The sequence below is a fragment of the Homo sapiens genome, chromosome 4 (assembly GCF_000001405.40).
Source record: "Homo sapiens chromosome 4, GRCh38.p14 Primary Assembly".
NCBI classification, from domain to species: Eukaryota; Metazoa; Chordata; class Mammalia; order Primates; family Hominidae; genus Homo; species Homo sapiens.
Window position 1 is genome coordinate 122,127,495 of NC_000004.12, and position 251,124 is coordinate 122,378,618.

The following is a 251,124-nucleotide window of genomic DNA, read 5'->3' on the forward strand; positions in this document are numbered from 1 at the left end:
GTTACATAGGTATACATTTGCCATGTTGGTTTGCTGCACCCATTAACTCATCATTTACATCGGGTATTTCTCCTAATGCTATCCCTCCCCCAGCCCCCCACCCCACGACAGGCCCCAGTGTGTGATGTTCCCCTCCCTGTGTCCAAGTGTTCTCATTGTTCAATTCCCACCTATGAGTGAGAACATGCGGTGTTCGGTTTTCTGTACTTGTGATAGTTTGCTCAGAATGATGGTTTCCAGCTGCATCCATGTCCCTGCAAAGGACATGAACTCATCCTTTTTTATGGCTGCATAGTATTCCATGGTATATATGTGCCACATTTTCTTAATCCAGTCTATCATTGATGGGCATTTGGGTTGGTTCCAAGTCTTTGCTATTGTGAATAGTGCTGCAATAAACATACTTGTGCATGTGTCTTTATAGTAGCATGATTTATAATCCTTTGGGTATATACCCAGTAATGGGATCGCTGGGTCAAATGGTATTTCTAGTTCTAGATCCTTGAGGAATCACCAACCCTGTCTGCACATCCATCTCCTTCCATGAGGAATCTCATACTTAATTGTATTTATTCATTTCCGCCCTGCTCGGGATCACCATTCTAGCTTTATTTTCCCCAATATTCAAAATATAATCTTTAATGAAAGCAAAATAATATGGAGTCTGTGTATAACCTCTATATTTACACACGTTTAAGGTTTTTTCTTTCATTCAAATTCTTTTCAACTCTGACATTTCTTAACTCAAAAGAGAAGTGCTTTCAAGGTGTTTTCAGACCCAGAAGTACCCAGCCTGTTTCCAGTATCTTACCAATGTTTGGTATCAGCTGTGAGGAAGATGACCCATTTATATAAACTGAGATGAATCATGCTATAATTTCTTGCTTTGTAAGAATTACCATTATGATTTAGAAAAAAAAGTGGTTGTGGACTGCTTATGATAGCTGCATGAGTAGGGCAATAATTTAATTACATGTTATTGCAGTGAGAGTTTATGGAAGAGAAAATATGATTATAGAGTTTAAGAGAAGTATACACTAGAGAATTCTATCTTTGTGTGTAGTAACAAAGATATTACCATATTTTGTTTTGATGAAGATGATAACATTTTGAATTGTGACCCTGACATTACTTAGTGTGAGCTATAAATCTGCTGCTGATCTTAGATAAGTTGCATAAGGAAGAAAAAAAAAAGGTTTTAAAGTAAGAAAAAAAAAAACCCTGCTGCTGAGAATTCTATCAATTTCTAATAAATTTTAGTAATAATTCTATTGTAGGACGTCTCGATGTAAGCCTGAGAGTAACAGAAAAAAGCTTATTTCCAGAATAATAAACTTGGGCTTATGTGTAATTTACTGAAATATATTTTTTCCTGTCAGTTTATAAAGAAGGTTGAGCACCTTTGCTGTTACTCAAGATATTTTGATTCTGATAAGCAGAAATGATGGGAAAATTAAGTCAAATTTAGGGAATTTTTAATTTTAGTTTTCATATCTAGTAACTCATCAAAATTAGAATCAATGCTATAGGTTTTTTTTGTCCAGATAAGCTCTCTCCTAAGTTCTCTGTCTTTAAAATGTCTATCTCCCCAGTAACTGACACTCTTCCAGAAATAAATAATACTCACAGTTCCCCTACCTCATTTTGTGGTGTATGAAAAGTTCATCATTCAGTTGTAATTGCATTTTTTAGTTCTCACTATGGAACATAGTTTCATTTTGAATCATTAACCTCCTTTGGCTTCCTTGCCATCATCCTATTGTGGTTTCCTTTCAGGGGTCCTCCTGGTTCGGCCTCCTGAGTAGCTGGGACTATAGGCCTGCACTGCCATGCCCAGCTCCTCTTTCATTTCTGATACAGATAACTTGTATCTTGTCTCTTTTTTTCCTTGGTTAATTTGGCTAGAGGTTTATCAAATTTACTGATCTTTTCAAATAACCAATGTTTTGTATTGTTGATTTTCTCTATTGTTTTCCTGTTTTCAATTTTATTGATCTTTGCTCTAATTTTTAGTATTTCTTCTGCTTTCTTTCAGATTAAATTGCTCTTCTTTGTCTAATGTCCTAAGATGGGGGCTTAGATTATCAATTCTAGATATTTCTTCTTTACTAATATATTTTATTTGAGACCTTGAAGGAGGTTTTATTATTTATTTATGTATAAAGTTAACTAATGTATTACTTCAACACACTATAAATCTCCTTGTAATTATTGCTTTTACTGCATCTTACAAATTCAATAAGTTGTATTTTAATTTTCCTTCAGTTCAGAATATTTTAAAATTTCTCTTGAGGCTTCTTCTTTGGCCCATGTGTTATTTAGAAGTGTGTTGCTTAATTTTCAAATACATGAGGAATTTTCCAACTATCTTATTGATTTCTAGTTTAATTCTATTGTTGTTTGATAGCATTCATTGCATAATTTTTATTCTTTTAAATTTGTTAAGGTATGCTTTATGTCTCAGGATGTGGTCTAGCTTGATGAATATTCCATGTGAGCTTGAGAAGAATGTGTATTTTGCTGTTGTTGGATGGAGTGTTCTGAAAATGTCAATTAGGTCAAGTTGATTGAGCATGTTGTTCAGTCAACTATATCCTTACTAATTTTTTGCCTGCTTACTCTATCAATTACTGGCAGAGGGATCCCAACTATAGTAGTGAATTTGTCTATTTCTCCTGTGACTTCTATCATTATTTTTTCTTTTTCTTTTTGAGTCAGGGTCTTGCTATGTTGCCCTGGCTGGAGTCCAGTGGTATGATCATAGCTCACTGCAGCCTCAATGAGTTTCATCACTTTTTGCCTCACATGTTCTGATGCCTCCTTCAACCTAGACAATTTTCCTCATTCTGAAGTCTGCTTTGTCTGAAATCATTATAGCTATTCCAGCTATCTTCTGATTTGTGTTAGCATAGTATAGCTTTCTCTAACTCTTTACTTTTAACCTATTTGAATCTTCATACTTAAAGTGAGTTTCAGCCAAGTGTCATGGTGCATACCTGCAGTCCTAGCTACTCAGGAAGCTGAGACAGGAGTATCACTTGAGACTAGGAGTTTGAGGCTATAATGGGACAAAAGACCTTGTCTGCTACCCCTGCCTATAATATAACTCCCATAACACGAGGCTGGGAGAGATGAAAAATACCAGCTACCTGCCCATCTTTGATCATCATAGCCCTAGACTGGTATCAGGGTGGTGTGAAGTAGATGGGATGGTAGGAAGGGGGAGAGGAATCCCATTCTTTTTGGTACAGATACCTGAAGTAGAGCTTCCATCATGTGGAACTGAGGGAGGCCATAATGGAATAGTCTGTGGCTTAAATGTTCCAGCCTCTCACTTTTCTTACTCAAGATTTAGTAAATCCTCTTGAATGTTTCTTCTTTTGCTGTGTGTCCTTAGTACAATTCCAGAGGTAGAAATGATTGGTTTTTATCATTTTCATTAGGTAAATTGTTGTTTTGCTGGCGAGAGGACCTACTGAGCTCCTTAATTCATCATTCTAAAAGTCCTTCCCCAAACACATTTTTAGCAGGTGCAGGGGTCTGGTATGGTGAATTGGTATGTGGAGGAGCAAGGTAGGACAGAGTACAACAATACAAGCTTTCATCATGGTACTCAGAATGACACAAAATGTAAAACTTATGAATTGTTAATTTCTGGAATTTTCCATTTAATATTTTCAGACTGGTTGACATCAAGTAACTGAAACTGCAGAAGCCAAAACCATGCATAAGGAAGGACTACTGTTTTCTCTTATCATATCAATTAGTATTTTAAAATGTTTTAGTGGTTACCCTAGAGTTTCCATTAGAGGTCTTAAAAATGTCACAAAAAATGAGTATTTTGAAAACACTGTGCATTGATTTAAAAATTTTTTTGCATTGAGATAAGCTTGCTAAAACATGTCTAAACAGGATCTAGCTTGAGGCACAAAAATGGATAAAACATCAGTTTGAAAAGAACCCCTATCAAAGCAATACAAATTTGTTACAATTGAAGCAAGAAAAAGCATCACATTTATGCTTAAGCTTGGGTGGGAAAATGGTGAAATCATTGATGCTTTACAAAAAGTTTATGGGGATAATGCCCCAAAGCAATCAACAGTTTACAGATGGATAACTCATTTCAAGAAGGGATGAGACAATGTTGAAGAGAAGCCCATATAGCAGCAGGCCAACCACATCAATTTGCAAGGGAAAAATTCATCTTGTTTGTGGCCTAATTGAAGAGGACTAATGATTAACACTAGCCAATAACATTGGTTCAGTTTACACAATTCTGACTAAGAAGTTAAAAGCTGAACAAACCGTCTACTCAATTGGTGCCAAAACCATTGATCCCAGATGAACTGCAGACCAGAGCAGAGCTTTAGATGGAAATTTTAAACAAGCGCCATCGAAGCCCTGAAGCATTTCTTCAAAGAATCATAACAGAAAATGAAACGTGGTTTACCAGTACAATCTTGAAGACAAAGCAACGGCTATAAAGAGGAGGAAGTGGTTGAAGCAAAGCAAAAGCAGGCCAGTCAAGAGCAAAGATTATGGCAACAGTTTTTTGAGGATGCTCAAGGTATTTTGCTTGTTGATTTTCTGGAAGGCCAAAAAGTAATAATATATGCTTATTATAAGAGAGTTTTGAGAAAGTTAGCCAAAGCTTTAGCAGAAAAATGCCCAGGAAAGCTTCACCAGAGAATTCTCTACCACAACAATGCTCCTTCTTATTCTTCTCATCAAACAAGGGCAATTTTGTGAGTGTTTTGATGGGAAATCATTGGGAAATCATTAGGCATTCAGTTTGCCATCTTAATTCGGTTCTTTCTGACTTCTTTTTGTTTCCTGATCTCAAAAAAATCTTTAAAGGGCACCCATTTTTCTTCATTATTAAATTTTTTACATTATTAAATGTAAAAAATACTGCATTGACTTGGTTAAATTCCCAGAACCCTCAGTTCTTTAGGGATGGACTAAATGGCTGGTACATTTCTTACAAAAGTGTCAAACTTGATGGAGCTTACGTTAAGAAATAAAGTTTTTATTTTTATTTTTATCTATTAATTTCATTTTTCCATGAACTTTGTCTCCTCATGTAATTTAAACTATTCTAAATCTACCTTTAAATAACCCTATACCACTTCACACATAGTACAGATACCTTATTACAGTATTTTTAATTCTTCTATCTCATCCTTTATGACATTGTCAACCTAAAAGGTTATTACAGTATTTTTAATTCTTCTATCTCATCCTTTATGACATTGTTAACCTAAAAGGAAAAAACTGAGGTAAAATTAATGTAAGTAGGGAGTTTATTTGGACCAAACTTTAGGACTGCAACCTGAGAGCATAGATTCAAGTTGCCCTAAATATACGCTCCAATTAATGGTAATTACAATTGGTTTTTAAAGAAAAAGAAGAGGCAATTCCTGAGTTGCTTACCAAGAATTTTGCATTAAAATAATATAAGCGATTGATTGGCTATATATTGTTCTTTTGTATCACAAATTCCAGAAATTTCCAGAAGCTAATGGGAAAAGCAGCTCATCAAGAACAAAATGACTATAAACAATTGCCCTCAGGCATGGGTGGGTGAGGTTAGGTAACTGAAGTCCCATTAGTCTCTCTGGGCCTGATAAAGTTTGCACAACTAGCAAAACTAAGACTGCTCTGAGCTATTTTTCTTTTCTCAACATTACTGTCGTTCTTTTCATTTATCTTATGCTGTAATCACCCAGCACTATTACTACCATCGTTGCTTTAAACAAAGTTATTCTTCAGATCAATTAAGAATAAGAAAAATATCATGACAAACAGAAGCTTAATCCCCAAAAAAGAAAAATATAATTTATTTTACCTTATTTCTTCTCTAATGCTTTTTGTTTCTTTATGTAAATCCAAGTTTCTGACTGATGTAGTTTTACTTTTTAAATAATTTCTTTTACTATTTCTTTTAGAGTATGTCTGCTGGCAATGAATTCCCAGTTTTTGTTTGTCTGAGAAAATATACATATTTTTACTTTTGAACTTTAATTTCTTTTGGATATAGAATTCTACATTTATGAGATTTTTCTTTTAATGATTTAAGTACTTCATTCCATTCTTTTCTTGTTTGCATGATTTCTGATGGGAAGCCTACTGTTATTCTTATCCTGTTACCTCTAAAAGCAACGTGGGTTTTTTCCTCTGACATTTTTCAAGATTTTCTCCTTGTCTTTTATTTTCTGTAGCTTGAGTATAACAAATCTAAATGTAGTTTTTTGGTATTTTTCCTGCTTGGTGTTCTCTGAATTTACCGGACCTGTGGTTTGGTGTCTGTTATTAATTTTGAAAGATTCTCAGCCATTATAAATTCTGAGAGCTACCAGCCTCCCTTTAACAGTTGTCCAACAAGACAGCATCCTTAGGCATGGATGTGAGTCCCTTCAGGCAGACTTGCAAAGTTCTTTCTCTTTATGGTCTGCCTTACCCACTGGGCAGAACTCCTGCACCACTGCACTAAAGCTCTGGGCTTCCTCCCCTCTCTAATTCTAGTGACTACCCACTGCAGGGGAGAGGGAGCAGATCTGGTGTTCTCAGCTTGTTCTTACTAGTGCAGGACCTTCTGCCTACTAGCCAGTCAGGGCTGAGGTAAATTGGAGCCCTAGTGTCTTCAGACTGCCATACCGGGGGTAGGGTTTTTGTCTTTGAGAAGAGGCTGTTTGGGAAGAGAGACCTTGTCTGCTATTCCTGCCTGAAATAGAGCTTCCATAACACAGGGCTTGGTGGGGGTAGGAGAAACACCAGCTACCTGCCCATCATTGGTCACCATAGCCCTAAACTGGGAGCAGGGGAGGTGTGAGGTTGGGGTAGTAGGAAGGGGGAGATGAATCCCATTCTTTTTGGTACAGATACCTGAAGTACAGCTTCCATCATGTGGAGCTGATAGGGTCCATAATGGAGTAGTCTGTGCTTAAATGTCCCAGCCTTTCACTTTTCTTACCCAAGATTTAGTAAATTCTCTTGAATGAATGTTTTTTCTTTTGCTGTATGTCCTTAGTACAGATCCAGAGATGGGAATGATTTTTTTTTTATCACTTTCATTAGGTAAATTGTTGTTTTGCTGGGGAGAGGTCCTACTGAGCTCCTTAATTCAACATTCCAAAAGTCCTTCCCCAAACGTTTTTAACAGGTGCAGGAGTTTGGTATGGTGAATCGAAAGGTGGAGGAAACACAGTAAATAATTAGTCCTCACCATCTGCCAGGAGCCAGAGAAAAATGCTTTCCCATTTCTTCCCCAGATGGATGGTCTGGAGACACATTTCTTATAGTGTGCAGTCAAGGAACCAGTCATACATAGAGGCAGCCAACTTCTGCAAGTGCTCCACTTCTTTCCTTGCTTTTCTTCTCCTTTACTTCCTGGTCAAGCACTTGCTCTTAAGCCTATGCCTTAGGTTCTGCTTTCTGGCGAACTCAGAATAAACCATATGCCATGCCTTTAATTATACTCCTTGCTTTATAAATAACTTATAATTTTGAGTATCATATTGGATTATAAGTAGTGAAAACAAGCATGAAATTTATTATTGGGTTTATAGCTTACTGTGAAAATGAAAAATATTATATTAGATTTTAATATTCATTGTCTTACTGTTAGTACTCTTTCTTATGGTTTATTTTTCAGTGATATTATTCATCAGAATGCATATTAGCACTTTCATTTGAATTGAAAGTTAACATTAAGCTTTTCTTTTTAATGGAAAGTAAATCTGTTTTGGCTGACTGATATAACAACAAAGCCTGACTTTGCTAATTAGTTTTAATGTAGACATTTTCCATAAATAAGCTTATTCTGCAGCTCTACAGTTTGTCAAAAACATATTTAAAACTTTTTTTGTGGGGGTTGGAGACAGGGTCTCATTAATTAATGTCACCCAGACTGGAGCGCAGTCTGCTGCAACCTGTGTCTCCTGGGCTCAAGCAATCCTCCTACCTTAGTCTCCCAAGTAGCTGGGACTACAGGTGCATAGCCACCATGCCTGGATAATATTTTGTAGTTTTTTGTAGAGATGGGGTTTCACCATGTTGACCAGGCTAACATTTTAATCAAACATATAATATGAAAAAAAAATGCTGAAATTAGCAATACAGTTGTTTCTTGAACAACACAGGTTTGTGGGAGCTTTTTGTTTGGGGTTTTTTTTGTGCTATTAATTTTATTTATTTCTGCAATCATTATACCCAGTCAACAATGCCAAGCAATTGCATTTTTTTTAAAACCTCAAAACAATTTCAACCTTCTTGTCTTTCTCATCAGTCTCAATATGCTTCCTATGTTGATACGTATGCAAGGGGTGCGCATTTCTTTTTAAACAAAATTCCAATGAGTCCAGCAAATAACTACATTACTATTTTAAAAATACATTGGTTGCGACAGCGCGGTGGTCCACGCCTGTAATCCCAGCACTTTGGGAGGCTGAGGCGGGCGGATCACGAGGTCAGGAGATAGAGACCATCCTGGCTAACACGGTGAAATCCTGTCTGTACTAAAAATACAAAAAAAAAAAAAAAAAAAAAAAAAAAATTAGCCGGGCGTGGCGCCGGGTGCCTGTAGTCCCAGCTACTTGGGAGGCTGAGGCAGGAGAATGGCGTGAACCCGAGGCGGAGCTTGCAGTGAGCCGAGATCGCGCCACTGCACTCCAGCCTGGGCAACAGAGGGAGAAAGTAATAATATAATGATGATGAGTTGCTGGTTTATGAAATGTTTACTTTCTCAGAAATATGGACCACTCACCTTTACTTCCCCCCACAATTTAACTAGTTCCTAAAGACTGCTTATTATGAAATTTGATATGAAATAAGCTGATAACTTTTAATCCAGTTTTTCAAGTTTAGAAAATCTAGTATAAAGAAGACCTGGTAGCCTGAATGACACAAGTTTGAATGGTGTGGATTCACTTATGTGAGATTTTTCTTCTGCCTCTTCCATCCCCTTGTCTTCAAGTTGAGTAGGCTGAGGAGGAGGAGGAAGAAGAGCAAGACAAACCCCTCTTCTTCCTCCCCTTCCTCAGCCTACTCAACTTGAAGACAATGAAGATAAAGACCTTTATAATGATCTACTTCCACTTAATGAATAGCAAATATATTTTTTCTCCCTCATGATTTTCTTAAAAACATTTTCTTTCCCCTAGCTTACTTTATTGTAAGAATATAGTATATAATGCATATAACGTAAAAATATATGTTAATGGACGTTTATGTTATCAGTAAGGCTTCTAGTCAACAGGCTATTAGTAGGTAAGTTTTGGGGGAGTCAAAAGTTATACATGGATTTTCGACTGTATGCAGTCGGCACCCCTAACCCCTGTGTTGTTCAAGGGCCAGCTGTATTTCAAATTTCCCAACTCTTTTTAAGTACAACAGGTTAAACAAGGTACTTCTAAGTGAAAAGAATAATAAACATAATTACTAGGCTGGCGCAGTGGCTCATACCTGCAATCCCAGCACTTTAGGAGGCTGAGGTGGGCAATTGCTTGATTTTAGGAGTTTGAGACCAGCCTGGGCAACATAGCAAAACCCTGTTCTCTACAAAAAATACAAAAAGTGACTGGGCATGGTCGCATGCACCTGTAGGTAGTCCCAGCTACTGGGGAAGCTGAGGCAGGAGAATCATCTGAGCTTGGGGGTTTGAGGCTGCAGTGAACCGTGATCATGCCACTGCACTCCAGTCTGGGTGACAGAGTGAGACCCTGTCTCAAAAAAACAAAAGACAAACAACAACAAAAATACCCCACAAACAAACAAACAAAATCCCCAAAAATCAAAAGCATAATTATTATCATTTGTGAAGTTTTGGTAAATTCATTTTGAATTAAATGAGTAATAACTAGGCAATAATCATTTGCAACCAAAAGTTCTGATTGATTTCTTTTTTTCTTTTTCTTTTTCTTTTCTTTTTTATTTCTTTTTTTTTCTTTTTTTTTCTTTTTTTTTTTTTTGAGACAGTCTCACTTTGTTGCCCAGGCTGGAATGCAGTGGCACAATCTTGGCTCACTTCAGCCTCTGCCTCCTGGGTTCAAGCGATTGTCCTGCCTCAGCCTCCTGAGTAGCTGGGATTACAGGCATGCACCACCAAACCTAACTTTTGTTTTGTTGTTGTTGTAGTTGTTTGTTTGTTTGTTTGTTTGTTTTAGTATAGACAGGGTTTGACCATGTTGGCCAGGCTGGTCTTGAACTCCTGACATCAAGCGATCCATGCACCTCGGCTTCCCAAAGTGCTGGGATTACAGGCATGAGCCACCGCGCCTGACCTGGTTATGATTGGTTTCTAATTCTTAGTGTTACAAGCGCCTAATCAAAAAAATTTTGATAATGAGAAATAATATGATTTTGGGTATGTAACGCTGGAAGAGCTTAGATAATTAAGTAATATAATATTAGGTCCTATGCCAGACCTTGAATCAGAATCTGTATTTTAAAAGGAACTCTCAGTGATTTATGTGCACATGAAAGTGAGGAGCACTGATGTACAAATGAATAATTTAGACAATGCAGTGACAGTCAAGGTGTTTATTTTTGCTTAGAAAAAGTCGCCATTTGCTAGATTTCAGGCTTAAAATTAAAAAGTAATATCTAGCTAGTACAAAGCCTCAAAAACACCCAAGTTCTTGGCCTACCTTCTCTTCAACCTTATCCACCTGTCCCAATTTCTCTGTGCCCTGGCCAAATAGACTGTCAATTCCTTGTGCATGACAAGTTTTGTTTCCTCAGGGCTTCTACATGTGCTGTTCCTGGAATGCTACTCCTCTCCCTCTTCACACAACCAAATCATCCTAATATTTCTCTCTCTTTTTAAAAAAGATGTATTTCAGCTTTTATTTTAGGTTTAGGGGTACATATGCAGGTTTTTTACATGAGTATATTGCGTGATGCTGAGGTTTGGGGTATGAATGATCCTGTCACCCAGGTTGTAAGCATAATACCTAATAGGTAGTTTTTCAGCCCTTGCCCCTCATCTTCTCTTTCCCTTTCCACCCTCTAGTAATGCCCAGTGTCCATTGTAACCATCTTCATGTCCATTGGTACTCAATGTTTAGCTCCCACTTATAAGTGAGAACATACAGTATTTAGTTTTCTGTTGCTGTATTAATTTGCTTAGGATAATGGCCTCCAGCTGCATCCATGTTGCTGTAAAGGATAAGATTTCATTCTTTATTGTGGCTGCATAGTATTCCATGGTGTATGTGTACCACATTTTCTTTATCGAATCCACCATTGAAGAGCACCTGGGTAGATTCCATGTCATTGCTATTGTGAATAGTGCTGTGCTGAATATATGTGTGCATATCTTCTTGGTGGAATGATTTATTTTCCTTCGGGTATATATCCAGGAATGAGATTGCTGGGCAAATGGTAACTCTGTTTTAAATTCTTAGAGAAATCTCCAACTGCTTTCCATAGTGGATGAACTAATTTACATTCCCACCAACAGTGTGTTAGGGTCTCCTTTTCTCCACATCCTTGCCAGTATTCATTACTGCCTGGATTTTGAATAAAAGCCATTTTAACTGGGGTGACAGGATATCTCACTATAGTTTTGATTCACATTTCTTTGATGGTCAATGATGTTGAGCACCTTTTCATATACCTGTTTGCCATTTGATATGGTTTGGCTGTGTCACAACCCAAATTTCATCTTCAATTTTAACTCCCAAAATTCCCACAGCTGTGGGAGGAACCTGGTGAGTAGTGATTGAATTATGGGAGCAGGTCTTTCCTGCACGGTTCTTGTGACAGTGAGTGAGTCTCACAAGATCTGATGGTTTTAAAAATGGAAGTCTCCCTGCACAGCTCTCTTTTGCCTGCTGACATTCATGTAAGACGTGACTTGCTCCTCCTTGTCTTCTGCTATGACTGTTAGGCCTTCTCAGCCATGTGGAACTGTAAGTTCATTAAATCCTTTTTTCTGTATAAATTACCCAGTCTTAGGTATGTCTTTATCAGCAGCGTGAAAATGAACTAATACACCATTTGTATGTCTTCTTTTGAGAAATGTCTATTCAGATCTTTTGCCCAATTTTTAATTGGATTATTAGATTTTTTTCCTTAGAGTTGTTTGAGCTCCTTATATATTCTGGTTATTAATCCCTTGTCAGATGGGTAGTTTGCAAATATTTTCTCCCATTCTGTGGGTTGTTGTTTCACTTTGTTGATAGTTTCCTTTGCTGTGCAGGAGTTTTTTTTAACTTGATGTGGTTCCATTTGTCCATTTTTGCTTTGGTTGCCTAGGCTTGTGGGGTATTAGTCAAGAAATCTTTGCCCAGACCAGTGTCCTGTAGAGTTTCCCCAAACTTTTACTAGTTTCGTAGTTTAAGGTCTTAGATTTAAGTCTTTAATCCATTTTGACTTGATTGTATATGGTGAGAGATAAGGGTCTAGTTTCATTCTTCTATATATGAATATGAATATTTCCCAGCACCATTTATTGAAGAGACTGTCCTTTCCCCAGTGTATATTCTTGGCAACTTTTTTAAAAATGACTTCACTGTAGATTTATGGATTTGTTTCTAGGTTCTCAGTTATGTTCCATTGGTCTATGTGTCTGTTTTTATGCCAGTACTATGCTGTTTTGTTTACTACAGCTCTGTAGTATGCTTAAAATCAGGTAGTGTGATTCTATCAGTTTTGCTTTTTTTTTTTTTTTCCTCAGAATGGTTTGGCTATTCTGGGTCTTTTCTGTTTCCATATAAATTTTAGGATTTTTTTTATTTCTGTGAAGACTGTCATGGATATTATGATAGGGATTGCATTGAATCTGTAGATTTCATTGGGCAGTACAGATGTTTTAACCATATTGATTCTTCTTATCCATGAACATGGAGTATCTTTTCATTTTTAAATGTCTTCAATTACATGCAACAATGTTTTATAGTTTTCACTGTAAAGACCCTTCACTTCTTTGATTAAAGTTTATTCCTAGGTATCTTATTTTAATTGTAGCTATTGTAAACGGGACTATTTTCTTGATTTCTTTTTTCAGATTGTTCACTTTTGGCATTTAGAAATGCTACTGATTTTTGTATGTTAATTTTGTATCCTGTGTCTTTACAGAATTTATGAGTTCTAAAAGTTGTTTTTGTGGAGTCTTTAGTTTTTTCCAAATAAAATATTATATCACTTGCAAACAAGGATAATTTTACTTCTTCCTTTCCAACTTGGATGTACTTTATTTCTTTCTGTTGTCTGACTGCTCTAGTTAGAACATCTAGTAATATATGTTGTATAACAGTGGTGTAAGTGGGCATCCTTGTCTTGTTCCAGATCTTAGATGAAAGGCTTTCAGTTTTTCACCATTCAGTATAATACTAGCTGTGGGTTTGTTGTATATAGCTTTTATTATGTTGAGGTATGTTCCTTCTATACCCAGTTTTTGAGGGTTTTTATCATGAAGGGACATTGAACTTTATCAAATGCATTTTTAGCATGACTTGAAATGATCATATGGTTTTTGTCTTTCACTGTGTTGGTACGATGTATCACATTGATTAGTTTGTGTATGTTGCAACATCCTTGCATCCATGGGATAAAAGCCACATGGTCAGTGTGTTGCTAAATTTGATCTGTTAGCATTTTTTTGAGGATCTTCGTATCAATATTCGTCAGGGCTATGGGCCTTTAGTTTTCTTTATTTGACGTGTCTTTGGTTTTGTTATCGTGGTAATAGTGGCCCAGCAGAATGAGTTTGGAAGTATTTTCTCCTCCTCCATTTTTCAGAATAGTTTGAGTAGGATTGGTATTAGTTTTTTTTTTTTTGAGATGGAGTCTTGCTCTGTCCCCCAGGCTGGAGTGCAGTGTTGCGATCTTGGCTCACTGCAGCCTCTGCCTCCCGGGTTCAAGCAATTCTCTGCCTCAGCCTCCTGAGTAGTTGGGATTACAGGCACCCACCACCAGGCCCTGCTAATTTATTTTGTATTTTTAGTAAAGACAGGTTTTTACCATCTTGGCCAGGCTGGTCTTGAATTCCTGACCTCGTGATTCACCTGCCTTGGCCTCCCAAGGTTTGGGGATTACAGGTGTGAGCCACCGCATCCGGCTGGTATTAGTTCTTTTTCAAATGTTTGGTAAAACTCAGTAGGGAAGCCATTGTCTCCTGGGCCTTTCTTTACTGGGAGATTTTTTATTATGGTTTATATCTCATTACTTGTTATTGATCTGTTCAGATTTTGGATTTTGTCATGGTCCAATTTTGGCAGGTTATATGTTTCTAGGAATTTATCCATTTCTCCTAGGTTTTCCAATTTACTGGCATGTAGTTGTTCATAGTAGTGTCTAATGATCATTTAAATTTCTGTGGTATCAGTTGTAATATCTCCTTTTTCATCTCTAATTTTATTTATTTAAATTTTAGCTCTTTTTTTCTTAGTCTGGCTAAAAGTTTGTGAATTTTGTTTATCTTTTTAAAAAACCAACTTTTAATTTCACTGATTTTTAAGTTTTTTATATATTTTTTATTTTTGAGACAGTGTCTCGCTCTGTTGCCCAGGCTGGAGTGCAGTGGTGGGATCTCGGCTCACTGCAACTTCCGTCTCCTGGGATCAAGCAATTCTCTGCCTCAGCCTCCCGAGTAGCTGAGATTACAGGTGCCCACCACCATGCCCGGCTAATTTTTTTTTTGTATTTTTAGTAGAGATAGGGTTTCACCATCTTGGCCAGGCTGGTCTTGAAACTTGTGATCCACCCGCTTTGGCCTCCCAAAATGCTGGGATTACAGGCGTGAGCCACTGCACCCGGCCTTCACTGATCTTTTTATTTTTTCTCATTTCAATTTTATTTATTTCTGCTTGGATCTTTGTAATTTCTTTCCTTCTACTAATTTTGGGTTTAGTTTTGTCGTTTGTCTAGTTCTTTAAGATGCACTCTCAGGTTGTTTATTTCAAGTTTTTCTACTTTTTTATGTAGGCATTTATTACTATAAACTTTCCTCTTAGTATTGCTTTCTTCGTATCCCATAGGTTGTGTTATGTTGTGTTTTCTCTTTCATTTGTTTCAAAACGTTTTGAATTTCATTCTTTATTTCTTCATTGACCCACTGGTCATTCAGGAGCATAGTGCTTAATTCCTATGTTTTTGTATAGTTGCCAATGTTTCTATTGTTATTGACTTCTAATTTTATTCCATTGTGGTCAAAGAAGATACTTGATATGATCTCAATTTTTAAAATGTTTTAAGACTTGTTTAGTGGCCTAACATATGAGCTATCCTTAAGAAGGATCTATGTGCTGAGAAGAATATGTATTCTGCAGCCATCGGCTGAAATGTTCTATAAATATCTGTTAGATTCATTTAGTCAATAGTGCACATTATGTCTGATGTTTCTTTGTTGATTTTCTGTCTGGAAGACCTGTCCAGTGCTGAAAGTGGGCTGTTGAAGTCTCCAACTATTATTGCATTGGGGTCTATCTTTCTCTTAAGCTTTAAAAATATTTGCTTTATAAAATATCTAGCTGCTCCAGTGTTGGGTGCATATGTATTTACAGTTGTTATGTTCTCTTGCTGACTTGACTCCTTTATCATTTATAATGACCTTGTCTCTGTCATGAAATCTATTTTGTGTGACATAAGTATAGCTCATTTCAGTTGGTTTTTTGGTTTCCATTTGCATGAAATATCTCTTTCCATCCCTTTATTTTCAGTCTATGTGTGCCTTTATAAATGAAGTGTGTTTCTTGCAGGAAATAGATCATTGGATGTTGTTTTCTAAAAATCCATCCAGCCACCCTATGTATTTTGGTTTGAGAGTTTAGTTCATTTACATTCAGTATTATTATTGATAAGTCAGGACTCACTCCTGCCATTTTAAACAATTGGTTTCCTGGTTGTTTTGTGGTCTTCTGTTCCTTACTGTCTTATTTTTTGTGAAGGTGATTTTTTCTTGCTGTATGTTTTAATTTCTTCCTTTTTATTTTTTACATATCTGTTGTAGGTTTTTTGATTTGAGGTTACCATGAGGCTTGAAAATTACATCTTATAACCCATTATTTGAAATTGATGGCAACTTAGCCCAGATTGCAAAAACAAACTAACGAAGCAAAGAAAAAACGAATACTAATTCTACAACTTTAGTTCATCCCTCCTGCTTTTTAACTTTTTATTGTTACTATTTATATCTCTTTATACTATCTATGTCTCGAAAAGTGTTTGCTGTTACTATTTTTACTAAGTTCTTTTAGTCTTTCTTTTAGTATACAAGTAGTTTACACACCACTATTACAGTGTAATAATATGTTTATCTGTGTACTTACTATCACCAGTGAGTTTTGTACCTTAAGATGATTTCTTATTGCTTGTTAATGTCCTTTTCTTTCAGACTGAAGAACTCTGTTTAGCATTTCTTGTAGGACAGGTCTGGTGTTCATTAATTCCCTCAGCTTTCACTTATCTGCGAAAGTCTTTATTTCTCCTTCATGTTTGAAAGATATTTTGCTGGACACACTATTCCAGGATAAAAGTTTTTTTTTTCCTTTATTACTTTAAATACATCATGCCACTCTCTCCTGGGCTGTATGGTTTCCACTGAGATGTCTGCTGCTAGACGTATTGGAGCTTCTTCTATGTAATTGTTTCCTTTTCTCCTGCTGTTTTTAGGGTTCTTTCGTTATCCTTGACCTTTAGAAATTTGATTATTAAATGCCTTGAAATAGTCTTATTTGGTTTAAGTCTGCTTAGTGTTTTATAACCTTCTTTAATTTGAATATTGATATCTCTCTCTAGGTTTGTAAAGTTTTCTGTTATTATGCCTTTGAATAAACTTTCTACCTCCTCCTTGAGGCCAATAACTCTTGGATTTGCCCTTTTGAGGCAATTTTCTAATATCTTAAATTCATGCTTTATTCTTTTTTTATTCTTTTTTTGTCTTCTCTGACTTTGTATTTTCAAATAGCCTGTTTCATGCCCACTAATTCTTTCTTCTGCTTAATTTTGCTATTAAGAGATGCTGATGCATTCTTCACTATGTCAGTTGAATTTTTCAGCTCCAGAATTTCTGCTTGATTCTTTTTAATTATTTCAGTGTTTTTGCTAAATTTATCTGATAGGAGTCTGAATTCCTTCTCTGTGTTATCTTGAATTTCTTTGAGTTTCCTCAAAATAGCTATTTTGAATTCTCTGTCTGAAAGGTCACATATCTCTTTTTCTCCTGGATTGGTGCCTTAGTTTGCTTGGTGAAGTCATGTTTTCCTGGATGGTCTTGACGCTTGTGGATGTTAGTTGGTGTCTGGGCATTGAAGACTTAGGCATTTATTGTAGTTTTTGCAGTCTGGGCTTGTTTGTTCACATCCTTCTTGAGAAAGCATTCCAGGTATTTGAAAGGACTTGGGTGTTGTGATCTAAGTTTTTGGTCACTACAGCTATATCTGTATTAGGGGCCACACCAAGCCCATTAATGCTATGACTCTTGCAGACTCACAGAGGTACCACCTTAGATAAGATCTGGGAAAATTCTCTGGATTACTAGACAGAGACTCTTGTTCTCCTCTGTCACTTCCCCTACTAACTCCCCAAAATGGAGTCTCTGTGTGTGTGTTGAGATACTTGGGATTAGGAGAGAGGTGATACAGGTACTCCTGTGACCACCATACTGGAACAGTGCAGGGTCAGACCTGAAGCCAGCATAGCACTGGGTGTTACCAAGGCCAACGGCAACCACTGCCTGGCTACTGCCAATGTTCACTCAAGGTTCAAAAGCTCTTCAGTCAGCAGTTAGCCAATGTAGCCATGCTTGTGTTCTTCCCTTCAGGGCAGCAAGCTCCCCTCTGGCTCAGGGAAAGTTCAGAAATGTCATCTTGAGCCAGGCTCTAGAGTCAGGAACCTTAGGAAGCTACTTGGTGCTCTATTCTACTGCAGTTGAGCTGGCACCCAAGACACAAGACAAAGCCCTTCCCACTTTTTTCTCCCTTTCCTCATCCGGAAGAAGACTCTTCTCATGGCTACCACCATCCCAGGCCCACGACGAGTACTACCTGGCTACCTTCGATATTGACTTAAGACCCAAGAGCTCTTCAGTCAGCTTATGGTGAATGCTGCCATGGGTCTCTCCCTTCAGGGCAGCAGGCTCCCCTCCGGCCCAGGGCAGGTCCAGAAATGCTGTTCAGGAGCCAAAGCCTGGAATTGGGGACCACAGGAGCCTGCTTGGTGCTCTACCCCACTGTGGCCAACCTGGTACCTGAACTACAGAACGAAGTCTCCCTTATTCTTCCCCCTTCTTTTCTCAAGGAGGTGTCTCTCCCTATGTCCACCACAGCTGGGAATGTACTGGTTCACACTAAAGCCAGCATGTCTCTGAGTCTCACTCAGTGAGTACTACCTTATTATTATTGATGTTTATTCAAGACCCAAGAACTCTTTGGTTAGCAGGTGATGAATCCTGCCAGGACTGGGTCCTTCCTTCAAGACAGCAGGTTTCCTTCTGGCTCAGGGTGTATTTATTATGCCCCCCTGGGAGCTAGGGCCTAAAATGGGGACTTCAAGACAGCCTGTGCCATATTCTACTGTGGCTGAACTGGTATCCAAGTTGCAAGACAAAGTCCTCTTTACTTTCTCCTGTCCTCTCCTCAAGTGGAAGGGAAGAATCTCTCCCGAAGCTGCAAGCTGCACTGCCTGGGACTGGGGAAGGTTGACACAAACACCCCCTTGGCCTCCCCAGCTGTTGTCTCAGTAGGATGCATGCACCCCAAGTCCACTGGCTCTGAGTGTAGCACAGAACCAGGACTTGCCCAGGAATTGTAGTCCCTGTGGCCTAGACTGCCTATTAAGTTTATTTAGGACTCCAGAGCGCTTTAGCCCATGGTGGAGAGGCTTGCTGGAACTCAGGTTCTGGCCGCTGGGATGGACAATTCAACTCTTGCTAGGGCTGGTCTAAATGCTCAGGTGGACATCAGCTGATTTCTGCCCTGTGTTGCTTTCCACTGTGACAGGGCATCACTGAATTCCAAAGTGAAGTCCCACAATCACTGCACTCTCCTTCCCCAAGTATACAGATTCTTTTTGCAGAAGATGTGGGAGGGGTGGTTTCATCGATTCAAGACTGTCTTTTCTACCGACTTCAGTGCTCTTTCCTTGATATGATGTTAAAATCAAATACTGTGATCACTCACCTGATTTTTGGTTTTTATGAAGGTGCTTTCTTGTGTGGACAGTTCTGGTGTTCCTGAGTGGGGAATGATCACTGGAGGATTTTATTCGGCCTTCTTACTGCACTCCTCTTCCAGTCAACGTATACTAACAATAGCAGTTGTTATAATGATTATTTCAATCAGCAAATATGAATATGCAGTGTTAGTCAAAAATGTAATGTCCTTTAAATATAACAGATGTTTAATTATTGCATCATACTTTAAGTTGAGAAGTATAGGCAGTAACTGCGAGCACTAGATGATGGTAACGTTACTTTTAAAGTATGGTTCATTTAATGGAAATTCAAATAAAGTATGTGGTAGTTCACATTCAAATGCAAGGTGTGACATTTATTGGTTTTTAAACATTCTTTAACATGTTTATTTTAATATAATGTTGTATTATCTGAAGCTAATTGTTTCTTCCTTCCTTTATTTAATAACCATTTATTGAATGTTTACCTTATACAGGACTCACTGCTAGGCCTAAATACAAAGATCTGTAAGACATAATTCCTTCCTCAGAGAATTTACAGTCTAGTATGGAAACAATAGGTATTTCAAAACAGAAAAATTGGAAACCATCATGATACACACTTTATTGATAACATAATTGTAGTGCATAGTTGGTACTAGCTGTGATTCTGGAGGTAGAGAACATGACTAAGGCCTACAGTGGGCAACCTTATCTCAGTTCTCACACCACTGCAATTGGATTGAGAATAAGCATGGAACCCAAAAGCAGTCAATGAATCAGAAGTCAGTGTGACAAGATTCTTGATCTTTCTTGCTGGATCAAAAAAGGAAGAGTGTAAGACTAGAGTTCTGCCAGCATCTTGCTGCCATTGAAGTATGAGATTGAAGCCAGCATAGCAACTGGTTTTGCTGAGAGTCCTCTTACAAGAGATTAGGACACATAGTGAGATAGGAGGGATGTGACTGCACAGAGAAAGGACTATGTGAAGACACAGGAAGAAGATGGATATCTGCAAACCAAGGAGAGAGGCCTCAGGAGAAACTGAACCTCCTGACACCTTGCTCTTGGACTTTCAGCTCCCAGAACTATGAGAAAACAAATTTCCGTTGTTTAAGCCATCTGATCTGTGGTGTTTTGTTACGACAGCCCTAGTAAACTAAAACAAGTGTCAATTCATATTAGGTGTAGACAGAGAAAGTATAAATTGAAGGGAGAGCTAAAGAAAAAGATAGTTAATGTCATCAAACTATGTTATTTTACTTTAGAATCAGTAATACATGCATACATTACAAAATGTCATATATGTTTAATAAATGGTTAGTTTTTATTTACTGCATGTTCGAAACACATTTTATTTTACTCTAGTATAGAACATTTTCATGGTGAAAATATCAATGTAAATAGAAAGCAGCTAAATCTTGGCTAACTTGGTGGCTACCTTTGTATTTTGAAAGCAATCTATTTTATCTCTAAATAATCCTTTTATTGTGTCTGAAATTATACAGTTAGAAATTTATTACATTCGATCTCTTTAAACTTGAAGATTTTTGTCTTCATTGATTTATTTTTAGGGCTTTATATAAAAGTGAAATTTAGGCTGGGCGTGGTGACTCATGCCTGTAATCCCAGCACTTTGGGAGGCCAAGGCAGGCGGATCACTTGAGGTCAGGAGTTCGAGACCAGCCTGGCCAACATGGTGAAACCCTGTCTCTAGTAAAAATACAAAAAAAAAAAAAATAGTCGGTTGTGGTGGCAGGCACCTGTAATCCCAGCTACTCGAGAGGCTGAGGCAGGAGAATCACTTGAACCCGGGAGGCAGAGTTTGCAGTGAGCTGAGATCGCGCCATTGCGCTCCAGCCTGGGGGACAAGAGCGAGACTTTGTCTCAAAAAAAAAAAAAAGTGAAATTTATAGGGGCAGGAAGAGGTATGGAGGATAACTTCAGGGAGGCCACGAAAGCCTTATTTAATCTGACTCAGAAGCTGACCTTTGTATGTAAACCTCTGAATGGAAAATAAGAGGACCAAGGGGGAAAAGAGAGAGCTCAAATAGATAAACTTCACCTTTTCACCGTGAGCCCACCTTAAAAACATAGTGTTCTACAGGGAAAGGATTCCCTATTCAATAAATGGTGCTGGGAGAACTGGCTAGCTATATGCAGAAGATTTAAGCTGGTCCCTTTCCTTACACCATACACAAAAATTAACTCAAGATGGATTAAAGACTTAAATGTAAAACCTAAAACTATAAAAATCCTGGAAGAAAACCAAAGCAATACCATTCAGGAAACAGGTACGGGCAAAGATTTCATGACGAAGATGCCAAAAGCAATCGCAACGAAAGCAAAAGTTGACAATTGGGAGCTAATTAAACTAAAGAGCTTGTGCAGAGCAAATGAGACTATCAACAGAGTAAATAGACAACTTATAGAATGGGAGAAAATTTTTGTAAAGTACGCATGTGACAAAGGTCTAATATCCAGCATTTATAAAGAACTTAAACTTACAAGAAAAAAACAAACAACTCCATTAGAAATTGGGCAAAGGACATGAACAGACCCTTCTCAAAAGAAGAAATACATGCGGCCAACAATGATATGAGAAAACTCAACATCATTGATCACTGGAGAAATGCAAAACAAAACCACAAATGCAAATCAAAATCACATCACTCAAAATGGCTATTACTAAAATGTCAAAAAAAAAAAAAAAACAGGTGCTGGTGAGGTTGCAGAGAAAAAGGAACATGTATACACTGTTGGTAGGAGTGTAAATTAGTCCAACTATCGTGGAAGACAGTGTGGCAATTCCTCAAAGACCTAGAGACAGAAAAGCCATTTGACCCAGCAATCCCATTACTGGGTATATACCCAAAGGAATATAAATCATTCTATTATAAAGACACATGCATACGTATCTTCATTTACAGCATTATTCACAATAGCAAAGACATGGAATCTACCTAAACGCCCATTAATGATAGACTGGATAAAGCAAATGTGGTACATATATACCATGTAATACTATACAGCCATAAAAAGAATGAGATCATGTCCTTTGTAGGGACATGGATAGAGCTGGAGGGCGTTATCCTTAGCAAACTAACGCAGGAACAGAAAACCAAACACCACATGTTCTCACTTATAAGTGGGAACTAAATGAAGAGAACTCATGGACAAACAGAAGGGAAAAACACACACTGGTGGCTATGGGAGGGTGAAGGTGGATGAGGGAGAGGATCAAGAAAACTAACTGAGTACTAGGCTTAATACCTGGGTGATGAAATGTTCTGTACAACAAACCCCCATGACACCACAAGTTTACCTATGTGACAAACCTGCACATGCACCCTTGAACTTAAAATAGAAGTTTAAAAAACAATGCTTTTTAGTGGCCAAAATTTCCTGTGTTGTTTTCCTTTTTAAAAAATCACTAGACCACACAAACAAACCTGTACACTATTGTTTATAGTAGCTTTATTTGTAATAGCCTCAAACTGAAAACAACAAAATGTTCCTCAATGGGTGAATGATTAGACTGTGGAACATCCATATATTGGAATACTGCTCAGCAATCAAAAGATCACACTATTGATATAGATGACAATTTGGATACAGTTCAAGTGAATTATGTAGAGTGAAAAAAGCCTGTTCCTAAAGGTTACACACTGTACACTTTCATTTATATAACATCCTCAAAATGATAAAATTACAAAGATGGAAGACAGATTACTGGTTGCCAAGAGTTAGGGTTGTTATATGGGGAGGAGGGGTGGGTGCATCTATAAAGGGGTAGTAAAAGGGAGATCTTTGTGGTGATAAAAGAGGTCTGTATTGTTTGTAGTGATAGTCACATGGAATTACACACGATAAAATGACATAGAGCTACATACAGACATTGTACTAATGTCAGATTCCTGGTTTTCTTACTGTACTATAATTATACAAGATGTAACTATGGGGGAAACTGGGTGAAGAGTACATGAGACCACTCTGAACTATCTTTGCAACTTCCTGTGAATTTATAATTATTTCAAATAAAAAGTAAGATATAAAAAATCACTTGAAGGCTTTCATCATTAGAGAAATTCTTCTTGGATTCAATGGAGACAGTTTCTTTGGCATCCTTACTTTAACGGCATGCTAGAGAAAAATGAAAAATAGGTGGGAGACTGGAGAAGGCAGTAAGCCTTGCCATGCAAATTTAGTGAGCCATATGAAATGTCAAAGAGCATAATTATTTTCACAAGACTAAAGGCCTTTAGAATAGAGGCTTCTAAAATAAATAATTCATTTATACAATGTCGCCTAATGCATAGCTGTAGTTACAGGGTGACTCTTGATCACAGGGATGGAAAGGAAGTAGAGGCAGAAACTTCCAGATTCCCACAGTCCCCTCACACGGTTACAGAAAGGCCATAGTGAACTTCCTTCTCTCCTCTCCCCTCTGCTACAGTGCAACTTAGTTTCAGTTTAGTTTTTGATTTGGGGAACTTGAACCATCTCTAGGTAATTTCTAGTCCAGAGAACTTGTACTTGCACAATGTCCTTCTTGGGCAAAATCCGAAGTTTGGCTGTAGCAAATTTGAATCCTTGTGGTGGTTCCCTTATTACAAAACAAAGATTGACTAGAAATCTTCCAGATGTTGAAAAAGACAACTGAAATTAATTTCTTTGTAGAGGGGCAGAAATAAACTCTAAAGAGTTAATTGACATAAGGCCAGTACCAGTGTCCAGGTAGCAGAAGGAAGTAACTAAGACAGTGCATGCTTTTCTCCTTTTGGTTTTCATCCAGTCCTTCCATAAACCACTTCTGTCTGGGCCTCTATTTCCTTATATGCAATAACAGTTAATTGTTGTACCTCGTGTGTTTTCTGGCATTATCTTAAATTTGGTTTCATATCTGTTCCTTTTGAGGTGAGAGTGGAACAGCCATGTGGAAATATTAAGGTTGTAGTAAGTACCTCAGCTCCGGAAAGAAGTCAGAACTAGAGATTTAGACATTTGGAACTTCAGAGGCAGTATACAGTAATACTTTGGAGCCACATTTCTTGGGTCCAAACCCTGGTTCTCTAGCAAGTTATTTAACCTCTCAGTGTCTTAGTTTTTCAATTTGTGAAATGGAGATAAACGGGGATGAGAATAGCCTCACAGGATTTTGGAAGGATTAGTCAATAAGCCCTGCTAAACACTGTTTACTATTGCTAGTATATAGCGCAGACAAATAAATATCTGCGACATTCCTCTAATTCCAAGAAGTCGTTTGCCTTGGTTCACCCGCTAAATAATATTAAGAGCCTTTCTCTTTAAAAAGAGGAGCAGCAAATTACTTTTCATTAATATCATCAGCATAATAATAGACTTAGTTGAGAGATTCAGCGTGGCAGCACTTCACACAATCGAGCTCTCTTATTGATCATGTCATAACAGCATCTCTATTTCTTAAGGACTCATTTCACGTCATACACCCATCCGATGCTCCTTTTTCGTTAGCCTCCGTCTCCTAAGTGGGCTTATCTGTCTCCTGCTATCAGGAAGGCACTAACTTTTCCTTTGGGTTGTTAGGGTAGCAAAGTGATTTTCAAATTCAGGGTTCTGGCTCCTTCTGCAGCCCAGAGAGGAGGAAACAGGGCGGGACGCCGCCGGATTCCTGGGCAGGGCTTGAGTGGCGCACCTCGAGGCGCCGGCGACGCTGGCGTGTGACGTTGCTGCCTGACGCAGGCGCAGTGCCGCCCGGCCTCGGTTGGGACCCCTCCCCTCCTCCTCCGCCCCCTTGGGTGTCGGTGGCTGCGGCCAGGGTCTGGACCTGGGCGGCGGCCCCGGGCGGCGGGGCTAAAGGGTGTGGGCACCGGCAGAGCTTCGCAGGCTGCATCCGGCTCGGTGCTGCTGCCGTCGCCGCCCCTGCCGCCGCCCAAGGCCCTCGGCGTTCCCCGGAGAGAGGCCAGAGGGATTTCGGGCTGCCTCGGCACTCGCCCAGGTGAGGGGATGGGCCGGGCCAGACGGGGTTGAGGTCGTCAGCCCCTTTTTCCAGTGTCTCTGGAACTCAACCTGGTCGGAGTCTGAGAGCTTTGGCTTAGTAGTGGCTGCCTGCGGCGGCGACTCCTTCATATTCCTTTGCCATCCTTACCTACAGCCCTGGCACCTATAAACCGAGGGTTGGAGGTCAGTGGCAAAGTCTGGAAGGGCCATGGCAGTCGGATGGCTGGGGACTTTGATACAGGAGCAGTTCCTGCGGGTGATGGTAAGGCGCTCCACTTGCTGGTGTGTGGACTCGGCAGGAAGGACCGTGCACCCGCAGGCTCGGACTGCAGCCTTGCCAGCTGCACTGGGTTGTAGTAGACCCCATGCTGCTTAATATAGGGTCGGTTGACCGAGGGCGGGGAAGCCTTGGAACAACCCCCGCTTTCTTCTCTGGGATTGATGTGTTTTGTATTCTGAATTGGTGCTTGCTGCACTGCACTCTAGAAGACTACGTTTCAGCAGAATTTCCTATTGGTCAAAGGAAGGTGAAGAGAAGTTGATTTTTCTTCCGGAGAGTATTAGTTGTTGTCGTTTTTTTTTTTTTTTTTTTTACCTTCCTGTTGGCCTTAGTGTTGACGTTTGTTAAAGGTAAAAGTTCATGTGAATTTCCTTTTTAAGGAAATCATGGGCTTTATAACTGTCTAAGCGCCTGTAAGTTTCAACCGGTTTAGTGGTTTCTGCTTTCACCCTGTGCATAGCAATGAAGTTGTTTTATTCCAAGTTAAATATACAAAGTATAAAAATAGATGAATAACCAGAATACTTTGTAACTATTGAGTGGTACATATAATTATGTGCATATATTATCACATTTAATCATCAAAACAATCCTATAATGTAAAGTCTACTATTCCCATTTTCTAGATGAAAGAACAGAATAGACCTACAAAGTAACATGTTCAAAGTCAGAGCTGTGACTGAAACCAGGTAATCTGACTCGTTTGCAGTCCCTTAGTCAGTATGCCATACCAACTCCCAAGCACCCTGTGATTTTGCAAGATTTTCATTTGATAAAAAGTATGCCAGGAAGGACATTATGGCACTGTTCTTGCCGGCAAGGACCCAACAGTTTGAGAGAAACTTTCTCAATGTGCATTTTGAGTTATGTTTTAAACATAGGATTTGATCTCTAGGACCTTTGATTACCAAACTCATGCTCTTAAGTACAGTGGTTTTGGAGTCTTTGGAAGGCTTCAGTTTGGAAGTTGTAGTTTTATTTTATACTTAGGAGTATTTGTTGTTTGGAAACTTTAAACAAGGAAACGTAATATTGGACTAAAAGAGTTTCGTCCTGTTTGTGCATGATTAAGTAACGAAATCATATAATCAGAAATGGTTATGCTGCTCGTAAAGCCAGAATACCTTGTATAATTAGTTAAAATGCCATACTTTTCAGGTTTGTTAAGATGAAACACTGCAGAAAGGCTATCTGAAGAAAAGTAGAAGGAAAAACAGAACGTTGCAAACTCTGGAAAAAAACTTGGGTAAGTATTTTTGGCTAAGTTTTAAAAAGGTCAAATTTTCGGTTAAAGACTTTTTTTTTTTTTTTTTTTTTTTTTTTTTTTGAGACGGAGTCTCGCTCTGTTGCCCAGGCTGGAGTGCAGTGGTGCGATCTTGGCTCACTGCAAGCTCCACCTCCCGGGTTCACGCCATTCTCCTGCCTCAGCCTCCCAAGTAGCTGGGTCTTCTGACTTTCTGCTTCAGTTGTGGTTTAATCTGCCTATATTGCTAGGGAATGGGGGTGGGGTGGTGGTGATATGTAATGTAACCTGTTAGTCATTTTACTTGACTTTTGAGCTATTGATACCTGATTGACAAATTAAGTCATGTGCTTAGCCTGTGCATTGGCAGGAGAAAGCAGGGAAATCCTTTGCTTAACAGGTGTCAAAATTCTGTTCTCTCTTTTGCTTGCTCTTTAATCTACCTATGTTTGTAAAGTGTTTTAAGAAGAAATTGAGAAAATGGCCGGGCGCGGTGGCTCACGCCTGTAATCCCAGCACTTTGGGAGGCCGAGGCGGGCGGATCACAAGGTCAGGAGATCGAGACCATCCTGGCTAACATGGTGAAACCCCGTGTCTACTAAAAATACAAAAATTTAGCGGACGTGGTGGCGGGTGCCTGTAGTCCCAGCTACTCGGGAGGCTGAGGCAGGAGAATGGCATGAACCCAGGAGGCAGAGCTTGCAGTGAGCTGAGATCGCACCACTGCACTCCAGCCTGGGCGACAGAGCGAGACTCCATCTCAAAAAACAAAAATTGAGAAAATGAAGAAAAGTAGTTGACTTTTGGTTTGTTTTTCATAGAATATTGTGTATGGCTGAACTCAAGTATATTTTTTATGAATTCTACAGAGAATAATGGAAGACATGATCAAAGGTGATTAAGAAGCAGTGTAATTCATTTCATAACTAGCTATTGAGTATCATGTGTCAGACATCCAGGCTTCTGGTAATAGAGCAATGGTCTTCATGGCCCTGGAGAACACTACAGTAGTGCATTTTCTCTTAGAAGGTAACATTTTTTGTGAATTAATATGTTTTCTTTATTTGATAAGCAAGTATGTTTTTGGTTTATGTAAGAGACTAGAAAGTGAGCATTACTCATATAGTAAGAATTTATAATAAATTTTATATTATTTTAGTTGGTAAAGCAGGATTCTCTATGAATGCTGCATTAATGTACAGTGGGAAGCTAGGATTTTTTTTTTTTTTTTGGAGACACAATTTCACTCTGCCTCCCAGGCTGGAGTGCAGTGGCGCAATCTCTTCTCACTGCAACCTCTGCCTCCTGGGTTCAAGTAATTCTCATGCCTCAAGCTCCCGAGTAGCTGGGATTACAGGCATGTGCCACCACGCCTGGCCAATTTTTGTATTTTTGGTAGAGACAGAGTTTCACCATGTTGGCCAGGCTGGTCTCGAACTCCTAACCTCAAGTGATCCACCCGCCTCGGCTTCCCTAAGTGGTGGGATTACAGGTGTGAGCCACCGCGCCTGGTGAAATGAGGATTTTTGTAGACTTAATTTTAGCATACTGTATTTCATATTAAAGATAATATGGGAGCTTAGCAAAATTAATTTTTTAATTTGAGAAAATTTTGAGGAACTTGTATAGAAGATACATGGTCAGATAGGGAACTGTTTAGGTGATGAATTGGAGGGAGGTGAGCTTTGAAGACTGGTGATTAGTTAGAGGCTATTATAGTTATCCAGGTGGGAAATGAGAACTGCAGTGCATATTGGAATTAAGAAATGGAGATGGATTTAATAGATGTAAAGAGGGTAGATGGATAGGATTTAGTGGGCTTGAGGGAAAATGAAGTCAGGGTAGTTTCTAGCCACCATCATCTTTATGCATATGTTAATGTTTAATAAATACTTTTGAGATGCTTAGAATGAATTCTCTGGCTTGGGAAACTGAGTAGATTCTGGGGCCATTTACTGAGGTAGGAAGTGTAGGAAGAACAGTAGATTGGGGAACATGATTGGAGGAGATGAGTTCAGTTTGGTCCATTAAATCTGAGGCATCCGTGACTTCTAAGAAATGTCATTAGTGAGTTGTATATATGGATCTGAATTAAGCAGAATACCCAGCTTGAGATGTAAATTTTGGAGTCACAATTTAAAGATGATAGTTAAAAGCAACGGCAATGGATGAGATCACTCAGGAAAATGTAGAGTGAAAATAGAAGAGAAATGAGGTTGGAGAACAACAGCATTTAAGGGTGAGGTTAAAGAAAAATACACCTCAAAGGAGTGGGCAGGGAAGTAAGATTGGGTAAGAGAGTCACAAAAGTCAGTGGAAGAACCGAGTTTAGAGAAAAGGAATGAGTATTAGACATCTATAGACATCAAATAGGATGAGGACAACTAAAGTATCCATTGGACATATCACTTAAGAAATCGTTGATGACCTGAGCAAGAGCAGTTTTATAAGTGAAGCTAATTCACACTGGGCAAGAGACATGGATGTTGAAATAGCTAATGTCATTTACTATTTCAGAAAGTTTAGTTGTAAATGAATAGAGAAGGATATAGCTAAAGCTATGAGTTTGAGAGAAGGTTTTTGTTTTTTAAGGTATAAGGGATATAAGCACATGTTTATTTGCTGAAGATAAAGAGTCATCAGTAAGAAAATCTGAAGATAAAGGAATGAGGCAAAATAATTGGTGAAGCAAAGTCACTGAACAAACTGGAAAGGATATAATACAAGGGCTCAGGTCAAGGGTACTTTAGGTAGACTTCTACTGAGACAGGAAGGAAGGAGATGATGATGATGATATATTACAGATAAATTTGTAGGAGGCAGGATAAAGGGCTACTCTACAAAGTTTATGCAGGAGACTCTGACTTATGGTAGAAAGAGGAAATGGTTCACTCTTGTAATCAGTAGCCTTCTTGATGTGGCATTGCTGACTCCTGATCTTTTAGTAGGGAGGAGGAGGAGAGTGAGGTGGTTTAGCTTAAGATGACGTATATGAATCATCAAGTTAGAGATACCTTGAAGATCTCTTGCAAAATTACCCTTCTCATACTTTGTATTAGTATCTATGGCTAAATAACAAATTATCCCAGAACTTAGGGGTTTAAACCGATAAATGTTTTTTATTTCAATTTCTGTGGATCAAAAATTTGGGAATGACTAAACTGGGTGCTTCTGGCTCAGGGTCTTTGAGGAGGATGCAGCAAAGATGTAGGTTGGGACTTTAGTTATCTAGGGTAGTGGTCCTCAACCTTTTTGGCACTAGGGACCAGTTTTGTAGAACAATTTTTCCGTGCACCTGACAGGGGTGGGGTTGGTGGGGGGATGGTTTCAGGATGAAACTGTTCCACCTCAGATCATCAGGCATTAGATTCTCTTAAGGAGTGCACAACCTAAATCCCTCGCAGGTGCAGTTCATAATTGGGTTTGTGCTCCTATGAGAATAATGCCACCTGCTGATCTGACAGGAGGCAGAGCTCAGGTGGTAATCCTCACTCACCTCCTGCTGTGTGGCCTAGTTCCTAACAGGCCACAGACCAGTACCAGTCTGCGGCCTGGGGGTTGGGGACCCCTGATCTAGGGGCTCAACTGGGGCTGGAAGGGTTTAATTCCATGATGGCTCACTAGTTTAGCTGCTGGATGGAGACCAACAGCTTTTTTTGTCATAGTCACGTAAAAATTCAATTTCAGTTATAGTAATATTCTTGGTTCACAGGAATTGGCTATTATGTGGATCCATTTGGCTCTCTGCCTAGCAACACTCCAATTAAAAAAATATTTTCTTTGAACTTGATATGATGAGAGTGTTGGTAAACACATGTGACCATTTTCCCCTCCCTGTCTCCCAAGTCCCTGTTTTTTTGGGTGGGTAGTTTGCTGTGTATCAGGTGAGGGTTCCTGATCCAAGTGGCTTAAGACTGGAAGATATGAGAAAAGCCTAAATGCTACATAGGAAAAAAGAAATAGTTTTACTTCAAAAAAACCTTTAGAATTTTACTTTGTTGATGCTAGCATTTTAGTGTTATTTAGTGTTTTAGAGTATTTTAAATAAAAATGGAAGTGAGAAATTGAATTGTTGATTAAAAGAAACTTACAGAATGTGTTTGTTAGCCAATATGAAAAAAGCATAAATGAAGCCCTATAACTAATTAATTTATGGTATGAGGACTAACCCTTTCATTCGTGGTAGTTTCTATTTATCTCTTTGTATTGCTCACCATTTTAAGGAGTATGCTGAAGGTAGTAATTACCACTAAAGTATTACCATTAAAAGTAGATAACATTTAAAAGTCATGATTTCTTCTAGATTTAGAGAGATTGTAGTTAGCTCTCTCTGTCCTCTTAGTTGATATGTTTTCTACAGCTTTTTAAGTTTTTGAGGCTGGGCACAGTGGCTCACTCCTGTAATCCTAGCACTTTGGGAGGCTGAGGTGGGTGGATTACAAGGTCAGGAGATTGAGACCATCCTGGCTAACACGGTGAAACCCCACCTCTACTAAAAATATAAAAACAAAATTAGCCGGGCGTGGTGGCGGGCACCTGTAGTCTCAGCTACTCGGAAGGCTGAGGCAGGAGAATGGCGTGAACCCAGGAGGAGGGGCTTGCAGTGAGCTGAGATTGCGCCACTGCACTCCAGCCTGGGCAACACAGCGAGACTCCGTCTCAAAAAAAAAATAGTTTTTGAAAAAATTATTTTGATAAGTATTTAGGTGAACCAGCATAAATTTCTGGCTATGGAGGTGAGGTTTGGTAAAATACAGCATTTTTGGTTGGGTGATATGACTTCTTAGATATTCAGAGTTCTTCGATATATAAGCATGAAGAACCATTTTTGTAGCATAGATTATGATATTAAAAATTATGTTTGTTTCATTTGCTGATTTATAGTGTTTGGATCATCAGTCGCCATACCTGAATATTTCTTTTGCCTAGTATTTGATTTTCTTCTAAGAATCATGCTCACTAGTACTTGTGGAACTATGTTATTCATGTTGGTACTTTCTTGATTGTTATTTGTGGCAACTAATTTCTTTTGGTTATAAGTACAATTCTGTTATTAAATATGGTTTTTGGCTGGGCGCGGTGGGTGGCTCATGCCTGTAATCCCAGCACTTTGGGAGGCCGAGGCAGGTGGATCATGAGGTCAGGAGATCGAGACCATCCTGGCTAACATGGTGAAACCCCGTCTCTATTAAAAATACAAAAAATTAGCCGGGCGTGGTGGCAGGCGCCTGTGGTCCCAGCTACTCGGGAGGCTGAGGCAGGAGAATCGCTTGGACCCGGGAGGCGGAGGTTGCAGTGAGCCAGATCGTGCCACTGCACTCCAGCCTGGGCAACAGAGTGAGACTCTGTCCCAAAAAAAAAAAAAAGTTTTTATTTTACTTATTGTAAGGAATGAAATACATTTTAATCGTTGTTTACTGCCATGGACTTTATTGTTTTTTAGCTTTCACTTTGTTGTTGAATTGATTTTTTCTTTAAGAATATTAATAAAAGTAGCTTAGCTACTACTGTTATAATGTTTTTTGTCAAGTGCTGTGCTGTGAGTTTTATGTTTGCTTTATGTTTTTAATGCCTTCAGCATCTCTTCAAGGAAGAGATGGCCATCCTACTATTTGGAAACAGGCGCAAAGAGATTCAGAGGCTTGCTCACAGCTAACAGAAGTATAAAAGGGATGAAGCCAGCTTTCCATTTCAAATCTGGTTTTAAAGCCTACTCTATTTCTAAGATACCAGACAATTTCTATTATTTCTGATTGAATGTTATTTTACCACATAATTCTGTTGGGCTTTAGAACTAGTTAACAGGTGAAATTGTGTTTGTTGTGTATAGAATCCTGGGACTGAAAAGGACCTGGAGTGACCCTTCCTAGGTAGCAAGGATTATACCTAATCTATTTTACCTAAGAGGATAATTGTTTATTTTGTCTGCTTGAATAAACAGAATAGGACATTATATAATTTTGATTTATGTGCACAAAGATGCTGGCCCTGTCCAGAATTGTTAAGGAGCCTAAGTTTGTATTTGTCGCCCATCTCTTTTGAAGATTTTCCACATCTTCGGGAATCTTAGGCTTTTTGTAATATTCATAGGTCCTGCTTGTGAATGAGAAAAGCACTCTAATGAATCAATTTACACTAATACCACATGGTAATCATGAATGGTAGGTATTATTGAAATCCCATTAAGATATCTTTCCATTCTTAAGAATATTGGTTAGCGTTCTATTTAAATAAATGGGTGGTGTAATTTTAGGCCTTGTTGTGTCATGATGGGAGCAATTTTTAAGCAGAGAGGGTCCTACAAATCACTGTACATGTAATGAGTAATGTCAACCTTTTTATACATTCCAGTACTATCTTAAATGTATAAAGTTTACATAGTTATTTTAAGTGAGGTATTCAATTGCAGTAGACACATATTTTGTATACTTTATCTGTATAGCATCATAGAATTGGAAGGAACTTCACAAAGTCATTTGTTCCAGGCCATCTGCCTGAGGCTTGGTTAGTGCTTAGACCATTTTTGTCACTTTACAAACAGTTTACATGAATTAAACACTCCTTGAAACTTTATTTTGAATAAAAATGTTGTATGATCTGATTTGTATTTTACTTTTGTTTTGGGATCTCCTTAGGCCATGGCAAAGATAAACAATCTGTTCAGGCAGATCTTTTGTTTTGGTATTTACTGAGATATTTGGATCAATTACTTGGTGTTTTAATTGTTAAGGAGGAGATAAATGTCTTTAGAATTGGTAACCCTACACAAATTATCTGAAGATAATTTGTTACATATGCGCAGAGACCAGTTAAAGGTTTTCAAGTTAAGCGTTTGGTCTGCAACATTTAATATTGATCACTAAATGTAGAAAGCAATGTAGAAATGTGATTGTGCAGAGTACATAATTCACAGAATTTCTAGTATACAGTAATGGTGCTATGTGCTAACAGGTACTTAACCTTACTTGGTGATGAAGAGAGTGTATGTTGGTGGAGTTCAAAGGAGAGCTCTAAAGTTGGTTTATTTTCCAGCCCTTAAAGAACTGTGATGAAATCCAGAAGACTTTAATATAATGGTGTGAAGATTTGTGGATGGCTTAGGTCCAAAGATTGTGATTTCATTGTTGCATGAGGGATTTGGGTACGATTAAATTTTTTTTTTCATTTTTGTTCTATTTGGAATTGGGTTGTTAAAATATTGAATGTTCTGTTTCTTTACTTTTTTTTGGCAGGCCGGTTGTAGGGGGTGGGTGAGAAATACTGTAATGAGATCTCTTCTTAGCTCTAGAAAATGAGAGCCATTTTTTTCTTTTTTCTTTTGTTTTCTTTTTTTTTTTTTGAGACAGGGTCTTGCTCTGTCACCCAGGCTGGTATGCAGTGGTGCAGTCACAGCTCACTGTAGCCTTGACTTCCCAGGCTTAAGTGTCCTTCCCATTTCAGTCTCTCCAGTAGATGGAACTACAGGTGCTTGCCACCACACCCAGCTAATTTTTGTATTTTTTTGTAGAGACGGCGTTTCCTCATGTTACCCAGGCTGGTCTCCTGGGCTCAAGTGATCGCCCACTTCAGCCTCCCAAAGTGCTGGGATTACAGGCGTGAGCCACAACACTCAACCAGAGAATCAAATTTTCTTAAGGGTAAAAAAGATCATTTAGGAGTGTCTTTGGCCCTGAATACATTAGAAATACTTGCCTATCTTTGACAATAGCTCATAATGATGTATTTTTTATAATGATGCATTTATTTCATTCATTTATGAAGCAAATATTTATTGAGAGACTGCTCAATGCCAGGAACTTTGTTGGATATTGGATACCCAAATGAGTACAGCAAGCACATCCTTAAGGAGCAGTCATTAGTGGGGGAGATACATTTCTAAACCGATAATTACAATACAGTGTGATAAGTACTAAGAGACAGGTTGTCATTCAAGCAGCATTTATTTAGCATTTTCTATATTGTTAGACATTCTAGTAAAGATTATGAATATTCTAACTCTTAAACTTAATACTCAGAATTTCTGAGCTGTATGGTAGAATTTTTAAGCCCAATAAATATTTATTGAATGGATAAGCAAAAACACATAGAAAAGGTTATATTGTACTTTCTATGTTGCTCCAAATAATCAAAATCAAATATACTTTCCCATGACAGTGCCAGGGTAAGCTGTGGCTCTTCACAGTTAGGTCTTCTCAAGTGATAAGTAATGTTATATGGATATATTCCAGCTTAAGCCTGATAAAGGAAAACCTTATTTCACACAGTTCTGTTCAACTTATGGGATATTTGTTTCAGAGGAGCCATGAAGCCCTGGAAGGGGATTAACCAGTGCACTGAGCTTTCTTGAGGACCTGTGGGCAGGTTCACAGATGGGAATTGGGAAAATTGTAATCAACCAGTTCTTTCCAACTCTTCTTCTTTGAGTTAATCAAATCTTGCTGAGATGGGGTGGAGTTGGGGGATTTGGGTCAAGCTGTGGTGACGAAAGTCCTCTCATCCATAATTCCTTTCAGCTATCACCCTAGGGTCATCCTTCTGCTAGCTGTTATTAACACAAATTAAATGTTAAGAAAAATAGAAGAGGAAAAGGGACAGTAGAAGGTAATGGGGTTATAACAACAACAACAAAAAAAAAACTGGGAGTAATAAGAAGAAAAAGGATGAAGTAAAAATGTTTTAAAATAAATATGAACTTGACTCATACTTTAAAAATATATGGAAGCAATCAGAGTCTGTCATTCTTTTCTCTACAGAATCTCCTTGCATTTGGGTTCATTCTTTCTCTGTTGTTCCTGTTCTGATAAAAGAAATGTTCCTCTTTCTATCAAAAGCTAGTTCCTGCACATATGTATGCTCTGGATTGAGATTTTAAAAGTCTTATGTATTAAATATTGTGCGCCTTCAGTCATATGGTTTCATGGTCTCTTCTAAAGCACACAGTCATGTTTCTTGTAAAGAAAATTGTCCTTAGATTTGATAGGCCTAGTTATAAATAATAAAAACACAGTGCTTTGTTTTGGGTTTCCCCAGAAACAAACCTGGGATAAAGATTCAAGGGTATATAGTTTATTGGGAAATGATCATAGGAAACACTGGTAGAAGTGGGGAAGGAAGAAAAGAAAGGGATAGAAGTGAATAAAGGGCATTATTCTGGCTGTTACCACTGTGGGCACCTGGAGTTCACTCATATTGGGAACTCTGAAGACATCAAATAAACTACCATCGGAGTTATCCCAAACCAAGAGCAAGGACAATTTGAGTGTTAAATCCACCAACTTCCTAGCCATAATTGACATTAACTCTCTGGCGTTTCTCGCTTGTCCCTGGAGTGCAAGCTGAGTGTGTCCTTGCAGTCAGAAAGCAGCACTCAGCAGGGTATCACAGGTGTTCATAATGAGCAGGTTTCCTGTGTAGAGGTGAGTGCCAACAGTATATGGGCAAGACACCAATAGCATTGGCTGCCAATAGCAAACATTTATACAATTCAGTATCTATGATGTGCCAGAAGTTCTAAATGCTTTACATCAACTTATCAATTTACACACTATAACTCTATGAGATAGGTACTATTAGTGTCCTCACTTTACACATGAGGAAACAGAGTACAGAGAGGTTAGGTATTTTGCCCACAATCACACAGCTATAATTTCAGAACTGACATTTGAACCCAGGTGAAGCATAGTATAGAGTCTATGCTTTTAATCCATATAGTGATCTGCTTCTGGAACAATATAGTCTGAAGCAGCATCTTTTGATTCTACTGTTGTTCCATAATAACTGCCTTCTCTTTCTCCTTTCCCCTAATCTCTTTTGTTTTAGTGTTCTGTGTCTACTTCCTTATTTGTAGTTGTCTCCGCCCCTCCCTGCAATTCTAGAACATTGTAGGCATTCCTCTTTCCATTTTACACTCAAGGCTATCATATCAAATAATTCTTGCTAAGGTATTAACTGATATTTCTGAGTTTATGTGAAGGCCTCTGAGTTTGGTATTGCTTGGTGAGTATCTGCATGTTAATTACAAAATACAAATATTTAAGAACCATAGAAAGAAAGATGTGATTATAGAGTTACAGATGACTAGGTTAGAATTTTGGGATTGGGAGACACCTATACCTTGGCCATGGTTATAAGGAGAGGCCAAGAAATGTGTGCTTAGGCAAAAAAAGCCGTTTTCCCAACTACAGCATCCTGTCCTCCAGCCATCACTTTGTCTTTTTCTTTTTAAATTATGGAAATATTACACGCCAGTTGTAAAACAAACAGTATGTGAGTGCCCAGAATAAAAGTGAAAGTCTGGTTTTGTTGCTGCTTCTCCTTCCCCCAGAATCTCCTTCCACTGATTAGATTAGATTCAAGCTATATGCATCTTTGGCAGGAATATCACAGAAGTGAGACTGTGTTCTATTAAGAGGCTCACAGTTTTGACTTATCCTATTGCTGCTGGTATTTACATTGATCACTTAACTTGCCTTTCTCAAAGTTCCTCTTTTTCCCTTTGTCATTAATAATTATTTTTTGGGGTGTGGGGAAAGAGTTATTTTGATGTGACTATATAGAATTTTGTTAGCCATCAAAATTTGATTATATTGGTATGGACTCAGATACCTGTTTTATTAAATGGGTGGTAATCCATTACTATCATTTATTTTATTTTTTTTTTTGCATTAAAATATAAAGTAATCAAATGTTAATACAAAACTTTTCCTAGAAATGTAAAGCTTCTTCTTGTGTTTGAGTTGCTAATGAAATACACCCATGTCTCTGCATTTTACATTATCACATTCATGGTGATATGTAAGAATATAATTATTTAGACCATATTCCAAAATGCCAATATAGAAGAAGGTATTTATAGCATGAATTTGAATATTGTCTTCATTTAAATACAAACGTATGCACTGTAAGTAGGTGCAAGCCTCAGACTACTTCATAGTTTCTTCTAGTGTAGTTGCACCTATGTTGTCACATTTTTTTTTTAATTATACTTTTTTAGGGTACATGTGCATAACGTGCAGGTTAGTTACATACGTGTACATGTGCCATGCTGGTGTGCTGCACCCATTAACTCATCATTTAACATTAGGTATATCTCCTAATGCTGTCCCTCCCCTCTCCCCCGCACCCTATGATAGGCCCCGGTGTGTGATGTTCCCCTTCCTGTGTCCATGTGTTCTCACTGTTCAATTCCCACCTATGAGTGAGAACATGTGGTGTTTGGTTTTTTGTCCTTGCGATAGTTTGCTGAGAATGATGGTTTCCAGCTTCATCCATGTCCCTACAAAGGACATGAACTCATCCTTTTTTATGGCTGCATAGTATTCCATGGTGTATATGTGCCACATTTTCTTAATCCAGTCTAACATTGTTGGACATTTGGGTTGGTTCCAAGTCTTTGCTATTGTGAATAGTGCCGCAATAAACATAGGTGTGCATGCGTCTTTATAGCAGCTTGTTTTATAATCCTTTGGGTATATACCCAGTAATAGGATGGCTGGGTCAAATGGTATTTCTAGTTCTAGATGCCTGAGGAATCGCCACACTGACTTCCACAGTGGTTGAACTAGTTTACAGTCTCACCAACAGTGTAAAAGTGTTCCTATTTCTCCACATGCTCTCCAGCACCTGTTGTTTCTTGACTTTTTAATGATTGCCATTCTAACTGGTGTGAGATGGTATCTCATTGTGGTTTTGATTTGCATTTCTCTGATGGCCAGTGATGATGAGCATTTTTTCATGTGTCTGTTGGCTGCATAAATGTCTTCTTTTGAGAAGTGTCTGTTCATATCCTTCGCCCACTTTTTGATGGGGTTGTTTGTTTTTTTCTTGTAAATTTGTTTGAGTTCATTGTAGATTCTGGATATTAGCCCTTTGTCAGATGAGTAGATTGCAAAAATTTTCTCCCATTCTGTAAGTTGCCTGTTCACTCTAATGGTAGTTTCTTTTGCTGTGCAGAAGCTCTTTAGTTTAATTAGATCCCATTTGTCAATTTTGGCTTTTGTTGCCATTGCTTTTGGTATTTTAGACATGAAATCCTTGCCCATGCCTATGTCCTGAATGGTATTGCCTAGGTTTTCTTCTAGGGTTTTTATGGTTTTAGGTCTAACGTTTAAGTCTTTAATCCATCTTGAATTAATTTTTGTATAAGGTGTAAGGAAGGGATCCAGTTTCAGCTTTCTACATATGGCTAGCCAGTTTTCCCAGCACCATTTATTAAATAGGGAATCCTTTCCCCATTTCTTGATTTTGTCAGGTTTGTCAAAGTTCAAATAGTTGTAGATATGCGGCACTATTTCTGAGGGCTCTGTTCCGTTCCATTGGTCTATATCTCTGTTTTGGTACCAGTACCATGCTGTTTTGGTTACTGTAGCCTTGTAGTATAGTTTGAAGTCAGGTACCGTGATGCCTCCAGCTTTGTTCTTTTGGGTTAGGATTGGCTTGGCAATGCAGGCTCTTTTTTGGTTCCATATGAACTTTAAAGTAGTTTTTTCCAATTCTGTGAGGAAAGTCATTGGTAGCTTGATAGGGATGGCATTGAATCTGTAAATTACCTTGGGCAGTATGGCCATTTTCACGATACTGATTCTTCCTACCCATGAGCATGGAATGTTCTTCCATTTGTTTGTATCCTCTTTTATTTCCTTGAGCAGTGGTTTGTAGTTCTCCTTGAAGAGGTCCTTCACATCCCTTGTAAGTTGGATTCCTAAGTATTTTATTCTCTTTGAAGCAATTGTGAATGGGAGTTCACTCATGATTTGGCTCTCTATCATTCATTTTTATGTTTAGTCTGTCCCAGGTTTTTCCAGCGGGAGCCTCTTTAAGCTGGCTTCTGTGTCCTTTTGACATGTTCATATCATTCTTTGGGTACTTCTTTCCTTTCTGGAAAACAAGGCTTATCTTTACTTTCTGTCCCTTAGTTGTGGAATCAGCCACTTTTGCAAGGGGCCCTCTTTCCTCTTAGTAGAAAATAGCTTTTAGAAGGAAAGTTTTCTGCTCCTTTTTATTGAGGTGTTGTTGCTCTCAGGACCTGTTAGTGAACATATGCCTGCACATATACGGTACATAAATACATTTACAGCTATATTTATGTCTATATCCATTTATATTGAAAACCATAGCTCCAGTTCTTATCTACCATTTTAGGTTTCATTCTAATTTTCTTCCTTTATATATCTCAAACAGTGAGACATTGTAATAATGGCTCCCATTATCCTTAATATGTTTATTCATCTCCCAGGTGTGTCCTCCTTATCCTATTTCTGCCGCAACATACTTTTCAGCTTGTTCTCCTGCATGGAAACCCTACTTAGCTCTTTTGGGTCTGGGACCTTTCTCTTGGGCTCTGACACCCTATGCCAGGCAGCCTTCTTGAGTAGATGCTCTTTTCTCTCTGCTCAGGCTCTCATTCCTCTCAGTCTCTGAAACCTTAATCTGGTTGCTTCTCCTGTGCCGCCTCCTGCCCCTACTGGCCATGGATGTTCTTCTCCTTCCACTCAGGCTCCAGCATCCTGTGCCTAACTTCTCCCCTACAAGTGTATGCTCCTCATCTCACTCTGGTTTTGACACCCTTAGGTGCTGCCACTACTCCACAAGCTTGTCCGTCATGCCATTGGATACTTAATTTATTCATATCAGGCTCTGACATCCAGCTCTAGGCCGCTGAGACTTCTGTTTCTCTCTTCCCCATGTGCAGACGCATGCTTTACTCTGCTTCACCTTGCAACTCTTAGATTGAACTGTTCAGGAAGGGTAGAGGAAGAGGAAACAACCAGTTTGTATTTTGTTCCACCGTTTGCTCCATGAAGATTTTGCAATAGATTACCATAAGTCTCCAGTCTCTCACTATTAAGGAATTGGTGATATACTACTTCATGTGGCTGAGCATACAACATTTTTGTTTGGATTCTGTGTCTAGTGTTGCCTTACTTTCTTTATACCAGAATATCTACTTCTTACTTTAGGGGCTTTTTAAATCTTAGCCTTTATTTCTGTACTTGCTTAAAATATGTTCTTTTAAATATTGAGCCTTTATCTGTTGATTTCTCTTAAAGGCTTTGCATTAATCTAATATTTGGGAAATATTGATTGAAACTTGTTTGATACTGTAGGGTTTCTGTCTTTACAGCCTAAACAACCTCTTCCCACATTCTTTTTCACTATGGTTTGTTACTGTGGTAGGTCATGATTATTTTAGATGAGGTATTTTTGGTGGATAGGTCCTTTCCCCTTGAATTTGATTAGAAACAGATTTCCTTTTTATGTGGAGACTTGAATGCTGGGACACATCTCTCATGAAACTTCCAGAGTCTTTTCCTCCTTAGTGATGTGCTGGCTAGCAATCTGTAGAATGGTAAAAATAAGTATGAAATTGATACATATGTTATTTTATGATATGTAAACCATTATGTAATATGTGAATATTTGGTTTTAGATTTTTTAAGATAGTTTTTTTCAAAGTATTTGCTTCCTTTTTAAAGTTAAAAAAAAAACTTAAGAGGGAAGAAAGAGAAAGCTCATGTTATAAAGTTAGCCGTCAAATTTTAAGGTGCTGACAGGGATTTTTCAAAGCTTTGAAAAATACGAGAACATTTTTTACTCAGTTTCTACACTGTAGGAAAAAAAAGGATTATTGTAAACTGAAAACATTTTCTTAATCTTCTCTAGCTCCTGCGTTTAGGTTTTCATATCACTGTTAATAATAAACCTTCTGTTATTGAGCTCTGTATTATTTTCTTAAGAGATGTTTAATTTGCCTCTGTAAATTATAAGATTTCAACAGTGTAGAAATATGAAACATAATGTGTTGTAGATTGTGTCTGGCAATGTTATCTCATTCAATTTTTATTTATTTATTTATTTTAGAAGGGGTCTCCCTCTCTCAACTGGGCTGGAGTGCAGTAGCATGATCATAGCTCACCGTAACCTTGAACTCCTAGGCTCAAGCAATCCTCCTGCCCCCATGCCCTGAGTAGCTAGGACTACAGGTGCACACCACCATGCCTGGCTAGTTTTTTATTTTTATTTTTTTGGCAGAGATGGGGTCTCACTGTGTTGCCCAGGCTGGATTCCAACTTCTGGCCTCAAGAGTTCTTCCTACCTTTGCCTCCCAAAGCACTGGGATTATAGGTTCTTGGCCTCATCCAATTTTTAAACTTGTTTTGTGATGTCCAAAGATAAGAGTTGTGGTGAATAAACAGAAAACAGGTTTAGAAAGTTAAGTCAGATGTACCAAATTTCAATTAGAAAGTTATCTTTCCTTATTCTTTACTGCAGAAAAAATTTGCTGTTTTTGTAGTTATCTGTAAAAATCTCCTCTGCTGTTTAGTCTTAAAGTAGTATTAACTGTGTAGGTCTCTTTGTGATTAAGTCTAGCTTTTTTTTTGCTCTTTCTGGTTTATTATGAGATAGTTTTGTTATCGGTAGGTTGGGTTAGTCATATGTTACTATGGTATTATGAAGGAATATTTTCTTGTTTCTTGGATCATAAAATATGAACTTTGTTCCTTTTTTCTTATTGTTGGTACATCTCAATATTCATATTCATCCTACTGTGTGTGCATATATACATATACACACATATCTATATACATACATATGTATATGCACACATATGTGTATGCATACAAATATTTGTCAGAAGTTGGGTCACAGTTCTACAGTGAATTTTTCTTTATCCTAAGTATCTGATAGCAGGAGGTCTCTTTACTGTTCAGACTACCTAGAGTGAATCTGAACTAGGAAGATTGTTTCCCCATGGAATAATGGAGAATACATAGAGGTGATGGAGGGTAAGAGGGATTTATCTAGCTTAATATGATAATATTAAGTGGTGGCTTTGGGACAAGTCTGGATGAATTTGTTTAATGTAGATGGCTAGTATTTCTGATTGTTGAGATGTTTTTGATTAAAGAATAATCACGCTGGGCGCGGTGGCTCACGCATGTAATCCCAGCACTTTGGGAGGTCGAGGCAGGCGGATCACCTGATGTCAGGAGTTCAAGACCAGCCTGACCAACATGGAGAAACCCCATCTCTACTAAAAATACAAAATTAGCCAGGCGTGGTGACGCATGCCTGTAATCCCAGCTACGAGGTAGGCTGAGGCAGGAGAATCGCTTGAAACTGGGAGGTGGAGGTTGCCTGAGCCGAGATCATGCCATTGCACTCCAGCCTGGGCAACAACAGCAAAACTCCTTCTCAAAAAAAAAAAAAAAAAAAAAAAGAATAATCACATTCCTGTTATTTTGAGCCAGAGTATAGTAATTGAACCTTAGTTAGTGCTTACATTTAGAATGGTGAAATCAGGACATTACAAGTATGATCCATTCTCTTACATTTTAGTAGAAATGTGGGCATTTTTGTTGTATTTTTGCATTCTCATCATTGAAGGAAACAGAAAGGTGATTTAATCAACTTCGTTTATTAAATTCACCCTTTTTTTCCCTTAATGATTTCTGTTGCAATTTTATAAATCTCTGATTCTAAATTTAACCTTTGAAATCTTTTAGGCCTTTAGATGTTGTTCTGGAAAAACTTTAGTAATGGATCAAAGGAAGAATGAGAGTATTGTTCCTAGTATAACTCAATTAGAAGATTTTCTTACAGAACACAATTCCAATGTTGTTTGGCTCCTTGTTGGTAAGTGGAATATTTTTCTTCTATTTTATTGTGTTTTAAGTATGGATTAACAGCTGCCAGATTTTAAACAGTGGTTGACTGAAGTTGGAACACTAACACTACCATTTATTTATTTTTAGGAAGGAAGATTGTTATTTATATTTCTTGAACATTTGTTCTGGAAACTGCTCTGAAATGCTCTACTTTTTCTTAGGCTGCATTCTCATCTGACTTAGGGGAAGTGGAAAGAGAAGAAGAACACTGCACTTAGCTTATCTTTCTGGTTTCAGGTCACCTCCCCAACTTCTCGACTCAACACACACCCAAACACTTTTGTTTTGTTACAGAAATAATAAATCCTCAAATATAATTTTACTGTAAAAATAATTCTATTTTTATAGTAAAATAGAATTATATGCCTAATCTTTTAATCTCTTTCCTCATTCCTTGTGCACTTGGCAGTGAGATCTGCTATTAATAATTTTTTGGTATAATCTAGAAGTTTTCTAGGTATATAGAAATAGCTTAAACTAAATAGCAGAGGGAGAAAGGAAATATGAGTGAATGAATGAGTGAATATGAATGAATGAGAGGGAGAAATACAAAAATAATACAGGGAAGGGAGAAATTATTGTAGGTTGTTTCTGCTCTGGAAGTTTTCATGGGAGAATGGTATTTGACTTTAATTTTGGCATAAGAATTGGAAACAGAGGAAATGAGGAAGGGAAAGAGAGGAAACAAAGGGTAATGATAATATGTTAAGCATCTTCTGTGTGCTAGATGCCAGGTTGTACATATGTTGTCTCACTTAATGCTCAGAGTAGCTTTATGAAGGTAGGTTTTTATTCTTTTCCTTTTAATTCCCTGTTGGGGAATTGAGGCCCATAAAGATTAAGTAATTTATATGGGTTACACAGGTTTTTTTTTTTTTTTTTTTCTGAGGGGATGCTTATGCTTCTTTCATGACACCCAAGGATGTGGGTAGGAATATAAGTAGAGATGAAGTGTCTGTTCCCTTTCCTATCACCTAGAATTTTTCAGACTTTTTCCTGTTATAAACACCTCCTTTCTTTAAGAAAAAAACAACAATAACAAGCAGAAAAACATTGAGCAATTGTTTAATCCCTCTGTTTTACTATGAGCATAGGGGGGCGTGATATAATGAAAAGACTACGATTCCTGGCTTGTTTAATATTGAAAGCATATTTTCTCAGCAAATGCCTGTTGCCATTCTGAAGGACTCATATAACAACCTACTGTTGACACAGTGATTTATAGTAAAAATTTATACAAAATGACTTTAAACTTGAGATATAATGGCATATCATCAAAATAACTTTACAAAATATTTTTTCTAGAATTTTTTTTTTTAAAATGGCAAATCATAGCACTTGCTATGTCAAAGCTATTACCATCAATCTAAGCTGCCCTGGGAATTGTATTTTATGTTGACTCTCAGTGATTGTTTTGCTTTATCCATAATACATAATTGTTTAAAAGTTAAGGACTTAATATGATGTTACTAAAGGGTTATACAGGTTAAGTTGCTTTTCTATAACTTTCTCATAATTTAGAAGTAATACTTTTGAAAAGGATAAGTAAGAGCAAATTGATTATCAAAACAATGTTTTCCTGTTTTGCCTTTTGTATATTCATGAACTAGATTTTTTGAGAATATGAATTTTATAAGTAACCATATACTTTCATTAAAAAAATAAATTTAGAATATCATTTACTGTAGCATATTCAATGACATCATAACTTATTGTCTTACCCATCACAGCAAAATATCTAGTTACAGGTGGCCTATTTGATATGCCTTTATACTAAATTCCGACTTCTTTTACTTAAAGCACAGCTTTAAAAAGCAGAAGGTTTTTCTTTAAAGCAGAGATTTTAAAAATCATTACTTTTCTTCCTTTACAAGTGGCTATAGCTTGTTTCAGGAAATAACTTGGGAATGAACTTGTGTATAGATGAGTTTTTGGCCTAATAAAGGTGAATTTGTTTCAGAATATTCAGAAATATGGCCTTTCTTCTCCCAGGCCATATTTTTTACATAATGTTTATTAACTAAAACAGTACAAAGCAGTGATAAAGTAAACAGAAATGAAAGCAGGCATACTTGAAACATTGCTCTAATGGATCTGATCGGAATTTATGCTTTTCTGGATTATGAATGAAGAAGAGGAAGAAAGCTGGATAAAGTATAATCAACCTCTGGTTTTAAAATTCCAAGTATTAAATTGTAAGAGGACACATTACTGTGTAGAAGTAAATCCTATTATTTCTGATTTTTTTCCTCCCAACAGCTACCATTTTGTCCTGTGGATGGATTATTTACCTCACATATTATAATTCCCGGAATGTTGGTCTTATTTTAACACTAGTTCTTAACAGATTATACAAGCATGGCTATATCCATATTGGTGAGTTTGAGTTAACACTGAATTTTTTTCTTCCTTATAATCTTGAGATGTTGTCTTACCATTTTTTGTTGCTATAACTGAATGCCTGAGACTAGGTCATTTATAAAGAGAAGCAATTTATGTCTGATAGTTCTGGAGGCTGGGAAGTCCCAAGTTGAGGGGGTGCATCTGGTAAGGACCTTTTTACCAGTGGGGACTCTGCAGAGTCTTGAGGTGGCACAGGGTGTCACATGGTGAGGGGGCTGAGCTTGCTTGCTCAGGTCTCTTTTTCCTCTTGTAAAGCCACTGATGTCCCAACATCATGGCCTCATTTAATCCTGAGTACTTCCCAAATGTCTCACATCTCAAATACTGTAGTCAGATTTCCCACCCTTCTAACACTGTTAAAATGAGAATTAAGTTTCAACGTGAGTTTTAGAGGGAACAAACATTCAAACCATAGCAGATGTATATTATAAATTTATATTTCATGAACAGATAGTAGCATTAGAAATTTACCTTTGTTTCATGATAGTTAAGATAATCTAACTGGAATTTCTCTCACACAGCACTCCATTACTTCATGATAATATCCGCTTGGTTATGTCCTTTACCCCATTATTTATTACTTCTTTAAGTGTTTCTGTAGTAACTTTTTGACTTTTTTTTAACTTATAAAAGATGCTCATTAAAAGAGTTTGAAAAACTTGGATATGTATTAAATGTGGAAATAGAAATTTCTTGTGAGTCCACCATTCAAAGAAAGTTTTTCATGTTCAATGTAGTTTTGGTTATTTTTAAAGTAACCCATACTTTAAAAATATGTAAGTTAGAATCATCTTGTATGTTTCATTTTATGGCCTGCTTTATTAATTAAATTTTTGACTACTTAAAAGTAGGAAATTTGCAGGTAAATAGGAGGGTGTATTAGGAAGCTATGTGCTTTGAAAGCCCTAAACCAGTGGGAGAAAGGGATGGGGAGAGATGACTGGAGAGAACCATTCTAACCTGCCTTATAATTGAGTACCTTTTAGTCGACATAAAACTTCTTTCAAACATAAATCGTCTTCCATTAATTTGAGGCAATGGCTGGTTCCTGCAGTCACTCAAGATTCTAAAGAAAAATGGTGAATTAGTCACTACTTTGGGTTTATTTAATGGCAGTGCATAATTAAGGGAATTATCCATACAAAGCAGTTACTTAAACTAATATCCTCTTCAGGTTATTTAGTAGCTTACTTCATAGTGATCATATGTATGGCACTTTTTGTTTTATTGGGGAAAGAATGATGGAAAATCAGTAAGGCTGTAAGGGTATCAGGAAGAGAGTGAGAAGAGATGCTTATTGAATAAATTTAGTGCTAATGTTATTTTAAACTTTAAGGGCCCTACTGTCTGTTAAAACAGTTACATTAACTGCTGTTTTTTCCTTCCTATAACAGGTTCCTTCTCTTTCTCTGTTCTTTCTGGAAAAGTCATGGTTCGTGAAATCTATTACATTACAGAAGACATGTCTATTAGGTAACAAAATTAAAAAATTGAAAAGGACCCATGTTAAACATACTTTAAAAATATTGTTAAAATGTTTTATGATATTTTATTGAATGTGACTTGCTTCTTCAAATAAAACTAAATCAAATTTTTTTTTCCAGTAAATCATACTTGATGAATTGATGTTTTAAAATATTTTGTCAGTGGATTAATTTAGCAGAATATAAAAATAGCTGTTTATAGAAATGAATAATCTTTCATTTCTAGATGAGAAAGTGAACCTTTAAATTGCCTGACCATTTTATATCACAGAGTTCATAGTAGTCATTCGTTATATACAGCAAGGTTTAGAGATGTTGGTCTGTCATCCATTAGCTCCTTATTAGAGATAATAAGTTTATAGAATTGTTTAGCATTTGTTAGAAACTCTTAATTTTATTCAAAGAAGGAAACACAAATATGAATATAATAAGGATATGATTGAAATGTTCCTTCTTCTGTAAGTCTTGAAAGAAAAGCCTACTCAATTTTTGTGATTTTCTTCAAATTTGTGACTTAGGTAGAATTCAAAAGTTTTGAATTAATTGAGAGGTGCTAGAGTTTGGCAGTGCTCACACCTCACTTAAAACTAGAGGAGACAACTTCTATACTAGTCTAAAATTATTTCCCAATCAAAAGTGAAAAATAAAAAGCTCAGAGACTGTAAGTTCATCCTTTTGGGGCATGAGATGATAGGTTATTTATGAGAAATGAAGGAACATCCTTAAAAGTTTCTCTTTTGTGTGCTAACATCCCTCTTTCAAGATTTGGCTTATTGTTACATAATTTTTTTCCCTCTCTCCTGTAGAACTAGGTATCTGTAATTTTTTATTTTAAAAAATATCATTTAAAAAGGAAAACATTTCTGTTAGCGCTTCATTTTCCTGTGACCATTAATTAGAAGAATATGATATTTCAAAACATGTTGTATATGATAAATATATGCAATTTTTATGCATCAAGAATCTTTAGCTATGCAAAGTCTCTTCCTTTTTTAACTAGAAGATCATGAAACATACTTCATAAGTCTTTGTTCACGAAAAGATGTGTGTTTATGTATGCCAATGTTCTTTTGAGGATTTCCTGTATTTCCTTGTTCATTATCAATTGGCTTCCTTTTGGAATAACTAAGAAATGAGTTAAGTAAATTGTTACTTAAATTCTAATTTTGTAATTTCCCTTTCTTAGGATTCAAGATGGATTCATCATTTTTCGGTGGTGGAAAATGTATAACCCAAAACAGAAGCAACATGGTGAGTTTTCATTTTTTATGTGTTTAAAATGTTCAATCATATAATCAGGATTTTATGAAAACTAATTAAAATTAGATATGACCAGTTAGAAAAGTTTAATTTTTAGGCCAGTCACGGTGGCTTATGTCTGTAATCCCAGCACTTTGGGAGGCTGAGGCAGGTGGATCACCTGAGGTCAGGAATTTGAGACCAGCCTGGCCAGCATGATGAAACCCTGTCTCTACTAAAAATACAAAAAATTAGCTGGGCGTGGTGGTGGGCACCTGTAATCCCAGCTATTCAGGAGGCTGAGGCAGGAGAATTGCTTGAACCCAGGAGGCGGAGGTTGCAGTGAGCCAAGATCGTGCCACTGCACTCCAGCCTGGGCAACAGAGCGATACTCTGTCTCAAAAAAAAAAGAAAAAGAAAAGTTTAATTTTTAAAAATGAGTGAAGAGAATTATTATTAACTTTTGTAGCATTAGCTGTGATTTAAATGAGAGGTATATACTCTTCAGTAAGGCATCACATTTTACCAAAATTAATAATTTGAATTGTTTGTAAAAATATATATAAAATAGAAAATATTCCAAACAAAGGTAAATTTTAAACCAACAAATTAAAAGTACACTACCACTCATGTTTTAAAAATGAACTAAGGAAAATGAATCAGCAACATTCACTTTCACTTCATAGTATCTTTCATATAGTAATATTTTTATGAGTAATTTACTTGTTAAACAATTTTTCAGGTAAATTCTTTTGCTTCTACTCCAGTGTAGGTTTTTTCTATTATGACTTCTTAGGATAATTGATAAAAAAAAATGATAAAGGCCCAATCCTTCAAAAAACAAATATTTAGAAGATGTAATTTTCCTAATATTTTGCCGTAGTTCTTTGGCCTGTGTTCCCTCCTGTTTCCTCAGATTTATCACATGACTAACAGCTAAAATAATCTCTAAACTGTTATATCAAGCACTTCATCACCTTTACTTGCTGTAGTTTAAATCTTAAACAGACTCTAGGAAACACACTGGTGTTTTAATATGTATGAAGTATTCTGAGATTTGATAGTAATAAACCCAGTTTTAAACACATTAAACTCTGTCATTCACTAGCGTTAAACCTTTCCTCAGTCATCATCCTTGATTTCTCCTCAGACCACTAGGGTCAAATATCTAGCAGCCTACTCAGCGTCTCCAATTTTATGTGTAACAGGTTTCTTACACTTGAAATATTCAACCAAACACCTGATCTTCCCACCCAAACCTACCCCACGGTATTTTCCATCTTATCAACAGCAAGTCTATCTTTTCTATTGCTCAGGCCAAAAATCTTGACTGCTGTCTTTTGTGTCCCAGAGGTCATCATCAAATCTTGTCAGCTTTCCTTTCATCCTACATCCAGAATCCAACTACTTCTCCCCACACTGGCCCAAGTCGCCATCATCTTCCACCTGTTTTATCACATAGTCTCTTAACTAGTCTCCCTGCTTCTGTGCACTTGTTCCTCAACCTGCTCTTAATACACTGGCCAGATCTTTTAAAAATGTAAGATCATTTTATTCCTCTCTCTTCCCAGATTTTCCCGTGGCTTCCCATCTCACTCAGAACAACACCAAGGTCTTGTAAGTGACCTATAGAATCCTACGAACTTTCTATAAATAGCTTATAAAATCCTATATTATATCCCTATAAATATTCTATAAAATTCCTTCTACCTCCTGATCATCTTACCTTCCACCCCACTCCAGATAAACTGGCCTGTTAGTGTTGGTGATGAAACTGCAGCAGAGCCACCATGAAATGTTGGCCTCTGGATATTCACAGTATTCATTCCCTTATTTGCTTGGTGGTTCTGGTTAACTATCCTCTATCAATGAAGCTTTTCCTGAATACTTTTGTAAAGCAGCACCCTCCCCCACAAACTAGCACTCTTTGTTCCACTAACCTTGCTTTTATTTTCTTCAATGCTGTATTTTTCTCATGCATTCCTTGATGCTGTATATATATTTATACTTGCTTATTAGTGGAATCTACCTAACTTGAATGAAGCAAACTCTGTAAATGGTGGGACTTGTTTTGTTCTGTACTGTATACTTGGTGTCTAGAAAAATGCTTAGTACATAGAAGAACTCATTTGTATAAAAGAGTAACAGAGTATCTTTCTCCTAGTCATACTTCTAAGTAAAACAAAACATTGAGAAACATCTTATAGAATGCTTGAAAATCTAACATGTGGAGGCATAATAAACCTAAAATATGATATGTTTCTATTCCCAGATAGACCTATACCAGTAGAAATTAATTCTTATGAGATTCTTCAAGGTTATAAACAACTCAATCAAAATTTACCAGGAAACTCTTTTAAATTGTTTGTTTTCAAATTTACATAAGCAATAGTTTACTAATGATACCTGCATACAAATGTCCTGATTATTAGGCATACACTTTAAAGGCCAGTTGGTGAGCTGCAGAAGCAGCAATGAGGGAAATTAAGAGCCTGGACCTGCCCCTAATTGGATCAGCAGTGATGCATAAACAAACGGTGACTGTATAAAAATGAAAACAGGATTACTCTCAAATCCGTCTCTAACTTGCTGGGCATGTACGACAGATTCTCTCCTTTCAATATAACAGCTATGATAAGATATGGCTTCATTAATTGGAGACGCCAAGGCATAAAGAGAAAGGTATTAATTTCTGAATGTACGTTGACAACACTGATAAACACTAAATACTGAATACTAAAATATTGTAAGATCCTCCTCAACATTCCTTATCCTGTTTTTCAGCTTTTATTCCATTATTATCTCATTTATTATTTTATTATTTATTTTCACCTCTGCAGCCAGAATGCACCCTTCTGCATTAGTGCATAATTTTTCCTATGTTCACTGCCATATCTCTGGTGCCTAAAACAGTGACTAGTACATAGAAGATGTTGAATAAATAATTGTTAAATTATTAAATAAAAATAATAAATAGGTTTAAAAATTTTAAGGTTGAACAAAATGCGTAAATCACTCTTTTCCTTCCAAAAATCACCTTAGAAAAGTATTGAACAAATAGCAAGTCTGTAAGCATTTAAAAAGCACCTTTTGAGGCAAGGCATGTTGGCTCATGCCTGTAATCGCAGTGCTTTGGGAGGCTGAGGTGGGAGGATTGCTTGAGCCAGGAGTTTGAGACCAGCTTATACAACATTAGCAAGACCATGTCTCTATAAAAATTTTAAAAAATGAGCTGGGTGTGCTGGTATATGCCAGTAGGCTTAGCTACTTGGCCTGAGGTGGGAACATGCCTCAGGCTGAGTTACAGTAAGCTATGATTACACCACTGCACTCCAGCCTGGGTGGCAGAGGAAGACCTTTTCTCTAAAAAATAAATAAATAAATAAATAAATAGATAAATGCACTGCTTGGTCTCATATTTTAAAAGAGAAACATTTAGCTCAGTTCACATCCCACCTTTATTTGTTCTCTTGTTTCTATTTAGTTCACCTGCATTAATAATATTCCAGCCAAAGACCTGTATGATTAAACAGTAAACCAGATCTCCAAGCGTGGGCTGATCTCCATGCTTACATGGTCTGTATTTTCTTCAAGGCTTCTGTCCAGGATCTTTTTTGTTAATATTCCTAGCCTTCTACCATCCTCAGGAGTATTTTATGTGGCAACACTCCTTTCATCCTCCGTACCTGTACCCCAGTATTACACACTTAGATACAAAGAGACAGGTTGCCTAAAAGCACACCCATAGAACAGAAACACAGGGAAAAGGACACATACAGAGAGGCATATATATGCATACAGAAATGGGCGTGCACATATAGGTACACTTATGTACAGAGAAACATTTTCAAAGATGAGCACATACATGCACACACACTCACACAGCCACACATTGCATGCCCACACAAGTGCTAGTACACTCACTGTATCCCCCTCACAGAGATAAATACACAGAGGCTACATGCAAAGTATCCTCCCTGCCCCCCACATACAGACAGGGGTACCATTCCAGATCAATGGAGGCATATCCCCAGCAGTGAGCATGTCCCCTCATAAACAAGTATCCCTCCAAAAGACAGGCACTTCTTCCAAAGGCATCCATCTCTCATATACACGTGCATGTACACACACACACACACACATACACACACACACACACACACACACACACGGCTTCTTTAAAAAAACCTAATATGTTGAGAATGGCTGCATTGGATTCTTCAGGAACTGGACAAAGGAGGTAAATAAATAGTAGAAAGAATATAGGATGTGATCCCTGTAACGTCATTTACTAATATTGTGACTTAAGGCAAGAATTTTAACCACTCTGAGCCTCATTTTTTTCATCTATAAAATGAGAACACCTCTACTTACCTGTAGGATTGCTGTACAAAATAAATACTAGTTTTTTTCTCTTTGAAGGTCAAATTCTTACTAGTCATGTAAATTATATATTTGTTTTCAAGTTATTCTTTTAAGATAATCTTTCAGAATGTGATATAATGTTCAGAATAATGATAAAGGCAGCTCAGCTCTATTGCACTCTTGCTGTGTTCCAGGTACTGTTCTAGGCACTCTATGCACATAATTTTATTTAATCCTCACAACAACTCTAGTGATTGGAGCCCAAGATTACACAACCAGCAAGAAGTAGATTGGAACCCAGATACTAAACTCTTCACAAAACAAAAGTAAAAGTAAATGCATTTTGTAGAACTGCTTAAGTCTTCTGAACAAACAGCTAATTGAGACTCCTTGTTTTCCAAAGAGAAATTAGAAAAAAGATACGTATTTAATTATGTAATTGGGACACATGCTATTTGTAGTAAAAAAGGCAAGGTGCAGAAGTGCTGCCAAGGCATTACAATTCTGAGAATCAATACAAAGACAAAACAGTCTACTGACCTTTTAAAAACTGCTCAGGGTTTTCTATTTATGTAATTTATTTAACAAACAAGGTTTAGATGTAACCAGTTTTAAATTACACTAATAGATTATAGTAGGCTAAAACCTCTAAGTAATAAAATAACAGAAAGGGACATACTTTACCATCATTCTTTCACTTCTTGGTATAAGAATTTCTTGTGGTTAAGAAGAAAGCATGACTATTTATTCAGATCCATATTCATTTAAACATTATGATATATCATTGCCTGTTAAGAGGCAACTGGTCTTACAGTTTATTTTCCAAAAGACAGTCTTTATCCTAAAAACAAAATAAAGATTTTTGACAGATATAATTGGTCTTTAGCTGACAATCATCTATAAAGCAGATCACTAATTTTATAACCTAGGGAGTATTTACAAACATTCTATGATAAACAAATTAGATGCGTTCTTTTTTTTTAAAAGAGCTATACTGGACAACTGACAGATCTAAATGTGCTCCTGGCGCAGAATTTGGGCACTTGAACACTCCTCTTTTTTCCTGATAGAGCAATTCAAAAACTTAGTAATAAAAATCTTGGTCCTACCTACAGACAGACTTTGGTCCATCTCCTTGGAAGGCTGAATGCACATCTGTCTATTCAGGCATATGCCCCAATTAGGCTTCTAATTTTTCCACCAAGAAACATCAACTTCCTTCTTGGTTAACTGCCAAGCATATGGATCTGCCCTTAATCAGAGAGAGAAATACTGATTATAAGGTCTTGTTAGTGAACATAATCTGTTTTTATATTATATATAATGATTGTATAAGCTGCTAATCTTGTTAGACTTTTATCAAAAGCTTCATTTGCAGCCTATTCATTCCTCTATCTAGTATAGTCTAAATTCTGTCCCTGAGTAATGGTAGACCGATAATGTACTCAAACCAAATTATTTATTCCTGCATTACTATTTGACATCATGTCTTTACTTTTGAAGGACATTGAGTATGTTGTTAAGAATGTCATCCTCCATACTAGAGAATTTCCTTTAAAAAAGCACAGGGAAGAAAAACTTAATTGACTCTTCACCAATGTTGTGCTCCTCTTGATGAGAATTAAATGTCATATTGTAGGTAAAAGTATGAGCAAATTATTAGTAATTGCAAAAGTAATAATTGATAACATCTACCAACCTCTAACATCGCTATAAAATAGAGGTGTGGAATCTTTTTTTCTATTGAAAATCATTGGCACACAAAAAATTTAAAAAAGAACACTTAAGCCAAAAACAATTTAAATATTCTTAAATGTTAAGAAGAATACAGAATATCCAAAAATTATAATATTTCTATTCTAGATTATGGACAATTACAGAGAGCATACAGAGAGACAGCAATATGCTAATATTAAAAGAGTGACAAAAAGAATTCAAGACATTGACAGAAATTATGGGGGAAAGCCAGTCAAGGGAAGGCCAGTATTTAAGCTATTTCTGTTAACCTGAGGTGTATGAATCTGAAGTAGTGACTACATTTTGCTATGTCCTTTCAAAGAAGCTGAGTTTATGGCACTCCCCTGCCCTCCCCTGAGTTTATTGACTGTGCCTGCCAGGTGTTCAGGGTCCTCCATACACAGTTTCCAAATCATCCCCTATTACCCCATTACCTTAAATTTACCACCACCAAATTGAATTTCTAAACACACACATTTTCTAACCTCAGTGCCATTGGTCTAATCAGTTATTCCATCTGAGCTCCCCTCCGCTCCACATCTGTCTGACATAATCCTACTCACTCATCATCATGCATGCTCCTTGAGGAATAAGGCATTCACAGGAGCCCTCCATCTACCATTCTGCTTCCTGACAAATGGGCAGAACTTTATTGTCAAACCATGACCCTGTTGGGACCATACGAAATGTTCTGTATCAAAGTTAGAAGTTCTCAGTATTTTTCCTCCATTCACATTCACTGCTCCCTTTCTCCTTTAATTGTAATTGTTTATATGCATCTGCTCTACCAAATCGATTCAAGTAGCACTCATTTCCCTCTTTCTTTTTTTAAATCCCTCTCCCAGCTTAACACAATGATTAATAAAGTGAATGCCAAATAAATACCTGTTAAAGATTTTTATCAAAAACCACCTCTTTCTTGAAAGACACTTGGGTCACTTATTCTTGACTTCATACGTGTATTCTGGTGAGGAGCAATTCATTTTAATGAGATGTAATATTTCATGATCAAATGAAGTAACTACTTTTCTCAAAAAGAAAAAAAGCTGGGTTGGTTGCAGTAGCTCACACTGGTAATCCCAGCACTTTGGAAGGCCTAAGTGGGAGGATTGCTTGAGCCCAGAAGTTTGAGACCAACCTGGATAACATAGTGAAACCCTGTTTCTACAAAAAATACAAAAATTAGCCAGACATGGTGACACGTGCCTGGGGTCCCAGCTACTTGGGAGGCTGAGGTGGGAGGATCACTTGAGCCATGGAGATTGAGGCTGCAGTGAGCCATGGTTGCACCACTGCATGCCACACTGGGGGACAGAGCGAGACCCTGTCTCAAAAAAAAAAAAAAAAGCTTAAACAATTTAAGATTTACATTCTGCACTCTAGAAATTCTAGAATCAGAGAATTTCTAAAATCAGAAAATTCTAAAGTGGTCAGTGTCATTAGGCTTATAGCTTTAAACTGTCACTTGCCTCTGGATACTGCAGATGTCCATCCTTTCCACAAGCTGCAATCAATATTTATGATAAGAATTTCCAAGGACTTATTTGGGCCCCAGTTAACAAGGCTGTTTTATAATACAAGGAGCACTGGACTAGAATTTAGCAGACCTAGGTTTTTGCTTTGACTCTACAAGTTACAATCACAGGAATTTCTTTCTTAATCAGCAAAATGAGAGGTTTTTAAAGTATTAGTTATTTCCAAGTTGATGAGGGGTTTTGAGAAGATCAATTTTTTCCAAGTTTTGTTCTTTGGAACAAAATTCTAGGGTTAATAGCATGGGATATTAGTTCAAATGGACCTTCTTCTCTACTTTCCAACCTCACTGTCCCCCTACAGCTTTATTTATTCACACAAATATCCTAAATACTGAAAATAATTGAGATTAAAAGATCTAGTGTAAATATCCACAAAGAGGTACATTTTTTTTTTCAAAATCATAAACCAGCTATGTAAACAAAAAATTTTGTTTCAGCTCCACTGTAATCTTGTTAACAATATGGCTTATGTTAACTAAATATTTTTTTAAAAAAGAAAAGTTTAGTCAAAAGAGCAAATCATCTAACAAATAGACTGCAAGATTAATAGAAGCATGACATGTAGGGGAAAATATGCACCTAAAGTAAATCTCTCTAAGGAACAAACTAGATAGACTTTATAAATGAAATCAAAGGCAGAAATATTGGGCCTGCTCAAAGTTAAGTGAATGTGTCAAAAGCCAAGACTGAAAAGAACGTGGCTCTTAGGAATAAGTTTAGCCATCTCTGCAGTGTAAGTAAGATATCTTCACTTAAATGCCACCTAAAATTATTTTTTAGATAGTTGATAGCAGTTGCTAAGAAAAAAAGTTTGTAGGGCTGGGTGTGGTGGCTCACTCCTGTAATCCCAGCACTTTGGAAGGCTGAGGCGGGCAGATCACCTGAGGTCAGGAGCTCGAGACCAGCCTGGACAACATGGTGAAACCGCTTCTCTACTAAAAATACAAAAATTAGCCAGGCATGATGGCGGGTGTCTGTAATCCCATCTCACTGGGAGGCTGAGGTGGGAGAATTGCTGGAACTTGGGAGGTGCCAGGTTGCAGTGAGCTGAGATTGTGCCATTGCACTCCAGCCTGGGCAACAGAGGGAGACTCCGTCTCAAAAAAAAACCAAAAAACAAAAAACATTCATAGCAGTTGCTAAGAAAAAAAGGTAAAAATGCTGGTTTAACAACTGGTACTATACAGTCACAGTCTAGAGACTCATTAGCATACTGCCTTTCTAAGCCACACATGAGAAACTGCAAAATGCCCATTTCATACTCTCTCAGAATATTGTATGACAAAACTTAGCCTTTGTTCAAACTTATCTAATGAACAGCTGCTCTAGCTGTTGGAATACTTTTTCCAGACATGAAATCTGCCCCTAATATTCTGATTTCATTATTCCTACAGATGCCAAATACTAGCCCATTTACGCCAGTCTTCATCAGGGAAGAGTATATCATATAGTATAGAAGAGGGGAAAAGCTATGTGGGGCAAGAGAATGATAGCAAAACGATAGAAGACTAAATACTAGTGAAGTAATAGTGAAATCTAAAGTAATTTTGGCTGGCTCAGACTTGTAAGTTTAAATCTATATTCCTGTAGGAATGAAGTTATAAATTACAGTAGATTACTAGGTGAAAAGAAAGGATTTTTCAACCAAGTGATGATAAAATCAGAGTTTTGTAAACTCCATAGTTTTCTAAAACATCTGTTATAAAGTGGAAAACATTTAAATATCCGTAAATGTTTGAATTTGTTCAATAGAGATAAAAATGGATAGAGGTTATAAAAAAGAGGTCTCAGAAAACATGGTAGTTCTTTCATTTGGTAACAAAAGAAAGCATTGATTGTGGTACCTTTCTTCTGTGGCTCTCTTTGGTTGACATGTGATGCATTGTTTTAGATTATTTCCTTAGTAGAAACAAGTGCCTCATCCATCACTTTAAATGGATTCATTAATTACTATTGCTATTTCTACTTAATGTAATTATGTCTTTTATTTGAGAAGATTGAAGTCCACAGTTCATAAAACCTATGTTTTAGTGTTGTGTATGTTTATGGAAATAAGTATTTATGAAAAATTGTAGTTTCTGTGATGCAAAAGTTCAAATACCAATATGATAGTTAAATAAAGCATCATACTTTAAACATTTTACTGCATATATTTTGGTATAAAAATATGGATATATTAGGGTAAAGGTGTACTTTTACTCTTTAAGTGGTACTTTACTGTTCTTAGCATAAAAATCTTTAAATTTTTTCAGTATATAACTGGAATCTAGAAATTAAAGTTGTTTTTAGAATGCTAAATTAAAATATAACAGAAACATCAAGTTTTTTCTTTTTTTGGCCAGTGTTTTGTATTTATTTTATTAATATGCTTCTCTGTATCATGGAATTCTATTTTAAAATAAATTGAATTACTTTGGGTGTATAAAAATGTTTGAGTAAAAACTTTGAAGTTCTTAAAAAGTTGACTAAAAATTTTTTTGTAATTGGTGTCTTTAGATCCAAAGGCAGAAACCAGGTTATACATCACAGTCAATGACTTTGAATTTCATGTCTATAATCGCTCGGATCTTTATGGACGCCTTCAAGAGTTGTTTGGTTTGGAGCCAACAATAATTCCACCTAAGAAAGATGATGATAAAACACGGGAAATTGGAAGAACAAGAACCCAATCGAAAATTGAAAGGTTCAGTATCATACTTGAATTTTATTAAACTCTAGCATTTAAACATTTGCCTTTATTAGAATATCATTGAGGCTATGCACCTAAACAGAGCCTAATATTTCTTTGCAAATTAACTGAAACTTTTAGTAACATAAATAATTATATAATTATTTTAGAAATTGAGATAATATAGAATATGTAATCTAAAAAAGTCCCGTTCTATTCCCTTGCACACAAATCCTACTTTTCTCCGTATTAATAACTAATGTTATCAATTTAGTTTTTATCCTTTTGAATGTATGTACATAAATGTATACATACATATTTAAGGTGCTTATAAAATACATGATTTTGTTCTGTGTGTTTCTAAACATATGTGTTTAGAATATGTGCCTCATATAGTGTGTATTGTTCTGTAATTTGCTTTTTATGTAGCAGTTTGTCTGTAAGATTGTTCCATATCTGTATATGTAGGTCTGCTTTTAAAAATACATATCTGTGTATGTAGGTCTACCTACAAAATTATTCTGGAACAGGATCAGCAAACTTAGACCTATACTATAGCACAAGTCTAGCCCACTGCCTGTTTTGTATATAGAGTTTTATTGGGACATAGCCACACCTATTTATTTATATATTATCTATCTGTTTAGTGAATTGCTGTGAAATTTTGATTTCTTAACATTTGTGTACTTTGTATATGGCCAGTTTTCTTACTCTTGGCTTATCATTTTCATTTCATTAAGGGAAAATTAATTTGGCACAAGGCATTTGGGTGAGGGAAGGAAGAGGAGCAACTGGATTGTTTTCAGAAGTGCTTAAAACAGTAGACAAACATCAAAGTGACTTGTACCTTAATCATTTATGTTTAATAATAACTTTGGCTGTCTTATAAAATGTCGTATAGTAACATAATGGGCAAAATGGTAGATGTAATGACAGCATATCATCCCTTATAGTTTTGTCATTAAAGCTTGTTATTCTAAAAACATAGTTTTGTTATAATAGCTTATCCATCTAAAAGTTGATATGATAAGAGTGCTCCAGTAGACAGCTGTAGGAATATTAGTATTCCTTCAGATGATCATTGTTCTGTTTACTGAAGTAGTCACTAGATGTATTTGGAAAGGTAAACTGAAACTGTGAGGTATGGTATTGTGAGGAAGTGAACTATGTCCTCAGGTATTTAAGGTTTTCTTATTCATGTCAGTTTTATTTTTTCTTGTTAGAGTTAAAGTAAAAACAGAATCCCAAGACCCCACATCTTCATGGAGATCACTTATTCCAGTCATAAAGGTCAATGTGAGCACAGTAAGTAAATTCTGCTACAATTACTGTTTCATGGGGTAGTAATGTAGAACTTTTAATTTTTGCAAATATGATTTTAATGTAAGAAAATTAAATAGTTTTGTGGAGTTTTTTTTAGTTCCCATTTCTGTATAGTGTGAGTGAAATAATTATTTTAAAATACTGTTTTCTGATAAATTTGTGTTTAAATTTCTTTAAGTACTTAAATTTTCTTTTAACTACTGGTTTAAATTGACCAGTGGAATAGTTTAAATAGCACATAGTCCTAAAGTGGAATCATTAAGCTGTTGTTTGAAAATGTTTGTTATTAGTTTAGCTAAAGAAAGAAATATGGCCAGAATAGCATGATATAATATCTCTTATCTGTTTATTTTTTTTTTTTTAGGGACGTTTGGCCTTTGGAAATCACTACCAGCCGCAAACTCTGTGCATCAACTTTGATGATGCTTTCTTAACTTATACTACAAAACCACCTTCAAGTCATCTTGACCAATTCATGCATATTGTGAAAGGAAAGCTTGAAAATGTTCGAGTCATGCTTGTTCCTAGTCCAAGATATGTTGGTCTTCAAAATGATGAGTAAGAAAATCTTATAAAAATAATAAAAAACTTCTTATAGGTAATACAGATACAGCTAGAAACTTTAACATCCTTTTACTTTTTTTGCTACAAGTTGTACAAAAATTAGGTATATTTCTCTATTAAAGCAGTTAACAATGTAGTCCTTCTTTATAGGATAAATGGATATGCTATCCAGTGATAAACTCTAATTTTAAATATTTTTCTGCATGATTATAACTATAATTTTTTTATCCTTTTCTCCTTCTAATTGTATTTTGGAAACTTACTTTGTGCAATTAGTTCCTGTTTGTATGTTAGGAGATACACATTACAGGTAGGTTTTTGTTTCTAGAAGATGTGACTAAAGAGTAAATTGAACAGATTCATTGCAGTGGAATACCACTTTGAGTTATTGAAAGTCGAAAATTGAATCGAAATTACTCTTGGAAAATTTGGTGAAGTTAAGATGGTATAGTTTTGAGACCCACTTGACATTTCTTTAAGTTCCAAACTGTCAGTTTTCCATCTAGCTTTCCATTTTTTTTTTTTTCCTTCAGTGAAGTAGCTGCTTGTATTTATAAGACTCATTATAGGAATGATGTACACTAGACTCAGTGTGATGGGATGCTGAGTGGGAGATGGGCTCTTGTGATTTTTATGTTTTTTCTCAATTTTTGTGTGTGTAAAGGATACTCTGGTTGAATTTAAGTGTTCATATGGAGAGTTTTCAGTACAGTGTCTCAGCTTTTATCTTTGTGTGTAGGTACCTTATGAGGTTTTATGTGAAACATGATTATTCCTTTTTAGTTGTAACTCTTGGCTGGCCTGGTATTCGATTTTCCAGGATTTGGCTAGAATGATAGAAAGAGGGTTTTTCCTTTTTGAGTATCGCGGTGACTGTGGGTCTTCCTGGCCTCACTCTTCAAGATCATGGACTTGGTTAAGAATCTTCTGGAATGTGGACTGTGCACACAAATGTGTATGAGTGAAGGTATAATACTGAATAAATCAGGATTTTTTTGAAAAATTATAGAGAGTAAGATGAAAAAGTGTCTTGCTATTAATAATTTGTATAAAAAGATTTAAAATTGTATTTTTCACTTAAGTGTGGAGATTACATGATGATATTAAACATTAAGCTTTGTGATTTAATACATATTTAGAAAAAAATTGCAAGTTTTTGCATTTAATATCATCTAATGATTGAGAAGTTAATTTTGATATGCAAGAAGATATTGTGATGTATGTATGACAAAGAGAAAAGTTGTTTAATCAAAGCAAGCAAAGATTAATGGTTTCTGGGAAATTATTGATGGTAGAAAAACGTTCATTCCAGAGTTAGAGTTCACGATGTTTGCTCTAGATTTATTTCAAGTTGATTAAATATTCATGGAAATAGGTAATAAGAAGATAAAAATGATAACTTTTTTATTATTTAATGTTTTTGAATGATTATAGTTTAATATACAGATAGATAAAATGATACTTATTAGTTATTAATATTAAGTGGTCAAATTTTAATTTTGTTGTAAATGCAGAATATGATCATTTTATTCCAGTGATCATCATTCCATTGTATTTAAACTTTGTTTTAAATCGATTTCTCTCATTCAAAACTGAAAATGAAAAATATAAAACTAAATTTTTTCTTTTTAAAACCAAATTTTTTTTTCTTCTTGAAGTAATTTACTGATAAATTTTTAGTATCATTTTATTATTAAGTCCAACATAGAATAAAACATGGAACAATTTCTTAGGATGATTGTTCATTGGAAAGATGTTTTTCTTTCTTTTCAGGATGCTACTTGTTATGTGCTTGTTAGTTTTTTTTTCCTTTTCTTTTCACCTATTGCCAGCATTAACTAGGATACTGAACATTTTATATTCTGGAGATTTGTTTAGTTTGCTTTCCCCTCCACCTTCTTATAGACCACCGAGATTAATGGGAGAAGGTTTTGTGGTGATGCAGTCAAATGATGTTGACATCTACTACTACATGGATGAGCCAGGTATTGTTGTTGTTGTTGTTGCTGTTTTTTTTAAAGTGACAGAGTGAGACTCTGTCACACAGGCTGGAATGCAGTGGCGTAATCATAGTCCACTATACCCTTGACCTTCCAGGCTCAAACAATCCTCCTACTTCAGCCTCCTGAGTTGCTAAGATGACAGGAATATGCCACTATGCCTGACTAATTTTTAAAGTTTTGTAGAGATGGTATTTCGCTATATTGCCCAGGCTGATCTCAAATTCCTGGCCTTAAGTGATCCTCCTGCCTCATTCTCCCAAAGTGCTGGGATTGTAGTCATGAGCCCATGGTGCCTGGCCTGTTTTTTTTTAAAAGTATGTTTCATAGCTACAATTCTATTTCTTCTATGAAATGCTGATATCTAGTAATATTTTAAATCTTCTTGCTTAGCCATCAGGAAATGGTAAATGTAGATAAGAGTGAAAATATCTGAAAAATATCTGTGTCATTTCTCAAAACTTGAATATTAGTTTAGTATTATAGATTAAAAGAGAACATTATTTTTTTCAAATTCAGTTTTCATAGATAAACCTCAAAAATTGAGAATGCAAATGATCATGAGTGAAAACCTTTAAAGGATGTAGTGATAGTTAAGGTAGTTCATCTTAGCTTAGAAGCTTAGTATATTAGATTTGAGACTTAAAGTTTGAGGATTGAAATTCATCTAGTTAGAATTCTTGACAGGTGGCTTCCATTTTCTAAAAGTATCTAAACATTGGGTTTTAAGCTCTTTTTTCATACTTCTGCTCTTTTTATACCTTTCAGAGTATAAAAGTATTTAAGGTCAAAGTATTTTGAAAGTAAAACTAAGATGTTATTTGCCTTTTCACCATGTTGACATTTGTGCTAATGGTGCAGAGCAATGGTGGGTAAAACTGTTGTTGCTTTAACACTAATCAAGGAAATGGTTCCTAATTATACTAGTAGTCATTGTATTTTTCAACTGCCACACATTTACGGTAAAACAAAATGTCAAAATCACATTAAAATTTCCTTGATTAAGCAATAGAAATTATTTATTTTGTCAAATGTTGACCTTTGATTAAAGTGTTTTTAATATTTGGTGTGAGAAAATGGGAAGTACACATAAAGTGCTTGTGCTGCATACCAAAATATTCTGGTGTCTTGAGGAAAAGCACTTGTATGATTAAGTTGCAAGCTGCACTAATTGCATTTTTTTTTTTCATGGAGTGCCAGTTTTATTTGAAAGAGTAATTAGAGACAAACTATAATTTGAGCTTTCTTGTGAAAATTAGAACTTTGGAAAATTGGAGTCTGCTGTTATGAGCTTGACAGCATCCCAATAGTTAACATCTTTTATGATGAGACCACCAATGATATAGCAAGTGTGATGTTTTTAAATGTTTAATAATGGAATTGGTGAATATTTGGAAAAAATTTGCATTACTCAGTGAACCCGTATTTCCCAATGCATGATGTTACAAAAGTCATGCATAGATAAATGTATTCAAAGTGCAAGATAGACCAGTAGATTTTAACATAACAGTGTATGAAAAGTTTAGTGATATGGCTTCAGATTCCACATTGCAATTAACCTTTAAGAAATTTCCATTTGTTGAATTTTGGGGTAGTATCAAAGAAGAGTATTAAAAATTATCTGAAAAAGCTATTAAAATACTCCTCCCTTTTCTATCTACATATCTTTACGAGGCCAGATCTTTTCCAAATCCTTCAGTAACAGATTGAATGCCGAAACAGCTATGAGAATCCACCTGTTTTCTATTAAGCTAGACATTAGAGATTTGCCAAAAAAACCTCTTATACTTATCACTAAATTATTTTGTTTTAGAAAATAGTTATTCTTCATTAAAAGTGAGATTAAAATTTCATTTAATTTTATATTACATGTTATATTTAATTACATTAAATATTTTATGTCAACATGAGTTTATTTTTAAAATATTTTTTAAAATTGCTAAATTTTAATTTTGAACATAGTAATTCTTGATAGACATAAGACAATATGAGAACAACCCCTTTTAGGTTCTCAATAATTTTTAAGAGTGTAAAGGTTTCCTGAGACCAAAAAATGTTGGAGCTACTGATCTAAGGAAACTTTTTAATGGCCATTTTAAATAACTGCCTTTATATTGTATGTTCTGGAATATAGGACTTGTTCCGGAAGAAACAGAAGAAAATATTGAAGGAGAAATGAGCAGTGAGGATTGCAAATTACAAGACTTGCCTCCATGTTGGGGACTGGATATAGTTTGTGGTAAAGGAACAGATTTTAATTATGGACCATGGGCCGATAGGCAGAGGTACTTGAGTATGTTATATTTCTAATAAGTTTTTTAGATGTATTTAGATGTATATAATTTTAAATAAAAGCTAGCTTAAAATTTTTATAAACTATTTTATTATGGCAGAGGAAGATATCACTAAACATTTTGATCCAAAGAAAAACTTGCTTGTGGCTTCTCCACAAGCAAGTTCATTCCAAAGGTGGAGCTGATCGATTAGACTTAGTATCTAATTCTGATTGATTAGAATTAGATTGATTAGAATGAGGAGCATATTTGTTGGTTCATTTTTTTTTCTTTTGGATTTAATCAACAACGATTTCTTCATTGATCCCCTACTATATGCCAGATATTGTTGGGACTATGGGAATTCAGAAATAAAAGACATATATCTTCCAGTTTTAGTGGGGAAGAAAGAACCAAAAGACTAATATTAGGTGCTATAATAAAGGTAAGTAAAGGGTCTTCATGAAGAACTTAGAAAAGTACTCTACTAGTTTGCTAGGGCTGCCTTAATAAAGCATCACAGATAATGTGGCTTAAGCAACAGAAATGTATTTTCTCACAATTCTAGAGTCTAAGAGTCCTCCAACAAGGTGGTGGCATGATTGGTTCCTTCTGAGGGCTATGAGAGAAGGATGTGATCTAGGCCTCTCTCCTTGACTTGTAGATGGCTGTTGTTTTCCAGTATCTTCATGTGGTCTTTCCCTTGTGTACCTCTGTGTCCAGATCATACTATCCAGTCATATTGGATTAGGACAGCATACACTAATGACTTCATTTTAACTTAATTACCCTTCTTAAGACCCCATCTCCAAATATAGTCACATTCTGAGGTACTGGGGGTTAGGACTTCAGCATATGAATTTTAGGGGTTAGGACTTCAATGTATGAATTTTTAGGTTACTTGGTATTCCTAGTATATAGTATATAATTTATATTAAAGATTAGGGGAGAGAAGAAGGCTGTTTGGTTGAGGTAACGTGTAAATTAAGTTTTGAAAGATAATTGAGAGTTAGCCAGGGAAAGAAGAGGAGGGTGAATCATTGAGGCAAGGGAAGAGTTTTATAAATGCATGAGGATAGTGGAGAATTGTTCTATAGTTATAGTCTATAGTGGTTAAGAGGTATAGATTTTATAATGTCATTTTATTTTAAAGTATTTTTAATTTTTAATATATTATGAACATTTTTCTACTTCTTGAAGAATTTTAAACAAAGAAGGGGACATTTACCATTAAATATGAGGGAGCATCTAAGTTTTTATGTACAAAATTAGACATTTCTTAAAATTAGTTAAATTAGTTTAGTTTTTCTATTCATGAACTAGCTTTTTTGAATAGAGAAATACAAGCCAAGTCGTTCACTTGAGCAGATATTACGGGGCCATTGATAGATTAGTGAAAGAGTGCTGATACTAACTTGATGTATTGACTTTTTAAATGCTTTTTTAAAAAGTGCCATCTAGCTAGCATTATTAGAATTATATATTTTGTCAAGTAGTATATTCTTTTTTTTTTGAGACGGAGTCTCGCTCTGTCGCCCAGGCTGGAGTGCAGTGGCGGGATCTCGGCTCACTGCAAGCTCCGCCTCCCGGGTTCACGCCATTCTCCTGCCTCAGCCTCCCAAGTAGCTGGGACTACAGGCGCCCGCCACTACGCCCGGCTAATTTTTTGTATTTTTAGTAGAGACGGGGTTTCACCGTTTTAGCCGGGATGGTCTCGATCTCCTGACCTCGTGATCCGCCCGCTTCGGCCTCTCAAAGTGCTGGGATTACAGGCGTGAGCCACTGCGCCCGGCCTCAAGTAGTATATTCTAAGAAGGCTGGTTGAGGTATAATATACCGAACAGTATATTCTATTAATCTTGTTATCTGTAGTATATAGGAATACCTGCCTCATTAAGTAGCTAACTAACAATTATATGGTAAATGAATAAGCTCGTTATTTGAAAATTCTTGCATTATGCTAAAACAATACTTCATTAAGTTCTGCATTAGGTCATTTGTTAAACTTGAAAGTAAGCAGAGCATAAAATTTCACGTTAGAAAGAAAATACTTTTCACATTATTGGATTTAAATTTTCCTCTTCTGGTAAAATTTTCCTATAAGTCATGCTATATTTGACATATAGCATATAGTTGAAAATGAGAGATTTTACATTTCATTAAGTAATAGAGCTACATCTATTTAAACTATATTGAGAAATCTCAAGAAAGGTTTATTTTATTAGGTTGGCAGAACAGTTATGTATTGTTTGCGAAGAAAAAATGAAAATAATGCTTTAACATAGGGCCATGAAGTGTGTTTGCATTTTTTAGCACTTAAATAAAGTGTGATTCTTCTTAAACTGTATTTAATTTCATTATGTATTTTTCATAAATTTTAGGGTATATTTACACAAAAACCCAAACTAAAATGCAGTAGAGAAATGACAGTGAAGATAGAAATTTGCTTTAACCACTCCTTTCAGTAGATTTTTCCACTGCCAGGAGAGAAGAGCAATGCATTTCTAACCCGGACTTTAAAAAAAACACTCAGGTTTATTTAAAAAAGAAAAAAAAAAGAAATCTATTTTTCACATATATTAAATTCACTAATGTGAGCAATATTTGTCTCCTCAATTACATGTTCAAAAGGTCTTATGCAGCCGTTTCCTCTTCTCCTTCCCTGTATTGAGTTTCTGCACAAATACAAACTGTAATCAGTAATGAATAGTAAGGACAGTTTTCTTAGCAGCCATCTATTAACATAAGGCATACAGAAAGAAATCTCAGCTGTTTTGCTATTGGATAATTCACTCAGCATTGTGAGGAGTTACTGACTTTTGAAATAGCATGGTTTTAGCCTATAGATTTTATAATCATAACATGATTTTAGTTTCTAGATTTTGGTGTCAGTTCTACTACCTTTACATGGTTGTCTGAATATTTAAGATATTATTCAGTTTTTACTTCATGTTTTCTTTTTATGAATTTTCATGACAGAGTTGAAATACAAACTGTTTTACAATGAAACTTAATCTTCAGATGATGATTATAATAATACAAACCTTCCTAACATTGTCTGGCATTTTTTTTTTTATTGCTTTCACTTAAAGTACTTTCATTAGTATTTTCTGACTTGATCCTTATAACTCAGTGAGATTCATAGGACAGATGTAATGAACTCATTAAACTTGTGCGAAAATGGAGACGCAGAGAGGTTCAGTGATTTGGGCAAGATAGTGAAGCTACAGCATGAAGTGCTGAGGTTCAAAGCAGCCCTTCAGGTCTACTGCCCTTCTCATTATGTCCTCCTATCTACCCACCTTGTAGTCAATGATCATCTAATGGATTCTCTATCCTTAATATTCTTAATTTTCTATATTTATGTGTCTTAAAACATTTGCAGAACTTTATTTTCCTTTCATATATTTTAATTTAACGGTAGCAAGTTAAAGTCTGTGAGACTTAGTGTACAGATTTTGTCTGGTTCATCTAATTTTTCCCAGTCTTAATTTATTCTAGGTAGCATTTTCTGTCACTGCTGACTCAACCCTTCCTGTTTTAAAGCCATAGACTGGCACCTTCTTTGAATGTATGAGTAACATTATACAATACTAATGTTAGCTCATGTAGAAGACTCTGAATTGAAAATATCTTGGGCTCTTTCATTTTTGTCAAATGATAAGGGGAGGCAAAAACATTAGTACTTTAGCCTCCAAATACCTATTTACCTTTTAGAAATCTATTGCTCTTTAGCCTTTTAATGATATAATATTGATTTAAAGTGATTATGAAACTGATAGAAATAGCCAATTCTTCCATGTGCCATGCACTGCTAAGTGTTTTCCATGTGTCTTACCATTTAAACCTCTGAGCCTTTGTATGAGACAAGGTATATTATTCCTGTGTTACAGAAGAGGAAGCAGCTCAAATTTTCTGGGGAAGATTGAGTAACTTGTCCAGGTTGGAATGATGATTTTAATTAAGCTATCCTCTGTCAGTTCTTTGTTTGCCATTTGAGCAATTTATATACTTGTAGAGAGTCTTTAGTTTGTCGTAGTAATCTTGAATAGTGCAAATTTTCTCTTATGTCTCATTTGATAATAGTATATCTATTGAGTAATCAAGGCTCATTGATCTCTGGAAGTGTTAAATACTACAGAAAACAGTCTAATTGTCAAATGTGATAGCAATGATAATAAAAAATTAGAATATTGATTATGTTCCTTTATCAGAAGTAATTTTGTTTGAATAACATGTCATTATTCTTTCTACCTCCTTAATGTAGAGATTGTTTGTGGAAGTTTTTCTTTCCACCTGACTATCAAGTTCTGAAAGTTTCTGAAATTGCACAGCCTGGGAGACCAAGACAGATCCTTGCTTTTGAATTACGAATGAATATTATTGCAGATGCTACAATTGATTTGCTGTTTACCAAAAATAGGGTAATTATTATAATAATATAGTAGAAAATAGTATTTAAAATTTTGACATTATTTTTCAGAGTTTTTTCCTGGTGACTAGTCCCATACTTGGATTAATTTATATGAGCTGTTTTCCCTTGAAATAATTTTATGTATTTTACTATCATCATAATTTTGTTAAATGTCAAATAATGGGAAGAAATTAATAGTAATAGACCTTCATGCTATATTCTGGCTCATTTTCTCCTTTATATCTGGCTAAATTGTTTTAGTGTATTTTTGGTAAAAATTTGAACTTTTGTTCTTAGGAACTTGTAATACTTACTTAACATCAATAATTTCTTCTGTAATAATAACTGAAAAGTAAAGATGGGAGAATAATTATAATTAATGTTTTATATGAATTAATTTTTTTCTTTTGGTAGGAAACAAATGCTGTACATGTAAATGTAGGAGCTGGCTCATATTTAGAAATTAATATTCCAATGACAGTTGAAGAAAATGGTAAGCTGCAACTGTTACTTTTCTTTTTAAATAATTAGGGAAATAATTATAAATAATAAAGTTTGTTAATCATCTTAGACTAACATTAATAAGGTTTTCTTTTTCAGTTTTTTAATTATATTTTGATGTGCCTATACTCATTAAAGGGAAATATTATATAATTGAGCATTTAGAGAAAAGGGAAACCTTTTCTAATCAAGTTCAGTCTTATATGCTTTTATTATAACGTATACATTTCTTTTGTAGAACTGAGCATAATTTACTTAATGCATGGTTTTCCAGTTAGACTGTTGCACTTTGAGAGCAGGTGCTGTTTTTTTTCTTTAGTGTATTCTCAGTGCTGAACCCTGTACCAGACGTTTGGGCAGTAATTGATTGGATGACTGCAAGGCTTTGTTTTAGGTTATATTATTAGTAGATTTCGTCAGGGAGTAAGCCGGGTGGGTACTTTGAGTGGCATAACTTTAATAAACATTTCATGTTAAAAATGTTAAAGTGTGTCCTCACAGCTTTAGTTTCATCTGAGCTGAGATGATCTAAGTTGATCATGCACTTGAAATATGGGCACTGACACAGTTAATAACATGAATAAATACTTTTTGTTAAATTTATCAAATTGTTATAACTTCATTTTGCCTTGTAATTGAGAGCAGTTAAGATGAAATTCTGCTTTATTTTCTTTCTTGAGAGTAAAGAGTAGCAACTTACCCACATTTAAAATCAATCATCATTAGTGTTTCTGTTGCTAAGTATAATTCATTTTTGTGTAATTCTTAGCTCTTGTTTCTTGGTTCTGTCACTTATTTTGGTGCTGTAAGAGGAAAGCAGGCAGAGGGTTGACTACGTTCATTAGTTTATGTAAAGTGGTAGCATTCAGGCCTGCCTGCTTAGATAATCAATTGAAAAAGTGACTGTGAATGGCATAGTGTATCTTTTCCCCATAACTCTGAGGCTATTTTAGTGAATAACTAACCCTTATCTAGTGTTAAAAATACAATCTTACTAAGGCTTGAAGGAAATGTTTGAGATTCTCTAGGAGTGCTAATTCAGAGTACGCAGTTCGAAAGAAGCATCTTTTAGAAAAGCCAAAAGCATCTTTTAGAAAAGCCATACATCTTTTACAGGTGTATGATGGGGTATAAAGGCAGTTGAGAGTTTTACGCAATTGATAATGTTTCAGTTAAGGAAGTGCTTCTGCCTTTTCACAACTGATGATACACATAGGAAATAGTATTTTTACTGTTTTATGCAGTATTATACAAATACTGGTACACTGGAGTAAAGGAGTCACCTGAGGACTGAGGAGTCAATATCTTGAGTATATCTATTATAAATGTGTGGCAAGTACCACAGCATACTTGTTGTGGAACTCTTGAGTTAAGGGTCTAAGGAAAGCCCAGTCAGGTTTTGGGTATAGAGGTTAGGTAGCTTTTAAGACAACTGGCAAAGAGAAAATGGACTTAGGTGTCAGGCAAGAACAATATATAACAAAACTTTTTAGAGATTCAGGTATTTAAAAAAAGAAAAAAAGCCCAGAGCAGAATGCAGGATGCATGTGGAACTAGCCATATAATAGTGACCACAGAAGTAGTGTTCATAGGAAGAGATTTCTTTAAGAAAGGAAATACAATACTCTAAACTATTCAGCTTTTGTTGAGAATGGACTATATTGCTGAGAAACTGTCATTACATGAGGGGAATAGCTGTTACTTAGTAACCATCATTATATAAGGAGTAGTTGAAAATGATGAAAATATGTACCCTTGAGTCAGTGGAAGAAGAAAAGTAGTTGTGTTCTGTAACTGAAAACTACTGTTTAAAGAATAGACTTGTAGTTTTGCAAACTACAAAGGAAAGTAAAATCAGAATAGATATTATATGGAGTTGGAACTTTGTTCCTTTAGAACATGAGAAGGATCACCTATTAAGTTAGCAAGCTCCCTGTCACTGAGGTGTGTTTAAATAGTGACTACCATTTTTCAAGGATTCCTTCTTTGAGTGGTGGTAGGAGTTGGTTCTAGTCCAAAGATGTTTCATTTTGTAATTGTTTTCCTGGTTCTTAGTTTTTATGTTTTTATTATTAGGTTACACTCCTGCTATTAAGGGACAACTCTTACATGTGGATGCCACTACCAGCATGCAATATCGGACCCTTTTAGAAGCAGAAATGTTAGCAGTAAGTCTGTAGTACATGATGATATACATACTTGTATGAAAAACAATTGATTTTAATTTTCTTATATTAAGTTTAAGTAACCAGGAAATCATCAAATGGTCCATCTTCTAGTTCAAGAACAGCTAGGGAAGAGGAGTGGATTCCCAGTGCTATGGACTCCTGTTGGCATCTCTCTGTTGCTCTCCTTCTAGTATGAGGGAGGTGAATAAAAGGCAATGATACATGTTTTTGGCCTGAAAAATATGAGAAGTTGTTAGAATATTGTTTTTAAAGTACATTGTGTGGCTGGATTAAATCTCTTCTAAGTTCTAAGTAAGATAATTCTTTAATATATGTTTTCTAGCCCCGCTGGATTTCTTTCCCAGGGTTTAAATAATGTAATTTATTGTGCCTTTTACTTGATGAGTAAGGTAAAATGAAGAAAATCTTGTTGATACCCTGGATTGTTTCATATTATAAAGAGAAACAATATGTAAATGCCCATGATTAAAATTGCTGATTGGGGACTCATTAATCAAGCAGATTATTATTATTATTACTATCAGGGACAACAACACTAACAATAACAAAAGCTGCTATGTAAAATGGTTAATATTCAGAGATTCTTTCATATAAGATGGTGCCATAAGGTTCTTAATTTCTTGTCTTAAACATTTTACATATGACATATGTAAATTAAGAGAAAAATTCTGCAATTAACAGGAATATATAAAATACTATAAATATACCTTAAAGTGGCATATTCAGTATTTTAATGAATTCTTCATCTATTGCTGATAAATAGTGCTGTGTGACAATGCTCTTCCTAGGTAGGCAGCTTTTCCCTTTGCAGAAATGCCAAACTGCGCAGGATGTGGTGACTCACACCTGTAATCCCAGCACTTTGGGAGGCTGAGGCAGGCGGATCACTTGAGGTCAGGAGTTCGAGACCAGCCTGACCAATATGGTGAAACCCTGCCTCTACTAAAAATACAAAAATTAGCCAGGTGTGATGGCGCGCATGCCTGTAATCCCAGCTACTCTGGAGGCTGAGGCACAAGAATTGCTTGAAGCTGGGAGGCGGAGGTTGCAGTGAGGCGAGATGTGTCACTGCACTCCAGCTTGGGCAATAGAGTGAGACTCCGTCTCAAAACAAAAAAAAAAAAAAAAAAATGCCAAACTGCAGAAATACTAATGTTACTTTGTGTGACAGTACGCATCACACTCTATCTTCCTTCACACTGAGCCTGTCACTTAACAGATGAGGCTTAAGGAGAAATTAGGGATGTCGGTTGTTACCCCATTGGTTTATCTGGAGTGCAGTATCAACACTGTAGCCTGATTTGTTGTTCTGAAAGTTTTTTGACCACATCTTGACTTAATATTTCAAGGAGCTAGATGTAGCCATGGATATTGACCTTCAGCCACAGCAATATTAAAGTCTCAAAGGGACCTTCTGTTCAGCTCAGTAGGAAAATGTTTTAATTACTCACTAGCGTGTGTAACTTCATTTCTAATGCTGTTCACACAGTGTCACATTTTAAGCCTTAATTACTTTTACCTAACATTTGTTTTGCAGTTCCACATCAATGCCAGCTACCCCCGAATATGGAACATGCCGCAGACATGGCAGTGTGAATTAGAGGTTTATAAAGCCACTTACCACTTCATCTTTGCACAGAAAAACTTCTTTACAGGTAATTTTCTAATAGATATAAATACAGTGAGATTTATCACAGTGAACTTGTTTACATTTGATAAGTTTTACTTTTAAATTACATAGGGATATGATATGATTCATATTTTCTTCAACATTTCATTTTGGGCTGAAAATGTTAAAGAGAAAATTTAAATATAGACATTTTGCATTCTTTTCTAACCTAAACAAGGAAAATATAAACCCCAAATTGAGCTTAGAAGGAAATGAAAGAACTCAATTTAGGCTGCTGCTTTGTATCAGTCTAGTTGGAGGGTAGGATGGAGATGATGAATCAATTTCTCTCTCTTCCCAAATTAGGCATCAGCATGGCTTCATTATTTTGTTTTAATAATTATAATACACAACAGTATACGCAAATAGCTAAATGTTATTTTTATACTTGGAGCCCTTATTTAATCTTTTCTGTTGGCATGGATAATTGAGTTGGTGCTGTCACTAGTTGGAAGAAACATTCCTTTATTTCTTGCAGCATTTATTGATAGCTTTGCATATTTTGTGACTATAAGAACACATATTGTTGGTCTATGAATAGCATAAATATTACTACATTAAAATAAGTGGCATTTATTGAGTCTTCTTCTAAAAAGTTTAGCCCCATAAAGTTGGTCTAATTTGCCAGGGTCAGTTGGCTGTTCCACAGAAACCTAATCTTTGCTTGACTGCTTGCTACATTTATCCATCCATCCATCCATCCATTTGTGCAACAGTTGTTTTATACAAGCGTCTCATCGATGCTGAGTACTATTAGATATTTGGAGGTGTAGTGGTGTTTAAGGCATATGTAGGTAGTCCTCTCCTGACAATACTGCTCTATAATGTTGTGTAAATGATTTCACTGTTTAAGCTTCAGTTTCCTTGTTTGTGAAATAGGGATAACAATTTCTACCCTAATTTTGCTATTACTAGAGTTTTGACCTTTTAAAATGCCTCTTATTGCAATATGTTCAATCAAGTCTTTCATATTTCTTTTCTGGTTTGACTGGGAGCCTTGGGGACTAGATAGACTGCTTCTGCTTTCCTGGAGTTACATACTTCTCCAAGGCTTGAACCAATGTCCCAGTAGTAGAAATTTTGACAGTCCCTGGCAAGTTAAGCTTTTGCTAGTGAAGCAGAGCATTGAATAAACACTTCTCAGTTCAAATTTATGAAAAAAATTATAGCTAAAACTTATAGTGTTTATTATGTGTCTGGCTCTGTCCTAAGCAGTTTGCACATATTAAATTATTGAATCCTCACAATAACTCTCAGGGATCAATATTATTATTATTTTCCTTACTTTATAGATGAGGAAGATGAGTTACAGAGAGGTAAAACAGTATGTCCAGGGTCACACTTGGTTGAGCTGGAATTCTAACTCAAGTAGTCTGGCTCAAGAATCTGTTACATTACTTACCTCTTTGACTAGCCTTTTGCTTCTCACTTAAGATTTTGTATTTTTTAACTTTACTAATCTTTTAAAATAGATACCTATCATCAAGTATTTACTCCTTCACATTACTTTTCTTCCAGACATTTCCCATCTTTAGACTCTTGCAGTGCTAAGAATAGCTGCAGTAGACATATACATTCTTCATGATTTGAAAATATTATTTTGTACTAGCACTTTCATTTACACTATTGTGTTAGTTACATCGAAACAGCTAAGTACACATTTCCTAAATTGCAACTGATTTTCCTTAAATTATTTTCTTTCTCTAACTCTAATTTTTATGCTTTCTCTATTGAAATTCACTCTTTTGGTTATTTTTTTAATAAAATTTATTTGGAGAAATTTTTAAAAACATAGATACAAAAGTAAACATAATCACCGTTTTACAGATTTAACAACTAACAATTGGTCATATTCTGTTGTTTTTAAAAGACATATAGCATAACAAATAACTGTAGAGTCCTTTTTAAACTTATTCTCTAAAAAGGACAACTACTAGAGAATAATATTAGTTTAGTATTGGAGTGAACCTACTTGGTCATAGTGTTTGGATTGCTTTGTCTATTGTTGGAATTCTATAGAAAAGAAATTATCTCTCTGATGTGAGGGAATGCCTAATGTTCCTGAACAGCCATTCTCATACCATTTATTAATAAGATAAAATTGTTCTTAAGAGATTTCAATGTGGGACAAAGATAGCTTTATGATAAATATAATATAGAGCCTCAGAAATGAAAGCTATAAAACAAAAGCAGAAACTGAAGCCTCTTCTGGGAATAATGAAAATAACTTAGATTTACTCTGATAAGGAGGAGAAGAAAATAATACACTGGCATTGAAAAGCTCTAATACCAATTGATTGATGTATTATAGGGTGTTTGCCTAACAACTTAAAGATAAAGTGAGTTGTTGGTGGGTTTTTTCAGAGTAACATTTAGCTTGCCATAACTTTTTAATTCATTGTACAAATGAGTAAGGCAGTCATCAGGAAAGTGCTTCCTTTTTCTAATCAGATTATTTGATAAGACTATCTGGTAATGAGAAACAGATTTTGGTTTAATAACAATGCATATTAAAAAATTGTTGATGCTCCTAATAAAAATATTTTGTCACCATAATTTTTAATATTTATCAGTAAAGATGTTATAGAAACTGGTAGGTAAACTAATTATAAAATGATATGTTGAAATTTTAAATTAGTTATTAAAGAAAAAAACTAACACGATTTATTAGAAATAGACTAATAGCTGCAACATTTCACATGAGTTGTTAAAGAATAAAATAATAAGATTTGTTAAAATAGAATTTGGCTAATAACTTTATAAAATTATACTTGTTTCTTCAAATAAGTAGTAATCTGAATTTCTGTTTAGTTCAATTTTTGTTTATTTCACTAGCAATCGTATCTCAATCTTTTGACTAATAGAAGTATAAAGTAGATAAAATACAACCAATATACATTGTAAGTCTCATACATGAATAGAGATTCAAAACAAACATTAAATATGATCTCTGCCCTCACTTATGGGCATTTCTTGTTTTGTATTATTTGTCTCAAGTACATTGGCATGTGTACTAGACATAGACAAATGAAACAATACCAGACATTATGTATATTGAGTGCAAGTGCAAAATGCAAGTGTGAAATGTGAAGCTGACAAATGCATGTAAGACCTGAGTACAGAGGAAATCACTGTTGTCTGAAGGTAATCAGAGAAAGTAAGGAAAGACACTAAGGTCTGAAATGGTGTTTTTAAATGAATTCAGTAGTTTTAACTAAAATAGGATAGTATTTTGCCATTTACAAAGCATGTTCACTTGTATTATCTTCACATAACTCTAAAATAGGGTAGCTGTTATTACTATCCCTGAGTTAATAATGAGGAACTTGAGGCATAGAAACATTGCATGACTTGGGCAGACTTATGAGGCTAGGAGGTGGAAGACATTTAAGAACAATTTTCAGACTGCAGACTGTTTGCCTTCTCTGTAATATTATGTTGGCAATAAAGATGGTTAGTTTTTCCTTAGCAGAGAGGATATGAAAGACAGTATTTAGTTTGACCAAAAATGCTGAACTATGAATGAGTGAAAAAGGTGAGAAAATCAGTCTGATGAATGATGAATATATTGTAGAGTTGGTTATATCCGGAGATGATTTTTGGGCATTTCCCAAGTGTTAGACGCTGTGCTAAAGACTAAAGTTAGAAAGCAGGGATAGAGTCAGCCTAGTTAGGTAGGAGTAAAAGATTTGAGGTAAGCATAGATTATGTAAAGTGTGATGAATCACTGTGATTGTTAAATAAAAATATATTTAAGGTAAATTTGATAAATGGAATTTTCTGTTGTCTATTAATAGAACAGGTTAATAGCCACATGCCTTTTATTGTTGATGCAGTAAAACTCTATATCTCATTAATATTAATTTGTGATTGTCATTTGACATTAAGTATGTTATTCTGCCATTTTAGTAAGACAAGAGTTTCTAATACATTTGTGCTAGCTTCTGTATGTGGCAGCTAAATTTTAAATGGGTTCATATGATATTATGTAAGATAAATTTACTCTGAGTTCATTATTGAATCTTTTTTCTGTTTAAATATCACCTTTAAAATACAAGGAAAACTACTTTAAATATTTCACAGTTTTACCTGTAATTTTCCTTAGGATATCTTTAATAATAAACGCTACCATTTGTGGAGTGCTTACCCTGTGCCAGTTACTTTGTTCAAACTTTACATAAATCGTCTGAATTCTCATCATAAGTCTGTGAGGTTGTTCTTATTTTGTACAAGAGAAAACTGATAACATTTAAGTCACTTTTTTCAAGGTTACACAGCTAGTAAAATGATAAAGTCAGAATTTAAACCCAGGACTGTCTAATGTCAGTCTGTGCTATAATAATACTGTTTCCAATTGTTTCTCTCTCTCTCTCTCTCTCTCTCTCTAGTGTCAAAGTCTGTGCTATAATAATACTGTTTCCAATTGTTTCCCTCTCTCTCTCTCTCTCTAGTATCAAAGTCTGTGCTATAATAATACTGTTTCCAATTGTTTCCCCCCCCTTCTCTCTCTCTCTCTCTCTCTAGTGTCAAAGTCTGTGCTATAATAATACTGTTTCCAATTGTTTCCCTCTCTCTCTCTCTCTAAAGTCTGTGCTATAATAATACCTTTTCCAGTTGTTTCTCTCTCTCTCTTTCTCTGTCACATACACACACACACACACACACACACACACACACGTTCTAATTTTATGTACATGGTATTGTGTTATGTACTGTGAGTATACAAAGGTGAGTTTGACACCTCTAGGAGGAGCCCTTTTATTGAAAGACATTGCTGGGAGTGTACAATGCATGTAAAACATTGTGGAGGCCAGAAGATAAAGTTGTACAAACTGCTATGGTAGATGGTAGATCAGTGCTAATGTCTTTAAAGAGCTTTTATTTATTGGGATTAAAAAAACTTAAAGTACCAAAGGGTAAACAGACAAAATATATGAACACAATTTTAAAAAGCAGTTTAAACATACAGTGAATTGGCAATGAACAAATATGATTGATTATAATTCTAAGAAAGTCAAGTCTATGTTTCATTCACCATTGTAGTCCTAGAGTCTAGAACAGAGCCTGAGACACAGTAGACAGTAGATATTTGTTTAATTAATAAAACAACATGAAAAATTGTTCAGCCATGCTTGTAGTTAAGAAGTTCAGTGAAAGCGAGATACCATTTTTCAGTTATTAAATGTCAAGTAAAACAAAACAAAAAACAGATAGATGATAGAAAGAAATAGAATGCAGAAGAAAGTTCAGTGAAATAGGTAGTCAAGCATACCTTTCCGGTAGGAGTGTAAATGGACTCACTTCTCTTCGAGTGCAATTTATAATAGTCTTGAAAAATATTCCTAAATTTTGACCCAGCAATTCCACTTCTAGAATCTATACTGACAAGTAATCCTGAATATGTAAAATATCTTTTACAAAAATATATAATACATGATAATATATATAACACAAAAATTTGGAAAGAGTATAAATATCCAACTATAAAAAATGGTTAAGTAGGTCCTGACAAATCTCATTAATGAGCTATTATGCCAAATTTATGTAAACGTGTGAAATAACACGGAAAAATATTTGAGTTCAGTGAAAGAAGCAACACATAAAAAATGTGCATATAGGATAGTGTCAGTCTGTGTAGAAAAATAACTGGAAGAAACTGTATCCACAATGTTGGCTATTTGGGTAGTGGAACAGCAGGTGATTTTTTTTTAATTTTCTAAAATTCCTTAAAAATAGATATATTAATATATAAAATTTCTCTTATTTGGAACTGTGATTAGTAAGTAAACATCTGTTTACTGTCAAATTATTTAAATACATCCTAATCACCTTTTAAATATTTCAGTATAAAATTTTTTTAGTTACACAAAAGAAAAATTCATTTTTGACTGGTGTTAGAAAATCTGTGTTTTACTTTTCTGAGTTTCAACTAACTTTACAATTTCTATTCACTACCCCAATAATTTTAGATTTAATTCAAGACTGGTCTAGTGACAGTCCTCCAGACATTTTTTCATTTGTTCCATATACGTGGAATTTTAAAATCATGTTTCATCAGTTTGAAATGATTTGGGCTGCTAATCAACACAATTGGATCGACTGTTCTACTAAACAACAGGAAAATGGTAAGACATTAAAAAAAATTAGGTTAAATATTTCTCTCATTAAGGCAAATACCAACTAAGAAAATTAGTATTGATTTGATAGTTTTAACAGATACTAGAAGTTATTTCCCCCCATTATCTTTGTGAGACTCTCAGAAGACTGTTTCAGAGTTTGTATTGGACTAAAACTTAATTTTGTTTAGTTGTGCATTTTAGGCAATTTTATAATTGAAATTTAATGGACATTAAAAGTAAATTTACTTTTTCTTCTTTTTTTTTTTTTTTTTCTTTTGTAGTGTATCTGGCAGCCTGTGGAGAAACACTAAACATTGATTTTTCTTTGCCTTTTACGGACTTTGTTCCAGCTACATGTAATACCAAGTTCTCTTTAAGAGTATGTATAGTTGAATGCATTATTTATTCCACAGGTGTATTAGTAAATTTGATTTCCCAAAGCTTATCTTCACTCTCTTCTCCCCAGTCCATTGCAACTTCAAAGTATTTTTAGCTTTCCTCCAATGTCTACTACCTTTAGTGTCACAGAGTTCCTGTTGTTTTCTTTTTGTAGTTAACTGCATCTAAGAAATTGGTCAATTAAAAATATCTCAAGTTGATTATTTTCTTAGAGTTCATTTCTGATCTCTGTGGCTAATCTGTATGTTAGCCCTTCTAGCTCTAATGTTTACTAATTCATATGAACTAATTTTATACTTCCCTTTATTTGATTCTTAATTGTAAACATGAATTCAAGGAGTAACCACAGTAGCTTTCTTCCTTTTATCTGAATGCCAGCTCTTATGTACTTCTAAGCTCAAAATTTTATGGAACATTTTTGGTATGGATAACCAGTAGTACTTGTAGTATTAATAGTGGTTATACTGGTAAAATTAGCAACATATAGAAACAGCTAACATCTATTAAACATTTTCTGGGTACTACATAGACACTATTCCATGTGCTTTATGTAGTAACTCAATTCTCAGAACAACCCTATTGAGATTATTATTAACTGCATTTATACATTAGGAAAGTGAGGAACAGAGCTTTTGTAACTCATCATACAACTAGAGAGTTATTGGGCAGTATAGCTTAGGGCTCCATTCTTTTAACCACTCTACCTTGCTGCCTGTTAAGAAACTAGTCATCAAGATGAACAAAGAATAGAAGTCCTATTAGGAAAAAAGTAAAGCCAAATGAAGATCCTTTGATTTGCCAGTTCTGAATTATTAAAAGCCAGTTGAAGAAATGAGACTTACTAGAATCAAATGAGACAATACTATCTGAAAAATTAATAAAAATATAGAACATAGTCCACCTGAGCTTATAAAAGTTTTTTTAAAAACTGAACTTAAAAAAAATATCTGTGGATACCCATGGAAGACATTCTTTTCACTGTTTGGAAACTATGCTGTTTCTTTCCCTGATTATTTTGTTGTTTTTCAATTCAAATTTAGTTTTAGTCAATGTAAAATCTTATTCATTATTTACCTGACTGTCGAATGCAAAATCTGCCATTTCAAATTTGTTTATCTCACTCGTGTAATCCCAGCACTTTGGGAGCCTGAGGCAAGATGGTTGCTTGAGGTCAGGAGTTTGAGACTAGCCTTGGCAACACAGCAAGACCCTGTCTCTAAAAAAAACAAAAAACAGCACATTCCTCTAGTCCCAGCTACTTGGTAGGATCACTTGAGTGCAGGAGTTCAAGGCTTCACTCCAACCTCAGTGACAGAGTGAGACCATTAAAAAAAAAAAAAAAAAAAGATAAATAATACAATAAAATAAAAATAAATAAAATTTGTTAATTTTCTTTCAAACTTATTTCCAAGATTGTTGTAGACAGGTTTGCCCGTAAGTATTAACCAACATATTTATGCACTAATTTTATTACTTTGGCTTATTATAATTATTTTTTAGGGAGAAGATGTTGATCTTCATTTGTTTCTACCAGACTGCCACCCTAGTAAATATTCTTTATTTATGCTGGTAAAAAATTGCCATCCAAATAAGATGATTCATGATACTGGTATTCCTGCTGAGTGTCAAAGTGGCCAGAAAACAGTTAAACCAAAATGGCGCAACGTTACTCAGGAAAAGTGAGTACGTAAAATTAGTGACACAGGCCAGGCACAGTGGCTCACGCCTGTAATCCCAGCACTTTGGGAGGCCGAGATGGGTGGATCACCTGAGATCAGGAGTTCGAGACCAGCCTGGCCAACATGGTGAAACCTTGTCTCTAGTAAATATACAAAAATTAGCTGGGCATCATGGCGCATGCCTGTAGTCCTAGCTACCTGGGAGGCTAAGGTAGGGGAATGGCTTGAACCCAGGAGGCGGAGGTTGCAGTGAGCTAAGATCGCACCACTGCACTCCAGCTTGGGCAACAGAGACCCCATCTCAAAAAATAAATCAATTAGTAAAATAAAATAAAATTAGTGACAAGTATTTTGTGCTTATATGTGGAGAAATTCTTCTTTCAAAAAATAATAATAAAATTTGATTATCTGCAACTGGTATCTCTGTACAATTAAAGGAATGAGTATCTGACTAGAAACTGTCTGTTTTACTCTTCAAAGGTCTGGTTGGGTTGAATGCTGGACTGTCCCAAGTGTCATGCTTACAATTGATTATACATGGCATCCAATTTATCCACAAAAAGCAGATGAACAGCTGAAACAATCATGTAAGTGTTTTTATATAATTTGTGCTTTTATACAGCTGCTATTATGATTGATAATCATGAAAAATAAGAAGCAAATAAATTGAAATGCATCTATTCTTGTGACATAGTATAAATATAGTCTTACATATTTTAGATTAATTGTAGCTACCTTTTGAGCATTTACTTTGTGTCAAATGTTGGGCCAAGCAATTTTCTGGCTTCTATTATCTTCTATTATGTTTAATCCTTATAACAACTCTGTGAGAAAGATATTATCATTATTTTTATCTTAAAGTTGAGGAAATATGCTCAGAAAAGGTAAGTAATATTCTCAAAGTCTGCCAAGCTAGAAGCAGCAGAGCCTGAATATGAAACAAGGTATGTGTGAATCTGCATATTTAAGGTGCATGATTTTGTGAAATGTTAGTTTCTTTAATGCATTTTGACAGTTCTCATATGATTTATAGTTTCCTGAAGGTAATTTGCCTTATTACCTAGGTCCAAAAAAGAATTAGAGCCAAATGATGATGTTTTCTTTGTATTTTTCCAGTGAGTTAAGTTTCAAAGGATAGTTTTCATAGTTGTTTCATAGTGGCTTGATAACATTACACTGTATTTAAATAGCTATTTATATGAAAAAATTTTGTAGTTAGTGCCCAAGAATAGTTAAGGTCTTGATGTGACCCAAATTTATATTGCAGGGACTCAATAAGAATGTTGTTTATGTTAACAGAAAGTTTTCATTGATTCTCTGCAGGCTGATTTATGTATTTCTCTCATATTTCAATGATTTATTCTTTATTTGCTTTCTTAATTATTGGTCTTTTAGGTCTGTTTTCATTATATATACATTATGTAAAGATTAGTTGATGTCATATTTGCAAAGTAAAATTTCTTAGTGAATATTTCCTTGAAGATCTTCCAAGAAGTCTTTTGTCCCCCACCCCTCAAACATTAGTCTTTTTTTTCTTAATTTATTACAGTATCAGAAATGGAAGAGACAATGCTATCTGTATTAAGGCCATCCCAGAAGACATCAGACAGAGTTGTTTCTTCTCCCTCTACTTCTTCACGCCCACCTATTGATCCCTCAGAACTTCCACCTGATAAACTTCATGTAGAAATGGAACTTTCTCCAGATTCTCAGATAACTCTCTATGGACCTCTACTAAATGCCTTTTTGTGTATAAAGGTATGATTCTTAAAAACAACTTACATACTTTTAAATATAGACAAAGCAATTAAAATTTAATTGAAAATTGAGACCGTTTGAAATAGCCAGTTGGATTATTTAAAGTGTTGAGGATATACCAGATATGTTGACTGGACTTGGGGTGCTAGACTCAATTACAAAATTATTTATTAAAAATAGTACTCCTCAGTTCAGCATTCTTTTGTGCATTTAGTATGTTCTAGGAATGGTGCTAGTTGCTATAGATAGAGATGATGTAGCATCTGTTCTCAGGGAGGTAAGCTAGAGGGATAGCTAGGATAGACAGATATATGGACAAATTTTAACACATTGTAAGTAATGTAGCAATAGAAGTACTACATATATCTGAGAATAATTGGTAATGGAAAAGACTACTTTAAGTGAATCCCTTAAAAATAAGTGACAACGTTTTATGATAATGAACAAATATTTGCTTGGTGCTTTATTTGAAAAACTGAAGGAAATATATGAAAATAAGTTTATTTCAGAGTATATCAAACTTAGGTTCTAAATAAATATGCACTAATGCTTAGAACAAAGAACAAGTGTTGACTCATTTTGGTATAATTTTTTCCACTGAAATTGTGTAATTGCACAGTATGACAGCACTTTAAAGTTGATCTCTGTAGAATGATTATGAAGAGAGGCTATTTTTGGATAAATATTTGAGGAGTTCATCAGTTTTTTGGAAATCACTCTTATTCTTTTGATGTTCAAATCATGTTTTAAATGTCCCCAACAGATTATCAACAATTCTTACTGATTTAATCTTTATGGTAACTACTATAATCCTTGCTGATCCTTACTTATCACCTTTGCCTGTGATTAGAGGAGTTATCCAACATCACTTTCAACAACTTAAGAAATTTTGCATTTTTACAGGATCGGCAGATTCACTTTGGATATCGAATACCTAGCTGACAAGGAATCCTGTAATGTACAGTAATTAATTCTGGAGAGAGGGACTAGGATGTTTAGGGTTGGACAGGGAAGCACAATCAAGGTTTGTTAGTAAAGGCTCTCTGCAGGAAGTGCTGGCTGAACTGGGTTTTGAAGGTATATAGCATCTCAATATTTGAGTTATTATATTGTATTTATGAAAAACTACCATAAATCATCAGATGATGTAACTTAGTATAAAAGATGCAAGGGAAAATGTGGTTAATATTTGTAGATACCTAGAGTTTCTGTTGATTACATACACACTTTTCTTCCTTCTTGTGACCATCGTTTGACCTAAAATGTATGTCAAATATGTCTCCCAATGTCTTACTTTCTTGAGATTGCATGTGAATAACTATAAAGGATTTAAAAGGTAATTTTCAAGCTATAGTCTTCCTGAAGAGGCTGCATTGTATTTTACTTAAATATAAGTAATGATTTAATTAGTAGGTGAAGGTAGTCATAGTGATACAGCATCAGTTTTTGAATACTACTAGAGTGGTATTAACTTTTGTTTTTGTGTTACTATGTACACATGGAACCTCAGTTTGTTTTTATCAAAAAAAAAACTGATAGTAATACATATTCACCAAAAATAAGAGGACTCTAACAAAACAGAATACAGTGAAATAAATATATGCTTTCATTTTAGACTTGTTTATAAGTTCTCTGCAGATGTAGCCATTGCTGATAGGTTATTGTTTTCATACAGACTTTTGTGCATTAAAGGCTTTAAAGCAACTTTTTGGTAGTTTCAAAAGTTTGTCTTGCCCTAAATATTATATTAGTGATGACATTCATCTAATTAGCTTAGAAGTTGTATAAAATGTCTATTAAAGCAAATTGTAAAATTTTAAATTTTGACATGTTTACTAAATATATATCAAAGACATGACAGGTAAAAACTTTGTCTAGCCCAATGAACGCTATGCTTCCTTTTATAAGGAATTTGTGCAATTCTTTGAGTTTCTGGTTTTGGTTTCGGTTTTTAAGAGACAGGGTCTTGCTTTGTCATTCAGGTTGGAGTGCAGTGGAGCAATCATAGCTCTTTGTAATCTGGAACTCCAGGGCTCAAGTGATCCTCCTGCTTCAGCCTGTTGAGTAGCTAGGTCTACAGGCGAGCACCACCACACCCATCTAATTTTTAAAAAATTATTTTTTGGAGAGACTGGGTCCTGCCATGTTGCCCAGATTTGTCTCAAACTTCTTCCTGGCCTCAAGTGATCCTCCCACCTTGGCCTCCCAAAGTGTTGGGATTATAGGTGTGAACCACCATTCCTGGTCTGTTTGTTTAACTATATAATGTGTATTTTACTTGGTATCAGTATTAGTACCTTAAAACTTTTTGGAAGTTCAAAAATGTATATATTATTTTTATAATATATTCAAATTCATATATGAAATTTTCTTGTTCATGTATTTTCATGTATACATGAAAAATAAAATGGGAATTTAAAGGAATGTAAAAATTCATGTAACCGAGATTGTCTTTTTTTAGTTATCAAAATTAAACATCAAGAAATTATAAAGAATAAACTAGGAAAAAAATCACTATATTTGTTTGGCTGTATATGAAAGACTGCTTTCCAAAATCCATGGAAGAAACTAGACCTGGCATTATCATTAAAAAAATTCTAAGAAGAATATGTCTACTGAATATGCATTAAAATTTATGAGGACATGTATGGAAATGGAAGGTCTTCTGCAGATGTAGACAATATTGTAATTCTAACTGTCAGCCCAAAGTCATTTCAGTCATATTAAAACTTTGTCATTTCTTCTGTTGTGGATATAAGGTTGGATAACAATGCTACTTATATTACTTTTCTGAATTGACTTCTCTTTAGTCTTATTTCATTTTTTTGTTAATGAAGAAAAATAAATCTTTTTATAGTGATAACATGTCAGTGGTAGCAAATAACTGCATGAAAGGGTATATATGGCATATATGTTCTTATTAAAAATAATTTTAATAATCTTGAACAGAAACCTGGCTATTAATTTTTCTTTTTTCAAAAAAGTATAATTTTGGAAACAGTACTTGTGGACTTTTCCTACTGTTTCTCTGATTGTATTAGCTGTCATCTTTTAGCCTATTGTTATTTTTTTTTTCTGTTTTGAGAAATGAGCATCATTGGATAAGTATACATTTTTAGCTAGGAAAAACATTGCAGTCTCTTACTTGAAGTAGGTGACAAGACACTCATATACCAAAATACCATTATGTAAAGAAAATTTTGGAGAATTCTTAAGTAAATTGAAATGTAGTTTATCATTCATAAATTCAAGCATAATGTAAATTTGACAAAAGAACACATTTTCTCGGTTCTATAAGCCAGTGAATTTTTTCTGGGGTTGTTTGGAATTTATTTTAAAGATAGTTTAAGCTTACATGCCATCTATTATAAAATGAAATTGAAAGTTTTATTTGTATTTGTAAATATTTGTGTACATTTATTAATCTTAAAGTACCATAAAAGTTTGCCGTAATGTATTACCATCTACCTTACATTTGATCAACCTTTTTGGTAACTATTTTTTTTTTTTTCAGTAAATTCTTTTTTTTTTTTTTTTTTTTTTTTTTGAGACAGGGTCTCACTTTGTCACTCAGGCAGTGGCATGGTCATGGTTCACTGCAGCCTCGACTTCCTGGGCTCAGGTGATTTTCTTAGCCTCCCAAGTAGCTGGGACCACATGCATGCGCCACCATGCCTGGATAATTTTTGTATTTTTTGTGGAGACAGGGTTTCGCCATGTTGCGCAGGCTGGTCTCGAACTCCTAGGCTCAAGTGATCTGCCCACCTGGGCCTCCTGAAGTGCTGGGATTACAGGCATGAGCCACTGTGCCTGGCCTTTCAGTTAATTCTTAGGAAATTAACTAATAGATTTGGAATTCATAAATTAAGAGAAACCCTTAAGTCACACACCCAGCATTAGACATATAACATTAGACAAAGTTCTTAAAGGAGTTATAATTTTAAAAGTACATTTTGTTGATAATATTCAGTAACTACAAATGTATTAACTCATGAAAGAATCCTAGTGTTTTATAACTCCTTTAGAGCAAAGTCACTGACACATTTAATAAAAATTAGCAAATGTTCTCTGCTATGTTGGACATTCAGTGTTCCCTAAAGAATTTGATATGAATTATTTCCATTTCAGATAATTAAATGGAGATTGCTTTAGTAGCAAATTGAACATTAGACCCAAGGGTATCTTTTTTCTTTTTACTGTAATAATCTACAGGAATCTAAATTTTTTTAAGATTTACAATGATAACAGACTACAAGGGAATTTTTAAAAAATAAGAGATCTGTTGGCTAGGATCATTAAAAATGACTTAAAATGAGTGCTGGTAACTGTTTTGTTGGTACATGTTAGTATGCTGAAACCTAATAGTAGTTGAGTCCTTAGATCAGCTGTTTGGGGAGAAGGTGGGACAGAGGTGATTTTCTGGGGGCCATTTACAGATGGAAGTATCAAAGGAGTTTTTCCACTTTACACTTGACCCTGGACTCTGCCTACTGCAAACTTTGTGAACAGTCATCAGGACTGGGGTGGAATGTGTATTTCATAAAGGCTTCTGGAGGGGAGAACTACTGCTTTGAACATCTTTAAGTTTTGTTTGTTTGTTTACTTTATTTCAATAGTTTTGGGGAACAGGTAGTTTTTGGTTACGTGGATAAGTTCTTTAGTGGTGATTTCTGAGATTTTGCTGCACCCGTCACCTGAGCAGTGTACACTATACTCAACGTGTAGTCTTTTATCCCTCACCCCCCCCATCCTTCCTCTCGAGTCTCCAAAGTCTGTTATATCATTCTTATGCCTTTGTGACCTCATAGCTTATCCCCCACTTATGAGTGCAAACATATATTTGGTTTTCCATTAATAAGTTACTTCACTTAGAATAATGGTCTCCAATTCCATCCAGGTTGCTGTGAATGCCATTATTTCATTCCTTTTTATGGCTGAGTAGTATTCCATGGTATATATATGTGTGTGTGTGTGTATCTATCTTTGTCTGTCTATCTATCTATCTATCTATCTATCTATCTATCTATCTATCTATCTATCTATCTATCTACCACATTTTCTTTATCCACTCATTGGTTGTTGGGCATTAAGGTTGGTTCCATATTTTTCAATTGTGGACTGCGCTTCTATGAACATGTGTGTGCAAGTGTCTTTTTCATATAATGACTTCTTTTCTTTTGGGTAAATACCCAGTAGTGGAATTGCTGGATCAAATGGTAGTTCTGCATTTAGTGGGAGTCTCCATTCTGTTTTCCATAGTGGTTGTACTAGTTTACATTCCCACCAGCAGTGTAAAAGTGTTCCCTTTTCACCACATCCACACCAACATCTATTATTTTTAACTTTTAAATTATGGCCATTCTTGCAGGAGTAAGGTGGTATCATGTTGCGGTTTTGATTGCATTTCCCTAATCATTAGTGATGTTGAACATTTTTCGTATGTTTGTTGTCCATTTGTATATCTTCTTTTGAGAAATGTCTATTCATGTACTTTGCCCACTTTTTGATGGGATTATTTGTTTTTTCCTTGCTGATTTGTTTGAGTTCCCTGTAAATTCTGTATATTAGTCCTTTGTCAGATGCATAGTTTGTGAAGATTTTCTTCCACTCTGTGGGTTGTCTGTTTATTCTGCTGATTATTTCTTTTGCTGTGCAGAAGTTTTTTAGTTTAATTAGGTCCCGTTTATTTGTTTTTGTTTTCGTTGCATTTGCTTTTGGGCTCTTGGTGAAGAATTCTTTGCCTAAGCCAATGTCTAGAAGAGTCTTTCTGATGTTATCTTAGAATTTTTATGGTTTCGTGTCTTAGATTTAAGTCTTTGATCTATCTTGAGTTGATTTTTCTATAAGGTGACAGAAGAGGATACAGTTTCATTCTTCTACTTGTGGCTTGCCAGTTATCCCAGCACAATTTGCTGAATAGGTTTTTGTTTCTTATTTTGTTTATGTGATGTGTCACATTTATTGATTTGTGTATAAACCATCCCTGCATCCCTGGTATGAAACCCACTTTTCGCACTTTATGTTTTTGTATGCTTTGTCGATGATCAGTTGGCTGCAAGTATTTGGCTCCACTCTGGCTTTATTTTGGGTTCTCTATTCTGTTCCATTGGTCTGCGTGCCTGTTTTTATAACAGTACCTTGCTGTTTTGGTAATGATAGCCTTGTAGTATATAGTTTGAAGTCGGGTAATGTGATGCCTCCAGATTTGTTCTTTTTGCTTAGTCTTACTTTTGCTATGCAGGTTCTTTTTTGGTTCCATATGAATTTTAGGATTTTTTTTTTTTCTAGTTGAGTGAAGAATTACGGTAGTATTTTAATGGGAATTGCAATTAATTCATAGATTGCTTTTGGCATTATGGTCATTTTCACAATATTGATTCTACCCAATTGTTGAATAGGTTTTTGTTTCTAATTTTGTTTATGTGATATATCACATTTATTGACTCATCCCTTCATCCCTGGTGTGAAACCCACTTGATCATGGTGAATTATCTTTTTGATATGCTCTTAGATTCAGTTAGCTAGTATTTTGTTGAGGATTTTTGCATCTTTGTTCATCAGGGATATTGATCTTTAGTTTCCTTTTTTAAATGTCTTTTTCTGGTTTTGGTATTCGGGTGATTACTGTCTTCAAAGAATGATTTAGGGAGGACTCCCTCTTTATCTTTTGGAATAGTTTCAGTAGGATTGGTACCATTTCTTTTTTAAATGTCTGATAGAATTCAGCTGTGAATCCATCTGGTCCTGGGCTTTTTTTTGTTGGCAATTTTTAAAAATTACTTTTTCTCTCTCACTGTTTGTTATTCATCTGTTCAGAGTTTCTGTTTCTTCCTGGTTTAATCTAGGAGGGTTGCATATTTCCAGGAATTTATCCATCTCCTCTGGATTTTCCAGTTTGTTCACCTAAAGGTGTTCATAGTAGCCTTGAATGATCTTTTGTATTTCTGTGGTATCGGTTATAATATCTCCAGTTTTGTTTCTAATTGATCTTATTTGGATCTTCTCTCTTCTCTTCTTGGTTAATCTCATGGATGGTCCATCATTTTTTTTTGTCTTGTCAAAGAACCAGCCTTTTGTTTTATCTCTTCAAGTTTTTAATGTTGATCGAACTCACTTAGACATTTATGTTATTTTTTAAAAATTCAATGTTGGAATTTAAAATATAACCCAGTGTTTTCTGTTATATTTGTGCATAAATTTGTCCATGCTTCAGAATTGTATTATAAAGACAGTTATTAAGATTTCAAGCAGGTTTCAAGTGGCATCTGTAATTAGGAGGTGGACAGCAATAGGGAATAGAGGAAAAAGCACTGGTTTTGTGAGCCGGTAGGTTTGGGATTTAAATATTAATCCCCCTACCAATTAACTGTATGACTTTAAGCCCTTCAACATTATTTCCTATGAAAAGATATTATGTACTGATGTCCATAACTCTAGTCAGAAGATAATTTTGTCAATAACCAAAGTGCAGAATTTACCAAAATACTGTCTTGGTTCTAATATTTAACAGATATGCTGACAATGTTAACAGGAATATTTAACAACTTTTATTTACTACTGAGAGATCAAATGGCCAAAATTTAAATATAGAATCAATGGGAAAAAATAAATTAAATTGAAGCTAAATTTATATTTTCATGCAAAAGAAAACAGTAGTTGAAACACTTCTGCATAAAAAACCAGGATGAACTATGTGAAAGGAATTTTTGTTAATTGTTGGTAACACATGCCTTTATCTCATCAATAACCAAGATTGGATATTTTTATTAAAGCTGTTAAAACATGCCCAATAAATATTCCAACAGGAATATGTGAATTGTACTAGTTACCTAATTGAATTTAGCCAGACTGATTTTCAGTGAATTGCTTCCCCCAAAGGATGTCCTCGGTATTGCCTGAGAACTCTGAGGAGCAGTGATTGAAAACTGTTTAACCATGCAAACCTTCAGAGGTCTCTGAGGACCTAAATTACAAGGTTTTGCTGTAATTGGGGCAATGCCATGAAGTTTTTCTATAAAATAGGCTCTGTAACTTTTTGCATTTTTTGCTACTGAATATTTGCCAAGCAGCTATGTGTAAGTCTTAACATATGTTTTCTTTTGTATTTTAAGACAATAGGCCTGATGCCTTTTTATTAAATATAATAGGTTAAGGAAATGCATAATTTACAAATTTAGGCTCATAGGTGAAAATATATTTACATACCTCTTTTGACAGCAATTTGTGTTTTCTTAATATTTATAGGAAAACTACTTTGGGGAAGATGACATGTATATGGATTTTGAAGAGGTTATCTCAAGTCCTGTTTTGTCACTGTCAACATCATCCAGCTCTGGGTGGACTGCTGTTGGAATGGAAAATGACAAAAAGGAAAATGAAGGTTCAGCCAAGTCAATTCATCCACTTGCCTTGCGTCCTTGGGATATTACTGTACTTGTTAATTTGTACAAAGTTCATGGGCGTCTTCCTGTTGTAAGTGTTTACACATGAAAGTAGTCTGGAATATATTATAACATCCACCTGTGTATAGATGTGAAGCATTCAGCACACACTTAGAAAAAGAAAATCAGATTTAGAAACTTCTAAATTTATTCTTTTACTGTTATAAAACTCATGTATTTTCTTCATAATATGATTACTTGATCATTGGTAATTTTTATTTTCTATTTTTCTTCTAATTTAACTTTAGCTCCTTCTTTGCTATATGTGTAATGTCAGGACATCGTGTCATACATTGAGTTGTTGGGTTTATAATTAACCTGATGGGTGTTCAAGGACTTTACATTTTCTTAGCTTTTATCTCTAGACCCCAGACCAGTTTGGGGCCTTATGGTGGACCTGTTATAAAATGGAGTTTCTGGCTTGACCCTGGGGGTTGAATTATGTAGTTTGGATCTAGCACGGTATCCTGGGTCGCTCTAAGGACAACCTGTGGACCTGTTCTGGCTGACATGGAATGATATTAAATTGCCCCAAGAACCCAGGGACTTTGGTGCAGGGCCAGATGAGGTGTGTGTCCGGGTTGCAGTGGGGTGGTGGGGCCGGTGGCCCTCTGTTGCTTAGTGCAGCTAACGATCCTACTGAGGTACAGAATAGTTATTTTTCTCAGTAATCATAGTTTCTCTGTTTTTGAAAAACAAATTCTCTTAATCATGACAGATGTAATTTTTATTTTCCTATACTTCCTTACTTTTTGCCTTTTCTGCATTTCAACTGTGCTATTTCATTTGACTGTAGCATGGAACTACTGATGGTCCTGAATGCCCTACAGCTTTCTTGGAAAGACTATGTTTTGAAATGAAAAAAGGATTTAGGGAGACCATGCTGCAACTTATCCTGTCACCCCTGAATGTGTTTGTCAGTGATAACTATCAGGTAAGGTGAAAATGAAATATGGTGGAGACATAGAGATTTATTATTAATATTTATTGGGTTAAAACAATGTATTAGCTTCTGTGCATGGACTTTGTAGCTCTTTAAGTTGGAGACTTTTAAGTTAACTGTATTAAGAAGTTTTGTATGTATGTTTATGTGTATGAGAGTTGTTTCAAGAATCTCAATTTTCTTTTGCTGCTCCCTATTTCTGTGATCCCAATTATATTTTATACCTTTTGCTATTATAATAGAAATGGAAATAAGTACTTTCTCAAATATTTATGGAAGGGAAAAATTAACTATATAAAATGTTGGTAGGTTCTGTTGAGTATCACAGCATAAATGTTAATATTAACCAGTACCATAATATTTTAAAACGTGTGTATCTACATGATCAATGATTTATTCTTATTCATCTAACATAAGATACTTTGTTAATTCCTTCAAGATACCTCTGGGCTCTTTTAAAAGAGAACCAATGATATTCATCAAGTGAGAATTTGAAAATGTATTACATTTCTGGGTAGATTATAATTTTATTATTTTTTTCATGCCAAATGGCTTTCTGTGGCAACTACCACCACTTTATATGCCCCTGTCTTACTTTTAATCAAGTTGTGTGATTTAGAAATATAAATGGAACTTAATACAAGACAAAGTAAAATTATAAATGGGAAGGTGAATCTGACAACCAGAAATCATCAATGAATGATCATTTATTATGATTATATGTAGTAATTGATCATTTTATTTAAAATAGCATATCTCCTTTTCATTCTTTTGCCATCACTGACTATATTTTTCTTCATGGAATTTTAATTTAATTTTTCATACATATATTTGACATATATGAGATCATATTAGCTAAAACTTAATATGTGCTAGGCATTGTTTTTGTTTTGCCACAGAATGTGTGTTTCTGGTTTTAAACTTTTATTTTGAAATAATTATAGTTTCACAGGAAGTTGCAAAGATCAGAGCGATCCTGTGTGTACTCTTTACCCAGTTTTTTTCCATGGTTAAGTTATTTTACATAATTATAGTATCAAAACAAGGAAACTGACGTTGATACAATGTGTGTGCGTAGTTCTAGGTCTTCTTATCATGTGTAGATTCATGTAACCACCAAAATGAAGATACAGAACTATTCTGTCATCACAAAGATCTCACATAACACATTATTTTAACTTGCCATATTAACCTTAAAAAAAAAAACCTCTTGTCCTCTCTATAATTAGCAGGTCATTAGAATCGGTTGTTTTTTATTCTGGGAGGCAGGTATGTGGAGAGGAAGCCCATCTCCCTTTTTCAGTCTATTAAGGAAATTAATAAAGGGAAAAGGGAAAGTCTTCTATGGATGAGTTCTGAGAAACTTAGATGACTATCCCTGGTTTTTTATGAGTACCTGGTAGCCCTTCAACTTTTAATCACTGCACTTTTAAAAGGCTTTTCCAGACATAGAAAACATTTTATTGAGCTGATTATGAATGTTCACATTAATTCTTATTATAGAGGTATGCAAACTTGTGGAGAGACTGAATTATAAAGTATGACTTATTTGGGGATTAGAGAAGGAGTTCATGGAGTAGAGATACCAAGGTGAAAGTAGAAGTACTAGTGATAATTCATTTCCCCGATTGTTGACAACTTACCCCGAAGACAAAGGTACCATATATATCCTCTTGGAATTTGCTTGTCTACTTACCTTGTTTACATTCTATAGTGTTGACACGACTATTCCTAAGAATTTTTTTCTTCATCTGTCGTTATACTATCTAATGTTCTTTCACAGTGAGAGGGTTCACACTGTGTCTACTCCCAAGGCTCAAATCTGGGTTACCCACTTGTAGTTTATCCTGGGTAGCATCAGTCTCTTAACTCAAGGCTTCAAGATGAAGGTTCTAAGGTGACTGATGGACTACTGTGTCCCATTATGACACTATGCACTTTTTACTTTGTGGTCATCTTATGTATTAATTTCATAGGGATGCCGTAACAAAGTATCCTATGCTAGGTGACATAAAAGAACAGAAATTTATTCTCTCACAGTTCTGGAGGTTCAAAGTCCTAAATCAAGGTGTTGGCAGGGTCACATTCTGTCTGAGCTGTAGGGGAAGATCCTTCCTTGCCTCTTCTTAGGCTCTGGTGGTTGCTAGCAATCTCTGGTATTCACTCAAATTTCTGCCTCCATCTCGACTGGCTGCCACTCTCTCTCTGTGCCTGCATGTCCCACTTTTTCTCCTCTTATAGGGATACCAGTCATATTGGATTAGGGCCCACCATCAATGTAACCTTATCATAACCTAATTATATCCGCAAAAATCCTGTTTTCAAAAAAGATCATATTCACAGGTTCCAGGGCTTCAGACTTGAACATATATTTTTGAGGGATGCCATTCAACCCACGCATGATGCAAACTGTAATAACATTTAGAATATAATATTTATTGGTGTATCATGTAGGCTATACCTTAGGAAAGCCCAAGATCCACATGTAATTTTGAGATTAAAAAATTTCATAAAAATTTTATACTGAGAATTATTGAGTCTCAGCGTCAGAAGATAACTTTCTTGACCACTCTCCCCAGTTCCCTCAGTAAAAAAGGTAAGGAAATTAATGCCTGGAGAAGTCAGGTGATTTTATATAAAGTCACACAGCTTGGATGAAAATAAAATGAAAATTGGATCAGAAGAGCTTCTAGAGTGATTATTGTAGTCACAATTTGAATTTTTTTAAAAAAAGTTTCTTATGAATTAGAGTTAGCCCTTATCCTTAAAAAAAATTTTTTTAAGACTGTTTCCCAACATATATTGAAAGCAAAGAACACTAACCCTGTGAGATAGCCTAGACATACATGAAGAGGACTACTGTAATAAAACTAGGTTGAGAAATAATTTGCGAACTGCCTCAATGTATACTGGTATGTTGAAGGCTCTGTGAACACTTGCTGTGAAGAAATCTGTCTAATCAGCAGCATCTACTTTTTGTGGTCACTGTTAGGTGCAGTGATACTTAGTACACAAGGCAGAAATGGTTATTAATGAACCTGGGGGAGAAGATAAATATTGAGAACATTAAAATTAAGATAAATAATTTCAAGTGTAAAAAGCGCCACAAGGTGAGGTAGGCAGTGCTCTGGTAGCATTTAATGGTCTGGAGGCAAGAACAGGATCAGATTTGTATGTTTAGAAGATCTCTGTGATTACTCATAGAGTATGGAGCAGAGAGATGTAAAAAGTTAATGCCTTGAAAAGGTCCTGGCAAGAGGTGATACTATTTGGACCAGGATGAGAGCACTGAAGATGAAAAAAAGTCAATGCATTTGTCAGAGACTGGGAGGTAGTTTTAACAGAAATTGGTGACTGATCAGTAGGGCATTCCCAAACTTATTTGATTCTTTATTCTTAATAATGTGTGGAACTAGTGTTCCATGAAATAATCTGTTTTATGACATATCCTTTATTTCTCTGAATACGTTAGAAATGTTCCCTTTGAAATACGTGCTGCTTTTTAGTAGTGAGTATGAAATTATTCTCTGTAAGAAAACTCTCCTTGTATTTACATAGTCCTCAGAATCTATATGGAAGTTTACTTTTCCCCACCATTCTTCATTGTTTGGTCTTAATGGTCTGAGTTCTTCAATGTTGTCTTCCTTTTAAAAATATTTTAATCTCATGATTCTTAGATTTCTTACAAAAGACTGGTCTCTTGTATTCCCTGTCAAAGTACTACTGTAGTTTCTTGTTATTCATAAAGGCAGTTACCAATCAGAGATCTGTCTACTATTTAAGACTCAGCTATCTTGCTTTTTATAATAGTTGGACTCTCATAGGTATTGTTCATTAAAGATGCTTAACTCAGAATACCTCTGCGGGTACAAGGTTGTGTTAGGAGCTTGTGGATTCTGAAACCTTATAGATGGCATGAGTTTATTGTTCATCTCTGCAGGGGGTGTGGGGGGAAACAACTAGAAATTATAATGTGATTTTCTTATACATTTTACAGTCTCATCATTATTGTTTTCAGCAGCGACCCCCTGTGGATGAAGTACTCAGGGAAGGTCACATCAATTTGTCAGGTCTCCAGCTGAGAGCACACGCTATGTTCTCAGCAGAAGGTCTTCCTTTGGGAAGCGATTCCTTAGAATACGCATGGTTAATTGATGTGCAGGCTGGAAGTCTTACAGCTAAGGTCACAGCACCACAGGTATGGTTTTCAGAGTACTATCTCCTGACTTATTTTCTTTTTCCTTTCTCTACCCACCTTCTCAAGAATAACTTGTATGCCTGTTTGAATGTTCATTGCATTTCCACTGATGGCATTCTGATGGGAGTCATTCTTGCCATTCAGAATTTTAGTTATAGGTGAATCAGAGACAAGTTTGACTTTTCTGAGCCACATATAATTTGTTGGGTGTAATGTGTGTAGACCTATATAATATTTCAAAGAATTTGAGACTTTCTTTGGGAAAAATTCAGGATGAGTACTTTTCTAGAAGTCATTAATATATTATTAAAATTATATTACTTGGCCCTCCATTGTTGGAAAAATCTTATTTTTCTACTATATGGAGTAATTTTCTAAGAACTTTGTTTTCTTACATATGTTTAAAGTAGGATTTGAAAGTAGCCCTTATGATACTAAGGATTAGGTAATAAGGTTCTTTGCTTGTCATGTCCCAAAGCAAGATTACATCATTTGTACCTGCTGTTAGTGATGTGGATAATAGTTTCAAAAAACAAAAGTGAATTTACTGGTATGTAAGTCTGGTCTAGAATTCTAGATGTGATCCTTTTGGATAAATTGTCCCCCACCACCCCTTTCACTTAATCCTTAGAAGGCACAAAAGCCTTAATGTATTATTTGTTTCTAATTGGCCACTGAAGTTTAGTTGAATTGCCGTATTATTGTAACATTTCACCTGAGTCATATATTTATTATAATATGAATGCTCATCTTGATATTTCAAAAGACTGGAATTTGATAGGAATGTTACATACTCAATTTTGATAAAAAGTTTTAGAATGGGTATAAAACATATAATTTAGAGGTAGGTAGTAGCAACAAGAAAGTAATAAAGAACCTAGATGCCCTTTATACCTGGAAGAAATCGTCAGAGGGTAGCAAAAATTAATATTCTAGAAATGGTGAGAAAATGAATAGAATTGAAAAGGGATATTTTGGAGTTGAACGTCATCTCAATATAATATTAGAATGTATAATGATATTTATAAAAATATGTGAAAAGAAATGCATAATGGAATGTATAAAAATGGATGAAAAGCAATAGTCATTGCTCACTGGTCTTGTAACTGTCCTCTCCTTATTATCTCCCATTTCCCATCCCTAAGTATACTAGTAAAAACTGAAGCATATTCCAAAGCAGCTTGTTCCCTACGAAGGGAATAAAGCCATGCTGATCCTGCAAGACTGGGTACAATTCCTTTATTCCAAGGCCTGCTAGAATCTTACATGTTTATAAATTGCCTTTATAAGGTAAAACATTTCTCTTTCTCCTGCATAAAATCTTGGCATCACTGTTTGCTGCACAGTTCATGACTCTGTAGGCACTTTTATGTTTATTCCATTCTCTGTATGTTTTAAAAGTAAAATTTATATTTTCCAAGAGTTTAAATTATGTACTTATTTGAGGGGATAATGTCATGTGTATCTATCCCTCAATGTTTTTAACAGCTCTAATCAATTAGGGTGTTTTTTTTTTTTAAACTGAAGATTTGAAGAATTATGATATATACTTACTTAAGCTTCTATTTACATAAACAAAAGTGCTTTAATCTTCAAAATACCTGGTTTTAAAAAAACTGTAGCTCAATGTGATATTTAGATACTTTTTCACATAAAAGTTTGGTTTATGATTGGAGAATTTTAGGTGCTTTTCTATGTGGAGATTTCAGTTAGCTATATAAGAGGGAAGATATATAACCTTGAATAAAAGGATTTGCGTTAAAAGTTGCTGAAGTGAAATTTTTCAGTTGCAATTAGTTTTCATTTTGACAGTGCATTTTGTCATTCATAAAGGAAAAGTAACATAAGCATGTAAATGATATTAAAGGTAGAAAAAAATCATTGGCTAACAAGTTGCTTATTTAGCAGAAGTTTTAAGACAGTGTTTGGGTTCTTTCAAGCTACGTTAACATTCTTCAGAAGCTTTTGAACTCTAAACCCTTGTTTAGAATGCTAACAGTGTTGTCAACTTGTCACTGATTATCTGTAGCTGGCATGCCTCTTGGAGTGGGGACAGACATTTGTTTTTCATGTGGTATGTCGGGAGTATGAACTGGAAAGACCGAAATCAGTTATAATATGTCAGCATGGAATTGATCGTCGGTTCTGTGAATCCAAGGTATATTAACAAATATGTTAGCAATATTATAAACATTTATGAATTTTAAAAAATGGAATATTGAGATATCAGCTTCAAGTCAAATACACATAGCCATGCAGCAAACTACAGTTTTTTCAGTTAATAAAATTATTTTTTAAATTCTTACCCATTTTAGTTTTAAGTATCTAAAATATGAGATAATTATTAAAACATACAAATTAAAAAAGAAACAGAATTATAAAAATTATATTTTGCTTACATTTTTACTGTTAACATTCATGTCATATTGCATTATTATACTTGTTGGGATATGGCTATATATTTATGTAGAAGATTTAGAAATTGAAGCAAAGAGAAGGTTGAATTCTTCACATGACATGGTTTGCAGACCACTCTGGACATGCCGTTTCTCCCATAATGTAATAGCAAGGTTGGTCATTTGCCAGGTTTCCTGACTCCACATGTTATGCTCTTTTCACAACATTGTGCCACCTTCATTAAGAGTCATTACAATATCTTCACAAGGGTTGCAAAAAGTAGATGGTAATCCCTAAAACCATGTGCAGTGGCAATGAAATGCCATAGTATTATTGTGCAATAAATACTCTCCCTTATGAATTTGGGGAGGGAGGCATTTTCTTCCCCTGATTTTGGAAGCATGGTTATTTCAGAAAATCTGGAAAACATGGCTGTTTCAAAAGAGAAAAATAACTTACCCTGGTTCTACAACACAGTGGTTAACAACTTAGTTTTTCTTTCTAGTTCGTTCCTATATGTCTTTCCTTTTTTGTTCTTCTGCTATACAAATTATATTTGTTTGCTGTTATATTACTGTGAATTGAAATTAGTTCATCCTACTTTTATGTCCAAAAAAAATCTGTAACGCATCCTTATATATTGACAATAAAGGAAACAGCTATACTTGGTGATAAAAATTTTTTTTCTTATTATAAACACATTTCCAGGCTCCACAGAATTGGTTCCTTAGTCACAGGTCAGGGAGGCAGTTTTTTATGGATAATACGCACATACCTTTAGGTGCCTCCCCCTCCTTTTTCTTTTTTTTTTTTTAACTTGAAGTTTTTATGTTGCATTAAAATTTTTTTTTTTTTTTGAGACAGAGTCTTGCTCTGTCGCCCAGGCTGGAGTGCAGTGGCGCCATCTCGACTCACTGCAAACTCCGCCTCCTGGGTTCATGCCACTCTCTTGCCTCAGCCTCCCGAGTAGCTGGGACTACAGGCGCCCACCACCACGCCCGGCTAATTTTTTGTGTTTTTAGTAGAGATAGGGTTTCACTGTGTTAGCCAGGATGGTCTTGATCTCCTGACCTCGTGATCCGCCTGCCTTTGCCTCCCAAAGTGCTGGGATTACAGGCGTGAGCCACTGTGCCCGGCTCTTAAATTTTTAAAAATAAGTTTCATTGAGGCATAATTTACATAATTTACAGTAAATTCATCCTTTTAAAGTTGTACAGTTTGAGTTTTGACAAATGCTGTATATACCTGTGTAACTATTACCACCAGTGAAGATATAGAACATTTCTATCACCTTAGAAAATTCCTTTGTGTGTCTTTGCAGTCAGCCCCTACCTCAGGCAACTACTGATCTCCATTCTGTCACTTCAGTTTGTTTAGGTCTATTTTTGTCCAGAGGAAATATATCCTTATAGAGTATTGACTACACTGTAAGACACCTGTTTCTAGTTCTGGCTCTGCCACTAATGAGCATTTTCATGCTATTGGGCCAATAATTTAATCAGGGCTGCCATCTCCTCAAGAAATTTATTGATATAGGTGATATATACATTTTCTTCTAACCTAAACATCATAAAAATCTGTGTTTTAGGAGTAAAATAAAATTAATGTGGATTGTCTTAGTGAATTTGTGTGTGTGTGTGTGTGAAAATACATCTGTGCGTATGGAGTACCTGTAAGAAAACCTTACAACTCTAAACTCATACAATTCTTGTAAACCTGTGGCACTGTTTTACTTTTCACTTTACTTTGCTTATCCTCTCTAGTTTCAGTAAGAAATTGTCTATGTATTGTCCATTAGACTTGCTATTTGCCCCTTCTGAATGAAAATGGTGCATGCTTACTTATTGTTTTCTAACGTATAGTTTTCTAATTGATAACACTTTAACTGCTGATTTCATTTATTATTATAAAAGAATGAAATTAGACTGATTTTTAAAAAATACATCAATAACTAGATTTTTTGTGTTTATTTAAAGAAGATGACTTAAGTATCAAAATAATAAGTTGATGGTGATGATTTAGATGTACAATCCTTTTTTATTTTAGTTGAGTTGTATTCCTGGGCCTTGTCCAACTTCAGATGATTTGAAATATACTATGATTCGTTTAGCAGTAGATGGAGCCGATATTTACATTGTTGAGCATGGTTGTGCTACAAATATAAAGGTAAGTGTTTTGCTTGGCTGGTGTAGTGCTTTTTCGTTTTTACTAAACCAAACCTCTATTTCTTGAAATAAAACACACATTTATAGTTTGTCATCTCACAGACAGCCACAAAATTTTAGGAGAAAACTTTCTAATTTTTACTAATCCATGTTCTCTTCCAGTATTATTTTTTTCAAGGCATACTTTCACCAGTTATTTACTCTGAGTTATTGTAACATTGCTTTATGGGAAGGATATAAAATAGTAGGTTACTTTTATGTCAGGGATATAAACTGGCAGTGCTTTTAAATGATTTGATTTTTGAATGTCTTTAGGATTCATACATTTATATTTTCTGCCTGGCTCTTGAAAACATTTGTTTCCCACTCTTTTATGGATTGTAGTGCAAAATCAAGCCTTGTTAAGTTTCTACTATTTCATTATTTACTTCTCTTGTTCGCCTGTGGATTTCTGCTTTTTTCCTTTTCTCCTTTTTAAAAAATTGTCTATTTTTGTTTTTATTTTGTTTAACTTTTCTGTTCCCTTCTTGTCCCTTTCCCATTTTTTCCTTTTTTATTTCTTTTTCCTTTATTTTCTCCTTCCATTTATGTTTTACTCTATTTGAAATGATCACCTATTCAGTAGTTTTGGCTAAGCTACTTAAAAATACAGAAATTACACTTTTGTTTCATTTTCTTCATTCAATTTTAGATGGGTGCAATTCGAGTTGCAAACTGTAATCTCCACAATCAATCGGTTGGGGAAGGAATCAGTGCTGCAATTCAGGATTTTCAAGTGAGACAGTACATTGAGCAATTAAATAATTGCAGAATTGGACTTCAGCCTGCAGTGCTACGGAGGGCCTATTGGCTTGAAGCTGGGTCAGCCAATTTAGGACTTATTACTGTTGATATTGCTTTAGCTGCTGACCATCATTCTAAACATGAGGCACAAAGACATTTCTTAGAAACTCATGATGCCAGAACTAAGAGGTAGGTGAAAATGTTAAGAATGGCAGTAGTCTCCTGTTCAGATGAAAAAAACTAGATAATTGTAGAGGAAATTCTACTGAGAGAATGGACTAAGAATATTTTAAATAAAGACCTAACATGATTGTGCTGCTGCACCTCAATGAATATATAAGGACCTGATATTTAAGTAAATATATATCTTGTCTCTGGTGATGGTGTAGTTGTTGGAAATAACATTATTTTCTGATGTGTTTCTAAGTCTATACCATGTATGCCAACAGTGAAACAAGTTTAAGTTATGGTCCCCAAATAACGTTTTGTAAAGTACTACATTTTCTCTCTCACCACAGCTCTCCACTTTCAAGTCATCATTCATTCCTAGAAATCACAGTACTACTATCGTCTACTGTATAAAACTCCTTTTATGGGCCTTCAGAACTGCAAGGAAGACTAAGAGTACTCAGGCCTATTTCCTTGGTCCTTAGGAAATTATTATTATATATGATTTAAAAAGTTGCCAGCACCTCTTACTGAATCACTTCCATTTAAAATGACAGTGTGACTTTTTCCATCCCCATCTTCCCCATTGTATATTTAATATGTGCTAATTCTAGAAATATAGGAAACTATTAAGAAACAAAAGAAAATAATGATCATAACCCCACCATATGAAATTTTATCTCCAGGATTTTGCTGTATTTTTTTAATGCTTGAAATCATCCTGTATATACAGTTTAAAATTCTGCATGTTTGTATTAAACTTATATCCCAAGCATCTGGCCACATGATTAAACATTTTATAAAGATCCTTTTAAACAAATGATAATACATTACCAAAAAGACAAAACATGTTTTATTTAGCCATTGCCCTTATATTAAATATTTAGATTGTTTCTAAATTTCCCATTATAAATGATAGAGGAACATTTTTGCACATAAAATATTTTCCCATGCTTTCTGGCTGTTTCCTTTAGATAATTTCCTGGAAGGGAGTATGAATGAGTTGAAAATTAAGACTTTTCATATGCATTCCCAAATTACTTGCCAGAAATTAATTTCAGTTTATATCCACAATGGCTTTTTAGCTAGTCCCTGTCACCCTGCACCATTGCTACCTTTTGAGTGTTTTCTGATAAGTGAAAGGTGGCATCTCTTTATTTTGCATTTATATATTTCTGAAATTAACACTTTAAAAACCACATTTGTTAGCTGTTTCGATTTCTTCACTTGTGAATTGAATGTTTATATTCTGTGTACATTTATTTACTGGGGTCTTGGTGGTTTTCAATTTTTAAGAGCTCTTTATAGATGATCACCTTTTTGTGATCTCTGTTGCTAGTATTTTACAGTTTGTTTTATCTTTTAATTTTGTTTTTATTTTCATATATGACTTTAATTTTATGCATTCAAGTATGTCAGTTACTAATTTGAGAAAGCCATTCTTTTGCTAGTAATCAAATAGCATCTGTATTATTTTTTTCTTTTCCTTTTTCTTGTTAACATATAAAACTCGAATCCCTCTGGATTTTATATGGGGTGCATGTGTATATTATTCTAGGTAAGGAGATAAATCGACATATTCATTTCTCTGTTTAACAAAATGTTTATTGTTACCTGTTAACTTTCCCAAAAGAACCTGGGGTCCATTTTTCTGGTTAAAAAAAGAAAATCTGTTGAGATTTTTATTGAAATTACATTAATCTTTTAAATTAATTGAGGAAGATTTGACATATATCCGAGTATGAAAGCTCATGTATGAAGAATATTGTGTAAAATAAATTGGATTTCTTTGTTATATGTTGTGCAGGAAGCCACTTAGTGTGAACCAAATGCCTGTCTTTGATTAGGTTAGGTGGTAGAGCAAGGTGCGAATGGAACTAAGGAGGTTACTTCAGGTGACTCGAGTTGCTCCAAGTAGCTCATTTAGGTTGGTTTCAGTGCTGTAGCTTGTGAAAAATTGTGAAGAGTCTGGGGTTTTTATCTTTCTTACGAGTTAACAAGTTAGCTGTTACAATTTCATGGATGCTGGAAAAATACACAAAACTTCTGATCAGAGACTATATTACAGCCAAAGCGGTAGCCAGTCATGTGTGGGCGGGTTGGTTCCCTGTATCCCCCAAGTAGAGTTGCCAGGGAAAATACAGGATGCCCAGTTAAATTTAACTTTCAGATAAACAACAAAACACATTTTAGTATAAGTTTGTCCCACATATTGCATAGAACAAACTTATTTTTGTTTGTATTTTATTCGCTAAATCTAGCAACTCTGTCCCTGAGTCCTATAGGGGATAACGTAGTCCCAGCTACTTGGGAGGCTGAGGCGGGAGAATCGCTGGAACCTGGGAGGCGGAGGTTGCAGTGAGCCAAGATTGCGCCACTGCACTCCAGCCTGGGCAACAGAGTGAGACTCTGTCTCAAAAAAAATAAGATAAAAAACATAAAGCCCCATCATGATGAATATGTGCATAAAGTAGATTACGTTATAGAAGAGGAACACTGAACTTAGGGTATCTTACTATTTTTATAGTAAGTGGAAGCAAGCCTACTCTTTTCCAGAGAGAAAGATTACCTCAACCCTCAAGGTTGCTTGCTCCCAACACAACCCTGTGAAATAGCCTGGACAGAGCTTGCATTCATGTCATACCCAGCAGGAACATACAGGGATTCCTAGGACTCGTGACGATTTGCCTCTCCCCACATGGTAACTCACTGACCTTCAGGTTTGGCTGCCTTTGTGCATATTGGATTCCCAGGAGTTTTAGAGAAATGTATATTCATTTCTGATATTACTGGAAGAGCTACTGAATACATAGGCCATTAGTTCCATTAGATTAATGTTTTTTAAAAATATGGCTCCCAAACTACCAGCATCAACATCTCCTTGGAACTTATTACAAATATACATAATCAGGCCTTGCCAGACCTCAATCAGAAACTCTGGAGGTGAAGCCCAGCCACCTACAGTTCAACGAGCCATTCAGTTGATTCTAATACAAGCTAACGTTTGAGAACTAGTGCATTGGATTATGCAAAGATAGGAAAGGAGAGCTAACGTTTGTTGTGTAACTTGTGTAGTCCACATTTTGCATCTCAGGTGCTTTACACGTGTTATGCTATTTTATGCCCACAATGATCTTTAATTAGATATATCATACCATCATTTTGCAGATGAGGAAACTGAGGCTCAGAGATGTTAACTTGTCTGAAGTTGTAGAGTTAGTAAGTGGCATAGCTAGAATTTGAACTCAGGTCTAGAGGACTCAAAGCCATGCATTCTACCAAGCTTTTGCTGTGGAAATGAAGTAAAAAAAGTCTATTATGTATATAAGTTCTTTTATTTTGATGGTGTTTTAAGATATCTTTGCTGCTTGACTTAATACTTTAAAATACAGAAGTGATTTGAAATGGATAACATCCGACCAGTGCAATCTCAAGCTCTCCCTCATCTTAAGGCCTGCTCATACATTTTTCCTTCTGTCTTCTCTAGATAGATGTTCCACTTCTAAGTTGTTTCACCTTATCTTTAATGTCTCTATGTTACTTTTTGAAAGATTCTCCCTATTTTCTTTGTCACAACACCTTGTTTACCTCATAACACTTAATACAATTTATGATTAGTTATTATTTTCTTGTTTATTGTTTGTCTTTGCCTCTGTATTGTAAACTTCATATGGATAAGGACTATATCAGTTTGCTTAGCATGACACTAGGCACTTAATAGATATGTTCAAGAAATATAAATTAATGAATGTAAAATGAAGGTGATAATACCTATTCTGTTTCCCTGTGAGGGTCTTGAGAATCCAAGGTGATAATACATGTAAAAATGCTTAGAAAAATAGACTGTAAATATGAGGGGATTTTATTAAAGTAAAAAAAAAGGAATAAAGGTATATCTCACAGATTTCTATTATATAATATTGTTTAAGAAAAGAGGGGAGTTAATAAATACTGACAGATCTATGAGTCACTTATACAGAACCTGAAGTTTACATACATTTTTAATACTTTATTTGTAGTCCTTATTACAAAGGAGTAGACCTCGATATTATTTTTCTCTAAAATATGGAGTGGTTCATTATTTTAATTTTATTGAGAAATAATTTCTTAGTTGCTTCATATTTGTAATTTTTCAGTGTTTTAAATTTGCAATGTGAAATAGGCCCTGAGATGCTAAAGGTAATGAGCTATCAAGCATAATCTATACTAATGGTTTTTTTGGATTAGTGTCTTAAAATTTTAGTGTTTTTGAGAATGTTTACTACATTGTAAAACTGGACTTAAATGTCTGATTTTTATATTTGCTTTTTTTTTAATGCTTTGGGCTTTTTAATGTATGCCGTATCTCTATTATTATTGATTCTGCTTATTTCCGTCTCACTTGCTCTGGTAAGACTATATTTTTTAGAAAGGCAAATGATTTAAAAAAACACAGTGGGAATAAACCTTTGTGTTTGTGTTTACTTTGTCATTTAAAAATATTTACAATTAACTTATATTTAATTATCTATCAAAAAGTTTTTCATTTCTTAATGATTTTTTTTATGTTGTTGTTTTTTGTTTTCTTTTGGGGTCGGTTTAGGTTGTGGTTTTTATGGCCAGATGATATCCTGAAGAATAAGAGGTGTAGAAACAAATGTGGTTGTCTCGGTGGCTGCAGATTCTTTGGTGGCACAGTAACTGGCCTAGATTTCTTCAAACTTGAAGAGTTGACACCTTCCAGTAGCTCTGCATTTTCAAGCACAAGTGCAGAGTCTGATATGTATTATGGACAGTCTCTGCTACAGCCTGGAGAATGGATAATTACTAAAGAAATTCCCAAAATTATAGATGGTAATAAAATGTTTCGTCACTTGTGCTAATTGTTTACTTTCTTCATCACTATGCCATTTTGAGAGAAATTCAGTGTTAACTCTGTTCAACTCAATTTACTTTGTGTGATGTTATGAGTAGGGTTTAGTATAATCCACCTTTGTTTTGCACATGACTTAACTAAAGCCAGATAAAACTAGTGATTTTTTCAGAGTTAGAAGTAGGTCTGCTATTCAGATCTTCTGTTGACGTGGGTGGCTTTCCTCACAGAATTTTTTCTAAATATTTCCTTACATACTGTTATTTTCCTGTAGCACAGCATCCAGATAAATACTTAGGAATAGCTGTGCTTCAAGGTAACAATTGTTTCACCAGCTTGCTTTTATAGGATAACTTTTGGATAGTAATATTTATACTGTTGGCCCCCATGTTACCAATTATATTTGCAGAATAGTTTCCTTATAGTAAAATTAAACATGTCAAGAAAAGAACTCCAGTCTTAGAATCTTTAGCATAACTCTGGCCGGGCGTGGTGGCTCACACCTGTAATCCCAGCACTTTGGGAGGCCAAGGTGGGCGGATCACGAGGTCAGGAGATCAAGACCATCCTGGCTAACGTGGTGAAACCCCATCTCTGCTAAAAATACAAAAAATTAGCCGGGCGTGGTGGCGGGCGCCTGTAGTCCCAGCTACTCGGGAGGCTGAGGCAGGAGAATGGTGTGAACGCGGGACGCGGAGCTTGCAGGGAGAGGAGATGGCGCCACTGCACTCCAGCCTGGGCGACAGAGCGAGACTCCGTCTCAAAAAAGAAAAAAAAAAAAGAATCTTTAGCGTAACTCTGCAAATACACCAGTTTGCTATGAGCAGTGAAGAGTGGCTTTAAGTGTATTATATTTAGATTTACCTAGAGTCTTTTCTCCAGAGACTTCAGAAACAGATTTTTCCTCTGGATTTTTTTAGTTCTGTGTTCCTATGATTCAGTGCAATATTTACTGTTTAAGTTGCCATGCTGTGAAGATGTTAATTGTAGAAAAGTCTTGATACTTCACGAATATTTAGCCATTTCCCCTTAATTAATTTAAAAATATTAATTTACCTCTGCCTTTTATCAGTACACACAAAAAGATAGGAAAGGGGTAATTTTACCTTCAAGAGTTGATCAGATTGCTTTCCCATGTATAGGAGCTCTTAGAGGAAACAGCTGGACTACATATACTAAATTCCTAAATGATTTTTTTACTGAGTAGTAGTAAGTGTGCACAAGTTATTTTAAGGTCATTGTACTTTGGCAGGTTTGCTAGAATGAGAGCAGATTATCTTATAAAATCAGCAAACACCAAAACTTCTTGGCATTTAAGTGATAAGATAGATTGTAATAATTTAGCTGTCTTCTTATATAACTTTTTTACATTTGAATAATGTTCATTTTTAAAGATTTACACTGGCATTTTCTCATTTAATCCCTAAGCTACCATGTAAAGTGGATATTATCCTTGTTTTTTAGTAAGGACACTGAGGCCTGTCAGTGAGACTGAGTTGCATGAAGTGATATAGCCAAGTATGGCTGAGAAGAAAATAGAATCAGGGCCATTGAAGCCACTTTGTTGTTCTCTCTAATGTTCTACAACTGGTGCTAATTATAAAGATTGCTTGATTTTCAAAGATTAACCATCACAAACTCAAGAAAGAATATTTGCAGGGAATTTATACTGATGTGAAATGAGGAAAATAGTAAATTCTCTTTCTAACATTGAAGAAAGTAAAATTCTTATAATGTGTAATAGGAAGTGTCTGTATCTCTTGGTGATTCTCTTAGTAGTGAGTTGTAATTGCCGAATTGCCATAAGTTTCTTGTCCAGGGAAGCTTGGAAATAACCCCTACATACGTACCTGAGTTTCTGATTGTTGAGTCTTCCAGGAATGGAGTACAGATGCAGTGTCAGGATAAAATCAAGGAGGGCATATGGGTAGAATTAAGGATCTATTTGGAAGGTCAGTGAGCACTATGTTCCTGTATCACTTAGAAGCAAATCAAGACCATTTTTTCTTTTGACTTTCATTGCTCTATTTTACATTTGTGGTAGTAGAAGTAACTAATATTATATTTTAGGTTTATGACTCTTACCCCTTGAATGCCACTAGAACTGCATTCTGTTCACAGAGATGTTTTTTTCCATTAGCGGATTTACTTTTTTTGGCTAAAACAGGGATGGTAGGAGGAGGGGGAAGTTGAGCAAGAGTTATTTTTTTTGGATCTAGGCAGCTATAGAATTCTCTTTTTATTTCCCCCAGCCCCTCAGTTTATATAACACATCACAGAGCTCTTTATGAAACTGTGAAACAGTGGTGCTTCACTCTGATCCTAAAGTCGTTATTTGTTCATTCATAAAATCATGTATTGAGTGCCTTCTGTGTATGAGGCATTATTCTAGGCACTGGAGGTACATCAGTGAATGAAAAATGATACAGTCCCTGTCAACATTGAACTTTTAGAGCAAAAGGGGAAAATGCTTAAAATAAGTAAATCCGAATAGAAGATATATGGGGTTCTTTGTACTATTCTTGAAAGTTTTCTGTAAGTTTGAAAATTTTCCAATAAAAGATTTAAAAAGAAGAAAAAAATTCACTGTTTATGGGCCTGGGATCTATACTTATGTAGATATATTTCTAAAACGTTTAACAAATTGCTATATGGAATTAGTCACTTGTGCTTTTTACACGCCTGTAATCCCAGCACTTTGGGAGGCTGAGGAGGGCGGATCACGAAGTCAAGAGATCAAGACCGTCCTGGCCAACATGGGGAAACCCTTTCTCTACTGAAAATACAAAAATTAGCTGGGTGTGGTGGTGCGTGCCTGTAGTCCCAGCTACTTGGCAGGCTGAGGCAGGAGAATCTCTTGAACCCGGGAGGCAGAGGTTGCAGTGAGCCAAGATCGTGCCACTGTATTCCAGCCTGGTGACAGAGCGAGACTCCATCTCAAAAAAAAAAAAAAAAAAAATTATACTTAAAAATGGATTAGATTGCCATGTTTTTTATAAACTGCTGTTGAGATTTGTGTGTTCACTTAACCCACCTTTTGTTTGTTTAGGTAATGTGAATGGCATGAAGAGGAAAGAATGGGAAAACAAATCAGTGGGAATAGAAGTAGAGAGAAAAACTCAGCACCTTAGTCTTCAAGTACCATTACGATCTCATAGTTCATCCTCTTCCTCAGAAGAGAACAGTAGTTCTAGTGCTGCACAGCCTTTGTTGGCTGGTGAAAAGGAAAGTCCTTCATCTGTTGCTGATGACCATTTGGTTCAAAAAGAGTTCTTGCATGGGACAAAAAGAGATGATGGCCAAGCAAGGTCAGTATTCACTTAGATTTAGAAGCCTGATCATAAATAGGATTATAATTGTTTAAAATTCTGGCAAGAAAAACTTCTTCCCTCTCCACTCCCCCACTTTAGAAAATTGTTACCTGTATATCTGAACATATTTTGAAATGTCAGTTTGCTGTTGTCTGATTATAAAAGTCATACATACATATATTCATTCAAGATATGAGGAAAGTACAGGAAAGTGTAATGAAAGTGGAAGTTTCTTGTCATCCCACCACTCAGAGTGAATCACTGTTAACATTCAGATATTATCCTTCTAGTCTAATGGATACTTTTTGTTCCTCCTCTTGCCACCTTAATAGTTGGCCACTCCCTTCTTGAATCACAGTTTCCTCTTGGTTTGATAGCACATTTCAAAATTTCGTCCCACCTCCTTGGCTATTCCTTCTCAGTCTCCATTGTCCTGTCCTCCATTTCTTCCTCCTTTCTTTTTTCTCTTCCTTTTATAGCCTGCCCTTTGTTGAACATTCTCTCCTTTTTCTCCACTTACTCTATATTATTTCCCTAGGGAGTCTCAATAACTGTTTGGTTTCAATTATGTTCTCTAGCTAACATCTTTTAAATGTAAAACTCCAGCCAAAACCTTTGTTCCTAAGGCCTAGCTACCTTCTTGATGTATCTGCTTGGATGTTTCATGGAGACTTCAAACTCAACATATTAAAAATGGCCTTATTCTTACCAGTTTTAACTTGTTCTGCCTTAGTAAATGGCACTACTACATCAGTTGCTGAAGTCAGAAATACTGGGGTTATGTATAACTTCTTCCTCCAGTCTCCTTTAATCAGAGGCACCTGGTGTATTTTGTTGGACAAGTTTTTAAAGGATGTGAAAGAAAAAAAACCTTTATAAGTGCATTAGTGTCCATGGATTATGGATAGAAGATTACATTCTGGGGTTTCTTTAAGTTTTTATTGTGTTTTAAGCTACCTCAAAATTTTTTGGAACTAATGGGGGATGTGAACACATATTGTACTGTTTTGCTACTTTGGGTATTTTATTATAAAATTGTAGATTTTCTTTTACTTGTAAAGTACATGATTAAAATTACTAAAAGGATTTTTATTGATATTTGTTTTTATGCTTAAATTTTATGATGTATAGAAAATGGTAATAGCTTTGCTTTCTGTTTTAGTATCCCTACAGAAATTTCAGGAAACAGCCCTGTGTCTCCTAATACTCAGGATAAGTCAGTAGGTCAATCTCCTCTTAGATCTCCCTTGAAACGACAAGCCTCTGTCTGTTCCACCCGTCTTGGAAGTACTAAGAGTCTTACTGCTGCTTTCTATGGGGACAAGCAGCCTGTAACAGTTGGAGTCCAGTTTAGTAGTGATGTCTCTCGAAGTGATGAGAATGTACTAGACTCACCAAAGCAGAGGAGAAGTTTTGGTTCATTCCCATATACACCATCAGCAGACTCTAATTCATTTCATCAGTATCGATCAATGGATTCCAGCATGTCAATGGCTGATAGTGAAGCCTACTTTTCTGCTGCTGAGGAATTTGAGCCCATTAGCAGTGATGAAGGCCCTGGAACTTATCCGGGTAGAAAAAAGAAGAAAAAGCAAACCCAGCAGATTGACTACAGTAGGGGTTCCATATATCACAGTGTAGAAGGGCCACTTACTGGACATGGAGAAAGCATTCAGGATTCCAGAACTCTGCCATTCAAAACTCATCCTTCTCAGGCTTCATTTGTTTCTGCGTTAGGTGGAGAAGATGATGTTATAGAACATCTATATATTGTAGAAGGTGAGAAAACAGTGGAGAGTGAACAGATTACTCCGCAACAACCCGTGATGAATTGTTATCAGACTTACCTTACTCAGTTCCAGGTAATTAATTGGTCAGTTAAGCACCCAACCAACAAAAGAACCTCTAAATCCTCATTGCATCGTCCCCTTGATCTGGATACACCAACCAGTGAAGAAAGTTCATCGTCATTTGAACAGCTTTCTGTTCCAACTTTTAAGGTATAAACCAAATCATTAGTTTCCATTGATATCTTGATTTAGAAAAACAGATTTTTAAGAAGTTATTTTCATAATTACTCTCATTCTTTTTAGCTACCTTTCTGAGAGAGAGACTTTCTGAAGCCATAGCTTTATGTATGATAGGTCACAGAGTTATTGATGAATATTAGAAATTTAAGTAAATTAAATTGAGAAATGGTTTATGAGTTGCCACTGCATTAATCTAATCAACACATATTCTGTGTCTGCATTATACTCTAAGATTAGGATCAACTCTCTCTGAATTCATATCTTCCGTGTCTTAAAAATAAAATTTTGAAGTTGTTTTTAATGATGTTCTTTTTATTAATTCATAACTCCTTCCATGCAAAGGCTTCAATGTCCACTTACTTGACATTTGAGTTCTTATAATTCAGTATGAATATGGTTATTGGGCATTTCCGTAATGTATTCTGAAAATGCATTACAGAATGTTTTAGGTAAGCTAAAAATACCTCAAAATAAATTTAGGGGTCATAGCCAATATGAAATACTATACTTATTTGAAGTGTCTAAATGCTTATTTAGTTATTCTTAATTCAGATATTTATTATACAGTATTGTGAACAAGGCACTTGATGTAGAGTGGTGAGGGAAATGGATATGGAGCTTATGGTTTAGAGGTGGAAAATGACAATTAATAGATCAGTATATCATTACAAAGTGAGAAGAGTCTATGATGATAACCAAGGGATGCTGGGATAGAGAATAACAAGGGGTGGGGACACCTAGATTGTATTGAGATGAAAGGTCCATCTGAGGAGATAATATTTAGACTTAAATTTGAAGGATGATGAGGAATTGAAGATAGGAGGACCTAGGGGCACTGCATTTCAGGCAGAGGCAACTGCCTTCCTAAAGCCCTGAAGAGGGAAAGAGGTCAGCATGCCCGAGAAATAGTGAGTGGAGAGACTTGCTCGTAATGAGGCTGGAGACCTAAGCAAAGGCTAGGTCATTTAGAGCTTATAGACCATGGCATCAGGAGTTTGAATTTCATTTTAGTTTAATTTATTAACTCTTCAGAGTTTTAAGGAAATATGATAGGATCTCATGTACTTTGAATACTACGTAGAATTGAATTGTCATTAAGCAAGAGAGGAATTGGGGTGATCACTTAGGAGACTGTCTCAGTAGTCTGTGCAAGAAACGACCAGGGCTTGGACTTAAACTGTATTAGTAATGATGGGACATGATACATGGAGTTGAATATTCTCATAGATTATGTAGGCATTTGAATAATATGTATTGAAGGAAGAAGAAACATTAGTGAAAGTTGCAAAATTTTGTTTTTAAGGTTGTACTGTTTTCTTATCTTGCCCAAAACCAATTGCCCATGCTAAGATTTCAAAATGTCCTTTTTAGTACATGTGGAAATATGTTGGTATATGAATTTTCCAGTGTAAAACTGAATGGCCCTTGTGCAGAATAGTACCTGAGAGGATAGAATTATTTCAGTATTTTAAATAAATCTTTCTAGTTTGATTAGGCAGTCAAATCTCTAGAGAAGACAGGTCAAGGAATTAGTATTTTTAGACAGCTTCAAAAACAGAACATAGGCCATTGTCAGAAAGACAAAAAAATGACATGTATTGGTGAGGATGTAGAGAAAAGGGAACACTTGTGCGCTGTTGGTGGAAATGTAAATTAGTATAGCCATTATGAAAAACAGTATGGAGATTCCTCAAAAAATTAAAAATAGAATTCCATATGATCCAGCAATCCCACTACTGGGTAATATCCAAAGGCAATTAATTCAGTTTATTAAAGAGATGTCTGTACTCCCATGTTAATTACAGGAGTATTCACAATAGCTAATATATGGGATCAACCTAAATGTCCATCAATGAATAGACAGATAAAGAAAATGTAGTATATACACACAGTGAAATATTCTTCTGCCATAAAAAAAGTAGGAAATCGTGTCATTTGTGACAATATGAATGAATCTGGAGGGCACTCTGTTAAGTGAAATAAGTAAGGCACTAAAAGACAAATACCTCATGATTTCACTCGTAGAATCTAAGCAAGCTCTTACAGATGTAGAGAGTAGAATGGTGGTTACCAGAGGCTTGGGTAGTTGGGGGGAAAAAAGTAACCTGGGAGGTAAGAAAGTTATTTTTTGCCATTAAGTCTAAATAACTGACAAGCATTTGTAAAGGTTCAATTTGATTAGTCAGGTTCATTTATTTATTTTCCTTGTTATCATTTATGGATATAAAATACAAGACTAGTTTTTCCTATAGTTTAATGTTTCTGTGGCTCTCTTTCCCACTTAAAGGTTGGTTTTGCTAGGAGAAGTCTAAAATTAGCTTGAGAAAAAACTCAATTTAAAAAGAAACTCTGGAGGAAAGACATTTGAAACACTTGCTTTTAAGTTTCAGTTATAGCCTTTTACCCTCACAACCCTGCTTTGCCATTTATTTGAATCAACAAAGTGAAACTGCCAATTGAATATATTATTTGATTTGCTTAATTTGTCTGTTAAATGTTTATATCAAATATATCAAAATCATATTAGGTAATTCAGGTATTTACATATATCAGTTGATATCATAAAATTAGGGAAATATATTAAAAATCTAGACTATAGTATTTTATATTCTAGGTTATCAAGCAGGGGCTCACAGCTAATTCTTTGCTAGACAGAGGCATGCAACTTTCAGGATCAACTTCAAAGTAAGTAAAAATATCATGCTTTTAAAGTGTCTTCCTTGATTATGAGATGGGTAGAGTTTATTCTGAATAATAATCATTCTTTATTTGAGTATGAACTTTATATTAAGAATAAATTACCAAAATAATTCAGCTCTTTTCTCTGCCATGGCTTTGGCTACATTTATAAGTAGTCAGTAGCATTTCTATTAAACATGCTGTAACTTGGCATATCAAAATTGCTGACTAATAAGACTTCAGTATCATATTTTTCATAATTTGGCAAAGGTACATCAGGTAAATATATTAAAATTTTCTCATTCAATGTATTAGCCATCTTTGATCAATTAGCATTTTAGTACTTCTTTTTGGCCTGTCTTTGGAAGGTCTTTGGGACATAAAATGTCAAGTCCAGGCCAGGCATGGTGGTTCACACCTGTAATCCCAGCATTTTGGGAGGCCATGGCTGGCAGATCACTTGAGGTCAGGAATTCGAGACCAGCCTGGCCAACATGGCAAAACCCCATCTCTACTTTTTAGTACAAAAAATACAAAAAAATTAGGCATAGTGGCGCATGCCTGTAATCCCAGCTACTTGGGAGGAGGAGGTTGCAGTGAGCTGAGATCGCACCACTGCACTCCAGCCTAGGTGACAGAGTGAGACTCTATCTCAAAGAAAAAAAAAAAGTCAAGTCCAATTCCATAAAATTTTTAGTTGTAATGAATGCATGTGTTCACTCATCTTAAGGAAGCTCCAACTTCTAATTCATGGTCTTTTTAATATACAATTTGCTTGTTAAATTGTATAGTACGCCGTATACTCCATTGGAAAAAAAACTCGCTGATAACACAGATGATGAAACATTAACAGAAGAGTGGACCCTGGATCAACCAGTGTCCCAGACCAGGACAACAGCCATAGTTGAAGTAAAAGGAACTGTTGATATTGTTTTGACTCCCCTGGTGGCTGAAGCTTTAGACAGGTATTGATTTTGTCTAGAAATACAACTGTTGCTTTATACAATGATTACTCTGTGATATGATAAGTATATGTGATATGTTCGTGTAGAAGATTGTTGATAGTTATAAGTATATGTGATATATGTTCATATAGAAGATTATTGATAGCTATTTTGATTGAATAAAAATGAAAATATGCTTAAAGAGGTCTGTGTTTCAGTTATCATTTGCTACTTTCTCAGCCTAAATAATTGGAGTTGTCCCTCCATATCTGTTGGCTATTGGTTCCAGAACACCTGTGGATACCAAAATCCACAGATGCTCAAGTCTTGCAAGTTGGTCCTGTGGAACCCGCGGATCAAAAAAGTCAACCTTCTGTATTGGTGGGTTCTGCATCCCACAAATACTGTATTCTGAATACTGTATTTTCAGTCTGCGCTTGGTTAAATGTGTGGATTTGGAACCCACAGATATGGAGAGCTGACTGTATATTCAAATTAATTATTATATTGCAATAATATAATAATATTACAATAATATAATATTACATATTATTATATAAAACTAACATGAATAAAAATGAGAATGGAACATAATGGAAGTGGTGTAGAAGCGGTTGGGAAGAGAAAAGGGGTTCGGTGGAAACGAGCTTTCATGAAAATCTTCCTTTTCCTGCAAAAGCACATAATTTTCTTCGATAACTTATACTATTAAGATTCTTATGATATGTCATATAAATGAAGAACACAGGAAATCTTCTTCAGAAGTTTGTTAAAGAAAAGATCATTGCCCAGTGTGGAACACTTCATCTTGGGGTGAAGGTGGTGATGTGGGGATAACCTCAGAAATGTTTCCCTTGTATAATTTCTAAATATGTGGCTTAGACATTCTCATTTCAATGTTGAGCAATTGTTGTACATATTCAGATGGTGCTACGTTTCATGATATGTTTACATAAACTAAGTTGTAGAATCAACGACATTTAAATATTTCATTTACTGTTTTTTCCCCTCAGATATATTGAAGCAATGGTTCATTGTGCTAGTACCCGACATCCAGCTGCAATTGTAGATGATCTTCATGCTAAAGTCCTCAGGGAAGCTGTCCAAAATAGCAAGACTACCTTTTCAGAAAATGTAAGAACTTTTTAATTCAATGGGCATAGCAAATTGAATATTTATCATGGTTACAGAATATTCAAACTTGAAAAATTTTCTTTACAAGTTAAATCAGAATATTTGGACATGTTCTAAAAGCGTTTATATGTCATTGGCTCTGTAAAAGATAGGACATATAACTGTACTATAGATGGAATAGTAGTAAAAATATTTATTTAAAAAATATATTAATAGCTTTCTTTGTTTCTTTTATTTCAGAAGCAGCTTAGTTCCAAGCCTTTTCTAAAGTGCTTTGGCCCTAAGTGAATGAATATTCTTTAGGACTGACACCTTGCTTTTCTAAGACAGCTGTTTATGTTTTGATTTTCCTCTATGATTAGATGACTTGTATCTTAATATTACTTTTGAGATTTTCCTCGTTCACTTCAGTGAATCAAGTCACTACTCTCATTGTATGATATTCTACTTACATTGTGGTTCCAGCCACGAAGCCAGTTGCTTAGCAGTCATATCCCAGTGCTCTTCCAGAGCTTCTCCATTTGATTTTCAAATTTATCTGGATTATACTTAGAGTAGGGACCAGAAGAGAGATGAAAGTGAGACTGATTATTTTAGTTAACTATTTATTTAATATATATTGGCATTTCATGTGATAGAGTAGAAGAGTGAAAAAAAGAAATTTGAAAATATTCCTAGCCAAAAAGGGGCCAATTATCAGAAACCAAGTTTGTTTTCAAGCCAGAAGAGTTTAGTGATCTTAAAAAATGCCTGTAATTACTGTACCATTTTTTCTGTCTGCTTCTCTGTAGGCTGATTTCAATTTAATGTGTATTACTTTTCTCAACCATGATGCTACCAGTCTTTTTCCTAGCTTATCGAAAGTTTGGATTTTAAGGTGGGATATAAAACTAGAACGCAGCTGGCACATAGATAGGCATAGAGGGGCAGCGTGAATAAGTGAGTTGCTGTTGTGGATGATGTGGAAGTTATGAAAAGCTTGTGAAATAATTTCACTTACGATCTTTTTAGTTATCTTCCAAACAAGACATTAGAGGAACAAAAACTGAGCAGTCTACAATAGGAACGACTAACCAAGGACAAGCACAGACAAATCTTACAATGAAGCAAGATAATGTAACAATTAAAGGTCTTCAGACTAATGTTAGCATACCAAAGGTAACAATTTAATATTTAAAAATTTTTTCCTGAAAGAGGAGAGCATTTTGATGGTGTTTGTCCTTTTCAGTTACCAACGTGAATAATGGTAGAACAGTGTGTAATATTAAAAAAATATGTTTTATTTCTATGATCTAATGTAGATCTAATGGAATGTAAATAGTTTACTTAAGCAGAATATTAGGTAATAGTAGAATGTTCCACATCCATCCAGTAAAAATTTAATTATGATTATTTTATGAGAATCTGTATTCATAAGCTTTGTCTTCACTGTCAAATACATAGATATGCCATTCTTAACAGTAGTTTTTCATTTTTGTGCATATTTTATGTTTAAGTGGTAATTTTTCACTTGTCAGTTCTGAAATTTTGTGTGTGTGTTAGGTAAACTTATGTTTGTTACAAGCCTCAGTGGAAGAATCTCCAACTACGGCTCCTAGTAGGAGTGTGACTCATGTTTCCCTAGTGGCATTGTGTTTTGACAGAATTGCTACACAGGTTCGCATGAACAGGTAAGAAATACTTTATTAATCTGAGCCATGATTATCTTGCTGGATGTAAAAGCAAGCCTTGATCATCTTTTCTTTTAAAAATACATTTCTAAGAATGTAATGTTAAAACTCAGAACTGGTTTTGGAATTTCAAATCTTAATTTATAGATTAGTAACATATGTCTTTAAAAAATTTTTACTGTTTCTATTCATAGTATCTTTCAGTAAACATTGAATAATTTTTTACTACTATTGGTGTATAATAGTAGAGTGTTTTGTTTTTTTTAAAGGAAACCTTTTAGGTAAATGTTTTCTCTGAACTGTATTATTTAAATGTTAAACATTTTACTCTCTTTTTTTTCATAAAGAGGTGTGGTTGAAGAGACTTCAAACAATGCAGAACCTGGTAGAACATCAAATTTTGATAGGTATGTTCATGCCACAAAGATGCAGCCTCAGTCATCTGGATCTCTCAGATCAAATGCTGGAGCAGAAAAAGGCAAAGAAATTGCAGCTAAGTTAAACATTCATCGAGTTCATGGGCAACTTAGGGGTCTTGATACAACAGGTAGGATTCTACAACAAATATGTTTTTTCTTGGCATATATAAATGTAAGATGATTTTGCAGAAGGGAACATGTTTTTTTCCTTTGACTATTGCTACAATTCGGTATTCTATAAGAAAGAGAAAGGTATTTCTCCCTATATTGAACACGTGGTATTTAGCTACTTGTCACTCACATTCTGTACAGAATAGAAAATAAACTTTGGTAAGAAAATTAAGTGGTATGGCCCCAAATTAGGAACTTCTATTTCCCATGTTTCTATTTCCCATGTGTTTTTTCCATGCTATTTACTTGCTCGTTATAGAACAGAGAAGACATGATCTTTATAGTCTTTCTTATTTTTTAAGTCATTCTGTTTGTAAAACAGTGTTAGAAAGAATTAATTGTAATATTAATCAAAACCAGAGAGTCTGTAAAATACAGCAGCAATAAGGTGACACACATTCCTCTTAAAGTCCCTAGTTAGGTAAAAGGAAAGTAGAGCTGTTATACATCATTTTAATATTTTTGATTCTTATTTAGCACATTTTATCATTTAGATGCTTAAATGTTTTCAGAATGTCAGAGATTCAATTCAGAAAAAGTTAGATTTGCTAATCGTATTTGAGATGATTGCTCTGCTGAAATCTTTATGTGGGACTGGTGACCAATTCTGAGTAAACAAATGAATTCCCTGAATTTGCTTACTGTATTTTATAGGTTCTGAAGTTTCCATGATTCCTGTCTGCATTCTGGGTCTGTGTACCTGTTTTGACTTTCTCAAGGCTTATTTTTTTCATCCCAGGTGTGAGGCTGAAAGCATTTGACCTGAGGTTTTCAAGGGACTTTTCATGACTACCTAAGATCTGTAGTCCTAAAACTGGTGAAAAATGTGGTGGCTTGAGTGAAGACACTTTTATCAGCTCTGTAGTTTGCGTGGGTAACCAATTTGCACTGGGTATTATACAGACCATAAGCAGAACCTTATATAATTTTGAAAGGCATTATCATGCAGAAAACACTCTCATTGAAGACAAAACTCCCAACGAAATTCCAAGGTGGACATTTCTGTAAAAATGTAGATGTCTTTGCTTATATGTACATTAGTTATCTGCCAAAGGTTACTTAATAACCTCATAATATTTGTTACCCTTATAGGGAGGGGAACTAGGTGTCTGGTTGTGGTGTTAGAGGCTTTTCATTGCGTACTTTTTCATAATTTTTTGAACTTTGATACATCTGAATATGTATGGGATTAAAGACAAATACAAAAAAATTAAATAATGAGAAAATTATAGGAAAATGTAGGTGAATGTTTATTCTCTGAATAAGACCTTTTAATTATAAATGCAAAGAATGACATTTCCATAGCATAGAATATTATATAGCTATTAAAATGATATCTTTGAAAAAATTTTAATGACCTGAGGAAATTATTTACTGTTGCATGAAAATGGGAGCCAAAGCTGGGTTTGCAAAGTGATCTCTAAAGGGCTAGAGTGCAGTGTACTTCAAATATAAACAAGTTCTCCTTGAATGGTAAATTTACATGTGTTTTTAATATTCTTTTTGTTTTTTTATATTCATTAGCAATAATCAGAGAGAGAAATGAAAAAAGTAAGATAAAGTAAAACTTCTCTCAGGCACTTGGGGTGTTAATTTCCACAGTGTATCTGTAAGCAGTGGAACCATGACAAGGTCTATGATGAATTGTAGTTATGTAAAATATGTCAGTATAAAACAGTCTTTTAGTAAAAGCTATAATTTGCCTAGAAAATAATGTTTTTCCTAAGGCTTGGTAATTAATTGAATTTTTTTTTTATTTTGTGAGATGATGAAAGTATTTAAAACTACTGTGAAGATAAATTATTTAGGATATTTTTAACTTTATATTTTTTAGAGTATCCTGTAATCATTCAGAAACAAATTCATACTACCTTTGAGCAACTTGTTAATCATAAAATCTTCTTTTCTTCCTCTTAGGCAGCATTATTCTAAAAGTTAGCTCATTTGCCTGTTTTTCTATCTTTTTGACAGAGCACTAAGATATCTTTTAAAGACAACCAGTGTGCCATATGTCCAAATGTTTGTGTTTTTTAATGTAAGCTTATGTCTTTAAAAATGGTCATTTTGCTCTCTTTTGATAATAGACATTGGGACCTGTGCAATCACTGCTATTCCTTTTGAGAAGTCCAAAGTTTTATTTACTCTTGAAGAGTTGGATGAATTTACTTTTGTGGATGAAACTGATCAGCAAGCTGTTCCAGATGTAACTCGAATAGGTCCCAGCCAAGAAAAATGGGGATGGATAATGTTTGAATGTGGACTTGAAAATTTAACCATAAAAGGCAAGCATTTTTTATTGAATTCTGCTTAAGGTGGGGACAAATATGTCCTATATTGCAGAAATGTTTTGAACAATCATGGCTTTCAGTAACCTGAATCAACATAATAAAGCAGAAAGTGTGGTATCTGGGATTATTTACCGGGGGTGAGTGCCTCATACCAATTGCTTAAGTGGAGCTTTTCCTCCATTATGTGATTTCCAAAGTAGGTAGAGCTTGAAAAACAACAATATGTTTTTCCGAATAAATTCCCAAATAAAATATAAAGCCACCCAATTTTTTGAAACTTTGCATCTTTGAAAACTGGATCTTTGGTCAGTAGAATTATGCCATATAGGATATAAAAACTGTAAATTCTTTATTCAGCGAAAAATATCTACTTAGAATTATATTTGCTTTTTTATATATTCTTGAGTAATAGCTCAAAAAGGAAGGTTGAAATGTGTATAACACTTTTTTTAGGTTTAGTAATATATAATATAGTAACTACTATAAATAATAGTAGTTGTATATGCCTACAATTATTTACCTGATAATTCAGTGATACATTACTTTTATAGATTAGGGCAAAGACTTGGTGAGAAAAAAATAGTCTTTATGAAATTTTATACAGATATTGTAGAGTACAGCATTAAGACACTTATTCACCATTTATAATAAATGCTTTTTTTTATTTTTATAGGAGGAAGACAGTCTGGTGCTGTTTTATATAACAGTTTTGGAATTATGGGTAAAGCTAGTGACACAGAAAGGGGTGGAGTGCTGACATCCAATAATTCTTCTGATTCTCCAACCGGCAGTGGCTATAATACTGATGTCTCTGATGATAATCTTCCATGTGACCGGACAAGCCCTTCCTCAGACTTAAATGGAAATTCTGTTTCAGATGAACAGGTTAGTGACTTTCTAATAGTAATAATAATGGTGCTTTAGAAAAATAACAAAGAAAACTACATATGCAATTCAAAATTAGTTTCTGGAGTGTATTTGCCTGTCTTTCCCTATTTTGGATTTATGATATCTGCTTAAATGTTAGTCAAAGTGTGTTGGTGAATATACTACTAGAATATAATTTCCAAAGTATATCATAGATATATTTATATCCATCATAGTCCTAGCATTATGCCTTGCTCAAATTAGATACCTAATAAATATTTGTTGAATTAATAAATTAACAAAATTTAAGAGAAATCCACCTATAGGGTGTGGAGGATTTTAGCAGGCAGAAGTCATTTTGTTATTGGTAGTATTTTATGTCAGTTCTAAATATTTTTGTCAGTGTTTGCTTATTTCAGTTAAGAGTTCTGAATGGCACCTTATATTCAACTCACTTTTTATTTTTATTATGGTAGAATTACATGGGTGGTGATGAGTACAGTAACAGCAACAACAAAAATATTCCAAATTTTTGGTTGAAGAAATGTCGTGCCACTAACTGGTGACCTGGGGCAAGTTCCTAACCTTTTCCTAAGTCTCTTTACCTGTAATAGGAGTATGGTCATGTTATTGACCTTGCAGCGTTGTGAAGACTGAAGCAGGTAATACATATGAAGGGCTTAGCTCAGTATGTAGTATGTAATAAGAATGTAGTAACTGTTGTTCTTAAACGTATGTACATATATTTCTGATCACTTTGAAAATTAGGCCAATTGGAGAGGAAAAAGTTCCAAAGAAACCACTTTTTAATTAGGAAGTCTAGTATGGGTATCTAGTAATCATGGGTATACTCACCTTTACCCCCCAGATTCCTAGGGATTTATTTTTAAAACATTTGTTTTTATTTAATATGTAGTTTAATGAGTTTAATCACAGTTTTATTTTGGTGTCTTTGGAAATGTTTAGGGGATGGATTATCACTTTAATTAAGGAAATTTAAAAATACAATAGCTACTCACTGGACAAAAGAGCTGAGAAAAGCCTAGCTGTTCTTTCCTTCTCCTTCACCTACTAAAATACTTGACAGAAATTCAGGCATCTTTCTTGATCTCTCAGATCCTACTCTTCTTGCTGAAAGCCCTTGAATTGGCTAACATTACTTTCTTTGGGTTCTCTGACTTTATTGGTCCATTTCTTTATGGAATTTTTTCTTCTTCTTAAATGTGGTGGTTTCCTCAGGTTCTGTTCTTGGCTCTTCCTTTCTTCTTGCTATTTGTCTACTACTCCCTGATGAATTTCATTTCCTAGGTCAGTTCCGTAATTTAATGACACTTCTCTTTCCCACTGGCCACACCTTTAGCACCAGCTCTTCACCTGAGCTCCAGGATTGTGTTTAGTGGCCTTTTAGACATCATCATTTAGTATTTAACAGAGTCATGAAGCCTCCATTGCAGACCCTAGCTCCTGGACAACATTTCTAGACACACCCTAGGCCAGAAGGGAACCCACTGCATTGAAGGAAAGGACCCAGTCCTGGCAGGATCAATCACCTGCTGACTAAAGAGCCTTTGAGCCCTGAATAACCAGCAGCAGTACCCAGGTAGCATATCATGGGCCTTGGGTGACCCTCTACGATGTGCTGGTTTAGGTGTGACCTAGCACGTTCCTAGCTGTGGTGGCTATAGTGAGAGATTCTTTCTGCTTGAGAAAGCAGAGGGAGAAGTAATGGGGACTTTGTCTTGCACCTTAGATGCCAGCACAGCCACAATGTGCAGAGCACTAAGCAGGCTCTTGGGGTACCTGATTTCAGGACATGGCTCCTGGATGGCATTTCTGGACCTGCCCTGGGTCAGCAGGGAGCCCACTGTCCTGAAGGGTGAGTTTCAGGCCTGGCAGCATTCACCACAAGCTGACAGAACAGCCCTTGGGCCTTAAGTGAACATCAGTGGTAGTGTGACAGTACTCCCCATGGGCCTGTGATGGTGGTGGCCATGGGGTAAGGATTCTCTGCCTGTGGAAAGGGGAGGGAAGAGTGGGAAGGTCTGTGTCTTGTGATATGAGTGCCAGCTCAGCCATGGTAGAATAAAACACCAAGTAGATTTATAAGGTTTTTGTCTCCAGTTGTTGGCTCCTGGATAGCATCTCTAGACCTGCCCAGAGCCTGGCGAACTCGCCACCCTGAAGGGAAAGACACAAGCCTGGCTGGCTTCGCCACCTGCTGATTGTACAGCTCTAGGTCTGTGAGCAAACGTAGGCAGAAGCCAGGTAGTGGTTACAGGGGGCCCTGGGTGAGACCCAGTGCTATGCTGGCTTCAGGTCTAACCCCACACAGTTCCACTGGTGGTAGCCACAGGGGTGCTTGTGTCACTGCACCAGCTCCAGGAAGCTCAGCACACACAGAGAGAGACTCTGCTTGGGAGAAAGTAAGGGAAGATAATAAGAGCCTCTGTCTGGTAATCCAGAGAATCTTCTGGATCTTATCCAAGACCACCAAGGTGGTACCTCTATAAGTTGCAAGAACAGTGATACAGGGCTTGGGATGCCCCCTAATGCAGATATGACTTTGCTGACCAGAAACTTATAACACCCAAGTCCCTTTGAATACCTGAAAAGCCTTCCCAAGAAGGATGGGTACAAACAAGCCCAGAGTGTGAAGACTACAATAAACACCTAACTCTTCAATGCCCAGACATTGATGAACGTCCACAAACATCAAAAACAGCCAGCAAACTACGACCTCACCAAATGAATTAAATAAGGCACCAGAGACTAATCCCAGAGAAGCAGATGTGTGACCTTTCAGACAAAGAATTCAAAATAACTGTGTTGAGGAAAGTCAGAGAAATTCAAGGTAACACAGAGAAGGGATTCAGAATCTTATTAGATAAATTTGACAAATAATTAAAAAGAATCCAGCAGAAATTCTAGAGTTGAAAAATCCAAGTGACATAGTGAAGAATGCATCAGAGTCTCTTAACAGCAAAATTGTTCAAGCAGAAGAAAGAATTAATGAGCTTGAAGACAGACTGTTTGAAAATACATAGAGGAGACAAAAGAAAAAAGGAATGAAAAAGAACGAAGCATGCCTACAAGATCTAGAAAATAGCCTCAAAAGGGCAAATCTAATAGTTACTGGCCTTAAAGAGAAGGTAGAGAAAGACGGGTGGAAAGTTTGTTTAAAGGGGTAACAACAGAGAACTTCCCAAACCTTGAGAAAGATATCAATATTCAAGTACAAGAAGGTAGAGAATACCGAGCAGATTTAAACCAATTAAGACTACCTCAGGATATTTAATCATTAAACTCCCAAAGATCAAGCATAAAGAAAGGATCCCAAAAGCAGCAAGAGAAAAGAAACAAATAACATACGATGGAGCTCTGATAAAACTGGCAGCAGACTTTTCAGTGGAATCTTTACAGGCCAGGAGAGAGTGGCATGACATATTTAAAGTGCTGAAGGAAAAACACTTTTAAAAGAATAGTATATCTGGCAAAAATATCCTTCAAACCTGAAGGAGAAGTAAAGACTTTCCCAGACTTGATTTGATGAAAAGGTTTTGCACTTAAAACATTAGCCTCTGTGTTAGTGGTTTTAAGGGGCTGTATGTTAATAAGTTTTTGGCATTCTATTTTATATAGGATGAAGGAGTCGAATCTGATGATTTGAAAAAAGATCTACCTCTGATGCCTCCTCCTCCAGATTCATGTAGCATGAAGTTGACCATTAAAGAAATTTGGTTTAGTTTTGCAGCTCCCACCAATGTGAGATCTCACACACATGCATTTTCTAGGTAAAGAGTTTTTAAAATATAGTAGTATCGCTTGATGTTTCTTTATTTTAAATAGTATACAATTCTGTTTCATATTTTTAAAAATTACTTTTCTGGTATATATAGTATTAAGGTTGCAACTTTTTCATCATTCTTACTTCATATGTTCTGTAGACATTAGTCTTACCTTGTTTGACCCAATTTCTTTCATAGTACTTTAGTTTTATTTTTATATGTTCCTCTGCCTTAGACTTTTGTTTACTCTTTTTATCTCTGACAGGCTTTTTTTTTTCTTTCTTTTCTATTGTCCATTTTTTTTAACATTTCTTAGTTATGCTTTCATAATTTATCAGTGCTCAAAAAGAAAAGAAATTAATTTTGCCTGAGTAAAACAACCACTAAGTACAGTAGGTATGGGAGATTGTTTGGAATACAAATTTTGACACTTGTTTTTATAATTTTTTATTTATGTTAAAAAGGCAGCTGAACCTTTTAAGCACTGCAACACCAGCTGTTGGTGCATGGCTTGTTCCCATTGACCAACTCAAGTCATCTTTAAACAAATTGGAAACTGAGGGAACCTTGAGAATTTGTGCTGTTATGGGATGCATAATGACAGAAGCATTAGAGGTATGTCTTTAAATAATACAAGGTATTATACAAACTTTAGTATTGAAAATGACCCCTTATTGTTAATCATTATTGGAAAATATCAGATTTACAAGTTCTTAATTACTGAATGTCTTTTATTTGTAGGCTCTTTCATACCTATCACTCTAAATCTATTGTTGTTTCTTGATTTTAGAATAAAAGTGTACATTTTCCCCTAAGAAGTAAATACAACAGGCTTACAAAAGTTGCTCGCTTTCTCCAAGAAAATCCTTCATGTTTACTATGTAATATACTACACCACTATCTGCACCAGGCAAATTACTCCATCATTGATGATGCTACAATGGTAAGTTACTGAAACTACATTAGTTTTAAGGAATTCTCTATTCTGTTGGTGGACCACTGATACACAGGGTTTGAGATGCATGTGAGAATGGTTAGAAATACAAGTCTATAGGCCTGTAATCCCAGCACTTTGGGAGGCTGAGGCGGTTGGATCATTTGAGGCCAAGAGCTGGCCAACATGGCAAAACTCTGTCTCTACTAAAAATACAAAAAATTAGCTGGGCGTGCTGGCTGTCACCTGTAATCCCAGCTACTTGGGAGGCTGAGGCAGGAGAACTGGTTGAACCTGGGAGGCAGAGGCTGCAGCAAACCAAGATCGCACCATTTCACTCCAGCCTGGGCAACAAGAGCAAAACTCTGTCTCAAGAAAAAGAAAAAAAAAGAAATACAAGTCTATAGACAAAGAGTGTGCTCAGACTAATGATTTGGGAGTTGCCAGCATAAAGGTGTTAGTAGAAGCTGTAGACATGGATGAGATTTCCAGGAATGCTATGTTGGGTAAGAAATTGCTCAGGGATGGAATCCTGAAGAAAGCCAAAATTAAAGGGGGTGTAGGTGGTTGGATAGGGATACACCAAGTGATGGGAAGGGAAAGAAAGAGGTAGGAGAACTAGGAAAGAGTGATGTCTTGGAAGCTAAAGGTATAAAGAGTTTTTAAGCAAGAGAATAATCACCAGAGCCAAATTTCACATACAGTTTGATGAAACAGGGACTAATTGATGATTGAGGGGAGAATATACAATCACACAAAATAAATACAATCCATCTCTGCCTCTGGAAAAGCAGATAACATCATGATTAGAGTTTTAGAACTTTTAGGATCTCTCTTCTCCAAGTTGCTGGCCAATAGGGGACACACAAGAATCTTTAGTCAAATTAGGGACCAATGTATCAGTATTATTAATGGCCAGTCAAGCCATTGTTCAGGCAAGTCAAGAATCTCTAGTAAGTGTTGGATTTGAAAAAGACACTTAGACCTAAGGCTGGTGTAGTACTTTTTACTCCCTCCCTGTGAATTGAAGACTGGGAAATCTACAGTTTAAGCCTAACTTGCCTGTGTAGTTATAGGTAGAGAAGCTTGAACAGAGAGAATGGCAGGTGTTTCCCATGGATGGATGCTCTGCCAGATGTGTTTTCCATGTAAGAGGAAGAGGCACAACATGGCCGTCATGCAAGGCTGGGAATGAAAGGAGAGGCTAGTGGACTTGGTGTTCCTCAGAAAGTAAACGGGGTGATTCCTGCCTTCTAGTAAATAGTGCTCTTCAATCAAATTAACCATTTCTCCTAAAATGAGGAATGATAGGAAACAGGATGGAGAGGAGTTAGATATTTTTCTCTTTCTTTAGGCTAAGGCAAGGTAATTAGACTAAGGTAACAGGAAAAGAGCCAAAAGTTTCTTTCTTACAATCATCACCATGTGGAATAAAATGTATTTTAAACTATATAATTATTACTGATAATACAGTTAACTTTCAAGGCAGTTACAAATTCATCTATGTCTAGCATACTACATAAGTTATAGTAATTTATTTTTTTAAATGTTAACACAATGGTAGTTACCTAATCTTTGAAGGAAATAATTTTACTTCCTCTTTGCTTATTGAATGTTCCAAGTAGCTCAAAATGCATTTTGATTCTTCACTTGGGCAAAATAAGTAAAGTTGATTGAATGCTTCTTAAGGAAAATTCCAACTTTGCACTCCACATCTAGTATCATATTGACCTGTGCTATTGTGTTGTTTTATGACACAAAGATGAAACGTTGTGCCTAGAGATTAGATTCTGTAGTCTACATTATAATTGAAATCCTGACTCTCTTGGGTAACTTTGAACAAATTACTTAACATCTAAGTTTTAATTTCTTTATCTCTAAATGAGTATTATGAGATTTGAATAAATACATGCAAAGCACTTAAATGGTAACTGATATTATTACATTAGATTACTTCTAACCACATGATTATTGTTACAGAGCGATGGACTTCCTGCTTTGGTAACTTTGAAGAAAGGTTTAGTTGCACTGGCAAGGCAGTGGATGAAGTTTATTGTGGTGACACCAGCCTTTAAAGGAGTTAGCTTACATAGACCAGCTCAGCCTCTGAAACCTCAAATAGCTATGGACCATGAACATGAAGATGGACTTGGATTGGACAATGGGGGTGGTCTTCAAAGTGATACCAGTGCTGATGGAGCAGAATTTGAGTTCGATGCAGGTAGTTTTGTAAGCCTCTATTGAGTACTTTCTTACACCTCACAAAACTAGGGTGTTTTCTTACTCAACACAATTACTGTATGTTTTTTGCTTAGATATTATGCATCTTTTATCAGTAAGTTAATATACCTCTTTAAAAATGTCAAGACCCTTTGTTTTTCCTCACAGTTACAAATAAATTACTAATATAAGCAATTTTAGATATTACATACTTGTTAATATGGTACTTGTGATAATTTTAATAATTCATGTCCCAAATTGGAAAATGGTCATGGCTTAAGTATACACGTATGATTTTTATTGGCCAAGTAAGTGATAATGATTAGGAATCTTCATACTGACCTGATTTTATAAGTTCAGTTTTGTGAAATACAGTAGACTTCTCTTGATCTATCCAGGACAAAGATAATATAAGTAGAACGTTTTGAATGAAACACATAAACCTCTATTTAAAACTTGTATTTGTCTGTCATCTTCCCTATGCCACAGTATTTTAAAGGGGCCTTTGTCTTTTTACCTGATGCCTGCTTGATCCTGAATTTATGTAAACTTTGGGGCCTGCGCTCAGCCTACAATTTTGTCAACAAAATGGCTGTGTCAGAATAAAGATAGTGGATATACATTTATGAAATGTACTTGCATACCTTAAGCTTTGCCAAAGATTAATTTTTATTATCATGACCTATCATATTTATTGAAAATGCATGTTATGATGTTTTGAAAAAAATATTGAAAGAGTAGTCTTAGAGATTTTAGAACATTGATATATAAAACTTTACCAAGCTTAGTTTTAAAAATAACTTGATATTTAACAAATAAATGAGTTATGAGGAATAGGGTAGATTTTATTACTTATTTTAGAAAATTTCAAATCTACACAAAAGTTTGAAAACCAGTACACTGAATATCCCTTCCAATTATCTGCAAATCCCTCTGTTAATCTATGAGCAGTCTGTGCTTTCTTGCGCTTAGTTGAATTGACTTTTGGTCCGAGTATCATTTGCATGGAATATGTGAAAGTCTAATAAAAGCCGTTTGTTCCTTTCTTGAAACTGAGTGAGAGGATTGGGGTGGGGGAGAAAATAATAAATATTTGTCAAGGAATATGAAAGTTGAGTGTCATTATATAACTAGAAACATAGGGGCTGATGTTTCATGAAAATGTGTGATAATCTATTGCTCACTTATTCTTTTGAACTGTTTCAGCCACAGTCAGTGAACACACAATGCTATTAGAAGGAACAGCTAACCGGCCTCCACCTGGTAGCTCTGGACCTGTAACTGGAGCTGAGATAATGAGGAAACTTTCTAAAACTCATACCCATAGTGACTCTGCATTAAAAATAAAGGTATATTATTGCTCTTTTTGGTTAGAGTTATCCAGACTTACAGAGAAAACCTAAAATTTTATCTCAAATTTAAATGTTAGGTGTCCACCCTAAATATTCAGATAGCATTTTCGTGTTGAAATTAACTTGATTTGTAATTTCAGTGTAAATATTTCTTTGAAAATTGTATCATCAGTAACTGCTGTTGATTAAGGACCACTATAACTACCAAGCCTTAGAGCTGTCTCCAGTTTATTGAATACTGTATTCCATAAAATCCCAAATTGAAAATGTTGATAATCTTATAATTATCAGTTTTAATGAGAAGCCTTTTAGGCAGTGTGTGATCAATAGGTGGTTTGGGTTAGACTGTTTTATGATTTTAATTTTTTTGGTTTTATGAATTTAATGGATGCTTGATAAGAGACATATAGCAAAGTGGTTAGAGTACCACCTTGCAAGCCAGACTGCCTTGGTTTGAAACCTGCCCCGCCACTTAGTTGCTCTCTGACTGAACAGGCTTTAACTGTACGTCAGTTTCCTTGGTGTAAGATGGAGATTATAATAGTAAACTTCTGAAGAGGGTTGTGAGAAATAATTGAGTTAATTCATGAAAAATGCCTAGAGCAATATCTGACCCTTAATGAATCATTTGTTGTTGGTTCTTTATTTTTTGCTAGTTATTGTTGTTGGTGGTTCTTTATTTTGTGCTAGTTTACTTTTGTGAGCACTGAAAAAGTTAAAATTTTAACTTTCTGGCCAGGCGCGGTGGTTCATGCCTATAATTCCAGCACTTTGGGAGGCCAAGGCGGGTGGATCACAAGGTCAGGAGTTCAAGACCAGCCTGGCCAAGATGGTGAAACCCCATTTCTACTAAAAATACAAAAATTAGCCGGGTGTGGTGGCAGGCGCCTGTAATCCCAGCTACTCGGGAGGCTGAGGCAGAGAACTGCTTGAACCTGGGAGGTGGAGGTTGCAGTGAGCCTAGATCCTGCCACTGCACTCCAGCCTGGGCGACAGAGCGAGACGCCATCTCAAAAAAAAAAAATTTTAACTTTCTTTGAAAGTCTGTGTATAGACTCACATTGATACCCAGAATCTGTAAAATGATAATTTTGACAATATTAAATAAAAATTTCTACACAGAACAAAGTAATATATAGTCATGCATCACTTAATGACAGGGATGATGCATTCTGAGAAATGGATCATTAGGCAATTTGTCATTGTGTAAACATCATAGCCTGTACTTACACAAACCTAGATGATGGTACAGCCTACTACACACCTAGACTATATGGGATAGATAGCCTGTTGCTCCTAGGCTACAAACCTGTACAGCATATTACTATCCTGAAACCAGTGGGCAATTGGAATGCAATGGTGTTTGTGTATTTCAACACAGAAAAGATACAGTAAAAATATGATATTATAATCTTATGGGTTCACTGTTGTATACGTTGCCTGTAGTTCACTTAAACTGTAATTATGTGGCACATGACTGTATTGTAAACAGAACAGTAAGACACATGACAAAAGGCTAATTTTCTAAAATATAAAGATCTCATCCTTATCAGTAAGAAAAAAGCCAATACCAAATAGAAAAAATGGTTAAATGATATAAACAGGTAGTTCACAGAAAAATACATATACACATACAAAAATGTTTTCTTATAATTAAAGAAATGTAAATTAAAATGAGATTTCCATTCTCACTTATCAGATTGAAAGACTAAAACTTTTGAATAGTGTACATTGTTGGTGAAGATGTAAGAAAACAGATACTCATACGGCATTGATGAGAATCAAATTGGTGCAACCTCTTTGAATAACAATGTGGCAATATGTGTCAAAATTTAGAAGGTGATGCTCTTTTATCTAGTATTTCCATATTGAGGAATTCATTCTAGAGAAAGTCATAGATGTGCGAAGACATGATGAGTCTAAGAACGTTCTTTGCAGCACTATTTATAAAAGGAAAATAGTGGAAACAACACAAATGACTAATCATTAGAGGACTAATAAACTAGCGTACACTGATATAGATGCATACTATGAAATCTTTTAGATGAAGTAGATCTGTAAGTGGATATGGAATGATCACCGAAGTACACTGATAAAGTATAGGATGATATCTATTTGTGTGTTTAAAAACGGATAAATATGTATGTACTTATATAGGCCTAACTGATTTATGTAAAGATAGATAAGAAACAGTTAAGAGAGTCTCTGGGAAAGGGATCCAGTATATTGGAACACAGGACTTACTTTCTATTGAATAGTCTCTTGGGCTTTCAAAGTTTTTATTCTGTGTAAGTATGGCTCTTTTAGTTAAAACATTCAATGATAGTTTGATATACTTTAAAAAGAAGACTGAACTATTGAGCTTATTGTTTCCACAGTATAGTTAGACGCTTGGGACACTTTAATCTGTCTTAGCTTTTTTTCCTGATGGACAGTTTTTTCAACCTTCTGAATCATATTTAGGTGTTTTCCTGTTAAAGCTGTTCATTTTCAGAATTGTTTTGAACATTCTTTTGCTATGGGTTATTAAAGTCCTCTAAAAATGTGAAATTCCAAATGCTTAGTTTCCGATCTTTGCTTTTCAAGATCTTTTTTGCCTGTGTAGTCTTTTTTTGTACTGTATTTTAAATTGATCGGCCATTCTAATCATAGATGTGACAGAAGATAGAAATCGAAAAATTCTGTAATTTTTAATTTTTTTTCATTAATTGTGGAAAGTCTTTTTGGCATTTCAGAGCTCTCCAGAGAATTAAATCTTAACACACCTTGATTATTAGAGTAGTAGGAAGGATAATTTAGTGTTAAGAATTTGAAGGTAGAAGTTAGGTAGATGGGTTAAAAATCTGGCTTTTTCCTTAGTAAGTATGTAAGGGACTTTTCTTCATCCTTTAGGACAGAATATCTTACCTTGGAGAACTTAAGGATTAAATAAGCTAATACATGAAACATGCTTATCAAGTGTTTAATACGTTGTGAGTGTTCTTTTACTTCCTGTGTCAACACCCTTCCTCCACCTTTCCTCATCTAAGTGAGGATGACTGGGAGGGCATTGAAAAGGGAATAAGCTTTTCTGCTTTTCAGAGGAGGTTAAGACATTTAAGGGCTTCACAGCACTGGTATCCATTGCGTCAACATTTCTTGCTATTAGCAAAAAGCCTCTAGTTTCCTTCCAGGTAGATGTCTATTCTGACTCCCGTAAAAAAATGCAGGGAAGGTTGCTGAAGATAGATAGCTTTTCTTTCTTTAGTTTCTTTGAGTACCTAGACTTACTTTTGATGGGATCAGTCATGTTACAGATCCTTTGTGTGTGTGTGTGTGTGTGTGTGTGTGTGTGTGTGTGTATAGTAAGTTTTTCTAGGGAATATTTTGTGTAAGGGATATTGTGTCTAGGTATCAGTTTGCTGGTTCAGTAAATAAGCAGTGATATAAATATTTCAGGCTACTGTTTTTCTTTGCTACCCATATGAATGTTCTCTGGCACTTCCACAAACATGCTATGTATAACTTTCTGAAGTTTCAATATACTATTTACTGCTCCTTAGGTATGAATAGTGCTTCATTTCCACCATCTATTTGATATACGGTGCTATGTGGTTTTATGTCTTGTCACCAGATTCCCTCATCAGATTAAGAAGGGAATTAAAGATCCATGGTTAAAATAAGTGGATGTGCTTCATTATAATATTGATAATAAAAGTGGCTCTTTGTCTTGTACTATAGAGTTGCAAAACATTTTTACCTACATTTAAGGACGTATGTAAAAAGGATTCACCACAATCCTAGTATACATGATCAGTTTTGGTATTAATGTGCAAAGTAGCTAGCAGTTATAGCAACAGTAATAGTAATAGTGGTTGTAGTTATCAGCTGTCATTTTTATATACATAAGAAATAACCCTAAGTTACACTTTCTGTAGGGCATTCACCCATATCATTCTCTGAGCTATACCAGTGGAGACACTGCCACTGATTCTCCAGTGCATGTTGGACGTGCTGGGATGCCAGTAAAGGACAGTCCAAGGAAGGAGAGCCTACTCAGCTACCTGACTGGAAGCTTCCCAAGCCTGCACAACCTCCTGGAAGGTACTCCTCAGAGAAGCAGTGCTGCTGTGAAAAGTAGCTCCCTAACGAGAACAGGTACGTCCTCTAGATTTGATAATTACATGTTTATATTTACGGGGGAATTGAGATGAAACAGGACTTAAGTTTAGTTAGATATATACTTTGGTAGTACAACTAATCTCTCATACCTTATCTTTGAGAAAAAATTTTAGGAATCCATTGTTCTGTTTGTAACTTTTCGGAGTCTTCATGCCCTTAGTTTGCATTTTTAAATTGCAGCTCTGACGAATGTCAATGTAGGCATTTGGTGTGGGGTACTGTCTAGACCAGCAACATAGAATTTCCCCTGTTATAATAAAAATAAGCTATTTATTAATGCATTAATATCCAAATACCAACATTATGCAGTGAGAATTCAAAACCATCTGCAAACATACATTTTAACTTGATTCTTCAAATATAGGTATATAAATTACATTTTTTTGCTCCTTAGTATATAAATAATATTATACTCAGAAACATTTTATTTTCAGGAAATACAGTAGCCACTGATATGTTATCTGAACATCCCTTGCTATCTGAGCCATCATCTGTGAGTTTCTATAATTGGATGTCAAATGCTGTGGGTAATCGAGGAAGTGTGTTACAAGAATCTCCTGTTACAAAATCAGGACACAATAGTCTTCCCACAGGTATTGAGTTATCACATTATTTTGCTTAACTGTCTTAAGGGGAACATATACCAAAATCTTATTTTTCAGGGGATGGGTTAAAAATCAAACAAGTACTGTTTGGTTGAAATTGGTCCATTTATATTTTTAAATGCCTTTGATAATATTGTAATTGAGAGAGTAGTAAGCAGTCACTCAGTGTTCTTGTTGAAAGGCAAATATGTCAAATGTGAGATTGTATATAAAGAGTTTAAAGCTTCCTTTTAATGTGGCTGGTTTAAGTGGTAAATGAAAAAATGCAAAGTGTAATTACAACATCATATACTTGATATTACAAAAGATAGTTTTAATTTATCTAGATCCCTCTGAGACCTAATAACTATCATTCTAAACCTTTAGTTACTTAACAAATATTTAATTAAATCTAAAACAGTATGTATGTATAAGGATAGATAAGGATGACATGTGTTCTGAAAAGTTAATTTCATTTTTCACTAATAAATCATGTCTGTAAAATAACCTAAAAGTATGCATTATTTTTTTTCTTTTCAATTTAATCAGTCTTGAAATGGTACTACTATACAGGCTTCAAAAGTTTACCCTGCTGTACACTTTTATGTGTTTCTATTCCCCAATAATTTACATTTTATTCTTAAAAATTTACTCCATTAGGTGTTGCACCCAATCTTCCAACAATACCCTCAGCCTCAGATTTCAACACTGTCTTGTCTAGTGACCAAAATACTTTGGATGGGACACATTCTCAGCATAGCACCAGTCAGGATGATGTGGCAGGTGTAGAAGAAGCAAACCAAGGGTTTCCTGCTGTTCAGCTTGCTGATGCACAGGTGAGCCAGCCTGCTTTTTCCTAATTATAATAATACCTCCTTAGGCATTGCTTAGCAACTGGAACCTCCAATAGTACGCACCTTGGAATTCTAGTGAGGCTATACCTTACCTATCTGCCTACAGCCTTCATGCAAAACAGGAGGAGCCTTTAAAAAGTACATGGCTTAGTTATAAATGCAAATTAATTATCTATATGTAATCATTAAATAGAAGAGTCTCATATAGTAACCTTTTTGTTATTCGTAACAAATTGGCTAAGCAACATGAATAGATAATCATACCCTATGGTTTTTAGTGCTACGTTAAGACTTTATTGAGCGAGCAGTGGGGAAGCATTGATGATTTTAGAGCAGAGGAATAAAGTAAAAAACTATAGATGTAGAAATATTATATGAGTAGCAAATGTATTAAATTGATTGAAATAGAGAAACTAGTGTTGAAAAGATGAATTATTGAAATAGTTCACCCAGTGGTAATGAGACTCTAGGCTTAGATGTTTATGGCTTTGAAAAGGTAAATGAGGATATGGTGAAAGTCTTATTTAATTGCTTAAATATGGCGAATAAAGAGTGAAACCCTTTAAAACATACTCTTTGGTTTGAACAGCCAGCAGGCAAGTGTGAGAGTGGGACGTGGGTGAGAGGAGGCATCATTTTTTCAGGATAAAGGTGTCTTGAGCATATTTACATACAGCTCTCCCTCAGTATTCAAGGGATTGGTTGCAGGACCAACCCCCTACCCACCCTCTGATCCGCCACCCAGGATACCAAAATCTGTGGTATGCCCAAGTCCCTTATATAGAATGGCATATATTTGCATACAACATACATACATCCTTCTGTATACTTTAAATCTTTTCTAGATTACTTATAATACCTAATGCAATGTAAATGCTACGTCAATAATTGTTACACTGTATTGGGTTTTTATTTGTATTTTTTAATTGTTACATTGTTATATTTTATTGGTTTTTACTCCCTAATATTTTCAATGTGGTTGGTTGAGTCCTTGGATGCAGAACCCTTGGATATGGAGGGCCAACTGTACTTGAGAAATTAGGAAGCTAATGATCAAAAATAAAGGAAAGAACGGTTAGCAGATGGAGCAAAATCAGTAGAAAAATGAGAAGTATTGGAATTTAGAGTCAGTTAAAGAGAGAGCTGTCTTCCCAAGCACACACAAAAAAATGAGGTGACCTAGGACAATCGGAAATACAGGCTTGGCTCTCATTGTGTAAATGGCACTTGTCCATTTAGATATTTTTTTGTTGTTGTTTGTTTGTTTGTTTGAGACAGAGTCTTGATCTATAGCCCAGGCTGGAGTGCAGTAGTGCAATCTTGGCTCACTGCAAGCTCCACCTCCCGGGTTCACGCCATTCTCCTGCCTCAGCCTCCCAAGTAGCTGGAATACAGGCACCCGCCACTATGCCCAGCTAATTTTTTGTATTTTTAGTAGAGACAGGGTTTCACCGTGTTAGCCAGGATGGTCTCGATCTGACCTCGTGATCCACCTGCCTTGGCCTCCCAAAGTGCTGGGATTACAGGCATGAGCCACCGTGCCCGGCCTAGATAGGGTTTTTTTAAGCTTCAGGAAAAGATCACTAAGGTAGAATGTGTAGTGAAAGAGGAGGCTGAGAAAAGCACTGGATAGCACCTATATTTAGAATGTAGAAGGGGGAAAAGGAACCATGTGGCAGAGGATGAGTAGTCAGAGTGATTTTAGTGCTCTAGCATTGAACACATGTAGTTCTTTCTGTTCAGGTTAGTGCTGTGTCTGAAATTCAGTTAACTAGAGATTTAACCAGAATAATCTATCTCCATAAGCATGTATGATACTTAAAATGTAAAGGAAGTTCTCTGAAGATAAATGTTAAATGACTATTACAACCAAGTGCTTCCATTTAAAAATAGGTCAGATATTCATAACATTTATAATGTTTTTATATTAACACAGGAAGTTGAAAAGTCAACTTTGTGAATGTAATATATGTTTTTTTTTGTAAATGGAAACACAATAGGAATTCATACCTGTTTTAAAAGCAAGAGGTAGAATGATTTAACTAATTCATAATTTTATTTTCCTTGTACTTTCAGACACTTAGGTAGGGTCAAGGAATCTGTGTCCTTATTTATTATTATTAATTTGAAGATGAGTGGCCTATAATAGGTACTAAAAATATTAAATTTTAAGTAAAGTTAGAGTCAATTATATGAGACCATTTTTGCTTCACACTATGATAATAATAATATGTACTGAGGTAGGGTAAGAAATAAAAGCTGCATTTTCCTACATGTAATTTCTACAGTAAATGATAAGCTGTAAGTTGAGCTAATATGAATGTTTATGTCTTTTAGGTTGTTTTCAAGCCTCTTCTGAGTCATACAGGGATCCAGTCACAGGATACAATGCCATTCTGCTACCGAATGTACTTTGGAGAACACCTTTCATTTTCAGGGACTTTGGACTGCCTCAGAGCAGATATTGTGGATTCAGACACAGCCAAAGAGAGAAAAGGCAAAAGAGCAAGAAGGTGTCTTTTGCATTTTTGTGTATAATTTTGTGCAAGAATTATAATACGTTTGTTTTTTAACGTTACTTTCGTGTAATCCAAATAAGGAAGTAATTTTTTTTTTTTTTTTTTTTTTTTTGAGACGGAGTCTCGCTCTGTCGCCCAGGCTGGAGTGCAGTGGCGCAATCTCGGCTTACTGCAAGCTCCACCTCCCGGGTTCATGCCATTCTCCTGCCTCAGCCTGCCGAGTAGCCGGGACCACAAGCGCCTGCCACCATGCCTGGCTAATGTTTTTGTATTTTTAGTAGAGACGGGGTTTCACTGTGTTAGCCAGGATGGTCTTGAACTCCTGACCTCGTGATCCACCCGCCTCGGCCTCCCAAAGTGCTGGGATTACAGGCGTGAGCCATCGTGCCCAGCCAAGAAAGTAATTTTAATATGTTAATCAGAAGATAATTACCTTTTAGTAAAAGTAGTAGCCACATTTTCTTATTAATAACTAGTTGCATTTATGAACAGATTATGAGGCCTATTTTTAGGCATATTTTTGAACCACGTTAGCACATAGATGAGGGTCATATATATTGATATATGCACTCACCATTTATTTACTTGGCTCTTGTAATAGTGGAATTTTTATGATCTTAAGGGTTCTGGGTTGACGTGTCAGGTAGTATTTTGTATTAGAAATAGGGCAGAAGTCATATTGAGAGTCTAGCCATCAGAAACAAATAGAAATGTAGCATGGTAAAAGTTAAGAACCATCTTTTGCTGTTATTTTATATTGTCATGGATGGTTCTTCAGTTTCTTTAGTGTTTAATAGGAAATAATATACCCACTAACAGGATTTGAGTAATATTTTGGGAACTTGGGATTTTATTTTCAGTGGGACTTAAATCGATAGAAATAGTAGAATATGGAGATAAATGGCATTTATGACAAGAGGTTTCTGTAGTATTGTTTCTTTCATCCTTTTTGTGTTTTTGCAAGGTGGTAAATTAAAATACTTGTGTCTGATATATAGCTAAGTAAAATATATTTTTCATTTGAAATATTTCTATTTAAATTTTAAATAATTTAACAAAAGTTCTTGCTTTTCACAATAGTCTTATACCATAACAATGACCGTACAAGCTGAAACTACAAGGCAATTTTAATAATCGGTGAAAAAAATTACTTTTGTGACATTGACAGTATTTGTAAAAACATTAAAAATGTTCTTACTATTTATTATAAATGTATAGGGAAATAAAAAAAAGTAAAACTAATATTTAGTACATTGGAATTTAAAATGTTAGAAACACTGAGAATTAGACTATTTTATTTCTTTTTAAAAACTTATCAAAGAGTAGTTTGAATGGTCCTGTCCTTATGATATAACATATAATACAGAACAAGGAGCTTTTGTGTGCCTTGGTAAAATGTCGAACTCCTTTGTATGTATGGATCAGTTTTCAGCATTTTATCCTTTGCACTTTCAATGTCATGAAATAATCTTTGATTCCCTTTACTATGAAGTTTTTTGTCAGCATCACTTCCTCTGGGATATCTTCATCCTTTCTGTCGTGGCCACTTTCCTCTTTATGTCAATAATTTTGCCTCCACTGAGTTTTTCTGGCTAGATATTAAGAGTGTCTCAAACAGTGGAAGTATCAACATTTCCATGGTCAGCTGTTTCTTCTATAACACCGTTCAATTGATCTTCCCTACCAATATCTTCATTTTTAGTTTCTTTGCTGCATTTTCATCTTTGTTGTCCAATTCCCTCATTTGATTATTCATTTTTGTAAAATGTTATGGGGATTTATTACAGAGAGAGAAACAAGGAGGCAACACAAGTAACTACATATTGTGCTTTCTGTGCATGAAGTGAACAATAGGTATGCTTCAACTAATCACTATCACTGACACATTTTGAAGTGATGTGACTAGTCAATGATCACAGTGCTCATCTGTTGTTTTGTACTGACTTGTGGGCTGAAGAGCTAGCAGTAAGTTTGTGCTTTATGCAGTTTTCACAGTAAGTCTTTGTTACAAATTTGTATCGCCTTATTGGGAGACTTGTTATTTAAGTAAACCACAGTAACTGAAATTTTAAAATATTGGAACCATCAAATCCAGACCCAAAACATTAATACCTACACATACTCTCTAGGGTTAAAATATCTGAGCTAAATTTATATTTAAATTTGCAAGAGACAGCTTTCATACAAATATATCCATTTATATATAAATATGTTTATATGTATACATACAGTCTATGTTTTCATATATATAACTAGGTTATATATAATTCAATTATATATAATTTATATGTAATAGGCTGTATATAGAGATATAGATTATATAAATAAAATTATAGCTGTAGCCTATTTATTGGCCTAGTAAAAACCATATAATACTACAACAGACTAGACCTTCATTTGAGCACACAAGTAAGTCTGTTTTGAGTGAGAGCTTCTTTGAGTGATTCTGTGAACTTCATTGCGTTTGGTCTAGCTGAACTTGACATTCCTTTTAATTTTTCTACTAACGCGCCAGCTCCGATGCTCCACATTCTTACAACTAACTCATGATCAGCTTTTATTTCTCAGATCTCCTGTAATTCCATCTTAAGCTCTTATTTATTTGGAGACCTTCACCGCAATATACTTTTCCCAGCCATTAATTTCAGTATTGTCTGGGTTTTTTGTTTGTTTTTGTAGCAGATTGTTCATTCTGCTGATTGTTGTATATTAGTTTGGGGTTACAGTTTCTTGTATGAATATGTATAACTCTCCTACTACTTTGTAAAGCCAGGGCAGTTACTAAACATTTAGCATTGAGTCTGGCATGTAGTAAGTCCTCATACATGATAGTTTCTTTGTCTCTTTGCTGTCTCTAGTAAAAGTAGCTGCACGTATCAGGGACTTATATTTTAAAATTTTAATTGTAACTTTGGCTCTGCAGTGCCCATGTCAGGCTTTTACTTGTCAGGCAAATTGTTATGGTATACCATTTTCTTTTTCTCCTTTATTTGAATCTCCCCTCTTTAAGATTTTCTTACTACCCTTACATGTTTTAGATTCTTGTTTTTGCAATTGTGGATTATTTTCATCTCTTTTTAGTCTTCTCCTGTCTGTTCTAATTCTCAAAATCAAGTTTTTCCATCTCTGACCATATGCTTAGTTGGCATTGATTGTACACTTCCTGTGAGTTTATGCATTTACATAAATTACACTACAATGGGGCATTTTTCTTATTAATTAAGAAATACTAGTATTCATTAAGGAATTATTGCTCTGTAGTTATAAATTCTTTAAGTTAAATGCAAAATATCAAAGCAGCTTCTGATTTTTTTCTTTTTGTTACAGAAAAAACTCCCATGTCTGCACATTCATAGTGTGCATGGAAGAAGAGGGAAAAATACCTTTTTACAGTTTTGGTGCTTGGGGCTTATTGTTATTATTGGTAGCTGGTTTATAGAAATTTGAGATATTTTTGACTTTCTATATTAAAATTTACTATAATAGTCTTACATGAAAATCTTTAGATAAGCAGGAGGATTTGCCAAAATAATTTTTTTATCAGATTTTAAGGTTTTGTGTGTATTTCTAATTTTTGTTTCAATTGCTTTTCCTGTCTGCTTTCAACTTAGCATGAGGGCTTCCTATCTAATATCAAATAAAATTATGTTAAATATGAATATATTAGATACAGATTGTAGGAGGGGGGGATGGTTAAGTGAGGTATCCTAATTGATCTATACTTAACTCTAAATTCCAATACTCTACGGCAATACCATCAAATGACAGTAAAAGTTGTGTTATCACTTCAGTGAAATCATTTCTTAACATAAGAAGACTGATTTTGACTTACTAGTTTTAGAATAAGATTAAGTAAGAAGACTTAAAGGCCCACCTTTGAACTCATAAAAAGCCTGGCCTAGTGAAAAAGCATATTTTACTGGTTTGCTTGCTTAAAATTATTTAAGACTCATATTTTACCTTGGAGATGATTTTGCCTATAAATTAATAAAGATGTATGTTTCTGGAAAAATGGAAGAAAAACCGTGTCCTTTTTTTATTTCACGTTTTTAGGCAAGGCCATGTGAATCTTCCTCCACTTGAGTTCAAACCAGCATTAATGTTGGGAACCTTTAGCATCAGTGCTGTTGTAATGGAAAAGTCCGTGTGCACCCCTCAGAACTCTACCAGTGCCCTTTCTTTTCATGATCTCAGCAAGCGGTATTATAACACCTTTCACTGCAACTTTACTATTTCCTGTCAGTCAATAAGCCAGCATGTAGATATGGCTTTGGTTCGTCTTATTCATCAGTTTAGCACAATGATAGATGACATCAAAGCAACTCAGACTGATATTAAACTTAGCAGATATACAGCCGGATCTGCTTCCCCAACACCTACCTTCAAAACCAGAAAACATCGGGACTTTCGTTCATCTGACTTTAGCCGCAGTTCTAGAGGAAGTCTTAATGGTGGCAATAGAGTAAATAATGCAAAGAACAAACGGACCAACAATGAGAATAACAAAAAGGAATCTCGAAACAAGAATTCATTAGGAAGATCTGAAAGAAGAACATCAAAAGTGTCTAGGAAAGGTTCAAAAGATGTGGTGGATCACATGACTATTCATATGGATGACTCTGATTCAATTACAGTGTCAGAACAAAGTGAGCCTTCAGCTGAGTGCTGGCAGAATATGTATAAATTGCTTAACTTCTATTCACTTATCTCCGATCCAACAGGAATATTGGAAAAGTCTTCAGAAACATTTGGACCAGCAGGTAACAGACATTTTTATGTTTTAAAAATTTCCATTTACAATAACAATAATACCAAAGAAGCAGAAGACTGTTCATCATGTTTTCTTAATGTCGTAAGTGGATAATTGAAATGGAGAGAAATTGTCTATCACCAGGGAAATAAAACAGTAATGGAATTCAGATATCCTGCCACCACATTTCCCAACCTTTTAAACTCTTACGTGGTATGTTCTTAAAGGATTTAGACAGACCTGATTTAAAATATCTGGCTCTACTATTCACTTTCAGTAGGAACTTGGAAAAATGTTGAAGAAATTTTTAATCATTTTGTTGGGGATTAGGAGAAAGAGGACTGGTTGGGAATGTGAAGGAAAGAAAGGTAAGACAATGTTTGGAATGTCCTTCCATTTTTCAGTCTTCGTATCTAAAATTGTATATTTTCATTTACTTATAAAGGAGTTCGGAGCCCTACAGAGCCAACATGTAAAGTTGTGTTTGAGAATGAACAAGACAACAGCAGTTTGACTAAGACTCAGAGGAAACGTAGCTTGGTAACTTCTGAACCTCAGCATGTTACTCTAATAGTGTTTGGGATTGGCATGGTGAACCGCACACACCTAGAGGCAGATATTGGTGGACTAACAATGGAATCAGAACTGAAGAGGATCCATGGCAGTTTTACTCTTAAGGAAAAAATGAAAGGTATGAATGATTTTTCTAATAAAGTGCTATGTATACATAATAATTAGTGCTACTTCTCTGAAGAAAACCACTGCCATGTCTCCAAAATTCCTAATTGGCAAATTTTTTTTTTCCCAGAAAAACTGGACTTCCCAAATTCTGAGGTACCAAGAACTTTGTTGTAATTGAGTATCAGTGAATTGAGGCAGCTTTGATGTCTAAATATTTTAGCACATAAATATTGAGTCGATGTACCTATACTCGGTGACATTTATTCTTTGTCTTTTAATATCAACTACTAAGATGTCTCTAAAGGCTGAACATTTTACCAAAATAATGAAATTTATGAAAAATTTGCTTTTGTTAACTACCATAGAAATCTTATAATCTAATACTAAGTATCTCTATAAAAAGAAGTCCCTTTAGTTGATATAAAATTTCCTAGGTTAGTGAAAACATACCATTTATCTTGAGAATGATTACACAAGGTATGATATTTTGTCAAATCCAGGAGCCCATCAATTTGAAGATGCCCTATTATTTTATGTATCACAAAGAAAATACCATTGCCAGATATGGTCAGATGCCATTGATTGTAAACTGCATCCCACTTTCAGAGATGCTAAAATAAAAAAGCAAATGTTTCTTAGACTCAGTGGATACAGCAATAAAGTTGCAGGGATTCTCTTGCAGCAATGATTATATAAAACCAGTGTGGTTTTTTTTCTGGTTGTGAAAATAACCTGACAGATTATATTACATGAGAAAAGGAAGTTATCAATCACCATGTGTTTTTATTGTTAACTTTATGATTCAGAAATTTGTAAGGTCTAATCAAAACTTACTTTGAACCTACTTTTTGTTATATACCCTTCTTTACCTGTTTTGTACCCTAAACATTTATTATTTACTCAAAAAACTAATTTTAAATTTGAGGATTATGTACTTGGGATTGACATGGTGAACCACACACACGGTTCTCTGAAAAAATTAGGTGGACTGACTGCAAATTGCTAAGAAAAATACAAATACATCAGCCTTCCCTGGAAATATCACAAAGGATATAAACAATACACAAATGCTCAGATGTCTAAGTTGATATTTAAAAAAAAAAAATTGTCAGTTTTTTCATCTGTTTAGCCAAAGTTAAGAATGACCATACTCATTTATGGTGAGAATTAGAGAAATGGACATTTTCATTCACTTTTAAATTGATATAAATTGGTTTAACCTGCCTGAAGGTTAATTTAATAGCTTTTATCAGTAGTCTTTAGAGCACATTTATCTTTTGACTCAGCAATTCGAGGTCTGCAAACCTAGGTATAAGAAATGATCAGAATTGTGTGAAAAGATATCTGTACAAAGAAGCCGCCAAGTGTCTGGCATTAAAGAACTGGTTATTTTTATAAACAAACATATGCCAGTTTACAATTTACCCATTAAAATTATACTGCAGAATTTATTAATATGAACAATAATGCTAAATGAAAAAAGTAGGCAAAATTGTTTATGTGATTTCATTTTTTTAAGTAATTAAAATATTTATACCCTCCATTAAAATCACAGGAATTATATGGACCAAGAGTGCTGGTTTATGTGGTTTCTTTTTCTTATTTTTTAAAATTTTCCAACTTTTCTGCAGTAAGTATTATTTCTGAGATGTAAAATGCCATTAGGCTATGTAATGCCAGTAGACTAATGCAGGAATGGCATATTGAAGTGTATATTTTGCATTATTGCAATTTTGACATTTAATATGTATGTATGTATTAAATGCAGAGAAATGAAAAACTAAGGAAATTTTTTAAAAAGTAGCTCTGAAATAGTTGAACAAAATTTACCATAACTTTAAAATTATCTTTTGCTACTGAATATATTATGAATAAAATGTAATTTTAATATGAAATGCAAGTATCTTATATCCAGAATTCAAATAAATATTTTTTCTCATATTTAAGATGTTTTACATCAAAAGATGACTGAGACTTGTGCTACTGCTCATATTGGTGGGGTTAATATTGTGCTGCTTGAAGGGATTACACCAAATATACAGTAAGTATGTCAGTTTTTATTTTCTTACACTTATAGTTTTAGACAAAAATGGAAATTCTTTGGATAAACATGCTGAATTTTGAGGTTTGTATATACAATATCAGTTCCCAGATACTGAGAATCCTGTCGTTAAGAATATCACCAAATAAAATATTTTAGAAAAATACTTTTTGTCTTTCTAAAATTGGTGGTATATACCTTCATTCCTAACTTCCATTCAGCAGAGCAGTTTCATGTTAACTACAAAACAGCCTTTGATAATTTAGGTCAGATTTTCAGAATTTGCTCTTTCTTAATATTATGACTAGTTAATGTTGTGCTACTGTTATCCTGTAACACATCCAACATGACTAAATAGAGGATTTGGTTCAGCGTTATAAAAATTAAGTATTAGTCCTAGATTGACTAAGAAGTATGATATGTTACAGCTCTAATAATATTTTAAAAATCTGAATAATGTGATAGCTACCTTGGGGAATATTTCCTGAAATGGATGTTTATTAATGGGCCATAGCTTTCTGCAATGAGTTTTGGCTAAAATCAGCAACTCAGACAGGGCCCATTCTCAAGACTTCCTGGAGACTGTCTGAGGTTCGGTTTGGACCTATAAGTGTAGAACTAAAGACTGTATATTTCATAATAGCTGCCTACTATTCAGATCACATTTCCTAAGAAGTCTTTTCAAGAAAGGCAGGAAATTCCGGTGGTTGTGAGAGATGAGATCTTTTTTTGTTCATTCAATATAGGAGAAGGGGTTATTATTATGTATTAATTATAATATTATTAAGTGCCTACTGTGGGCCAGAAGCCTCACCTAGATTATTATATTTAATCTTCACTGCAATTTTGGGAACTGGAGTGGTCTTATCTACCTTTACAGAACAATAAATTGAGGTTCAGAAAGATCAACATAGTGCCTAAAATACTTAATATAGTCAGTAAGAAGAGATGCCTGAATCTATACTCTTTCGACCTTATAATGCTTCTACTGAAAGTCATAGACCATGGATTCCACGAATCCTTCATTTACTCTAAATTTGAAGTACCATGGGTACGTTACCTTCAGAAAGTAAACTAAATTTCTTTAGGTGTCCCATGAGTTTTATTTACTCTATCCTCCTGGATCACTTCTCTTCATTATTTGTTATCTCTTAAGAGAAGGGCTTCCAATAGTCTTTAACCTTGCAAAACATAATGTTTATAGAACAGATTTTTGGTAAAGTATTATATAGCTGATATTTCTTGCTCTTTTTTCCCCCAAGTAAAGATCCCTTAACTGTTTTATTTGAAAAATAAAAATTATTTATTAGTTACTGCCAAACTCGTAGTGTATTCTTTGGTATTTCATTTTCAATTGCAATGAAGAGGAAATGGAATGGAAAAAAATGGTTCAAATGGTACTTTAAAGGAACATTTTAAGAGTGGGAAATTAGAAAAGCTTTCCAGATGATTGGTCATATTGTAACTAATTTGTGCATGAATGTTTATTTGCCTCCTTTTTGTTTTCCCACTTTCTCTTGACTCTTCATCTGTAGACTGGAGGATTTTCCTACATCTCCTACAAGTACAGCCAAACAAGAGTTTCTGTATGTCATATTATTCTTTTTCATGGCTTTGTAATTACTGTAGTATTGAATAGTTTTTAAAATATTTAAATTTTTTTCATGGCTGTGAATTATTTAGTTATTGTTTTGTAGCTGTAATATAGGCCCTTTTATATAATAGATTAAAGCTTACTGGTAATCAAGGAAAACACAGGTAAGGGCTGCTTTTTTGGTAATTCATACCTTGTCTGTTGTTGTTGACAAGTTGTAACACTGTAGTTGTGTGTTGCTTGTGCCTTTTCAGACATGTTACTATTAAAATTTCTATGATCAAAGTACTTAATTTTTGATATGATAATGGAAGCTTAAAAAATTCACTTTGCAAGAAAGAGTTTTCACTAATTGTAGAAATAATTATTAAAACACTAACAAAACATCTGTACATCTCAGCCTTATAATTCTGTATTTAAGATGGGGAGAGTTGACTACTCTGTTAATAGATTTTCATGGCCTTTACTATATGTAAATATGTGTTTAGTTTCATTCAATAGATGAATGCTGTTCACATCTAGAGAGCCATTTGCATGTCAGCACCATCTGGGTGTGTTCTGGCTTATGTTGAAACTGAACTTGAAATGTTGGTGTTAAACAATGGTTTTAATTATTATAATGTTAGAAATGATTCAAAATTCAGTAAGTAGCAGCATTTCAGAGCCTACCTTCATGCTGACTAGGCCAATTCCGTAAACTACTGCCTCCACCCTCTGGTGATCATCTCTGAGAAATAGTGTCTTGTGGAAGAAAAAAGTGTATTTCTCTAGTAATTGGTTTTGAATTTTATGTAATACCTAGATTTTACTGTTTATAAACAATCAAGACCTCTGATAGAGCTACTGTTGGGCTTTGCGTTTATCCTAATAAAAGTTAAATGTGATGAACTGGTTCTTCATATCTTTGAGACTATAAATAATTGGCAAATTTTCTGCAGCCCAGCAGAGATTATGTAAACTGGCCTGTAATTAATATGAAATATGTATTTTGTGTATTTTGCCAAATTTAGTGATTGTCAAGAATCATTTGCCCATTTGAAGGATCACATTTATATTAGAAGTTATTGGAGCCAAGGTGGGAGGATTGCTTGAGGCCAGGAGTTTGAGACCAGCCTGAGAAATATAATGAGACCCTGTCTCTACAAAAAATTTAAAAACAAGTTAGCTGGGCATGGTGGCACGTCTCTGTAGTCCCAGCCACTTGAGAGACTGAGTTGGGAGGATCACTTGAGCCCAAGAGGTCCAGGCTATAGTGAGCTATGATGGTGTCACTGCACTCCAGCCTGGGCAACAACGAGACCCCATCTTAAAAAACAAATAATGTATGTGAGGGTGTGTGTATGTGTCAAACACTACTTCATTATGGCTTCTACATAAATGTCCTATCATATCCTATCTGTGGAATTCCACAGTTGTAGTGGTAGAAGTCATTCTTTTGCTTTACTTCTTTCTGCTCTTTCATTTCACAAATATTTGGCAAGTGTCTATTTTAATCTCCCAGGAACTGTTCTAGGCATTGGAAAGAGCAAAAGAAATCAAGAAAGATCGTATCTTTGCTTTATATCTGTACTAGTAATTAAAGGATACCAATTCTTAATAAAAGTAATAGCCTTGCTCATTATGAATCAGACTTTTATCATTTGTTTACCACTCACTGAAAATGAAAAGCAGAAAATGCAAGTTACACTTCCTCCTTCCTATCAATTTCTTGTAACATAGTGGATGATTGTTATTCTAATTTCTTTGACTCCCTAATTAGATTTTAAGAAGTATAGTGAATATTTTTTCTTTTCATATTTAATGTCTGTATAGTGGTTGTACAGATCTCTAAAATAAGGTGGAGAAGAAAAGAGTTCTGAATGGGGGTAAAATAAAAAGTGGAATGTTGTGTGTCTGTGTATGTAATATAAAATATCTTGTTCATGTTTTTACTTACATGTGAGAATATACTTATTTTCTTCTATAGATTCTTCCTATTAAAGAAATTAAACACTATTCAGTGCAAATAGCATAAAATAAATATATTAATATTTTTAGATAACATTGTTTCTTCATTGTATAAACACATAAAAATTTTTAAGTCGTTTCAGTTCATTCAGTTACGAGGGGGCTTCACAAACTGTGGAAAATGGAATTAAAGATATAAAAAAAATAAACTTTATTTCCCAACATAAGGTCCATCAAGTTCAAGACACTTTTCTAATCAGTGATACCAGCCATTTATTCCTTCGCTAATGAACAGAGGGGTCCCATGACAATGCAGTCTTTTTCACATTATTAACTGAAGAGAAATGCGCACCCTTTAATTTTTTTTCTTTTTAATTAGGAAACAAAAAAAGTCAGAAGGAGCCAAATTAAGACTGTGAAATGGATGCCTACTGATTTCCCATCAAAACTCTTAACAGAATTGCTCTTGTTTGACAAGAGGAATGAGCGAGAGCATTGTTGTGGTGGAGGACTGGTAAAGCTTTCCCGAGCATTTTTCTAGTAAAGCTAGGGCTACCTTTCTGAAATCACTCTCTTAATAAGCAGATGTTATCATTCTTTGGCCCTCAAGAAAGTCAACAAGCAAAATGCCTTGAGCATCCCAAAAAACTGTTGCCATGACCTTTGCTTTTGACTGGTCCACTTTTATCTGCTCCCCATGCGGGAGTGCAGTGGTGCAATCTCAGCTCACTGCAATCTCCGTCTCCTGGGTTCACGCAATCCTCCCACCTCATCCTTCCAAGTAGCAGGGACTGCAGGTATGTGCCACTATACCCAGCTAATTTTTATATTTTTTCTAGAGATGGGTTTTTTCCTTGTTGCCCAGGCTGATTTCAAACTCCCGAGCTCAAGTGATCTGCTCACCTCACTTTCAAAGTGTTGGGATTACAGGTGGGAGCCACCATGCCCAGCCATGACTGATCTGCTTTTGATTTGACTGGACCACTTCCACTTCTTTGTAGCCATTGCTTTGATTGTACTTTAGTTTTAGTATTGTACTGGTAAAGCTATGTTTAATCTCCCATTACAATTCTTTGAAGAAATGCTTCAGGATCTTGATCTCACTTGTTTAAAATTTCCATTGAAAGCTCTGCCTTTGTTTGGAGTTGATCTGGGAGCAATGGTTTTGGCACCCATCGAGTGGAAAAGTTTGCTCAACTTTGATTTTTTAGTCAGAATTGTGTAAGCTGAATCAATTGAAGTTGTCTATGGTGTTGGCTGTTGTTTGTGCTGTTAATTGTTGGTCCTCTTCAGTTAGACACAAAGAAGATAAAATTTTTCCTTGCAAATTGATACTTGGTTTGCCACTGTGGGCTTCATCAACATTGTCTTGTCCCTTCTTGAGTTATCCATTTGTAAACTGCTGATTGCTTTGGGATACTATCCCCAAAGGCTTTTTATAAAGCATCAATGATTTTGCTATAATTCGCCCAAACTTCACCATAAACTTGATGCTTGTTCTTGCTTCAATTTTAGCAGAATTCATGTTGTTTTGATGGGGGCTCTGTCAAACTGATATCTTATCCTTCTTGGTACTTTAAAGAAGATCATGTTCACATGTTTCAACAAGTGAATATGAGTTTATTTTGGTGCAAAATAATTCTGAAATCTACACTTTTTTTGTAATACACATTTTCCATGAACTTTTTGAAGACCTCTCAAATTTATAAGTATTTTTCTTGCTCTCAATATTTTTTCAAAATTTCTCTTTACTTGGCTGTTGGCTGTATTTTAATAGTCTTCTTTCTCTATTGATAGAACTGTAGTGAAATGTAGTATTGCCAAGTCCCAAGCCCTCTACAGTGCCCAAAGAGGGCTGAAGACAAACAATGCTGCTGTGTTCAAAGTAGGAGCTATCAGTATCAACATTCCTCAGCACCCTGCCACCTTACATAGCATGATGGTTCGAAGTTCTCACCAACTATCTAAACAAATCTCAGACCTAATCAGACAGCCTTCTACAGCGTAAGTTATTTTATTTGTTCACATTCTGTGATTCCATATACTACCTCAGGGTATTCTTTGCTGCATTAACAAAAGTTTGGAGGGAGATGAAGGGTTACTTCTAAGTATCGACCATTATGGACAGTGGAGCAAGAGGAGAGTAGCCAATTGTGATCATGTGAGAATGACTTTTGAAAGCATTAAAGTACAGTGTCGTCAGTGCAATTGTCAGTGTTCCATATTGCATAAACAAAGCTTAAGAGATCCTAGAGATTTGTGGGTATTGTAAGAGGTACTAATAAAAAGCAAATTGGTGAATTCCAGGACCATGTCAATCCTTGTTTACTTTGAATTCATTGGAAACTTATGACTGCACAGATTTAAGAAAGTATAGCAGTGGTCATTTATGTCCCAAGGCAGCATTTGACCATGCCACATAAATGTTTTAAAGGGCAGTAAATTTGAGCATTAACCTTTATTCCCTATGTCTGTAGCCTTTGTTCATACATCTTCACTGCTGAGCCTTATTCCTGGTCTCCAAAAACTGTAACTAATAAAAATACGTGGTGGCAGGCATCTGTAATCCCAACTACTTGGGAGGCTGAGGCAGGAGAATCGCTTGAACCCGGGAGGCAGAGGTTGCAGTGAGCCAAGACTGCACCATTGCACTCCAGCCTGGGCAACAACAGCGAAATTCCATCTAAAAAAAAAAAAAAAAAAAACAACCATGTAAAAGGTTAAAAATTTGTCTTACGTTTTATTTCCCACATCCTATAAGTGGGAAAACATTAGTGTGTCTTTTGAAGGTGCCTCAAAGCTGATTTTTCCAATTGTTTTATCTAAATCTTTAATTCTGATATAATGTTTAATCATGGCTGAAGCTAAGTAGTAAAAATTTAAATGTTTTTCCTCTGAATAGAAATATGGAATCCAGAGTGTATACTTAAATTTTAGTTTTAAAATGCTCCAAGGAGCTTTTCCTTACTATAGTATCAGTAGAGTGTAGTAGTTGAAAAATCAGACCCTGGAGTCAGACTGATTGGGTTCAAATCCTAGTTTCAGCACTCTAGCTATGCTTCCTCATTTTGCAACGTGGAGACAATAGTACCTACTTATTAAAGTGAGATAAATGAGACAAAGCACACAATGCACTAAGAACAGTACCTGCCACTCAAATTGTTATTATTGTTATTGTTGGGGTTGGTGTTGTCATTCTTAACAGTAGTAGTAGTAGTAATGTCAATAATATCAGTAGTAGCGTGTAATAGTTAAGTGATAGAATTTGGAATCAGACAAATCTGAGTTTAAATCCCAGTTTTGTAATAATGATAAGAATCACCTTCACAGTATAACATTCTAAGAGTCTCATATTGTTATTACTTTTTCTTGTCTACTTTTCCATATCATCATTGTTCAACAGGTGTTTTAGAAAGTCTGAATATGATCTGATATTGGAAAGAAAACATCTATTCACAGTATATATTTGCTATTTTTCACTGAGAAATCCAGTGATTTTCTACAATAAAATGGTACGTCCTGTGTTTATTTTTTAATTATTTTTTTTTTGCTTTCTAGCCCACAGCCTGTAAAAGAAGATATTGCAACCCCACTACCTTCTGAAAAAACCCCAACAAGTGTTAATCAAACTCCTGTTGAAACAAATGAATTTCCTCAGCTACCAGAAGGCTTAGAAAAGAAGCCTATTGTTCTTAAATTCAGTGCCATGTTAGATGGTATAGCCATTGGAGCAGCACTTTTACCATCTCTGAAAGCAGAATACAAGATGGGAAGAATGAGAAGTCATGGAATGACAGGTAATATTGAATTCTGAATTCACTCTCTTAAAATTTATGATTTGTTTGAGAAATTAGTAATATTTTGATAAAAAGGTAAATTTGGTTTTATAGATATTATAAGTAATTTTGATTATAACATTTAAAGTTCATTAATGATGTTCTCTAGTCAAGTAAAAATATCAATCCCCCACCCCAAAACCTTGAATGACCAGAATGAACTCTTTTGAACTCCATAAAATTATTCAACTATGGAGGCCATTTCTCCAATTTAAACTTAAGTTGAAGAAATTAACCCATTTCTACATCTATTAAGTTTTTAATAGACTGAATAACTTGGTTTATTTTCACATTGGGTTCATTTAGCTCAAATCAGGGGTCATTTGATTTCTTCAAAACAGCTAATTCTGTATGGTTTTGTGACCCTTATATTAATATATCCTATCTCAAAATTCCTTGCTTTTAATATTTATGAAATATATCATGTATACAAAGCATGTAAATTATACATATACACATTTTAAAGAATAATTAAGTACTGTGAACTCACCAACCCACAATATAGCCTAAGAATTGGCACATTACCAATACTTTGAAGCCTTCTTTGGCCGGGCGCAGTGGCTCACACCTGTAATCCCAGTACTTTGGGAGGCTGAGGCGGGTGGATCACCCGAGGTCAGGACTTCAAGACCAGTCTGGAAAACATAGCAAAACCCCATCTCTGTTAAAAATACAAAAATTAGCTGGGCATGATGGCAGGCACCTGTAATCCCAGCTACTCAGGAAGCTGAGGCAGGAGAATCGCTTGAATCCGGGAGGCGGAGGTTGCAGTGAGCTGAGAGTGTGCCACTGCACTCCAGCCTTGGCGACAGAGTGAGACTTCATCTCAAAAAAAAAGGCAGTCTTCACTTTTCATGGAATTACTGCTATCATGAATTTTGTCTTACCCATTCTTTTGCTTTCCCATATAGTTTTACCATATATGTATATACTCATAAATGATTTAAAGTTTGCTTTTAGCTGTTTTGAACTTTGTTTATATGGAATCTCACATTTTTTAACTAGGAATTTTTTTATTTGACTAAGAGCTCCTTACGAGTTTATATATATAAAATGCCAGTTGATGGTTCTTTTTTTTTGCTCACTTTACCATTGAGTCATTTGTATTTTTCTTGATTCGCAATAATTCTTCATAAATTCTGTATATTAACTCTTTGATATCATGTTTATATGTTGTCACCTAGTTGGAGGCTTATCATTTAACTTTTTCTTTTGATCAGCAGACATTCTTCATTTTCATGTAATTGAATTTACCATTATTTTTCCTGTATGATGTGTATTTTTATGTCCTGAAGAAATGCTTCTCTTCCTAGGATAATAAAAATATTTTGTTACATTTTTTCTTGAATGTTTTGAGTTTTGCTATTCATATTTAAGTTTTTAATCTATCTTAATCAATTATTATTGTTCTTAGATTTGGCATGGGATAGTATATAACCAGTGATCATTGTATATAACCAGTGATCATTGTATATAACCAATGATCTCAGCATCACTTATTGATTATTCTTTTTTTCCAGTGGCATATAATCCAGAAATTTGTCACATCTTAAGTGTTATTTTTAATGTGGGAGTCTAGTTCTGAGTTTTCTATTCTGCTTCATTGATCTCTTTGTACCAGTATCATGTTGCTGCCTGACTTTTTCTTTTTCAGGAATTGTCCTGGCTGTTTTTGATCCTTTGCTCTTTCATATACGTTGTTTATTTTTATTTTTTGAGACAGGGTCTCACTTTGTTGCCCAGGCTGGAGGGCAGTGGCATGATCACAGCTCTCTGCAGCCTTGACCTCCTCAAGTGATCCTCCAGTCTCAGCCCTGTGAGTAGCCAGGACTATAGGCATGCACCACCACATCTGGCTAATTTTAAAATTTTTTGTAGAGATGGTGGGATTTCACTGTGTTGCCTAGGCTGGTGTTGAACTCCTGGCCTCAAGCGATCCGCCTGCCTTGGTCTCCCAAAGTGCTGGTATTACAGGCATCAGCCACCATGCCTGGCCTCATAAACATTTTAGAATCAGTTTAAGTTCCCTGAAAAAGCCTGTTTAGACTTTTGTAGGAACTTAATTGAATCTATAGATTTATTTGGGGAGAAATGACAACTAAACAATATTCAACCTTCCTATCCTTGAGTAAGTCTTATTTCTCTGTTGTTTAGGTCTTCTTTAATGTTTTTGTATAAAGTTTAAAATTTTTCTACTTAAAGGTTTTTGTGCGTCTTTTACAAGATGTATTTATTTATTAAGATATCTAGGTATCTTGTGGTGTTGTAGCTATTACAAATGTTATCTTTTGTAAAATGGCATTTTTCTAAACTGTTGGTAGTCTACAAGTGTGCTTGATGCTTTTTTGTTAATCTGATACTCAGCAACCACATTAAACTATTATTACCAATAAGTTGTAGATTCTTAGGAGTTTTATCTATAGACAGTCATACTGTTTAAACAGCAAATAATGATACTTTTGTTTCTTTCCAACTTTTATTTCTTTTTCTTGCCTTATGGTGCTTGCCTTGTCTGATTTTCTTAAAGGAATCAACATTACATGAATAAGTCTGATGTCTGCTCTAGGTTTCTGCTATCAGGTTAAGAAAATGTACTTATTTTCCCACTGTGCTTAAGAGTTTCTATGAAGAATTATTGGTAAATGTAATCAGATACTTTGTTCTGTATCTAATGAAATGAAAATGTATTGTCTCCTTTATTATGTTAACATAATTTAAAAATATATACATATATATGAATATATGCAGACATGTACATATTTATGTAAGTATGTGTATACAGTAGTCCCTGCTTATTCATGTGTTTTGTCTCTTCACGTTTCAGTTACCTATGGTCAACTGTAGTCCAAAAATATTACATACAATAAGGTATTTTGAGAGAGACCATATTTACAAAGATATTTACAGAACTTTTGTTACAGTATAACTGTTCTATTTTGTTATCGTTGTTATTAATCTCTTGTTGTGCCTGATTTATAAATTAAACTTTATCATAGGAGTGTATGTATAGGCAAAGACATATATACGGTTTGATACTATCTATGATTTCAGGCATCCACTGGGGATCTTAGAACACATCTTCCCCAAATAAAGGGAGATTACTGTATATGTGTACTCCCATCTCTACCATTTTAGGCTTTCTTTATTAAGAGTAATTTTGCTGAACATTTAGAACTTTCTATTACCAGAAAGAGAAGCATTTTAAAGTAAATTTCTAGATTTGGCAGAGTCAGAAGTCTTAGGCCTTCAGATATTAGAGTCCAGGGCTGACAATAAGTTACACACATTTGGTCACTTATTCAGGGCACCCATGAAATACAGGGGTCCACAGAAACAGCAAGTCGAAAGCCAGATAGGCAGTTTAGGATCTTAGAGTAAACATATTGTTAAATATCCAGAGAGATAAGAACCCAAAATTCTTATTGAAATTGAAGGAAAGGGATAAAAACAGTAAAAGAATGACTATACTAGTAATAAGGGATGACTCAGTAACTGAGGCCTAGGATTATTTCAATCTTGGCGTTTTTATTTCAATCTTGGAGTTTTTATTTGGTGGTGTGCTAGCAATAGTAGTGGTGGCAGCGACAGTGGTAGACAGTCCCCACCCCTTGCAGTTTGTAAATGATAGTCAAGGAGTCTCTTGGTTGGAGTAGTGAGAGGAGATCAGGGCAGTCATGACTCATCTGGCCATTCACAGATGCCCCAGTTGGTGAGTGAGCATTTTTCTGTTTTTGGCTAACTCATTCTAGGTGCAAACATTAGTTAATGAATATAGTGAATGTGACATATAGGAGATGACCCTTGATTAGTATTTTGAAAAAAAGAGAATTATTTCTGGCTCAGTTGAGAGCAGTAGGGATATATAATAAATTATATATGTAGGCTAAATAGGCAATTTGATGATGTTTGAGTGGAGAGAATTGGTAATGTGCAGAAGAATATCAGTAGATTTTGCTGGTTTGAAAGGAGCATGTGTATGTACATTACATGTGTAAAGGGCAATAACAGATCTTGATTTTAATAAGGCTTCTCCTTATGCCCTCATAAACAGTTGGAGAAATATGGACTGAATAATAGTAAAGCTGGTATATTTATATTTGTTTGAATAATTATGTGCTAGATTATTGATTTAAGTGTTTAAGGTCAATAGTAAACTAAAATTCATAACATATCCTTATTTGATATATGGTCCCATGAATAATTATGAAGGTCAAAGAGACATATGTTTGTATAATTTTATACTTTATGAATGTTTCAGTGAGTACAATTTAATTGATTTGGCAATTTTAGCTACTTCCACACTGAATCAGGATCAGTAGACATATTGTTAACTACCTACTATTCTCTGTGAATAAAGCACTGTGTGGACTGGGGAAATTTTTTTAACTTGATTTTCTTGTTACAATGCTTCTGTAATAAGGGCACTTTATTTCTGTTCTACCTTCTATGAAATAAAGAACATAAGTGTTTTTCTAGTGCCTAACACACTGCCAGTCTTAATAAATAATACTTGCTTAATAATACTGGCTTAATAATACTTGCTGATTGACTTGCGTATTTAAAGATAGGGAATATTTTATAAGCAACTTTAAAATATCCTTTCATATATTTCAAGATAGGTTTGGGAATATCCATGCATTTTTCTTAGATACCCTTTTTGGAAAAAGTGAGGAATGAATGAGTGAATGAACACTAGCACAAACAATAACTTTTCTCATTTCTTACAGGTGCACAGACAAGATTTACATTTGAGCTGCCAAATCACAGATTGCGTTTTACTTCAAAAGTTTCTGCCACAGATATGTCAACCATTCCTCCTTCTGCCAGTCTTAACCTTCCCCCTGTTACCATGTCAGGGAAATATATAATGGAAGAACATGATAGTTATTCGGATCAGGTGTGGAGTATAGATGAACTGCCTTCTAAACAAGGTTACTATTTACAGGGAAATTATCTGCGTTGTGTGGCAGAAGTAAGTTTACTTTAAAATTTTCTTACTCTTCGTAATTTAGGAGTCTTCAAGATTTATATGTACCAAAATATGTAGTAATCCAAACTTTTAAGGTAAAGTCTTAAAATAATTTGTTTTCACAGAAGAATTCTATACCAAATCAAGTGTGTGTGTGTGGGTGTATGTGTGTTTTTGTGTCTGTTAGTCTGACTACCCTGTAGTTTTATTTACACATGCTTTTAAAAATATGTATTAGTTATGTATTCCATCTCTGCAATATTTTCATAGTTCAAATGATTATTAAAAGCAAATCACAGCTAACATTCATTATGTGCTTTACACGCATTGACTTCTGCAGTGCTTAAGTAAATCCTATGAGGTAGAAATATTTGTTCTCATTTTGTAAGTGAGCAAACTAAGCCTTAGCAAGGTAACAAATTCATACAGGTATACATAATTATTAAGATAATCTAAAGGTCATATTGAAAGATAAATTAGACTTACAGATTAATTTCTTTACTAAGGTTAAGTTGAAAGTAGCATATCTAATTCCATCATAATTTTTTCACTTTGTATAGCTGTCAAAAGTTTAAAAAGCATTTGGACACATTTTTCATTTGATTTGTGGTAAGCAGGTCATCTGTTATTTTCCTAATTTGATATAAACTTGAAGCGGAGAAGTAAACACCTTTCCTTAAGTCTCGAGACCTAGCTATCAACTGAGAGAGGCAGGAGCCACGCCTTAGTGGTCTGCCTTCAGACACACTGTGCTGTGTCTCAGCTTACCTTGTCAGTTTGTCAAAAACTGTTGCAACTTTATGAAAAAGCAATGTGCTATTTGTTTTATAAATTTTGTTCTCCATAACCTGAAGCATCTATAAGAATGCTCTTTGGGTTCTCTGATAGAAATATTATAACTGCGGGGGACATATTTAAGTCTGATTTACCTTCTTAGGTCCTGCTTGCCCTGGAAGCTCTCTAAGAGTTGGGATTTCTGTGTATGAAAAACAAGTGTACGAAAAAATAGTGTTCAGATTCTAACAAGTCAAAGATTTAACTGAAAATATTTTAAAGTGTATCCCACTTGTACTTTCTACTCTGAAAACTAAAAGCCCCAAGCTCTATTTTAGCAATACTATTATTAATGTTCCATTTAAAAGAAAATACACGAATACAGTGTATTGTATAATTCCTTGCTAATACTAGATATTAGAAAGGTATAAGTTTGTAACGAGGTGGAACACAATCCCAAATTTAGTAAAAAATGTATTTAATTTCAACCATTTCAAAGACTCTAAAATTGCATCCCTCTTAGAGTTGCCTATTTTACTATGGCCTGAAATAAACATACCTGAAAATAGTTTCTGGCAAATTGGTTTATTAACTAATTAGTTTATTAACTAATTTGCCAGAAATTTAATACCTTGTACTAATCATAGGACACAAATTATAGGACACAAATTAAGGACACAAACCTTAACTGGGTATCTCTGATGATTTACTAATTCACTCAAATGTAAGCCTGAGACCCAGAATTTTGTTGGTTTTTATTCATAGCTGCATCCTTAGCACCTAACATGGTACATAGAGTAGACAGTCATTAAATATATATTTGATTAAATAAATCTATTTTTGGCTGGACATAGTGGCTCACACCTGTAATCCCAGCACTTTGGGAGGCCAAAGTGGGCGGATCGCTTGAGGCCAGGAGTTTGAGACCAGCCTGGCCAACATGGTGAAACCCTATCATAGTGGTGGGTGCTCGTAGTCCCAGCTACTCAGGAGCCTGAGGCAGGAGAATCGCTTGAACCCAGGAGGTAGAGGTTAGAGTGAGCCAAGATTGCGCCACTGCACTCCAGCCTGGGTGACAGAGCAAGACTCCGTCTCTAAATAAATAAATAAATAAATAAATAAATAAATAAATAAATAAATCTATTTTTACTTAACTCGTCTATGATTCTAAGACCACAAAAGTGGCCATTAAAATGATCATTAAAAGTAAATTTTACTCTAGGAGAAAATTTAATTTCAAAATTAGCAAGTTAAATATATAACTTCGATTTGCTCCCCAGACTTCTCATACCTTATTAACTACTGTTATTAAAAAACAAAAAACAAAACCCATTTTGGGAGTGTACTATAATAGTTTCTGGCCAGTAACGTATTAGGAACGCTGAATATTTTTAACTTTTCTTCAATATATTGATTTCAAATCATATAGAGATAATTATCTCTTTTTTCCTCAGTTTAGGGTGATTTATGTAAGAAAAAAGTGTAAAGCTAATGTAATCAGTGTTAATCTAATATGATTTTGTCTGGCAGGTTGGTTCCTTTGAACATAATCTTACAACTGATCTTCTAAACCACTTGGTATTTGTACAGAAAGTGTTCATGAAGGAAGTTAATGAAGTAATACAAAAAGTTTCTGGTAAGATGATCTAGTACCTTATAGTATAGGTGTAGGTTTTTATTCTCATTGAGCGTGTGATATCCCATATATCTGTGGTATAAGTATTGATCCAGCATTTGGATATAGTTGTCAAATAACTCCTAAGAAACTGTGCATTCCTTTTATGGCTTTTCCACCTACAGTGTTTGCTTATCATTTTTGTCATGTATAATATACACATTTAAGATTCATAAACTTCAGAAAGCTCCTTTATGTTTCACCCTGAAAAAAGAAAAGCTTACAGTATGTCTATTAACCAAATTAATCATACTCATTTGGGAACAACATTTAGGTAACTACTAAGATTTCAACCTTTTGTCTATACCAGATGATGGCTATATGCTGGCAGCATGGTAAATTGTCTGTGGAAACCCTCATTATATTTTTGCTGTTCCTCAAGAATAGCTTACAGTTGAGCTTAGTCATTGCTCTACATTTTTCACAAGCTAAAGTATTAGGGAATTAGGGTGAAAAGTTGACTGTATAACAGTTCTTAATGCTGAGTATTTTTTGTATGAATGTTATCATGTTAAAAGAATTTTTAAGCCACATCCATAAATTGGCATCAAAAGGAGTTTCCTTTATGCTCATGGATTAATTCATTCATTTAACAAATTTATGAAGTATCTAGGTATTCACTTACAATTTTGATGAGTTCTGCGAATGACAAGAACAGGGTGCTATGAGTCTGTGTCATAGGAAAAACTACTGTAGTCTAAAGGATCAGAAAAGGCTTCTCAGAAGAAGTCGTATCCCAAAACTTAAGAATGAAGCCTAGTTTGGCAAGAAAGGAGAGGTAGAGAGGACGCAGACAGAGCATATGTACCAGTATTTGATAAGGGTCTGAAGGAGGACAGTGCTCCTTGGATGAAGGAACTACATTATGTAGCAGCTGTGTGAGCAGCCAGTTTCCTTGATTCTCCTGGGCTGGTTCTGGTTGTATCTGAGGTCAGGAAGCTACTTAATGATCATATTGAGGAAGCCCTGCAGAGCTGTAGAATTTTACAAGTTAGGTCTTAAAAGATCAGATCATTGGTAGCCATGGAGTTTTTCCAAAAATGGTTGACTAGAAATCATTAAGGAAGAAATAAATATATAGTAAAATTCCTTTCTGCCACTGAAGAAGCCTTAACTTGGGAAACATACAGAAGTTTTGGTGTGTCCCATTTACCTGGTAAAAATCACATTATGACATTTTTTATGATAGGAAAGTTGTTAAGACTATATCAAGCTGGTAAACTTATGAGTTCTAAAGAATACTTTCAAGATAGTTTTATTACTGAAAAAATATAAGCCAGGCATGGTGGCTCACGCCTGTAATCCCAGCACTTTGGGAGGCCGAGGCGGGTGGATCATTAGGTCAGGAGGTCAAAACCATCCTGGCTAACACAGTGAAACCCCATCTCTATTAAAAATACAAAAAATTAGCCTGGTGTGGTGGTGGGCGCCTGTAGTCCCAGCTACTCGGGAGGCTGAGGCAGGAGAATGGCGTGAACCTGGGAGGTGGAGCTTGCAGTGAGCTGAGATGGCGCCACTGTGCTCCAGCCTCGGTGGTAGAGCAAGATTCCGTCTCAAAAAAAAAAAAAAAAAAAAAAATATACACACACACACACACACACACACACACACACACACATAATATTATATATATTATATAACATACTATATAATATATATTATATATAATATATAATTAAAAAATAAATAGACTCTTACATGAACTAATCTTGTATTTCTTATGGTAAAAAAAACAAGTGTTGTGGAGTTCCTAGTATCAGACTGTCAGGGTAAGCCTCTCTTAAGGTAGTTTTGATTAAAGAGAAAGGCTTTTCTTAACCTTTAGATTGTAGTCAGGAGATGAAAGTATATCCCAAGGTCTATGAAGAATAAGATGGACAAAGAGGACTGGAAATTAATATTTCTAACCATGAAGACTTGCTGTTTACTGTGAGAGAATCAGATGATAGTGACAAAGGAGTGGCTAGATCTGCTCCTTGAACCATTTCTTTCTGACTTTAGCGACAGCCATGAACCTTGAGAAAATAGCTAAAGTGTAAATCACATATGATTTAGCTGGCCACAGGGCCTGATGGCGCATAGGCATTCAGTTATTCTGTCAAGACCAAGGAACATAACAGAATATTGAGAGGGAATACTTTGAACCCTTGTAGCTCAAATTTCTCAGTACTCTGATCTCTGTATTGCTTCTTCCCTCTCCCATAATCTTCAGTTATTTTCCTAATTTTTTCTTATATTCTTCATGATTTTCCATCATGTTACGTTTAGTGTTAGGACATTTTCTGTTATGTAGGAAGACTAATGTTCATAACAATCATCAAGTTTGTTAGGAAAATACTTTTTTAAAAAATTGATTACCTTATTTGTCCACGAAGGACTTTCAAGAATGCTTGGGTTTCAGAAAGATGTAAGTAAGCACTGATCAAGTAAACAGAATAGACTATTTTTAATGTACAGCCATCTTAGAAGCATATAAGGAGGTTACCATCTTAGAATTGGGCCAGGTATATATTTGTTGATAAAGACATAAAATACTATGGAATTAATGCAAATAATATAATAGCGTCTCTTATGGTTCCATAAGCTAAAATTATTGTTTAGTATGTTTTGTGAATGGTTGAGCTTTTGCTTTTAAATTTTAAACTTTTCTTTCTGAAACTAGATAAAAGGTATTCAAGGTTGTGATAGGCAAACAAAACAAATAGGCCTTTAAGGTGTGCTCATGCATCAAACAGTTTTTTTTTTTTTTTTTTTTTTTGAGATGGAGTCGCACTTTGTCGCCAGGCTGGAGTGCAATGGCGCGATCTCAGCTCACTTCAACCTCTACCTCCCGGGTTCAGGCGATTCTCCTGCCTCAGCCTCCCAAGTAGCTGGGACTACAGGCATGCACCACCACACCCAGCTATTTTTTGTATTTTTAGTAGAGACGGGGTTTCACCATGTTGGCCAGGATGGTCTTGATCTCTTGACCTTGTGATCTGCGTGCCTTGGCTTCCAAAGTGCTGGGATTACAGGCGTGAGCCACTGTGCCCAGCCCATCAAACAGTTTTATCTTCAGAGATGGATTATCAAATGAACAGACACAAAGCCATTATTTTTTTTGTAAAACAACTTGAGTATAAGAAAAATTAGACAGATGTGAATATTCACAAAGCTCTAGACATTTAGAGTATTAGTATTACAATATTCAAAGTGAAAGTGTGCTAAGCAATGTAAAAATCTAAGATTATTTCAGATATGTTAAAACATGTATTTGTTTAGCAAAATGATTTAAGAGAATATGAAAAAGTGAAAGGCTTACATTTAGACTGTCAGAAGAAAATAGTATGTTAACGAAGTATACTGTTAGGTAATATAACATGAAGATTTCGCTCTACTTAAGTAAGTGAAAATTGAAAAAGAATCTGCTTTTAACCAAGTGAAAAGGATAATTAAAAAGCATGAATATTAAGAAAATGGAAATTGATGAGATATTTGCCTGGTTATGAGAATAACTAGAGAAACAATAAGCCTATCCAACCAACTTGTATATAAATCTACAGGTCCAAATGAGACACATCGAAGTTATTTAAAAGAACTAATGGAGGTCCTCTTGGTACCTCTGAGAATGTACTTCAGTAAATCATGGGTATCAGGAGAGGTCTCCAAACACAGGAAAATTGGGGTACCTAACTTAAAGAAGGGTTGGAAAGGAGCCTCAAGGAACTGATACCCCAAAGGCTAATCCAAAAAAAAAAATCTGATGTTTTTTACTTAGTCTAGTCTCCCTTAGGAAATAACCTCCTTAATAACACTTCTTAAGTCATGCTAATACTTTTCAGAAAAATATGAGGCTAGCTATAATTTCAAAATAATTTAAGCAAGTTAATAGCTTAATCAAGTATAGAGGATATGATGCACTTAAACTTATATATTTATGCCATACTATGAAATAAAACTTGATTGACACAAAAGTAGGACAGTGGGCCATATTTATACTATGAAATAAAACTTGATTGACACAAAAGTAGGACGGTAGAAGCAGCTGTAGTCCAGGACTCTCACACAGAGGAATGAAAATGGTGAGTGAATTCAGCACTTTCAACTGACGTATTCAGTTTCTTGCTTTGGGAGGGACTAGGCAGACAGCTCCACCACGGAGGGCAAGGAAAAGCAGGGTGAGGTGATGGCCCACCCAGGAGCAGCAAAAAGCCAGGGAGCCCCCACCCCCAGGCAAGGGAGGCTATGTGTGACTGTGTGACCCTGCCAGGGAAAACCAGGTTTTTCCCACAGATCTTTGCAACCTGTGGATCAGGAGATTCCCCTTGTGAGTCCTACCACCAGGGCCTTGGGTCCGAAGCACAGAGCTGTGTGGAGTCTCGGTGAAGCAGCCACTCGGGCACGCACAGAGACACAGGAGTTTTGCATACTCTGGCCCTGGGAATTCCAGCAAGGCAGGAAATCCATCCATGCATTCCCCTAGGAAGGAGGCTGAATCCAGGGATTCAAGCAGTGTCATTTTATAGACCCCACTCCCAGGGCAACTCACAAGTTAAGAACCACTGGCTTGGAATTCCAGCCGGCCAACAGCAGAAGGCTGGAGACTGCCTGAGACGGCCCCTGGGAGAGCTGCCATCTCTGCAGTTCAAGTCAGCAGGTCTAGCCTGCCTGCTCCAGGGAGTCCGGGCAGTCCAGACTGGGAGGAGTTCCCTACAAGACAGCACAGCTGCTATGCCAGATTGTGGCCAGACTGCTTCTTTAAGTGGGACTCCACTATGCCAGATTGTGGCCAGACTATTTCTTTAAGTGGGACTCCGGTCCATCCCTCCTCACTGGGCAGGGCCTCCCTGCAGGAATTTCAGCAACTCCAACCAGAGTTATACATACAGAACTCACAGAACTCTGATCTCTCCCTGGGGGGTGGGGCGCTGCCATCTCTGCAGTTCAGCTGACTTAGCCTTTTCAGCCTGCTGGCTCTGGAGAGTCCCGGTGGTCTGGATGAGGGGCGTTTCCCCCAGGACAGCACACCTGCTCTGCCAAGGGGCAGCCAGACTGCTTCTTTAAGCAGGTCCTTGACCCCATTCTGCCCAACTGGATGAGACCTCCCAACAGGGGTCTCCAGACACCTCCTGTAGGAGTGTTCGGTCCAGCATTAGGTCGGTACCTGGGGCAGAGGCCCCAGAGGAAGGGGCAGGCTGTCATCTTTGCTGTTTCACAGCCTTCACTGATACCTGGTGCAGGAGGAACCTGGTGCAGGAGGAACTCAGAACACTAGAGTCTGGAGGGGACCCCCAGCAAACTGCAGCAGCCCTACAGAAGAGTGGCCCCACTGTAAAAAGAAAAATAAACAGAAAACAGCAACATCAACCAAAAAGCCCCACAACAACCCCATTCAGAGGTCAGCAAACTCAAAGATTGAAGGTAGATATGCCCGCAAAGATGAGAAAAAAAATCAATCCAAAAATGCTGAAAACTCAAAAAGCCAGAGTGTCTGTTCTCTCCCAGATGACTGCAACACCTCTCCAGCAAGGGCGCAGGACTGGGCTGAGGCTAAGATGGCTGAATTGACAGAAGTAGGCTTCAGAAGGTGGGTAATAATAAACTTAGCTGAGCTAAAAGAACATGTTCTAACCCAATGGAAAGAAGCTGAGGATCGTGACAAAACATACAGGAGCTGATAACCAAAATAGCCATTTTAAAGAGGAACATAACTGACCTGTTGGAGCTGAAAAACACAGCAGGAGAACTTCACAATGCACTCACAAGTATCAACAGCACAATAGACCAAGTGGAGGAAAGAATCTCAGAGCTTGAAGACTGTCTTTCTGAAATAAGACAGGCAGAAAAGAATAGAGAAAAAAGAAAAGGAACAAACAAAACCTCTGAGAACTATGAGATTATTTAAAAAGACCAAACCTATGACTGATTGGGGTACCTGAAAGAGATGGGGAGAATGGAACCAACTTGGAAAACATACTTCAGGATATCATCCAGGAGAACTTCCCCAACTGAGCAAGACAGGCCAACATTCGAATTCAGGAAATGCAGAGAACCCCAGTAAGACACTCCACGAGAAGATCAACCCCAAGACACATAATCATCAGATTATCCAAGGCTGAAATGAAAGAAAAAAAGTTAAGGGCAGCCAGCGAGAAAGGCCAGGTCACTTACAATGGGAAACCCATCAGCCTAATAGCAGACCTCTCAGTGGAAACCCTACAAGCCAGAAAACATTGGGGGCCAATATTCAACATCCTTAAAGAAAAACATTTCCAACCTAGAATTTCACATCTGGCCAGATGTACAAAGAAGAGCTTGTACCATTTCTATTGAAACTATTCCAAAAAAATGAAAAGGAGGGACTCCTCCCTAACTCATTTTATAAGGCCACTATCATCCTCATACCTAAACCTGACATAGATACGACAAAAAAAGAAAACTTCAGGCCAATATCCCTGTTCAACATTGATGCAAAAATCCTCAAAAAAATACTGACAAACCGAATCCAGAAGCATATCAAAAAGCTTATCCACCACAATCAAGTGGGCTTCATCCCCAGGATGCAAGGTTGGTTCAAATCAATAAATGCAACTCATCACAGAAACAGAACTAAAGACAAAAACCACATGATTATCTCAATAGATGCATAAAAGGCCTTTGATAAAACTCAACATCCCTTCATGTTAAAAACTCTCAATAAACTAGGTATTGAAGATACATACCTCAAAATAATAAGATATATATGACAAACCCACAGCTAATATCGTACTGAATGTGCAAAAGCTGGAAGCATTCCCCTTGAAAACTGGCACAAGACAAGAATGCCCTCTCTTTCACCACTCTTATTCAACATAGTATTGGAAGTTCTGGCCAGGGCAGTCCGGCAAGAGAAAGAAAGTGTATACAAATAGGAAGAGAAGTCAAATTATCTTTGTTTGCAGATGATAGGATCCTATATTTGGAAAACCCCATCATCTCAGCCCAAAAGCTTCTTAAGCTGATAAGCAACTTCAGCAAAGTTGTGCAATGTGCAAAAATTGCTAGCATTCCTATACACCAATAACAGGCAAGAAGAGACCCAAATCATGAATGAACTCCCATTCACAATCACTTCAAAGAGAATAAAATACCTAGGAATACAGCTAACAATGGAAGTGATGGACCTCTTCAAGGAGAACTACAAAGCACTGCTCAAGGAAATCAGAGAGGACACAAACAAATGGAAAAACATTTCATGCACATGGATAGGAAGAGTCAATATTGTGAAAATGGCCATACTGCCCAAAGTAATTTATAGATTCAATGTTATTCCCATTAAACTACCATTGGCATTCTTTACAACATTAGAAAAAACTATTTTAAAATTCACATGGAACCAAAAAGAGCCCAAATAGCCAAGACAATCCTAAGCAAAAAGAAAAAAGTTGGAGGCATCACACTACCTGACTTCAAACTATACTACAAGGCTACAGTAACTAACACAGCATTGTACTGGTACAAAAACAGACACATAGGCCAATGAAACAGAATAGAGAACTCAGAAATAAGACCACACACCTACAACCATCTGATCTTTGACAAACTTGACAAAAAACAAACAATGGGGAAAAAGGGTTCCCTGTTTAATAAATGGTGCTGAGAAAATTGGTTAGCCATATGCAGAAAATTTAAACTGGACCTCTTCTTTACACCTTATACAAAAATTAACTCAAGATGGATTAAAGACTTAAATGTAAAACCCAAAACTATAAAAACCCTAGAAGAAAATCTAGACAATACCATTTAGGACATAGGCACCAGCAAAGATTTCATGATGCAAACTCCAAAAGCAATTGCAACAAAAGCAAAAATTGATAAATGGGATCTAATTAAACTAAAGAGCTGCTTCTGCACAGCAAAAGAAACTACCATCAGAGTAAACAGACAGAATGGGGAAAATTTTTTTAAATCTACCCATCTGACAGATGTAATATCCAGAGTCTACAAGTAATTTAAATTTACAAGAAAAAAAAGCTCATTAAAAAGTGGGCAAAGGACATGAACAGACACTTCTCAAAAGAAGACATTCACGTGGCCAACAAACGTATGAAAAAAGCTCAGCATCACTGATCATCAGAGAAATGCAAATCAAAACCACAATTAGATACTATCTCACACCAGTCAGGATGGCTATTATTAAAAAGTCAAGAAACAACAGATGCTGGCGAAGTTGCAGAGAAAAAGGAATGCTTTCACATTGTTGGTGGGAGCGTAAATTAGTTCAACCATTGTAGAAGACAGTGTTGGGGCAATTCCTAAAAAATCTGGAAGCAAAAATACCATTTTGCCCAGCAATCCCATTACTGGGTATATACCCAAAGGAACATAAATCATTCTATTGTAAAGATACATGCATGCGTATGTTCATTGCAGCACTATTCACAATAGCAAAGACATGGAATCAACCTAAATGCCCATCAATGATAGACTGGATAAAGAAAATGTGGTATATATACACCATGGAATGCTGTGCAGCCACAAAAAGGAATGAGATCATGTCCTTTGCAGGGATATTGATGGAGCTGGAAGCCGTTATCCCCAGCATACTAATGCAGGAACAGAAAAGCAAACACTGCATGTTCTCACTTATCAGTGGGAGCTGAACAATGAGAACACATGAACACAGGGAGGGGAACAACACACACTGGGACCTGTCAGCAGGGACAGCAGGAGGGAGGGCATCAGGAAGAATAGCTAATGGATACTGGGCTTCATACCTAGGTGATGGGTTGATGTGTGCAGCAAACCACCATGGCAGACATTTACCTATGTAACAAATGTGCATATCCTACAGAACTTAAAATAAAAGGTTGAAGAAAAAGAAAAGACAAGAGTAGCCAATATTAGATACATAGATAGATCATAATAGTAGATTCATATTTTCTTCAGATTTGTTTTGATTCTTATTACTTAGATAAAATACTATTTATTATTTAATTGAATAAATAGATAAGACAGCTAACTTTCAAAATCAGAATCATGTAGTTTTTATTTGATCACCTATTGTGTTGTGTTTGTTGTATCTCATGATGATTCCTAAATAACCTGCACCATGCTCTTGCCTATAGAGCCAAGAGAAACTAAGAACTCTCTTAGCTTAATTTCACCCATCCTGTTAGAAAGTGTCAAGATATACATAGAGTCATAAACAATTTTTTGTGGCAGTATTCTAACAAATCCTCAAAATGTAGACATTATTTCATGTAATATTTTCCTCTCTATAACATAACTCATTCTGTATTTCAGAGTAGAAATTGCAACCGTATCTTAGAAAATATAAAAGAAGATTCTATAATCCATTCCATAGTTACTTATTCAGAACTTTAAAAACATATGACCCCAAACTAGGTGATAAGCAAATTACAAAGATATGTGGGTAAAAATTTTACTTACTTCTGTTTGGAACATTAGGTATTTAAACATATAATAATAAAAAGATTTAAATGAATTTTTGATGAATGAAGAAGTTAAGTAGTATAAATAGAGGATGTATTGAGGCATAGGAATGATTCGAACTGATACTTGAGTAAGTTCTACTTTTTGATGATTGAGCGCCTTTCAAGAGAGGGACAGTTTGATGAAAGAAAATAGCAAGAAACTGGGACTGAAAGACACATTTATTTGCTGAGAATGAGATAAGAATTGTGGGAGTATGAGGAAAATTATAAAGACTTGCAGTAATTGTTGTGAGGAGTGTGTTGGAGAAATGACAGAAGATGAAGAGTTGGATCACCAAGCAACACAGGTGCTTTATACTTGCGTTCAGGAAAAGACTGAGGGTCAGCTAAGGTACTGCTTGCTAGGATCCACATATATATGGCCCTTCCCCTTAAGAATTATTTAATTAGGGAAATTGCTGTGTAGATAAATTAATATACAGAAATGTGTATTTTTTGGCAAACATCATGTAGGAAGGAAGGACCAAATGCTGATAAGGGTGTATCAGAAAGAGTTTGAATAAACAAAATGTGATAAAGAACTTAGAAGAGCACTTGGCACTCAGTAAGCACTCAAATATTAGGTATTAGAATTGATAAATATATGCACTCAGTAAGCAAATATTAGGTATTAGAATTTACACATAACTACTTAGGAGTAAAAAATAAATAAGAACAGAATGTAAGTGAGGGGATAAAGTCATTTAAGGAAAGTGAGCTCAAGGAACAGGGATGTGTAAGAGGGCTGTGGTTTGGAATTCAAATGATGAAAAGCAGAGACAGTAGTAGTTTAATGTTTTGGAAATAGCATTGAAAAGTAAGCTAAACACCATCTGCTGCTGGATCAAAGGAATGAATGAATTTGAGATTTCCAAATAATAATGGCAACAAAAAGCCATATGCAAATGAAGTTAGAGAATCAGGGAAATGAAAAGCATAATGTAAGACAGTGGAAGCTTTCCTGGTAGTAGATGGAAGATAGAGACAACAGGGATGGGAAGAGGTAGTTGATAGCTGGGTTGGGGGGGTGATATTATATACACACAAATACACACATACATATATGTATGTATGTATATGGCTGTAGGTAGGGTTATCAATGATGAGGCTTAGGTAAGGGATGATTGTAGATTTGAGTTAGGAGGCAGAGAGAAGTACTTAATTATAAGTTGAAGAAAAGAAAATGTAATCTGTATGCTGTATATTTTAGAGAAGGATAGCTCAGAGAGGAAAGGTACAAGCGTACAGGCAGGCACTAAGTGTACAAAGACACATATAATCTACAAAGACACATATAGTTTATTCTTCCAAAATACAAATATATATTTTTTTATTTTGTTTTTGAGTCAGTCTCTGTCATCCAGGCTGGAATGTAGTGGTGCCATCTCGGCTCACTGCAACTTCTGCCTCCTCCTGGGTTCAAGTGATTCTCCTGCCACAGCCTCTCGAGTAGCTGGGATTACAGGTGCCCACCAGCACACCCAGCTAATTTTTTTTATTTTTAGTAGAGATGGGGTTTCTCCATGTTGGCCAGGCTAGTCCCGAACTCCTGACCTCAGGTCATCCACCCATCTTAGCCTCCCAAAGTGCTGGGATTAAGGCATGAGCCACCGTGCCTGGCCCAAATATATGTTAATTAATATGTTCTGGTATAACCAATCCACAAATCCTTAATACTTTACTTTCCATCTCTTCATCCATATCATTCTTTCATTCCCTTTCTGGTGTATTTATTCATCTTTATGTACAAAGGTCTTTTTTGGGGGGCCAAGTTATGTCCTTGTCTCTCTTTTCTTGGTCTTATCTTGGATGTACCTTCTGTTGACTGTTGCCTCTATTTTCTTCCTATTTTCTGTTCTAGTAGAAAACTAAAAAATATTTTTATCATAGTACTAACTAAATAGATTTTTGACCCCTAAATTTCAAAAGCCCAAAAAAGATTAATTTCTCCTTCAAAACAAACAAAATCTGCTTTTTATCTATTTGGTTCTTAGTTATTTTGATAATATCTGTGGTCCCTAATAGGGGAAGAAAACATTCCATCCCACCTATACAGACTCCCTGGGATGATGATCAACTCAACATATGTACAAAAAGATTAATCATTGTAAGAAAGAATATTTGAAAGATAGGCAGGCAGAATGTTTTCAAATCAATGGAAAGAGAAGTGGAAACAGAAGTAAGATATTAAGATATTAGAACATTATTTTCTGTATGCCACATTGCCCAGGCAAAAAAAAAAAAAAATGCTCTCTTAATAGTAACTTCACCACCAGGGGCTCTGCAACAGAATTCACATTATTAGTTGAAGAAATTAGTCCAGTTTACTTTTTTCCCTCAAATGTGTTTTCTGAGATGTATAAACACATGTTTTGGTTCAATAATATATACAGTGTTTTAATTGAATATAAAATGTTATTAATAAATGTCTACATATGCAGAATTATCCCTATCTTTCATATATCTGTCTCAGTTAAATGTAACTTAGCTAAAGATCTCTGTATCAGTGGTCAGTAAAAAGAAAATATTTTGTGAGGATTTTTTTTTAATGCACAAAATAGTTATTTTTTTTCTTTAAAAAAAAAAATTGTCCCGAACTCTTCTTTCCTTTAGGTGGGGAGCAGCCTATTCCTCTCTGGAACGAACATGATGGAACAGCAGATGGAGATAAACCTAAAATTCTCCTCTATTCCCTAAACTTGCAGTTCAAGGTAACATAAATATAATGATACTTTTATAAAAATTTTTCTAATCAATTAATATATGCTTGTTATAGAAAATTTGTATCTTACATAAATTACCAAACAGAAAATAAAAATGATCTATAACTCCATCTACTCAGAGAAAAAGCTTTAACAATAATTATTTGAATATTCTTTAGGACTTTTTTCCTGTTAGTATTTTTATATATGCATATATTTATACATTTGAAAAATAATTGGATACCTTTCCATATTAGAATATTTAGATTAGTTTTATCTTCTTGAACATCTGTATTGTATGTTGTACAGTTGTAACAATTTATTCAGCCACTCCCTTCTGACGAACATTTTGTTTTTCTTCAAGTACTGCTGTTATAATTTACTCTGCAAGAAATATTTTATGCACTTTTCCAGTTAACTATATTACTTTTAGAAGGCTGATGCAGGAGGATTGCTTGAGCCCAGGAGTTTGAGACTAGCTCTGGCAACATAGCGAGACTTTGTCTCTACAAAAAATTTGAAAAAACAAAAAAATTAGCCAGGTGGGTGGCACACACCTGTAGTCTCAGTTACTTCGGAGGCTAAAGCAGGAGGATTGCTTCAGTCTGGAAGTTCAAGGCTACAGTGAGCTGTGGTTGTGCCACTGCATTTGAGCCTGGGCAACAGAGTGAGACCTGTCTTAAAAAACAAACAAAGACTATATTATTTTAATAGAAAACTTAATATTTCCAATATTTAAGATACTGGTGTTCATAAAAGTTATTTAATTGTATTTAATGTATTCAATCCATTGAATACTAAATTTTAAATATAAAATATCAAAATGAAACATAATGGGAAAAAATTGCTACTAACACGAGAAATTAACGTTGCCAGTTTTATCAGTTCATTAGACATATCCTATACAGGCATACCTTGTTTTATTGCACTTCGCTTTATTGTGTTTCACAGGTATTGAGGTTTTTTTATGAATTGAAGGTGCCATTTTTCCAATAGCATATATTCACTTTCTGTGTGTCATATTTTACTAATTCTCACAATATTTCAAACTTTTTCATTAGTATTATATGTCTGTTATAATGCTCTGTGATCAGAAATCTTTGATGTTGCTGCGGGAATTGTTTAGGGGCGCCAGGAGCTGCACCAATGTAGGATAGCAAACTAAATCGTTAAATGTTGTTGCACATCTCTCACTTTCAATCAAAAGCTAGAAACGATTAAGCTTGGTGAGGAAGATATGTCAAAAGCCAAGACAGGCTGAAAGCTAGGTCTCTTGCGCCAGTTAGCCAAGTTGTGAATGCAAAGGTGAAGTTCTTAAACGAAATTAAAAGTGCTACTCCAGTGAACACAGGAATGATAAGAAAGCCAAACAGCCTTATTGCAGATATGGAGAAAGTTTGAATGGTGTGGATAGACCAGCCACAACATTCCCCTAAGCTAAAGCCTAATCCAGAGCAATGCCCTAATTTTCTTCAATTCTATGAAGGCTGGGAGAGGTGAGGAAGCTGCAAAAGAAAACTTGGAAGCTAGCAGAGATTGGTTCATAATGTTTAAGGAAAGAACCTGTCTTCATAACATAAAAGTGCAAACTGAGGATCAAGCTAGAATAATTGATGAAGGTGGTTACGCTAAACGACAGATTTTTCCATGTAGCCTTCTATGGGAAAAAGATGCTAGCTAGGACTTTCACAGCTAGAGAGAAATCAATGCCTGGCTTCAAAGGACAGGCTGACTCTTGTTAGGGTCAAATGCAGCTGGTGACTTTAAGTGGAAGCCAGTGCTCATTTACCATTCTGAAAATCCTAGGGCCTTTAAGAATTACGCTAAATCTCTGCCTATGCTCTATCAGTGGAACAACAAAGTCTTGATGACAGCACATCTTTTTACAACATGGTTCACTGAATATTTTAAGCCCGCTATGGGTCTACTGCTCAGAACAAAGAGTCCTTTAAAAATATTACTGCTCACTGACAATGCACCTGGTCACCTAAGAGCTCTGGTGAAAATTTACAAGGAAATTAACGTTTTTATGCCTAACACATTTCTTCTGCAGCTCATGAATTGAGTAATTTCAACTTTCAAGTGTATGATTTAAGAAATACATTTTGTAAGGCTACAGTTTTCATAGATAGTGATTCCTCAGATGGATCTGGGCAAAGTAAATTGAAAACCTTCTGGAAGAGAGAACACTTTGATTCATGAGAGGAGGTGCTAATATCAACATTACTAGGACTTTGGAAGAAGTCGGTTCCAACTCTCATGGATTACTTTGAGGGACTCAAGACACTTCAGTAGAGGAAGTAAATGCAGACAGGGTGGAAATAGCAAGGGAACTAGAATTAAATGTGGAGCGTGAAGATGGGACTGAATTGCTGCAATCTTATGATAAAACTTGAATGGGTGAAGAGTTCCTTCTTATGAATGAGCAAAGAAATTCTATCTTCAGATAGAATCTACTCCTGGTGAAGATGCTGTAAACACTGTTGAAATGACAAAGGATTTAGAATGTTCCATAAACTTAGTTGATGAAGCAGTGGCAAGGTATGGAAAGGATTGACTGTAACTTTGGAAGAGGTTCTGCTGTGGGTAAAATGCTATCAAACAGCATCATATGCTACAGAGAAGTCTTTCATGAAAGGAAGAGTCAATCAGTGACACAAACCTCATTGTCATTTTATTTGAAGAAACTGCCACAGTCACCCCAGACTTCAACAACCACTACCATGATCAGTCAGCAGCCATCAACATCAAGGCAAGACCCTCCACTAGCAAAAAGATTACAACCCACTAAAAGCTCAGATGATTGTTGGCATTTTTTAGCAATAAAGTTTTGTTTTGTTTTTGAGACAGAGTCTTGCTCTGTCTCAGGCTGGAGTGCAGTTGCATGATCTCGGCTCACTGCAACCTCCGACTCCCTGGTTCAAGCTATTCTCCTGCCTCAGCCTACTGAGTAGCTGGGATTACAGGCACACACCACCATGCCCATCTAATTTTGTATTTTTAGTAGAGATAGGGTTTCACCATGTTGGCCAGGGTGGTCTCGACCTCATGACCTCAAGTGATCTGCCTGCCTCAGCCTCCCAATGTGGTGAGATTACAGGCGTGAGCCACCACGCCCAGCCAAAGTATTTTTTAAATTAAGGCATGTACAATGTTTTTTAGACATAATGGTATTACACATTTAATGGACTGTAGTATAACCTTTTATATGCACTGGAAAACAAAAAAATTTGTGTGACCCACTTTATTACAATGGTCTGGAACCAAACCCATATTATCTCCAAGGTATGCCTGTTCATGGTTTAAAACACGACTATTTTATTTATCATATACTGAAAGACTACATTTGAGTAGGTATATGTTGTTGATTTAAGATTCATTTTTTTCCTCCTAACATATAATCTGCTAGGGTATTCAAGTAACGGCCACTACTCCATCAATGAGAGCTGTAAGATTTGAAACTGGATTGATTGAACTGGAACTTTCTAACCGACTTCAAACCAAAGCTTCACCAGGAAGTAGCAGCTATCTGAAACTGTTTGGCAAATGCCAGGTGGATTTAAATCTGGCATTAGGACAAATTGTCAAACATCAGGTGAGTACAGAATATGTTGATGTTAGAACGATGGCTTTTAAATTTTGCACATCAATTTTAACTACTGTAACTTATGTATTATTATATTTACAAAAATATTTAGTTTAATTTCCTAAAGTTTCTGATTATAAATTCAGTGAAAACTCATTTACCTTGGCATTTCATTGAAAATTGTAGCCGCATATTGTTATAGTTTAGTGCAGATGCACTCACATAAAACTTAATCCAGTATCTTCGTAATCATTTGCTTGTAATTTTTTTTATTTTGCTAAACATTTTTTATTTCAAAGTCTTGTGCTAACATTACTCAGTTCTTAAAATGTTAAGTGTATACCTTTCCTGTAGAATATTAGCAAGTTCTGCATATAGTAATGTTAAATAAAGTTAAAAAACAGCAGTTAGATTCTCTATTTTATAAAAATGAATGTTCACAGCTTATTGGAGATTTTTTTTGTTTTTATTTTGCCAAAAATTATTATGTAGATTTTAATCTTTTTTCCTCTTTGAAGAACCAAGTAGAAAAATGCCAGTCACAGTTTCAAAACTGAATCGCTGCATTAAAGATACGAGGAAAAAATGAACAAAAATTTCTTGTCATCTCTTAGAGGTTCTAATTATTCTGAAATATTTAATACATTGCCATTTAGAATATGGACCTCATCCTAACTTTTATATAAAGTTTATCTATGACTTCATATTTACTTCTTGCATGGCTATTTTGTATATTAATTTCAAGTGTTTATGGTACAGAGTATAAGGAATATACATTAACAGCTGAATTTGAGAAAAATGTATTATAGTTTTTTTGGTGAACAATACCATTAATAATGTTTAGTTTCATATTAAAACTTTTTCCATTATTTTATTTTATTGAGCTTTAAATTTTATTTTAGGTTTATGAGGAAGCTGGTTCTGATTTTCATCAAGTTGCCTATTTTAAAACCAGAATTGGATTAAGAAATGCCCTCCGAGAAGAAATCAGTGGTTCTTCAGATAGGGAAGCTGTGCTTATTACTTTGAATAGACCAATTGTTTATGCACAGCCTGTGGCCTTTGATAGAGGTAAGATAAAGTCAATCACTACTATCCTCTGGGATCTAGGAATGCTTTGTTAATGCTAGATAAGAATCTTGTAGTTTACTGGTGTAAATGCTTGACAGCTAAATGGTTCCTAAATCTGAAATGTGTGTATCCAAAAAAAAAATCTTGCTTTTTGCCTTCAGTTTTTAAAAGTTATTTTACATTTTAAAGTTATTTTGTCTTCTGGCTGGATAACATAAGAGTGTCTGCTTCAGATTATGTAATTGTAATGCTGATTTTTTTTGTTTTGATAATTAATGCACCCATTTGTGTTTTGGCACTGTGTTTATTTTTATATTCTATAAACATTTATCAGGTACTGCCTAGAAGTGGAATACAAAAATAAACAACAGTATCCCTGCCCTCAAGGACCTGTCAGTCCAGTGGAAAAGAAAACAAAGTAGACTACACAGTGGAGTCAGAGATGTGTTCTTGGTTCTGAGGAATTCTCTACCTTTGCCTATGCTTCTTAGAGGAGAAACTAATTCTTGATTTGACTTTGAATTAGGAGTTCACCAGGGAGATAAGGAAATGAAATTTACTTTTATATCCCAGGGCCTAGAACAGTCCCTGGCATACAATAAGAACGAAATAAACATTGAGTAAGAGAGAATAAGAATGAATGTGTTTAAACACATAAGTCTAAGAAAATATAGCAGTAGGTTTCATAGAAGAAAATAATGGGAAAGAAGGCTGAACAGGTAGACAAGGTCTAATTAATGTGGATTGGGCAAATATATTTGAACTGTATTTTAGAAGTAATGAGGAGCCATTTAAGAAGCCATTTAAGATCTTCATCAGTGATGGACATAGGCTAGTAACAGAATCCTGTTAGAAAATTGCCCTTTTGGCAGTGTTACAGATAGCATTTTATTTTGCTGAATCCCATGTACATGTTTTTCAGTTCTCATTTTACTGACCTCTCATCAGCTTTCATCAGCTTCTTAAAGTATTTTGTACCCTTGGTGTCCTTGACACAAAACAGGTTGAGTACTGGTTTTCCAAAGTAATTGGGACAGGAAGTGTTTCAGATTTTGGATTTTTTCAGATTTTGGTATATTTGTGTATACATAATGAGATATCTTGGGGCTGGGACCCAAGTTTAAACATGAAATTTATTTATGTTTCATATACACCATATACACATAGCCTGAAGATAATTTTATAAAATATTTTAAATAATTTTGTGCATGAAACAAAGTTTTGACAGCATTTTGGCTGCAGTCTCACATGAGTTCAGATGTGGAATTTTCCACTTGTAGCATCATATCAACATTCAGAAAGTTTTGGGATTTTGGATTTCGGATTAGGGATGCTCAACCTGCATTTGCTTTTCCTCCTACTTCTCTGGCCTCTCCATCTTTATGTCCTTTTTAGAGGCCCCTCCATCTATACACTGCTGTGAAATGAAGGTTTTCCTTAAGGTTTGTTTCTGTTTAACAAACTCAAACATCTTTGACTTTTCTCTGTAAATCAGATCCTTTTAATGGTATGTTCCTAGCATTATGTACCTTAAAGAATTTTAAAAGAAGTAACAGCTCTACAGATGAAGTTAAGCACCATGTCTGTTTTCATTTGTTATTCCATCCCAGTATCTAACATATAATAGGCATTTCACAAATAAGTTAGAGGGAATGAACAGACCTGGATTTTCTTCTTCCTTGTGCCATTATGTGGTTGCCTGCTTTCTGTTTTATTTTTTCATTTGTTATTTAAAAAATGGTGACTATATGTCCTCTTAGATCTTTCCTAATTCTAATGCTACAGTTTTCTGGGTGTAATTTTTATTAAGCAACAGGATTTTGCAGCTTTTGAGTTTTACTTAACATATAGATTTACAGTGTTGATTTTAATTTTCTTTCTGCCCTGTCTTAATTATCAAAAGCTGTGCTGTTTTGGCTGAATTATAAGGCCGCCTATGACAACTGGAATGAACAACGAATGGCTTTACATAAGGATATTCATATGGCTACAAAGGAAGTAGTAGATATGCTACCTGGTATCCAGCAAACATCAGCCCAGGCCTTTGGGACTCTTTTTCTCCAGCTCACTGTCAATGATCTGGGAATTTGCCTACCTATCACAAATACTGCACAGGTACAAAAAGTCAAGTCATATTCCAGGATTAAGAGCCAGGCATTTCTACATAACCATTTCTAAGTATTTAGAATATAACAGTACATTTTTCAGTGTAACAGTTTATAACTGTTTAGTAGGTAGCAAGTAAGATTGAATTCCTTCAACCATTACTCATCTCAATGTATTAAATCTTAATCTCATGGGACTTTTCTCTGAAGCACTCTTATATGCTTCAGAATAGTGATAAGATTGATACCCCCCAGATAACTCTTAATTTTTACCTTCATAAAAAGAAGCTTAGTTTCAGAATCATTTTATTGTTTTCTTTTTTAACAAGGAAGTCATTGGTATGGACTTGTTTATAAGATGGAAATAAAAGGACATTTAAGAATACTGTTTAATGAACTTAACCTGTAATAGAATAGGGAATTCCAAAATGCTTTTATACTGTAATATTTAATGGTAATGAAACTTCAAAGCAGTGTGCACATAAACCAGGAATTTTCTCTTTGCAACTTAAGACCAATTTTCAGGAATATGTAACTGCATGCACATGTGTGTATGAGAGAGAGAAAAGGCTATGAACACCTGTCAGGCCAAGAAGCAACAGTTATTAACAATAGCATATAGAGATCTATATTTTACTGTTACAATTTACCTTAATAACTTGTAACCAGTTGTTGAATTAATTTATCTTTTAGGATTCTGTTCGGTAAGACAGTGTTAAGAAAAACTTCAGGTTGAGGATGGGTGGCATTGGTATGTTTGTGTTTCAGGAACTGAAATATAGTAGTTTTTTAATAGCATAATGGGCACTGCCTAGGAAGGCCATAAACACCACAGGTGGGTGGCATAGTGAGATCATCTCCCCACAACTAAAAGAGAGGCTTGAGATAGAAATGTAGATAGCCCTTTGTATGTTAAGTAAGAAAAAAAATGCACATGGCAAGTACATTGCACTTAAGCAATTTAATTTTTAAAAGGCATCTTTCTAAGCTGCTCTTTAATGAACATATCTAGGCTTGACCGTTTCTAGATTTCTATTCCTATGAATCCTGTGAGGATTTCTAAGTTTAAAAAATTGTCACCTTTTGTCTTATTTCTTCTTTAATATATTTTGCAGTCTAATCATACTGGAGACCTTGACACTGGTTCTGCTTTGGTATTAACCATTGAAAGTACTCTCATCACTGCATGCTCTTCAGAGTCTCTGGTTAGCAAAGGGCATTTCAAAAACTTTTGTATCCGTTTTGCTGATGGATTTGAGACATCATGGGATGACTGGAAACCAGAAATTCATGGGGATTTAGTGATGAATGCCTGTGAGTATCTTTTATTTCTATATACAGTTTAGAACTTAAAAAATAAAACATTAAGTCTCCATTTGTGAAATTAAAAGATGCTTAGATATAGCAAATGTTTTTAGACTTTGAGAAAGAAGGGCTATTTCTAGTTACAGGTAACAAACCATATTCGTGAAAAACTACAGCATTGAGTAGTTTTGGTAAGTAAACCAACCAGGCATTCTTTTTGGTACTATAACATTTGAATGTTTACACAGTCCCTGATTTTTCCTGTAATTGATCCATGTTTGACCAGATAAAGCATTTTTGACCTGTCGGAATCTTGAAAAAAAATGATAAATGTGCAATATCCAACTCACCATAAAACACAGAACAGGTTGTAAATAGCCAGGACCAGGAACGCCAGCCTTAATTAATATTGACGTGAATAAATCCACATGTTCAAATTTGTAGGAGTGCAGAGTGTAACATGAATTCCTGCAATTCCATAATATTCAAGGTTGGGTATAACTAAAGCTGTGTTTATAGGCCGTATTGAAGATACGGAATTTATTTGTATATATTTTTATATTTTAAATATTATAGCAGAGTTGGTAAAGCATCATTAATCTTAATAATAAAGAAAAATTATAAATAAGGAGTTAAAAGGTTATGAACTAAAATTCCTCAATCTTGTAAACTAAATTACTTACTTTTTAGAAAGCGGTAGCCCATTGTTTATGTAATTTTTTCCTCTCTCCACTAGAGGGAAATCTTTCTACTTCCCATTTTCTTTGAGGAATGAGAAAATTTCTATTATTTTTACAAAAATTGAAGTTTTAGCATTCAAAATGAAAAAGTCTTGGTTTTAATGTGTAGGGAAGGAAAAATATCTTTTCCTACTACCCTTTTAGGCTATTTGCTGGGGGGCTTGTGTAATAAAAGACCAATTAATGAGAGAAAAGCATACAGGTTTATTTAATATGAGGTTTTTTTGTGACATGGAGCCTTCATAAGGAAATGAAGATCCAAAGAAATGGTTAAACCTGAGTATTTTTATGCTAGGTTTGATGAAGAGTAGAGAGTTGTAGAGCAATGTGAGAAAATAAAAAGGGGTATGAGTTAAGCGTAGTAAACTGGGGGAAACTAACCAAGGTCTGTTTGTTCAGATTCATCTCAGTGTCCCTCCACTTTGGAGATGAGGATGCTCCTTTCCTCTGGGTATAGGAAGGGCATCTCTCACATGTGGTTCATATGACCTACTTCAGAAGAAAGTCAAAGTCCTTCCTGCATCTGCTGCTTCTCAAATTGCTTCAGTTTAAAATACCTTCCATATGACAAGGTGCCATTTTAGAAGGCAGTGTGTACTAAACCCCATCAAATACTTTGCATTTAGATAATTATAGGTAAAATACCAGTACTTATTTGAAATACTTCAGGTTACTGAGAAGACTTGATATGGAAATACTCATGCCTATTATCCAAAAGACCAGTATCAGCCTACAACAGAAATCTTTATAGATTTATTATTTTACACAATAGTTATACATGGCTTTTTAAAAATCACTAAAACATATCTTTTGTTTTTTTAATAAAAGACAAAAATAAATTTAAACTTAGTGATTTTTATTAAGGTGACAGCTTTACCATCATTGTATTTATTAAAATAAGTAGAATATATTTGGAAAAAAAGGAAGTAAACCATTTCCTTAACAGTTTATCTTAAAGGGCAAATGCATAAGATATAAAATGAGAAATACGCTCTGACTCAGAATCAGAAACATGCATTAAAAAATGAACAAATAATTTAGCACCTCAGTATATATTCTGTTAATACAGAACACTAACATGCTGGTAATCATGATACTCAGAATAATTTATTTTGGGTTTTAGAGGGGACTAACTGACATGCTTCTGTAACATGCTTATTGTTTGGGTTTCTTGGGAGGGGGCCAGAAGGAGATAAGCAGAGTAGTTATGTAACTGACATATTTATAAAACTTCCAAATGATAAAATGGACAAATTAGTTTACTAGCTTATAGTTTTTATTAGTAATAAGTATACCTCAATATTTTTGAACAAAGGTGATGTGTATAGGGCAGAGAAATAAGGAATGTTAGGATTATGCCTTAGAATTTTTTTAACAGGTCATTTTTAAAACATACTCTAAAAAAAAAGTGACCCAGTAAAATTTCTTCTCTAGGTGATAATGTTTATTGAGAAATGCATTAGAAATTAACAAGGACAGTCTATAGGAAGAGTTCAAAGAACGATTTAAGTAGATAGTAAATATTAGGACAATATCATGAATGTGTATTCAGACAAAATAAACCATCAGAAGTTTAGATGTCTGCAAGCTCTCTGTAAAACCTAGGTAGCCTTTGGTCATCAGAGCAGAAAAATTACCATCCTGCATTCAGCCTAATGGTTGCTCCAAGTCATCATTCTGTCTGTGATACAGAAACCACAGGTATTATGGGGAAGAGACTAGTTGATTTCTTAGTCCTCATTTTCAGGATTCAGATCTACATCTAAAAATCGTAATATTCCTTATTAATTCATCGTGGCTCTATATTCTATGAGTTTATATATTCATCTTTTAAGCTTAATGTTTTTGTTGCTTTTTAGAGACAGAATCTTGCTCTGTTACCTAGGCTGGAGTGCAGTGGTGCCATCATAGCTCACTGCAGCCTTGAACTACTGAGCTCAAGCAATCCTCCCGCCTCAGCCCCCCAAGTAGCTGGGACCACAGGCACATGCCGCCATACCTGGCTAATTTTTAAATTTCCTGTATAGATGGAGTCTCACTATGTTGCCCAGGCTGGTCATGAACTCCTAGCCTCAAGTGATCTTGTGGCTTTGACCTCCCAAAGCACTGGGATTATAGGTGTGAGCCACCACACCTAGCCTTTAAGCTTAATTTTTAAAAATTCTCTACTACTCCTTGGGATAGGAAATCCTAAAAGTTTTCTTCTCCCTTTTTATTTACTAATTCTTCCTTTCACTTGGCCTCAGTTATGTTATTCAGATTTCAAAGGGTTTTCTTTTCATTCTAGCATTCTTGGATTTGAAAGGGTAATGTGGGTCTTATTGTTCAGATTTGTAACCATGACTACAAAGGTGAATTGGGTGATACTCCAAAATCAAATCTAGTTATTTCTTAATTAGAATTTGTATGTGAGACACAGGTACTATACAGTTCAAAGGTATAATTTAGATGTTAAACTTATTGGCAGTCTTTAAAAAAACATAATAACAAGTAGATCCTCTCTCACAAACTAAGTTGTAATATTTCTAAGTTGGAAAGATTTTTCCCTTTTGAAATTTTTCAAAGACAGAAATGTAATACCAAATTACCTAAAATATGAATAGTAAGCTCAAATTTAAGTAACATTTGAATACCAATTTAGGATTCTCAGAGTGAATTACAAAAGGACATTAAAGATATATGTACTCTGGAGTTTAAATTGATATTTAGTTTCTTCTAAGGATGACTGAGGAAGGTCTTAATTCTATGTTTAGAGTTTACTTTGTTTAAAAGTTGTTTCAACTTTTACTATGTAAAATTGTTGAATTTAATTAACATCTTTTTTGAAGCTGAAGTTACCAGATTAAAGCCAGTTGGTAGTAAATGTTTCAAAGTTAAAGTAGATATATTCTGGAGATAGGTCCATGATCTTGAGATTGACATCATAGCCTTCAGCCATTTTTTTTCTCATAAAATGTTCCATGTCAAAAGAGAAGGTAAGACTGATGAATCATGTGTCTGACCTAATGTGGCAGCTCTTAGTTACCAAAATTCTATTTTAAGTCATTTGCATTCTCAAAGTGCCATTCATTTATGATAACAAATTGTCACAGCATCCTGGATATTAGTAGATAAGCCATCTAGAGTGTCAGAGTTGGCCAGGTGTTGTCACTCAAATAAGGAAATCACATGCAGAAAGTAAAGCTAAAACTGCAGTTAAATTATTTAAATCATAGAATAAAATATTGTGAAATATTTTATTTCACAATAAGAATCGATCTTATGAGTCATTAAGATAGCCCTTTCATTCCAAAGATTAAGAACTAAAATCTAGGAAGGATAGTAATCCTCTTTGTATTTAGACAATAATCTTGTGTGAAAAATTAAAGAGTACAATATATAGTCACAAATGTATTTTTATTGAAAACTATTTTTGGGGTGATTTTTGTACAGGTGTAGTTCCAGATGGCACCTATGAAGTATGTTCAAGAACTACAGGACAAGCAGCAGCTGGTAGGTTCACATGCAGCATTATTTTATGTTAGATAGAATTCTGCCTTTATTTTAATGGCAAGAGAATCTTTTGGCTAAGCTAATTCTGGTGTTCACTAATTTAAAAAAAAACTATTTTGTATTAGAACATTTGTATTTATTTAACAATTATTAATCAGACACCTACTGTGTGTTTATATATATATATATAAATATATACATATATATATACTACAAGATGTTTTAGAAAAGATTAAAATGAATAAGATATACTTTCTATCCTTCATACTTTTAAATTTTTACAATGTAGTTAAGGCACATGTACAAAATTACATTGAAATATGTGATATGTACAATAAAACATAAAATTCCGGTTGCTATTGAAATGTATAAAAAGAAGAGAATATTTTCAAATATGGGAGAATACTGGGATCAGAGAAAACTTCATGGAGGGACAAACATTTAAACAAGCACTCAAAGGACAGGATAAATCTTTCTTAAGCAAAAACTGGGAGATGTGGGCCAGGGAAAATTCAGGCAGAGAGAATAATGTAACATGAATCATGATGTTAAAGCGCAGTATTCAGATTTGTCCAATTTAGCTAGAATAGAGTTATATAAAAAAAAAGATGGAAAAATGTTAAATGCCAAATTAAGGAGTTTGATTTGGTGGGTAGTGAGTAGGCTAGCCATTGAATGTTTCTGAACAAGAAGGCAAATGACGACACTATCAAAGGAACACTTTCAAAGATTAGAGGGCAAAAAAGCCTAGGAAATCAGTTAGGAGGTAACTATGAAAGTGGTAATTGACTAAGATGATAGCACAATATAAATTTTTATTGTTTTGCTTGTTATAAAATTGGACAGGGACAGGGTGAGCTACAGAGATACTTATTTAAGGGCTCTTAAAATGTTGAGAGAGGTAGAAATTGATTAAGGTTAGTAGATTGCCAGTCTCTCCTTACCATTCTGTTTTCCTCCCCAAGCCTAGCCTTAGTGCTCATCCTAAGTTACCTTAGAAAGCACCAAGGCCTAGAGTCTGACAAAGAACTGGAAAAGTTAGAGAATTTTCAACTGAGGTCACAAATAAATCTTCGTCAGGACTTTTAAGTGACAACAACCCACTTAGACTAGATTAACCAAAAGGGGATGCTTATTAAAAGGATATTTTCAGACTACAGTTAAACTTAGGAATGGTTATTTCAGGGAAGAGAAGGAACCAGGTCAATTCAGGAGCCCTTAGGAACTACTAGAACCAAGATCCCAACTGTCACCAAGACTCTTTGTAGCTCTTGTCTTTGCTTCTTTGCTCCCCTCTTGGCTACTTGTTTTTCTTCTTCTTCTAACTTGTAACCTCTTTCTTATACATGGCAAGAAACACAGTGGAGTCTCGTTTCTCCACCCTCAGTCATTAGAGAACGACCAACCTTTCCTCAAGTCCAGGCAAAATATCTTATTTTTCCAACTTTGACCTTCACCTGGACCAATTAACCTAATTAATTCTGTCTAATGAGCTAAGGTCATGGCAATTCCTACTGTAGCTATAGGATGGTGGATCAACTTGGGGTCAGGGAGTGAACCTGTAGTTCATAGGGAAAAAGAAAATAGGTGCTATACAGAGGAAACAGTAGATGCACACTGTACACATAGAGAAATCAATCCTGTAGTCTGATGTTTCTGACAAGTTTAGCAGTGAAAGACATTAGTTATTATATGTGGCCATTATTACTTTGTAAAGTTATTTCAATTTCTATACCCAGGACTTAACAAAAATGCAACTTCTTTATTTAAACAGAAAGCAGTAGTGCTGGAACCTGGACACTCAACGTATTGTGGAAAATGTGTGGGATTGATGTTCACATGGATCCTAACATTGGCAAAAGGCTTAATGCTCTGGGCAATACTCTTACAACACTGACAGGAGAGGAAGACATAGATGACATTGCTGACTTAAATTCAGTGAACATAGCTGACCTGTCAGATGAGGATGAAGTTGATACTATGTCTCCCACTATCCATACTGTAAGTAAACTCACTGTTAGAATTTTTCAGGATTGGCTTTTACCCTGAGACAGGGATATTTTTTGTTCAGTGTTATTTAGTATATTATAGTTGCTATTTGTGGAGGAAGAGAAGGGAATGGTGGTTCACTGTGTCTACATTTCATAATACTGTCTTTTAATCGAGTTCTGTGCTACATGTTGACTGTCATCCAACTTGTGCTTTAACCTATAGGTAAAATAATAATATTAAAACTGAAATGAGTAGGGAGTGGGGCAGGGTGGGGAATGGGAAGAAATTGCTAACAGGTATGAGGTTTCTGAGTGATGAAAATATTCCCAACTAAGATTTTAATGATGGTTGTACAACTTTGTGAATATACTAAATGGGTGAGTTTTATGGTACGTGAGTTATATCTCAATAAAGATGTTCAAGATGAATTTCAAAGCAAAGTGCATATACAAAATGAAATGATACATTTTAAAAATACGTATTTTCATCTATACTATACACTCTGTAGTTTCAAGTTATTTTGTGGCAAAAAGAAACTTATTCTTTGATTTCATTCTGGTATTGATTTTTAAAAATTATTTTCAATATCTTTTAACTATTATACCATGAAATAGTTTTGTTCTTGGGAAGAAATTTTTTTAAATTTAATATTACTGTTTATTACTTAGAGTTCAGATGGAAGTTCAATAAGTGGAGATGGCCACAAACTCACCTTTGGGCAGCGACTTGTAAATCACCTACTAGGCCTGACACCCCCAAATCAGCGCCATTCTGTTCCTGCAGAGTATCTGTGTGACCCAGAGATGTGGGGCTCCCCTCAGTCTAGCCAGTCCCATTTGAAAGCATGCAGAGCACACTCATGGGGAAACGTAGGTAGCAACTAAATAGATTCCTTATGAAATTGAAGGGATTTAAATCAATGGAGAATTCCAACCTTAATATAGATGGTTTTGATTCTTGCATGCTTTGATTTAAGGTGTTAATTTTGTGATAGTATAGATTTGCTGTGTGACTTGAGGGTGGTATTGACAGATACACTTTTGACTTTTCAGGAAGCCACAGATTATCGAAGACAGGCAGCATCTGCTAGCCAGCCGGGAGAACTTAGAGGAAGAAAAATTATGAAGCGTATAGTGGATATCAGAGAACTGAATGAACAGGCCAAAGTAATAGATGATCTGAAGTATGTACAATGATTTTTAATTTAATATAATGTTCCCTAATTTTAGAATCATAAGATGTTAAAAGTGGAAGAAACTGTATTTGGTCTAATACAAACTCTTTAGTTTATCTGTGATATCACCAGGGTCCAGAGTTGTTTAATAATTTGGTCAAGATTATACACTCATTAGTGATAAAGTTAGGCATGAGGCTGGGCATGGTGGCTGATGCCTGTAATCCCAGCACTTTGGGAGGCCGAGGCAGGTGGGTCACCTGAGGTCAGGAGTTCAAGACCAGCCTGGGTGACATGGTGAAACCCTGTCTCTACTAAAAATACAAAAATTAGCTGGGCGTGGTGGTACATGCCTATAATCCCTGCTACTCGGGAGGCTGAGGCAGGAGAATCGCTTGAGCCCGGGAGGAGGAGGTTGCAGTGAGCCAAGATTGCGCCATTGCACTCCAGCCTGGGTGACACAGCGAGACTCCATCTCCAAAAAAAAAAAAGGCATGAAATCCTAGTGTCCTAGTGTTTTTCACAACTTATTTCTGAGCACTTTATGACTGATGGTTTATATCACATATATGTATCTTTACATGTGTATTTACTCTTATATGTATCTTCACAGGCATATATAAATAAATCCATTAATCTTTATCTGTTGCCTGCTGGATATTACTAAGTAATACTTCTTCTATTACAGTAAATATTCTTGTTGCTAAACTTCGCAATTTTATTTTCCCAAAAGGTAATGGTCATGCCTCATCTTTTCTAATCTGCATATACTTGTACTGGTGCTTTTTTTTTTTTTAAACAATCAAGGACCTTACACAACTATATGCATTTTGTATAGCAAAATGTATTGTCTGAAACTTGTCTGTAAGTTATCATGCAGTGATTCACATTTTCCTGTTGACTTACATTACAATTTGAGTTTTGGTCTCAGGGGAAAAAATGACTTGAAGCAAAATATACCTTTCCTCCAAAATCGTACCCAAGGCTTATATTATATGTAGAATTTTACATCCAGACATTTTTTTTGCAGAGTGGGTCTATGGTTTTCATGAGATTGCCAAAGAGACTCTTGATGCAGCAATGGATAAGACACATTTCCTCAAACATTAGAGAGAGATGTTTTTTGTTTTCTTAACAGTTCGCCAAATATGAGTGTTAAGCTTATTGAGGGTTTTGGCTTGTCTGTATATAATCATCTTTGGTATTCTGACAAGAATTAAAAAGGAGCAAGTAAAAAATCAGTCTTACTTTGTTATTTATTTACAATAATTGCCATATTTGTTTTGCATCCAGAAAATTAGGTGCAAGTGAAGGAACCATAAACCAGGAAATTCAACGTTACCAACAGTTAGAATCTGTGGCTGTGAATGACATTAGAAGAGATGTTCGTAAAAAATTACGGAGGTCCAGTATGCGGGTGAGTTCTCTTTTTTCTTTCAATGCTGGTGACAAAACCACCTGACTTTTTCCTATCATATCTACTGCGTACCAGGTACCATCTAAAGCACGTTACATGTAATCACCCATTAAATCCTAACAACAAACTTAGGAGGTAGCTTGTGTTATTTTCCTATTTTAACGATGAAGAAACTGAGACACAGGTCAAGTAATTTGACCAAAGTTATACAGCTAGTAATCCTGGGGAAGACAATAGTCAAACCTAGGTTGTAGGACTCGATAGTCTATGCCCTTAGACACTGTGTTTTGTCTGTTTTTCATGAAATCACTCTTCTTTTTAGTCTCTAATGTGAACTCTGCAAAAAATGTGAAAAATTTTAAGATGTCTGTTCTTCACCTATCCCATTCTCCCAGGTCAGAATTTACCTGTCAGCTACTGTGCATTGTAATGCACTTTATAATCTTTATTTTTTGCAGGTTTAGTCGGTCCCATTAGAGTTTGAGTCTAGGAGTAGAAAACTTTTTTTAAAAACCATTTTGCCCTTTTGTTGCTTCATTTTTTAAATTAAAGGTAACTTGTTAAGAGTTATCGATTCACAAGTGTACCCACCTGGGCCTGCTGCTTTTTGTTTTGTAAAGTTATTAATCCAGTCCTTTAATAAATGCAGGCCTATTTGGATTGTCTTTTTCGTCTCTCCATTTTAGAAAATTGTATGTTTCAAGGAATCGGTCTATTTCATCTAGGTGATCAAATCTGTGGGCATAGATTTGTTCACTGTATTCCTGTATTCTTTAAATAGCCATAGGGTCTGTTGTTGTATACCCTCCTTTATTGCTGATGTTAGTAATTTGTGTCTTTCTTTTTTTCTTAGTTGTCCTGGCTAGAGGCTTATCAATTTTATTGATCTTTTCAAAGAACCAGCTTTGGTTTTGTTGATTTTTCTCTATTGATTTCCTGTTTGTTTTATTTCTTCTCTAATTTTTATTATTACTTTTCTTATGCTTAATTTGGATTTAATTTGCCCTTTTTTTTCTAGTTTTCTAAGATAGAAGTTTAGATAATTGATTTTAGATCTTTTCTGATGTATGCATTCAGTTCTATAAATTATCCTCTAAGCACTGCTTTTGCTGTGTCGCACTAATTTTGATAAGTGTGTTTTGATTTTCTTTTATATTTTAAAATTTCTCTTTAGATTTTTTTCTTCAACTCATGTTCAGGTATCTTTCTGTTGTTGATTTCTGGTTAAATTCCACTGTGGTCTAAGAGCAGACATTTTATGATTTATAATTTTTTTTTTTTTTTTTTTTGACACAGAGTCTCGCTCTGTTGCCCAGATTGGAGTGAAGTGGTGTGATCTTGGTGTACTGCAACCACCACCTCCCGGGTTCAAGCAGTTCTCTCCCTCAGCCTCCCAAGTAGCTGGGATTACAGGCACCCACCACCATACCTGGCTAATTTTTGTATTTTTAGTAGAGACGGGGTTTCACCATCTTGGCCAGGCTGGTCTTGAATGTCTTACCTCGTGATCCACCCGCCTTGGCCTCCCAAAATGCTGGGATTACAGGTGTGAGCCACCATGCCTGGCCATGATTTATAATTTTTAAAAATGTGTTAAGTTATGCTTTTTGGTCCAGAATGTGGTCTCTCTTGGTGAAAGTTCCACGTGAGCTTGAGAAGAATGTGTTATTATGATGTTGTTAGATGAAGTTGTCTGTAGGTGTTGATTATATCCAATTGACTGATGATATGTTGAGTTCAACTATGTCCTTATTGATTTTTTTGTGTGCTAGATATGTCCATTTCTGATAAAGGGTTATTGAGTCTCAAACTGTAATAGTGGATTCATCTGTTTCTCCTTGCATTTCTCTTAGTTTGGGCCTCACATAGTTTGACACTCAGTTGTTTTGTTTTTAAGAAATAGGGTTTCACTCTGTTGCACAGGCTGGAGTGCAGTGGTGCAATCATAGCTCATTACAACCTCAAATTCCTGGGCTCAAGCAATCCTCCTGCTTCAGCCTCCCAAGTAGCTGGGACCACAGCACATGACACCATGCCTGGCAGGATTTTAAAACATTTTTTGTGGGGACAGGGTCTTGCTATGTTGCCCAGGCTGGTCTCAAACTCCTGGCCTCAGGCAATCCTCCTGCTTTCGACTCTCAAAGCACTAGGATTACAGGTGTGAGCCACCATGCTCAGCCCACTTTGTTGTTAGGCATGTACACATTAGGGATTGTTATTTGTTCTTGAAGACTAGACCCCTTTATCATTTCATAATGCTCTTCTTTTTCTTTATACCTGATAATTTTCTTTGCTTTGAAATCTGCTCTGTCTGAAATTAATATAGCTATCCCTGCTTTCTTTTAATTAGTGATAGGATGGTATATTTTTCTCAATCTGTATACTTTTAATCTATGTGTCTTTAAATATATATGCTTAAATATGTATATATAAGTGGGTTTCTTGTAGCAACACATTGTCAGATCTTTTTTAATCCACTCTGACAGTCTGTCTTTTAAGATCATTTTACACCACTGACATTTAAAGTGATTAATGATAGCTTTGAATTAATATCTACTGTATTTGTTACTATTTTCTACTTTTTGCCTTTTCTCTTTGTTCCTGTCTTTGTCTTCTCGTTTTTCTGCCTTTTGTGGTTTTAATTGAGCCATTTATATAATCTCATTTTCTGTTTTTTCTTAGCATATCAGTTACACTTCTTTTTTTACTTTTTCTTTTCTTTTTTTTTTTTTTTTAGTGGTTGCCCTAGAGACTGCAGTCTACAGATTCTTCTCGGCTTATGATTGGGTTACATCCCAATAAACCCATAAGTTGAAAAGTCAAAATGACTTATGATATCTTCAACTTATGACAGGTTTATCCAGCTTGAACCCCATCATAAGTTGAGGACTGTACTGAATGTTACCTCTTTTGTGCCATCATAAAGTCAAAAAATCGTAAGTCAAACCATTATGAGTCAAGGACCATCTGTACACGTATAATTAATCCAAGTCTACTTTCAGTAACACTATACCACTTTATGGGCAGTGGGAGTACCTTAAAACAAAATAATCATAATCCCTCCCTCCTGTCTCTTGTATCATTACTGTCATTCATTTCTCTTATATTTAAGCATATATAAGCATATACATAAATGCGTGTGCACATATATACACACACATATATACACATGCACACACATTTATACATACATGTGCACATATACATGCGATTTATATATAGTCATACATTATTGGTATTAAATGTGTGCATGTGTATATATGTGTGTGTATATATACACACACTCACACACATGTGATATATATAGTCAAATACATTATTGGTATTATTTTGAACAAACTTACCTGTTAGGTCGATTATGAATAAGATAAAGGTTTTACCTTCATTTCTTCTTTAATGCTCTTCCTTTTTTAAATAGAGATCTATATCATTTTCCTTCTCTCTATAAAACTTCTTTTAACATTGCTTGCAAGGCAGGTCTGCTGGCAACAAATTCCCTCAATTTTTGTGTCTGAGAAAGTCTTCACTTTTCAAGAATAATTTTGCAAGGTATATGATTCTAGGTTGTTGGGTTGTTTTTTTCCTCTCAACACTTTAAATATTTTACTCCACTGCCTTCTACCTGGCATAGTTTCTGAGGAAAAAGTCAGGCTTTTTTCATTATCTTTTTTTTTTTTTTGTAGTTTGATAATGATATAACTACATGTAATTTTTTTTTTTTTTTTTTTTTTTTTTTTTTTTTTTTGGCATTTATCCTGCTTGGTGTTCTTTGAGCTTCCTCTATCTGTGGTTTGGCATCTGACAACAATTTGAGAAAACTCTCAGTCATTATTGGTTCAGATATTTCTTCTATTCCTTTCTCTTTCTCTTTTCTTTCTGGTATTCCATTACACATACTTACACATTTTGTAGTTGTCCCACAGTCCTTAGATATACTGTTTTGTTTTGTTTTTTTAGTCTCTGTTCTGCTTTTCACTTTTTGCAGTTCCTATTGATATATCCTCAAGTTCAAATATCCTTTCCTCAGCCATGTCCAGTCTACTAATAAGTTCATCAAAGTAATTCATTTCTGTCACAGTGTTTTTGATTGCTAGCATTTCTTTCTGGTTCTTAGAATTGTCATCTTTCAACTTACAGTGTCCAGCTGATCTTGCATGCTGTCCACTTTATGTTAGAGCCCTTGGCATAGTAATCATAGTTGGTTTAAATTTCTAGTCTGATAATTCCAACATCCCTTCTATGAGGTTCTGATGCTTGTTCTGTCTCTTTAGATTGTGTTTTTTGCTATTTGATATGCCTTGTAATTTTTTATTGATAGCCAGACATGATTTACCAAGTAAAAAGAGCTGCTGTAAAGAAGCTTTAGTGAGGTAATGTTAAGGTGTCAGGGTAAGAGAAGCATTTTATCGTCTTTTAATGAGCCTATGCCTCTGAACTGTGAACTTCATGTTTGTCAGTTTTTTCCTCCCAACTTAGATGGACCAGTATGGATAGAACTGACTGCATTGGTATTGTATTTCCCTTCCCCAGGTCAGTTATACTCTGATAATATTCCCACTGGTTAGGCTCTGGTTAGCTAATTTCTCCTAAGGGCATTTTTTCTTATTCAGAAAAAGAAAGTACTCTTAGTGTTTTTTCAAAATGTTTCCTTTTCCCTTCCCCGTGTTGGAAGCCTAGGGGACTTTTCTCCTGAGGGGATTTTTTTCCCCTGACATTTTCTGTGGGAACCTGGTGGAACTACTGAAAGGCGATCTCACAATATTGCAGGGGCACCGGTGACTGGGTCCCCCTGGAGTTTTTAACTCTCAGACTTGTCTGCACTGAACCTTCCAGCAATTCTTCAATTACAGTTCAGGTGTTCCTACCCCAGTGTTGGTTCCTGCAGCAGTTTTTACTTGTGCATCTCTGTCCTGGTAAGCTGTAACTCACTGTATTTACTGGTCTCTTTCTCCAATGTGAGGGGCAGAAGTTGTCCTTCCTTGTCGCCTTTCTTACAGCTCCAAGAACAGCTGTTGATTCTTAAGTTTGTTCAGCTTTTTACTTCTTGTTAGGATGGAATGGTGACTTCCAAACTCCTTACATGTGAAACTGAAAACAAAGTCTAAAAACCACTTAAAAGGAAAAAAAAAGTAATTGGTTTTAAAATTTTTTAAACCAACAGAGAACCCTCTTTTTTTTTTTTTTTAACCAGGATGAGATTTTTAGGTGGTACCCCAACACATGAAAAACATATTAAATCAGAGCTGCAGGTGTCAAAGGAAAGGGGAAAGTTTGATGCAGGGTTCCAGGAGCTATTGGCTTGACCTGCCCTTCCTTGATCACTTCTTAACTCCCAGAGAATATAGTTTGAATACTGCTCTCCAATTTATTTGTCACTAGTCTCTGATAGTAATAATGGATAGTGAGATCTGTAACATGTAATTTTATATTTTAAATTTTTGCTGTCTACACAACAGTCATACAATATAATTAAAATATTACTTGTGTCCTGTTACAAGTCATATTTGGTAATTGACTGTTAAAAATAAAACTAGATAGAATTAGGGAAGTTGTTAAAACATCTGCATTCTTAACACATCTCATTCCACATATTCCCCTCAATTCCCATTATCCATCTTAGACTCCAAAACTCCACTGTATTAAAATCTTTTAACTATCTAGCACCATCACGAGTTTCTAGAAGAGGGACTTAGAGACAGGGAGAGTGTTAAGTCATTAACACTCTTACTTTCCTTTGTTGTAATGAAGAGTCCTACAAACGGGATGCCCTTGGAGAAAAGTGATCTTTTGTCTCCACTGCCCCGAACTTAGCTTTCTCCCAAAACTTTAATTCTCAGTTTCTTTCTCCATTCTTAATTTTAAAATCATTTCCTTTCTTCTCACCATGTTTCTGTACCCTCATCCCTACCCCCAAACTTTCTCTTTTCTTCTTTTTTCTCAGGTCAGCTGGTGGCTCCTGTTTTCATTGCGCCTCCTAATTGGTGTTAGAACCAAAGAATAGCTGATTCCTCCTCTATTTTGACTCATATTGTTAAGTAACATTAAAGTCCCCTGGGGAAAACAACTTATTTAATAGTAGAATATTTTCTTTTATTTGAAGTCAAATACAGTAAATAATCACCTATAGTCACCCTTTTTTCTCTCCCATTTTGTTAGGCTGCTTCCCTAAAGGATAAGTGGGGTTTGAGTTACAAACCAAGTTACAGCCGATCAAAAAGCATTTCTGCTTCTGGAAGACCACCTCTTAAGCGAATGGAAAGGGCAAGGTAATATATATTTCAGCCATTGAAACAAGTAATAAAATTGTTGACTCTTTTACCAAGGTCAACTACTTTTTTATGTTCTAATTATAAAATTAAGATAACAAAAATTAATTTTATTAGTAAAATAGCAATAACAGTGGATACTATCAAACTCAGAAGTTTATTTAAGGAATCTCTCATCACATTTATAACCACAATGCGGTAAGTGCTTTTTAGTAATGAAGTACGCTGCTATTTAGACAAGTTTCTGTTTTATTTACATAAAACTGTGGTTTAGAAGGATAGACAAGTTTTATGCGTAAACTTATAGATTATCCAAAGAAATTAAAAGGTGCATACTAGTAGCTACTGCTCTAGATTTGTCAGTTTAGAAAAGGTATAGTCACACAGACATTTAGCATATGAAAAAATGGAAATTTTACATTTTATTGAAGTGAATACAGTTTTAATAGTAAATCAGCACTATAACGTAAGAAGTATAAATTCTTTTTATATGATTTAGTTTTAGAAAAATCTTGAGTTAACCAAAACATTGACTCTTTTTTATGGGATGCTAAAGGTTAAGAGAAAGTTCAATCCTTTGATTAGGTAAATACTTACAAATAAAATGTCATTGCCATTAATCAGACTTTTATAAAGTCCAGGAATTTTTTTAATGAGAATATTGGTGTTTTATAACTTTATATTTACTTGCAGTTCTCGAGTAGGAGAAACTGAAGAGCTCCCAGAAATCCGTGTGGATGCAGCATCTCCTGGACCTAGAGTAACTTTTAATATCCAGGATACAGTAAGAGATATATAATTTGTTAGAGATATACATTGCTAAGTAGTTTTTACAAATTACAAAATTATGGTATTATACTATTTCAAAATACTGATTTCTTACTATAATCAAAGTATGGATTGTGATGACTGAACTGTGCATATTACCAAGTAGTGGGCACTGCCCTTATAACATTTTCTGAGAGCCATGAAGCAGGTGTTAGTATTTTACATTTTACATGCACAATAAAGGCTCCATAACTGCTTTCTCTTAAGTAGAAAGGTTTTTGTTGAATAATTTTTCTTTCAAGTGAGAATCCATATTAAACTACATCTTACACAAATGTAAACGTGGAATATTGATACTCATTTATGTATTTTATTTATAGATAGCAGAAATTAGAAGGAAGAAGATCAGCTTCAAAGTTGTATTCTAATTTCATAGCATATTAAACATTATATTAAAATGTTTATTTTGTTTTTTGTGTATTTACTTTTAAGTCATTGTTATTTTTCATGAGTTTTTTTTTTTTTTACTTTTCTCATTATTTTAATTAAGTTGAAAAATACAGTATGGGGAAGTACACCACAATCCAGCTGTCCTGGGGAAGGGTATTTTCAGGTACTTACTAAGAACAATATAAATTTTGCTTTAAAACTAATCAACCACACTGAAAATCTACTTTCAAAATATCTTCCTCTCATTTCAAACTTAACTTAGACCTCAGAAATATTTTACATAATGGTTTAAGACTGTTTGAATCTCATAACCTCTTGCATGCATTTGTCTTGGTTTTTACTTCTGTGTAGTTTAATACTATTAAAGACTAAATCAGCTAATCAAATCAATTCAACCAAATCATAAAAAAAACTACAATTTATTATTTCCTAATCCCTAAGTGAAGCAGTTTTTCCTTATATTCAACTACAAAATGAATTTTTTCATAAACAAAGATCAGTTCAAACTAGAATTAAATTTAATTCAGAACAAACATTAATAATTGAACATTCTTTTGAGTCACTGGTGTAAAAGAACATTTATGAAACTATCCATTTTTTAAATTATTCTCTTGTTCAAAACAATGTGGAAGAATGAATAGATCTTTTTTGTCAAGGTACATTTAAAAATTAGCACTTATCCAAATATATTTTGTTTCCCTTTTGTCACTCTCTTCAAGCTTGAGTCTCAACATGTATCTCATACTGAATTTAGTCAAACTGGATTTTTTAAAGAACTATTTAATTGTAATGTAGTGAGCTTGTTCTTTTTTTATGAAGAAAACTTGGAAAGAAAGAATTTACACGAATGGAGTGGGTTCTGCTAACTAGATGATTCTCAAAGGGATTAATATTTGAAGTGATTCAATTCAAGTCCCATTTTAAATTAGCCATGTACTGCTTGTAAAAAAATGGTATATAAAAAATCATGAATTATATAATAGCTATGAGATTAAATATTAGATTTTTCTAATCATAAATTAGAAAATAATTAAAGCATGGTTAAATATAAAGTAAATATGAAACAAATATTTATTGTCTCTTACCAAAGTTTTAAAAATTGGCTGTTCTAACAGTCTAATTTACTTGTTAACTCAGTAACATGTATACTATATAAAATGAAGAACACCTGGATTTGAAATTTTCAATGTAGGACTTAACTGTATATGGAATAGCAGCATCCAGTAGTTTTAATAACAAATTGCACATAAATTACCTTGCACATTAAACTTTATAAAGGCTTATTACTGCTCAAGTAACTCTGTGACTCTGTGAAGCTGGGCATCAAAATTAGGTCATAGGGGGGTGTTTTGTTTTGTTTTGTTTTGTTTTGTTTTGTTTGACCTATTTAAATGCAGTGGCCTCCTGGTGAAATCCTGAGTTAGTGACATGGTGTTTATACAAACTGTAGTCATCTCTCAATATCTGTGGGGGATTGGTTCTAGGACCCCCATGCATACCAATATCCACAAATACTCGAGTCCCTTTTATAAATGGTGCAATATTTGCACATAACCTACATACATCCTCCCATATACATTAAATCATCTCTAGATTACTTATAATGCCTAGTAGTACACTTCAAATGCTATTGTAAACAGTTGTTAAATCTTTTATATGTATTATTTTTTATTGTACTATTATTTTTATTTTTCCCCCAATATTTTCCATCTGCACTTGATTGAATCTGTAGGTGTTTACAGAGAGCCGGCTGTATTTACCTTAAAATACAGCATTCTTCAGTTTGATTGATACATGTTTTATTACTCGGCTATTTGCACATTTTTCTTTAACTCATGTGGGGCTCATTTTTAAAAGATCCACAAAAAGCATCCACAAAAAAGCATCTACTAGCTTTTAAAAGATCCACAAAAAGCATCTACTAGCATTTAAAAGATCCACAAAAAGCATCTACTAGCATGATGAGAAAACAATAAACTTTGTACTGATACTGCATGCTCTTCCATCACTAATTGCTCTTGCCATTCTGATTTAATCATGTTTCTTTTGCTTCCACATGTTTAACTTCTGCTTTAAAGAATTACAGTGTTATTGATACAGTAATATATGTTTATATTAAGTAAAATTTCATTCTGATTTTTAGTATGTCAGTAGTGTAACTTTCTGTGGTTGGCCCTTTTGCTTCCTTCCTTGGTGTACTATTTCATATGTTCATGAATCTGACCTTTCTTTCAGTTCAGAGTGAAGAAATTCAACTCTGAGATAATTTTTAAATGTTTAAATTTATATATTTTTTCTTTTTTTAATTGAAATATGAATCTGATTCATGTTTTTTCTTTTTACAATCAGTTTCCAGAGGAGACAGAACTGGACCTTTTGTCAGTAACCATTGAAGGTCCATCCCATTATTCATCAAATAGTGAAGGATCATGTTCTGTGTTCAGTTCTCCCAAAACTCCAGGAGGCTTTTCACCAGGCATTCCTTTCCAAACTGAAGAGGGCCGACGGGATGACAGTTTGTCTTCTACCAGTGAAGATTCCGAGAAGGATGAAAAAGATGAAGACCATGAGAGGGAAAGGTTTTATATTTACAGGAAACCCTCGTGAGTAACCTTATTTTAAGATCATAATGTAGTATTTCAGAATCTAGAAATGAGCACAAAATGTTATATATAACTCAGCTTTTACAAAAAACATTTTTAATGTGCCTCGCTTGAGTGAGACTAACAGACTCATTAAAATAAAATTTATTTTAATAAAATTTATCACATGGTTTATTGTGATGTAGCTCCATATAACATTATTTTTTAAATTTAAATTTTTTTTTCATGTCACCTAAGTTTAATTATCTAAAATAAAATGGAAATAAAGATGTGGTTACGAGTAAATTAAAGGAGAGGGCTGTATTCCTGTGGCATTACATTAACAGATTGCAGCAAGGAGATATGTAATAGTGAAGGCTAGTTAAGAAAAGTAGTAAAGGGAAATGGTTAGCAATGGATGAAAGACTTAAGCAAATTCTTAGAAGAAAGAAATAACATGAAATGGTGTTAATGAAATAAATGACATATGTGAAACTTTGCTCTGAATATGCCCTCAAGAGGAGCGGCAAGGATCTTTGGAACTGGTCTATTTAAACCGCCCTCAAGTGAGGTTGTGACAATAATAGTAAGAGTTTCTAATAATGGTAATAAATAATGAGAAATTGGCTTAGCACAAGAGTGTAACCAAAAGCTGATCTATAAGAAACTCTCTGTCTTCAATCTTCTACATTTTGAGTTTTAGGGATTCTTTCCTCCCTTTCCTAGACTGAAGCCACTGACTGCTGAATCCCATACATCAGCATATTTGGTTTTATTCCTTCATTTTTCTGGAGTACATTCTCAAATAACTTACTATGAAAAGTTATTATTGCAGATCTACTTCATTTTCTTCATGTCTAAAGTAGCTTTACTATTTTTGTGTTTATTATTGAGTTGGGAACAGAATTCTAGTCTAATATGTATTTCTTCTCCTAAGTAAGAAAAACTGTTCTGTTATCTTCCAGCATCCATATTCGGCATATGCTGGTTATCTTTTTCAGTTCTGTCAATGTGACTTAAGTTTTTTTGATATTTTATATCTGTTTTCTTCCTGGACATTTTTAGAATCTTGTCATTATATTTAATTTCATGGTGGTCCAAGTTTGCGTCTTTTCTAACAATTTTTCTAGGTATTTTGGTATTTCTTAGAATATAAATTTGGTTATAGGAAATATTACTTTATAGTTGTGTGGATAAATTCTTCCCTTTTTTTTTTGTTTTGTCTTAACAGTAATCGGACATTTGCCTTCCTGGACAGATGATCTATATCTCTTTACTTTTTATGTTTTACGTTGCCTTCGTAAAAACTATTTTGTCAGTTTTATTGAGATATAATTTACATTAGTGTAACCATATTTTCCAGATATACAATTTGATAAGTTCTTTAAATATTTTATTTTGGTAAGATCACTTAGCATGAGATCTACCCTCTTAACACCTTTTTAAGTGTGCCATACAACAGTGTTATCTGTAGGCACAATCTCTAGAACTTATTAATCTTGCGTAACTAAAACTTTATACATGATTGATTAGCAACGGCCAACCTCCCCCAGACCCTTAACCCCTGACAACCACCATTCTATTCTCTACTTCTATGAGTTGGACAATTTTAGATACCTCATGTAAGTGGAATCATGCAGTATTTGTCCTTCTGTATCTGGCATACTTCATGTAGCATAATGTCCTCAAGTTCATACATGTTGTCACATAGTGCAGCATTTCCGTCTTTTTTTTAAGGCTGATAAAATTCCATTGTATGTATGCACCACATTTTTTAATTCATTTGTCTGTCAATGGACATTTTAGGTTGTTTCTACATCTTGGCTGTTGTGAAAAATGCTGCAGTGAACTTGGGAGTGCTAATATCTCTTTGAGATCCCGATTTCAATTCTTTTGGATAAATACCCAGAAGTGGGATCTCTGGATCATGTTGTAGTTCTACTGTAATCTCTTGAGGAATCTCCATACTATTTTCCCTAGCAGCTGCTCTGTTTTGCATTCCTACCAAAATATGCAAGGATTCTGTTTTCTCCATGTCCTTGCCAACACACTTGTTTTTGCTTTTTGTTTAAATAATAGTCATGTTACCAGGTATGAAGTCATATTTCATTGTGGTTTTGGTTTGCATTTCCTTGATGACTGGTAATATTGAACACCTTTTCAATATACTTGTTGGCTGATTCTTTGGAGAAATGTGTACTTAAGTTCTTAGCCAATTATTAAAATCGGATTTTTCTGGTTTCTGAATGCTAGGATTTTGTTACATACTTTGGGAATTACTCCCTTGTCAGATATATGGTTACAAATATTTTCTCCCATTCCATGGGTTGCCTTTTCACCCTATTGTTTCCATTGCTTTGCAGAAGCTTTTTTAGTTTGATGTTGTCCCACTTGTCTTTTTTTACTTTTGTTGTCTGTGCTTTTGGTGTCAGGAAATCATTGCCAAGACCAGTGTTATGAAGCCTTTTCCCTATGTTTTCTTCTAAGAGTTTAACAGTTTCAGGTGTTAAGTCTTTAATCCATTTTGAGTTGATTTTTTTGTATGGTATAACATAAGGGTTCAATTTCATTTTTTTTGATGTGGATATCCAGTTTTTCCGGCACCATTTGTTAAAGATCACATGGCATTATTTTTCTTTCCTTGTTGTTCTGTCTTTAATAAAATCTGGAAAGTAACATTTAAATGTTATAATTTGAGAAAATGAAATATTTTCCAACATACACAGTATATTTTATATACTGATATTCAGACTCCTTAAAAGTGGTGATTATGTCTGTGTCCTCATCACCTAGCAAATAGCCTGGCATATAATAGTTATTCAGTACATAGTAGCTGAATAAAGTGTGGCTCCATTAAACTCACTCATGTGAATTTACAAAATAGTAAAATTTATTTACAGACTGTTGCTCACATAACATGTTGGAAAATAGTTTGTTAAAAAGAACTCTCATTTTACTACAATGTAATGATCAATTGTTCTTTCTGTAGACATACGTCTCGTAAAAAAGCAACAGGCTTTGCTGCTGTTCATCAGCTATTTACAGAACGCTGGCCAACAACACCAGTCAATAGAAGTCTTAGTGGCACAGCTACAGAGAGAAATATTGACTTTGAACTTGATATACGGGTTGAAATTGATAGTGGAAAATGTGTACTCCACCCAACCACCCTTCTACAAGAACATGATGATATAAGTTTGAGAAGGTAAGAAATTGATTGGAAAAGGATACATGAAACTTTATCTATTAGAAATACTATTCATATATCACTGAATTATAACAAACTTCTCCATCCCAAAATGCAGATTTGAAGTGTAAATGTAATTATAGTTATAATGGTCAAGTGTATATTTCTTATACAGTTTCTTATAAACAAGTGCATAATATTTTCTGGCAACTAGAAATGGATGTCTGACTTAGATTTTTGCAAGTTTTTTAATTAAAATAGTTATATCTTTGGAATTCTTTTAACACACATGAATTTCTCAGTGTCTGTCCCTGTATTATACATATTTCAGTTTTAAAGAACAACACAATGCTCAGAAGTATCTTGGTTATTGAGAGTTTGATAAGTTCATAAAGAAATAAGAAAGACTGGGAGACAGTTACACAGACCTCAGTAGACTGAAATTGTGTTCAGGATATAACTGCAGCTTTACTATTTGTTTACATCACTAACTAAATGATGATATAAACAGGATTAACATTTTTTTCTTTAAATTTTGTTTTCCTTTTCTAATCTAAAAATGAACTGTAAAAAAAATAGTTATAATTGAGCGGATGGGTGGAGATGTAGATAAAAAGAATGCTGACAATTATTGAAACTGGGTAGTGGGAACATGGAGGATCATTAATGATACTATTCTGATTATTTTTTATACATTCAAAGATTTCCATAATAAAATATTTAATTGAGGCTTTTATAAAATATGAGAAAATAAAAAAGGTACTATAAACAGTTAAAATGTCTTACAAATGTAGTAGTGATGATAAAAAGGATGACTATTAGTTTATTTTTGATTGAAACATAACCCATAATAAATTGCTAATATTTAGCTGTATTTTTACTATATAAAGGGCAGTTTCATTTGGTTCAACCTAATATATTCAAATGAAAGTCACGACCTTAGGAAAGAATAAAGGTAACTGCCCTGTATAGTTACGGAACATACAACATTTACATCACTCATGCAAGGCATTAACCAGTCTCGCTAGAGATACTGATGAACTTTACTTTTTTCAACTTCTTAAATGAAGGATTGTATTCCATTTACTGTAAAAATAAAAGTTTGCTTTTTTTTTTTTTTATTATACTCTAAGTTTTAGGGTACATGTGCACATTGTGCAGGTTAGTTACATATGTATACATGTGCCATGCTGGTGTGCTGCACCCACTAACTCGTCATCTAGCATTAGGTATATCTCCCAATGCTATCCCTCCCCCCTCCCCCCACCCCCCACAGTCCCCAGAGTGTGATATTCCCCTTCCTGTGTCCATGTGATCTCATTGTTCAATTCCCACCTATGAGTGAGAATATGCGGTGTTTGGTTTTTTGTTCTTGCGATAGTTTACTGAGAATGATGGTTTCCAATTTCATCCATGTCCCTACAAAGGATATGAACTCATCATTTTTTATGGCTGCATAGTATTCCATGGTGTATATGTGCCACATTTTGTTAATCCAGTCTATCATTGTTGGACATTTGGGTTGGTTCCAAGTCTTTGCTATTGTGAATAGTGCCGCAATAAACATACGTGTGCATGTGTCTTTATAGCAGCATGATTTATACTCATTTGGGTATATACCCAGTAATGGGATGGCTGGGTCAAATGGTATTTCTAGTTCTAGATCCCTGAGGAATCGCCACACTGACTTCCACAATGGTTGAACTAGTTTACAGTCCCACCAACAGTGTAAAAGTGTTCCTATTTCTCCGCATCCTCTCCAGCACCTGTTGTTTCCTGACTTTTTAATGATTGCCATTCTAACTGGTGTGAGATGATATCTCATAGTGGTTTTGATTTGCATTTCTCTGATGGCCAGTGATGATGAGCATTTCTTCATGTGTTTTTTGGCTGCATAAATGTCTTCTTTTGAGAAGTGTCTGTTCATGTCCTTTGCCCACTTTTTGATGGGGTTGTTTGTTTTTTTCTTGTAAATTTGTTTGAGTTCATTGTAGATTCTGGATATTAGCCCTTTGTCAGATGAGTAGGTTGCGAAAAGTTTGCTTTTAAACAAAAAGATAAATGTGTCATTTTTTAAAAAGATAAGAACATTTTTCTGTTCACAGGAGTTATGATCGAAGTTCCAGGAGCTTAGATCAAGATTCACCTTCAAAAAAGAAGAAGTTTCAAACTAATTATGCTTCTACCACCCATTTAATGACCGGCAAGAAAGTGCCATCATCTCTACAGACAAAGCCTAGTGACTTAGAAACAACAGTATTTTACATTCCCGGAGTTGATGTAAAGGTAAAAACCCAATTGCCTAGGGTAAGGGATTAGACTATTGGTAGCAATGTTTATTTTCTATCATATATGTTCATCTTTTTCTCATTATATTAAAATGAGACTTAGTGACTTCTTTGTCTAATATAGCCATATTCTGGACAGAAGAACATCAAAACTGCAGGTTCCCACTTCATTTATGTAGCATTTTCCATGAAAGTTTGATGGAAAGAAGTTCGGTTTTTTAATAAATTGATATTCGTAACAAACTTGCTAAACCTTGCTAGTGCAACTTCATTAAACAACAGTTTTTTAGATTCTGGAATTATAGAATCATAGACTATTCAGTTCGAAAGGACATTAAAGATTATCTGAAATGACCTTTTTATTTTAAAAAATGAATAAAAGCAAAGAAACTTGCCAGGATCACAAAGCTAACTTTTAAAAGTTAAAACAGTCTTCTGACTTCCAATGTTCTTTCTACCACATTTTTCTATATTTCTTGATTTTCCTCATCTTCATAATTTTAATTTTAAAAGTTTATTTATTTCAATACAGTTGCATTACAATTCCAAGACGCTAAAGACTGAATCACCTAATGCCTCCAGGGGATCTTCCTTGCCAAGAACACTGTCCAAAGAGTCCAAGCTGTATGGTATGAAAGATAGTGCAACATCTCCTCCTTCTCCTCCTTTACCTTCCACTGTCCAGAGCAAGACTAACACCTTACTTCCTCCCCAGCCCCCACCTATTCCTGCAGGTATTTAAGGAGTATATACTTTATTTTTTGTCATTTTAAAAATTTTTAGTTATTACCTACTTGCTCTTTTGAGACTTTCCAATGCACATGTTTAAGAAAAAAGGACATACATTTGTCAATAATGACTCTACAGACTTCATATATGGAAGTGTGGGCCAACCATTTTCACCTGTTTTTGAAATTGACATTACTTTAGAATATCTGTTATAAAATAAATAATATACCAAATAGTTTACGTAATTAAATTTTTAGGTCTGTATATATAAAAAGAGTAGTTTTATGTAGCTCAAATTTGGGAGCTTATGAGCAGATGGAAATATCAAACTTGAGAGTACATTGGGTTTAACCACATTTATTACTTCTCTGTTGTATAACACATTACCCAGAATTTAGTGGCTTACAACCTCAACCACAGGTTCTGCTGATCAGAAATGTAGGCACAGTTTGGCTCAGTGGATCTAACTTATGGTCTTTTACAAGATTGCAGTCATGGCAGATTTTTCAGCCCCAGTCAAGTATTCAGATGACAATACTTGACTGGGGCTGAAACATCTGCCTCCATCATGTCTCAGTCATGTGACTGGCTAATTGGTACTTCCCTTCCTCTCATGTGGGCTTCTCTACTGGGCTTCTTGAGTGTTCTCATGATATGGCAGTTGACTTCCCTTAAAAGGAGTGATCCAAAAGATACCATGGCTGAAGCTGCATTATCTCTTATGGCTTAGCCTTAGAAGTCACACACCATCACTGCCACAAGGTTTTACTCATCACACAGGTCAGTACGGAAGTAAACTACACAAGGGCATGAATACCAGGAGGCAAGGATCATTGAATGTCATCTTGGAATCTGGCTACCATAGCACATGAATGATACCGTACATACATGGCAGGATTTCCAAAAAAAGGAATATCAGACTAGACAAGAATTATTTGAGAAAGTTTCATTTGGGAGACAAAACTTGATATATAAACCTTTTAAAATAGTAATCATGCTGAGAATGCCTAGTATCACTTTTCAGCTAACAAGGCACATCTGTGTCCATTAAGTGCATGGCAGCTATTAACCCCTTTTATAAAGGAAAGTTAAGGCTCATAGAAGTTGGATGTCTTTCCTGGATTTGAACAACTAATAAATGTTAAAAGTTGGAAACCTTAGCCAAAGCTAACTAAGTCTTAGATGTTTTACTCATTCTCCTGAAGCAGATATATTTAGTTAGGTAAAAGGAAAGAGAAATGGCATCCCATGTAGGGAAGCATTATAAATACATGCAAGCTAAGCACAGGAAAGCCTGAAAACAGTGACGTTTTTCTTCACTTGCCACTAAATATTGTTAAAGTTCTCTATATCTTCTTAAATGGACAAAAGGACTAATGCTAATGAGAGTCTAACCAAAATATAAAGCTGAAAAACTGGACCAAAACTTGTGACGCAGAGCAAGTAGGAATAACCAACTTATTATATGTTATTAATCGCCTCTGTATTCTAACATTAACATATCATTCCTATCAACCTGCTACTTTTATTATTTTCTTGTAAGGCCTTAAATGTGAGGTACTTTGCTTGATTAAACTTTAATATAATTCAAATTTCTGTTTAATTGGAACTTTTTATAAAATCCATTAAATGGAATTTATAAATGTTCTAGCCAAAGGAAAAGGAAGTGGAGGAGTAAAAACAGCCAAGTTATATGCCTGGGTAGCACTTCAGTCATTGCCAGAAGAAATGGTTATTAGTCCCTGCCTATTAGACTTTCTGGAAAAAGCTCTGGAAACTATCCCAATTACACCAGTTGAAAGGAATTATACAGGTAAGCATCCTTCTTATATACCTCCCCATAACATATATTTTGGGATCTTATTATATAGAAGGTTTTCTTAATGCTATTATACATTATTACATAATATATGCAATTATAAATGTTAAAGAATTATAAACTGTAAAAGAACTTGAGAGATCATCTAATTGTCATTTACAAATGAAGAAACTAAGTCCTGGTGAGGTTACATAACTTTCCCATGGCCCCACCTAGTTAATGACAAAATTAACATAAGTTCTACATCCTTAGTGTGTCCCTTGGACTGGAATCTCTTTGAGGGCAAGGATATAATCACTAGTTTCTTTGTACAGTGTTTGGTATAGCAGCAGGAAAATTTGAGTTTGGGGGAATGAGCAAGAGGTGCGAACAGGGAAAAACGTATAGAATGAAGGGCTACAGAAGCAAATGTTTCCGGGTGTTCATACCTTTCATCTCACTCTAGTATAAACAATAAGGATCTTTTAATAAATAGTTTGCCTTTGATCTAATAATAAAACTTAACCAAATATTTTAAACAGCTGTCAGCTCACAAGATGAAGATATGGGACATTTTGAAATACCAGATCCTATGGAAGAATCAACAACATCACTAGTGTCGTCTTCAACATCTGCTTACTCTTCCTTCCCTGTAGATGTTGTGGTTTATGTACGAGTTCAGGTGACATACTTCATTTCTTTCTTTTTGTTTTAAAGAGAAATGTTTTTCTTAAGTTTATTTGAACATTTCAACATTATTACTGTTTAAAAGTTTTCTTAACCTCAGGTTCATGAACCTTTAGTATGTTTGTGATGGCTTGGAGGTTGCCAGAATATGTGTGAAGTATGTGTAAAATTTTATGTATATACAGATGCTCAAGTTATGATGCTGTTCTGATTAACCCATCACAAACTGAATAGCGTAAGTCAGTAATGCATTTAATACACTTAACTTACTGAACATCATAGCTTAAACTAGCTTACCTTAAATGTGCTCAGAACACATTACTCTTCAGTTGGGTAAAACCGTCTAATACAAAGCCTTTTTTATAATAAAATATTGAATATCTCATGTAATTTATTGAATGTTGTACTGAAAGTGAAATGCAGAATGGTTGTATGGGTCCTCAAAGTACAGTTTCTACTGAATGTGTATCACTTTCGCCCAGCCTAAATTGGAGATCATCTATATTCACTTTTCTACCAAGAAGTTTCATAGATCTTTGGGTTTTCAAAAATTAAAGCTCATACTTCTGTGACAAAAATAAAAATATTTAAGTTAAAACCCTTTTTTAAGCATTTTATGCCTTTATTTTGGCACCTTAATTTCTTGCCATTATAGTTCTTTCTGGGCAGATATAAAGTGTAATTGAGATATAAAGTCACAATAGTACCTTTGTTCAAATTTTTGCTAAGTGTTACCTAGTTTTTATTTAATATTTTATTCTAAAATGCAGTCCTACCAATAGGCCTTTGGGAGTATATATTAGCATATATACTATACCAAATATATTAGTATATATTATATATAATAAAATATATATTAGCATATATACTATACAAAATATAGTACATATTTAATTAAATCTGTTTATCAAGGAGGATTTAAAACTACTTGTATCAAAACTTCAGGGTTTAGTTGATCCTCAATTAAAATCTAATAATCTTAAGAGTAAGGAAACACTAATGGTCATCTGTTCCAACTATCTTCTATAACAGTAATGTGGCCAAAAGAGCTTCAGTCTTACATTCCAGAATTTTTAGCTAGCTTTTTTAAAGGTCTGATGAAAACAGAATGAATGAGGGTTTGAGGGTTATAAAACCTTTGGGCTGGGTGCAGTGGCTCACACCTGTAATCACAGCACTTTGGGAGGCTGAGGCGGGTAGATCACTTGAGCCTGGTAGATCACTTGAGCCCAGGAGTTTGAGACCAGCCTGGGCAACACATGGAGACCCCATCTCTACCAAAAAAAAATAAAATAAAATTAGCGAGGCGTGATTGTATGTATCTGTGGTCCTAGCAACTTGGGAGGCTGAGATGGGAAGATGGCTTGAGACTGGTAGGTTCAAAGGCTGCAGTGAGCCATAATTGTACCACTGCAGTCCAGCCTGGACAACAGAGTGGTCTCTAAAAAAACAGAGTGTCTCTAAAAAAACAAAAACCAACCTTTGTTAATTATGAACAAGTTTAATATGAGCATAAATTTTTTTAAGGTTCTGAACTATCTAAATATCTAAATACAGTCCCTCCGTGTACTTAGGAGACTGGCTGTAGGACTACCCCTGCCCCCTACCATGTATACCGAAATCCACACATACTCAAGTACCGCAGTCAGCCCTGAGGAATTACTAAAAAAAGAGACACCCCTCTGTATATGCGGGTTTTTCATCCCAAATACTGTATTTTCAATCCATGTTTGGCGGAAAAAAATTCATATGTTAATTGGACCAGCACAGTTCAAACCTGTGGTGTTCAAGGGTCAACTGTCTTATTGTTCTGAGATGGCTCCTCAAATATTTAGGTTTTTAAAAATGATAGCATTTTGTTTATACATTTTGATTTTTATATCATGCTTCTGTTTAAAAAGCTAGGACAATGAACACAAAATCTTAAGTATCAAATGAGTAAACATGATCAATATATGTAGACAGAAATGGAAATTAAATGTAACTTTTGAAATCCAAGGTGAAATTTCTTAACTTTCCTGTAGATGTTGTGGTTTATGTATGAGTTCAGGTGATATACTTTATTTCTTTCTGTTTAAAAAAAATGTTTCTTAAGTTTATTTGAACATTTCAATATTATTTCTATTTAAAACTTTTCTTTTATCCAGTTCCTAGAAACCTTTTGCTGTCTGTTATTTTTAGCCCTCACAGATCAAATTTAGCTGTTTACCAGTATCAAGAGTAGAATGCATGTTAAAGCTGCCATCCCTGGATTTGGTGTTTTCTTCAAACCGAGGAGAACTGGAGACTTTAGGGACTACATATCCTGCAGAGACTTTATCCCCTGGAGGTAATGCTACTCAGAGTGGAACAAAGACTTCTGCTAGCAAAACTGGAATACCAGGTATAGATAATGTTCTTTTATTCCTCTAGTATAAAGCCAAATACTATTTTTAAATCAATATTTTAATAGTAATTAATACATATTTTAAAATATATTTGGAAAAGGGGAATATTTGAGGATTATTTATAGAAAGAAATCTATAGCAGACCAATGTTTTGAGTATATTTCATGTGTTATTTGAACTTGAGTTACCCTTTGGTTTCTGTTTTTAGCTGAATGGCAATTAGACAGCATTTTGAATATGGCTTGAATGTACATACTACAAGCGCTATGACATAACTACTATATAATAATCCACATGTTCAAGTACTTTTGAATATCTTTTATCTTAAGCTACATTTGACATTAAGGAGTAATCAGTATTATAAATGGAAAATAAGAAACATAGTGTTACCTTACAGGGATTTCTTATCACACTGGGTGAAAACTGTATCAAGTAGCAGTAGCATATGTATTTTTAAATGGCAAATTTGGTTATACAACTCAAATATGTGTTTCATAAAGGTTTTGTTTTTAAAATATAATTGATTTCCTGAGATGATAGGCATTCCTCACTATGTTAAAGCTGGGTGCCACTTCTGTCCTAAAAATGAAATAGAGATCACACATGCAAATGGTAAAAATTTTATTGAATACCTCTGAAAAAAAGAGACTAGACTGAATGAAAACTGATAAGAAGACTGGAATGTCATTAAAATATTGGTTCTTAACCAGGAGCTATCTTGTTGGCAATATTAGGAGACAATTTTGATAGTCGTAACTGAGGGTGTACAGCTGGCAGCTAGAAGAGAAACCAGAGATGCTGCTAAACATTCTATAGTATATATGACAACCCCCTCCACTCCCAAATAATTATCTGGTTGAAAATGTCAATAATGGCAAGGCTGAGAAGGTTTGCATTAAGCGTGAAAAAAATAAAATCCCAAATTCCATTTTTGAGAGAGGCATGAAGACAGTGGAGGGGGAAATACCTTTCTGATTTGTAAGGAAATACAGCTTAGGTTTTGGGTCCTATTTTTAGAGAGTCATCTTAGATTCAAATCTTTATTCTAACAATCTCATCAAGCATCAGTTGGAAAAATTATTACAAACTGGCTTGTGAGAAAGCATCCCAAAAGTCATCTTTGAAAAACTGAAATTATATCTCTTAACACAGTATTTACTTGTATTAATGGGGAAATGGTTATAGGAAATCATTTGTTTTGCTGTGTGAATCTTTGAAAGTTTTCACAACAAAATTGGAAAACAAAAAGGCTGATACCTTAGAAATAAAGCTTTTGCTAATGTGGTCACCCATTATCTAGTACTTAGCTTCAAAATATTGCTGTTGGAGTTGTGTTGTCAACAAAATATTGTAGTGGTAGTGTTGGTTTTTGAAAAACATTTTCTGATTATAAAAGTTACACTCACTATTCATTATAGAAAATGAAAAGTACTAAAGGTGAAATGAAAATGAGAATATCCCTTTATCCTAGATAACTAGTGTTGTCAGCGATAACACTACAACATTTCTGTAGTGATACCATATTTTTCCAAGGCAAAAATTGAAATATGGCCTCTTCTGCTATGTAACTTTTTAAAATTTAAAGTATCATAGGTATTTTCCTAAATTATTAAATATTCATCTCTAAAATTAATGGCTATAAGATATTCCATTGTTTGGATCATATACTTGAGATTCTGTGGGTTATTTTGCTTTCAAAATAATACTAAAATCAACATCTTTGTATGTAAATATTTTTAAACAAAGATATATTCTTAGGAGAAATTCTTAAAAGTGGAATTTCTAGGTTAGGAAGTATGAACATTTTGAAAGTGTTTGATACATTTGCTTTCTGGTAAGACTGTAAGATTTCTACACTCTCATCACAGTGTGTATGGACACCAGCTCACTGTATTCTTCCCAACACTGCTTTAAATTTAATTTTAATCATTGTCAATGTGATGGATTAAATTTGGATTTTATTATTTTAATCTGTACTCTATTACTTTATTAGCTATTTCTTGGGAGTGGTAAATATATGCCCATGCCCATTTCTCTTTTGGAATGTTAATCTTTTAATGACAAACTGTCATAATGTCATAAATTATTAGCACTTAAATTAATATAGCAGTATATATGCACCATGCTAGGAATAGGTAGTGAAAGGAATATGAAATGAGAAATTTTTTATGCCCAAATTTTATGATTCCTTAGAAAACAACATAAATGAATAGCACCCCTCATTTTATCATTATTTATTCAAGGAATGATGATAAGAATATATAGGTTGCGACAATATCCATTCTTTCAAAGGATCTTTACTTTGTGGTCTGGGTCAGTGCTAGGGCATAGTAATAGTGAACTTAGCTAGTAGATGTGGTCCATACTTACTAATGTGGAGCCTAAACTGAATTTGGAGAAACAAGTAATAGCCCAGCAAACAAGTTTATTTTAAATGGAAACGTGAAGTAAGTATGGGTTAGCGAAGCAGAGAACTGGGGGAATGGACACTCCCAGGAGAGAATACAAAATGCACGAAGAAGAAACAGTTTGTCAACTCTGAATAACAAAAAGGAAAAAAAAGCCATTGTTAAGTGTGGAGACTGGCATAAGAAAGGTTTAGAGAGATAGGAAAGAGCCAACTCATGTGGGAAAGCCACTGAAAGGTTAAGCAAGGGAGTGGATATGATTCACACACATACTTTTAGAATACCAGTCCAGCTGCAGTGTGGCAGTTGATTGGAGTAGCATGAGGCAAGGAGAGCCATTTCTGCAGTCCAGGCAGAGTTAATAATTGCTTAAGCTAGAATGGCAGCAGTGAGATGGAAGGAAATGGACAGACTTTATATGCCTGAGATATAGAAATGATGAATGATAAATTGCATGACAGAGTCAGGAGTAGGAAGGATGACGGATAACTCCCAGGTTTTGGTTGAGCTATTTTCTTTTTATTTATTTATTTATTTATTTATTTTTTTTTTTGAGACTAAGTCTCACTCTGTTGTCCAGGCTGGAGTGTAGTGGCGCCATCTCAGCTCACTGCAGCCTCTGCCTCCTGGGTTCAAGCAATTCTCCTGCCTCAGCCTCCTGAGTAGCTGGGATTACAGGTGCGTGCCACCACGCCCGGCTAGTTTTTGTACTTTTAGTAGAGATGGGGTTTCACCACATTGGTCAGGCTGGTCTCAAACTCCTGACCTCGTGATCTGCCCACTTCGGCCTCCCAGAGTGCTGGGATTATAGGCATGAGCCACTGTGCCCAGCCTGGTTGAGCTGTTTTCATGGAAGTATTCATTTACTGGAGATGGGGACCACTGGAAGAAAAACAAATTCAAGGAAAAAGATCAAGAGTGCAGTTCAGTTTAAATGCCTGTGACCCATTCTAATAGGAGGTCAAGTAGGCAGTTGTAATATATAAATCCAAAGGAGGTCTGGTCTGGACATACATTTTGGAATCACCAGCAAAATCATTTAATAATCTATTCAAATGGTCTCATATTTTTTATGTTTTTGGAATTTACCTGTCCATCCCTAGTAAATGTTACCAACAAGGACACTTGGCTCTCTAACAGATTTTTTTACTTTCTGCTTTTGCATACCTTGCCCTGTTTCCACTGCACCTACTGAAATGTGGACTCCAAGTATATGATATGGATTTTTTTACAGTATGTTCTCCCCCACTTTGCTTAAGCCCTAGCTATTTTGGGCCTCTTCCACTGCCTGCTTCTAGTAGTGAAGGAGAAAAGAAATAGGAAACCATGCAGTAGGCCAAACATATATATAAAAATAATTGTTTTAAGGATGAACAGAGTATTCAACCCTGGTGTAAATTAATTGGAAAATACATCTAAGTCTTTATTTCAGTTTTAAGGATTTAAATCTATTGATCTGTTAAATCTATTGATCTGATGTTTGAGTGTTTCCATTTTATTCTGAAGTCATGTCTGGTTCTTAAGAACATATTATTGACTGGCCTTTTTTTCTTGTAGCTTATATTTTCAATTTCCTGTGCTCACTGTAGGTTCATCGGGATTAGGCAGCCCTCTTGGCCGAAGTCGACATAGTAGTAGTCAGTCAGACCTGACCAGTTCCAGCAGTAGTTCATCTGGCTTGAGCTTCACTGCATGCATGTCTGACTTTTCCCTTTATGTATTTCATCCATATGGAGCAGGGAAACAAAAAACTGCTGTTTCTGGCCTCACACCTGGATCAGGAGGATTAGGTATACTTTGCATGTTTATGTCTTTTTCAGATTTACAGCATCTTTTCAAGCTTTCAAGCTTTATTTTCATAAATCATAAGGACATAGCCAAGATCAGATGCTTTTTGTATTTTTCCTCTTTGATAATACCTATCTCATATTTACGTAATAAGTAGACATATACAATAAGTAATTCAGGTGAATTAATTATACAAGAATTTTAAAATTCAGAATATTTTCTAAGCGGTATACACAGCACAGTAATCTCTGGATATCAGAGATTACTTATGTTATTGAAATATTTAAATGTCTTAGCAAATCACTGTCCATTTATACAACAAACTGCGTAGAAAGTAAAATTTTAAAGTGCATGGGTCACAATTGTTAATTTAAAAAGAGACTATAATTTAAGTCAGCCATTTCGTGAAATTAAATTTCATTGTCACTTTGAAGAGCAGATAAAACACTGCAAATGCATAAAAGCTTCTTATTAGTAACTAACTCTTGACTTGTATTTAAATAAATGATGAAAACATATATTCCACGTCAATTCTAGTTTCTATTGTTGGAGAAGGGTTGTAAAAATCACCAATTATGTTTGTGGGTTTGAACCTCTTAAATTGTTGTTAGAAATGCTAATGCTCATTAGATCCCTCTGCTTAAATTTTTACCTCAAGTGATTTTAATTCATGGCATATTACAGTATATTAGATAATTTTCACCTAACTAGACAGCTGTGTGTATATATGTATATATAGATGTGGGGGTTGTGTTTGTTTGTTTGTTTTAAAGGGAATGTGGATGAGGAGCCCACTTCAGTCACTGGTCGAAAAGATTCACTCAGTATAAACCTTGAGTTTGTAAAAGTGAGTTTGTCACGGATCAGGCGTTCAGGAGGTGCCTCATTTTTTGAAAGTCAGTCTGTAAGCAAGTCTGCAAGCAAAATGGATACTACGTTAATAAATATATCTGGTACTCAATTTTATAGTTTTTAAATTAAAATACTGTTTTCCAAAATTAAATAATGGCCTCTGTTTTAATAGTGTTTAAATATTAAGTCACTTAATGTTAAGCTTTCAGTGATAAGTTGATATAAAGGAGAGGAATGCCCAGCCTACGGTACTGTGTCAATCCAAGTAATAAATGTTAGGAATATAATTTCTAGATAAATAGACATATCACCCAAGGGCCAAGTATGCCTAATTAAATCAGTAAAAGTTGCTTCTTTTCTTCACTTTTTCTCCACCATGAATTGGTACAGTTTCTTTTTGTTCTTCTAATTGTAAATGCTTAAAACACTAAAACGGGATGAGTGATGTTTAAAAATGTTTACTTGATGTCAGAAAACCTTGAATTGTGTGCATGTATACTGCTGGTTTTATAAACATCTATATAACTATGGGCAAGTCATTTCCTTTACATTGCGATTTGAGTGTTTAAAAGTAAATGCAAATAGACATTCTGAAGAATCCAGAATACTGAGTAAAAACTTTCATAATTATGAATCAAATAAATATGGTATGTTCACTTAACCCAATATTCTGAAAATATATATTAAGCCTGTGTTTTAGGGTAAACTTTTACCTGAGATTGCTAGGTGATTGAGGGGAGCAGGCATGAATAAGACAAGGTCTTATGTGTAGACAAATAAATGAGTCCAGGATAATAAATGCTATAATGGAGCTTTCTACAAAGAGAAGGAAACAATAAATTCTGTCTTGTATGAGAAATCAGAAAAGGCTTCACATAGGAAATGTTATTTGGCCCACATTTTGAAAAATGAGTAGGAATATTCTTGGAGGTAGCAACATGGTATTCAATGGCACAGAAGCATCAAAATGTATGCTTCTGGATCATACTTTGATTTGCTGTGGCTGAAGCACAGGGTATAAGTGAACATTTAATTGGTTGGAGCCAATTAAATGTTGAACATTTAATTGGTTTAAGTGGATGGAGCCAGAAATAGAGAGGCTAGAGGTAAAGCTGATAAAATAGGACCTGATTGTGGAGGGACTCATATCATATGCCATGATAAAGAATTGGGTTCTGATTATTTCGGCACTGAGAAGCCATTAGAAGTTAAGAAATGGGTTGATGCTTCAGAATGGTGTTTTAGAAAGAGAGTTGAGGGTAGCCTGAAAGACAGGAAAGAAAAGATGCTTGAGGAGGCTGCTGAAGTAGACCATGCAATAGTAGATGAGAGCATGAACTGTGGCAGTAAAAAAAGGAGAAAAGGGAATGAGGAGTGGGTTCAAGAGAGATAGAAGAGAATCCATAAACTTAAGTATAAGTTGTATTAGGGGCAACAGAGGAGACAAGAATGCCTCAAACTTTTAGCTTAGATGACTGAAGGAGCAGTGAAGCCATTAACTTAGAAAATAAAGAAGGAAATGTCTATAGGACATTTAGGTGGAAGGTTCTGGTAGACAACTGACTTAGCGGGTATCGCTATGTAGGTATGGGCTCAGACAAAAACAGAAATTTTAGCTGTGGGAGTCATTGGCATGTAAACCCTATAGAAACTATGGTAGAAGAATAGAAGAGCACATACAACAGGAGTAGAAGAATGCTCCAGAGCAGAACTCTGGAAGAAGGCCATCAAAATGTTTTTTGTCTAAAGTCACTGCTATTAGTCTGATAGGAAAATAGTAGTCCCTGCCACACAGCTATTTGGTTTACAATTCCTTTTGAGAAAATTTGTATACCAGCTCATCCTGATGATTCATTTTCCATAATAGAAAAGACTGCTGTGTTAAAATTGAAAGCTGGCTATCAGACTGATCTTTAGAACTTCTCTGAGGATTTCATGATAAAGTGATAATAGAATTCCAACTTGCCATCACCTCAAAAAAGGGAAGTGGTACTAACAGTGTTAGAATGTGCTGTTTTTGTAATTTGTGGAAGAATGTAACACTAATCATAATATGTAACTTAAGTATAATTCAGCTGTGTAATAACCCTGTCTTATACCTACCATGTGAAAACATTAAAGGTTTTAGAAATCTGTACTAACAAATGTTATTTATGTATCAGCTGTTTGTGATATAGGGTCTGCCTCCTTTAAATATGATATGCGCCGACTCAGTGAAATTCTGGCATTTCCAAGAGCATGGTATAGAAGAAGTATTGCAAGACGTCTATTCCTTGGAGACCAAACTATAAATTTGCCAAGTAAGCTTGTTATGTAATTTTAATTTTGGTTACTGTAGCAGCAAGACCTACAATTGATAACACAAACGTGATCTTACTTGGCAGGGTGTACCATGTGATGCGTTCAGTCATTCAAGAAATGTCCATTGGGCCCCTCTAATATGCCAACCACAAGGGATATATTAGCACTGAGGATATATCAGAGAACCAAAAAGACAAAAAGTTTTGTCTTCTTTGAGATTACATTCTGGCTGAATAAATATAGTTTATTCTATAACTATCCTAACAAATTAGTAAATTTATAAGTTAGTTAATTTGTTAGTAAATTTATTCTATAATGATTACTCTGTAATCCTTTTAAATATCCAAGTTAATCATGGTTAGCGAAGCATGGGAAACAGAAGATGCTGGGGACATGTTACTAGCTTGCCTGCATTTGTCTGCTGGATTTAGATATTGTTGTAGGTAATGAAATCAAGAGATTTTTGGAAATGAAAACTAGAGTCAGTTACATAGAGGTAAATTTGAGAAACCCTAAGTCTGAGTGTATTCCCTCACCTGTAAACTGAGACCAGAGGTCCTGTTTTGCTCTTTTCATGGAGTTTAAACAAAACACTGGCATGTTCTTTGCAAACTGTAAATTGCTGTACAGCTGCTAAATAGAGAACTAGAAGGAATATGTAATGTGATTAGAAATGATGGATGGGTGAACTTATTTTATAACATAGGGATTTTACCCTGTTACTTTGGATTTTTTGTTTGTTTTGTTTGTTTTCTACTAGCATCTGGCCCAGGGACACCTGATTCCATTGAAGGGGTAAGCCAACACCTTTCCCCTGAATCATCAAGAAAAGCTTACTGCAAGACCTGGGAGCAGCCAAGTCAGTCAGCCTCCTTCACCCACATGCCTCAGTCACCTAATGTGTTCAATGAGCATATGACAAACAGCACCATGTCACCAGGGACAGTAGGACAGAGCCTAAAATCCCCAGCTTCCATAAGATCAAGGAGTGTATCTGATTCTTCAGTTCCTCGAAGAGGTAACACTGCTCTTTTTGTTATCAGTAGCCCTACAGTGTTCTCAGGATAAAATCTTAGTTACTCTCAGATTTCAGCCCTAACTATAGGAAAATAAATTCTTGAGGTTTTTATGACACGTCAAAAAAAAAAAAAAAAATCCCCAACACAGTAAAAACAACAAAACAAATATTTCAAAGTATTGCCATCAAGACAGCTAGATGGCCAGTAGCTTTACAAATAGATAAGGGGAGAGGAATTAGCATATTGTTTGTGTGCTCCATATGGGCTTGGCCTTGTACTTGTGCCTGATTGTATAAAAATGAATGATGTAGTTCTCGTCAAAAGATTAAAATATAATGAGCAAATGCAGGATTCAAGATATATACTAAGTCCATAAGAACACAAAAGACAGGCACCCCAACCGGCATCTGCATTTCAGAATGGTTTCTGCCTTTGAGTCCTGTATTTGGCAACAGCACCTTATGATTTTCTTCTTTGTTAAACAGAATCCTAGGGTGATGCATGATCTGTGCTGCTATATCCCATGCACACCAGAATTTCCTCATATAAAATGGGGGCCATACATAATTTTATGAGCTTTCAAGAGGTAAAGCTGCCAGCACTTATAAACATTTAGTAAGTGGTAACTATTATTTTAGAGGCAATAGGATAACCATTAAACATTAGATTCTAATACAAGAATATTATATTTTTACTTTTTGGATTATAGCAATAAAAATAGTTTTTGCTTTGTAACTAGCTTGGCATTTATGTGAATGAACATGTATTTGATTTTTCTATTTTTAGATTCACTTTCAAAAACATCAACTCCTTTTAACAAATCAAACAAAGCAGCAAGCCAACAAGGGACCCCATGGGAAACACTTGTCGTGTTTGCTATCAACTTGAAGCAATTAAACGTTCAAATGAATATGAGTAATGTAATGGGAAATACAACGTAAGCTATTCAGATACAAAGGAAATGTATTTAATCATTTTTGTAACTTTTCTTCTACTGTAGTAAAGATATTCAGAACCTTTTTTGAATGCTAAATATTTGAAAAAGAAGTAGATAAACGATATAAAATGTTTTATCCTGAAAATGGCTTAATTCTAAGGATACTGCAATATAAAACATCATGAAATATATGTTCTATAAAAAGGGAATCAATTATAAGGAGAACAGGGTAATTTTCTAGCTTTTCTAGCTAGGAGTAAAGCTTCATTATCAATGTTAATATTCAAATATTTACCACACAGTTTTTATATAAAGTATGTTGTTTCATTGTCAAACTTGACCTTTTAAATAATCTGATTTAACTCCTTTTTAATTTAAATCCTGTTTTAATTCATGACACTGGAAGCTATATATATAATAACCTTTTTTTCATTTTTTAGTTGGACAACTAGTGGTTTGAAGAGCCAGGGCCGTCTGTCAGTAGGAAGTAATCGTGATCGAGAGATCAGCATGTCTGTTGGTCTGGGAAGATCACAATTAGATTCTAAAGGAGGAGTAGTTGGAGGGACCATAGATGTCAATGCTTTGGAGATGGTTGGTATGTTGAAATTTTAAAACTGACCTAACATATCCTTAAGATATATATATCAAAAAAAATGCTTTTGGAGATGGATTCTCATGAGTTTTTCCCATGGACATGTCTGTCAAAATTAATTATTGTTTCTATTTTAGCTCATATTTCTGAACATCCAAATCAGCAACCCAGTCACAAAATTCAGATTACTATGGGTTCTACTGAAGCTCGTGTTGATTACATGGGCTCAAGTATCCTCATGGGCATCTTCAGTAATGCTGATCTTAAGCTTCAGGATGAATGGAAAGTAAACTTGTATAATACATTGGATTCAAGCATAACTGATAAAAGGTATTTATTAAGGATTACTTTTTGGACACTTTACATGACTGTTCTCAACATATTGTCTATCATCTGGTGAGAAAACAGCAATTTTTCTTACAAAACTCTTATTTATTATGCAATTAATACAAATTAAAAAGCTGGGCGGGGGAAGAAAATGTTTCTTGTACTTTTTGAGTATCTGCTGTAAGACATCTGACAAAGATTTTGTTTTATGCTCTAGTGAGATTTTCGTCCATGGAGATTTGAAGTGGGATATTTTCCAAGTAATGATATCAAGGTCAACCACACCAGATCTGATAAAAATAGGAATGAAGCTCCAGGAATTTTTCACACAACAATTTGATACCAGCAAACGAGCTCTGTCTACCTGGGGACCAGTTCCTTACCTTCCGCCAAAGACAATGACTAGCAACCTAGAAAAAAGTTCACAAGAACAATGTAAGAATTAGAAGTAAGCTTTTATATATGCTTTATCTTTCACTAAATATGTTACATTTTTAATTTAAAATAATAATAATCTGTATGCCCCACTTAGAAAATAGCCCACAGGCTCTTTATCTCACTCAGTTAGCAAAGGACCAGAATTTCTACCTGCCAATGGAATTAGAGGCCATCATTTAGGAAGACATCATTTGTTATCTCTTCCCCCTGCTGCAGTGCATCTGCATCCATACCCACTCCACGCTCTTGAATAGTGTTTATGAGAATATCATGTTCTGGTTTAGAATGTCTGTGGAGTCAGAATATCTGAATTTGGATTTATTAGGTGATAAGCAGGTCATTATTTTCACTTAGCAATTCAATTGGCAAATATTTATTAAGCTACAACCATGTGCTTAGGCACTATTCTAGGCACAGGAGATCTAGTGGTGGACAGAATCACTACCCTCATGAAGCTCAGATTCTAATGGGAGAGAAAGACCATAATAAATTTACTAACTAAATATATAAGATAATTTCAGTAAGAGAGAAGTGCTAAGCAAAAGAACAAAACGGGAAGAATATAGAGAATGATTAAATGTGAGGATAGCTATTTTAGAAAGGGTGATCATTTAGGCCTTTTCTGAAGTGACATTTTAGTGGAAATGTGAATGAAAGAACAAGGCTAAGATGTGGGGGAAGAGAGTTCCAGGCATCGGGGGATACTGAGTCCAAAGTTCCCCTAGTAGGAACAAACTTGGCTTGAGGATCATTAAGGTTGCCACTGTGGCTGGAACAGAAATGAGCAAGGACGAAAATGCCGGACATGAATTCACAGAGGTCTACTACAGGTAAGATTTTTAATATGATGGTTAGCTATCAGAGAGTTTTAAACAGATTTGATATCGGATTTATCTTTTCAAAAAATACTCCCTTTTAAAGTTCACTCTGGCTACTGTGTGAAGAACAGACTATAGGCAGTTAAGAATGGAAGGAAACCATTGCAATAATTACCATTATCATTGTTATGTACATAGTTACATCATTATTGTAAGGAAGCCATTGCAAGAGTCCAGGCAAGAAATGGTGGCTTTCACTAGGATGATAGAGGTGTAAGTGGTGAGAAACAGTCAGAATGAGGATAGCTTTTTAATAACTTTATTATCACAGAAGTAATACGTATACATTGAAAAAAACTAGAAAACACAAGAGAAGCAAAAAATAAAACCATCACATTCCACTCAGAAATCACTGTGAACACCTTAGAGCATACACCTCCAGATATTTTTCTGTGTATCTGTATATATGCGTACATTTTAAGAAAATATCAAAATTCATACCATTTTGTAGGTCAACAATCTCCAACTTTCCATTTTGCTAATTATCTCCTTTAGCTTTCAAAACACATTCAAATTTCCATGATTGATCTAAAAATGTCCTCTATAATGGTTTTGTCCAAACCAGTTTATCCAATCCAAAGTCACAGGTTAAATATGGTTATGTTCCTTTGCCTTCTTTTAATTTAGCACAGTTCATTTTTTATATGAACTGACTTATTGAAGAGATGTAGCCAACTGTCCTAAAGAATTCCCTACCTTCTAGATCTTTTTCAGTTACTTCTTTGTGGTGTCATTTATGTTTTTCCTGTAGTCCATGTATTTCCTTTAAACTAAAATTTATATTAGGCATATAAAAATTGAGGGATGTTCTGCAAAATGCCTGGCCTGGATTCTTCAAAAAAACTCCTCGTCACAAAAAACAAACATAAAGGCTTAGGGAATTGTTTAAAGGAAAACATAATAAATGAATACAATTCATGATCTTTGGTTGGATTATGGGTGAGAGGTATGGAAAACAGCCAAAAGGAACATTATTGGAATAAATGGAAAATAAACGTTGTATGTTTGATTAGTGCTTCTCAAACTTAACATGCATCTGAAACCCCTGGAGATGTTATTAAAATAAAGATTTTGATATAGTAGGTACAGGTGGGCTTAAGAGTCGGCATTTCTCACAAGCTCCCAGGCAATGCTGATTCTGCTGGCCCTCTGACCTTTGAGTAGCAAAGGAATATGAGTTTAAAAGCAGTACTTAAAATAAGGGGGTCTGCATTTGATTTCTAGGTCTTCCAGTTACTGGTTCACTTAACCTCTTTGTTCTTCTGCTTATTCACTTGAAATCAGTCAAGATGAAATATCTAGTTTACAAAGTTATAATGAGAATTGAGAATTACATAAAATTCCATGCAAGTACTTTGTAACTCATTAATCATTACAGACATATTAGGTTTTGGTTTTTCTTTTTTTTTTTTTTTTTTTTTTGAGACAGGTTCTCACTCTGTCATCCAGGCTGGAGTGCAGTGGCACGATCTCAGCTCACTACAACCTCTGCCTCCTGGGTTCAAGCAATTCTCCTGCCTTAACCTCCCAAGTAGCTGGGACTACAGGCGTGCTCCACCGCACCCAGCTAATTTTGGTATTTTTAGTAGAGACAGGGTTTCACCATGTTGGCCAGGCTGGTCTCGAACTCCTGACCTCAAATGATCCACCCGCTACGGCTTCCAAAAGTGCTGGGTTTACAGGCGTGAGCCACAGCACCCAGCCTCAGACATATTAGTTTTAATTATTTTTAGCAAGTTACTACTTTCCTTAGCTATATCCATCCTCATGCAGCATCTTTTCCTAGAATGTCTCTTTATTAGCTATTGCTTAATGTTTAACAGGCACTGGACACTGTTTTCATCCCTCACCTGAGACTGTAGAAAGTAGCCACTTGCTGCCTCACTCTACCCTATCCAAGGGTACTCATTAGGCACTTCAGGATATGTGTTTTTTGGTTTTCTTGCAGTACTTGATGCAGCACATCATCGACACTGGCCTGGAGTATTGAAGGTGGTATCAGGATGCCACATATCCTTATTTCAGATTCCATTACCAGAAGATGGAATGCAATTTGGAGGATCAATGAGCTTACATGGAAATCATATGACACTGGCATGTTTTCATGGTCCAAATTTTCGTTCAAAATCTTGGGCCCTTTTTCATTTAGAAGAACCAAATATTGCTTTTTGGACTGAAGCTCAGAAAATCTGGGAAGATGGTAAACTGACACATTTCCAGCTTTTACTTTCTCCTATCTTCTGTTATGACTATAAATGACAATTGTATTTCTGAAGTCCATCTCTGTTTGTTATCATGTATCTGACATGTTAAGGAGTTCACTACCAATAAGTCAATATTTATAATGTCTGGAACATGTTAATTTCTGAACTTGCCATCTTACTCCATGTTTCTTACTTAGGCAATTAAAGTTTCTGCTGCTGTGGCTAAACATAAGTCATGGTAATAGTTACTGTAATCTTTCTTATAAAAACATGAAGTGAAGGCAACATAGTGGTAGTGTGAGGAAATTATTTGCCAGTCAAGACTATATTATAAAATATATAGGCAAGGCTGTGCTTTTATCTCTACAGTGATAAACCCATTTCCTTTGAGCTTTACTTTTCTACTTGGTGGTTTCTACATTGAGGGAAAAAAATGTTTGATGTTTGATGCTTTCTTCATCTTACTAGGGACAAATCCAATTACCACTAATAGAAGAATTATTTGTGAATTATTTGGTTTTTATCCTCATTTATTCTTCATTTTTATAGCCTTCCTATATATGACAACTGAATTTATAGCTCTGAGGCCACAATTATCATCTTGAATCTAAATATGGTTTATTACTTTAAAAAAGTATTTTTATTTTGTTGTAGGCTCCAGTGATCATTCTACATATATTGTACAAACACTAGATTTTCACCTGGGTCATAATACTATGGTTACCAAACCATGTGGTGCTTTGGAAAGTCCTATGGCAACAATAACCAAGATAACAAGGCGTCGCCATGAAAATCCACCCCATGGAGTAGCAAGTGTGAAAGAATGGTTCAATTATGTTACAGCTACAAGGAATGAAGGTTAAAATTTTGAGTCTTTGGAGAGATTTATTTTGTTTTTTCCATTTTGGATTCTGTTGACTGTGTTTAGAATTTAAATGGAGATGGTGTTTTCATTTCCTTAAACAATTTTCATTTTAATCTTGCTGGCTGACACAAGTAATAATTATTTAATACCACCCTGGTAATGTGGCATCTCATGGACTCAACTTATTTTAGATGTTATTGAAAACATTCTAAATAAAATTGGCTTTAAATAAAATTAAGTTTATTACATTGAGAAATATTTTAGGAAATATTTAGGAAATGATTCTGGAAAAATATTTTTCTAGTAATGCTAAAAAATGGAAGTTTGGGGAGGTTGTTACACAACTAAATAAAGGAATACCACAAACTTAAAGTTCGAATAGCTAGAACAAAATGAAACCAAATATTATCATTCTATCAAGTTGTAAGTTTAAAAGAAAGTGCTTTTGATAGTTTTTTTTTTTCATTTGATTAGATACAACAGTCTTGTGATAGTGTGGTCATGATAACTTATTTTGTGGTGCTTTTGGGATTTGGGTTTATAGTATTGCTTTTACCAATTATCTCTGTGTATTGGAAAGCTGACTAGATTGACAGGTGTTGAGACTTTTCAATGTTTTACATAAAAATGACCTTTTTTCTTTTCTTTTTTTTTTTTTTTGAGACAGAGTCTTGCTCTGTTGCCCAGACTGAAGTACAGTGGCATGATCTTGGCTCACTGCAACCTCCATTTCCTGGGTTCAAGCGATTCTCCTGCCTCAGCCTCCTGAGTAGCTGGGATTACAGGTGTGCGCCACCACGCCCGGCTAATTTTTGTATTTTTAGTAGAGACAGGGTTTCACCATGTTGTTCAGGCTGGTCTCGAACTCCTGACCTCGTGATACACCCGCCTCAGCCTCCCAAAGTGCTGGGATTACAGGCATGAGCCACCATGCACAGCCAAAAATGACCTTTTTTCAAAATGGAAAAGATTAGGCCCCATGAGAACAGTTACCATGGAATAGGCCATCTCATGGATTGAATAGAGACTGTTAAAAATGTTCCTAGAACAAAGGAGAATAAGAAAGTGAATCAGAAGATTATGCCTGTACTGACTATTTTACCTTCCAAACAGGGATTTGGGGGAAGGGGGATCTTTATGGCTGGAGTGTCCTAAAGCGTCTATTAGCATAATGAACTGCTGTCTGAAGAAAAATACTAATTATTATAATTCTAAGACCTATAAAAGGTCTTTATAAAACTAAGACTCTATAGTTTAATCATAGCACATATGTTGGGGAAAATCAGTACTTCTACCTGATTTCAAGACCAGGATCCTATTTAATCTCAAATTCTTTAAGAGTGAAGTGTTCAATCTATGGAGCCCTTTGGGCTTAGTGAAATTCCAACTTCAGACATGAATTCAGTTGAGAATAATATTCATTTTAAAATCCCAGAAACCAAAGCTAGAATGTATTGGGTTTATACAAATCCCATTATAAAGCTTTGGTCTTGACAACAGTGAGCTACTGATATAGATATACTACATATATATCTATATCATATGTATATATATAAATATATGTATATATACATATGTATATATATACATATGTGTCCATGTATATGTATATATCTGTATACATAGATATATGTAGTATATCTATATATAATGTGATTCTTTCCAACTTTGGAAATAATAGTTCTGTATATTATAGTTGTCTTGAAAGCTATATAGGCTTGTCAATGCCTATTGTTTTAATTTGACTCTCTCTTTATCATTATGCATGTAGAGCTAAATCTGCTTCGTAATGTTGATGCTAACAACACTGAGAATAGCACTACTGTGAAGAATTCTAGTTTGTTGAGTGGATTCAGAGGAGGTTCTAGCTACAACCATGAAACAGAGACTATCTTTGCATTACCAAGGATGCAGCTTGACTTTAAATCCATTCATGTTCAAGAACCACAGGAGCCTTCATTACAGGGTATGTAGAAAAACAATTTAAAGTTAATAAGAAAATTCTAAAGGCACTTCAAACTACTGCTGTGTTCCCATGGATTTTTTGTAATACTAATATCTAATGAAATTAATTTTCTAGGCAAAATTGATTTATTTTCTTATCAGCTATATGACCTCTGGAAAATTATTTAACCAACTTATACCTCTCTCTCCTCAGTAAAATGAAGAAGAATAATTGGACTTCATTTATAGGACTATTATCAGGAATAAATGGCATATATAGGTTGAGCATCCCAATCCAAAAATCTGAAATGCCCTAAAATCCAAAATATTTTGAACACTGACATGACACAGGAAATGCTCATTGGAGGATTTCAGATTTTTGGATTGGGGTTCTAAAACCAGTAAGTATAATGCAAATATTCCAGAATCCAAAATTTGAAAGACATCTGATCCCAAGCATAATTGGATAAAGGATACTCAATCTGTACTAGGGAAGTGCTTAACAAACTATCATCATCCTGTAAATCACATACAGATATTACTCATTTCTTTACAGTTGCATTTCATGTGGATGCATTTACATAGACCTATATAAATCCTTATTAATGGGAAGATGACTCATTTTATTAAATCTTTTACCATATTATTGCAGATGCCAGCCTGAAGCCAAAAGTAGAATGTAGTGTGGTGACAGAGTTCACTGACCACATTTGTGTGACTATGGATGCTGAGCTCATCATGTTTCTTCATGATTTAGTATCAGCTTATCTTAAAGAAAAAGAAAAAGGTGGGTGGAATACTCTTTTTCTTTTAGGCTGCAAGAATGGCAGCTGTCAATGCCATTTACATGAATTGTTATGGTCTAATGAGAAAATGAGTGGAATATATCTCCCGTGAGTTGAAGATATCAGTAAATAGCGTTAGTAAGACTATCACAGACTTTCTGAGTACTTGCTATATATACAGCACCAATGGTGTTTTATACTTTACAAAGTGTTTCTGTATACATTATCTTATGTACATTTTCAGTTAGATCTTACAGGAGATTCTTGAAAAATAGGAAAATGTGAGAAAATACTGCAAATCAAAGTGAAATGACTAAAGAAACAACTACATAATAAAGAAGCATGAGTTATTTACCTAATTGTGAAAACTGAATTGAGAAAGCTGATAAATGTTTGGAATGCAGAAAACATTTTCTTTTTAATACATAAATTATTTAAATCTCAGTGGTGGTATTTGGGTTCATGAGCTTGCTAACATTGGTTTACACACTGGTAACTTAATGTTTACCCATTAAGAAATGTATGGTGGCTGGGGGCGGTGGCTCATGTCTGTAATACCAGCACTTTGGGATGCCAAGGAGGATGGACTGCTTGAGCCCAGGGCTTTGAGACCAGCCTAGGCAACAAAGTGAGACCCCATTTCTACAAAAAATACAAAAATTAGCCAGGTGTGGTGGCACATACCTGTAGTCCCCAGCTACTCGGGAGGCTGTGAGGTGGGAGGATCGCTTGAGCCTGGGAGTTCAAGGCTACAGTGAGCTGTGAGCCATAATTGCACCACCACACTCCAGCCTGGGTGACAGAGATCCTGTCTCAAAAAAAAAAAAAAAAAGTATGGCAGCCCTAATATCTGGAATTAGCTAATACATTATAGTACTCTCTAACTGTTTAAAAGAATGAGGTAGTTTGAAATGTAATGATTTGGAATGCTTACAAAATATATGGCCATTTATTCATTCAATATTTATTGCACCGTTATGAATATACAATGGTAAAATCACATATGTGCTTCCTAATAAATAACTTGGAATAAATGTAATTTGTTCAAGTCACACTATAATATTGTTTCATTTTCTTCATGAGGAAAAAATATAAAATTTGTCTTGACTTTTAAAAATAAAGATTATCAAACGACCATGTTGAAAGAGTACAAAGGTAGCATAGCATACATTGAAATGCTCTTTTATTAATATTCAATTGAGATGTGCCCAAAATTCAGTGAGAGAGTAAAATCAATAATGATGGCTGGGAGAAATCTATATGACCTCAGTAGAAACTTCAAGTAAAATGACAGAAACTGTATAATAGGCAATCTTGTATATTATATATAAGTAGATAAAATCTTCACATACAGCCCCAACAGATACCAGTCACTGGCAATCCTTTTTGTTTTTATGCCTTAATATTTAAACTTAATGTAGAAAAAAACAGATTCAAGACAAACCTGTGAAGTTCAGAATTATTTTCTAGTCTACCTATATTTGAAAACCTGACAAATTTGTTTCTCTTGGGTATGATGTGAAACATTTGTCATTTTATGAAATAGTGTGTTGGTCTTGGTCTGCCACAAACTACGTGTATTTCTAAAAAACAACAACAAAAAGACCGTTTTAATATAAACTGTTATAAAACATTTCAATGGGAAAAGGGGGTGGATTTACAATAACAAAATATGTATGTGAGGATTTCAATTATAAATAAGTTATTACAAACAACAAGCACTTCGTTTTGGCCAAAATACTCAAATATACCTGAGAAAATGCTTAACAGCATGTCAGACTATACCAGAATCAACATATTTAGAGAACATCAAAATAAATTGTAGCACTGTAACCACCACCAGTAATAAACAAAAACCCAGCAACTGAGCAGGCCTTAACTGAACAGGGCATCTGTGTTCTTACGTAGTGCGTTACTATGGCTTAATTTTGAGGCTCATTCCCAATCAAGTTATAACCGGAGCTATATAACACATATTACCTAATTATTCAATTATTTCACGTCCAGTTTGTGTATTGAAACTAATGCCCTAAGAGGAAAGCTGTATTCATTAAATAAGATCATATGAAAATATTAATGGCAAAAACTGCAATTACTTTTGCACCACCCTAATACCTATGTTGCAGATTACACTTTATATATAATTATTATAGCCAATTAAAAGACTTGTCTTTATAAAGAGTGAAAAGTCTGCTTAAATAAAAACCTCTTTAGTACCACTGTTCAAATATATATACAACTAGCCATTAGCATACAAAAACCATTGAATTACACAGCTTAAATTAATGAATGGTATGGTGTGTGAATTATATCTCAAAGCTGTTAAAAAAAAAAACAAAAAAGGGAGCGGGGAGGGATAGCATTAGGAGATATACCTAATGCTAAATGACGAGTTAATGGGTGCAGCACACCAGCATGGCACATGTATACATATGTAACTAACCTGCACATTGTGCACATGTACCCTAAAACTTAAAAGTATAATAATAATAAAATAAAAAATAAAAAATAAACCTACTACAGCCATTCTTTAGGAAACCTACAACTATCAATTTCAGTGCCATAGGCTTGCTATCAAGTCAATGATCTCAGCATTTTTTATCATTAATGTTGACACTGTTAATCTCTAAGAATTATCAATAATTGGTACTTATGGCTTATTTTAAAATATTATTTTTAAGAAATGCAATTAAATGAGGCTTTGGCCAGGTCATAGATAAAATGAGAAATGAAACCAATTCTGTTCTAATTCTTATGGTGATTTAACATAAATGTATCATACTAATCTAAATTTTCCTTATAGCCATCTTTCCACCTCGGATTTTATCTACTCGACCAGGACAAAAAAGTCCAATTATTATACATGACGACAATTCCTCTGATAAAGATAGAGAAGATAGCATCACTTATACTACTGTGGACTGGAGAGATTTTATGTGCAATACATGGCATCTAGAACCTACTCTTAGGTAAGTAATGAGTATATACATTTACCCATATGCTAAGGGATTACTATGAGCAAAAAGTTATGAATAATGTAAGTTACATATGATTATCAAAAAATATATTCAGAAGTTAGTCTCCTGTAATGTCTATAGCTTCTGTGTGCTGTCTTTGCTGCTTCTTTCTGTATTTGTTTCTAGGTAAGGCGAATGAAGTACAAATGTTGAGAATAGCTCAGCACTGATGAGTTGTCCAATGGGTGACATTACTAAAATATGAGAATAATTGTCCTTCCACTGTTGCCACTAGTTTTTCACCTTCTCACCAAGATGTTATTTTCAGGGTTTGAGGTAGCTACTGTAAACTGTTTTGTTACTTAGTATGGCAAGATGCAGCAGAAGTCATATTTAATTGTTAAGGAACTATTTTAATTTCTTGCTGTATATATGTCATAACACTGTAATAAAACCTGCAGCATCACAGTGCCCCTCTCTTTGCATACTAAGCATTATAAAACCATGCCTAATATCTCAAATTTAACACTATCAGATTAAGGTTCCCTTACTGAGTCATGGTCTACTACAATTATCCCAATTAAATCACTATCCCAAAATTTCAAAAGTATTTTTTAGTTTCAGTTATATTTATGATAGTTTCTATAACTAGTGGTGCTTGCTTTGTGTGTCCTTGTTTGTGATTAACACTAACAGCCTTCCTGTTTTTTTTCCTTTCATCTCATCTGCTTTGTTAATCCTGTTGTAACTGTCTGAATCCTGAAATAACACTATTTTTAAAAATCCATTACATCCCAGCACAACATTCTGCAAAATGATATACATTTTATTTAGATAAGGTTTTTATTCAGACATATTTATGTCACAAAATAATTCCAAAATAAAATCTCCATTATGCAGTGAGGACTCTTGTATAGGCAGAAAGTACTGACTTGGTGTGTTAATAAATAATTGGCATACAGTAAAATTTGTTGTAACTAAATAAGCAAAACACTTTGGTACTAATAGTGCATATACCCATGAGAAATATTAACTGTTAAAATACTGCAGAGGTCCTAATGCAGAAAACTATTTGTAAAATCTGTTTTGTATTTGCAAATTTAAATAATAATGTATTTAAATTGAATACAAAATGAATTTAGTTTCAAGTGAGCATAAAAATAGTTACCATATTCCTTTTTTTAGCAAACTATCAAGAGTATCTAGTTAAGTAATGTGGTATAGTGGTAGAGAGCGTGGTTTAAGAGCTCTGGCTGTAAGCCCAGCTCTTTTGCATAGTAGCTGACTGAGCTAGGCCAAAACACCTAACCCCTCTGTTCTCTCTGCCTCAGTTGACTCATGAAAAATTTGGAAAATGGTATTACCCACCTTGTAGGATCGTTACACTGGTTAAATGAATTAACGCAAAATGCTTATAACTATTTGAGTTTGAGGAGATCAATGCCTAACCACCCCCAACCCCCACCCTGAGTTCAGAACCAATTGAAATAGTGGGAGAGATTAATATGGATAAAGCTGATAACAAGACATGTGGCTTAGATATACGGCAACAATAGCTTTCTACAAAGTTCGGGTTTGGTCCTACCTGCAGGGCATCGATGCAGAACTTAACTTCGGGGAAGGGCGGGATGGGGGTTGCTGGAGTTGTACAATCAGCAGCTCTATGTATGTACTCAGCCACAGACAACATAGAATACTCTGGGGCTAACCTGTTTAGGGGCTTGCTCCTGAAAAACCTGTGGTATGAAGGAACAGACTAAAATGAAGGGCTCCATGAGGGAGGAGGGTACTGAACTGTTACTTCCTCTGTTAACTTTGCCTGTTGGATAAATCATCAATACAGGGGCAGAAGGTGGCCAGGAGCGGTTCAGTAACAGCTGTTTCTCCACGTATAAGGAAATAGCAAGAATAGGGAAAAAATGGTTCTCCCTTCAAATATGTTTAGCACATAGCACTCAGTAAATTTTAGCCTTTTTCTCCCATTATGCCACATGCTTATGAAATCTACTAAAATTAACCAGATGTCCTTTTATATGTTTAAGATAACTGTATAACAGGCCTAAAATATTCAGGATGAAATATAGTAAACACTATTGCTGTGTTTAGGTTGTCAAAGAGATTTATAATCATACATATATTATTTTTTGAATGCTATTATTATGGTGAATCCAGGAATTATGGGCTCATTTATACAAATGTACCTACTGAAAATATTTTGTCTTGAGTATATTATAGAGGCTTAGTGATGTTCTTTTCCTACCATTAGAACCATGCTTTAGGGCATTACACTCCTTAATAATAACTGTAATTTTTATTTTAGATTAATTTCTTGGACTGGAAGAAAGATTGATCCAGTAGGTGTTGATTATATTCTTCAAAAATTGGGCTTTCATCATGCTAGGACTACTATTCCTAAATGGCTTCAAAGAGGAGTCATGGATCCACTGGACAAGGTTCTGTCAGTTCTTATCAAAAAGCTCGGTACTGCACTACAGGATGAAAAGGAAAAGAAAGGCAAAGACAAAGAAGAACACTAAAAAAGTAATTTGATCTGTGAACAAATTATGATTGTGTCTGTTTTATTACACTGGAGTGTTTTTTTAGTATAATAATTTGAAATATAACTTTAAAATAATTCTAAATTTGTGGCTATAATTAAAAGTTTGTAAGTTAACCTGTTCTAGTTCCATCATTCTGTGTACAGTGAAGTATTGCATGATAATGTAAATTTTGTGAAAAACTAGATTAAAATATATAACTGCTTGTTATGGTTTATAATTATATAATGTGCAATACAATTCCTGCATCTTTAAAATGTCTGCAGAATAACTGTGAATTTTTTTGTTATTGGATTGGCCGTAACTTTTAGAAAAAAATCTTGTTGATGATAATGTGATTTTGGGGAGGTCATTAATTGCTTTTTCTTTTTTAAATGTAGACTTATATAAATACCTGTTTGTATATAGCTTGAGTAATTGTGATATGATTGTATACCACTAAAATATTGTTAACTATTATAATAAAGTCACAGTAATGGTTTAAGTCTGTAGTAGTTTTTCAATCTTTTTCTCCTTTTTATAATTAATAGATGCCCATGCTGTGTCACAGCTGATCAGATGCTTTCATAGAAGATGATGATTTATACCTATATTAGAGTTGGGCCATAGGTTCTACCTCTGTGGATTCAATGAACTGCAGATCGAAAACAAACATTCAGGAAAAAAAAAATATTCCACCCAAGTTCCAAAAAGCAAAACTTTTGTATTTACCAAGTACATTAAGTCCACATGAATGAAGTGATGTGTAGGCATTTTATTAGGTATTGTAAATAATCTACAGATGATTTTTAAAGAGTATCCAGGAGAATGTGCGTAAGTTATATTCAAACACTACACAATTTTACATGAGGAACTTGAGCATCTACGGATGTTCTGGAACCAATCCCCCAAGAACACAGGAAGATGACTATGTTTATAAAAAATTAGGGACAGGCACACAAGAGGTATATTAATAATACCTACGAGAAATATTAGGTATTGTTCTTTCTTAAGCTAATGGGAAATTCACAGCAAGTAATTTTTATTATACTATATTCCTTACGTGTTTGTATTTTTTGTGTGTATGAAGTTATATATAATGTATGTTATATATTACAGATACATATGTGTATTATGTACACACATTAAGTATAAAAAATTTAAAATGGCAAGATCTAAAATAATACTCAAAGGTAGCTATAATTACCTCAGGTTGGAAATTAGCCAAGTCAGTATGGCCAGTTTAAAGATTGGGTAAACAGTAGAATTGAAGAGCTAGAGTTAGAAAACACCTAAAGAAAGCCTCTAGTGCAGACTCTTAGATTTAGGTAGATAAGACAGTTTTACCTCTAACAGATTAAACAACAAAAAACTCCAGAAGAGCTGGGGTACTTAGCCAAGGGTGTAGATCTAGTAAATGTTAGTAGGGGAATTAAGATTTGCTGTCTAATGTCACAAAGCAACTTAGTCACACAACCAAAACCCTAGTGTTTTAACAGTCCTAATTTTGTATTCTTTCTGCTAGGCCATCATAGCTGTCATCTATCTGATCTCTGAATCTGACCCCCAAATCTCTTAACATTGGTGCATATAAAATAACAAGTATAAACTTACCCTATTTCTGGCACTAACTGATAACGTTATAAAAAGCAAAAGGACAAATCTGTAACTACTTAAAATTTCTATGACTGTTGGACAAAGCTATGAGAAAACTAGCACATCTGTGCACTACTGATGAGAATGTAAATTGGTACAACTCCCATGAAGGACAATTAAGTAACAGCTGTCAAAATAATAAAGGCATATAATTTTTACTGGACATACATACAATACTTCCCTGTGTGAAATAATTATACAAGCATGTATATTTGCGGTATTCTGCAACAGTGCAGTATTGTGGAAGTATGTTGCAGTATTCTTTGTAATAAATGGCTGGAAACAATTCAAATGTTCATCAGTGTAAGACAGGTTAATTAAAAGTGACATCCATTCAGTAGCATAGTATGCAACCATGAAAAAAAAGATGATCTCTAAGATTTATTCCTAAATTAAAAAACATGGTCAGCCGCTTAGATTACAAAGCTTCCAAGTGGTCTATTATAGTTATTTTTTGAGTATCACGTACCTTGTTCTATTCCAGTAAATCACACGGTGCATCCAGATAACTTGTAAAATTTCAATAACATGTAAAAAAAAATTACATAAAGGATTTTGCTTTCCTATCGGCAAATATTGTACTTCTAGGCTTACTAGAGATCTGTGATTTGCAAACTGTCTATAGTGAAGAACCCTTTTTTAGAAAAAGTTGAACATGATATAAATCAATAATCTTGTAAAATATAGTAACAATTATTCAAAATGAAAAAAATTAAAATACACAAAGCTCAAATTTTTAATTATTAGGTTTGATTTACTAGATTCAAATGTTCCATCAATTGCTGTAAGAATTTCTAGGGTATTTCTGGCAACATAGCCCAATAGGAACAGCTCCAGTCTGCAGCTCCCAGCGAGACTGACACAGAAGAGGGTGACTTCTGCATTTCCAACTGAGGTACCTGGTTCATCTCATTGGGAATGGTTGGACAGTGGGTACAGCCCACGGAGGGCAAACCGAAGCAGGGTCGGGAGTCGCCTCACCCGGGAAGCGCAAGGGTTGAGGGGATTTCCCGTTCCTAGCCAAGGGAAGCTGCGAGTGACTGTACTTGGGGGAATGGTACACTCCTGCCCCAATACTGCACTTTTTCCACAGTCTTCGCAACCGGAAGACCAGGAGATTCCCTCTGGTGCCTGGCTCGGTGAGTCCCATGCCCACAGAGGCCAGCAAGCTAAGATCCATTGGCTTGAAATTCTCAATTCTAGCATAGCAGTCTGAGATCGACCGGGGATGCTACAGCTTGGTGGGGGGAGGGGCTCGGCCATTGCTGAGGCTTGAGTAGGCAGTTTTATGCTGACAGTGTAAACAAAGCCTCCAGGAAGTATGAACTGGGCGGAGCCCACCGCAGCTCAGCAAGGCTGCCTCTCTAGATTCTACCTCTGTGGGCAGGACATCTCTGAACAAAAGGCAGCAGCCCCAGTCGGGGACTTATAGATAAATCCCCCATCTCCCTGGGACAGAGCACTCAGGGGAAGGGGCAGCTGTGGGCACACCTTCAACAGACTTTAAATGTCCCTGCCTGACAGCTCTGAAGAGAGTAGCGGTTCTCCCAGCACAGCGTTCGAGCTCTGATAACGGACAGACTGCCTCCTTAAGTGGGTCCCTGACCCCCGTGTAGCCTGACTGGGAGACACCTCCCAGTAGGGGCTGACAGACACCTTATACAGGAGAGCTCCGGCTGGCATCTGGCGGGTGCCCCCCTAGGATGAACGTTCTAGAGGAAGGATCAGGCAGCAATATGTGCTGTTCTGCAGCCTCCACTGGTGATACACAGGCAAACAGGGTCTGGGTGGACCTCCAGCAAACTCTAACAGACCTGCAGCTGAGAGGCCTGACTGTTAGAAGGAAAACTAACAAACAAGAAGGACATCCACACCAAAACCCCATCCATAGGTCAGCAACATCAAAGAACAAAGGTAGATAAAACCACAAAGATGGGGAGAAACCAGCACAGAAGGGCTGAAAATTCCAAAAACCAGAATGCCTCTTCTCCTCCAAAGGATCACAACTCCTCACCAGCAAGGGAACAAAACTGGACAGAGAACGAGTTTGACAAATTGACAGAAGTAGGCTTCAGAAGGTGGGTAATAACAAACTCCTCTGAGCTAAAGGAACATGTTCTAACCCAATGGAAGGAAGCTAAGAACCTTGAAGAAAGGTTAGACGAATTGCTAACTAGAATAACCAGTGTAGAGAAGAACATAAATGACCTGATGGAGCTGAGAAACACAGCAAGAGAACTTCGTGAAGCACACACAAGCTTCAAAAGTTGAATCGGTCAAGTGGAAGAAAGAATATCAGTGACTGAAGATCAAATTAATGAAATAAAGGGAGAAGACAAGATTAGAGAAAAAAGAGTGAAAAGAAATGAACAAAGCCTCCAAGAAATATGGGACTATGTGAATAGACCAAACATACGTTTGATTCATGTACCTAAAAGTGATGGGGAGAATGGAACCAAGTTGGAAAACACTCTTCAGGATATTATCCAGGAGAACTTCCCCAACCTAACAGGGCAGGCCAACATTCAAATTCAGGAAATACAGAGAACACCACAAAGGTATTCCTCGAGAAGAGCAACCCCAAGACACATAATCGTCAGTTTCACCAAGGTTGAAATGAAGGAAAAAATGTTCAGGGCAGCCAGAGAGAAATATTGGGTTACCCACAAAGGGAAGCCCATCAGACTAACAGCGGATTTCTCAGCAGAAACCTTACAAGCCAGAAGAGAGTGGGGGCCAATATTCAACATTCTTAAAGAAAAGAATTTACAACCCAGAATTTCATATCCAGCCAAACTAAGCTTTATAAGTGAAGGAGAAATAAAATCCTTTACAGACAAGCAAATGCTGAGAAATTCTGTCAACAACATGCTTGCCTTGCAAGAGCTCCTGAAGAAAGCACTAAACATGGAAAGGAAAAACCGGTACCAGCCACTGCAAAAACATACCAAATTGTAAAGGCCATCAACGCTATGAAGAAACTGCCTCAACTAATGGGCAAAATAACCAGCTAGCATCATAATGACAGGATCAAATTCACACATAACAAAATTAATCTTAAATGTAAATGGGCTAAATGCCCCAATTAAAAGACACAGACTGGGAAATTGGATAAAGAGTCAGGACCCACTGGTGTGTTGTATTCAGAAGACCCATCTCCTAATGGAGATGGAGAAAGATCTACCAAGCAAATGGAAAACAAAAAAAAGCAGAGGTTGCAATCCTAGTCTCTGATAAAACAGACTTTAAACCAACAAAGATCAGAAAAGACAAAGAAGGGCATTACATAATGGTAAAGAGATCAATGCAACAAGAAGAGCTAACTATCCTAAATATATATGCACCCAATACAGGAGCACCCCGATTCATAAAGCAAGTTCTTGAAGACCTCCAAAGAGACTTAGACTCCCACACAATAATAGTGGGAGACTTTAACACACCACTGACAATATTAGACAGATCAATGAGACAGAAGGTTAACAAGGATATCCAGGACTTGAATTCATCTCTGGACCAAGCTGACCTAATAGACATCTACAGAACTCTAAACCCCAAATCAACAGAATATACATTCTTCTCAGCACCACATCACACTTATTCTAAAATTGACCACATAATTCAAAGTAAAACATTCCTCAGCAAATGTAAAAAAGCAGAAATCACAATAAACTGTCTCTCAGACCACAGTGCAATCAAATTAGAACTCAGGATTAAGAAGCCCACTCAAAACCACACAACTACATGGAAACTGAGCAACCTGATACTGAATGACTACTGGGTACATAACAAAATGAAGGCAGAAACAAAGATGTTCTTTGAAACCAATGAGAACTAAGACACAACATACAAGAATCTCTGGGACACAATTAAAGCAGTGTTTAGAGGGAAATTTATAGCACTAAATGCCCACAAGAGAAAGCAGGCAAGATAAAAAATAGACACCCTAACATCACAAATAAAAGAACTAGAGAAGCAAGAGCAAACAAATTCAAAAGCTAGCAGAAGGCAAGAAATAACTAAGATCAGAGCAGAACTGAAGGAGATAGAGACACAAAAATCCCCTCAAAAAAATCAATGAATGCAGGAGCTGGTTTTTTGAAAAGATCAACAAAATAGATAGACTGCTAGCCAGACTAATAAAGAAGGAAAGAGAGAAGAATCAAATAGATGCAATTAAAAAAAAGATAAAGGGGATATCACCACTGATCCCACAGAAATACAAACTACCATCAGAAAATACTATAAACACTTCTATGCAAATAAACTAGAAAATCTAGAAGAAATGGATAAATTCCTGGACACATACACCCTCCCAAGACTAAACCAGGAAGAAGCTGAGTCTCTGAACAGACCAATAACAGGTTCTGAAATTGAGGCAATAATTAATAGCCTACCAACAAGTCCAGGACCAGAAGGATTCACAGCCAAATTCTACCAGAGGTACAAAGAGGAGCTGGTACCATTCCTTCTGAAACTATTCCAATGAATAGAAAAAGAAGGAATCCTCCCTAACTCATTTTTTGAGGCCGGCATCATCTTGATGCCAAAACCAGGAAGAGACACAACAAAAAAAGAAAATTTTAGGCCAATATCCCTGATGAACATCATGTAAAAATCCTCAATAAAATACTGGCAAACCAAATACAGCAGCACATCAAAAAGCTTATCCACCACAATCAAGTCGGCTTCATCCTGGGATGCAACGCTGGTTCAATGTATGCAAATCAATAAACGTAATCCATCACATAAACAGAACCAATGACAAAAACCACATGATTATCTCAATAGATGCAGGAAAGGCCTTTGACAAAATTCAACAGCTCTTCATGCTAAAAAAACTCTCAATAAACTAGGTATTGATGAACATATCTCAAAATAATAAGAGCTATTTATGACAAACCCACAACTAATATCATACTGAATGGGCAAAAACTGGAAGCATTCCCTTTGAAAACTGGCACAAGACAAGGATGCCCTGTCTCACCACTCCTATTTGACATAGTATTGGAAGTTCTAGCCAGGGCAATCAGGCAAGTGAAAGAAATAAAGGGCATTCAATTAGGAAAAGAGGAAGTCAAATTGTCTCTGTTCGCAGATGACATGATTGTCTATTTAGAGAACCCATAGTCTCAGCCCAAAATCTCCTTAAGCTGATAAGCAACTTCAGCGAAGTCTCAGGATACAAAATCAATGTGCAAAAATCACACGCATTCCTATACACCAATAACAGACAAGCAGAGAGCCAAATCTTAAGTGAACTCCCATTCACAATTGCTACAAAGTAAATAAAATACCGGGGAATCCAACTTACAAGGGATGTGAAGGACATCTTCAAGGAGAACTACAAACCACTGCTCAAGGAAATAAAAAGAGGACACAAACAAATGGAAGAACATTCCATGCTCTTGCATAGGAAGAATCAATATTGTGAAAATGGCATACTGCCCAAAGTAATTTAGAGATTCAATGTTATGCCCATCAAGCTACCACTGACTTTCTTCACAGAATTAGAAAAAACTACTTTAAATTTCATACGGAACCAAAAAAGAGCCCACATAGCCAAGACAATCCTAAACAAAAGGAACAAAGCTGGAGGCATCACACTACCTGACTTCAAACTATACTACAAGGCTACAATAACCAAAACAGCATGGTACTGGTACCAAAACAGATATATAGAACAATGGAACAGAACAGAGGCCTCAGAAATAACACCACACATCTACTGCCATCGATCTTTGACAAACCTGACAAAAACAAGCAATGGGGAAACGATTCCCTATTTAATAAATGATGTTGGGAAAACTGGCTAGCCATAAGCAGAAACCTGAAACTGGACTCCTTCCTTACACCTTATACAAAAATTAACTCAAGATGGATTAAAGACTTAAATGTAAAACCCAAAACCATAAAAACCCTAGATGAAAACCTAGGCAATACCATTCAGGACACAGGCATGAGCAAAGACTTCATGACTAAAACACCAAAAGCAATGGCAACAAAAGCCAAAATTGATAAATGGGATCTAATTAAACTAAAGAGCTTCTGCACAGCAAAAGAAACTATCATCAGAGTGAACAGGCAACCTACAGAATGGGAGAAAATTTTTGCAATCTATCCATCTGACAAAGAGCTAATATCCAGAATCTACAAAGAACTTAAACAAATTTACAAGAAAAAAACCCCATCAAAAAGTGGGCGAAGGATATGAACAGACACATCTCAAAAGAAGACATTTATGCAGCCAACAAACTTATGAAAAAATGCTCATCATCACTGGTCATTAGAGAAATGCAAATCAAAACCACAATGAGATACCATCTCACGCCAGTTAGAATGGCGATCATTAAAAAGACAGGAAACAACAGACGCTGGAAAGGATGTGGAGAAATAGGAAAGCTTTTACACTGTTGGTGGGAGTGTAATGCTCAATATCACTAATCATCAGAGAAATGCAAATTAAAACCACAATGAGGCTGGGTACCGTGGCTCATCTGGCCAAGGTGGGCAGATTACTTGAGGTCAGGAGTTTGAGACCATCCTGGCCAACATGGTGAAACCCATCTCTACTAAGAATACAAAAAATTAGCTGGGTGTGGTGGCACACACCTATAATCCCAGCTACTCAGGAAGTTGAGGCATGAGAATCACTTGAACCTGGGAGGCCGATGTTGTGGTGAGCCAAGATCATGCCACTGGACTCCAGAGCGAGACTCTGTCTCAAGAAAAAAAAAAAAAAAAACACCACACAGTGAGATATCATCTTTACACCAGTCACAATGGCTATTTATTACAAAGACAACAACAAATGTTGGCAAGGATTCAGAGAAAAGAGAACACTGTTTCACTGCTGAACACTTATTCACTATTGGTGGGAATGTAAATTAGTACAACCTCTATGGAAAACAGTGTGGAAATTTCTCAAAGAACTAAAAATAGAACTACCATTTGCTCCAACAATCCTACTACTGGGTAGCAGAGGATTTCTTTTCCTCTTTCCAAAGGAAAAGGAATTATTATGCCAAAAAGATACCTGCACTGTTATGTTTATCACATCACTATTCACAATAGCAAAGATATGGAATCAACCTAAGCATCCAACAATGGATGACTGGATAAAGAAAATGTGGTATATATACACAACAGAACACTACTCAGCCATAAAAAAGAATGGAATCCTATTCTGCAGCAATATGGATGGAATTGGAGGCTATTATTTTAAGTGAAACAACTCAGAAACACAAAGACAAATACTGCATCTTCTCACTTATAAGCAGGAGCTAAATAATGTATACACATGGACATAGAGTGTGGAATGGATAGACAATGGAGACTCAAGGGTAGAGGGCTGGGGAGAATGATATTTCCCAATTGCTTAATGGATACAATGTACGTTATTTGGGTGATGGATACACTAAAAGCCCTAACTACATCACTATGCAATATATCCATGTAACAATATTACACTTATCTTCTACGAGTAAAATGCGGAACATTTATTGGACAGTTAAGAGGGGCAAGAGTGGGAAGCAGGAAGACCTGTTCATAAGCTATCACAGAAATCCCAGGAAAAGGTAATAGTTGTTTGGACTAGGGTGGCAGCAGTGGAAGTGGTAAGAAGTGGATTCATTTGGGCAATGTTGTGGAGACAGCCAACAGAACTAACTGATGGAATGGGAGTTGGGGGAAAGAAAGGAGTCAAGGATAATTCTTGGGCATGGTCAGATAACTTATATTAATTAGATTAGAAATTAGGAAGAGCATCCATTCCTCAAGCCAAGGCAGCCCCAAACCAAGGTATATGTCTTGCTTAGCAGAGTAAAGCTGTACTTCAGCCCCACTCACTCCCTTGGCTTGGTGTTCTTGTTCACAACCTTATACTCTGGCCTTGCTTCTGAGGTTCTGGCTTTAGCAACTGAGTTAATGAGCAACTGAGTATCATGTACTGAGATGAAGAATTCACTATCATGCCCAATTGCCCACTGCCTTGCCAAATCATAAGAGTCACATAATAAAAAGATGACAGTAATATAGTTCAGCAGTTGCCAAAACATCCTGCAACTCATTGGGCCATCTGATGTCAAGTTAATTTACACCAGTATTCAGAAATATGTGGAAGGAAGTATTTAAAATCTGGTATGTTTTCATGTATCCATTAGACAATCAATCATTTGTTAATAAATATATGGTATCGAATCTGAGGCAGTTTACTAAAACCAATACAGAAGCAACATTCAGTGTGGTCTTGAAATATGAAACATATTTAAATTACACTGAAACATCTTAAACACTAAACTACTAAACATATTATTTTACAATATAACTCATTAGAAATTGTTATGCAAATTATGTGGATTATCTGCCTCATAGCCTAAATTGGATAAACCTCAACCAAAATTATCAGGCTATGACTGTATGAATATTTTAAGCATATTTTAAAAATAAGAACCAAAACTTCATTATCTCTCCAGTCTTCACATGCTAAACTTAACACGTTGTGGCTGAAACAAAATGGAATAGGCCACTATGTATTTAATAAACCTGACAGGGCTCAGACAGAATGTATGAGCTGATAAACATTTTGGCCCAATCAAAGGGCTGGCCATTTTCTAAGCATGTTATTTATTCTTTATTTTACTGTAAGCTCCAAGATCAGGGCTATGTTTTAACCTGCCTTGTGATATAGTTTGACTCTGTGTCCCCACCCAAATCTCATGTTGAATTATAATCCCCAATGCCGGGGGAGAGTCCTGGTGGGAGGTCATTGGATCATGGGGACAGATTTCTCCCTTGCTGTTCTTGTAATAATGAGTGAGTTTTCATGAGATGTGGTTTTTTTTTTAAGTGTGTAGTACTGCCCCCTTCGCTGTCTCTCCTGACACCATGTAAAGACAGACGTGCTTGCTTCCCCTTCAACATTCCCCCATGACTGTAAGTTGCTTTGGCTAGAGTAAGGAAAAGAGAGTTTGGAGGGGAGGGAGTAGAGGGATGGGAGCAAATAGTGAAACAAGAAACTACTTAGAAGGCTACTGAGTAATAAACGCAAGAGAAGATAGTTGTTTACATTAGAGTTGTAACACTTAAGGTAGTAAGGTCAGATTTTTATATTACAAAGTATAATATCAAAGATTATGAAAGATTTTTCTAAAGGAGTTTCTCTCTACCACCAAAGATTCATTCTTATTCCTATGCCAAACAACATTCTATAACACACTTAATTTTATTATCATATATTGACTTTTCTGTCATATTTTTTTTTTTGAGACAGCATCTTGCTCTGTTGCCCAGGCTGGAGTACAGTGGTGTGATCTCGGCTCACTACAACCTCCACCTCCTGGGTTCAAGCAATTCTTCTGCCTCAGCCTCCTGAGTGGCAGGGATGAGAGAAGCATGACACCATGCCTGGCTAATTTTTGTATTTTTAGTAGAGATGGGGTTTCACCGTTATTGGCCAGGCTGGTCTTGAACTCCTGACCTCAAGTGATCCACCTGCCTCAGCCTCCTAAAGTACTAGGATTACGAGCGTGAGCCACTGCACCCAGCCTTCTGTCATATTCTTGATGTGATTTGCATTATTAGTGTCATCAAGGTTATGGGTTACTTAATTATAGCTACCATATGGGTATATCTCTATTTAGCACCAAGCAAAGCAACATGGGCAATAATCCCTACTTAAAATGTTTGGTGATGTTGAACATGTTTTATCTTCTACAAATCTTTTAGGAGTTCCCTTGCACCATAAGGGCTTATCTCCAAAGGCTCACCACCATTCTACATATTTGCTTTGATGAAAGGGTTTGGTTTTGATGGTAGACCTGAATTTGAATACCTGCTCCAACATATGCTGAACAAGACTTTGACAATAAATAGTTAAAATATACTTCACAACGCAGATGTACAGTTTCCATAAAGTAATAGCTAAAAAAAATGGTAGTTCCCTTTCCTCATCCTATCTTGCAGCAGTGCCAGAATTAGGGTGAAGAGATAAGGGTGTTATATCATTCTTTGTAAATGTATCCATTGAGAGTATTGTAGGGATTTGAGATCCAACATCATTCATTTAAAAACCTATGAACAAAAGACTTAAAGTTTCAGTTTGGAATTAGTACAAGTGCAGGGTTAAATGGTATCTTTATTTGAAATTTTGACATATTGTTAAACTTTTGGCAATAATTTTGATTTTTTAAAATATTGCAATAAAACATTTATCTAAATTACTGAGTTTTTTGATGCACCCTTCAAGTTTGAGCATGAGGTGAATGTCTCACTCCTCCACCCCAGTAAGTGACTCTGACTTAAAGGGTGATGCCAGCAGGAATGCATTCCTTTAGAACAAACAGCCCAGTGGATGAAATAGGGTCAGAAAAAGTGAGTAATGTCCTACCTTTCTCCCAATCTAATTAAGCACTGGTCTTCAAACAAGTCCCTTGTTTTCTAATTTTGAAAAACTATTCATAACATTTTACATATTTTAAAGTTGATGTATTTTTTCCAGCATAATTAGTTGAAAAGGATGTAATTTCTGGCATACTGGAAGTATTGACACTTAACTACATCTTGATTTATCATTCATTTTAATGTATCCAGTTGAATCTAAGTATCCTAGAGATGTGAGGCCCACCATCACTCATTTAAAGATATATGAACAACTTGAAAAAGTAGAGAGATGGTAAAAGCACTGTGCTCACCCTTAGAACAATTTTAAAAGCTGGACAAACTTTAACAATTTTTCTTGAACCCATCAGTAAACAAGGGTCACAGTACAAAAAACTAACTTGAAATCTGGAGAAAGATAGGCATAGGAACACTTGGGCCAGATGTTCAGCTATTGCCCTTCCCTTTGCAGATTAAGGTTTTTTTCCTTGGGAGACATAAAGGACAAAGGTGCTCACAGAGGAGACAAAGATGAATCCAGAGAAAGCTTTCCCCCATGGCACTGGCTGAACAGGGAAGAACACCTAGCAATGAAATTCTGCGCAGACCCATGTGAGAATGCAAAAATGATACAATCACTTTGGAAAAGTTTGGAAGTTTCTTATAAAGTTAAACATACACTTACCATACGACCCAGCAATCCCATTCCTAGGTATTTGCCCAAATGAATTGAAAATTTATGTACACAAATGTTTATAGCAGCTGTATTCATAATTTCCTCAAACTGGAAACAACCAAGATATCTTTCAACAGATGAACATATAAACAGTGGTACAATGGAATATTATTCTGCAATAAATAGGAAGAAACTATTGATTCACCCAACAACGTGGATGAATCTTAAATGTGTTTTTCTAAGTGAAAGAAGCCAGATCCAAAATGTTACATATTTTATGATGCAATTTATATGGCATTATGGAAAAGGAAAAACTATAGAAACAGAAAACAGATCAATGGTTTCCAGGAGTTAGGAGAGAGAAGAAGGGTTAACTACAAAATGACCACACAAGGGAAATTTGGGGGTGATGAAATTATTCTGTACACAGTACTGTACTGGTGGATACATGACCATATATTTGTCAAAACCCATAGAACTATAAACAAATAACCAACCTAAGTAACTTTGGGAAACTGTTTTGACTAGATAATGTAAGATTAAAGAAAAAAAATCAAAGAAATATCCTGGTCAATAAGGTTAAAGAAATAAAAATGAAATAAATAAATGCTAAACTCTTCTTGGTGGTAAATTTGTTTCTCACAAAGGTACAAGTTAACCAATATGCATCTACTATACACTGAAAAATAAAATACATTTTAGATATTGCCAGATTTCTCATTGTCAGAGAAAGAAATCACAAATAAAGGGAAGCAGGAATGACTGCTGGGTGTCAGATTACAGTCAAAGGTGTAAGTATAAATTTGTTTTTATATATAAATATAGATGTGTCTGTATACAGGAGTTAGTACATACAAATATATTTCCTAGCTCTGTCTGTCCTCTGTGCAGGCATAGAAGCAATGACACCCCAGCAGCAATAAGCACTCCTAATGCTCAGAGCTTAGTTTCTAAATACCATTCTCCTGTAAAAGTAACCACAACTTTTTGTTAGATGTAGGGCAGGGAAAATACCTCAAAAAAAAAAAAAGATGAGGACATGTCAAGAGGATACAAGAGCCAACATGAAAGAGTTCCCAATGACCAAAGCTGAAATAATTTGAACAACAAAATCAATAATGGTAGTGCCAACCCCGGTGGCTCATGCCTGTAATCCCAGCACTATGGGGGACCCAGGTGTATGGACTGCTTGAGTCCAGGAGTTTGAGACGAGCCTGGGTGATACGGCGAAACCCCGTCTCTACAAAAAATTAAAATAAAATAAAATACAAAAATTAGCTAGGTGTGGTCACACATGCCTGTAGTCCCAGCTACTCAGGAGACTGAGGTGAAAGTATCTTTCAGCCTGGGTGACAAAGCAAGACCTCGTGTCAAAAAAAAAAAAATTAAAACGAAATTAAACAAAAAGATAGTATTGGATTATACTCAAATGACAGAATAAATACCTCCATACTGATATAATGAAATAACTGAATAAATATAAAGGAAAGAGGCAAGGTTTTCTTACATAATTCCAAATAATAAATGTAGAAAGAATGAAGGAAATTGAAAAGAACCATTAGAACACAATAGTAATAACTGCTTTGGGTAAGACTACAAAGGTGAATGCTAAAATTAGTGGGTGAAACTCTAGGGTGAAACAGTGCATATACATAACCTTAAAGTATTCCCCCCCAAATATTTATTAATACGTGGTTTGAACATATGTCCACAAGTTCTGTGATACTCCTCTCTCTAAGAGGTGAACTTTCTAACAAACAGAGAATAGAGAAGGAAAAACAGAAATTGAACAGTGGAGAAAACTGACAGACACAACCATAACCAAGTCAGCAAAGTTAACATCACCAGCTATACTCATTATGTTACTCCCTAATACACCCTGTGAACTTTATCTATGTAGTATTCTTCCCAAATACCGTAACTCTGTAGTCATGAGAAAATACCTGACAGATCCAAATTGAGGGCCATTCTACAAAACACCTGACCAGCTCTCTTCAAAATTACCTAGGTCATGAAAAATAAAGAAGGGCTGAAAAACTATCACAGACCATGGGATACTTAGGAGATATGACCACTAAATGCAATATGGCAACCTGAATCCTGGAACAGAAAATGGACATTGGTTGAAAAACTGGTGAAATCCAAATAAAGTGTGTTGTATAGTCAGTAGTGTTGTACTAATGTTAATTTATTAGTTTCCATCAATGTGCCACAGTTACATGAGACAAAGTAGCAAACATCTGCCTCTGGCCAGCCAGAGTCCACTCTTGCTGTGATGAAGCCATGTTTGCTCACTCTGCTTGTGAGCATAACTTCACAACTCCCTGACTCAGTGACTGAGTGCAGCCAGAAGGAATATCCTGAAGATGATAAGCAGGAAAGCAGGATAGAGAACAGGTTCCCATGTCTCTTGCCTGAATCACTGCATTTCTAGAAAAGAAGTTCAATGATCCTAGCCTTTGTCTTTTCCTGTACATGAGATAATGTCTGACAGGAATAATTATTATGCCTCTGTAATCTATAACCAATGTACTCCTCTCCCACCCAAACTTTGATGAGATGTTGCTCTACTGTAACTTCTGAGCACATGCTGAACATCCACATCACGTGACATATAAGCTATGGGCTGAAACATGGCTTTGGTGCAGTGAAACAGAAATCCTCTGAAAGACTCTCCTGGGTTGCAATCCTAAGACTGAACAAAACTAACTTTAATTCTTTAAAAGCCTGATTTCTTTGTCTTTAGTTGACAGTTATGTAAGATAATATTGGGGAAAGTGGATGGAAGGAATGGAAAGACTATACTATCTTTACAATTCCTTTGTAAATCTAAAATTACTTCAAAATAAAACATAATTTATATATTTGTGTATGCAGTAGGGAAATTTGTACCTCATTCCTTTCACTCGAGCTTTTATTTCCATTGCATGTCTCTCCTCAAATTTGATCCTAATGTACTTAGAAGTTGTATTATCATCCTTTTACTTCTTGACATTTGAATTTTTTAATTTCCTGTAACCAGAAGTCTCTAAATGTTAATTAAAAATTCTAGGCCGGGCGCGGTGGCTCACGCCTGTAATCCCAGCACTTTGGGAGGCCGAGGCGGGCGGATCACGAGGTCAGGAGATCGAGACCATCCCGGCTAAAACGGTGAAACCCCGTCTCTACTAAAAATACAAAAAATTAGCCGGGCGTAGTGGCGGGCGCCTGTAGTCCCAGCTACTTGGGAGGCTGAGGCAGGAGAATGGCGTGAACCCGGGAGGCGGAGCTTGCAGTGAGCCGAGATCCCGCCACTGCACTCCAGCCTGGGCGACAGAGCGAGACTCCGTCTCAAAAAAAAAAAAAAAAAAAAAAAAAAAAAAAAAAAAAAAATTCTAGATTATCATTGAGATCATTAATGGGCACTTGATCGAAGCAACATAATGAACACACATTTTAATAACCACTAAAGAAAAATATTTTTATTGAAAATGCACTGCTTAACGAGGGGGATGGGACTTTTCTTCCAATAAGCCCATCTACTTCCGGATGCAAATTACGTCTATTTGTTCTTTTCCTTTTTCTTTTTCTTTCTTTTTTAAAGAGATGGCAGTCTCACTAATGTTGCCCAGGCTGGACTTGATCTCCTGGGCTCAATTGGTCCTCCTGCCTCAGCCTCTCCAGTA

At 35.3% G+C, this 251,124-nt stretch overlaps 1 protein-coding gene across 44 annotated transcripts, besides 5 other annotated features; it reads left to right on the plus strand.

The window, feature by feature from the left end:
* Nucleotides 24,128–24,929: an enhancer, noted in NCBI's record as "OCT4-NANOG-H3K27ac hESC enhancer chr4:123072777-123073578 (GRCh37/hg19 assembly coordinates)". NCBI's record gives its function as "activates a minimal SCP1, AML or CMV promoter by ChIP-STARR-seq in primed H9 embryonic stem cells {active_cell/tissue: H9 hESC(primed)}" and the evidence as "EXISTENCE:reporter gene assay evidence [ECO:0000049][PMID:30033119]".
* Nucleotides 24,128–24,941: a biological region, named in NCBI's record as "OCT4-NANOG-H3K27ac hESC enhancer GRCh37_chr4:123072777-123073578".
* Nucleotides 24,752–24,941: a silencer, noted in NCBI's record as "silent region_15663". NCBI's record gives its function as "represses an Ori minimal core promoter by ATAC-STARR-seq in GM12878 lymphoblastoid cells {active_cell/tissue: GM12878}" and the evidence as "EXISTENCE:reporter gene assay evidence [ECO:0000049][PMID:35858748]".
* Nucleotides 24,837–235,258, plus strand: BLTP1 (bridge-like lipid transfer protein family member 1). Of its 44 annotated transcripts, none has more exons than XM_047416255.1 (90): nucleotides 24,837–25,090; nucleotides 26,531–26,618; nucleotides 27,485–27,644; nucleotides 33,648–33,756; nucleotides 43,121–43,250; nucleotides 45,542–45,658; nucleotides 47,080–47,158; nucleotides 48,356–48,420; nucleotides 58,542–58,728; nucleotides 59,937–60,018; nucleotides 60,401–60,594; nucleotides 62,506–62,585; nucleotides 64,735–64,885; nucleotides 69,141–69,297; nucleotides 69,702–69,780; nucleotides 71,865–71,956; nucleotides 73,515–73,632; nucleotides 79,616–79,771; nucleotides 80,047–80,144; nucleotides 81,665–81,843; nucleotides 82,324–82,430; nucleotides 83,393–83,601; nucleotides 91,846–92,073; nucleotides 92,839–92,976; nucleotides 97,007–97,183; nucleotides 99,213–99,341; nucleotides 101,627–101,746; nucleotides 102,437–102,717; nucleotides 107,279–107,529; nucleotides 110,598–110,856; nucleotides 112,022–112,859; nucleotides 115,504–115,574; nucleotides 116,360–116,533; nucleotides 117,526–117,646; nucleotides 118,658–118,804; nucleotides 119,189–119,316; nucleotides 119,664–119,863; nucleotides 121,991–122,188; nucleotides 122,868–123,079; nucleotides 126,701–126,852; nucleotides 127,311–127,461; nucleotides 127,637–127,789; nucleotides 129,761–130,001; nucleotides 131,207–131,349; nucleotides 135,270–135,489; nucleotides 135,948–136,106; nucleotides 136,758–136,933; nucleotides 139,289–139,464; nucleotides 143,524–144,230; nucleotides 144,666–144,911; nucleotides 146,849–146,942; nucleotides 148,478–148,528; nucleotides 152,281–152,487; nucleotides 154,042–154,280; nucleotides 159,047–159,291; nucleotides 161,593–161,698; nucleotides 173,806–173,903; nucleotides 177,304–177,489; nucleotides 178,383–178,551; nucleotides 180,455–180,666; nucleotides 181,772–181,970; nucleotides 186,134–186,193; nucleotides 187,968–188,194; nucleotides 188,854–189,054; nucleotides 189,238–189,368; nucleotides 190,653–190,776; nucleotides 196,933–197,042; nucleotides 197,736–197,826; nucleotides 198,361–198,423; nucleotides 200,610–200,863; nucleotides 203,832–204,047; nucleotides 206,135–206,315; nucleotides 206,850–207,051; nucleotides 208,698–208,859; nucleotides 209,387–209,526; nucleotides 211,713–211,914; nucleotides 215,916–216,116; nucleotides 216,888–217,067; nucleotides 219,129–219,266; nucleotides 220,028–220,285; nucleotides 221,073–221,223; nucleotides 221,664–221,821; nucleotides 221,956–222,148; nucleotides 222,363–222,580; nucleotides 225,410–225,661; nucleotides 226,320–226,523; nucleotides 228,302–228,496; nucleotides 229,127–229,261; nucleotides 232,063–232,228; nucleotides 234,537–235,258. In XM_047416255.1, exons 5-90 carry the CDS (start codon nucleotides 43,154–43,156, stop codon nucleotides 234,751–234,753), a joined length of 15,279 nt encoding a protein of 5,092 aa, XP_047272211.1. In that variant the 5' UTR covers nucleotides 24,837–25,090; nucleotides 26,531–26,618; nucleotides 27,485–27,644; nucleotides 33,648–33,756; nucleotides 43,121–43,153; the 3' UTR covers nucleotides 234,754–235,258. The 44 variants fall into 44 exon arrangements, 43 of the variants coding, with proteins under 43 accessions (XP_047272211.1, XP_047272210.1, XP_047272209.1 ...); XM_047416254.1 differs by lacking the exon at nucleotides 27,485–27,644 and adding an exon at nucleotides 32,194–32,776 and having other exon boundaries at nucleotides 97,004–97,183; XM_047416253.1 differs by lacking the exon at nucleotides 33,648–33,756 and having other exon boundaries at nucleotides 27,437–27,509; nucleotides 97,004–97,183.
* Nucleotides 25,012–25,091: a silencer, noted in NCBI's record as "silent region_15664". NCBI's record gives its function as "represses an Ori minimal core promoter by ATAC-STARR-seq in GM12878 lymphoblastoid cells {active_cell/tissue: GM12878}" and the evidence as "EXISTENCE:reporter gene assay evidence [ECO:0000049][PMID:35858748]".
* Nucleotides 178,287–178,817: an enhancer, noted in NCBI's record as "NANOG hESC enhancer chr4:123226936-123227466 (GRCh37/hg19 assembly coordinates)". NCBI's record gives its function as "activates a minimal SCP1, AML or CMV promoter by ChIP-STARR-seq in naive H9 embryonic stem cells {active_cell/tissue: H9 hESC(naive)}" and the evidence as "EXISTENCE:reporter gene assay evidence [ECO:0000049][PMID:30033119]".

Bases quoted from the DNA above. Each gene is read 5' to 3' on its own strand.
- BLTP1 (XM_047416253.1), top strand. From the start codon at position 43,154: ATGGATCAAAGGAAGAATGAGAGTATTGTTCCTAGTATAACTCAATTA. The intron at 101,747-102,436 runs GTAAGTGTTTTG...ATTCAATTTTAG, and splicing joins GTTGTGCTACAAATATAAAG to ATGGGTGCAATTCGAGTTGC. The intron at 107,530-110,597 runs GTAATAAAATGT...TTGTTTGTTTAG, and splicing joins AATTCCCAAAATTATAGATG to GTAATGTGAATGGCATGAAG.